Source organism: Sus scrofa, chromosome 16 (assembly GCF_000003025.6).
Source record: "Sus scrofa isolate TJ Tabasco breed Duroc chromosome 16, Sscrofa11.1, whole genome shotgun sequence".
NCBI classification, from domain to species: domain Eukaryota; kingdom Metazoa; phylum Chordata; class Mammalia; order Artiodactyla; family Suidae; genus Sus; species Sus scrofa.
In genome coordinates this window covers 18,460,638-18,742,575 of record NC_010458.4, presented here as the reverse complement: position 1 = coordinate 18,742,575, position 281,938 = coordinate 18,460,638, and the positions used below count along the sequence as shown (strand labels likewise).

The window sequence follows — 281,938 nt, the reverse complement described above, 5'->3', positions numbered from 1 at the left end:
GCACTTCGCCTTATTTTGCTCTGCAGGTATTACACGTCTTACAAATAGAAGGTTTGCGGCAACGGTGCATTGAGCAAGTCTTTTGGTGCCATTTTCCAACAGCATTTGCTCACTCTATGTCTTCGTGTCACATTTTGGTAATTCTTACAATATTTCAAACCCACTGTCAGCAAAAAGATTCTGAGTCACTGACGGCTCAGATGATGGTTAGATTTCTTTAGCAATAATTTTTTTTTTGTCTTTTTAGGGCTGCACCACTTGAATCAGAGATACAGCTGCTGGCCTACACCACAGCCACCGCAACGCCAGATCCAAGCGCATCTGCAATCTGCATCACAGTTCTCAGCAATAGCAGATCCTTGACCTAGTGAGCGAGGCCAGGGATCAAACCTGCATCCTCATGGATACTAGTCAGATTTGTTTATGCTACGCCACAATGGGAACTCCAGCAGTACATTTTTTCTTATTATTCAAATGAATTTATCACATCTGTAGTTGTATAATGACATAATAATCCAGTTTCACAGGATTTCCATCCCATAACCCAAGTATATCCCCCACCCCCCAAACTGTCTCCTCTGGAGACCATAAGTTTTTCAACGTCTGTGAGTAGCATTTGTCCTGCAAAGAAGTTCAGTCTGTCCTTTTTTCAGATTCTACATGTCAGTGAAAGCATTTGACTTCGTATGGCTGACTTCACTTAGCATGTTAATTTCTAGGTCCATCCATGTTGCTAAAAATGCCGGTATTTCATTCCTTTTAATGACTGAGTAATATTCCAGGGTGTATATGTACCACATCTTCTTGATCCACTCCTCTGTCAATGGACATTTAGGTTGTTTACATGTCTTGGCTATTGGATATAGTGCTGCAATGAACAACAGAGTACATGTGTCTTTGCAAGTCGTGGTTTTCTCTGGATAGATGCCCAGGAGTGGGATTGCTGGATCAAATGGTAGTTCTATGTTTAGTTTTCTGAGGAATCTCCATACTGCTTTCCAAAGTGGTTGCACCAATTGACAATCCCACCACAGTGTACTAGGGTTCCTTTTTCTCTACACCCTCTCCAGCACTTCTTGTTTGTAGACTTTTGGATGATAGCCATTCTGGCTGGTGTAAGGTGGTACCTCATCATGGTTTTGATTTGCATTTCTCTAATAATGAGTGATGTTGAACATCTTTTCAAGTGTTTTTGGCCATCTGTATGTCTTCTTTGAAAAACTGTCTGTTTAGATCTTCTGCCTATTTTTTGATGGGGTTGTCTGTTTTTTTGGTATGGAGCTGCAGAAGGTATTTATAAATTTTGGAGATTAATCCCTTGTCAGTGGATTCACTTGCAAAGATTTTCTCCCATTCTGTGGGTTGTCTTTTCGTTTTGTTTAGGGTTTCCTTTGTTGTGCAGAAACTTTTGTTTGATTAGGTCCCATTTGTTTATTTTTGTTTTTACTGTCATTACTCTAAGAGGTGGATCTGAGAAGATGTTGCTGTCGTTTATGTCAGAGAGTGTTTGGCCTATGTTTTCCTCTAAGAGTTTTATGGTGTCTGGTCTTATATCTAGGTCTTTAATCCATTGTGAGTTTATTTTTGTGTATGGTGTTAGGGAGTGTTCTAATTTCATTCTTTTCCATGTGGCTGTCCAGTTTTCCCAGCACCACTTATTGAACAAGCTGTCCTTTCTCCATTGTATATTCTCAGCAGTACATATTTGTAATTAAGGTATGTACATTGTTTTTTTTTTTAGACATAATGCTTATTGCACACTTAATAGATACAGCATAGTGTAAACATAACTCTGATATGCACTGGGAAACCAAAATATTCGTATGACTCTATTTATTGCAATATTCACTTAATTGCTGTGGTCTGGAACCAAACCCACCATATCTCTGAGGTATATATTTTGATTTCGATGAAGGGCAGAGTATTTCTTATTCTTCTAAGTTGACAGCAGCTCACACTTTTAAGGAAGGACCCCAGCCGGAACAATGCCCTGGTAGCCACAGCAGGTGCAAAAGAGAACTGGGCTCTTTCGAAATAAGGGCAATGAACCGTCTCCAAAATAAGTATAGTGCCATGATTAACTATTTGAAAGCATCAACCGAACAGAGTAACATAAATACAGAATTGGACTGTTTTCCAGGATGAACTTTTCTTAAGAATGTAAAGTAGGCAAAAATGCATCTGCTTCTGCAGCTGTCACTCTGAACCAAATCAGGCAGATACTCCCAGGGACACATCCCGTCCAGTCTGACAGGTGTGGAAAGTAGGCAGCCTTAGCTAAGAAGAAGAACTAGACCATTTTCACTTTGACTTGCCCTTCTTGGTGGGTGCCCTAAACAGGGCTATTTATAAAGTGTTCTGAAAGTAAAAGAGTAATACAATTAAGGCGCTTTCGAGGCACCCTCCAAAACTCTGGTTCCGTTTCTCTTCTTGCAGCTACATGAGCTGCAGTGACTGGCAGCAGGAGAGAAAGAAGAAGGTCAATGCAGGTGAGAAGATGGAAACTGGAGCTCTTCCTTCCAGCCTCCCCAGGGAATTCTCTCCCAGAGGTGGAGGAGAAAGAGGGCCACAGGCTCACTTCATCCCAATAGCTCCCTCGTTCATCTTAAATACACAGCCAGGATTATTATCAACATTATTATGGCAGTTGGTATTGTTTTAGTTTTTCATTATTCTGGTGTGGGAGAAACTGATGTCCTGAGCTCAGATGTGGGATGCCTGTGATTGTACACACACACACACACACACACACACACTAAATTAGGTTATCAAATGGTTGTTGAGTCAACAAGGAATGTTTCTTTATACTAGGTGCCAATAAAATCGATAAATACTGAGCGAGTCCTATGGGCCAGATATTCTCAGCCATTCTGAGACAAAGGTTATTCATTCAAAAGATAATTAAGAGTTCCTGTTATTGCTCAGCGGGTAAAGAACCTCACACAGCGTCCCTGTGGATGCAGGTTCGATCCCCGCCTTGCTCAGTGGGGTAAGGATACTGGCCTTGCCACAGACTGCGGCATGGGTTGCAGAATGTGGCTCAGATCCCACAGCTCAGCTGTGGCTGTGCTATAGGCTGGCGGCTATAACTCCAATTCAACCCCTAGCCTGGGAACTTCCCTATGTCACAGGGGCAGCCTTAAAAAAAAAAAAAAAAAAAAAGTCACTTCTGGAGTATCTACTATGGCACAGTGGGTTAAGAATCTGGTGTTGCCACAGCTGTAGAGGCCTAGGTCAAAGTTGCAGCTCAGATTCAATTCCTGGCCCGGGAACTTCCATATGCCTCAGATGTGGCCATGTTAAAAAAAAAAAAAAAAAAGTGACTGCTAATTGGGTATAAGTTTTCTTTGAGGGATGATGGAAATATTTTGGAATTATCGTGATTTCTGTACCATTTTACAAATAGATTACCACCCTATACAAAGTTAGAACTCTGTTTGTAATGGAAAGTAGAAAATGAACAACTGACACTGCCTGCCTTGTATAGGACAGAAGTTCAAAAGCCCAATAGATAATACATTGGCAACCGCCTACCACAGGGACCAGCCAGAATTTATTTTTTTTATTGAAGTGTAGCTGGTTTACAATGTTGTGCCCATTTCTGCTGTACAGCAAAGTCGCCCAGTCATCCACATATGTATACATTACTTTTCTTATATTATCTTCCATCATGATCTATACAAGATATTGGATATAGTTCCCACAGTATCTAGGACCTCATTGCTTATCCATTCTAAATGTAATAATTTGCATCTACTAACCCCAAACTCCCAGTCCATCCCACTCCCTCACCTCTCCCTTTTGGCAACCCCAAGTCTATTCTCTAAGTCTGTGAGTCTATCTTTGTTGTGTATATAGGTTCATTTGTGTCATATTTTAGATTCCACATAAAGTGATATCATATGGTATTTGTCTTTCTCTTTTTGACTTACTTCACTTGGTATGAGAATCACTAGTTGCATCTATGTTATTATTTTGTTCTTTTTTATGGGCTGCCAGAATTTGAACCCAGGTTTGATTGCTTCAGAACCAATACTTGGAGTTTCCGCCGTGGCGCAGTGGTTAACGAATCCGACTAGGAACCATGAGGTTGCGGGTTCGGTCCCTGCCCTTGCTCAGTGGGTCAAGGTTCCGGCGTTGCCATGAGCTGTGGTGTAGGTCACAGACGCGGCTCGGATCCTACGTTGCTGTGGCTCTGGCGTAGGCTGGCAGCTACAGCTCCGATTCGACCCCTAGCCCGGGAACCTCCATATGCCGCAGGAGCGGCCCAAGAAATGGCAAAAAGACAAAAAAAAAAAAAAAAAAAAAAAAGAACCAATATTCTTTTTTTTCTTTTCTTTTCTTTTCTTTCTTTTTTTTTTTTTTTTATTTATTTATTTTTTGGTCTTTTTAGGACCACACCCATGGCACATGAAAATTCCCAGGCTAGGGGTCTAACTGTAGCTGCCGGCCACAGCCACGGTCACAGCAATGCAGGATCTGAGTCACATCTGAGACCTACACCACAGCTCACATCGATGCCGGAGACTTAACCCACTGAGCGAGGCCAGGGATCGAACCAGAGTTCTCATGGACACTCATCAGATTTGTTACTGCTGAGCCACAATGGGAACGCCCTCAAGTTCTTTAACCTTATCACATGTACAAGCTTCCTTCTTTTGCCCCATAAGGTAAAAGGCACAGGTTCCAGTGATTTGCACCCAGATATTTTGGTGGCCGTTACTTAGATCACCACAAATAGTAAGCTAGAAATTAATAAGGGCAAGAAAAGAAGGATAACAACTTTGGAAAGTGCCTTAAATAAGGAACAAACTGAGAACCATAGGGATTCAGAAGATCAAAGGAGAGATACTGCTCGGATAGTCAGATAGAGATGTATAAACGATTTGGGAATGGAAAGATAACACAGACATCCAAAGGAACCAAGTAAAATGATCCTGGTCTAAGAACAGACTGGGTCAGAGATGAAGGAAGCATTTGAGACCAAGAGACCTTGTTAGGGCTTATCTCCAAAGCTGGGCAAAAGGAGATTTAAGGTCCTTCACAATCCTGGGGCTGTCCACTTACGAGCATTTTGCTTTTTTTTTTTTTTTTTTTTTTTTTTTTTTAGGGCCACACCTGCAGCATATGGAGATTCCCAGGATAGGGGTCCAATCAGAGCTACAGCTGCCGGCCTACACCACAGCCACAGCAATGTAGGATCCAAGCCGCATCTGTGACCTACACCACAGCTCACGGCAATGCAGGATCCCTAGCCCACTGAGTGAGGCCAGGAATGGAACCCGCAACCTCATGGTTCCTAGTCAGATTCGTTTATGCTGCACCTCGAGAGTAACTCCTTACAAGCATTTTGTATCCTCCTGTATGTCCTGCCCGAGGCAGATTCAGCCCCTTGTGAAGGTTGGGAAACCTCAGGATCAGGACTCGAGTGGGACAGGAGTGCCTGGGGTGCTCTCAGGTTGGTGCTGCCCTGAACCTGAACTTGTAGGCCCCTGAGACTGAGTGCCTCTGTAAATTTTGTGCCCTAGGCCCCGAACTTTCTCTTACCCCTAGTCCCAGCCCTGGGAGCATCTAGATGAGCAAGGCTTGCTTAGGAGTATACCAAGTCCTGCGCAATGTCGAGAAAGATATTTTATTTTATTTTTATTTATTTATTTTGCTTTTTAGGGCCACACCCACGGCATACAGAGGTTCCCAGGCTAAGGGTCAAATTGGAGCCATGGCCATGGCTGCCAGCCTATGCCACAGCCACAGCAACTAGATCCGAGCCGCATCTGCGTCCTATACCACAGCTCACGGCAATGACGGATCCTTAACCTGCTGAACAAAGCCAGGGATCGAACCCGAAACCTCATGGTTCCTAGTCAGATTCATTTCCGCTAAGCCATGACAGGAACTCCAAGAAAGATATTTTAAACTGTGTACTTTATCACCCTTCCTCCTATCATGACCCTTGGCAGACATCTTAATTTCTGAATCTAGACAATTTTTTTTTCTTTTTACTGTGGCGCTGGCAGCATATGGAATTTCCTGACATAGGAGTCCAATCAGAGCTGCAGCTGCCAGCCAACGCCACAGCCACAGCAACATGGGATCCAAGACACATCTGTGACTTACACCGAAGCTTGCTGCAACAGTGGATCCTTAACCTGCTGAGTGAGGCCAGGGATCAAACCCACATCCTCACAGACACTAGGTTGGGTTCTTTTTTTTTTTTTTTTTTTTCTTTTTAGGGCTGCACCTGAGGCATATGGAAGTTCCCAAACTAGGGGCTGAATCAGAGCTTAGCTGCTGGCCTACGCCACAGCCACAGCAATGCGGGATCTGAGCCACATCTGTGACCTATACCACTGCTCACGGCAATGCCAGATCCTTAACCCACTGAGAAAGGCCAGGGATCAAACCTGCAACCTCACGGTTACTAGTTGGATTCATTTCCGCTGCACCACAACAGGAACTCCTAGGTTAGGTTCTTAACCCTCTGAGCCAAACGGGAACTCCAAGTCTAGACAATTTTGATGAAGCAAAGCATCTCCTGATCCAGGGAAGCTCTCAAACAAAAGCTGGATATCTCCTGCCATTTGCTTTAAGTTAACTTTCTTCCAAGTGCAAGCGCCTTTAAAAAAAGTAAAAGGAGTGAGTTCCCATAGCGGCGCAGTGGTTAACAAATCCGACTCGGAAGCATGAGGTTTTGGGTTCAATCCCCTGCCTTGCTCAGTGGGTTAAGGATCCGGCGTTGCCGTGAGCTGTGATGTAGGTCAAAGACACGGCTCAGATCCCACATTGCTGTAGCTCTGGCATAGGGCGGTGGCTATAGCTCCGATTAGACCCCTAGCCTGGGAATCTCCATATGCCACGGGAGCGGCCCTAGAAAAGGCAAAAAGGCAAAAAAAAAAAAAAAAAAAAAAAGTAAAAGGAGGTCCCTGTCTGGTGGATTACCTCACTTCATGACTTCATGGGGGCCTGCAGGACCCTCAAACACGTCTCTTTGAGGACAAAGGGAGACACATGGGAAGCCGGGCCACTCATACCCCATGTGACCTTAGTTCCTTGGGCTGCTTGTAAGGCTCATGTGTTGATTTAGTGGCAAAACAAAGCAAACTGAAAAAGACATAAAGGTTAAAGGTATCAAAGTCTAAATAGGGGTCTTTGTTTTTATTCATTTTAAAACCATGCAGCTTCTCCTGAGGAAAGGAGAATTAGAGGAAGGAGAAAAGGGGCCAAAAATGCAGAGGAAAGAGAGAAGCCAGGGATGTTTGTAATTACACTTGAAGTTCATATTTCCCATGGAAATTGGGAAGAGGGGCCCCTGTGAAGGATTGCTGATTTGTTCTTGGGAAGCGTTTCATATTGCATATGGGGTCGGATAATTCTTCGTTGGGGGTGGGGGGGCTGTCCTGTGCGTTGCAGGATGTTTAGCAGCAGCCTTGGTCTCTACCCACTGGACACCAGTGGCACCCCTCCCCCAGGCACAACAACAAAAAATGTCTCCAAACATTGCCAGTTATCCACCCCCAGGTTAGGGTGGAGGGATAATTCCCCTTTGAGACTTCCAGTTTTAGGGGGTTGTCAGTGCTTCACTTGACTTAATCAAAATGACTTTCCTATTATAAGACAGTGTTATGAATTCTGAATGAGAAGAAAAGGAGATAGCAATCTTTACTATGACATTGCAGAACAGTAACTCATCATTCTAGTCATCCTAAAACGACATCCAAAATAATAGTACAGCTATAGTTCCTGTCGTGGTTCGGCGGGTTAGGAACCTGACTAGTATCCATGAGGATGTGGGTTCGATCCCTGGCCTCGTTCAGTGGGTTAAGGATCTGGCATTGCTATGAGCTGTGGGGTAGGTCCCACACACAGCTTAGATCCCACGTTGCTGTGACTGCCATAGGCCAGCAGCTGCAGCTCTGATTCGACCCCTAGCCCGGGAATTTCCCTATGTTTCAGGTGTGGCTCGGAAAAGCAAAAAAAAAAAAAAACAAAAACAAAAAACAAAAGACTAGTACAACTGTTTCTTTTGTGTATTCCGTGGAATCTCTGATTTAGTAGAGAAAGAAGGGGGATAGCGCCCTGCTACAGCCCTCAGAGACCAGACATCACATATCTCTCCACCCACAAAAACGCACTTGCAGGGGGTTCCTGCTGTGGCTCAGCAGAAACGAATCTGACTAGTATCCATGCAGATTTGGATTCAATCCCTGGCCCTGATCAGTGGGTCGGGGATCTGGTGTTGCCATGAGCTGTGGTGTAGATCTCAGCAAACATCCCCTCATCCTACCTTTCTCATCTGAAAAATGATGTCGAGAGCTACAACGAATAATCTTTCTAAATTTATTAATCAGGGAATTTCAACAGAAATCAGATACGTGGTAATTTGTAAAGTGCTGAACTTCATATATTTATGTATATTAGAATACTGTATATAGTATTAAATAGATATAGATAGATAGCATTGTTTGTGTGTTTCTATAGCAACCCAGCTAGAGGAGTTAGTTTTCTCTGAGTACTAGAGGTAATGGTAAAATAGATGGTGTTAGCATAGCTTCAGGTGCTCATAGCTTCATCTTGCTGGATGCTCACAATAAGGCAGGGAACGTGATTAGGGTCATTTCTTGTGCATCTGGCATTTATGACAGTACAGGGATAATGGTCTCTCAACTGCCTCCATCACCAGAAAGGATGTGCAGGAGGAGAAATTGCCTGGCAGAGCTATTCCTCTGGGCAGCCTTATGTCCTATCTCACAGCTTTCAAGGTGACTGCATTGCTCAAAAGGAGGCCCAGACCTGCCAGACCCACCTTCTCCCCCTAACTTCTCATCCAGTCCCCTCCCCTTCTGATTCTGCCCACAGCTGCTGCTCTACAGCTCTTTCCTCCCAGGAACTTCAATGTAAATTGCTTTAAGCCAGGCCTCTGAGCATCCTTAAAGCACTTCCCCTGCTGTCTCCCATGTAGCTGGCCTGGTGATGAGCTCTGGTATACAGCATAGATTGACTGTTGTTTTGACAGTCTTCCCACAAGAATGGGAAAAACAAACAGCATCAGAAAAATGAGTAGACAGGAAGCTACAAAGGGGAAAAATAATAAACTTTTTTTTTTTTAAAGGGGGTTGGGGAATTCCATCGTGGTGCATTGGAAATGAATCCGACTAGGAACCATGAGGTTGCAGGTTCAATCCCTGGACTTGCTCAGTGGGTCAAGGATTTGGTGATGCCATCAGCTGTGGTGTAGGTCACAGACGAGGCTAGGATCTGGCATTGCTGTGGCTGTGGCGTAGGCCAGTGGATAGAGCTCTGATTAGACCCCTAGCCTGGGAACCTCCATATGCCACAGGTGCAGCCCTAGAAAGATAAAAAGACAAAAAAAGGGGGGGGGTTCATTGGAAGAAGGCTAGCAGGCTGCTGTAAAGATTCCTGGTACTATTTAAATTGGGCTGTAAGTGTGCATTGTACTTCCTTCCATGCTTCCTATTGGTTTTTCCTGCAGGCTTGTCCCCAATGAGACCAGGCCTGAGAGCTAAGCTGCCCCCATCAACTGTAAATATCCTCCCTAACACCAAATTATAGGGAGCATGATGGCCATATATCTTTGGACTTCAGGGTAGTTCTGTTAGTCAGGGTAGGGTTCTCCAAAGGAAACAGAATCAATAGAGGTTGTGTGTATGTGTGGAGAGAGAGAGAGAGAGCACAGAAGGGAGAGAGGGAGGGAGTAGTGAGAGACAGAGAGAGAGATTGATTTTAAGGAACTGGTGCACACAATTGTGAGGGCTGGCAAGTCTGAAATCCGTAAGGCAGGCTGGAGACCCAGTGAAGAGCTGAAGCTGCAGTCTTGAGTACAAAGGCAGACTGCAGGCAGAATCCCCTCTTCCTTGGGGAATTTCTGTTCTTAAGGCTTCAGCTGATTGCACGAGGCCCACCCTTATTATGGAGGGTAACCTGCTGTACTCAAAATTGACTGATTTAAACATTAATCACGTCTAAAACTATGTCTTTGCAGCACTATCTAGACTGGTCTTTGACCTGGACATCCTAGCTAGGTTGACAGAGAAAACTGACAGTCACTGCAGTTCTAAGATCCTACCTAGTGGGATAGGAATAGATCCAATAGGACTTGAAACGGGGCTAAAGTACAGGCCTTGGGGAGCCACTCTGTAATGGTCCGGATTTGGGGATCCCATGGATAAATGGGCGGTTCTGCCTTCCACATGACTTCTCCACCCCCATCTTGTTCAAGCCCTCTCTACAGCTACAGCTCCTAAGAGCCCCCTGCTTCCCTCCCAAGTGATCATAATGCCAGCATAGTCCTCTCCTGCATGAGGGTTGCCTGGTCTTTCTCACTCATTCAGAGTCAGGAGGATGGGCTACACCCTCAAGTAGAATTAGGCCAAAACGTACTGCAGGGCCAATGGGGGGAGCCTGGAGCAATCCAGGGATGAAAGGGCCTGGGCTGGCCCACCAGCCAAGATAAGTAAGTGCACAGTACAGAGAAGACCACCATTCTGTTAAATGTTACTTCTAAAACATCCAGAAGAGGCAAATCCATAGACACAGAAAGCAGATTAGTGGTTTCCAGGAGTTAGGAAAACTACTGAAACTAAAATTGAAAACTACTGAATTGTACTCTTTAAAAGGGTGATTTTTACAGTATGTGAATTATACCTCAATAAAGCTGTTTTTTTTTTCTTAAATGAATGAATAGGAGTTCCCTTTGTGGCTCGGCAGTAATGAACCCAACTAGTATACACGAGGACACAGGTTCGATCCCTGGCCCCACTCAGGGGGTTAAGTATCCAGCATTGCCATGAGCTGTGGTGTAGGTTGCAGACACGGCTTGGATCCCGTGTTGCTGTGGTGTGGTGTAGGCCGGCAGCTACAGTTCTGATTTGACCCCTAGCCTGGGAATTTCCATATGCCACAGGTGTGGCCAAAAAAAAAAAAAAAAAAAAAAGAATGAACAGATGAGATCCTAATTATATCCAGATCGCTGGGATCATTTTAATTCAGTGTCAATTCTAGAAGGGAGGTTTGTCTTGAATAATTTGGGTCAGACATACGTGTAGCAAGAGATTCGAGTGGGTTGAATTCAAGATTCAGTTTGGCTAACCTAGATCTGTCAGTCCCATTAACCTTTGAGATTTGTTGCCTGATGGCCTGGTAAGGGTTGCTAGAATCCCCAGTCTTTAGCAATTGACCACAGGGCCCTTATCTCCCTGGAGTCACTGGTTGTCTGACTCTTCAGGGCACTGGGACACAACCATTCTGCAGAAATGCCCTTTTGGGAATTCATTTTACTACTTGCCATTATAGTGATGTAATTGCATGCTACTCATTGATAATGGACAAAACAACCACTAGAGAGTATAAACAAACAGATGGTGAGCGACTGCCTCGAAAAATGCTAAAGGCAAACTTCAAAAGATTCTTTTGTTTAATTGGTTTTGCAAACCTGATGCAGTAATCCCAGATGTGCAGTAGAGCATAAGCAGCAGCTCAGAAGTGACAGCGACACATTCTGTAAAATGGCACATTGTCAGAGCCATTCACGGGAGAAAACCCGAAGGCAATCAGGAGCCAGAAAATGGAATTACAATTCACTGGCAGGCCTTTATTCCCATTAATGATCCAAACGTTTCATGCTTAAAAACGCCTTCTGTCTCCCTAATGCATTTTCATACAGCATGCAAATTTCAAGTTGCTTCTCCAGGAGAATACTTTCCTCCCCCATCCAACAAGAGCCTATACGACTTGTTCAAGGAGCTCTCCATCATCAGGACCAACTGCTGTTGTCTGGGGGGCTAATAAAAAAGGTTCTGTCTAATCCCCAAGACCACCAACCTGTATTGCACCAGACCCGGTGCCGAATTTCTCTAACCACCTAAATGCACGTCTAGAACTCAGTCTTTGAAAAACTAAATACTTGAAAATTAACAAACCACTCTTACCGATGGAACACAAACATATGTAAACAATCCATGCGGTGTTCCCACTGTGACTCAACGGGTTGGAACCCAGCATAGCGTGAGGATAAAGATGTGAGGATGTGGGTTTGATTCCTGGCCTCATCAGTCAGTGGATTAAAGATCCGGTGTTTCCACAAGAAAGTCAGCGTAGGTCAAAGATGTGGCTTGGATCCCATGTTGCTATGGCTGTGGCAAAGGCCTCCACTGCAGCTCCTAGCCTGGGACCTTCCATGTGCCAAAGATTGGGCTGTAAAAAGAAAAAAAAAAAAAAACAAAGAAAGAAAGAAAAATCAATACAGGCCCACAAAAAATAATTGTTACAACAGGCAGAGTTTTATTAATTGCTGATCTTTTTTTGATGCTATTAATAAATTCTTCATGCAAGAAAGGCCATCTTGGGCCCGACCAGGTTTGTCATCTGAATCCTGGGTTCCTTCTTGTGGGATCTAGCAGAGCTGCACAAGGCTCTGAGCTTCTTCTTAGCTCTTAGCCACAGAGCATGGGTTGTCATTATTCTCTGTGGTTGCTCTATTCTTTTTCTTTTTTAAAATTGAGGTGTAGGAGTTCCCATCATAGCTCAGCAGTTAACAAACCCAACTAGGATCCATGAGGACATATGTGGCTCAGATCTGGTGTTGCTATGGCTGGTATAATTTACATACCATAAAATTCACCCTTTTAAAGTGTACAATTCCAGGGGTTTTTGTGTATTCACAAGATTGTGCAGCCATCAGCACCACTAATTTCAGAATGTTTTCATCACCCCAAAAGAAACCCTATGCCCAGAGCTACTGTTGTGGCTTGGTGGGTGGAGAACCTGACTAGTATCCATGAAGATGCAGGCTCCATCCCTGGCCTGGCTCAGTGGGTTAACAATTCAGCGTTGCCACAAGACGCAGTCTCACATGCAGCTGGTGTTGCTGTGGCTGTGGTGTAGGCCGGCAGCTGCAGCTCTGATTTGACCCCTAGCCCAGGAATGTCCATATGCTGCAGGTGGTGCCCTAAAAACAATAAAATAAAATAAAACAAAACAAAACAAATAAAATAAAATGAAACCCCATACCCAAAAGCAGTCATTCCCCGTCTCTTCCTGCCCCCAGCCCCTGGACACTATTAATCTACTTTCTGCTTTTTTAGACTTTTTTTTTTTTTTTTTTTTTTTTTTTTGTCTTTTCTAGGGCTGCACCCGAGGCATATGGAGGTTCCCAGGCTAGGGGTCTAATCAGAGCTGTAGCTGCCTGCCTACACCAGAGTCACAACAATGCCAGATCCAAGCGGCATCTGCAACCTACACCACAGCTCACGGCAACGCTGGATCCTTAACCCACTGAGCAAGGCCGGGGATTGAACCTGCAACCTCATGCTTCCTAGTCGGATTCGTTTCTACTGCACCACAATGGGAACTCCTAGACTTTCTTATTCTGGACATTTCAGATAAAAGGAATCACACAACCTGTGGTCCTTAATGACTGGCTTCTTTCATTTCCTATAATGTTTTCAAGGTTCAGCCATGCTATTGCATATGTGAGCATTTCATTTCATTCTTTTTATGGCTAAGTAATATTCCACTATATATTTTTCATCCATTCATCACTTGATGGACATTTAGGTTGTTTCCACTTTTTGGCTATTGTGAATAGTGCTGCTGTGAACTTTGGGGTGCGGGTTTTTGTGCTTCCTTTCTCTTGGATATACAATGGGGGTGGAGTTGATGCATCATATGGTGAGGATCTGTCTCACCTTTCTGAGGAACTCAAAAGACTGTTTTCCATGGCAGCTGCACCATTTGGCCCTGTGGTGGCTTCTTGCTTGGGTGGTGGTCGGGCCCTTTCTTGGCCTCTGCATTTTGGGCTCCTCACATACCCGCCTGATCTGCAGATCTGTCTTGCAACACATTTCCAGGTGCCGTGTTCTTGTTTCCTCTTCCTGTTTTCCTGTAGATCAGATAACCTTCCCCCAAACACAGAAGAAAAAGAGAACAAAAACGCCATGAGGCTGGCATACTGTCCCCCACACTTAATGTGCATGTGATAATCAGCCAGGGGACTCCTGGACTAGTTTTATGGCTCCAATCTGCTTCCCAGGCCTCCAAGGCAATCATTCTCAAACTATGGACCATAGAATCTGATGGTGCTCCGAGAGTTCAGCAAAGGACAGCCTTTTCTGCTCAACAATGAATATTTTAAATTCCTAAAAACCCTACTCCTTATTTTTATCTATTTCATATTTTGAAGCTCTAGAAATCTATCATACTCACAGCTTGCCCAGAACTTAGAATAATACCTCGTGTATAGCAGTTGTTCAATAAGTATCTAGTAAACGAATTTTTCTATTAAAAATTGGCAAGTCATGTGCTATGGTATTGATTCCCAAACCGGACTACATGTCAAAAATTGCCCAAACAGGAGTTCCCTTTGTGGAGTAGAGGCAATGAATCTGGCTAGTATCCTTGAGCACACAGGTTCAATCCCTGGCCTCACTCAATGGGTTGGAGATCTGGCATTGCTGTGGCTGTGGTGTAGGTCAGAAGCTGCAGCTTGGTTTCAACCCTTGGCCTGGGAGCGTCCATATGCCCTAAAAAGCAAAAACCAAAAACCAAACAAACACACAAAAAATTGCCCAAACAGTATTTGTTTAAATATACCTCACTGGACCCTGCTGAATCAGCCTAAGATAGGTTGTTAGAGTCATTGTTATCAAATTTCTCCAGGTGAGGCTAATGGAAGTTTCTAAAAACCTTAGTCTGGGGGCCATTGCTCTGAGAGATGCTGTCTTTGCCTGGCCCCAGGCAGGTAGCTTTTATGGTTACTCCCCACCCTAAGGCTTAGGGGTTGGACTCTGGTCCAGAACCACAGGTCAGCAACCCTGCAGTCAGGGGGCTCTTTCTGGATCCATTGGCTTCACATTCCACTGGCCCCTGCTGACTTCACTCAGACCATGAAACCTTCCAATATGTTTGATGATTCTCCATTCTGGAGCAACCATAGGTCAGTCTTTCCCTATATGTTCCTCATATTATTAAGTAACAGAGATGAAAGCCATGCTAGTTTAAACACCAAAATTCTCCATGGCCACAGAAGAGAACTGCATCACGCCTTATATTCTGTAACTCCCCCTGCTGTTCCCTATGGACTTGAGGGCCAAACACTGCCCACGCAAGCACGTATGGAGCTGGTGGTTCCCACTTTTCCCTCCACCTATCAGAAAGGGGCAGGAGTTCCCACAGGCTCAGTTCCTCTTTCAAAGCCAAGGCTGGTGTAGGAAATTGTAATGTTTTTTCTCCTGATGATGGACCTACAGAGGAAAAAAAAAAAAAAACCTCTGAGTCACCTTTATTTGCTTGCTCAAGTTTCACATCCTCTTTGCTCCCAGAAGGAAGGAGGACTTTATTGTACCAGCACATTTAAAGATTCTCTAGAGCTGTTCAGTTACTTATCTACAGTCAGAGGAGGACTGTGGGGTGAGGAAGACCAGAGCATGGCAGTGGAGATGCCCCTTAAGGCAGAGTAGGGGTAGCTGTGAGGGTGGAGTAGGGGGTCAGGGAGGGGAGGGGAAAGGAGGGGGAAGCAGGAAGGCAGAGTGGCTCTAGAGGACCTCTTAGTAGTGTCGGGTCAGCAAAGCACAGTATCCAGGAAGATGGAGCAATTTCCAATCCCAGTTCAAGCAAACCACCGCTGCCAGGGACCTGCATCTGCAGAGGATCAACCTACACTCTTAGCACTTTGCCACTCGAAGCGTGGACTTCCAACCACCAGCAGCATTTGTTTAAAAGGCAAAATCTCAGTTCCCACCACCTGGCTGAACAAGAGCCCCTGTGTGATTTGAACACACATTAAATGGTGCTCAGAACCAGCTTGGGAACAAGCACAACTCAAGAAGAGGTGATCCTGATTCCAGATGTTTCAACTAGTTTGTTTGTTTATTTTTTTATTTGTCTTTTATCCTTTTTAGGGCTGCACCCGTGCCACACGGAGGTTCCCAGTTTAGGGGTCTAATCAGAGCTGTTGCTGCTCTCCTGCACCACAACCACATCAACACCAGATCTGAGCCACATCTGCGACCTACACTACAGCTCGAGGCAAAGTCAGATCCTTAACCCACTAAGCGAGGCCAGGGATTGAACCTTCAACCTCATGGTTCTCAGATTCATTTCTGCTGCGCCACGACGGGAACATCCTCAACTGGTTTAGGGCCGGGCAGATGACCAGATGTTCCCACCTACATGTGAGCAGAATAAGGTTTGGAAGCCTCAACTAATTTTTTTCCATGTGTTTTTGTTTGCTTGCTTGTTTTTTGTCTTTTTTTTTTTTTTTTTTTTTTTTTTTTGCCATGCCCAAGACATGTGGAAGTTCCCTGGCCAGGGATCAAACCCACATCACAGCAGCCACCCAACCTGCTTGCAGTGACAAGTTTGGATCCTTAACCCGCTGTGCCACAAGGGATCTTCCTCTATGTACTTTTATTTTTCTCTTTTGCCCATTCTTCATTTCCAGCAGATAGTCTGCTGCAAGCCCATTGCCATTTGGCAAGCATGTGAGAAGATGGAAAGCTATAGAGAATGAGAAAGACAGACAGACCTCTTCCCGACAGTGGCTTCTGAGAGCTTAAAGCCCATCATGGTACTGAATGTTTGGAAGTGGCTTTGGGGGAGAAAGAAATGGCTCCACACCAGAAAAAAATTGCTTTGTGCTGGGTGAAAGGAGAGACAGGCAAGAGGGAAGGTGCCCCTGAAGCCTGGAGACTGAGGCTCTGTTCCTGGTTGCTGCAGAGAGGAAGCCCCTGTCTTGGGGGAGCCCTGTGCCCTCATGAAATGGGGTTGGGGGGGGAAGGTCCTGGGACTTGAAGGAACCAAGTGGACAGGAATGAGGGGCATCGCAGGGTCAACCTGTACGAACTGGTGTGTCACAGAGACGGCCTTGGCGGACTCCTGCTGGACAGATGACGGGAAGATCAAATGGGCCTTCGCTGCCACCCTCACCACACCTTGGTGTCCACAAGTCCTGCAGATGCATTTAAACTCAGATAAATGGTGGGCGCCAATAGAAGGGGCAGGGTGGTAAGTGTGAAGCCCCAGAGGATGAGGCCCTTGGAATTAAGTTGCTATGGCAAATAAAGGCAGCCGGGATGTGCAGCGAGCACAGCACCAGCTGCAAGGGAAGGCAGCCGGGACTTTAACTCAGGAGCCTCCAAGCCATTCCTGTCTGGGGACCCGTCACGAGGCACCTCTTGGGCAGCTGCCCCTCTCACCACGACCTCTCAATTGTCTCTTCCGAAACCCCAGCTTTGCTCTTCAAACATCCTATTTTCTTTCTTCTTCTTTCTTTTATTTATTATCCTCAAAATTGTCTTTAACAGCCCAGCAGGAACAACCTCTACAGAGGTTGTTCAAATAAAGATCCTGAACAACAGCGAGGAAGTAGGCTTCTCCCTTGACCCACTTTCTCCCAGGGCAGGAACGCCAGTTTTTCAAAACACTGCTTCACCTCTCTCCCTGGAGAGCAGCGGGGACTGTGTGAATTCCCTCCTGGTGAGGTGACCTGAAGCCTCCCTGAATCTGCAGAGAAAGGGGGCAATATTCCTCCATTAAATGCAAACCAACTGTTCCATCCACTACCCAAGAATCCTCACCAGGAGTGTTTTTAATGAAGTCAAGGTGAAGTATGTGTTAGCTTTGGGGAGAAATGCCAGCTAATAACAGCTAAGGTGCTGTCCCCATTCCTGCCCCTCTCACCTTCTCCAAGGACAGGGTTCAGCTTTGCTAAAGATTCAGACCTTGGAGTTCTCATCATGGTTCAGAGGAAACTAATCCGACTAGTGTCCATGAGGACATGGGTTCGATCCCTGGCCTCGCTCAGTGGGTTAAAAGATCCGCAGTTGCTGTGAGCTGTGGTGTAGGTCACCGATACGGCTCGGATCCCTAGTAGCTATGGCTATGGTGTAGGCTGGCAGCTGCAGCTCTGATTTGACCCCTAGCCTGGGAACTTCTATATGCTGCAGGTGTGGCCCTAAAAGGCAAAAAAAAAAAAAAAAAAAAAAGATAAAAGAAGAAAAGATTCAGGCTCTTTTCTGACCTGAAAAGTCTACCCCCCAAAGACCAATTCTTACTAAAAGCATTTGCCCTGTGATTGGTTCAGGAAGTGAAACTTTGAAAGGAGTTCCAGGAAAAACAATGGCCTGCTAGCGGCAACAGGCACCCCAGCCCCCTCCTTCCTGAAGAGAGGCCAGTGTGGAGGTAGAGACGTGCTGAGGGTAAGAGAAAACTCTGCAGACGTTCTCTGGGCTCTGTCATTTCTGGGCAGAAAATCCCCCTACTTGACCCAAAAAACAGCAGGGTCTGGCTTGGTGCCAGCCCCCCATCTCTAACCCACTGTGAGCCTCTACATGGCAGCCTGCTCCACGCTCCCTGGAGAGAGCAGTGGGCAGTTCTTCCCTCCCTCTAAACCCAGTCAGGTCTTTCATGCCTCTTTTCCAGGCTCAAAGAAATGGGTACAGACAGCTATCTTCAGTGATTCAGATTACAATCACCGCCTCTGCTTGCCCCCCACTTCCTCTTCCCCTCTATCACCTCTGAGAGGTACCTGTGGCTGCCTTTCAAGCATCCTGCTTTGGTTGTACATTTAGGTTCTAGTATGACTTCACCACGCTATTGTGGGACAGCCCACTGTAGGGGATCCATTCGTTGTAGGGCAGCTGGCTTCTGCCTTGTGGGCAAAGAAAAAGAAAGGGACAGAAGGTGTGGGGGGAAGAAGTTGTGAAATGGGAAAGTGGGAGATGATCAGCTGGCTCCTGACACTTCATTTCCTGCTCCCATTGGTCCTAAAGCCTGGCAGCCCTGGGTTTCATAAACACCACTGTGCATCACCCCAGCACCTCTTGTCTCCATCAGAGCCACACTAGTCCCCCACACAGATTGTCTGTCTCTCCACAATGATCCAGGATTTCATGGATACCAGGCATCTTTTTTTTAATCTGTATTTGTAACAGCTGCCCTTGTTGGGGAAGTCTGGCACAGAGAAGGTGATTTAAATGTCAGTTGAATGAATAAAAGGACAACTCGATTGTCCCACCTTATCCTTATGTGTCTCCACCCAAATTGTTAGATATTATGTTTGTGCTTTGCCCACACATGCAAATATTAAACATCTCTTTTTCCACCCACCGTTGACAGTTCAATGGAATCTTCTTTTGTAAATGCAGTGAACATGATTCTCTTCTCGGTACATGTGCTTTTTCTGGCTGCCTAGAGACAAGGGCTCTTTGGTGCCATGATGCCTGTGGAATCTCCCGCAGGACCTTCGAGAGGGAGTGGGTGCCTCCCTGTCATTCTCCCTTCTTGGCAGCAGCATCCGTGCTCTGCCGTAGATGTTAAAAATGCCAGACCAGGACTTCCTTTCGTGGCGCAGTGGTTAACGAATCCAACTAGGAACCATGGGGTTGTGGGTTCGGTCCCTGCCCTTGCTCAGTGGGTTAACGATCCGGCGTTGCCGTGAGCTGTGGTGTAGGTTGCAGACGCGGCTCGGATCCCGAGTTGCTGTGGCTCTGGCGTAGGCCAGTGGCTACAGCTCCAATTTGACCCCTAGCCTGGGAACCTCCATATGCCGCGGGAGTGGCCCAAAGAAATAGCAAAAAAAAAAAAACGAAGAAGCTCTGGGGAAGCAGGTCCTCCTTCATAACTGAAGAGACAGGATGGGAAGCCCCCTGCCTTGCTGCTGGAGACAAGACCTCGTGATGACGTGATGTTTGGAAACGTAGAGTGGTTTTAAAACCCCGAAGAGGAGTTCCATCATGGCGCAGCAGAAACGAATCCGACTAGGAACTATGAGGTTGCGGGTTCGATCCCTGGGCTTGCTCAGTGGGTTAAGGATACAACATTGCTGTGAGCTGTGGTGTAGGTTGCAGACTGCGTTGCTGTGGCTGTGGCATAGGCCAGCAGCTGTAGCTCCAATTCAACCCCTAGCCTGGGAACCTCCATATGCCACGGGTACGGCCCTTAAAAGCAAATAAAATAAAATAATAAAATCATGAAGGGACATATGACTGAAATGCTGAGAACAGCAGAGCAGGAAAAGAAAGAGATCCTGGCTGCTTAATGACTGTAGTAGGCTGAGTAATGACCTTGAAGACATCTATGTTCTAATCCCTATAACTTATACATCTTACTTTACCTAAGGAAAGGGGCTTTGCAGGTGTGATTAAGTTATGGATCTAGAGATAAAGTGCTTATCCTGAATTATCTGGGTGGGGTCTTTTAAAGGCAATCACAAAAAAAAAAAAAAAAAAAAAAAAAACAAAGGAGTTCCCGTGGTGGCGCAGTGGTTAACGAATCCGACTAGGAACCATGAGGTTGCGGGATAGGTCCCTGCCCTCGCTCAGTGGGTTAACGATCCAGCGTTGCCGTGAGCTGTGGTGTAGGTTGCAGTTGTGGCTCGGATCCCGCTTTGCTGTGGCTCTGGCGTAGGCCAGCAGCTACAGCTCCGATTTGACCTCTAGCCTGGGAACCTCCATATGCTGCGGGAGTGGCCCAAGAAATAGCAAAAAGACAAAAAAAAAAAAAAAAAAAGGCAATCACAAGGGTCCTTAAGGGAGGGAGGCAGAGGAGATTTGACTACAGAAATAGGGAGAAAGAGGTTGCAGTGATTCCAGGAAAAGGTCATGAGCTAAGGGAAGCAGGGGGGCTCCAGAAGCTAAAGAAGGCAAGGAAGTAGATTCTCCCCTAAAGACCCCCAAACAAAAAACAAAACAGCCCTGCCAACTGACCTTAATCCAGTGAAACTGATTCCAGACTTATAGCCTGCAGAACAGTAAGAGAATAAATTTGGTTATTTTAAGATTCCGAGTTTGTGATAATTTGTCACAACAGCAATTTGTCAACAACAACCTAATAATGAACGAGCCCAGGGAATTCCCTACCTCTGGATTTCTTGTGAAGTGGTATCATTTTTTAAATCCCTGTGTTTTTAAGTGATTTTCCTGGAGGTCCGTTGTTAGCTGTAGCCCAATGCACACTAAATAAATTTTTTTCTTCTATTTTTAGGGCAGCACCCACAGTATATGGAAGTTTTCAGACTAGGAGTTGAATTGGAGCTGCAGCTGTCAGCCTACACCACAGCCACAGCAATGTGGGATCTGAGCCACACTGGTGACCTATACCAAAGCTCACACCACTACCAGATTCTTAACCCACTGAGCAAGGCCAGGGATCTAACCTGCATCCTCATGGATATAGTCAGGTTCTCAACCTGCTGAGCCACGATGGGAACTCCCCCTAAATAATACTTTTAGTGTGACTAATGGTGGTTTTGGTAGGGGTATTATAGGACAGTGGTTCTATGGCTAACACAGAGAGAACTTAAATATACACAGGAAGAGAGGGCTGGTAGAGCAGTTCAGGTTCAAGAGCTTGGCCCAGAATCAAGTTTCATCTGTCTAGTATATTAGGTACCTCTCACTTAATTTTTTTAATAGTAGTAAAATAAGTAGCAAATTTTAAAATTATAATTAAAATATATACTATTGCCCCGCCATGTCTATGGGGTCGCCCTCATCCTCCTGGCCCAAGGAACTTGTCACCAGTGCCATGGAAAACCAGCTGGAGAGGAGAGGGTCAGGTCCAAGGACGAGGGTCTGGAAAGCTGTACTTCCACTCATAGAACAATAGTCAGAACTGGCCACAGGGCCATGCCTACATGTCGGGGAAGCTGGAAGTCTTCACTCCAATGTGTCCAGTTAGAAACTCAAAAAAAGAAAGGTGACCACATATTGGGGGAGGCCAAATGGTCTGTTTCAGGAGTTCTGCAGATAGATTACGTGAGCATCCAAGCTAAAATCAAGGAGGGGTCAGCATCTCAGTACAATAGCCTATAGTCAATCCTACTGATGGCATTTAACTCAGTCCAGATGGCTCCTGGGCTGCTGCTTTATGATTTGGGGGCGGGGAGGGGGGGTAGCAGCAGAACTTTATATAAGAAAGACATCAGGGGTGGTACCCTTCCCGATTACGTAGTCTAGGGCATCTCTTTGGAACGTTAGTGTTCTAGGCACACACTTTGAAACTATGGCTTTGCTCTAAAAGAAAGCAAGGAGTTCCTATTGTGGCTCAGCGGAAACGAATCCGACTAGGAACCATGAGGTTGCGGGTTTGATCCCTGGCCTTGCTCAGTAGGTGGAGGGTCCGGCATTGCCATGAGCTGCGGTGTAGGTCACAGATGAGGTTCGGATCTGGCGTTTTGGTGGCTGTGGCGTAGGCCAGTGGCTACAGCTCTGATTTGACCCCTAGCCTGGGAACCTCCATATGCCAACCTCCATATGTGGCGCTAAAGACAAAAAGACCAAAAAAATAAATAAATAAAATAAAATAAAATAAAGCAAAACCATACTGCCAGACACAAATTCTTGGGGATTCCCAAGCCTGCTGAGTTTATTTCTCGGGTAAGAAACCCCTAGCCCTTGGTAAAGAAGCTGGATGGGTCCCATTTCTGCACTCAGTGCTTGGTCTATTTTAGAGTCACTCACTGCAGGGGAAACAGAAGCTCGAGCACTCCGCTCAGCAAGGGAGAAGCCATTTTCAATTACACTGCGCAGCTCAGGGTGCTGTCTGGGACCGGAGGAATGCTGGTTGCCATGGCACTGCTTTAAATTATGTCTATGCTGACACACCGTCACATGCTGTTCTCATACACTGGGGCCACATCTATCTCTTCCTGCTGTTTGTTGATTGATGCTTGAGCTCTGCACTAGGAATAGAGACATATGTGCAAGAAAAGCAAATCCATGTGGTTGTCACACCTTCTCCCTAAACAATATATAAGATACCAGGGATTGGAAATATTTGAACTAGGAAACAAGAGATCCAGGTTCTGCTCACTGTTTTCCATGCTGTGGCACTGGGTAAATCCTTTAGTCTCTTGGTGACTTTGGATTCCTTACCCGAACAATGAAAGAGACAGAGTGGCACGTCTCCTAGGTCCCTTCCTGATGTAACTGGCTCTGATTGCTGCGTGCTATTTTGAAGCCGCAGAGATGAGCAAGGTTCTGCCGAAGATGAACATCAGAGCTCAAGTGAGGCAATTCCTGTAAGTTGTTGCACAGTCCTCCCCATGCTGTTTCTGAAACTCCCTTCCCTCACCGCTGGGTTGCTAGGGATTTATTTTGAGTCAATTCCCTGGCAAGGTGCCATTCGCCAAAAGGTCACTTCTAAGGTACTAAGGGGACTGTTTTCAGGTTGGGTTGAGTCATTATTTCTTCTCAGGATAGTCCCTGGTTCTATGCTCAGGACTCTGGTTCTCCAAATTGTTAGCACCCCACCCTCAAATAAAGTCAATTCTAAAACTAGAGAAAAAGGAGTTCCCCCTGTGGTGCAGTGGGATCAGCGGCATCTTGGGAGCTCCAGGACGAAGGTAAGGTACGATCCTTAGGCCGGCAGCCGGGTTAAAAATCCAGTGTTGCCACAGTCATGGCATAGGTCCAAACTGCAGCTCGAATCTGATCTCTGGCCTGGGAACTCCATATACTTAGGGGCGGTAGAAGGAAAAGACGAAGGAGGGGGAGAAGCACAAGAAGGAGGAGGAGGAGAATAGAAGAAGAGGAAGAAGAAAAAGAAGACTAGAGAAAGATAGGCATGGGAGCTAGCCTTTGGACCTGTTTTACAGAGCATCATTGCATGGGACTGAGCAAACTGTGAGGAAGGAGCTTTGGTGCTTGTCTAATCAGGGTGCAGCTGGTTGCACTGTGTGTGACACGAATTAGGTCATCTTTACATTTCTGCTGACACTGTCCTGACCCCTACCCCTACATTTCTGCTGATTGCAGGAAGAGGGCCCCCCAACTTCAAAGTCTCCTCCCTACCTCACCTCAATCATTTCTGGGAATCCCCAGAGGGTGTCTCACATATACCCATGAAACAAAAATATGAGCTGGGAAACAAGGATAACAACAGGAAAAGGGTGCCTTGGCATAAACCAGGGCCACACATGTCATGGGAAAAAATCTAGGGCCTCCATAACAACCACCATCTTAATAACAAGGATTCAGAACCTTAGTTTGCCTGACAAGAGGGGAGAGAAAACTCTAGGCAGATTTCACAAACTCCAGGCAAAGACAGTATGTCTCAGAGCAGTGGCCCCCAGACTAGGGTTTTCAGAAACTTGCATCAGCCTCTGGAGTTCCTTTTGTGGCTTAGCCATAATGAACACAACTAGTATTCATGAGGATGGGAGTTCAATCCCTGGCCTCGCTCAGTGGGTTAAGGATCCAGCATTGCCTTGAGCTGTGGTGTAGGCTGGCAGCTATAGTTCTGACTGGACCTCTAACCTGGAAACTTTCATATGCCACAGGTATGGCCCTAAGAAGCAAAAAAAAAAAAAAAAGGTCCATCAGCCTCATCTGGGAAAATTTGATATAAAAAAAATGACTCTATGTCTACCCTAGAGAGGATGATTCAGCAGAGCCTAGTGAGGTATATTAAAACAAATACTGGAGTTCCCATCATGGCGCAGTAGAAACGAATCCGACTGGGAACCATGAGGTTGTAGGTTTGATCCCTGGCCTTGCTAAGTGGATTACGGATCCGGAGTTGCCGTGAGCTGTGGTATAGGTTGTAGACAAGGCTCAGATCTGGCATTGCTGTGGCTGTGGTGTAGGCCGGCAGCTGTAGCTCCAATTAGACCCCTAACCTGGGAACCTCCATATGCCATAGGTGCAGCCCTAAAAAGACAAAAGACAAAAAAGAAAAAAAAAAAAAACTTGCTGTACAGTATAAATTTGACAGAACACTGTAAACCAGCTATAATGGAAAAAATAAATTGTTATAAAAATAAATAAATTATAAAAGAGTTAAAAAAAAAAAAGACAAATACTGGAGTTCTCTGACTATGAGGATGCAGGTTCAATCCCTGGCCTCAAACAGTGGGTTAAGGAACTGGCATTGCCATGAGCTGTGGTGCAGGTCATAGACATGGCTTGGATCTGGCGTTGCTGTGCCTGTGGCGTAGGCCAGTGGCTACGATTCCAATATGACCCATAGCCTGGGAACCTCCATATGCCTCAGGTGTAGCCCTGAAAAGACAAAAGTGAAAACAAAAAAAAAATACTTTTTTTTTTTTTTTTTTTGCTTTTTGTGGCCGCCCCAGCGGCACATAGAAGTTCCCAGGCTAGGGGTTGAATCAGAGCTGCAGCTGTTGGCCTATACCACAGCCACAGCAACATGGTATCCAAGCCTGTCTGTGTCCTACGCCACAGCTTACAGCAACACAGGATCCCTGAACCACTGAGCAGGGCCAGGGATCAAACCTACATCCTCATGGATACTAGTCTAATTTGTTTCCACAGCACCACAATGGGAACTCCCTGGCTGACTCTTAAACAGCGGAAGCTAGAGTAAATGATGATGGCTTTCTGGGAGGATATGGTGAAACAGATGTCTAGTGCCTTGCTCCCCAACTGACTGAGCCCTCCCCCTTTCAATTGGCAGGGTCAGATTTATCACTTACTAAGAACTCAGGAAGGAAGAAGGAAGTGTTTGTCAGCCAGAAGCTGGGTAACTCCCCACATCTTAGTTCTTTTAATATATCAAATTACACCCTTTCTTTGAGCTTTCTTTTTTTTTTTTTTTTTTGAGCTTTCTTAATGTTAATATCTTACATACCAGGATGCAGTTCTCGAAAATAAGAAATTAACATTAGAAGAGTACTATTAACTGAAATACAGTTTATTTGGTATCCCCAGTTTCCTATTAAATCATTTCTTCTGTTCCAGGATCCAGTCTAGCATCCCATTTTGCATAATTTGTCATGTCTCCTTAGTCTCCTTCAGTCTGCAACAATTCCTCAGTTTTTCTTGTTTCTCTTGACTTTAACAGTGTTCAAGAGTACCAGGTATTTTGTAGAAAGTTTCTCACTGGGGGTTTGTCTGATGACTTCTCAGGATTAGATGGAGGTTATGGGTCTGGGAGAAGAAAACAACGGGGATGATGCAATATGTTTTCTTTTAACATAGAAACAGGAGTTCCCTTCACGGCTCAGCTGTTAACGAACCCGACTAGGATCCACGAGGATGCTGGTTCGATCCCTGGCCTCACTCAGGGGTTAAGGATCTGGGGTTGCTGTGAAATGTGGTGTAGGTCGCAGATGCTGCTCAGATCCCGTGTTTCTGTGGCTGTGGTGCAGGCCGACAGCTAGGCCTCTGATTCAACCCTTAGCCTGGGAACTTCCATATGCCAAGGGTTCGGGCCTAAAAAGCCAAAAACAACAACAACAACAACAACAACAACAAAAAACCCAAAACATAGAAACAACTTAAGATCCTGGTTGACAAGTGTCCTGTGATGCTGAAGGGAGGAGGGGTTTTGTGACATTTAGGCAAAAAAAGGGAAAGTTCATGCAACTGAGGCTAGGGAGAAGGATGTTGTGTTATTCTGCAGAGGAGGAGACACATGATTATAAGACAACAAATTCAAAAGGCTGGCTACAGTAAAAGAAGCTTTACCTGTCAAATGGAAATCTGTGTCCAGCAAAATCTTAAAAAGCTGAAATTTCTCTGAGATTTCATCTTTTCTTCTAATAGTTTAGGTAACAGGAAGCTCCGTTATGGGGTTGGCTTTTCTTTGTCAATAGGCAGAATGTGGTCAGGCATGATCATGCTTAAATTTTACTCCAAGAACAATGGAAAGTTAAGGCTGGAAACACTATTTCAAGCTGAGGGAACAGTATCTTGAGAGGCAGGAAGATGTGATAGAGAACTTGGCACATTCAAGAAAAGGGATTGCCTGGAGGGAAAGGTTAACAAAATGGCATCAAAAGAAATAAGGTACAAAAGGAATCAGTGGTCAGAGCAGGAAGAGCCTTATATCCCACATTAAGGCATTTTGGATCTGATAAGTGCCAGAAGTCAACAGCTGACTTCATTCTAGACTTTGGTCCCAAGCCCAATCTACCAATTATCTTGCAGACTCAAATCACTGATTTTAAGGAATCATCAGACAAATGAGCAGGTGAAACACTGCAAATTTATCATCTGCTCAGTGACATTCCTTATCACTGGGTCAAGAGTGTTAGCTAATGTGTTGTGAAGAATAGCACATGTATAGATAGCCCTGGAAACTCTACCTAGTCATTTATGATGGAGTATGATGGAGGATAATGTGAGAAAAAGAATCTATATATGTATGTGTGACTGGGTCACTTTGCTGTACAGTGGAAAATTAACAGAACACTGCAAACCAGCTATAATGGAAAAAATAAAAATCATTTAAAAAAAAGAATAGCACATTATTACCATTAGGCCAGCCATCACCAGTATTTAATTTGTTTGCACTATTTTATTGGCTACAACCCAGCATGGGGAAGTTCCCAGGAGCCCCAGGATGGAACCTGAGTCAACTTGGATCCTTAACCCTCTTAGCCACAAGGGAATTTCTGTTTGCATTATGAAAGGATTAACAGACATCCTCACTGATCTCCTTATACTAAGAATGTGTGGTTACCACATTCTTTTTTCCCTTAGATCTACCTGTTATAATAGATACTTTGTTACCTTCCAAACCATTAAATGTAGATTCTATCTCAGGCCCTATTTTCCCCCTATGTTCTTTCTCTCTGGTACCTATATCCTGAAAACTCCAAAATCTTCATCATCTGAATTATCATCTGATGTCCAGACTATATTTCCACTGACTCTTGGCCTCTGATTTGTCTACGACACATTCACCTCAAACTGAGCATGTCAGAAACCAAACCCTTTATATGCCTCTCTCCCACCAAAATCTGCTCCTCCTTTCATGTTCCTTATTCAGTTATTAGAACCATCATCCACCTAATCCCCTGAAAAACATAGAATCATCTTTGTCTTTTCTTTTTTTGTTTTATTGTTGTTTTGCTTTTTTAGGGCTGCACCCCCGCCATATGGAAGTTCCCAGGCTAGAGGTCAGATTGGATCTACAGCTGCCAGCCTACGCCACAGCCACAGCAACGCTAGATCTGAGCTGAGTCTGCGACCTACACCAAAGCTCACGGCAACTCTGGATCCTTAACCCACTGAGCAAGACTAGGGATGGAACCCACATCCTCCTGGATCTAAGGATTCGTTAACTGCTGAGCAAAAGGGAACTCCACCTTTGTCTTTTCCCTGTTTGTTACTTCTCATGTCTAATCTGCCACTAAATCTTGTCCATTTTTAAACCAATTTTCTCCCATTTCCCCCAAATCCTTTACTACGTACCATCCAAACTGAAAGTTCAGCCCAAACTGAAACTATATGCCATCAGCTTTGTTTAACTATCCTCCAACGCATTCTCAGAAACGTCATGGGTACTTTTTTTTTTTTTTTTTTTTTTTTTTTGTCTTTCTAGGGCCACACCCATGGCATACGGAGGATCCCAGGCTAGGGGTCTAATTGGAGCTGCAGCTGCCAGCTACACCACAGCCACAGCAACGCAGGATCCCAGCTAAGTCTGTGACCTACACCACAGCTCATGGCCATGCCGGATCCTTAACCCACTGAGCAAGGCCAGGGATTGAACCTCAACCTCATGGTTCCTAGTTGGATTAGTTAACCACTGAGCCATGACGGGAACTCCATCATCATCGGTACTTTTAAAAATGTAAATAAGCGACAGGTTACCTGATGTGCAGAGCAACCCTTCCCCTCACTGCTGTGGTGGTTTGGGGGAAGAGGGCGTGGTTGGGTGAATGGAGCCCTTGGACTGGTCCCCTCCAGCTGTAAGTAACCATGTCTGTTTAAATCTCAACACTTTCTATTCTCCTTTTCAGGCTCATTTCACACCCTCTCTCCCTGACCCTGCGTGCCACTCCTGGCCAAGCCCTGTTTTTTGTTTGTTTTTAGGACTGCACCTATAGCATATGGTAGTTCTCGGGCTAGGGGTCGAGATCAGAGCTGCAGCTGCCGGCTTATACCACAGCCATAGCAACTTGGAATGCGAGCCTTGTTTGCCACCTAAACCACAGCTCACAGCAATGTTGGATCTCTAACCCACTGAGCTGGGCCAGGGATTGAACCCATGTCCTCATGGATACTAGTTGGGTTCATTACTGCTGAGCCACAATAGGAACTCCAGGGTATGATGTATTCTTAAGATCAGTTAAGCCCCACACACATATGGGTATGTACTGCACACCAGACTCTAGCCCTACACTTTCTGCCCACCCAGCATCTGCTCCAAATGACCTGGCCCAAATACCAGCTCCTACAGAAATTTCTCCTTGACTTCTCCCAGGTAGATGTAATGGTTTCCTTCTTTTCTGTACCCATGCAGTTTTTCATACATGAAATAAACTCTTGATATTCTTAAGTTTAACATGCCTAGTTTAGCCAGTTCAAAAGTTACTCTCTTAAGGTGAATCTGTGAAGTGTCATCATTGTCATTTTGCCAGATTGGAACCGTTCTCCCTGAAGAGCTGGGGAACGAGAGTGAGTCACCTCATCTTGGAAGCCTCTCCTGAGACTCCATCCCACTCAGATTCAGACCCGGTGACCCTCTGAATCAGTGGGAATACTTCCAGCTCTGAGTGAAAACAGGAATAACAGCGTTTAATTACTTCACACAACAGAGTCTGAAGGTGAGTGTTCCCACGGTTTGCTTGGCTCCTGGTGCAATGTGAGAGCTCTGGGTCAGGATGTTTGTTAGCTACTCTGCCATGTCCGCACAGTGACAATATGACCATAGCCGCTCCAAACAGCAGCTCCTCATATAATTCCACTCAAAGTGGGAAGCAAGGACAGGGCTCCTGCCATGGCATTTGTCCTAAGGAAGCAAAAATTCTTCCTAGAAGTCCTCCATGGACTTTCCCTTTTACTTCGTTGGCCAGAACATACCGTGTGCCCAACAATAAACCAAACAGCAGAGCAGAGGTACAAAGGAACGATGCTTGATTATATCAGCGGTCCTCAGTCAGCAGCACCAGCATCACAAGTTAGAGTTACAAATGCTGGGGCCTCACCTAGCCCAAGTCAGAAACATTGGGGATGAAGTCCAGGATTCTGGGTTTTGAATGCCCTCAATGTGATTTTGATGCATACTAAATTTTGAGGAGTTCCTCTTATGGTTCGGCTATAACAAAACCAACCAGTATCCATGAGAAGGTAGGTTCGATCCCTGGCCCCACTCAGTGGGTAAGGATCCCAGGTCGCCATAAGCTACGGTGTAGGTCACAGACATGGCCCAGATCTGGCATTGCTGGGGCTGTGGTGTAGGCCGGAGGTTGAAGCTCAATCCCTAGCCTAGGAACTTCATGTGCCATGGGTGCAGCTCTAAAAAGACAAAAAAAAAAAAAAAAAAAAAAAAGACAAAATTCGAGAATCACTGGCTTAGGGAGTTCCCTGTTGGCTTAGAGTTTAAAGATTTGGCATTGTCACTGCTGTGGCTCGAGTTTGATCCCCGGCCCAGGAACTTTTGCATGCCGCAGGCATGACCAAAAAAATAAAAGGGGAGAATCACTGGCTTAGATCTAACATAGTTCATCCTGAGCCTGGGGAATGTTCACCTACCTGAGAATCTTGCCTCCTGAAACAAAATCAGGATTCTGCGCACTAAGGGAGAAGGAGGCTGTTGAGTAGGCATCACCTTTCTATCATCTCCATTTAAAGTGTCACTAATTACATTATTTATCCACTGATTTTTCTCACCTGGCTCTCTGCCCCACCTGCGAGCTTCTTGAGAAAATGAACTTGGTCTTTTATTAGTGTTTCTTTCCCTAGCACAAAAGAAGGCACTCAATGTTTGCTGGGCAAACCAGTAAACATTAAAGTGGCCTCTCCTTTCTAATGGTCCATCCTCTTCACAGCTGCTTCCTGCTGCCTTCCACTCAAGGAACATTTTCACATCAGCTCATGCAGTGAGCCAAGAGCAGTCTCTTCCAGGGGATCTGAGAACAATTATTCCTTTGCACATGGGTGCAAGTGCAAACTCTGGCTTTCTGAAGACATGTTGGGCCTTTATGACATTCATTCTGTTCTGGGGTGTCCTCCAGAGAGCACTGCTGTACAATAGCACAGAACTGAGCATGTTGATTGTTCAGCTGAGCTCTGGCTGCCAATTCCTGGCTGGCAATCTTTCTCAGAGGCAGCTGTGTCCTCTGAGTCAAATATGACCTGGAAAAAAGCCTGCAAGTTTCATCCTCCGGCAAGAACTGCATAGCAAGAGGCAATGGCATGGCGGCAACACTCATTTTGTTCTGCCCGGCAGTAACCTCAACAAGCTGCTTTCCTGGGCTTTCTGAAGCCACTTGTATTAGGTAGGACTCTCTGGGTTACAAGTGACAGAAACCCAAATGAAAAATGCTGAAAATAAAGGAGAGGGGGAGGAAGACTACAGGGGCATAGAACTACAAAGTCTTGAGGTAGCATCAGTTGCAAGCTGCAGCTGTATGCAGATGCTCCAACGACGTCCTTGGAGACTTCTGGCTTCATCACACAACCGGATTTCTTCTACCTGGCTTCTTTCTAGGCAAACTTTCACCAAACAAGCCAGGAGCCACTTAGGACTTAGAGCCTATCCATTTACCACCTGTGGCAGAAAGCAAGCCCCTCTTTCTCAAAAGTGACAAAAAAGTGCTGGGGATGACCCTTATGGTCCTACCTTAAGTCACACGGAGGAGACCAAATCCACGCCTGCCCCAACTACCACTGTTCCTTACAACGAGTCTCCCGGGAACACTTCATGAAAAAGGCACCACAGCCATGCAGAGCTGGGCATCATTTTTCAAAGCAAGGAAGAAAAATAAAGTATCTCCTAAAGACAAATAGTGCAGATTTTCTCTTTCCCACTGGCTTGAAACAGCTCGAAGCCCTACTGAGCAGGGCTGGGGCGATGATACCAACAACCTCCCTCTCTGTAATTTAATCTCCGGAGCACCTGCCCTGAACAGTCAGCTCAGCCAGCAACCCCCTCTCCCCGAAACGTTCCTTGGCCCACTTTGCCGTCTTTTGTAATAATCAGTTAACATCTGCGATATTTTATATGTGGCAGGAGAGATATTTTTTGTCCTCCTTTACCCGTCTTCCTCCTGGAGTTGAATACAAGGTAGACTAGAATAACTAAATGAGATTTCTCCTAATAACCTAAAGATCCCTTAAGCTGAGAAGTGGCAGTGGTTGGAATCCCCTTCCTCCACCGATCCCAAGGGTAAGACCTCAGAGAGGCCTCGCCGTTGCTTTCCCCAGGACTCTCCTGACCCAAATCGCTGGATCCATCCAGGAAAGAATCAGAGGCAGCTGAGGGCCTGAATTCACCCTGAGAGAGAGGCCAGAGGGGGAAGGAAGGAAGCGCCGTGGTGAAGAGATAGAGGAGGTAAGAAACCTAAAGGGGTAGAAAGTGGAAGCAGGAGTTCCCGTCGTGGCATAGTGGAAACGAATCTGACTGGGAACCAAGAGGTTGCAGGTTTGATCCCTGCCCTCACTCGGTGGGTTAAGGATCTGGCATTGCCATGAGCTGTGGTATCAGTCGAAGATGCGGCTCAGATCTGGCATGGCTGTGGCTGTGGCACAGGCCAGCAGCTGTAGCTCTGATTGGACCCCCAGCCTGGGAACCTCCATATGCAGCGGTGGGTGCAGCCCTAAAAAACAAAACAAAACAAAAAAATGAAAGCAAAGATTCTTACTGTCTTCTAGGGGAACTGTATTTCTCCATCTGCAAGTGCTGGATGCAGCTCACTGTGAAGACAGTCTTTAAATCAATGACAAAATCAAGGACTTGGTCCCTGCCTCCACCTATCTCTGACTAGAAGTGTGAGAACGAAGAGCTGCCTTGGAGGGCGGGGAGCAAAGGAAGTCCAGGCAATCTGGCTCAAAGGCTCTAAACTGAGGTTTTCCACAACAGGGAGGCAAACTAGCAGGGAAGCTGGAAAAACAGGGCAGAGAAGCCACCCCCGGCACTTCAGCCCAGCACCCGCCGCTGCCGGGGGGCGGGGGGGAGCTCTCATGGACCTTCTCCCAGACCCCAAATCTAGGCTGTCAGTGAATCCATCCGAGGCGTGGACCAGACAGCAACTTGCTTCCTAGCACGGGTAAACCAATGGGCTCACATGTTTATTTATGTCAGAAGCATTGCCAAGTAGATGCATCAGAGGAAGGGATATTCTGCTGATTTAAAAATCTCTAAGGAGGAGTTCCCACTGTGGCTCAGTGAGTTAAGAACCTGACTAGTGTCCATGAGGATGAAGGGTTGATTCCTGGCCTCGCTCAGTGGGTTAAGGATCCAGCTGTGTGTAGGTGGAAGATGCAGCTGGAATCCCACATGGCTGTGGCTGTTGGCTAGGCTGGCAGCTGTAGCTCCCATTCTGACCCCTAGCATGGGAACTTCCATATGCCACAGGTTCAGCCCTAAAAGCAAAACCAAAAACAAAACAACAACAAAAAAACTCCAATGAATTCATTTCTCAAATGCATTTCTTCTTCTCTGTTGAACCTATAGCCCTCCTCTACCTGGGTCTGTTACAAGCTCTTTTCAAGCAACTCACTGACTTCCTAGCAGTTAAGTGGAAGCTTACTTCTCTATTTTGGAATTTCTTCCCAGGGGACCCTTCTTTTCTTCCTACAGATCCAAAAGCCCCATTTGATTTCTTCCTCCCTTCCTCACACCTGCTACTTTCTCTGCCTTTTTGTATATTTTGATCAGTGTTGCTAGTGGCCAACAAGAATCCTCTCTTGCTAGTTTATGCAGAAACAGATTCATTAACCAGTATTAGGTAGCCTTATACAAACTGCCTAAGGAGGAACCCACATTGGCCTAGGGAACCAGCCTTGTAAATAACCTCACTATTGCCACACAGGCCACTTAGCATCTCTAACCAGGATTCTCTTTATAATCCCAAGGCTCTCTGCTTACATTATAGACATCTTAGATTTGTTTACTATAATTTTCAGCAGATGGTGTCTGATTCTAATGTATTAACATACTAATCACAATTTTTAAGGCACTTTTTTATTTTTAGGGCCGCACCTGCAGCATATGGAGGTTCCCAGGCTAAAGGTCTAATCAGAGCTACAGCCGCCAGGCTACGCCACAGCCACAGCAATGCCAGATCTGAGCCACGTCTGCAACCTACACCACAGCTCACAGCAATGCCAGATCTTTAACCCACCGAGCAAGGCCAGGGCTCAAACCCACAACCTCATGGTTCCTAGTCAGATTCGTTTCCACCGTGCCACAAAGGGAACCCCTTAAAGCACTTCTTATTGAGGTGTAATTGCCATATTAGTTCCAAGTGTATAACATTCTGATTCTACGTTTGTGTGTACTCCAAAACGATCATCACTGTAGGTCTAGTTAACATCCATCACCATACATAGCTACAGACTTTTTTTCTGTATACTAATGACAATGTTTTTTGTCTTCTATTTTTTGTTTTTTTAACAGAAGTTTAGTAGCAGTAGGTATCTTTTTCTAATTAATATCAAGATGCTATATGGGTGAATGGGAATCATGCCCATGACCTCAGATATTAAGCAATGGAAACCACAACATAGCTGCTCCAGAAGAACTAAAAACATGCTTTCCAAAAGATGAGGTCTCCTTGCCCTCTGCCAGGGTCTCACTGGCACCCTGAAGCGTTACCAGGTGAGTTGTCTGAGGAGCCCTAGATGCACAGGAGTCTAGTAATGACAGGCTTCTCCTGCCCCTCCTTATAGGAACCCATGGTGTGTCGTTCTGTGAACCAATCCATGGGGCCATCTCTGAGGTCTGCAGTGGGTCGCATCTTGTCTCCCCAGACCCCATTTTGTTGCCACTGAAAAACACCATTCAGCCTCTGATCTTTAAACAGTTCTGCTGATCCCTATGGTGAAAATCCGAGAAGCCACGCAGGAGGGAGAAACTTGGAATCAGCAAAAACATCCCTTTTTATGGTGCATTATGCTTTGCAATTTACTCATTGAATGTTGCACGATATTTACAAAGCTACTGACATCTCAGAAAGCTTTCTCTGAATTCTTTCTTCAGTCTGTATAGAAATGCAAATAGAGCTTCTATTCCAACTCAGTGATCTGAGCACACACATGAATAATCTACCCGCCCCCCCCCACCTGACATCCCATCCGAATGAGAGTAAAGAGAGTGGAAAGGAGACATCCACAGCTAAGAGATTTCAGAGGCTCAAGAATGGATGAAGCTGCTGCCTTGAATTTATGGGGAGGGTCTGACTCCCTGGAGGAAGCACACAGCTCCATAGAGGGTCTGAGTCCAAGCAGAGCAGCCTAAACAGCAATGACTTGCATAGCTGCTTGTCACACTTGATAGGCAGCAAGGAAACCACCCACCCAAACAGAGATAAATTTATTACTCATGGGGGAGTGGCAGCTGTGTTCCGTCAGGTCCACCTGTCCCCCAAGCCTCAGGGGGTGATACAGAGCCGAGAGGGGTAAATGCTGCCCACACAGAGGTCCAGGTCATATTTGAGGAAACCCCCAATCCCTTAAAGGAAACCACTAGCCAACCTGCCCTGCCCCTCCTGTGCCCCGGGGGAAGCCAGTATCTTTGTTACACTGGTCGGAAACAAAACCATCTTTCAACCCAGACATTATTTGCAGCTTCCAAGGATGCAAATATGCAATGCCTGCAAACAACTTGAAAAGGCTATCTGGACAAAAGTGGTCATAAAATGTGCAGAAATACCATGGAGAATAGCCTCCCAGCATCCTGTTGGAATGACAGAGGAAGATGGAGAAGTGAGGAGGAAAAGGAGTCAGCTAAAGACCAGGGGAGGAGGAGCGATGTTTAACCGATATTCCGATATTCCAGCCCCTGGGGCAGGGAGCGAGAGTTTGAAGTTCGTACCTTGGCACCTCCTCAAGTGCAGGGGATTTTCTCTGAGGAGTTTTAAGGCTCCTTTGGCAGGGGTGGGGGTAGGGTGGGATGCTTACTGATGTCTGGGATGTTATGAAATGAAGGTGAGCCATAGAAGATAATCCAATAGGGACTAAGGAAAGCATTAAGGATGGACAGGAGTCATCAGGTTGCAAGGACATCATCATTGAGTGAGAAGCTGACTACAGTGGAAGAGACGTTCTCAAAGCACAGCCAGCCAACCAGCTGAGCTCCCCACCCTTACAAGTAAAGACCACTTCCCCAGCAGGTGATGACTCCACTCCCGACTCCCACTCACTTCCTGGGTCCTCGAAAAAGGCACTCCAATGAAAGGCCCCTTATTCTTTTTTATTTATTTATTATGTATTTTAGGGTCACACCTGTGGTGTATGAAAATTCCCAGGCTAGGGGTCATGTCAGAGTTGCAGCTGCAGCTGCCAACCTATGCCGCAGACACAGCAACTTGGGATCTGAGCCGCACTTTTTTTTTTTTTTTTTTTGTCTTTTTGCCTTTTCTAGGGCTGCTCCCACGGCATATGGAGGTTCCCAGGCTAGGGGTCTAATCGGAGCTGTAGCCGCCGGCCTACACTAGAGCTACAGCAACGTGGGACCCAAGCCGCATCTGCAACCTACACCACAGCTCACAGCAACGCTGGATCCTTAACCCACTGAGCAAGGCCAGGGATCGACCCCGCAACCTCATGGTTCCTAGTCAGATTTGTTAACCACTGAGCCACGACGGGAACTCCCCGAGCTGCATCTTTGACCCCACACCACAACTCATGTCAATGCCAGATTTTTAACTCACCGAGCCAGGCCAGGGATTAAACCTGAGTCCTCAAGGATACTAGTCAGGTTCGTAATTTGCTGAGCCCCAACAGGAACTCCAAGGCCCCTTATTCTTGTCCACATGGACACCTCAAGTCAGGCCTATCTCAGGGGAACTCCCAAGACTCTCTCCTCTTTCTTCTCCTCTGGAGGTTTCACATTTCTTTTTTTCCCTCCTTTATCAACCACCCCCACAGCATATTGAAGTTCCTGGGCCAGGGATCAATCCGAGATAGAGCTGCGACCTATGCCACAGCTGCAGCACCACTGGATCCTTGACCCACTGCACCAGGTCAGGGATCAAATGGGCGCCTCCACAGGGACAAGCCTGGATCATTAATCAGATCATGCCAGAGCAGGAACTCCAGTTTTCACCTTTTAGATTCAAGCTAAAGTATGGAGGAACAAATTATGGTTACAAAACAGGATATGACCTTATTAGCCTTAACAATGGAAAAGTCTGGTGAGGGCTTGGGAATTAGAGCATGGAAAGAGGAGCTTAAGGGAAAGGCAAGTGTTTAGGGGTTTTAATAAAGGGTGAAATAAAGAAGATATTGCTTATAATCATTGGAACAAGAAAGAGAGATTTAGGAGTACCCGTCGTGGCACAGAGGAAACAAATCCGACTAGGAACCATGAGGTTGTGGGTTTGATCCCTGGCCTCGCTCAGTGGGTTAAGGATCTGGTGTTGCTGTGGCTGTGGTGTAGGCTGGCAGCAACAGCTCTGATTAGACCCCTAGCCTGGGAACCTCCACAGGCCCTGGGTGCAGCCCTAAAAAGCAAAAAAAAGAGAGAGACTTAAGCCCATTGCTTAATACTAAAACGGTAACCACTAGAGGAACTAAAAATAACAGTATAACTCCACTGAGAGAGGAGTGTGAGCAGTCTAAATCCTTGTCATTCACAACAGGAAGTCAAGAGATAATCTCTAAAATTGATAAACTAAGAAATGGCAGTGTAAGCATAGTATATAGACGCACAGAGGTAGTTACCTAAAAGCAGAAACCAAGTAGCTTCCTCTGGGCAGCACAGAATATTCCTGAAACAGGAATGGGTGTTGTAGTGCAGCAGAATTTAATTTTTTTAAATTATGTTCCTGTTTTACTTTAATATGTTAAGCAATTTTAAGAACTATAAATGGGAATACATCTGTCTTCCCTCTCTTCCTATGTGGTTACATGAATAAAATTTTTCTCAAGCTTCTTTTCTTCTTTTTCCTGGTAAGACTCATCAATCTTCTTCCCAGTTCCACAAGCATTGATTTTAAGGATGTTCAGTGTATCAAACAACTTTAAGGCTGAACTAAACACCTAACACCCAAATAAGGAATTTCTTTTTCATTTATTTATTTATATACATATTCATTCATTCATACATCCATTCATTCAATATGTGTCCTGTGACTGTGTAATACACACTAGGCACTGGGGATAAATAGCAAATTTCACAGATTAGTACACTGACTTCAAGGAGATTACACTTCACTAGGAGGGAAACCTATACTGTGGTAAGTGCTGTGAAGTAAAAATATAGGGAGTTCCCATTGTAGCTCAGTGGTAACAAACCCTACTAGTATCCATGAGGGTGCAGGGTCCATTCCTGGCCTTGCTCAGTGGGTTAAGGATCCAGCGTTGCTGTGAGCTGTGGTATAGGTTGCAGATGCAGCTCGGATCCCAAGTTGTCGTGGCTATAGGGTAGGCCGGCAGCCGCAGCTCTGATTCGACCCCTAGCCTGGGAACTTCCATATGCCTCAGGTGTGGCCCTAAAAAGACCAAAAAAAAAAAAAAGGTGGAAATATAAGTATATGGAGGAGTTCCATGGTGGCCTAGGGGTTAAGGACCTGATGTTGTCACTGCTGTGGCTCGAGATTGATCCCTGGCCTGGGAACTGCCACAAGCTACAGGCGAGGCCATAAAAAATAAATTAAAAATATAGGGAGCTATGAGAACTAGGGGCAGGGGGAGCTGTTAGGTGAAAGAGGAATCCTAATTCGTTTAAACTATTGTTTCTGTATTTTGGAGTACTCACAGCTCAACCTGATCTTAACTAACACACAGACACTCTATCTGCCCAATAAAACTTGTATCACGTTGTTCTCTCCCTGGGCCTGAATCTGGGAAGAAAGGCACAGATCCCTTCACTCCCAGGGTCTGTGTCTCCCCCACAGCCACACCCACCCCCACAGAGCCCAAGGTCCTCTTACTCAGGGAATTGATCAACCTCCATGTACCCAGGGCATTTCTCCACTTGCTCCAGTTGGAGGAATCTTTTTTTTTTTTCCCCATCTTTTTAGGGCCACACCTGAGGCCTACGAAGGTTCCCAGGCTAGGGGGTCCAATCAGAGCTATAGCCGCTAGCCTACACCACAACCACAACGGCAGATCCAAGCCGAGTCTACGAACTGCACCACAGCCCACGGCAATGCGGGATCCTTAACCCACTGAGTGAGGCCTGGGATCGAACCTGCATCCTCACGGATGCTAGTCAGATTTGTTTCCTCTGAGCCACGACAGGAACTCCAGGAAAATAAATTTTAAAAGTTCTCATCACAAGAAAAAATTTGTAAATAAAAACTGTGTAGGGACAGATGGCTATTTGACTTATTATGGTGGATCATTTTGTAGCGTATACAAATGTCAAATCATTATGAAATACACCTGAAACTAGTAGAATGTTCTGTATCAGATGCTTCTATTTAAAAAATTATTTTTATGTTTCCTGAGGTACCATTTACATACAGTAAAGTTTATTCTTTTTGGTACACAGTTCTATGAGTTTTTGTCATCTAAATTTGTGACTATCTGGCAAATTTAATAGATAAGGAATGCTGAGGTTTTAAGGATACTATTTTTTTTGTTTGGTTTGGTTTGGTTTGCAAGTTGTCCATATATGTCAGGGAGAGCCCTGCTCCTTGAGAGGAAAAAATCAGATTTAGGACTGAGCTTATATGGAATGGCTTAATATGACTTTATTTTGTATTTTCACTTTTTAACTTTTTTGGTTTTTTGTTTGTAATGATTTTTATTTTTTCCATTATAGCAGGTTTACAGTGTTTTGTCAATTTTCTACTGTACAGCAAGGTGACCCAGTTACACATACATGTATACATTCATTTTTCTCACACTATCATGCTCCATCCTAAGTGACTAGACATAGTTCCCAGTGCTACACAGCAGGATCTCAATACTTATCCATTCCAAAGGCAATAATTTGCATCTATTGACCCAAAATTCCCAGTCCATCCACTCCCTCCCCCTCCCCCTCGGCAACCACAAGTCTATTCTCCATGTCTATGATTTTCTTTTCTGGGGAAATGTTCATTTGCACCACATGTTAGATTCCAGATGTAAGTGTAATATGGTACATATGGTATTTGTCTTTCTCTTTCTGACTGACGTCACTTAGTATGAGTGTCTAGTTCCATCCATGTTGCTGCAAATGGCATTGTTTTGTTCTTTTTTATAGCTGAGTATTATTCCATTGTGTACATATACCACACCTTCCTAATCCAATAATCTGTCAGTGGACATTTAGGTTGTTTCCATGTCTTGGCTATTGTGAATAGTGCTGCAGTGAACCTGTGGGTGCATGTGTCTTTTTCAAGGAAAGTTTTGTCTAGATATACGCCCAAGAGTGGAATTGCTGGGTCATATGGCAGTTCTATGTATAGTTTTCTAAGGTACCTCCATACATTCTGTTTTCCATAGTGGTTGTACCAGCTTACATTCCCACCAACAGTTCAGGAGGGTTCCCTTTTCTCCACACTCCCTCCAGCATTTGTTATTTGTGGACTAATTAATGATGGCCATTCTGACTGGTGTGAGGTGGTACTTCATAGTAGTTTTGAGTGGCATTTCTCTAATTATTAGTGATGTTGAGCATTTTTTCATGTGCTTGTTTGCCACCTGTATATCTTCTTTGGAGAAATGTCTATTTGAGTCTTTTGCCCATTTTTCCATTGGGTTGTTGGCTTTTTTGCTGTTGAGTTGTATAAGTTGTTTGTATATTTTAGAGATTAAGCCCTTTTCTGTTGCATCATTTGAAACTATTTTCTCCCATTCTGTAAGTTGTCTTTTTTTTTTTTTTTAATGGTTTCCTTTGCTGTGCAAAAGCTTGTCAGTTTGATTAGGTCCCATTGGTTTATGTTTGCTTTTATTTCTGTTGCCCTGGAAGACTGACCTGAGAAACCATTTGTAAGGTTGATGTCAGAGAATGTTTTGCCTATGTTCTCTTCTAGGAGCTTAATGGTGTCTTGTCTTACATTTAAGTCTTTCAGCCATTTTGAGGTTATTTTGGTGCGTGGTGTGAGGGTGTGTTCTAGTATCATCGATTTGCATGCAGCTGTCCAGGTTTCCCAGCAATACTTGCGGAAAAACCTGTCTTTTCCCCATTTTATATTCTTGCCTCCTTTGTCAGAGATTAATTGACCATAGGTGTCTAGGTTTATTTCTAGGTTCTCTATTCTGTTCCATTGGTCTATGTGTTTGCTTTGGTACCAGTACCACACTGTTTTGATGACTGTGGGTTTGTAGTATTGCCTGAAGTCTGGGAGAGTTATGCCTCCTTCTTGGTTTTTGTTCTTCAGGACTGCTTTGGCAATTCTGGGTCTTTTGTGGTTCCATATAAATTTTTGGATTGTTTGTTCTAGTTCTGTGAAAAATGTCATGGGTAATCTGATAGGGATTACATTGGATCTGTAGATTGCTGTGGGTAGTATGGCCATTTTTACGATACTAATTTTTCCAACCCAGGAGCATGGAATATCTTTCCGTTTCTTTATATCTTCTTTAATTTCCTTGATGAATGTTTTGTAGTTCTCAGCATATGTCTTTCACCTCTTTGGTCAGGTGTATTCCCAGGTATTTGATTTTGGGGGGTGCAATTTTAAAAGGTATTGTATATTTGTATTCCTTTTCAAATATTTCATTATTGTATTCCCATCAGTTTCTCCTTTTATGTCTGTGAGTATTTGTTGTATTATCTGGGTGCTCCTATATTAGGGACGTATATATTGATGATTGTAATATCCTCTTCTTGAATATATCCTTTAACCATTAAATAGTGTCTTTCTTTGTCTTCTTTATGGCTTTCATTTTATTTATTTATTTATTTATTTATTTTTTGTCTTTTTGCCTTTTCTAGGGTCGTTCCCTCAGCAAATGGAGATTCCCAGGCTAGGGGTTTAATCAGAGCTGTAGCCACCGGCCTACACCAGAGCCACAGCAACATGGGATCTGAGCCGCATCTGCAACCTTCACCACAGCTCACAGCAACGCTGGATCCTTAACCCACTGAGCAAGGCCAGGGATCGAACCTGCAACCTCATGGTTCCTAGTCGGATTCGTTAACCACTGCGCCACAACGGGAACTCCCATCCTCTCACTTTCAATCTATATGTGTACTTTGCCCTAAGATGAGTCTCTTGTAGACAGCAAATTGTAGGTTATTGCTTTTTTTTTATCCAATCTGCCACTCTGTGTCTTTTGATTGGAGCATTCAGTCCATTGATATTTAAGGTAATTATTGATAGATATGTATTTATTGCCATTTTAAACTTTTTTTTCCAGTTGATTCTATGTTTTTCTTTTCTTTTTTTTTTTTTTTGGTTGGATGATTTCCATTTATTTTATGCTTGAGTGCTTTTAGTTTTTGTGAATGTAATGTTTGGTTTTGATTTGTGGTTGCTGTGTTTTTTAAGTGTGTTAACCCCTTCCTGTATCTTCTTGCTTTAGCCTGATAGTCATATAGGCTTAAACATATTGTTAAAATAATAAACATATTATTATTAAAATAATAAACATATTATTAAAATTTTAAAAAGAATCTATATTTTCTTACATTCCTTCCCCACATTCTATGATTTTGAACTCTTTTTTTTTTAACATCTTCATGTTTAGATCTGTATGGTGGTTTATTTAAGTGATTGCTTTCCAATTATGGTTTCCTCCATCCTATTTCTTCTTACCTCTTTTGTTGTTGTTGTTGTTTTATTTAGAGAAGCACTTTCAGTATTTCTTTTAGAATGGGTTTAGTATTGCTGTACTCTTTTAGCTTTTGTTTGTTGGAGAAATTCTTCATTTCCCCTTCTATTTTGAATGATATTCTTGCTGGATAGAGTATTAGAATACAAATTGCAAATTTTTTCCTTTCAGCACTTTAAATATATCTTGCCACTCCTTTCTGGCCTGTAGTGTTTCTGTAGAGAAATCAACTGATAGCCTTATGGGGGTTCCCTTGTAATTAACACATTGCTTTTCTCTTGCTGCCTTCAGAATCCTCTCTTTAACTTTTGCCATTTTTATTATAATATGTCTTGGTGTGGGCCAATTTGGGTTCAACTTGTTTGGGGCCCTCTGTTCTTCCATATCTTAATATCAGTTTCCTTTTGATTTGGAAAGTTTTCAGCCATAATTTCTTCAAATATATTTTCTATCCCATTTTCTTTTTCTTCTCTTTCTGGAATCCCTATTATGTGTAGATTGCCCTGCTTTATATTATCCCATAGATCTCTCTCTTTCTCCCTCTCTCTCTCTTTTTTTTTGGGGGGGGCACACCTGCAGTACATAGGGGTTGAATTGGAGCTACAGCTGCCAGCCTACGCCACAGCCACAGCCACGTCAGATCCAAGCCTCATCTGTGACCTACACCACGGCTCATGACAACACCAGATCCTTAACCCACTGACCGAGGCCAGGGTTCGAACCCACAACCTCTTGGTTCCTAGTCAGATTCATTTCTGCTGCACCACGATGGGAACTCTCCCATAGATCTCTTATATTACTTTCATGTTTTTTTAATTTGGCTTTCTGTCTGCTATCCTGATTAGGTGAGTTCCATTATTCTATCTTCCAAGTCATTAATTCGTTCCTCTGGATTATTCATTCTGCTATTTAGTGCCTTTAGCTCAATTTGCATCTCTGCAAATGAATTTTCTAATTTTTCTGTTCCTCCTTATATTTTCTAGTTCTTTTCTAAAAGAATCTGCATCACTGTTCATATCCACTCTTAATTCCTTGATATTCAGCCTTAATTCCTTCGGTATTTTCACTAACTCCCTTTTGAACTTAGTGTCTGTCAGACTGCAGAGGTCTGTTTCATTGTTTGCTGCTTCATGTGAATTCTGCTCTTTTAGCTGGGAATCGTTCCTGAGCTTCTTCATCTTGCTTATGTTTTTCTTTTTCTATGAGTTTAGGGAAGCCAAACTATAGTCCTGGAGAGCTACTTCTATGCAAGAGTACTCCTTTGTATTTTGTGGGGGGTTACTATTTATTTTTGTCATAGGAGTTTGAATATCTGCTGTCTCTTTCTTCGGTGTGAGCAGGCTGTTATCCCCAGGGTGCTGAGCGTGTTTCCAGGGAGATAGAGGCAATGGGTATGGCTGGTAGTCAGTGCCTCATTGCTGGGCTCTTAACAGCAGCAAGGACCTACAGGAAGGTGGCATAGGCTACTCGTAGGTGCAGTGCCCTGGGAAGTGTAATGAGCCTAGGCAGATTTACAAGGTGCTCAGAGCATTTGGCTGTGAGTTCCCAGGGGAGTGAGAGCAACAACAGGTAGTGTCTGGTCACAGTGCCCTCCTCTGAGGTGACTGGAGATGCAACTGGTGGGGGGCCACGCCCACCTCTGGAGTCTGAGATAACTGCAGTGGTTTCACCCACCACCTGCAGACCATGCAAGAAACACCCTTTCTTACTTGGCCCACACAGGAGGTGCTGTACAGGCTGCCCCAAATTGCAGGATCCTGTGAAGTGACAGAGATCAAGCATGTGGGCATTGCCTGGAGTGTTCAGCAGTGACAGCAACATGGCAGGTGTGCTCCCAGGGGTGTGAGAACAACAGGTGGTGTTCGGTCACAATGCCCTCCTCTGTGGTACCCTTGAGATGACTGGTGCCTGTTCACAGACCCCTAGCGCGGTAGGCCACGCCCATCTCTGGAAACAGAGATAACTGCGGTGGTTTGCCCCCACCACCTACAGACCAAGCAGGAAGCACCCTGTCCCACTCAGGAAGTGCTGCACCAGCTGCTCCTAGTTGTAGGGTCTTGGGAAAGGACAGTGATCAAGCATCTGGGCGCTGCTCAGAGCATTTGGCATTGGCAACTGCAAGGCGGGTGTGTTCCCAGGAGGGTGAGAGCAACAAACTGTGGTGCTTGGTTGCACTGCCTTTTTTTTTTTTTTTTTTTGTGCCAACCCTGAGGTGACTGGGGCCTCAGGTGGAGCCCACTCACAGGTCCCCAGTGGTGGCAGGCCACGCCTCCCTCTGGTCTCTGAGACGATTGCCACAGTCAGCCTCTGATGCCTGTAGATCACTCAAGAGGCACCATGTCACACTTAGCCCTGCACTGTCCTTTGCCCACACAAGAGGTTCCCAGCCACCCGCAGCCTGCATCAGAAGTGCCCAGCCTCCTGCAGCCAGAGCAAGTGGCTTTTCAGCACCGGTAGCCTGTGCCAGAGGCACCCAGCCCTCCGAGAGCCCTAGCGCACGCGCGCAGGGAGATTCCTATGACGGTCCACCCCTCCTCCTCTCACCCTCCCCAGCAATGGCGCCTTGCTTCTCCTGCGGGCTTAGACCTTCTCCTGCGTTCCTTCTGCAGTGGTGTTCCACTCCCCAGCCTCCCCAGCCTCCCCAGCCCGTAGCACACCGCTCCCCTTCCCCGGGGGCACATGGCTCCTTAGCCCCTCAGGCTGTCCCCACACAGCCAGCCCCAGTCCTCTCCCCAGGACTGACCTCTGGAGCCTGAGTCTCAGCGCCCAGCCCCTGCTCCAGCGTCTCAGGCTGTGGTGTCCAGAGCTGTGGTACAGATGATCTGTGCGGCTCTCACTCTACTTTGTCCTCAGTCCAGCTGCTGCGCTTTTCTCAGCGACTTTGAGGTCCCTCCGACTCAGCTGATGTCCCTGTCGGTAAGGTGGCTTCCCAGGGTTCCTTTTCCCCTTCACAGCTCCCTCTCAGGAATGCTAGTCCTGTCCTGCTTCTTCTCTCTATTTTTCTTTTGTTCTACCCAGTTATGTCTAGGGTTTCTTGCCCTTTTTGGAGGTTTAAGTTCTTCTGCCAGCATTCAGTAGATGTTCTGTGCACATCATTTTACATGAGGATGTGTTTTTTTTGATGTGTTTGTGGGAGAAGATGAGCTCGACCTCTTACTCCTCCGCCATCTTGCTCCGCCTCCCCGACCCAATATGACTTTACCCAAATCAATTATGAGGAGGGAGGAACACAGTATCTGAAAGGGCCTAACAGTGCCTGACAAGTGGGAGGAATTTGTTGAATATAGATCCAAGCAAGAATGACAGAAATGGAGTTCCCGTCGTGGTGCAGTGGTTAACGAATCCGACTAGGAACCATGAGGTTGTGGGTTCGGTCCCTGCCCTTGCTCAGTGGGTTAACGATCCGGCGTTGCCGTGAGCTGTGGTGTAGGTTGCAGACGCGGCTCGGATCCCGCGTTGCTGTGGCTCTGGCGTAGGCTGGTGGCTACAGCTCCGATTCGACCCCTAGCCTGGGAACCTCCATATGCCGCGGGAGCGGCCCAAGAAATAGCAACAACAACAACAAAAGACAAAAAAAAAAAAAAAAAAAAAGAATGACAGAAATCATGTTTTATTCATGCTGGAAATGCAGGAGTCCTTCTCAGCACCCTCCTGAGGAGTTCCTGATGTGGCTCAGTGGTAATGAACCCAGCTAGTATCTATGAGGATCTCGGTTCAATCCCTGGCTTTGCTCAGTGATTAAGGATCCAGCATTGCCATGAGCTGTGGGTATATGTCACAGACACAGCTCAGATCCTGCATTGCTGTGGCTGTGGCGTAGGTCAGCAGCTGCATCTATGATTCAACCCCTAGCCTGGGAACTTCCATATGCCACAAGTGTGGCCCTAAAAAGACGACAAAAAAAAAAAAAAAAATCATTACCCTCCTGGATTTCCCTTACTCATGTCATCACTTGAATGTCCATATGTTCACTCCCTCTTGTGTCAGCCTTTCTCTGTCTCCAACACTACCCCCACCCCAGCCATTATTATTTCTCATGTGAACTACAAGGAAGCCCATGTCAGCACTGATATAGGCCTGATGTAAAAAACTCTATTAGACGTGCCAGGGAATAACACCCAGAAGACAACAAAGAAGGAGGAGATGGGGAGCTACAGAGCAACTTGTGTAAAAAAATTAATAAACAGGAGTTCCCGTTGTGGTGCAGTGGAAATGAATCCAACTAAGAACCTTGAGGTTTCAGGTTCGATCCCTGGCCTCAGTGGGTTAAGGATCCGGCGTTGCTGTGAACTGTGGTATAGGTCACAGATGAGGCTCAGATCTGGCATTGCTGTGGCTGTGGTGTAGGCCAGCAGCTGTAGCTCTGATTAGACCCCCCTAGCCTGGGAAACTCCATTTGCCGCAGGTGCAGCCCTAAAAAGACAAAAGACAAAAATAATAATAATAATAATAATAAAAAGAAATCTTAATTAAACAGAATGAGGAGACCAGCAGAGGGAGCTCTCACTGCCTACACTGAAAGCAAAGACTGGTGGGAGGAAGACTTCCTCCTCTTGCCTGGCAAGAGCTCAACCAGTGAACATCCAAGGACTCTCTTTCCTATTGTCCTCCCAACTTCCTTCTCCCCTCTCTAAAAGAGTTCTCCTCTCCATTTTTGCAGGGGGGTTGTACAGGGCTCACCATGGTTGCAGACTCTAAATGCAGTTCTTTGCTAATCTCCAAAAAAAAAAAAAAAAAAAACCCAAGACCAAAACAAAACAGAGCATTTTTTTTGCTGAAGAAATAACTGGCAGTCTATTTGTTTTAGGTCAACAAGTGCATTACGACAAAGAAATAAACTGTCTTCGGTATTTGCCATGTTGCATGACTTCCTGCAATTATCTAGCATGAAGCTCATCCAAGAATGAGGTCATTTCACATCGAAACTAGAATTACTCTCAGGCACTACTGAGAGAAAGATCTAATTTTCAGGATCTTCAGTGTCAGGAGACAGAGGGAAGATAAAACTCAGAAAAGAAAGCAAGGGGAGAAAAAGAAAATCTGAGTTGGAAACTTTGAGCTTGGAGTAACAGACCTTCCAAGGAACCCTGCAATTTATAAAGTTCTGTAAAATTCCAAAGCAACCCCCAAGCATCATTGCACAGGGCCCCAGTACATACATAGTAGTGTCCCATACTCAGTTAAGGCTCTGCTGTCACCACCTGGAAATTCTTTTTTTTTTTTTTTTTTTTTTATCTTTTAGTGTTGTTTTTTTTTAGGGCCACACTCGTGGCATATGGAGGTTCCCAGGCTAGGGGTCTAATTGGAGCTGTAGCCACCGGCCTATGCCAGAGCCACAGAAATGCCAGATCTGAACCAGGTCTGTGATCTACACCACAGCTCATGGCAACACCAGATCCTTAACCCACTGAGCAAGGCCAGAGATTGCACCTGCAACCTTAGGGTTCCTAGTCGGATTCGTTTCTGCTGCGCCACAATGGGAACTCTGGAAATTCTTAATTTTTAAAAAAGATCCCTGCATTTTTATTTTGCACAAGGCCCTGCACATCATGTAGCTTGTCCTTGCCAGGGCAATTGACCAAATGGAACCTAAAAAACAGAAATTCTAAATCATTATTTCATGGTTTCAATTTAAGCAGGGGGTATAGCTCAGGGATAGAACATTTGACTGTAATTTAAGTAAATTCCCTTCTTCAAGGAGAGTTTCTCTTTTCCCCTCTTGAGATGATCTGATCTCACAGTGGGGGATGCCTTGAAGGAGAGTCCGAGTGGCCATGAGTGGCCGCCCACATGCCCTTGGCTTTCTGCTGTACTCTGAGGGCTGCTTACTGCCCACACCTGCCTGGAGATGCTTTTCCGGCCTCAGGAGGCTGCCTGAGCTGCACAGGGGGCAATCCTGAGTGCTGGAGAACAGAGTTAGTGGCTATGGACCTCCTTCTCAGGAATAGGGATATTTGAAGCATTCTGAGACTTGTTCTGCTCTACTCCCAGCGCTCCTCAGAGGGTAAGCTCTGGCTGCTTGTGGTGGAGATCTGCTGCTGATGTTTATTGCTCTCTTCCTCACCCCATCTCATGCCTCCATTCCCCTATTGGACTTTCCTAGAATTACCTCCTGAATAAACTGCATGCAGCCAAATCTTCATTTCAGGAAATTTCTGGAGGAACCCAAAGACAAGTCATTTCATTCAAAGAGTGACATGAATGACAACTTACACATAGTTCAAGGGTTGCTTTCTCTTCAGTTTGGCTCTAAGCCAGCAAACAAGAGTGCAAAGGATACACACCAGGTAAGAATTCAAGCAGGCGAATCCTTAGTTCCTCTCTGAACAGTGGCTTTAGAGTTGGGAACCTGCCAGGCGAGATCTGCAGACTCATTACCCTCTATACCAGTAAGCTGAAGGAGAGGCCTTCTTGAGATATAACTCCTGCCATGTAAGGAAATTCTCGCTGTGCTTTCATTACTTTATGTTCTTCAAGTGACAGAAAACTTAGGAATGTAGCTTAAACAAGTAGAAGTTAATTTGTCTTTCACAATAGCAGGTTGTCAAGGGTTGGTAAGAGACTCCTAAGTTTTGCCTCACTCTGCATGACCTCCACCCTCAAATCTCCTCATTCTGCAAAATGGCTGCTCACAGTCCAGCCATCTCATCCATGTCCCAGACAGCAGAGAAAAGAAAATAAGGAAGAAAACACACCCTCTCCCTTTAAGTCTCCTTGGCATATGTTATACATATTCTCTTCTGCCTGTATCCCAAAGGCCAGAATCTAATCTCATGACTTTACCAAGGTGCACAGAAGTCTGGGAAAGGTAGTCATCACTCTGAACAACATGTGCCCAGCTAAAAATTAGGTGTTCTATTTCTATAGAAGAGAAGAACAATACTAGGGAGGAACAACTAACGGTCCCTACCATCCCAGCCTTGAAGAGTTTCTTGGGCCCTAGTTTAGCCCAGAAAATGCAGAATAATGTCCTTTTGCCCCACAGAGGCATAGATATGGCCAAAAATCCCTAGCTCTGATGAAGCCCTGCAAACTGAGGTGGACAGATAACTATAGAACAAATGCATGTCTCAGGAGATGCCAGCTTGAATAGAAGACAACTGAAGTCCAGATGCCCTCCACTATCATGGCATATGCCAGCCCTCTGCCACTCTATAAATGGAACCCCGGGAAAAAGAGGAATCCTAAGTTGGCTTAGATCGGGTTTCTACTTCCTTAGTGAAATGAAGGTTATGATAACCATTTGGGCTGGTTCTCCTCCTACTAGATGGTAGGATTTGCATTTCCCTGACCCTTTGAAGTTAGCTATGGTCATGTGATACGTGAGGCCAATGATATTTGAGCACAAGTGAGATATACTCTGTCTAGGCTGAAGGGTTAGAGTTCGTGATGGTTAATTTTATGTGTCAGCTTGGTTGGGGCGTGGATCCCAATTTTTGGTCAAACTCCAGTCTCGATGTTGCTGTCAAGGTATTTTTTTAGATGTGATTGATTAACCTTTAAATAAGTAGACTTTGAGTAAAACAAATTATCTTCATAATATGAGTGGGCCTCATTCCATCAGCTAAAGGCTTTAAAAGAAAAAGACTAAGGTCCCCTTAGGAAAAAGGAATTCTGCCTCCAGAATGCCTTTGGACTCCAGCTATATAACATTAACTCTTCCCTGGGACTCTAGCCTGCCCTGCAGATTTCAGATTTTTTAGTGCCTGCAGTTGTGTGAGCCAGTTCCTTAAGGTAAATCTCTCACTGTCTGTTTCTCTGTCTCTTTCTGCCATACACACCCACAACCATACCCACCCAACCCCCAACACACACATTCCATTGGTTTTATTTCTCTGGAGAACCCTATGCAGAGCCCATGTGCAATTTGCCATATTTTCTTTTTTCCCTCTTGAAGGCACATGTGGAGATGAGGTCTCTAGCCTGGGTCCTTAAGTAGGGGGAAGTAGAGTCCCCCTGTTGACCCACAGTGGACAGGTGACATAAGAAATAGCATGTAAAGCCACTGAGAAAAGGGGGCTGTTTGTTGTCACAGCATAATCTAGTCTATAAACTAGTCTGGGGAGGCAAAATAGAAATTAGGTTGACATAGAATCCTAAAGGAATTTCTATGTCTCCCATTCTGGAATTACAGACTAAGATTTCATTTCCTCCTACAACCACTCACTATTTCTTATTTTTTCTGGCTGGGATTATCCCAGGGTTCGAGGCCCTCAAGAAGCAGCTCTTGGAGTTTCCCCTACTTAGAATGTCCGTGGAATCAGTGTCCTATTCCCACTCTTCCATCCTTCATTTAAGCTTCCCTGGCTCTAAAATTCCTCTTCCTCTCAATTCAATAAAAATGTTTCCTTTTCTTCTTAGTGTGAGCGATCACAATTATGCAACAAGAGGTAATAAGCAAATTCCCTCCAATGAATAGAAGCTTCATTTTCCCAAGGGGATTTGCACTTGAAAAGATTTAAAAACAAAACAAAAATCCCACACAAATGAAGCTATACTTGGCGAAATTCCAGAAAGTGCGATGAAGTGAAATTTCCTGTAGTAAGGAGACATTTGGGGATAAGAGGAATTTTTCACAGGTGCTCTGCAGAAGGTATCGATACCGTTGGATTTTATTTCTTGGAATTTCTGGGAGCTGCTGAGAGCTGGAAAACAAGGACTCCTCAGGGATGCTTCAGAACAACTTCCTGTATGGTCCAATAATCCCCATCTCTCCTTCCAAATGCTTCCCAGTGACCATTGTGGTCCAGCCCTTCCAGCCTCCCAGCCTTTCCTGTCCATCCTCTGGCCCAGTTGCCAGCCACTTGGTTTTCCACAGGGAGCAGCTTCCCAGGATGTGTGACCTCTACCTCAGTGTAAGGTCCTTGAAATCCAAAGCACAAGTACCCTTGGAAGCCATGTCTCCTCCCCTTATTCACCCCAGGAGGCTTACTTCTAATCTCAATTGTAATGTATATTCATAAGAAACCAACTAGGCAGCTTGTTTAAAAATGCAGATACAGAGATCCAGATTCTAACTCAGAAGATTGGGATGCAACCCAGAAAGCTGCATTTGTACAAGCTTCTTTTCCCCAGGTGGTTCAGACTAGACTCTACTTGGAGAAAACAGTGCCCCAGGGAGACTGGGTGGGCTATGAGAACAGCCTGCCCTCCCAAATCCCCACAACATATAGAAGCCATTGGTATTCATTGGAAGCATGTCCTTCCAGAACATTTACATATATAAGTGTACATAGAATAAGTAAATATTCTAAGCCTATAGAGTAATCTTATAGGGCTTTTTTTTAAAAAAAAAAAAAAAAAGATCATGTTGTACCTATAGTCTCTTGCAGCATGTTTTTGTTTTTGTTTTTTTTTCGTCTTTTTTTTTGCCTTTTCTAGGTCTGCTCCCGCTGCATATGGAGGTTCCCAGGCTAGGGGTCCAATTGGAGCTGTAGACGCCGGCCTATGCCAGAGCCACAGCAACACGGGATCTGAGCTGCGTCTGCGACCTACACCACAGCTCACAGCAAGGGTGGATCCTTATCCCACTGAGCAAGGCCAGGGATAGAACCTGCAACCTCATGGTTCCTAGTCAGATTCGTTAACTACTGCGCCACGACAGGAACTCCAGATTTTTTAATTTTTTAAATTTTTTATTTTATTTTATTTTTTTGTCTTTTTAGGGCCGCACTTGGGGAACTATGGAAGTTCCCAGGCTAGGGGTTGAATTAGAGCTACAGCTGCCTGCCTACACCACAGTCACACCAATGCCAGATTCCAGCCTTATCTGCGATCTACACCAAAGCTCAGGGCCACGTCAGATCCTTAACCCAATGAGCGAGGCCAGGGATTGAACCTGAGTCCTCAGAGATACTGGTCGAGTTTGTTACCTCTGAGCCACAATGGGAACTCCAGCACAATTTTTTTTTTAATTAACAATAGGATTTTTTCAATCAACTCTTTTCTAGTAAGCTCCGACTTGTGTTTTTGAACCTTAAAACAAACAAAACCAATAGACAAAAATGGAATGTTGTTTCTAAGAATTTCTGGGCCACTTTTCTCTTTTCTTTCTGTTTACAAAAGGAGGGGTCTTTTTTGTGATTTAGTCTTTGGTGACAAAAAACGAGGACAAATGGTTGTCTCCTCTCCCACTCAATGTTTACCATATTTGCAAAGAACTTAAAAGTTAACACATAAGAAAGAAGCAACCAGCTCCAAGAGCTCTCAAATGAAAGTTGGGATAATCAAGAGTTAAATGACATTTGTTAATTCAGGGCTTTTATAAACCTGGTTTAGAGCCAGTAGCCATAGGGCAGAAACCAATACTCAAAAAGACAATCCATTTGACCAACTGAAGGGTTAATTTCTATGGCCTCCAGGAAGAGGCCTAATAGTTCCCACATACTTGGAAGTAATTATCCCTCCCCACCCCCAACCACCCCAGCGCCAGTCCAGCCCCAAGGCTGATATCTGACCGAAATTCATGTGCCCCCTGGTGGTTTGAAGGTAAACTACAATTTTATTTTGGAAGAACAAAATCAGTTTTAATATCCTTGCATTTCACCAGGCAACATCCACACAGAGCTTTCCAGGGACACATGAGCAGGCACAGAGTCCTCTTCAAAGGTGCATCAAAACTGTCAGGTAAGGATATCATAGCTTTGGTAGCATCCTCAAACACGTGGGTGCTTATTCTACACACCTCAAATATGTGGGTGCTTTACTACTTCACAAATGCAGACATTTAGCAGTCCTTAAAAACAGTTCTGGAATTCCTGTTGTGGCTCAGTGGTAACGAACCTAACTAGTATCTATGAGGACTGGGGTTCAATCCCTGGCTTTGTTCAGTGGGTTAAGGATCCAGCCTTGCTGTGAGCTGTGGTGTAGGTCGCAGACGCGGCTCGGATCCCACGTTGCTATGGCTGTGTCTTAGGCCGGTGGCTACAGCTCCGATTGGACCCCTAGCCTGGGAACCTCCATATGCTGTGGGAGCGGCCCAAGAAAAGGCAAAAAGACAAAAATAAATAAATAAATAAGTAAAAATAAATAAAATCTAACTGAAACCAGGGAAATGGAGCTTCCCTTGAGCATTTTCTATCTTTTTGTTCTTGTAACCTTTTTGGCCCCAAATCCACAGAGCATATTTCCTCTTTCTTTCCCCAGAGAAGAGATGGGGCCTTTATCAGAACACTCTCGGCTTCTAACTTTATGAATCCATTCCTTCAGTACCAACCACGGCTCTTTTGTAGCTCTGTCTTGTGAACAGTTTATATTTTGACCTTAGAAAACTCCAGCATGGGTTAGGATAGTCCATTTGTTATTAACTTCTAGACCTTGATGTTGTCTGAGCAAAAATGTGCTCCATATTCTGTTTCCCACTAAAAAACACGTCCAATAAAATTCACTAAATGTTATACAACAAAGCACAGGGAATCATATCTAATCACTTGTGATGGAAAATGATGGAGGATAATGTGAGAAAAAGAATATATATATATGTATATATATAATAAAAAACTGAGTCCCTTTACAGCAGAAATTGACAGAACACTGTAAATCAGCTATAACAAAAAATATTTATTTATTTATTTATTTATTTTGCCTTTTAGGGCCAAAAAAGCATCTGTGGCCTATAGAACTTCACAGGCTGGGGTCAAATCAAAGCTACAGCTGCCAGCCTACGCCACAGCCACAGCAATGCTGGATCCTTAGCCCACTGAGCGAGGCCAGGGCTCGAACCCTCATCTTCATGGTTGGGTTAATTAACTGCTGGGCCATGAAGAGAACTCCCTAAAAGAAAAATGTTTAAATAAAAGGTTATACAGCAAAAGATATTCCTTCCAAAAATGCAATATCTAACATAATAAAGGCAAAATATTAAAACACAGAGCTAGAGTTCCCGTTGTGGCTCATCAGGTTAAGAACCCAACTATTATCCATGAGGGTGTGGATTCAATCCCTGGCCTAGTGGGTTGAGGATGCAGCGTTGCTCCAAACTGTGGCATAGGTCACAGATGCGGCTCCAATTTGACTCCCAGCCTGGGAACTTCCAAACACCGAAGGTGTGGCCATAAAAAGAAGAAAAAAAAACAAAAAAAACCCACAGAGCCAACATCACACTGAACAGTGAAAGACTGAAAGCTTTTCTCTAAAATCAGGATCAAAACACTTCTATTCCACGTAATATTGAAAATCCTAGCCGGAAAAATTAGACAAGCAAAAGATATAAAAGACATTCAAATCAGAAAAGAAGTGAAACTGTCACTATTTGCAGAAGATATGATATTACATATAAAAAACCCTAAAGACTCCACCAAAAACACTGTTAGAACTAATAACTGAATTCACTAAAGTTATAGGATGCAAATCAATACACAAAACTCTCTTGTGTTTCTTTACATTAATATCAAACTATCCAAAAGAGAAATTAAGAAAACAACCCCGGGGGTTCTCCTGTGGCGCATCTGGCGTTGTCACTGCAATGGCTTGGGTCACTGCCATGGTGCAGGTTTGATCCCTGGCTGGGGAACTTCCACATGCTGCAGGCATGGCCAAAAGAAAAGAAAACAATCCCATTATACCAAGGAATAAATGTAACTAAGGAGGTAAAAGATCAGTACACTGAAAATTATAAGATACTGATGAAAGAGATTGAAGAAGATACAAATAAATGGAAAGATATTCCATGCTCATGAATTGGAAGAATTAATATTGCTGAAATATCCATATCAGAGTTCCTGTTGTGGCTCAGCAGAAATGAATCTGACTGTTATCCAAGAGGATTCAGGTTCAATCCCTGACCTTGTTCAGTGGGTTAAGGATGTGGCGTTACTGTTAGCTGTGGTGTAGGTTGCAGAGGAAGCTTGAATCCTGCATGCCTGTGGCTGTGGCATAAGTTGGCAACTGCAGTTCCTATTCAACCCCTAGCTTGGGAATTTCCATATGCTTCGGGTGCAGCCCTAAAAAGCAAAATAAAATAAATAAAAACAAAGAAGAATACAGATTAAACAGAGGGAAAACTGTGCTGTGTTGCACAATAATAGACAAATATTCTGAGTCTTTAAGAAAAATTATGTTTAGGAGTTCCTGTCGTGGCACAGTGGTTAACGAATCCGACTAGGAACCATGAGGTTGCAGGTTCGATCCCTGGCCTTGCTCAGTGGGTTAAGGATCCGGCATTGCCATGAGCTGTGGTGTAGGTTGCAGACGCAGCTCAGATCCCGAGTTGCTGTGGCTGTGGCATAGACCGGTGGCTACAGCTCTGATTAGACCCCTAGACTGGGAATTTCCATACGCCACGGGAGCGGCCCAAGAAATGGCAAAAAGACAAAAAAAAAAAAAAAAAAAAAAGAAAAAGAAAAAGAAAAAAGAAAGAAAGAAAAATTATGTTTAGGCTTGATTTATGTTTGATCTTTAAGACATGTAATAAATCATATATTTTAGAACAATTTCTATTTTTAAAAAGTGGTAAAAATAAATACTATTTTGGCACTCGAAGGCGCAAGTTTCCATTACATGGAAATATCGGTGATGCAGAACCTTGATTCCTACATGTCAGGTCCACTGAGTGTTGCTATAAGTCTTAGATATAAAAAGCCATTGCAGAACCAAGCTCATAAATGCAGAGCAAGGAAGACCTTACCTATAATTTTAAGCAAACGTGAAGAAGACTCAGGTGCTTATTCTCCCACGCCAGGCCTGGCTCCTGCATTGGGCTGCACAGATGTGGAGCTCTTTATCTTACAAATTGCAAGCTCTTTTGTGTTCCAGTTCTTGGCCTTGTTGTTTCCTGCTGCAGATAGAAGTTCATGGTCCTATAATTTGAGGTTCCGTAGACTCACATTTAGCCTGGGGTTAAAAATCAGGGAGGCTGAGATTTTAGGCTAGAGGGTAAAATCGAGGAATATGAATCAAAGTAACAATAACAGAGAATCAATCTTCTGCTGCCTGCCCTTACCATTGAGATATCACTCCTCTTGCTCAAGGTGTCTCCATGGTAACCCACTTGTGCCTCCAAACAGCCTTGATGGGCCCTGTGGGAGACTGGGTTACTGCTCCTCCACTCCTTCCCTGCAGTAGAATGAAACATCCACAGCCTTTGCCTTGTGACTTCCTCGGGTCTCTCATTGCAGTACATTTTCATGCCCCATTGATGTGGGGCTTGACTGTGTGATTTGTTTGTCAGTGGAATATTAATGAATGTCACCTAAGCAGAGGTTGTAAACGTGCCTGCATGGTTTCTCCTTTTTTTTTCTTGGAATTTTTTTTTTTTTCCTACATCCGTGGCATGCAGAAATTCCCCAGCCAGGGATCAAACCCTCCCCACAGTAGTGACAATGCTGGACCCCTAACCTGCTGAGATACCAGCGAACTCCCCCTTCCAGTTTTATTGAGATATAATTGGCATATAGCACTATATAAATTTAAGGTGATTTAGGGAGTTCCCGTCGTGGCACAGCTGGAATGAACCCGACTAGGAACCATGAGGTTGCAGGTTCAATCCCTGGCCTCACTCAGTGGGTTAAGGATCTGGCATTGCCATGAGCTGTGATGTAGGTCGAAGACATGACTCAGATCCTGCATTGCCATGGCTCTGGTGTAGGCTGGTGGCTACAGCTCTGATTAGACCCCTAGCCTGAAAACTTCCATATGCCGAAGGTGCAGTCCTAAATAAGGAGTAAATAAATAAATAAATAAATTTAAGGTGATTTAAAAATAAATTTAATGATTTGACTTACGGCTTGACTTCTTACACTTCTATCATCCTCCACCACAAGCTGCTGGTCCCCATGAGAGTCATGAAGCCACAGCCTGAAGCAGAACCCCCCTTCAGCTGCCCTGAAGACCTATAGTGAGAAACAAATGTGGTGCTGATGTTGCTGTAAGCTGCTAAAATCTGAGTTTGTTGCTTTGTTTAAACATCATTGCAGTGAAACCTGATGGCCCCAGCCGCCTTTCTTGGCATACCTTGGGTGTTGACCCTGAAGCTCCCCTGTCACTCCAAAAGTCACTCTTCACCAGACATGAACTGTGACTCTTGAGCCTGGGTCTCCAGTCTCCCCACTGTGCCTGGTGCCCCTCATAATCCCCTGTAATAGGTGCCATGTCTCTGGGGTCAGAGGCAAGGTACAGCTCCCCTCAGGTGTCGACAAAGTAAAACACTTTCTTCCAATCTGGGCTGAACTCTATAAAGCCATAAAACAGGAGTTCCCATTGTGGTGCAGCAGAAATGAATCCCACTAGGAACCATGAGGTTGCCGGTTCCATCCCTGGCCTCAATCAGTGGGTTAAGTATCTTGCATTGCCATGAGCTGTGGTGTAGGTCACAGAGGTGACTCAGATCCCACATTGCTGTGGCTGTGGTATAGGCCGGCTGCCGCAGCTCCAATTGGACCCTTAGCCTGGGAACCTCCATATGCCATGGGTGTGGCCCTAAAAAGACAAAAAAAAACCACAACAAAACAAAACAAAAAAAAACTATAAAGCCATAAAACAGAACCACCCTGAGCTGTTATCTACAGATCTTAAGTTTAACTAATTTTTTCATGTTAGCACAGGATTCCTCTCCACAGGAGGCAATATAAGACAGCTGGGCCTAAAGATCCTTTGAAATTCTCTTCAGAGATGCATTGTTGGGGTGAGTTCCATTCCGTCTAGGACACCACCGAGAAGGTTAAGGTAAAGTCAGTTCTCTAATTGAATGTGGGTTCCAGCCCTGAGGTTGTCAGCCCTAGGGAACGAGGCACCAGGCTCCAGTGAGGAAGGGAGCCATGGGGCCCATGTGGAAATTCACACGAGCTCCATAGCTTATGCCTGCATTCTGGGATGCCAAGTAGGATAAGGAGCTGGTTAAGAACCGTATTTTCACTTTCCTGTTCTCTCGAGAAGACAGGTGTGTATCAGACTAGTTCTGGAAGATTCACTCATTCACACATGTAGCCAATACGTACTTAACTACTGCACTAGAGATACAAAGATGAAAGAAAAAAAGTTCTTGCCCTCATGAAGCTTACATTCCTGGGAACGGGAAGAAAATAAAGAGGAAGGAAACAAAATAAATAGAAAACACATGATAATAAAATAAAGAGAAAAACATAATTTTCAGTAGTGATAGGTGCTACAAAATTTTAAAAAGCAGGGTAAATGGTGGAAAGAGGTAGGGCTCTTTACATATGGCAGAAAAAAAGGCATCTCTCTGAAGCTAACATTTAAGTAGATACCTGAATCAAGGGAGGGGAAAAAGCCATTAGATGTTTTAAGGAAGAACAATCTAGAATAGTAAGAACAAATATAAAAATCCTGATTCTGGAGCTGTGGTGTAGGTCGCAGACGCGGCTCGGATCCGGGTTGCTGTGGCTCTGGTGTAGGCCAGCGGCTACAGCTCTGATTAGACCCCTAGCCTGGAGACCTCCATATGCCTCGGAAGCGGCCCTAAAAATGGCAAAAAGACCAAAAAAAAAAATCCTGATTCTGGAGTTCCCATCGTGGCTCAGTGGTTAACGAATCAGACTAAGAAACATGAGGCTTCAGGTTCGATCCCTGGCCTCACTCAGTGGGTTAAGGATCCAGTGTTGCCGTGGTCTGTGGTGTAGGTGGCAGACACGGCTCGGATCCCACATTGCTGCTCTGGCGTAGGCCAGCAGCTACAGCTCCCGTTGAACCCCTAGCCTGGGAACCTCCATATGCTGTGGGAGCAGCCCTAGAAAAGGGAAAAAGACAACAACAACAACAAAAAAAAATCCTGAGTCTGAGGCAAACTTTCAAGACCATCTTGAAGGCCAGTGCCTAGAGGACAATGAGCCAAGAAGAGTGGAAAACGGTAGGTGGGCAGGGGCCAGGGTATAGAGTGGCATGTCATCCATGTAGGGAATTTGAAATTTTTTGGGTTCTATTTAGGGCTGAATTCACGCCATATGGAGGTTCCCAGGCTAGGGGTCGAATCAGAGCTGTAGCCTCAGGCCTACACCACGGCCACAGCAATGTGGGATCTGAGCTACATCTTCGACCTATATCTCAGCTCATGGCAACGCTGGATCCTTAACCCACTGAGTGAGGCCATCGAACCTGAGTCCTCATGCATGCTAGTCAGATTTGTTTCCACTGAGCTGCGGTAAGAACGCCAAGGAATTTGAATTTTATGATAAGCGGAAAAGGAAGCTACTAGAGAGAGTCGAGCAGGGCAGTGGCTTATGAATGGATTAATATCTTTAAATCCCAATGTTCACTGATACAAAGGATAAGGTAGAAGCAGTAAGATCAGTTAGAAGTTTAGGAGTTCCCGTCGTGGCTCAGTGGTTAATGAATCCGACTAGGAACCATGAGGTTGCGGGTTCAGTCCCTGCCCTTGCTCAGTGGGTTAAGGATCTGGCGTTGCCGTGAGCTGTGGTGTAGGTTGCAGACGCGGCTCAGATCCTGCGTTGCTGTGGCTCTGGTATAGGCCGGTGCTACGGCTCTGATTGGACCCCTAGCCTGGGAACCTCCATATGCCGTGGGAGTGGCCCAAAGAAATAGCAAAAAGACAAAAAAAAACCCCAAGTTTTTGTGGCAGTTCCTGTCGTGGCTCAGCAGGTTAAGAACCTGACTCGTATCCATAAGGACTTGGGTTCAATCCCTGGCCTCACTCATTGGGTTAAGAATCTGGCATTGCCGTGAGCTTGGTGCAGGCCGGCAGCTGCACTTCCTATTCAACCCCTAGCCTGGGAACCTTCACATCTCGTGATTGTCACCCTAAAAAGTAAAAACAAGAAGAAGTTTACCGCAGTAGACCAGATGAGAGAGACCAGTGGTTTGGACTGAGTGGCAGGAAATGAGGTAATGAGAAGTAGTCAGATTTGCGGGATAGTTTGAAAGTAGAGTCAACAGGACTTGGTAAGCATTTGGATATGGAGGGTGAAGAAAAGAGAAGAATCAAGGATGACGTCCTGGGCTGGGCAGAGGGAAGTGGGTGTAGGTCTTAAGATACCATCTGGAGCCCTGTTTTACACATTGTAACTCAAGATTTGCTCCCATTCCCCATCATTTATATGAGAACATCCTAAGGACAGTTGGCTATGCATGTCCCAAGAGAGGCCAGAGCTAGAGGTATGAACCTGCATGAGTTTGAAGCCCAGAAGCAGGACGAATTCTCAAAGGAGAAATTGTAGTAAGAGAAGAGATCTGAGGACAGAATCCAACATGCCTGGCATCTCACAGTTTGGAAGTCACCTTGAGAAATGTGGATGGTTTTCATTTTGGATGTTATGGTGGAACCTGATTAAGGCAAGTATGCCTTAATCATCTTGGTCCCTCCTCCAGATTTTGCATAAGCTTGATGGTGTCTGGCCCCTGGCTCAGTAGCAGGGAATTTCAACGGAGACTTCAGCTCTGAACCTGAAGGAACAAAGCCAAATCAGGCTTGAGTTGCAGCCAGAAACCAGAAGAGAGCTGACAATTTACTTTGAATTGCATGTGGTTCCATGAGAATTCTGTGGCCAGGATGTCAATTACATTGTATGGGTAAAGAAAAATGGGGAACAAAAATTTCTTAGCGTTAGAAATTTTCAACTATCTTTTGAGTGAAACTCTAAGTTCTTAAAATAAATCTTTCACAGTTGCTGTGAAATAATTAAATTTTGCTGCCCATATCATAATTTTTAAAAATATTTTTTTTTGTGGAGAATTTCTAACTTATACACAAGTAGACCAGGAGTTCCTGTTGTGGCGCAGAGGAAACAAATCCAACTAGTATCCATGATGATCTGGGTTCGATCTCTTGGCCTTGCTTAGTGGGTCAGGGATCTGGCGTTGCCTTCAGCTGTGGTGTAGGTCACAGATGCGGCTCAGATCTGGCATTGCTATGGCTGTGGCATAGGCCGGTAGCTACAGCTCTGATTCGACCCCTAGCCTGGGAATCTCCATGTGCTGTGGGTGTGGTCCTAAAAAGACAAAAAAAAAGAAAAAGAAAAAAAAGAAAGAAAGAAAAAAGAAATGAAAAAGGAGAAATCTCAAAGGAAACTGCAGAAATACAAAAAACCATAAGAGCATACTATGAACAATTATATGCCAACAAATTTGACAACCTAGAAGAAATGGACAACTTTCTAGAGACATACACCCTGCCAAAACTAAATCAAAAAGAAATAGATCATTTGAACAGAATGATCACTAGAAACGAAATTGAATATGTAATAAAAACACTCCCTGCAAACAAAAGTCCGGGACCAGATAGCTTCACAAGAGAATTCTACCAAATATACAAAGAACTTATATCCATCCTTCTTAAACCTTTCCAAAAAGTTGAAAAAGAAACACTCCCAAAGACATTCTATGAAGCCACAATTACCCTAATACCAAAACCAAAGATACTACCAAAAAAGAAAATTATAGACCAATATCTTTGATGAATATAGATACAAAAATTCCCAATAAAATTTTAGCCAACAGAATCCAACAACGTATAAAAAAATCATACACCATGACCAAGTGGGATTCACCCCAAGTTCACAAGGATGGTTCAGCATGCATAAATCAATCAGTGTGATACACAACATTAAAAAAAGACAAGTCAAAACCCACTTGATCATATCAATAAGTGCAGAAAAAGCATTTGACAAAATCCAAAATCCATTCGTGATAAAAACTGTGATAAAAACTGTTACCACAATGTAGAGGGAACATATTTTAACATAATAAAAGCCATTTATGACCAACCCACAGCCAATATAATACTCAGTGGAGAAAAGCTGAAAGCCTTCCTGCTAAAATCTGGAACAAGACAAGAATGCTCACTCTCAATACTTTTATTCAACATAATATTGGAAGTCCTAGCTATAGCAATCAAACAAAAGAAATAGAATGTATCCAAATTGGAAGAGGAAATATTAAATTGTCACTCTATGCATATGACATGATACTATACATAGAAAACCCTGAGGACTCCACACAAAAGATACTGGAATTGATCAATGAATTCAGCAAAATAGCAGGATAAAAGATTAACATTCAGAAATCAGAGAGTCCCCACTGTGGTTCAGCAGCTTACAAACCCAACTAGTATCCGCAAGGATTCGGATTTGATCCCTGGCCTTGACCAGTGCGTTAAGGATATGTTGTTGCCATGAGCTGTGGTATAGGCAGGCAGCTGCAGCTTTGATTCAGCCCATAGCCTAGGAACTTCCATATGCCACAGGTGCGACCCTAAAAAGTAAAACAAAACAAACAAAAAAATTCAGAAATTGGTTGAATTTCTGTATACTAACAATGAGATACTAGAAAACAAATATAAAAATAAAATACCTTTTAAGGAGTTCCTTTTGTTGGTGCAGCAGAAATGAATCAGACTAGGAACCATGAGGTTGTGGGTTCAATACCTGGCCTTTCTCAGTGGGTTAAGGATCTGGCTTTGCTGTGAGCTGTGGTGTAGGTCACAGAAGTGGCTCAGATCTTGCTTTGCTGTGGCTGTGGTGTAGGAGGGCAGCTGTAGCTCCCATTTGACCCCTAACCTGGGAACCTCCATATGCCGTAGGTGCGGCCCTAAAAAGACAAAAGACGAAAAAAAATTACCTTTTAAAATTGCACCCCCAAAAATTAAATATCTAGGAATAAACCTGACTAAGGGGGTAAAAGACTTTATTTGCTGATAACTATAAAACATCAAACAAGGAAATTAAAGAGGATTCAAAGAAATGGAAAGATACTCCATGCTCCTGGATTGGAAGAGTTAATATTGTTAAACTGGCCATACTACCTAAAACAATCTACAGGTTTAATGCAATCCCTATCAAATTACCCATGACTTTTTTCACAGAACTAGAACAAACATCCAAAAATTTATATGGAACCATAAAAGACCCAGAATTGCCAAAGTATTCCTGAGGAACAAAAACCAAGCAGGAGGCATAACTCTCCTAGACTTCAGATAATATTACAAAGCTACAGTAATCAAGACAGTGTGGTACTGGTACAAAAATAGACATAAAGACCAGCAAAACAGAATAGAAAACCCAGAAATAAACCCTGACACCTATGGTCAATTAATCCTCGACAAAGGAGGCAAGAATATAAAATGGGAAAAAGACAGACTCTTCAGCAAGTGGTGCTGGGAAAACTGGACAACTGCACATAAATCAACGAAACTAAAACACACCTTCAACACCATGCACAAAAATAAACTCAAAATCCTTAAAAGCTTAAACATAACATAAGACATCTTAAAACTCCCAGAAGAGAACATAGGCAAAATGTTCTCTGACATCAACTGAACAAATATTTTCTTAGGTCTGTTTCACAAGGCAATAGAAATAAAAATAAAAATAAGCCAATGGGACCTAATCTAACTTAAAAGATTTTGCACAGCAAAGGAAACCATAAAAAAAAGACAACCTATGGAATGGGAGAAAATAGCTGCAAACAATGCAACCAACAAGGGCTTAATCTCCAAAATATACAAACAACTCATATAAGACAGCAACCTAATTGAAAAATGGGCAGAAGTCCTGAACAGACATTTATCCAAAGAAGACATACAGATGGCCAAGAGGCACATGAAAAAATGCTCAACATCACTAATTATTAGAGAAATGCAAATCAAAACTGCAATGAGGTACCACTTCACACTGCTCAGACTAGCCATCATTAGTAAGTCTACAAATAACAAATGCTGGAAAGGGTGTGGAGAAAAGGCAACCCTCTTACACTGTTGGTGGAAATGTAAATTGGTACAACCACTATGGAAAACAGAATGGAGGTACCTCAGATAACTAAATATAGAACTACCATGTGATCCAGCAATCCCACTCCTGGACATATACCTGGACAAAACTGTCACACAAAAAGATACATGCACCCCTATGTTCACTGCAGCACTATTTACAATAGCCAAGACATGGAAAGAACCTAAATGTGTCCATAAACAGATGAATGGATTAAGAAGATGAGGTACATATATACAATGGAATACTACTCAGCCGTAAAAAAGAACAAAATAATGCCATTTGCAGCAAGATGGATGGAACTACAGATTCTCATACTAAGTGAAGTAAGTCAGAAATATATAGACAAGTACCATATGATATCTCATATCTGAAATCTAATATATGGCACAAATAAACCTATCTACAGAAGAGAAAGGGGAGGGGGAAGGAGTGGGATGGACTAGGAGTTTGGGGTTAGAAGATGCAAACTATTGCATTTGGAGTGGATAAGCAATGAGATCCTGCTGTATAGCACAGGGAACTATATCTTGTCACTTGAGATAGAACATCATGGAAGATAATATGAGAAAAAGAATGTATGTATATAGGAGTTCCCGTCGTGGCGCAGTGGTTAACGAATCCGACTAGGAACCATGAGGTTGCGGGTTCGGTCCCTGCCCTTGCTCAGTGGGTTAACGATCCGGCGTTGCCGTGAGCTGTGGTGTAGGTTGCAGACGCGGCTCGGATCCTGCGTTGCTGTGGCTCTGGCGTAGGCCAGTGGCTACAGCTCTGATTAGACCCCTAGCCTGGGAACCTCCATATGCCGCGGGAGCGGCCAAAAGAAATAGCAAAAAGACAAAAAAAAAAAAAAAAAAAAAAAAAAAGAATGTATGTATATATATGTATAACTGTGTCACTTTGCTGTACAGCAGAAATTGGCAGAACAAAGTAAATCAATAATAATAAAAAAAATTTAAGAAAAAAGAATCTACATTCTCACTTAAAAAAAGGGGGGGAAGAATCCAAACAAGGTCCACACTTTGCAAGTGGTTGCTGTTTTAAAAATCTCTTTCGATGATTTTTTTTTTTTTAATTTTAGGGCTGAACTTGCAACATATGAAAGTTCCTAGGCTAGGGGTCTTATCAGAGGTGTGGCTCCTGGCCTACATAGGATCCTGCCTTGCTCCCACAGCTACTGCAACTTGGGATCCGAGCCACATCTGTGTCCTATACCACAGCTCATGGCAACTCCAGATCCTTAACCCCCTGAGCAAGGGTGGGGATTGAACCTGAGTCCTCATGGATACTAGTTGGGTTCGTTACCACTGAGACACAAGGGGAATGCCTAAAAATCTCTTTTAGTCACAGGTTTTCCCTCTACTTCTTTTTATAACATTTGCAATTTATCTGTTGAAAAAACAAGGTTGTTTATCCTGAATAGTTTCCAATAGTCATAGGCTTTGCTTACTGCATCATACAGTTTATTAAATATCTTAGTCCGCCTCTGTATTTTCTATAACTGGTAGTTGGCATTAGATCATTTTTTAAATACAGGCGTTCTCTCAGTATCTCCTGGGGATTGGTTTCAGGGATCCCACAGATACCAAAATCCTCCAATGCTCTAGTCCCTTATACAAAGTGGTATAGTATTTACATATATCCTACCCACATCCTCCTTTTATACTTTAAATCAGCTCTAGATTTCTTATAACAATTAATACATGTAAATGCAATGTAAATATTTGCCCATGTGCAGCAAATTGAAGTTTTGATTTTTGGAAATTTCTGAAAAAAATTTTACTTTTGTTAAAGTATAATTTATTCAAATTATAATTTATTCAAAGTTTACTTTTATAATTTATTCAAAGTTTACTTTTAACTCTCTTTTTGAACAGTAGAGAGTAAGGAGTTCCTGCTGTGGCACAGTGGGTTAAGACTCCAACTGCAGGAGTTCCTGCTGTGGCTCAGCGGTAATGAACTAGACTAGGATCCATGAGGCTGTGGGTGTGATCCCTGACCTTGCTCAGTGGGTTAAGGAGCTGTGGTGTAGGTCGAAGACATGGCTTGGATCTGGCATTGCTGTGGCTGTGGCGTAGGCCTGCAGTTACAGCTCTGATTCAACCCCTAGCCTGGGAACCTACATATGCCATGTGTGTGGCCCTAAAAAGACCAAAAAAAAAAAAAAAAAAAAGAATCCATGTGCAGCAGGCTGTGTCGCTGTGGAGGCTCAGGTTCCATGAGGCCCAGCACAGTGAGTTAAAAGGATCTGGCATTGCCGCAGCTACAGCTTGGGTTCAATCCCTGGCCCAGGAACTGTAAATTTAGCAGGACCCTGTGAGACTGTCCCATGTCCTACTCATGTGGAAGGCATGAGTAGATCCCCACTCATGTCTTCCACATCCCTTTTTATCTACAGAAAAACTTTAGTCAAAGAACCAGTTTAATCAGACAAGTGAAAAAAATACAGAGAAAAAAGAAAACTAATAATAATTCAGCCATTCAACAAAGTCGAGGACCTTCAGTTCTTCAAAGACTATAGAGCTGTGGTGTAGGCACAGACATAGCTCAGATCTGGCATTGCTATGGCTGTGACGTAGGCCAGCAGCTGCAGTTCTTATTCAGATCCTAGACTTCCATATACCACAGGTGCAGCACTAAAAAAAAAAAAAATAGAAAGAAAGGTGTGTTGTTTAATATATGTGTCAACTTGACTGGGCCAGGGGGTGTCCAGACATTTGGTCAAAACTTATCCTAAGTGTGTTTACCGTGGTGTTTTTTAATGAGATTAACAATTAATCCATAGACTCAGTAAATCAGATCCCTTTCCTAATGCGGGTGGGGCTCATCCAATCAGTTGAAGGCCTTGAATAGAACAAAGACTGATCCTCCCTGGAGTGAAAAGGAACTCCTCCTGCCTGGTTGCTTGCTGGGACATTAGTCTTTTTCCAGGACCCAAAGTGAAATATTGTTCCTTCTTAAGTCTCAAGTTTGCCAGCTTTTGGCCTAGAAATTATACCACACCTCTCCTGGGCCTTTAGCTTGCTAACTGCAGATCTTGGGACTTCTTGCCTTCCACAATTGAATGAGCCAATTCTTTATAGTTTAAAAAATATCATATATGTTTTAAAAATATTTGTATGTGTGTGTTTTTGTATTCTGGTTCCGGTTTTGGCTCTCTGGAGAACCCTGAATAATACAGAAACTAAATGGAGGATGGAACTTGAGCTAGGCTGTGAGGGATTGGTGGCCCTTATTTTTATTTTTTATTTTTATTTTTTTGTCTTTTCACTATTTCTTTGGGCCGCTCCCACGGCATATGGAGCTTCCCAGGCTAGGGGTTGAATCCGAGCTGTAGCCACCGGCCTACGCCAGAGCCACGTCAACGCGGGATCCGAGCCGCGTCTGCAACCTACACCACAGCTCACGGCAACGCCGGATCGTTAACCCACTGAGCAAGGGCAGGGACAGAACCCGCAACCTCATGGTTCCTAGTCGGATTCGTTAACCACTGTGCCATGACGGGAACGCCAGATTGGTGGCCTTTAAATGGTTAAAGAGGAGTTCCTGCTGTGGCTCAGTGGGTTACAAACCTGAATAGTATCCATGAGGATGAGGGTTCAATCCCTGGCCTCAGCTCAGGAGGCTAAGGATCCGTCATTGCTGCAAGCTGTGGTGTAGGTCACAGGCCCAGCTTGGACCTGGCATGCCTGTGGCTGTGGCTCTGGCTGGCAGCTGCAGCTCTGATTCAACTCCTAGCCTGAGAACTCCCATATACCACAATTGTGCCCCTAAAAAGACAAAAAAAAAAAAAAAAAAAAAAAAAAAAAAGGATTAAAGACAAGGGGGAAGGTTATGCCAGGAAACCAAAGTGGAAGAGTCTGGAATACGAGTCTGTTCCAGGGGGCTTAGGGGGGAGATTGGGCAGACTACAGTCCAGACTTGGGGTTGTTGTGTTATGCAGGGTTTTGGAGGACAGAGTAAGGAATATGTACACAGTCCTACAGGTAAACAAGAATCATTGTCCACTCTCAACAAGATAAGAGCCGAATGTTGAAGAAATTTGATGCATAGGCAAAACAGCTCAGAGCAGCAGGATTTGCTGGACAAATTCCATTGCGGAATTCTGAAAGAATCCAAGATTCTCATTATCAACCTTGTGTCAGAAGTCCCACACGGTATCTTTATTTTTTGTTTGTTTTTAATGATTTTGCTTTTTTCCATTACAGTTGGTTTACAGTGTTCTGTCAATTTTCTACTGTACAGCAGTGACCCAGTCTCACACACACACACACACACACACACACATATGCATTCTTTTTCTCACATTATCCTCCATCATGTTCCATCACAAGTGACTAGATACAGTTCCATGTACTATACAGCAGGATCTCTTTGATTATCTACTCCAAATGTAAGAGTTTGCATCTATGAACCCGACTCCCAGTCCATCCCACTCCCTTCCCCTACCCCTCGACAACCATTAGTCTGTTCTCCAAGTCCATGTGTTTCTTTTCTGTGGAAAGGTTCATTTGTGCCATATATTAGATTCCAGATGTAACTGATATCATATGGTACTTGTCTTTCTCTTTCTGACTTACTTCACTTAGTATGAGAGTCTCTAGTTCCATCCATGTTGCTGCAAATGGGATTATCTTGTTCTTTTTATGGCTGAGTAGTATTCCATTGCTCACAAGGTAGCTTTAAAAGCCACATTTGGGAGCCCTCCAAACAGGAGCTGCAAGGCTGTACAAGCATCTACCTCCACACAGTCACACCTTGATTTTGACACTCCTTCCTGCTCTCCACATCCCTTTTGACTCTCTGGTTCTCTCTGGTTCTCATCCTTGAAATCTGTGTGTCTTCTTGATTTCATTTCATTTCTTTCTTTCTTTCTTTTTTTTTTTTCTTTCTCTGGCTGCACCTGTGGCACGTGGAGGTTCCCAAGCTAGGGGTCAAATTGGAGCTACAGGCCTACACCACAGCTCAACACCGTATCCTTAACTCACTGAGTGAGGCCAGGGATCGAATCCACATCCTCATGGATTCAAGTCAGGTTTGTAACCCACTGAGCCACAATGGAAACCCCCTCCTTGATTTCTGATGCATTCTAGTTGCCATTCCTTCCTCAAAGAGTCAGCTTCAGCCCAGGAATATCTGCCTGGCTTAGGTAAGAGGCAATATAAGGTACAGTATATTGCCAACAATTAACCCGTTCTGTCTATTTATTTTTTGGCCACACTTGCAACATATGGCAGTTCCTCAGCCATGTATTAAATCCATGCTACAGCAGTGACCTGAGCTGCTGCAGTGACAATGCCAGATCCTTAAACTGCTGCACCAAAAGAGAACTCCTAACAACTAACTTTGCCTTTTTTTTTTGTTTTTTTTGTTTTTTTTGTTTTTTTGTCATGGGCCCACAGCATGTGGAAGTTCCTGGGCCAGAGATCAAACCCAAGCCACCACAGTGACAAACCATGGAACTGCCCAGGAACTCCCAGCTCTGCCTCCTTAAATAGCTGTGTGATCTGGGGCAAGTGCCTTAAACTTTCTGAGCCTGTTTTCTCATCTGTAAAATAGAGTGGTGGCAACTTAAATTATTATTAGGAGAATTAAATAAGATGTCACCTGTAAAGTGTTTAGAACAGGTCTGGCACAATACTAGTAGCTGCTTTAAAAAAAAAAGAAAAGAAAAGAAAAAAAGCATGAGGTCTCAGGAGTTCCTATAGTGGCTCAGAAGAAACAATTCCAGCTAGTATCCATGAGGATGTGGATTCGATCCTTGGCCTCGATCAGTGGGTTAAGGATCTGGCGTTGCTGTGAGCTGGGAGTGTAGGTTGCAGACCTGGCTCGGATCCCGAGTTGCTGTGGCTGTGGTGTAAGCTGGCAGCTATAGCTCCGATTCGACCCCTAGCCTGGGAACTTCATGTGCGGCAAGTGTGGCCCTAAAAAGTAAAACAAAAACCAAAATAAAACAAAAAACCCAAAAACCCCACACACGAGGTCTCTCTTTCCACAGCTCCCACTGCTCCTTCACCTGTTGAGGTCACCAGTGACCTCGAATTTCAGCATCTGGGTCTCAGCGCTGTGTACAGCACTCTCTCTGACAACTCTGCCAGGAGAACTGGATTTCCATACTGCTAAACCCTAAGCTGGTTCCTTACCCCTTGTCCCATCTAGTTAAGCACCTAGAGGAGGTGCAGAAGAGGAGAGGAGAAGCAGAAGCCAGGACCTGTTTCTGCTCAGCTGTGGGCCCTGAGGCCCTTTCCCAGCAGGCTGAGCTGGCCCTGACCAGGAAGGGAGGTGCAGTGGGAAAACCTGAGCCACAGTAGGAGGGATCAGGAACCCTACCTTAGTTGCCATGGGCCTGCCTGTTATCTGTTCTGCTAGATCTTCTCAAGCCCTTAAGCCACAGGCCCGGCCCACCCTCCAAGCCTCTGGACTCTGCCTGCATTTCCCTTTCCTCGTCTGGACCAGGAGTCTTCCCTTTGGCAAACCTGACTAGTGTTTGACACTCTAGCCCAAAGGGGTTCTCCTCTGTTTTCCTCCAAAGGCGTTATTGATTTTTCCTTTTATATTTAAATTTGCAATCCATCAGAAATTGATCCTGCCTCTAATTTGAATATCCTACAGAGAACTGAATTGAAATGGTTGCTTTTTGTTCTTTAGGCAGTGGTGTCTGCCAGGCTGTTCATGTTTCCTTACCCTCTGGAGCTGACTTTGTTCCTACTCAGTCCCAAGCCTGATTTTCCAGCCTTCCTGTTCAGTATATGAGCTTTCTAAAATCTCCCCTAATGTCCTATTAATTGTATCAACCAGAGTTTCTATGGCTTGCAAAGATTCCTGATTTTTTTTTCTCTTTTTTTTTTCCTTTTTTCTTTTTTTCTTTTTCTTTTTTTTTTTTTAGGGCCAGCCACAGCCACAGCCACAGCCACAGCAACTCGAAATCCGAGCTGAGTCTGTGACTTACACCACAGCTCATGGCAACTCTGGACCTTTAACCTACTGAGAGAGGCCAGGGATTGAGTCCTCATGGATACTAGTCAAGTTCATTACCACTGAGCCTCAATGGGAACTCCTAAAGATGTTTACACTGCAGAGAAGTGGATGGCTCAGGTCCAGCTATCTGGTGGTAGCAATGAAGATCTTTGGGTTATCAAAGGATTGCCATTGGTAAAATAGTAACCTATCATATTTACTTCATTTATGCAGGAGACTAGAAATGCCCATTCCTAGGCATTGCCTAGAAATTGCAAAGTATGGGTAGCCATAAATTTGTTTGTGGTGGAAACACTGGCCATAGGCAGACAAAGATTGCATGTGTGGGGCATTCAGCAAACTGCCAATAGGTTACTGCACATCTCCAGAATAGACTCTGGGCTCTTTAGGATAAACCAAGTCTTATTCTTTCATTTTTTAATTTATTTTATTTATTTTTATTTTTATTTTTTTGCCTTTTTGTCTTTTAGGGCCGCATATGGAGGTTGGCATATGGAGGTTCCCTGGCTAGGGGTCAAATTGGAGCCATAGCCGCTGGCCTGCACCACAGCCATGGCAACACCAGATCCGAGCCACATCTGTGACCTACACCACAGCTCATGGCAACGCCAGATCCTTAACCCACTGAGCAAGGCCAGGGATCGAACCTATGTCTTCGTGGATGCTAGTCAGGTTTGTTAACCTCTGAGACACAACGGAATTCCCCAAGTCTTATTCTGGCAGAAGAGATGCCCCGCCCACACTCAGCCTGCTTGCGATGGCTGAGCTGATCAAGGACACCCTCTGTGCACACAGCCCATCCTAATTGTTTCGGGGCTCTAGAGATTTGTGAGGGAGAATATGGCAGGGCTGAGTGGCTAGAGACACATGATTTCACTATTACCAAGAGTACGATAATCATAATCACAACTTTGGTGTCCCCTGCCACCAACATAATTCTCAGTCTGCTACTCAAGCTGGAACCACCTAATCATCCCATGGAGAAGGAATGGCAGATATGGTTAATGGCCCACTTGGCAGCTACTCTGCAAAGGGTGTAAAAATTAGGAATCTTTTCAAGCCATAGAAACAACTCTGGCTGATACAATTTTTGATGTGGGATTTTAGGAGAGATTTCAGAAAGCTCATGTACTGAACAGGGAGGCTGGAAAATCAGGCTGGAATTGGAGAGGAACAAAGCTGTCATGGGCTGAATGTGTGTGTGTCCCCCAAAATTCATGTCAGAGCCCTAACCCCCAAATGTGATGGTATTTGGAGCTGATGCCTTTGGGAGGTAATTAGGGTTAGGTGAGGTCAGGAGGGTGGGGCCCTCAGGATGGGATTAGTGCCTTTATGATAGGGATAGTGTAGGATAGTTGCACAGGTAGTATGTAGGAGATCATAGATAGAGAGGGAAACCTAGGGAAATTTGAGAGACCACTGTGAGTTAATACTCACTCAAGAAATCCGTCAGAATATCTTGGAATGAAGCAGACTTGTGTAACTATAAAGCCATAAGTAAAAGCACAAGATGTGCCCCAGATCATTAAGTGAAAGATAAAATGAGGCCTGCATTCAAGTTCATCAAGATAATGATCCTTAGGATCAAGGACAGGAATTTAAGGGGAAAATGACATTCCAAAGAAGGAGATCCTCATTATATGGAAACCTGAGATGATTCAACATTTTAGCGTATGTTACCACCTTACTGCTGATTTGAATAAGCATCATGACAGTCCTAGTTTGACTTCATAGGGTCAAATATTCTCTTACTGGATATGGAGGAGGACCTAATGATGTAAGCCTGACGTCTACTCCACGAGGAAGAAGGCAGTCTCTTCCCCCTCCCCACTTTCTTGTGGCCACCTGATCCTTGGGGCAGAGCTTCTTTGCCTGCCCACTTGTATCTCTCACAATCATCCTATCTTCATAAATCTATTTCTTGCCTATCACTTTGTCTCTTGCTGAATTCCTTCTGTGCTGAGACACAAAGAACTTGAACCTCAGTAAGCAGAGAAACCAGGTAAGTGGTTCTAATTTAAAAAACAAAAACGAAAAAAAAGCTGTGGGTTCAAATCCCAATCTGGCTTTTAGCTGAGTTCAGGTCAGAACTCAGAAATTTTGTCAGTTTAATTTATGAGAAGAGATACCAGAGGGTTTGTTCTTTTTCCTGGCTGCTTCTCTCTCCCAGCACACACTTCGGAAAAGGCCACCTGAGCAAGATGCAAGATGTCCAAACAGGAGTTCCCATCATGGCGCGGTGGAAACGAATCCAACTAGGAACCATGAAGTTGCAGGTTCAATCTCTGGCCTTGCTCAGTGGGTTAAGGGTCTGGCATTGCCGGAGCTGTGGTGTAGGTCACAGATGCGGCTTGGATCTGGCATTGCTGTGGCTCTGGCATAAGCCGGCAGCAACAGCTCTGTTTAGGCCCCTAGCCTGGGAACCTCCATTTGCCATGGGTGCGGCCCTAAAAGGACAAAAGCAAAAAAAAAAAAATTAAAAAAAAAAAAAATGTCCAAACAGGAAGAATGTCTTCACCAAGAAATTGAACCCTGCTGGACCTTGATTTTGGACTTTCCAGCCTCCAGTCTTCTGTTGCTTGAGCCATCCAGTCTATGGAATTTTCTTATGATAGCTCTAGCTAATACAGCAGCCATTCCCTTTCTTTCCTAACAGAATCCTTATTTTGTGATGAGTTGAACCCTCTGGCAATAGAATCCTAGGGAATGAATAATGATTTGTCTAAGATAGTCATGTAGTACCATCCCCCTTTTCTAACAGTGGGTTTAACAGTGGGCATGTCAATCAGTTATGGCTAATAAAAATCAAAAGAAAGTCAGGGTTCAGGTTGCTGCTATGACAAGGGAAATTCCACATGCTGTAGGAACAGCAAAAAAAAAAAAAGAGTAAAAAGCCATAAATAATCCTTTTTCCTCTGCTGCCCTTTCCTTTCTTTTGTGCAGTTGGAGCAGCAGCAGCCATCTTGTGACCAGGAGATAATATACATGAGAAAGAAAAGCTAATACCCTGATGACAGTCAGGCCAAGAGTACTTAATGATATCACTGAGCCATTTAATCAGTCCTGGGACGTCATGTTAAGTAAGCAACAAACATCCTTATTGTTCACAGTTACCAGTCAGGTTTCTGTTATTTGAAGCTGATACAGGAGGTCATTGGACTTCTCCCCAGGCAGGTTGAATTCCAAAAGGCATTTAGCCAATGGAAGGCTGTACCGTTTCTCTATGCTCAGAGGACAGATTCTTGGTAAACTGTTTTCTCCCCACTTGGAGGCAGAATATCATAAAAGTTAAATGCTCCAGCTTTGGAATCAGATGCATGGGTTCAAATCCCTGCTTTTAAGCTGATTAACTGTGTAACCATAAGAATGTTACTTAACCTCTCTGTGCCTCAGTTTCCTTTCTCATCAAAACCTAGGAATAATAGGAGTTCTTGTGTGGTTCCACAGGTTAAGAATCTGGCGTTTTCACCGCAGTGGCTCAGGTTGCTGCTGTGGCACAGGTTCAGTTGCTGGACTGGAAACTTCTGCATGCCACAGGCATGGCCAAAAACAAAACAAAACAAACAAAAACCCTAGGAATAATAACAGTGACAACATCATACGGTTGTGAGACTATTATGAGATGATACCTGTAGAGTACTTAGCACAAAGTAGTATACAGCCTGGCATGTAATTATCACCCAAATGTTTGCTGTGATCTATGACGGAAGATGAAGTATAAGGTCTTCACTACTTAGTGGATGAGACTGTCCAGCATGGATTCATGCAACCTTTGATTGTACAGGTTGACCCTCTGCTCTGAAATGTCTGGTGAGTCTTATTTATAAAGGGAGTGAAGCTCTTAGGGCAGAGGTAGAGATAGAGTTTGACATTACAAGCATAACTTTCACCTGTTTAGGAGCACAACTCATCTCCTTAATGGACTTAACCTCAAGCATCAAGTACAGAACACTCAAATCTTCATTAAAGTGGGACTCCAGGGAACCTAATTTGGGACAGACCAGCAGTGCAATAAGTAGAGAAGCTTTGAAGACCTGACAGAGTTTATTCAAATTGGTTCCGCCCATCAAATTACTTTGATGCAGGAGTTCTCTTGTGGTGCTGTGGGTTAAGGATTCAGTGTTGTTACCTTACCTCTATGGCTCAGGCGCTGCTGTGGCACAGGTTCAACCCCTACTGGCCCAGGAACGTCCATATGCCTCAGGAACAGCAAATAAAAAATTTCTTTGACGTAGGTAGATCTTCAAGGGTTTCATGAATGAGAACACTAGTGGCTTCTAGCATAGAAGTCATTCTCTCCACAGATGGTGCTCTACCAAAGCAACCTTCCCCTGGGGAAATATTGGAAGTCTGTGATTGTCTCAGTGAATGACAACCCTGGCATTTAATAGTCAGGGGCCATGGATATTAGACATGCTGCAATGCACAAGGCCATCCTGTGTGACAATGGATTGCCTCAATACCAAACTAGAGGGAATTCCCGCTGTGGCACAGCGGATTAAGGATCTGGCATGGTCTGCAGCTATGGTGTAGGTGGCAACTGCAGCTCAGATTTGATCCCTGGCTCAAGAACTTCCATAAATTGTGTATATGCCAAAAAAAAAAAAAAATCAAACTGGACATTTATGTACCTGTAAAGTATGTTTATAGTGATCTAAGCCTAGAATCTAAATTATCAATATGTAAAAGCAATGTATTTTTGCATAGTTTTAACATGCTCTAGATTTGAAAGGAATGTCATTATTATGGAAATGAAAGGATGGTTGCACGGTGTTCTGTTTAAAATGTTAGCACAGATTGTTTACTGTTTCAGAAAATGCCATCACCAGTGCTCTAGTAATTAGCTGGTACATTACCTGGATGCCATCTGCACTTGCAAATGTTGCTTTCTTGGAGATTTTCACACTAGGTGCAAGCACCTGTTGTACTCAATGTCTCCCAGAGAAGTCCTGACCAAATAGCAATAAGCTGAAATAGACCTTTTTTTTGTTTTTTTTGTTTTTTGTCTTTTTGTCTTTTCTAGAGCTGAACCCACGGCATATGGAGGTTCCCAGGCTAGGGGTCTAATCAGAACTGTAGTCGCTTGCCTACACCAGGGCCACAGCAATGCCAGATCCAAGCTGTGTCTGTGAGCTACACCACAGCTCAGGGCAATGCCGGATCCTTAACCCACTGAGCGAGGCCAGGAATTGAACCCAAAACCTCATGGTTCCTGGTTGGATTCCTTAACCACTGAACCACGAAGGGAACTCCCCACATTATTTTATTATAAAGTTTCTCCTTCTCCTTTAGATTTCTAAGGCACTACATGGATTTTTTAATTTAAAATTAAAATTTTATTTTAAAAAGAAAAAATTTAATTGTACATGGAATATGTACAGTTATCTACAACTTTCATTTCAGCAGAGAGGATATTACAAAATATTTGTTATAAAAGGGGCTGCAGTATTTGGGTTTGATAAATGGAAAAGCACTGCTCTATGGGGACTTTTTTTTTTTTTTTTTTTTTTTTTTTCTCTTTTTAGTGCCGCACCTGTGGCATGTGGAAGTTCCCAGGCTAGGGGTTGAGTCAGAGCTATAGCTGCTGGCCTAGCCACAGCCACAGCAACCCCAGAGCCGAGCCGCATCTGCTACCTACACCACAGCTCACTGCAGTGCCAGATCCTTAACCCACTGAGCAAGGTCGGGGATCGAACCTGCATCCACCAATACTAGTTGGGTTCGTGATAGCTGAGCCACAACAGGAACTCCTGGGGAATATTTTTTGAAGTAAACTTGACATTGAAGTAAACATACATCCAGAAAAATGCACCACTCATGAGTGGACAACTCCATGAATTTTTTTACAAATGACCTGTTATTGGAGTTCCCTTCGTGGCGCAGTGGTTAACGAATCCAACTAGGAACCATGAGGTTGCAGGTTCGATCTCTGGCCTTGCTCAGTGGGTTAAGGATCCGGCGTTGCCGTGAACTGTGGTGTAGGTCGCAGACGCGGCTCGGATCCCGCGTTGCTGTGGCTCTGGCGAAGGCCGGCGACTACAGCTCAGATTTGACCCCCAGCCTGGGAACCTCCATATGCCGCGGGAGCGGCCCAAGAAATGTCAAAAAAGACCAAAAAAATAAAAAAATAAAAAACCAAATAGCCTGTTATTATCCATTTTGTACACTTATAAATTAAATTTTTATAAGTTACATATCTCCTCTGATGGACCCTAATATTACAATTTCACAGAATTCTGCCTCATACCCTTCCCAGTCATTTCCACTCACTATCCTGACTTTTAACACCAGGGATTAACGTTGCTTCTTTTTAATTAAAACTTAATGGAAAAAATTATAGGAGTTCTGTCGTGGTTCAGCAGGTTAGAAGCCCGACATGGTGTCCTTGAGGACACTGGTTTGATCCCTGGCCTTGCTAAGTGGGTTAAGGATCCAGTGTTGCTGCAAGCTGCAGTGTTGGTCACAAATGCGACTCAGATCCACTGTTGCTTCGGCTGTGGCCTAGTCCAGCAGCTGTCCCTCTGATTTGATGCCTAGCCCAGGAACTTTCATATACCTCAGGCACAGCCCTAGAAAGAAAAAAAAATTATAATTATGTGAGGTAATGGATTAACATAATTATGATCATGTGAGGTAATGTGTTAACTAACATTGTAATCATTTCACAATATATGCAACATTCAATAACTGTATCAAGTTATTATACATCTTAAACTTACACAAGTCAATTATAGCTCAATAAAATTTAAAAAAACTTCAAGTAAATGACATCATATAATTCTGTACTTATTTATGTCTGACTTTTTCCCCCTCAGCACTATATTTATGAGAACCATCTATGCTGCTGCATATATCAATAATTTATTCTCAAAGCTGCTATTATTTATTTTATTTATTTTTGGCTGTACCCATGGCATGTGGAAGTTCCCAGACTAGGGAATCAAACCCCCACACACGGGTGTGTGGTGACAATGCTGAATCCTTAACCTGCTGTGCCACAAGGGAGCTCCACTGATACCAGTCTTTAGTATGAATGTAATAGCATTCATTTTTCCTTATTTGACTATTGATGAATACTCAAGTAGTTTCCAGTTTGGACCATATGAATCATTGCTCCTATGAATATTATTGCACATATTTTTATTAAATATATATGTGTATATATATATATACTTCTGTAAGTATACTTCGTACTGATGCTGGATTGAAAATATGCATTTATTGAGCTTTACTAAATTCTGCCGGGTTTTCCAAAGTGGTTGAAACAATCAGCACTTCCTCTGCAGTTATGAGAGTTCCACTGGCTCCACACTCTCTAACTCCACCTTAGGCAGACTCTTGCCCTTCAGGCTTTGAGAAACTAGCAAGGTGGGAGAGTGACCCCTCAGCCTAGAGTCCTCTCTGAATGTCTTCAAGGTTGAGTGTTGCTTAGGGGCATAGCTGGCAAGTGCTATGAGCAAGGCCTTGGCTGAGTCACAGCCCAGTCCAGCCTCTCTGAGGCTCTGGAGCTCCCACTGCATCTCAATTGGTGGAGGCGGAGGATGACTCAAAGCCAAGGCCCTTCAGGCAGAGAAGAGGTTGTTCAAATGCTCTGGGCCTCCAGCCTGGCTGAGCTGGCGGAGTGACGCAGAGCTGGCTGCACATGTGGAGCGTGGAGTAGGCAGCAGCAAGGGAAATGAGAGAGGGGGCTGTCAGTCAGCTAGAAAGCAGACTCAAGGTAGGTGGAAGTGGGGGAAGCCAGGGTACAAACGGCTGTGTTTCCAAGATGTGTGCCAATCAGATGTACTTAGAACTAGGGTGGGGTTTTTGTAGCTTTTTTTTTTTTTTTTTTTTTTGCTTTTTAGGGCCGCATCCGCGGCATATGCAAATTCCCAGGCTAGGGGTTGAATCAGAGCCGCATCTGCAGCCTATACCACAGCTCATGGCAACACCAGATCCTTAACCCACTGAGCAAGGCCAAGGATCAAACCCGTGTCCTCATGGTTACTAGTTGGCTTCATTTCCACTGCTCCACAACAGGAACTCCTAGAACTAGATTTTAATTGAAAAATTAATTCAGTGTACAGGGAAAACTTTTTCCCAACCACCACAAAAGGCCCTATAATGAAAAAATAAAGTCTCTTTTGCCTCTTAGATTGATGGTCCTCAGGACCCCTTCCCAAAAGAAACACAGCCTGTATTTATGCAAGAATAGACACAAAGCTATCTTCAATAAGTTTTGCAACTTCTCTGGGCTTTATCATCTTCATCCCTAGAATGCTAGGGCTGGGCTAGTGTTCTCCAAACTTCCTTGCTGATAAGAATCACTTGAGGAGTTCCTGTCGTGGCGCAGCAGAAACAAATCCGACTAGGAACCATGAGGTGGTGGGTTCAATCCCTGGCCTTGCTGTGAGCTGAGGTGTAGGTCGCAGACGCGGCTTGGATCTGGCGTTGTTGTGGCTCTGGCATAGGCCAGCAGCTATAGCTCCGATTAGAGCCTCCATGTGCTGCAGATGCAGCCCTAAAAAGACAAAACAGTGGCTCTGGCATAGGCCAGCAGCTATAGCTCCGATTAGCACCTCCATGTGCTGCAGATGCAGCCCTAAAAAGACAAAACACACACACACACACACACACACACACAAAGACTCACTCAAGGAAAATTGTTCGACACACAGTTTCCCAGGTCATAGGTCCTGGGATTTCAATTTAGTGGGACAGCAATTGGATTTAAGAATTTGTATTATCAGGAGTTCCCGTTGTGGCGCAGTAGTTAACGAATCCGACTAGGAACCATGAGGTTGCGGGTTCGGTCCCTGTCCTTGCTCAGTGGGTTAACGATCCGGTGTTGCCATGAGCTGTGGTGTAGGTTGCAGACGCAGCTCAGATCCCGCGTTGCTGTGGCTCTGGCGTAGGCTGGTGGCTACAGCTCAGATTAGACCCCTAGCCTGGGAATCTCCATATGCCGCGGGAGCAGCCCAAGAAATGGCATTATCAGAAGAATCCTTAGGTGATTCTTATCATCAGAAAGTCAGAAAGTTGAGGGAAACACCGGATTTAGTGTAATTTTATTTGGTTTTGCCTAGGGCAAGGGGGTGGTGGGCATGAGGGGTGTAGACCCTAAAGATCCAGCCTCTATTTTTCTGGTTTCCTGACATAGAGAATAAGGACACGTAAAATATCTATTTAACAAAGCTGGGGGTTTATTATTCATATGAATCAGTAATCAATTTCTATGACAAAATGAAACTGGCTTTGGGCTGAAAGTCAGGAGATGTGTTGGGATATGGCACTGCCACTAAGGAGCTGTGTGACCTTGGAAAAGTCACTTACCTCTCTAGACCTATTTCCCTATGTTTAGAGTGAAGTGTTCATTTGCTAGTACCTTATTTATTTACTTACTTACTTATTTATTTATTTATTTATTTTAGGGCTGCACCCGTGGCATATGGAGGTTCCCAGGCTAGGGGTTGAATTGGAGCTGTAGCTGCTGGCCTACACCACAGCCACAGTAACTCAGGATCTGAGCCATGTCTGTGACCTACATCACAGCTCAAGGAAACTCCAGATCCTTAACCCACTGAGTGAGGCCAGGGATTGAACCCACATCCTCATAGATCCTAGTTGGGTTCGTTAACCACAGAGCCATGAAGCAAACTCCCTGAGTTTTGTTTTGTTTTTCTCACAGTTTTTTTTTTTCAGGGCCACACCTGTGGCATATGGAGGTTCTGAGCTAGGAGTCAAATTGGAGCTGCAGGTGCCAGCCTACACCACAGCCACAGCAACACCAGATCTGAGCTGAGTCTATGATCCTCACCATCGCTCATGCAATACCAGATCCTTTAACACACTGAGCGAGGCCAGGGATTGAACCTGCATCCTCTTAACCCACCCGGATTCTTAACCCAGTGAGCCACAATGGGAACTCCTTTTCTCACATTTTGATATCTCTGAACTCGGAATGTATCTTATAACCAAGAGTGTCTTACAAATATCATTGGCAGAGTTTTTATTTTCTTTGCTGCTTTTACAATCTATAGCAGACTAGAATCAATTAAATACCACACTTAGAAATTTACTTCTAGCCTAGGACTGGTAAAGACTGAACGCCTAGCCATGGGACACCAATTGACTGTGAGAACTGTCCATCATGAACTGGGTATTATCCTGCAAACCATGAAATTAAACCCATACAGCAAGCCTTCCAAAATAGAAGCAGTACATTTGTGTGTATTTTATATATGTTTATATTTGTGTGTGTGTGTGTGTGTAGCCTATCTGGAGCAATCCAGTAGGCACAAATAAACTATCTCAAGCTGGTGGCCCAGAATCCCATGTTCCCTGCTCCTATTACTTTGCCATGTCTGCAACCTACACCACAGCTCAGGGCAACGCCGGATCCTTAACCCACTGAGAAAGGCCAGGGATCGAACCCGCAACCTCATGGTTCCTTGTTGGATTCGTTAACCACTGCACCACGACGGGAACTCCAGAACATTTCTACCTTTGAGGAAAGTTCTGTTGGGCAGTGTTGCTCTAAGAATGTGGGCTCTAAACCAATATGCCCTTTAGTATCTCTCATTAATGATCATACCAAGTTCTAAGTCAGGTCACAGTGTCACTTGGACTCTTCTCTGATTTCCTAAATAGCTATTCCTTGTGGCTGCCTTGAGCTCTGAAGGTTCTTCAGATTCCAAAGACTATGTTACTGACACAAAGAAACCCTTACAACCCTGCTGCTGGGTGCTGACTTGGCAGCAGATTACATGGGCTAGAGTGTCAAGGGAGCTAGGAGGACTAAATTAGGTTGGCATTTGTGTATGTGCTTGGTACTGTGTTGGGTGGCCATTGGAGGAAGTTATCAAAGATACATGTATAAACCATAAAAACATTGCTCTCAGGAAATGAAGGACACAGGGCTAAGCTCATCTACCTCACAAACAGTTATTTAGTACCAACTATGCTCTTGCCATGGTCCTAGGTACTGGGGTTTTGATGGCAGATAAAATAGGCTTAGCTCCTGACCCCTATGAAACTTACTTTTTTTTTTAATGGTTGCACCCATAGCATATGGAAGTTTCCAGGCTAAGGATTGAATCCCAGCTGCAGCTGCAAGCTACACCACAGCTGTGGTAATGCTGGATCCTTTAACCCATCGTGCCAGGCCAGGGATCAAATCCATTCTTGGGAGACAACCCAAGCCACTATAGTTGGATTCTTAACCCACTGTGCTACAGCGGGAACTCCAGAACTTACATTTTTTCCTGGGGGAAAGAAAGATATTGAGCAAGAAATAACAAGTCTGGAGTTTCCATTGTGGCTCAGCATTTAACAAACCTGACTAGCATCCATGAGGATGCAGGTTCGATCCCTGGCCTCGATCAGTGGGTTAAGGATCCGGCATTGCTGTGAGCTGTGGTGTAGGTTGCAGATGCGGCTGAGATCCTGCGTTGCTGTGGCTGTGGCCAACAGTTACAGCTCTGATTAGATCCCTTGCCTGGGAACTTCCATATGCCACAGGTACGGCCCTGATCAAACCCAGGGATCAAACCCGCCTCCTCAGGGATACTAAGTCGGGTTCCTAACCTGCTGAGCCACAACAGGAATTCCTGGACCTCTACCTTTTTATTCCATTCGAGGCCTCAGTAGATTGATTGATGGTCTCCCACATTGGTGAGGACATCTACTGATTCAAATGCTAATCTCTTCCAAAGACACCCTCACAGACACACCCAGAAATAATATTTAACCAGCTATCTGAGCATTCCTTAGCTCGGTGAAGTTAACACATATGAATAAATGTTCACAGTAACAGTATTATTATTATTATTTTTTTTTTTTTATCTTTTTGCCATTTCTTGGGCCGCTCCCACGGCATATGGAGGTTCCCAGGCTAGGGGTCGAATCGGATCTGTAGCCGCCAGCCTACACTAGAGCCACAGCAACGCCGGATCCTTAATCCACTGAGCAAGGCCAGGGATCAAACCCGAAACCTCATGGTTCCTAGTTGGATTCGTTAAGCACTGTGCCATGATGGGAACTCCGAAACTCGTTGAGTTCTTAACCTGAGCCACAACAGGAACTCTGAGATTGTTCTTGTAAATTCCCTCTTTGTGGAGAGTACACCATAAACAATTTTCACTGATGCCACACCTACTCTGACCTCTAGGAACAGTTACAGAAGGAAAGAGGCACGCCTCCCTCTTTCCACTTACATGCCTGCTTATCAAGGTTTGCCTGCAGCCCTCTCCCATCCTCTAAATACCTGTCAAGCAACCAAGCATAAAACTGGCCTAAAAAGAATCTTCTTGGGCAGGTGATTAACACCTGTCTTGTCTCCTCCAGTCTTATTCAAACAGCCTAGTAACAGTGCCAATTTATCAAAACAATTACAGTCAGTGCCTCCAAGGCTTGATCCATGAAGCTCAAAGCAAATTACCTTTAAAATGCAGTTCTAGGAGTTCCCGTTGTGGCGCAGCGGTTAACAAATCCGACTAGGAACCATGAGGTTGCGGGTTCGATCCCTGCCCTTGTTCAGTGGGTTAACGATCCGGCGTTGTCGTGAGCTGTGGTGTAGGTTGCAGACTCAGCTCGGATCCAGCGTTGCTGTGGCTCTGGTGTAGGCCGGTGGCTGTGGCTCTGGTGTAGGCCGGTGGCTACAGCTCTGATTCGACCCCTAGCCTGGGAACCTCCATATGCCGTGGGAGTGGCCCAAGAAATAGCAAAAAAAGACAAAAAAATAAAAATAAAATAAAATAAATAAAATGCAGTTCTAAGGCCCTATGTGTAGGAGATATTTTTTCCTAGCAACACACTTGGAGCACAAATAAGTTTTGCCCTGGGAAACATCAGTGTTCTCAAAAACAATGACATGGATTTTTCTCAAAAATTCTACACTTCCTCTTTTTTGAAATGAATAAGGATAATTTAGATGGGACCTTAGAACTGTACCTTTGCATGAGGTATGGGGGAGCAGGATTGGTACAAATAAGAATTGAGGTATTGTTGGAGTTCCCATTGTGGCTCAGCGGAAACAAATCTGACTAGTATCCATGAGGACAAGAGATTGATCCCTTGCCTCCCTCAGTGAACTAAGGATCTGGAGTTGCTGTGAGCTGTGGTGCAGGCTGGCAGCTGCAGCACTGATTCAACCCATGTCCTGGGAACCTCCATATGCCATGGGTGTGGGCCTAGAAAGACAAAACAAAACACAAAACAACAAAAAAGAATTGAGGTATTTTTCTCTTCTGTCATAAGAAGGTGGGATAAGGCTCTAAACTTCGTGAGTGAGAGCTGTGGATTTTTTTTTTTTTTTTTTTTTTTTTTTGCTAGGCCCGGGGTACATGGAAGTTCCCCGCCTAGGGATACAGCCTATACCACAGCAGCAAATCCAAGCTGCTGCGGTGACAATCCTGGATCCTTAACTCACTGGCCCACAAGAGAACGCCATTTTGCGTTTCTTAAAATGCTCAGGTGAATAGCAGAGGCGCTGGGGTGATGGGCATGGATAGGGCAAGGAAGAGGTGAAATGGAGCACTTGGGCATTGATGGGAGGCAGGAAAGAGGTTGGGGGAGAAACAGTCAATCAGAGTGAGGGATTGCAAGAGGAAAAAGAAGGGTTGTAAATGCATAGGGAAAGTAAAGAGAAAACAGCGAGAAAGTAGAGGGAATAGACACATGCTTGCATGGGAGAGAATATCATTCCATTCCTACAATAAAAGATTTGGCACTCTTTCTTTTTTGTCTTTTCAGGGAGGCACCCGCAGCATGTGGAAGTTCCCAGGCTAGGGGTCCAATCAGAGTTGCAGCTTCCAGCCTACACCACAGCCACAGCAACGTGGGATCCAAGCTTCATCTGCAATCTACACCACAGTTCACTGCGAGGCTGGATCCCTAACCCACTGAGCAAGGCTAGGGAGCCAACCCGCGTCCTCATAGATACTAGCTCAGCCACATGCTGAGCCACAACAGGAACTCCAGAAAGATTTGGCACTCTCATGAAGGACTTCCATGATCCAGACTCCTTGTCCTCAACTCCATCAGACCAATTTCCTTGCTGCTCTTGAGCACCCCTGCCTTAGGACCCTCCATTTTGCTGTCTTTCCCCCAACCATTGACCAGATTTCTTCCTTCGCTTCCTTCAGGGTTCTACTTGATGGCTGTCCTAACCACATTCCACATAAAATAGCATCTTCCTCACTCTCTATCTTCTTTACCCTGCTTTATTCTTAAAGCTTCAATCACCAACGACATACTCATTATTTATTTGGCTATTGTCTAAATCTCCTCTCCCTACCCCAGAAGGTAAATTCGGTGTCAAGAGGGACTTTATTTTGCTCACTGCTCCATCTCCAGTACCCAGAACAGGGTCCCATGCTTAGGGGGCTCCATACTTTAGGAATGGGTGCCAGCCGGAGAAAAAAGGACGGAAGAGATGTGGTTGGGAGGGGTGTCCAACGCAAGAGCACACTTGCCTTTCTTTTCCTCTTTTTCTACTCCACATCTTATTTACTTATTTGTTTCATTGTTTTTTGGCCGCACATGGCGTTCCTGGAGGAGGGGTCGGATAAAAGCCGCGACCTAAGCCATCCTTTAAACTCCCTACACCAGCCGGGGATCGACCCTGCGTACTCGCGCTGCAGAGACACCAACGATCCCGATTTGCCACAGCGGGAACTCCTCCTTCCCCATTTTAAAGGCTAAGGACAAGAAGCGGGAATACGAGAAATAAGGAAGGATCCAAATTAGTTCAGCTCAAATCCTGATGATGGAAAGTTCATGGGAAGACCGAAAGGTGGAGAACAAATGCGCACGTAAAAGTGAAAGAAGTTTAAAGTAAGAGGGAAAGACTGGTAGACGTCACTCTCTCCGGTCACTCTCCCGGATTACCCCAAGGCTGGCCCACAGGGAGGCTCGCCTTCGTCTTTCACCGCGGGCACTCAGCCAGCCTAGGCTGAGGCCCGGCTAGCGCCCGCGGAGCCGCGAAGGCTTTAGGGACTACAGCTCCCAGAGTGCCGTGCGCGGGAGCGCCTGCGCAGTGCGGGGGGAGGCGGCGGTCTGTTCTCCGCTGAGGAGGAGCGGGGCAGAGGAGGGAGGCAGCGGGTGAGAGTTCAGAGTTCAGCAGCAGCAGCCCGAGCCCATGATTCCCATATGCCCTGTAGTTTCTTTCACCTATGGTGAGTATAATGTGCCCCGCCGGGGTCCCCGGCCGGCCCCTTCCCCGGCTCCGGGCGGCGGGGAGGCGCGGGGGTTGGGGCAGGCTCCGGGGAGGAGGCGGCGGCCGCCACCGGGGCGTGTGAGTGAGTGAGGGAGTGCGAGGCGGGAGGGGGAGGCGGCGCGGCCGCGGCCCGGCCCGGCGAGGGCGGCTTCTCACGGCGCCTCTCTCTCTCTCCCCTTCCCTCCCTCGGCGTCTCTGCCCCTCCGCGCCTCTCCTCCCGCCATGGGACCCGACTCTCCGTGCCCGCCGCAGTGCCCAGCCGGCTGGGGGAAGATGCCAAAATGGCGACCGGCAACTACTTTGGATTCACCCACAGCGGGGCGGCGGCGGCGGCGGCTGCGGCCCAGTATAGGTAACGGCTCCCCGCCCTCTCCCTTCTCTTCCCCTGTTCGCCCCTCCGCCCGGATCCCGCCGACACGACGCCCCCGCGCCCGCCCCGCCCGCCGACCCCGAGCCCCGGCCCGCGGCAGGCCAGCTCCGCGGTCTCTCCCGGCCGGCGGCGGCGGCAGCCCCGGTGGGGCGGGAGGGAGAGAGGGCCGAGGCTGCGGGCCCCGAAGGGCCGCCCGGGCCTTCGGCGGCCCCGCAGCTAAAATGGCCTCCCGCGGCCTCGGAGCCGAGCCGCCTCCCCCGCCCGGCGGGCAGCGGGAGGGAGCCGAGACCGCGGCCCCCCAGTCCCCGCCCCCGCCGGGCCGGTCCCCACCTCCGGGCCCCCACCCGCTGGGGGACGGAGAGGGTGGGCGAGGGAGCCTCGGGAAGAGTGCGAGTCGCACCGCCCGCCGGCCGCCTCCGCGCCGCCTCCCGCGCACCGGTCCTTGCCCGGTGCACGGGCCCCCGAGCCCAGATAACGTGTTGTTTTCTCGGGTACTTTCTCCTCCGTTCCGTGGCGTCCCTCGCTAACAAACTGCGGGTGTCACCTCATTCATTTGGTTCCTTTAGTTTTCCCTCCAAGGAGAGAGGTAAACGTACCAACCACCTGTGAATTGGGTGGTTGGTAGACTGGAAAAGATGTGTGAAGTTTCTAGTGCTGATAAATGAGTCCACAGCCTTGTTCTAGGTATTGCGTTTAGGCTCCAGGTGGGCCAATAATTCCCCTTGACGCGTCTTTCCCCTCTGGGGAAAAGAAAAGTGCAAGGGAGGTGCTGAGTTAGTGAGATGCATCATCTGAAATCTCTACCTTAAGGGAAGCTTTAATTTCTGAAGTGTCTATTTCGCTGTATATCTTAACAAGAGTAAGAAAAACACTAGATTGTGTTGTTATTGTTACTTTTGAGTCAGTCTGGGACAGTCTCTTTAGACTCAGGCCTTAAGCGTACTGTGATCAGTTTTTTATATCGAGAGATTATTATATTAGATATCTGTGTGTACCAGGTAAATTAGCTATTGGTCAAACCCAGATAGTTTTATCTCCTTCACTTGGGGTGGCAAGCTATCCAATGGAAATGGTTATCATTGGGAACCTGAAGACCTGGGTTCCAGTCTTTCTCCTCCTGATTTTATGATTTTGAGGACATCTCTTATTTGGACTTTCATTTTTCTCATCTGTAAATTGGGCTGTTTTGGGGGGCTAAAACTTGTAATTCTGAGGAGTAGAGTTGCCATATTTCATGGAATTTATAAGATGCCATTTATTGTAAGGGAGGGGTATCATTATTTTACGTGTTCCTAAAAAACACTACCGATTAAAATATGACTCTGCTTAAGACCCCATTGATTTTTAAGAGATGATAAAATATATAAATATGTATTTTATTGATGAATTTGGTATTTTACTAATTGTTGAATGCCTTGAACACATGTGGCATTTTTTACAAGTCTCTTTTACCTTGAAGTTTATTTTCGGAAAACGGACTGAGATGACAAATTATTGGGGCAAAATTTTGGGGCTTTTCAGACATGAAAAAATCCTTTGCTTACAAGTTGTGATAATTAAACATCTAACACAGTCTCAGCTACTTTGATAAAAAGCTGATAATTTTTGTGGAGAGAGAGGAAAAAAGCCATTTTCTGGGAAACAAGAGCTAGCTAATCAGCATCTGTACCATAAATCTATGGCTACTAAGTATTGTGTGTTCTAGACGAGGCTGTATTTAACCACTTACATTTTAATTGTTTTACACAGTATTTTTCTGTTACTATGGGCAGAGTGATAGATTTGTTTGATTACTGTTTACTGAAAATGCAACAGGATTGTTCTTTGTGGCAGTTCTGAAATATTTTTTCTAATGTAGTCCTATAGATAGAAATGAGGGGGAGGAAATGCCAATTTAAAGATAATCATTTTTTGATAAAATATTTGCATGTATGTATTTTATCCTAATATAAGAAGCTATTGCAGATTTTCTGTGCCTAGTTTCTCCTTAGCTTTGAATCGCAAAGTTTCAGTAAACTGTAATGGCAATTCAAAATATTAAGTTGCTTGTTATGTGTATGTCTAATGAGAAAAGACCAGTCTTTTGACATTACTTATTTATGCATATATTGGCAAAACTAATTGTTAAGAGTCTCTGTCTTTGTTTATAACATAGTATATGGAAATTGTTTGCTTTTAATGGAAAGAAATCTCGTCCAATAATGCTAATACTTTGGCTCAAGGAAGATGAACAAATAGCATTAATAATAAAAGCATATGTAAAAATGGTTTGATGATGCTGATCTTTCTTCCTGTCTAGAAATCATTGAAATGTGATTTTAGACATGGAAGACCAAGACTGACTTTGAAAAAAAATTTCTTTTTCTCAATTTGAAGGCTGTAAACTCAAGGAAATCTTAAACATATATATGTGGATTATGTGAATAGTTCCTTCACCTGTCACTGAATACAGATAACTAAAAGTAACTATATACTAAGTCGATTTAATTCTGGATTTTATTTTTCTTGGTTAGAGCTGTGTAAGGTATTTGATTAAATTTATTTTAAATTCAGACTTCTTTTTGGTTGTTAATATTTGAGATTTATAATGACATACTAAATATCAGTTCTTTAAGAGGTGTTATAAAGATCTCTTATAAGTTCTGCTGCTAATAACTTAGATAAATCAAGCTTTTCCTTTGTATGATGCATATTAAATATTTTTGTGGTAAGCATTTGCTCAATCCTTGTGCTGCACGTTCCATCAACTATTGAATGTTTTTCTTCCTGCTTTCTGTATTTTTCCAAGGCTAGTAAATAAACATATTGTGCCATTTGCCACTTTTGCAAATGTAATCTTTTCATTTTTTCTTACCTTTCATGTGTTTTTTTTTTACCCCCTTGGAAATGAAATTAAAAGAGATTTTCAGGAGTTCCCATTGTGGCTCAGCGGGTTAAGAACCCGGCTAGTGGAGTTCTGGTTTTGGTGCAGCAGAAACAAGACCTACTAGTATCCATGAGGACGCAGGTTTGATTCCTGGCCTCATTCAGTGGGTTAAGGATCTGGTGTTACCTTGAGCTGTGGTGTAGGTCACAGATATGACTTGCTTGGATCCTGCATTGCTGTGTCTGTGGCGTAGGCCAGCAGCTGCAGCTCTGATTTGACCCTTAGCCTGGGAACTTCCACATGCCACAGCAAAAAAAAAAAAAAAAAAAAGAGATTTTCAAGTATTATTATGTTTATATGTTTCTAGTAGGATGTTAATTTGGAGTGCATAGGACAAAGCAGATCTCTAGAATAATGGAAAAAATAGGAATAGCTTCATGGGACAAAAGGAACTTGGGTAGGTACCTACTTCAGTTAGAGTACCTTTTTTTTGTTGAAGAAAATATTCTTAAAAACTTGTAGACAGGAGTTCCTGTTGTGGCTCAGCGGTTAACGAACCCAACTAGCATCCATGAGGATGCAGGTTCTATCCCTGGCCTTTCTCAGTGGGTTAAGGATCTGGTGTTACCATGAGTGGTGGCGTAGGCCAGTGGCTGCAGCTCCAATTCTACCCCTGGCCTGGGACCCTCCATGTGCCGCAGGTGTGCCCCTAAAAAGACAAAAAACAAAAACAAAAAACTTGTAGACAGTAATATTATGATCTTGGAAAAAACTGCTTTACAGATGTAGGACTTAGGGTAGCAAAGTATGTGAGAAAGGTTATTCTCAGTGGAAAAAACTTTCTAATTAATATTTTCATAGGATCAAATCAGTTTTTTGCGTCTCCATCATTATACAGAAGTTCAGTTTTTTACAAGAATTTGTGGCATAAATAAATATTCTATGTATGTGTGATATAACCTAACATAATCTCATTGTTTTTCACTATTAATAGGATATAACCACTTCGTTGAGAGTTTTAAACAGCCAGTTTCTCTTACACTTTAGCAAAGCTTGGACATACCAGTTCTTGTCACCTTTCTTATCCAAGATACTTATCTGTTACCTGCATGACCTAAATCTTTAGCTTGTGCTTAAACTCATTTTCTTTGTTCTATCTATAAATCTTAGTGTATCATTGATATCTGAATGTTATTCTACCTTCAATAAAGTTAGCTATTTAAAATAATCATTTGGCAACTTTTTTTTTTTTACCCTTTTAATATCAGAATTTATTGAGTTCAAAGATTTTGGAGTAAATGATTATTTAAAGGGGCAAAGTAATTACCACCATACTCTAGAGTCACAGCAAATGTTGTTATATAATAAATATTTAAGTGGATTTCGACTGTTGACTGGACATTAGTTTAAGTTAAGCATCTGCTAGTCAAAAGAGGGCATCTCATCTAATGATTCTTGAGATGTCTTTAGGATATCTATTCCTAAAGGATAAGTGTCTCTTCACATCACTAAGATAGTTGATTAGGCTGATTAGTGAATTTCCCTTTTTTTCTTTTTTAAAAATTTCAGTGTAGAGTTAAGAATATTGTATCTTAAAGGGAAGAATGAAAGTAACATTAGTAAGGAAGAAAAAAGTAATCACTAGCTGAGATGGTGAAAAAAAAGTGAACAGGTTTTTTAAACCAATCTTAGTGATGGAAATTTACTGGCTCTACAAAAAAAAATTTGCTGCAATAGCTAATTATATCAGATCGTCCATTGTTGAATCAGAGGTCTTAGGATTCCTATTGCATGAATGAATTTGAAATAATGAAAATTTTCTCTCCAAAAGTATTATTGCTGTTAGAGTGATGATTTATCCTGTATGTGTTATTAATAGCCTTAAGAGTACAGTGAGCCAGAATAGCCCTGTATAGAATGCCTAAGGCGTATGCTTGACTGTGCTTTTATACCTTGCCTCACAATACAATATGATGAAAAGGGCATGAGCTAGTCAGACTTTGAATTTGACTTTCAGCTGTATTTCTTCAGACACTTGGCCAAGTCACTTAATCTTTCTACAGCTCAGTTTCCTCACCTAACTTGCAACTTCCTAGCCTACTGCCTTTTTTTGAATAGGCATTTTACCAATGCTCGTTTTCTATAGTGATTTGAATAATACTGTAAGGGTTTTAAAAGATATCCTTAGTTGATGTCTGTCATACTTAATATATAGAGCTTCATAATCTCAAAATATTTTAAAAGTAGATCCTTGAATATTAATTGGAGGCCTCGGTTTCAATATCAGTTTAATAGGGAAGAAGGGGAATTTTTTTTTTTCTTTTTACAGCTGCACCTGTAGCATTTGGAAGCTCCCAGGCCAGGGGTCAAATCTGAGCTGCAGCCTATGCCACAGCCATAGCAACACTGGTCCTTAACCCACTGAGCCACAATGGGAACTCCAGGAAGTTTTTTATTATTTGTAAGCAACATGATTATAATCACAGACAAATATGGGAAATAATAAGAGTTCAGCAAATGTTCTTGATCTAAGATCAGGGAAATATTGGTAACACTCCTGTTTTCAGCAATGTTGAATTTGATTATTGAATTTCAAATAAGTTCCTTATATATAGCCACAAAACTTAAGTAGAAATAAAACTAATGAGACATGCAGAACACTTTAAGGAAAAAATACAATGGGCTATAAAGGATATAAAAGAAGACATAAATGAAGATGGGCTCTGTTCATAGAGTGAAAAAAAAAATCAATAGTATCAAATTATCAATTTTCTCTTTAGTCTGTATTTAATGTAATTCCAAGAAAAATCTCAGGAGGCTTATGGGGTAACTTGATAAAGGAATTCATGTGGATGGTGAAGAGAGTATTTGTTCAGAAGTAGTCATGAAACCAAACGTTATTAAACAGAAAATTGTATTGGTAGAGGGACAAATAGGTCATTGGCTTAAAATTGAGATCTTAAGGAGTTCCCTTGTGGCCCAGTGAGGTAAGGGTCCGGTGTTATCACTGCTGGGACTCAGGTCACTGCTACGGTGCAGGTTCCATCCCTGGCCTCAAAACTTTGGAGTACTGAGATCTCAGAAATATAAGTGCTCGTGGGCAGTTGGATTATAATATATATGGGTGTTTAAGTAGAGGTATTTATCCAAAAAGCAAATCAACCAAATGATTATTCAGAAATCTGCTCTCGGGATAATGAGTTCCCATTGTGACTCAGTGGGTTTAAGACCCCGTTCATATGCATGAGGATGCAGGTTTGATCCCTGGCCTCGCTCAGTGAGTTGAGGATCTGGCGTTGCCACAGGCTGCAGCCTAGATCACAGATGCATCTCGGATCTGGAGTTCCTGTGGCTGTAGCTTAGGCTGGCAGCTGCAGCTCTGATCCATCCCCTAGCCTGGTAACTTCCACATGCTACAGGTGTGGCCTTAAAAAAAAGAAAAGAAGATGGTCCTTAAGCTTATAAATGTAATAATTGATAAAATATGTTAGAATTACTATTAGATTAAAAGTGAGGGGTGCACCGACAGTGCTTGTCCATACGTTGTTCTTGGCATCACTCTTATCAGAATAGAGGTTGTTCTCAGTATGACATTTCTTAGTATTTTGTGCAGCGCAGCTTTAATTCATTGTTTTTGAGGGTGAATTGGTGAAATCAGAACATTGAGTTTTTCTTTTTAATATTAGTTTCCTCCTGTAAAGTATATATATTAAAATATGTTTATAGGGAGAAACTTATAAAATGCATAGTTCTCACTCTCAGGGAGTTTACACTTCTGGGGCATGAGAGTAGAGGCAGATATACCTACAGGAAACTGCTATGATAACAATCATTTCTGAGCTTTAATGGAATACTAAAATGGGGAATTGGAGAATTGTATGAAGTTTGAAATACGCTTCATAGTCTTTAATTCTGAAAATCTAGGGAAGGTCATTTTAGACAAAATGTTTTGAGCCAAGACAAGAATGAACTACTTGCTAGATAGGGTTGATAGTGGGTGGGTTCTGAACTCAGGCTACCTGAGCTAAATCCTGACCCCATTAGTTACTTGCCATGTGACATTGGACAGTCTTTTGGTTCTTGAGTTTCTTCATCTGTAAACTAGAGATGATACTAATAATTACTTCAAGGATTAAATTTTTTTTTATTTTTTAACTTTTTTTTGTTTTGTTTTTGGAGGGCCACACCCGTGGCATATGGAGGTTCCCAGTCTAGGGGTCTAATCGGAGCTGTAGCTGCTGGCCTACACCAGAGCCACAGCAACTCAGGATCTGAGCCATGTCTGTGACCTATACCACAGCTCACGGCAACGCTGGATCGTTAACCCACTGAGCGAGGCCAGGGATCGAACCCGCAACATCATGGTTCCTAGTCAGATTCGTTAACCACTGAGCCACAATGGGAAATCCCTTCAAGGATTAAATTTTTTTTAAATTCTCTATTAAAGTATATATAAAAAGAACTACATATATAATGAGTGTAGCTTGATGAAATGTCATAAACTGGTCACACCTGTATAACCAACACCCAGATCAAAAAAACAGCATTATCAGCATCCCAGGAGACCTCTATATTCTCCATTATGTTTTGAGAATTCAGTGAGATAATATTTATAAAGTACTCAGAAAAGTTCCTGCATTCATTTATTACATCTTCATCAGTGTTAGCTATCCAGTAGGCATTTGGAAATGGAGCTCAGGAAAGGAATAAGGGTTATGTAAATCTGAATATTACCCATATGGTGCTGAGCAATCATTATACCTGTGTGTATGGATGCAATGAGAGAAAGTAAACAGCTGGCATACATCAAACATTTAGTAAACACTTTTTGAATGAATGAAAAAAAGAAATAGAGCCATGTTTACAAATTTGGGAATCATGTGTTTATGGTAGGGCTGGAGAAATAAATACTGGGCCAGGGTTGGAGGTGGTGGACAGAGAGCTGGGAGAATGCAGTGTCATAAAAACCAGAAGAGGATAGAGAGGTAGTCAGTAATGTTAGGGCTATAGAGAGGCTGGATAAAAGATTAGTAGTTATCAAAATCATTGGTATAATTTTTTTTCATTTTTTAAAGTTTTATTGAAGTGTAGTTGATTTACAAGGTTGTAATAATTATTGGTGTAATTTTAATTGGTAACCATTATACAAAAACTAGAATCTGATCACTTGGAGCTGCAGAAAGACAGGCATAAAATTGGTTTTGTAGTCCAGTCAAATTCTTGAGGGTCTTAGGTGTTAAATGGGCTTAAAGTGTGAGTTCCTGTTGTGGCTCAATGTGGGATTGCTCCCTGGCTCTGCTCAATAGGTTAAGGATCTCACATTTCTGTGAGCTGCGGTGTAGGTTGCAGATGCAGCTCGGATCCCATGTTGCTCTTGCTGTGGTGTAGGCTGCCTGCTATAGCTCCAATTCAGTTGTAAGCTGGGGAACTTACATATGCCATACCTGTGGCCCTAAAAAAAATTGAAAAATAAATGGGCTTAAAGTATTGGAAAACACCGTGTTTGAAGAGCAATTAAATGAAAATAGAATTTTAAATTTATTTTTTTATTTCTGGGAAAAGATATATTGTATAAAATGCTTTACTTTGGTGTGGTAGCATTAAATGGGCAGAGAACTTTTTTTTAATCTTTTTAGGTTCACACCCACAGCATATGAAGGTTCCCAGGCTAGGGGTCAAATCAGAGTTTAGCTGCTGGCCTACACCGAAGCAATCTGGGGTCTGAGATGCGTCTTTGACCTACACCACAGCTCACGGCAACAGTGGATCCTTAACCCACTGAGTGAGGCCAGGGATCGAACCCAAGTCCTCATGGATACTGGTCGGGTTCGTTAACTGCTGAGCCATGACTGGTACTCCAAGAACTTCTTGAAATGAGATTTGAAGAAGTCTGCCACTTTTTGATAGGGGGAAAAAAAACAGTAAGAATGCATTTTAAAAAATAACTGTAGGTGAGGGCAAAGAATGATGTTATTTATGAAGATGGTTTTATTGCTGCTTTCACTCTCCAGCCTCATCCTTCTCAAATCATTTTTTACTGTAAGCAGAATGGTCACTATAAAAATGTAAATTTAATCACAACATTCTTCTGCTGAAAATCCTTCGTTTGCTATCCATTAGTTTCAGGATGTATGGTTATCCTGGCTTTATATTTAGAGGATTTGGGGTTATTTTACAGGCTTACAATTCCTTATTCACATTTTGGAAATCCAAAAACTCCTGAAAACACTCCTAATAATTTAAAAAAAAAAAAAAAAAGGAAACTAATATGAATTGGAGGTCCAGTCACGGTGCAGTGGGTTAAGAACCCAACTGAAGTGGCTCAGGTTGCTGCAGAGGTGTGGGTTTGATTCCCAGCCTGCCACAGTGGGTTAAAGGATCCAGCGTTGCTGCAGCTGCAGCCTAGGTCGCAGCTGTGGCTTGGATTCAATCCCTGGCCTGGGAACTTCCAAATGGGGAACGGCCATTAAAAAAAATAGTAATAATGTGAATTGAAGGAAGGCTATTTTTAGTTCTTTATTTTCATCTCCGTGTGACTATTTATATCTTTCCCTGAAGAAATGTTAGAGACATAATGAACAATGTGTTTTTCTAGAATATAGAAAGTCATAGAGCACTTTGGTGTAATTGATTCATGGTATCCATCAGCTTTAATTGTACCCAATAGCTTGTTTCTTTTTTGAGTAATTCTGTTTACAAATAGAGAAAAGGATTAATATTACATGAGGTTTTTTTTTTTCTAAGTGGATTTCCAAAGAAAATAATTTGCTTATTTTTCAAAATGGAATAAAATCCATTTTAACTTTTTCTTTTTTTTTTTTTTTTTGGTTCAGGTCTGGAGCATGTGGATGTTCCTGGGATCAAACCTGAGCCACTGCAGTGACTATGCTGGGTCCTTAACCCCCTGCCACAAGGGAACTCCTGGATTTTTTTTTTTTTTAATAAGCCTAAGATTTAAAGTATGGGATCTCGTGATCTTATTTTTCTGTAACTTGAAACATTTTGCTATTTCATAATCTGAGGAATTTTTTCCTTTTTACTCATCCCTTATCCCAACAATGCTATTAAAAAAAAAAAAAAAAGACAACAGGAAAAACTGTTGGAATCACTTAGGATGGTACAACAGTGAAAAAACTGGAGGATATTGCATTGCCCAAAGTGTTGCATCTTTCAAAAAAGGCTTGAAAAGAAAGTAGAGACACTGCCTTTAATAGTTGGCTTTTAGTTTTCCTTTAACACAACTGGGGAATTGAAATTATTTGTTCTGGAGAGTTCTCTTGTGGTGCAGCAGGTTAGGGATCTGGCATTGTCACTGCATCAGCTTGGGTTGCTGCTGTGGCATGGATTTGATCTCTGGCGCAGGAGCTTTCACATGGCGCAGGCATGGCCAAAAAAAAAAATTACTCATTCTTTGTTCATACTGGCAAAGAGAAGAAATTTAACACAAGAAAATATTTGACAATTATTAGATAAATAAGATGAATGCAAAAATAGCACCAGTCTAGACAAATTATATTGTATAAGCAAAATCTCAAGACTAAGGTTTTGTTTTCTCATTTTTGGCTGCCTTGTGGCAACGTATGGAATTCCCAAGCCAGGGATCAAATAAGCCTCAGTTAAAACCCAGGCCGCAGCAGAACCAAGATTGAACCACCTTGCATCCTGGCACTACAGAGATGCTGCTGCTGATCCCATTGCACCATAGTGGGAACTCCTCGACTAAGAGTTTTTAGGTAAAATGTCCTAGATGAATTTTTTCATAGAAGAATCTATAAGTAAATATATTTCTGAGGATTAAAAAAGATAATAAGGTATTCTTATTTAGTTACTAGGACTTCATCATGTAATAGTCTGTGGCAAGATCCAAAATATCCCATTTTGCTAAAAGTATATGTAGCAGAATTCTTTCAACTTTTGTGATGTTTGTGAACCAAAATTTATTGATACAGTTCATTAGTGGACAAATGCTCAAGACCAATATGTATACAAAGGTAATTGGTGGGTTTTTTTTTATTTTGGCAGTGCCTGGGTCACATTGAAGTTCCTCGGTTAGGGAACAAATAATTGGAAATAGATGATGTAGAAATTAAGAGTTTCATTAGATCATTCCAAAATAAAAAAATATTTTGATGATATTTTGCAGTTATGGAGAAAAGTAGACGACCACTTCTCTCTTTGACAAAATATAAGCCATAAAACACTTAAAATTTTTTTTTGAAGCATTGCATGTTTACACTTCAAATGCAGGAAGAAGAATCAGAAGTAATGATGGGTTAGAACTCAGAGAACTGTTTGAAATGTGGAATCAGCATTTATGGGGTGGACATGTTCCAGGTTCATGCATGAAAGTTCATGAACAGTTAGGTTCAGAAAGCGTGATCTATTTTGTGTATATATGAAATGAAAATTTGAGTTAATACTTGTTCTTTATTATCCCTTACTCTTAATGTAAATTGTCAAATGACATCAAAATACAGAAAATGTGAGAGATCCAGTGGACCCAAGTGATAAATGGCAGTGGCTATTTCTCCTAGTATACTGAGGATCAAAGGTCCCAAGAAAAGTTAACAGTTTTCATATGACATTTAACCACCTCCTCCCTTGTAGTCTACCAGTTTAATGAGTTGGTAGAAATTGTAGGATTGATTATTGTATTTGGTCTAGTTTTTAAGATGAAAATGGACCCTGAATTTAAATTTCTAAAATTCTAAGTGATACAGTTATTATTTTAATAGCATTGTGAAGGTAATGGAAGCATGGCATTACCATATTAAGTACAAAGAATACTTAAAGATGGTTTGTCTTTGGGGTGATTCTGTCAGTTTAATTTTCCATTATTTTCAACATTATGAACTATTAAATCTAATTTAAAAGAAGTTAAATTGTCAGTAATTTTGCAGATACATAAAATGCCATAATTTGACCTAGAACAACCCAACAGTGATGAACATTAAATTTGGACTAATGAAAAAGTCAGATTGTGTTTTGTGTGCCAAGAGAAAGAAAAGAAAATTTTGTCTGTCGGTTACTTTACCATTTTATCCAAAGTTGAAACAAAAATGCACACATAACACAGTTTATTTTCCAGGGGAGAAAAAGCACATCTAATAATGTAAGTGACAGAAGTTGTCTACATTTTCTTGCTTTTTTTTTTTTTTTTTTTTGTTCTTTTCTTTTTTGTTTTTAGGGCTGCACTTGTGGCATATGGATGTTCCGAGGCAAGGGGTTCAAATTGGAGCTGCAGCTGCTGGCCTGTATCCACAGCCACAGCAATGCCAGATCTGAGCCATGTCTGCAACCAGCATCACAGCTCATAGAAACACCAGATCCTTAACCTACTGAGCAAGGCCAGGGATCAAACCTACATCCTCATGGATACTAGTCAGCTTCATTAACACTGAGCCACAACAGAAACTCCTTATTTTTTGGGGGGATGCCTTTTTTTTTTTTTTTTTTTAATTTTATTTTTATTTAACTATAGTTGATTTACAATGTTCTGTTAAGGCCTTAATGTTTTCTTGATTGAGACTTTTTCCCCTCATTCCCTTTCACGGTCAGAAATGAAAAATTCTGCATCTGTCCTGTTCTGAAGTTCCTCTAGAGGTTTAGCATGAATATTTCACTTAGACTAAAATCATTATCTTTACTCTCTTAAATAATAGTAGGACTTAAAATGCTTTAACTTTGATGAGTCCCCTCCTGATTTTTGTGCTTTTGTTGTACTATTGTGTTAGATTTTTTTAATCCTACAACCATTGTTGAACAAAATTATTTTATATAGCCAGTGATTATTTAAATTGCCTTGATATTTACCACTTTTTTTAACTTAACATCCATTCATTCTGAGATCATTTTCATTCTTCTTAAAGTAAATCTTTGAGAATGTCCTTTAGTGTGGATCTACTAATAACAGGGTTTTGTTTTTTTTTTTTAATCTCAAAATATCTTCATTTTATCTTTCTCATTCTTGAGAAGTCATCATTTAGTCTCTAGGGAATTTTTTTCTTCCCTAGTGCTTCTCTAGTGCTGCTAGTGCTTCTCTCTCTGGTGTTTACAGTTTCATTCAGATATATCTTATTGAGGATTCCTTATTTAATCCTACTTGGGGTTTGTTGGGGCTCCTGGATCTGAGGATTGTTATCTTTCATTAGTTGTGAGAAATTTCACACATCTGATTTAGATGTTTCCTCTCTCATTCTTTTTGTTTTCTTTGCTTTTAGGGCTGCACCTGTGGCATATGGAGATAACCAGGCTAGGGGTACAATCGGAGCTACAGCTGCCAGCCTACACCACAGCCACAGCAACATCAGATCTGAGCTGCATCTGCAACCTACACCACAGCTCATGGCAATGCCAGATCCTTAACCCACTGAATGAGGCCAGGGATCGAACCCCCAACCTTGAGGTCCTAGTCGGATTCATTTCCACGGTGCCACAACAGGAACTCCCTCTCATTCTTTTTCTTTATTTTCAATTCCAATGATTTGTAAGTTACCATTTTTTATTCTTTCCTCTTCGTCTTTTTTTTTTTTTTTTGGTCTTTTTATCTTCTTAGTGCTGCACCCAAGGCACATGTGGCCCACGCCACAGCCACACAGGACCCAAGCCACGTCTGCGACCTACACCACAGCTCACAGCAATGCTGGATCTTTAACCCACTGAGCGAGGCCAGGGATTGAACGTGTGTCCTCATGGATACTAGCCAGATTTGTTTCTTTTTTTTTTTTTTTTTTTTTTTTCTTTTTTGCTATTTCTTGGGCCGCTCCCGCGGCATATGGAGGTTCCCAGGCTAGGGGTTGAATCGGAGCTGCAGCCACCAGCCTACACCAGAGCCACAGCAACGCTGGATCCAAGCCGCGTCTGCAACCTACACCACAGCTCACGGCAACGCCGGATCGTTAACCCACTGAGCAAGGGCAGGGACCGAACCCGCAACCTCATGGTTCCTAGTCGGATTCGTTAACCACTGCGCCACGATGGGAACTCCCAGATTTGTTTCTACTGAGCCATGACAGGAACTCCTCCTCTTGGTCTTTTAACCTCTTTAATGTCTTTGATCTCTATGTGTATGTTCTGGGTATAGGTTTTTGTTTTTGTTTTTTTGCCAGCTATGTCTATAATTTGTGTGATGCCCTTCTGAGTTTCTGATTATAGTTTTTATATACTATATTTCATCTCTGCAAGTTCTCTTTATTTATTTGCTCATTCATTTATTTTGTCTGTGCCTGTGGCATGCAGAAATTCCTGGGGCCAGGGATCAGATCTGCACCACAGCAGTAACCCTCGACACAGCAGTGACAGTGCCAGATCCTTAACCCACTGAGCTACTGGGGAACTCTCTGTTTTTTTTTTAAAATTGATCCAGTTGTTTTTGATTGACCTCTTAATTCTTGCCCTTGGTTTTAATAGTCTCTTTGCTCCTTTAAGTGTACTTACTGTGTATTTTGCCAGGGATTGAACCTGAGCCGCAGCAGCAACTCAAGCTGCTGCAGTGATGACATCAGAACCTTAACCCACTGTGCCACAAGAGAATGCCTCAATTTTTGGTTTTTGGTTTTTTTTAATTCTGCAAATTCTTGTTTATTATAGCATCCTGTTTCTTTATGGGTTTCGTTGTAATTTTTTTTTTTCAAATGGAGAACACTATTTATTCATTTATTTTTGCTTTTATGGGCCACACGTGTGGCATATGGAAGTTTCCAGGCTAGGGGTCAAATAGGAGCTATAGCTGCCATCCTACACCACAGCCATAGCAACTCAGTGTCTAAGCTGTATCTGCGACCTACACCACAGCTAATGGCAACATCAGATCCTTAACCCACTGAGCAAGGCCAGGGCATCCTCATGGATCCTAGTTGGGTTCATTACTGCTGAGCCACAACTGGAACTCTCTGGATTTTGTTGTGATTTTTGATTGAAGTCCTCTCTTTCTTGGAGCATTGTAGCTTTAGAGAAGAATGTACATTTTGTGGCACCTGGATGGACTGTCAGCCTAGAGAGACATTAACTACTTTGCTTGGCTTTTCCTGGCCAGGTAATATGAATTCTAGAGCCCACATTAGGAGAGTGCTTGCTTGTGGTTAAGAATTTTCAGGGGAGACTTCTCTCCTTTACCCAGAGCCAGATTGAGACTAGAAAGTTTCCTTAGTGTTCTCCCTTAAAAGGGGCTGGTTTTTTTGTTTTGTTTTGATTGTCTTTTTGCCATTTCTTGGGCTGCTCCTGCGGCATTATGGAGGTTCCCAGGCTAGGGGTCGAATCAGAGCTGTAGCCACTGGCCTACGCCAGAGCCACAGCAACTCGGGATCCGAGCCGCGTCTGCAACACCACAGCTCATGGCAATGCTGGATCCTCAATCCACTGAGCAAGGCCAGGGATCGAACCCACAACCTCATGGTTCCTAGTTGGATTCGTTAACCACTGAGCCACGTCAGGAACTCCGGGGCTGGTTTTTTTCTCCTAATTCACCAGTTGGTTTCTTGTAGGAGTTCCATAGTTCTGAGCCATTATTTCCCAATGTCTTTCATGTCTCTTCTAACACAGAAAATGATATTTGTACAGCAGCACACTGGGTAATCTGAGAGGAGATTTGGAGCCCTAGATAAGACTATTAACAGCTGTAAGGCAATAGACTCGGGGCTCTGACCACTCATGCACTGCTCATCTTACCTGAGAACAAATACTGTTTCTCTGGGTTTTGTTGTTTTTTGTTTTTTAATTAGGAGTTGAGTGATTTGGTTTTTTTTTTATTTTTTAAAGTTTTTTTGAAGTATTGTTGATTTACAGTGTTGCAATAATTTCTGCTATATAGCAGAGTAATTCAACTATACATATACACACATCCATTCTTTTTCAGATTCTTTTTTCATATAGATCATCACACTCTCTGTTAAAAGACAATTTTGCTTAAAGGGGTAATAAGAGCAGAAAAATGAACAGTGAGTACTATTACAGTTGATGCTCTTTATCATAAAATGGTGGTTCTTGAGCTTTTTGGTTTGAGACCCTTCTAACTATTGAAAACCCAAAGAGCTTTGTTTATGTGGATTATATTTACTATATTAAAGGAGTTCCCTGGTGGCCTAGCCATTAAGGGTCTGGCATTGTCACTGCTGTGGCTTGAGTTCAGTCCCTGGTTCTACAACTTCTGCATGCTGTAGGTGTGGCCAAAAAATAGAAATATATATATGTGTACATATGTATGAATGTATATATATGTGCATATATATACACACACTATATTAGAAATTTTAAAAATATTTATTAAATTATTTAAAAATAGTAGTACAATTGCTACATGCTAATCAAAAATTTTTTTTGTGAAAGATAACTGTATTCTAATCAGTGAAAAAGTAGTGAAATGAGAGATGAGAAGCATTCTTTCACATTTCTACAAATTTTTTTTTTTTTTTTTTTTGGCCTTGCCCACAGCATGTGGGAGTTTCCAAGCCAGGGATTGAACCCACACCACAGTGGCAGCCTAAGACACTGCAGTGACAGCACTGGATCTTTAACCCCTGCTCTGCAAGAGGACTCCTGCAAATCTTTTTAATATCTCAACTAAGATGGGTATAGCCTCATATCTGCTTATGCATTTAGTGTTTGCAGTAAATTGTTAGGATTAAAATATATGAAGGCAGTCTGTAATTGAAAAGGGAGAGCCAAGCTCCTGGACCCTCTGAAACAGTCTGAGGGACCCATAGTGGTCCTTGGATCACATTTTGAGAACCATCATTGTATAGAAACTAAAGGTGGTATAGAAATGTTTTCCCTATTACGAAATGCCACTTTGTATGTACACATAAATTATTTTACTTTCAGTAGTCACTATAATGTAAAGCCAGGTCATATTAATGGAATTTGAAAGCACTTAAAGACAGGCCCAGAGTTGGATATAGGTTAGGGTCGAGGCCAGAAATGTAGATATTAGAGTTGTGTTGGGTAACTAGAAAAGAACATTTAAATTTGGGGTTGGTTTGTTAGTCATTCAAGTTGCCAGTTTGAGAATTCTGATACCTTTATGTTTCCCGGTCCTCCACCTCCAGAGTAATGCATGAATTAATTTAAAATATAGAAGGGCTTAATGAAAACAACATTGCCTTATTTTCTTTCTCTCTGCCTCCCAATTCTACTTCCTAGGGACTCCCACCTTTAATGCATTTTGGTTTTATTTTTAACCTTCCTAGCACTAAATAGTATGCTTCTCTTTTAGGTCTTAATTCATCAACATTGTGTATTATATTTTGAGTTTTTACAATCATGGTTAGGGTTTATTACATACTCTCATGCTTATCATTTCTCCTCCCAGATTCAGTGGTATGCCTGTTTCTCTTAGTTCAAACAATACACTCTAATTCTTCTTTCATCAAAGGTAAACAGTATCTTGGTATTCTCTAAGAATCTTGAAACTCTTGTGCTTTATTTCCCTCTTTCTCCACCCATCCCCCAAATTAGCTATAGTTTTCCTTGTGATAGCATTTGCATTGTGTTCTGTAGTTATGGTTTATCTTCTGTGATTTAGGTTAATTCTAAAACTTAAAATCAGAAACTGTTTCATTATTATGACTAAATAGTTTTTATTTCGGAGCCAAGTACTGTTCTCTGATTATAAGATTTCTAATGTGTTTCATTTTTACAACCCCATATCACTTAATAGAGAATCTCAAGGTCAAATGGATTTTTCCTTTTTTATACCCTACTAATTACTAAACTGTGATCATGAATTTTCTTGAGCAGTTCAATATTTCCTGAGATCTTTCATTACCTTTTTTTTCACCCAAATCTTCTTGGTGTTTTGATTATTCCATGAAATTTTTCCAAGCTCGTGGTTTACTGTTTATTGTCCAATCTTCTGTTTTCCTTGACATCTTTCTCTTGGAGGCTTCTGTCCTTCCTTTGATTCTAGTCTCAAACTCACTACCTTTCTTGGCCTGCTGTATAGCTGCTGACCTGGGCTTTCATCTCTCTCCTGAGTTTAAAATCCACTGTTTGTGGGTCCCGTGGTTTTTTTCTTGGCTTATTTTTTGCTGAAGTATGTTTTCATGTAGCTTCCTAAGGAAAAGACATATAGGAGGTGAACTCCTTCAGACCTTGAATGTCTTAAAAAAAACCCTTTATTGTGCTTTAATAGTTTAGCTGGGTACGGAATTCTACATTAATAATCATTTTTTCCCTTGAATTTTGAAGACATTACCCTGTAGTTTTCCAGCCACTAGTGTTAGCAAGGTCTGATTTTCATTTAGTTTTATGTAGGTGACCTGTTTCTCTCTCTGGAGATTTAAAGGATCATTTTTTGTCTTGAGATTATGAGATGCTATATGTCTTTTAGTATTGTTCTGTTTTCTACTCTCTAGACCTTTGAATTTGAAAATAGGTACCTCTCTTCAAGAGTGGCAAATTTCCATTTCTTTTTTTCTCTTTTTTCCTCTTTAGGGCTGCACTTGCAACATAATGGAAGTTCCCGGGCTAGGGGGTTGAATCGGAGCTGCTGGCCTATGCCACAGTCATAGCAAACAAGCTGCATCTGTGACCTGCTGCCCCTTGTGGCAACGTGGGATCCTTAACACAATGACGTAGACCTGGGGTTGAACCTGCATCCTCATGGAGACTAGTCTGGTTCTTAACCCGGTGAGCCACAACAGGAACTCCAGAAATTTTATTTCTTAATTTCTACCATCTGCTTTATTTCTTTTCTTTAGAATTCCTTCTTATTAAATATTAGACCTCCTATATTTATCCTTTCTCTTTTCTTTTATAGTTTTCATATCTTTATCTTGTCTGTGTTTTTCAACTTTATCTTCTAACTAGTGTAAAGCTCTTGTTTTATGGATACAAATTAAGAGTTTTTAAAAATTCTTATCTTGTTTCTTTTGCAGTTCATAGTAGGCTGTCTTTAAACATCTGGTGGTTTTGACTAACTGTTTATTTTGGTAAGGCTTCTGGCTGCCTTCACTTTTTGGTAAGCAGATGGGGAACTGACCTGACCATTAACCTTCTGCTTAAGTCATAAATATAAAGGGGTTTTTTTTGTTTTTGTTTTTGTTTTTGTTTTTTTCTCTTTAATATTAATAATTTCCTAAATACTTTTTTCTTTCCCCACCCCAAGAGAAATACCCTTCCATTGTATGTCTGATTGTTTCTTAAACTTTCTTACCCATGTTGTTTTTCGTTTTTTGGCCTCATCCATGGCATGTGGAAAGTTTGCAGGCCAGGGATGGAACCCGTGCCACAGTAGTGACCTGAGCCTTTTCAGTGACAACGCTGGATCCTTAACCTGTTGCACCATAAGGGAACTCCACCCATGTTGTTTTTATATGTTTGTTCATGATTTGGTATTGATTTTGTCCCAGTTTAAAACTGAAATAAAAACCTCTGCTCTACTGGATGCTTAGTAAACAAAAATCTTATACTTTACAAATATTTTTTGATGGCACAATATTTGTATTTGTAATTTATATCCTATTTTATTTAAGAAATAATTTAAAGACACAATTGTCTTACATTTTATGTAGAGGTATAATTTAACACCTTTTATTCTCACACTGTAGGAAAAAACCTTGATTTGAACTATTTCAACTTAAGACTAATTTTGTGTAAACTAATATGAACTTGACCTGAATTTATAAAAAGTAATTTATTTAGACTTAACTACCTGATATTTAATTGAATTGGTATAGTTCAGTCTGATCATCTACGTCATGTAAAAGTCAGTTTTTCTAAAGATAACTGAAGTTGGAAGAGCATTTCCCTGATGGGTTTAAGATAACAAACCAGAGAATCTTTATTCTGAGCTGCAGTCAACTGCCCTAGCCTTTGACCCCCTGAGAACTGGGACTGGATCATCATTTTTCATGATGTTTTAGTAGAGAATGTGGTTCCAGCCCAGGTGATGCTAGGGACCTGGCTATACAGAGCGAAGCTAGGTTAGGGAGCTATAGGGATATATATGGTAATTGCTAAATGAACTGGCATCTTTTTTATGGTTCCTGGGAAGGGTAGCTAAAATTTATTGTTTAAACTGAGATACATAGGAGAGTGAAAATGTTATTAATTATGCCAGGGACAGTAGGCATGAACCAGAGTGCAAGGTCATCCCTTCCTGAGTCACATGGACTTTTTTTTGCTTTTTAGGGCCACACCCACAGCATATGAAAGTTCCCAGGCTAGGGGTTGAATCAGAGCTACATCTGCTGGGCCTACACCACAGTCACAGCAACGCCAGATCATTAATCCACTGAGTGAGGCCAGGGATTGAACCCGCAACCTCATGGTTCCTAGTTTCTGGAACTAGGAACCATGGTTCTTCGTTTCTGCTGCGCCACAACGGGAACTCCACAGGGACTTTTAAGAATCAGAGTTTGTATAAGTCAAATTGCCTGCCTAGTGTACTTGACACTCCTGTTCTATATCCCCACTTTTGCTTTTTGTCCAGTAAGACATGTTTTGGGGACCAAGAAATGGAAACAGATGTTCATTAAAGAGCAGTGGTATGAATGGAAACAGTATAGGAATTAAAGACTGTCTGAATTTTTACATAATGAAAATCTCTCCTGTGTAATAGCCTGTATGTACAAAATCTTATCAGTAAATGTTAAATACAAGTTTCACAGAACTGATATATTTATATTTTAAACATAATTCTTTTTCTCAGTTCTAGGAATTTTGAAGAAGTATATGTTATTGGACTTTTTCTTAAGAATGTGGAATTATCCATAGAAAATATCAAATTATCCATAGAAAATGTCAATTCCCAAACCAATTTCTCACTATTACAATATAAACTTCCCTTTTCATATCTTATAATTGGCATATATGTAGAAATTGTTAGCTAATTTTAATATCAAAATGTGGAAAACCTCATCCAAATAGAAATTTTAAGAGTTTCTTTGGACTCTGTTCTAAGTTTTTGTTTTTTTTTCTTTTTCATATTGGGCTGAAATCTGCCACCCTTCCATCCATTGGTTCTAGTTCTGTTCTCTGGAGCAGCATGGAGTAAGTCTCTTCTATTAGAAGGCAGCTGTCATATCTTCCAAGGTCACCTTTTCTAGACTGAATGTCCTCAGGTCCTCTACTTTTTGTATGAAATAATACCCATACTTAAAAACTTCATATTGACTCCCTTTGAACACATCCTAATTATCAATGTTTTCCATAATACAGTTAAAGTATGATGGCCTCAAATTTTAATTCTGTGCCATATTTTTATGATATTGTACATACTAGTGAACAATACCTTGTACCATAACCCATGAATCAGAAACTAGTTTATTAGTTCAGCTTCAGCTTATGTCAGGTATTTTTTTTCTTAGCTATTCTTAACTGTTGGCTCATATTAAAACTTATGGTCACCTAAATCCTGCCAACTAAATAACTGCTGGGGCTTTCTCTTTTTTCGGAAGGCATTTCTGCCTTAGTAATACAGAGTTATTTAGCAAGTGTGATTGTGAATGTGTTACTTAATCAGAGAACTTAAAACAAAAATGTTTCGTATGCTAACGTCTCTGGGCCTGGTTTTATGTAACATAGGCTCTAAACTTAAAACTTAAATGTTATTTTAAGAATTTTAGCTTAATATTCTTTTGATTGATAGTTTTGGAAAATGTTTATCTCTTTGCGGTTTAAATGGTTATGATTGCAAAGCATCTGATTTAGGTCTCCTTTTGCAACACATGCTATGTTTTTAAGAGAAAAAGAAATGTTTATATTGAATTGCTGCCTATAATCTGGAAAAATGTATTACAATAATAGATTTTTCCATTGTAAATTCTGTACCCTAGAGCAGGACTTCTCAGCACTGTTGACATTCTTTGGATAATTCTTTGTTATGGATAGCTGTCCTTTAATAGGATATGTAATAACACCCTGGCCTCTACCCACTAAATACTAGTAGCACACATCACCACCTCTTCCTCTGCAGTTTGACCATCAGAAGTATCTCCGTATCTCCAGACATGGCCAGATGTCTCCTGGAGGGCAAAATCTCCCCCAGTTGAGAACCACTGCCTTCAGAGTGTCAGAAGTATTTCTTAGTCATCTCAGTAATAGTTTCTACCTTAAATATTTTCCATAACTAGAGTTACAGTATTTTTCTTAATATAAATTCTTCATAGAGTTTTTTTTTTAAAAAAAACTGTAGAACATAATAAAGAACTTTATATACAATAATACTTTTTAAAATTCCTAGTTTGATCAGTTTTTTCTTTTCTTTCTAATACTGCTTCTTGTCCCAGTTTGTCCTCCCTGCTTTGTGATGCAATCTTTGATCTGAAACATAATGTGTGACTATCTAATTTATTGAGATTTAGAAATGAAAATTATGCAACAATAACAAATAGGGTACTGATTAGGTGGTTTATTCAGCTCAACTACTTGCTCCTTTGTATTAAATTACTGGAAAATGTGCTTTTGATTTAAGTTGATTAAACCCCTACATTTTAAAATTAAATTGTTTTATGTTTATTCTTTTGCTCCACAATATAGCCAGCAGCCAGCTTCGGGTGTAGCCTACTCCCATCCAACTACAGTTGCTAGCTACACTGTCCATCAGGCTCCAGTAGCTGCTCACACAGTTACTGCTGCCTATGCACCAGCAGCCGCCACAGTTGCAGTTGCCAGGCCTGCTCCAGTAGCTGTTGCAGCTGCTGCAACAGCTGCTGCTTATGGAGGTTACCCCACTGCACACACAGCAACTGACTATGGTTATACCCAGAGGCAACAAGAAGCACCTCCACCACCACCCCCAGCTACTACACAAAACTACCAGGTAAGAAAACTGCTAGTTTCATTAGCCTTAACATACATTTTCAGTGGTGTTAATGTTTAATGTTAATGTCCAAGCCAATACCTCTGAAACTCGGGTCTTCCAAAATGTACTTCTAATGATAGAGAAAAACGAATGTGTATTCCTCTGTAATTTGGGGGCATATTCCAAGCATTGAGTTTCCTTGCAATGAATTTTATACTAGTAATCCCTCAGCCCATTCCACTCCATTCCATATCTAAGTTTGCTTTAGTTAAAAAAAAATAATAATATTTACTGATTAAATATTTTGTTTTTATTCTAAGTTTTTGAGAAAAATTAAGTCATGCAGGATCTTCTGCTCATTGTTTTACTGTGCCGTTCTTTATCCACTTGGAACACTCTTATGTCTCCTATTTTGAGAACCATAAGCCTGAGCTATGTAGGACAAACAGATTACCTAGTGCTTTCTTGAAACTTTACAAAGATGGAAATTCTTTTGCCTAGGTATGCATTCTTCTCCTCAAGGTGTTCTTTATTGATACTGAACAGAAATTGATCCTGCTCTCTCTTTTTTTATTTTTTTGTCTTTTTGCCTTTTCTAGGGCCACTCCCTCAGCATATTGAGGTTCTGAGGCTAGGGGTCTAATCAGAGCTGTAGCCACTGGCCTATGTCACAGCCACAGCAACTCAGAATCTGAGCCACATCTGCAGGTTACAGTACAGCTCACGGCAACGCCGGATCCTTAACCCACTGAGCAAGGCCAGGGATCGAACCTGCAACCTCATGGTTCCTAGTCAGATTCATTAACCACTAAGCCACGACGGGAACTCCCGATCCTGCTCTTAAATCATAATTGCTAGGTTTATGGGGACATAAAGGTCTAATTTCTATTTTAATAATATATAATTCTCTTTATGTCTGATATAGTACTAAATTACTACTTGCTTATTTAATTAAATTTGGCCCGAGTTCTTTAACCCATTTTTTGTTTGTGTTTAGGATTTGTTTTTTAAACATTGGTCCTTCTGGACTTTGCCTGGTTTTTTAAAATTCTTTCTAAAATACAGAAATTTATTTTGTTAACTAAGAAATTGACATATGAATCAGCAGTATTAGTATTTGCCATTAATATTTAGCAAGTTACTAAACTTGGAATTGCTTTGACATGTGTGGTTATTTTATGTCCAGAGACAAAAGATAAGGAATGTCATTGTTTTTAATAGGGTGTTGCTGTTCCTTTCCCTTGGAACCTCTGTTCCCCTTTCCTCCACCTGGAAGCTCCTACTCTTCATTATGTTAATAAACGATAGTAAATAAGGAAGAGTGAAAAGAAAGTTGAAGCAGTCACAAAGCTTAGAACACCTAGGTTTTCTTTACTGTGCGTTCCATCTTTAAGGCAGATGAAATTTTTCAAGAAAATTAATTTTTTTAATCAATACATATTTTAAAATATTTTGATAGTTTTTCCGATTGTAAAAGTTAAGCATGCTGCTTAAAGTGGTTTTGACCTTATTTGATTAAGTCCAAAATGAATACCCTTTGTATTGAATTTGAATCTTTCGTCTACCTTCATAGATATTTAGATTTTTGTTTTCCTTTACTGTGTTTTTTATATACTAAAGATGAGGGTTTTTTCCCGTGTCACTTCACTCATAGCAAGATTTTCTTTCATTCTCTTTCTTTAGGACTCATACTCATATGTAAGATCCACAGCTCCTGCTGTAGCTTATGATAGTAAGCAGTACTACCAACAACCAACAGCGACTGCTGCTGCTGTAGCTGCTGCTGCCCAGCCTCAGCCTTCTGTTGCTGAGACCTACTATCAGACAGGTGGGTTTTAACATGTTTTCATTGTACACTATTGAAACATAATTATTCAAACATATTTTTAGGGAAGATAGGCTTTTCAGTCCATCTAGACTCATTGTGTTATATTACCTTGAAAGCTAGGTTCTAGGAGTTCTTGCTCTGGTGCAGCAGGTTAAGGATCTGGCCTTGTCTCTGGCAGCACAGGTTTGATCCCCAGCCCGGCACAGTGGGTTAAGGATCTGGCATTGCTGCAGCTGTGGCATAGGTTGCAACTGCGGCTTGGATTCAATCCCTGGCCTGGGAACTTCCATATGCCACAGGGTGTAACTGAAAAATCAAAAAAAGGAAAGCCAGGTTTTAGTTATAGCCTTCTCTTTCTCTGCAAGAAGAATGCCTTTGAATCAAAGGGAGAAGACCATAGAGGCAATTCACTTCCTTCCCTCCTGGAAGTGTATTTTATATCTGGTCTTCAGCTTATAGTTCTTTCCTGCTGAAATAAACTATACAAAGGAAGTTGTGGCATTCGGGGAAAACTATGGCACTTGGGGGAAACTATTCTATACTCTGTGATAGCTTATATAGGGGAAGAAATCTGGAGAAGAATGGATATGTATGTATATGTTTATGGTTGATTCACTTTGCTGTATACCTCAAACTAACACAACATTGTAAGTCACCTATACACCAAAAAAACTTATTTAAAAAAAAGAAGAAAAAGAAAAGGTTGTGGCAATAACTTCTGGCCACCTTCTTCTCTTTGCCAGAATGCCCAGAACATAACTGCTGACTGCTTTTGTAACCAGTAGAGACCCTGGTATAGTTTCCATTTTGTGGACCCATATTTTTCATTCCTCTTTTTCTGATAATAACAGTTGGTTCTATTACCAGCTGCTGATATTACGGCATATAGTAATGATTTGAATGCAGAAAGTGTTTTGTTTGGAAAGAAGCCTATATATTTGTAGTCTTTAAAGATGGATTTTTCATGGAGATATAATTGAAAACTTTTAAAATAAACCCCTCTTGTTTCTGAAAAGTGGGCAACTCCTTTATTTTAATCATTTTTGAAGGACCATGAGAGTATAGATAGAGCCTTAGATTAGAATAGACTGGAATTGGTTTCTAGCACTGTCACTACCACTAACATGGGCAAGCGATTTTTACATCATTTCATCTCTGTTTTCTTACTTGCGAATAAGATAGTAGATTCAGATCTTTCTGGGGGTACTTTTAGTTCTAAGATTGATTTTATGAGTCCCTTAAAAATGGTTTAAAAATATTTTGAATTATAATGACCCTGACTTTGCTTAGTCTCTTGTTTGATTTTTTGTGGGTACCGTAAACTATAATGATCTTTTGGTTAATTACCAGAGTTAGATTTTGCTTAAGAGTACTGAATTATCTAAGAGTCAGAAGACCTTAATATAGTTTAAGCTCTGATAGCAACTATGTGACTTTTGTAAATCACTTAGCGCTTGGACATAGGGGTTTTTTTGGTAAAATGTACTCATCTGTATGTTGTTGGGATCAAATTTCATACTATGTATAGATACACTCTCAACTGCTATTTATTTAAAATACCTTTACTAGGAGTTCCCGTCGTGGCGCAGTGGTTAACGAATCCGACTAGGAACCATGAGGTTGCGGGTTCGGTCCCTGCCCTTGCTCAGTGGGTTAACAATCCGGCATTGCCGTGAGCTGTGGTGTAGGTTGCAGACGCGGCTCGGATCCCGCGTTGCTGTGGCTCTGGCGTAGGCCGGTGGCTATGGCTCCGATTGGACCCCTAGCCTGGGAACCTCCATATGCCGCGGGAGCGGCCCAAGGAATAGCAAAAAGACCAAAAAAAAAAATTAAAAAAATTAAAAAAAAAAAAAAATACCTTTACTTAACTGAGCAGAAAATGAATTTGGCCCTTGGTGTTTGGGCCTTTCTCAGAAAATTATATTTGTATGCTTTAGTAATCATTAATATAATTTAATAAAAGATTTATTATTAATTTAGTGGTAATAAAACTCATAACATTCTTAGAATGTACTTTTTTTTTTTATATGCCTGCACCTGAAGCATATGGAAGTTCCCGAACTAGGAGTCAAATCAGAGCTGCAGCTTCAGCCTGTGCTTCAGCTTACAGAAACGCCAGATCCTTAACCCACTGAGCCAGGCCAGGGATCAAAATCTATGTCATCACCAATCAGTCCCTTAACCCACCATGCCACAATGGTAATTCCTACATTTGTTTTAATATGGTCAAAGGCAATAAAAAGTTTAGCAGAAACATTAATGGTAGCCATTTAAGAAGAGCTGCACTTGGAGTTTCCTTGTGGTGCAGCAGGTTAAGGAACAGCATTGTCACTGCAGTGGTTTGGGTTGCTACTGTGGCACAGGTTTGATCCCTGGCCTGGGAACTTCCATATGCCATGGGTACAGCCCCCCACCCCAAAAAAAGAAGAATGGCTACATTTAAGCTATTGACATTTGAAGAATTGAGTCAGTAGCTCTTTGTCGGTTGTAATTAGATCAAACTTCACTATGTGGTATATTAATAAGTTCCATGTAAATTTAACATTGAAAATTTTACTGTGACTTACATTATACTTTGAGACTCTTCTCTTCTTGTCCCATACTAGGCATAACCCTCAAGTAGACTGAATAGACTAAGTACACACACACACACCTCCTTTTTAAAAACTTTAATTATTAGTAACTTGTTTTAACTAGTACTGATATTTCAGTTAGTGGTAAATTTTGACAAAGTGCCAGTTACATATTTATAAATATGTAAAAAGCATCTGGGAAGGGATAGTAAATTAACTTTAGAGATGTTATATTTTGTTCCATTGGTAATAAGAATTTTACCCCTTTTACCAAGAAGAAATTACTAGCAAAGAATTTACAGTTAATGATGTTACATTTATTTTTTTCTAGGATATTGGTACAGTAACTGTAGTGGTTCACCTTTCTAATTTTCTGATGTCTCTTTCCCAATTTAGCCCCTAAAGCAGGTTATAGCCAAGGTGCAACTCAGTATACACAAGCCCAGCAAACTCGACAAGTGACAGCCATAAAACCAGCCACACCAAGTCCAGCTACCACTACTTTCTCCATTTATCCTGTATCCTCCACCGTACAGCCAGTAGCAGCTGCAGCTACTGTGGTGCCATCCTATACCCAGAGTGCTACTTATAGTACCACTGCAGTTACTTATTCTGGTAAGGCTGATAAACTGTTTAAATGAGTAAGCAAACTAGAAGGAGACTCACTAAGAAACTGTCTTGACTGACTTTCTGTGTTCCATGAAATGATCTTATTGCCAGTAGCAAGAATTGAATTAATTGTTAGTCATTAATACAAATACAGGTGCATAATGTGACAAGTGAACCATACTCTTAAGTTGTATACTTTTTTTTTTAAAGCCAAGACATTTTAGTAGAATGTAAAAATGCTCTTTGGGCGTTTGATAGGGCCTAGCACTGCAATTAGGGAAAATAAATGACCCTGTAGAATACCTGGGTATTCATTTCCTATCTGACTTTTCCAGATGAATTTGAAAATTCAAGGTTAACTTCAGGAAATACTATTGATGGAGTTCCTGTTGTGGTGTAGCGGAAATGAATCCAACTGGGAACCATGAGGTTGTGGGTTCAATCCCTGGCCTCGATCAGTGGGCTAAGGATCGGGGTTTCTGTAGCTGTGGTGTAGGTTGCAGACTCGGCTCGGATCTGGCGTGGCTGTGGCATAGGCTGACAGGTGTATCTCTGATTCAACCCCTAGCCTGGAAACCTCCATATGCCCTGAGTGCGGCCCTAAAAAGAAAAAAAAGGAAATACCATTAACAAAATATTTAAATTGTTTATTTCAGCTCTTGAACTGCTGTATCTTCATATTTATTATCAGAAATAAGTGATCTGATAGAAAATACTGGGTGACCTTTATAAATATCTGTGGGATGATGGTTATATACATCTCTCTGAAGGAAAGAGTAGCTTTAATTTCCTTAAGTAATCATACATTTTCCCTAAAGAAGAATAATCACTAAAATCTTGCTGTGCCCCCCTCTCTTCATTTCTAGTTAAGGTATTTTGTAGTATTGCAGTGATTGAAGTCACACATTGGGAGTTCCTGTTGTGGCTCAGCAGTTAACAAACAGACTAGTATCCATGAGCTTGCAGATTCCATCCCTGGCCTCACTCAGTGGATTAAGGATCTGGTGTTGTCATGAGCTGTGGTGTAGGTCACAGTTGTGGCTTGGATCTGCTGTGGCTATGGCTGTGGCGTAGGCTGGTGGCTACAGCTCTGATTCAACCCCTAGCCTAGGAACCTCCATATGCCATAGGTGATGCCCTAAAAAGACAAAAATAAATAAAGTCACACATGGCTTTTTTGAAGACGCTTAGCCCTGTACTACTAGCTGGCTTGTTTTACATTTTTTTATTTATTTAGCATGCTGTCTTGTTTCATGCAAGATTTAGGTGACATAGTAATTTTAATCTTACCTTTTGATATTTTGTGGTAGCTTAGATGTTAGAAGCCTAGCTGAATTTAAACATTTTCTTTTACTTATTAAAGGGTTTGTTTTTTGTTAGCTCTTATGTTAAATACTGTGCTGGATGCTAGGGATACAGTGATGATTCAGGCAAGCTTGATGTATTTGGGGTGAACAGTTCTTTGTGGCTGGAATACAGGATATTTGGGGTGAACAGTTCTTTGTGGCTGGAATACAGGATATTTGGGGTAAATATCAGGAAATGAGGCTGGAAATGTCAGTGTGGAAAGCCTTGTAGGGTCTGCTGTGGTGTCTGTCTTTATCTTAGGAGCAGTTAAGTTGCCAAAAAGGAGATCTCAAGAAGGGAAGCAGTAGGAACAGATTTGTAAGTTAATAAAGACAACCATGTGGAAATGAACTGACGTGAGGAAATGTTATCATTCCTAGATATGTCATTCAAGATTGCCCAGATACAACTTTTCTGCCTTTTTCTATCTCATTAACTAGTTATAACTGTAACTGGGATTATTTCAGTGAAATCTGATTCGACAGTTTTTTAAATCCGTATTAGCTTTAACAAAATAAGGAGTTTATATAATGGTATCATTTCCTATTCTGTGTTTCTCTTTTATATGTACTCCTTCTTGTCTCTTTTCTCTCTCTATTTCTCAGCCTTTGTCTCTCTCAGTTGCTTGAATATACCTTACACAGAATGAAGATAATTATTTTTATTTACTGCTTTATTATGTGCCTGATACATCATTTTAAACTTGAAACTCTAGATTAAAAAAGGAGAAAAAACTACTGAACATCTACCCCTAGACACTAACCATTAACATTTTAGTGCATGTCTACTTTTCTTTCATGGTAACATGCATTATATAAAACCATGGTTTCTTGGAGTTCCTTGGTGGCATAGTGGTTAAGGATCCAGCGTGTCACTGTTATGGCACAGGTTTGATCCCTGGCCCAGGAATTTCTGTATGCCACAGGTGCTGCCAAAAAAATAAAATAAAATCCTGATTTTTTTTTTTTTTTTTTTTTTTTTTAATGAATTTGTCTTGGAGTTCCCGTCATGGCACAGTGGTTAACGAATCCGACTAGGAACCATGAGGTTGTGGGTTCGATCCCTGCCCTTACTCAGTGGGTTAAGGATCCAGCGTTGCCATGAGCTGTGGTGGAGGTCGCAGCCGTGGCTCGGATCATGCGTTGCTGTGGCTATGACATAGGCTGGTGGCTACAGCTCCAATTGGACCCCTAGCCTGGGAACCTCCATATGCAGCAGGAGCGGACCTAGAAAAGGCAAAAAGACAAAAAAAAAAAAAAATTGTCTTATCTGCACTATTATATAAACTATTTTCTTCATTGTGAATGTCCTTTTATCTCACTAAATATAGAGGTATGGCATTCCTTTGATTCATGCTTTTCTCAAATTAAAAAAAATTTAATTCTGCAGAAAAGTTGAAAAAAAAGTACAAGGAGTTCCCTTTGTGGCTCAGCAATTAACAAACCCAGCTAGTATCCATGAGGACGGAGGTTTGATCCCTGGCCTGGCTCAGTGGGTTAAGGATCCAGCGTTGCTGTGAGCTGTGGTGTGGGTTGCAGATGCAGCTCGGATCCTTCATTGCTGTGGCTGTGATATAGGCCGGCAGCTGTAGCTCTGACTCAGCCTCTAGCCTGGGAACCTCCATATGCCTCAGGTGCGGCCCTAAAAAGACCAAAAAAGAAAAAAAAAAATACAACAGATGTGCAAATAATGTTTACCTAGATTCACTGATTATTATTTTGTCATACTTGCTTTTATCTCTTCTCTTTAAACAGATTTTTCAAATGGCTCAGCAGTATGTTTTGTAAGTTGCAGAGACTTGCTGCATTGCCTGGAATTTTTCCTCCTGTATTTCCTAAGAATAGGGACATTCTTTTGTATAGCCACAGTGCAAATACCACAAAAAGGAATTAGACATGAATATTACCTAATAAATTTATCCACATGTCCACAAATGTCTTCTATGGCTGGGCTTTTTTTTTTTTTTTTTTGGTCTTTTTGCCATTTCTTGGGCCGATCCCATGGCATATGGAGGTTCCCAGACTAGGGGTCAAATCAGAGCTGTAGCCGCCAGCCTATGCCAGAGCCACAGCAGTGTAGGATCCGAGCCGCGTCTGCAACCTACACCACAGCTCACTGCAATGCCAGCTCCATAACCCATTGAGCAAGGCCAGGGATCGAACCCACAGCCTCATGGCTCCTAGTTGGATTCGCTAACCACTGAGCCACGACGGGAACTCCTTCTAGTTGGGCTGGGCTTTCTGTATGGTTGATGTATTTGTGTTTATGCTTTGTTTTAAATTCGGGGCCCAATCAGGGATTATGAATTGTATCTGGTTGTTAGTTTCAGTTTCCTTTAACGTAGAACAACCCTTATTTTTTTATCTTGTCTCTCATGACCTTGATGTTTTCAAAAAGTTCTGGCCAATTGTCTTGTAGAATGTTCCACAATCTGTATTTATCTGTTTTTTGTTTGTTTGTTTGTTTTTCTTTTTAGGGCCACTCTCGAGGCGTAAGGAGGTTCTCAGGCTAGGGGTCAAATCAGAGCTACAGCTGCCAGCCTATACCACAGCCCCAGTAATGCCAGATCCGAGCCACATCTGCGACCTACGGCACAGCTCATGGCAAGGCCAGATCCTTAACCCACTGATCAAGGCCAGGGATTGAACCGACAACTTCATAGTCAGATTTGTTTCCGCTGCACCATGATGGGAACTCCTATCTGATTTCTTTATGTTTAGATTCTGGCAGCTTTGCAGTCAGTAATTAACTACCTATGTGAACTTTCCATTTTTTTCACATCAGGTGCACATAATAATTAATGTCAGTTTATTACTTATTGATGATGCCAAGAATAACCACTCATTATAGTGGTGACTACCAGACCTTTCCGTTGTAAAGACATCCTTTCTATTTGTAATTAGCCAAGTAATCTGTGGGCCTGTTACCCACTACTTTTCTCTGAAGGTGTTAGATCGTTTGAAAAACTTAATAACTGAATCAAGTTCTACAGTGGTGAATGCAAAATCCTTTTACTAAGAATCAGTGTAAAAGGATTTGGATTCTTAGATGTTCTTCCCTAAAGAAGAATCCCCTCATCCCTTCCTTTTTAGTATTACTGTGGGTTCCTTTTTTATTCAATGTAATATAATCCATTGCTTTTCCTTTTTCTTTTTGAGGCACACAGTGTCCCAAAATTGGTCCGTGGAATCCTTTTCAAACCAGAAGAGTCTTTTGAACTTGGCATCATTAGTCTTTGAGCACATCTTTTCTTTCTGTCACAGTAAGATGTGACTCTGCCTAATAATTCAGCATTGTATCCCTAACTTCCAGTATAGCATTTGACATAGGGTAAGAGAGAAAAAATATCTGAGAAATTAAAAAAAAAAAATTTAAATTCAAGCTTATAACACCCACGCTAGACCAAAACATCAAGAGCTGAAAACTGAAATTGCTCGTATCACCTTAAATCCTCCATGGAACAAGACAGCATATTAAGGCATAAATAAAATGCAAAACACTTTGAGCCTTTCCTGTGTTAGATTCACAATTAGCCATTTTACAAAGGAGCCAAGGTTTATTATATGGTAATGGTATTTAGAAACCAAGATCTGTGCTTAGAAAAACATAGGTTGGTTGGTTGGTTTTTTGCTTTTTAGGGCCAGACCCGTGGCATGTGGAAGTTTTCAAGCTAGGGCTCGAATTGGAGCTACAGCTGCTGGCCTGCATCGCAGCCACAGCAACATGGGATCCAAGCCACGTCTTTGACCTATACCATAGTTCGCGGCAACACAGGATCCTTGACCCACTGAGCAAGGCCAGGAATTGAACCCCCCATCCTCATGAATACTAATCAGGTTCATTTCTGCTGTGCTACAATGGGAACTCCTAAAACATAGTTCTTAATAAAAGTATACTGTTAATGTATGCATGTACTATGTTTTATTTTTTGATAGGCAAGAAGTGGATTTATTAATATTGCATGCATATGAAAAATACAAGTCATGGGCGAAGGGGCTCTGTCCTTTTGTTTCTTTTCTTTTTTTTTTTTTTTGTACTATATTTTCACGTTTCTATTTGGGGACATTTAGTTTCATATTAGGGAAAAACTAGAAACAATCAGTACTGGGTAAAATCCTTTTCTGTAAAGATTTGTCTGTTTTTTCCACTTGTTTACCTAGGATAAATTCCTAGATTTGGAACTGTTATTATATCAAAGATTATATAGTTTTTATGGAGTTACCTAGTGGCCTGGTATGTTAAGGATCGGGTGTCACTGCTCTGGCTTCGTCACTGCTATGGCATGGGTTTAATCCCTGGCCCCGGGAACTTCTGCATGCTGCAGATGCAGCCTAAGGGGGGCGGGGGGGAAGAGTATGCATTTTTGAAAGAACATGTGATACACACTGTGAAATTACCATCCACAGATGTCATTATCAGGGATTCTAAGTTCTCTGCAGTTTTATATTGGCTACAGCTTAGGTCAGCTGTTCTTTTAATCTCATTAGAAGATGAGTTCTAGAATACTGGTACCTACTAAATGATGACTGTAGCATGATGCATTTACTGCTGAAGTGATAGTTTTGTTTCTGATACCATACCTTTAAAAGTTCTATTTGAACTGTTAGAATTATGCAACTTACTAATTGCGAAGTATTTGTAATAACACTACTTTTTAAATGAAACCATTTTAGCTTTCAAAAATTGAGCTTTCTCTTAGAGACACAACCTTGTATTTATTATTTTCCCATAATACTTTACAAGAAATGTATGTATGTTTGCTGTTAGTTATAGGAAATTTAAAGGTGATCCTTAGCAGAGTTGCAGACTTTCAACCTACCTTTCAGTTTATGCTTTGATTTTTTTTTTTTTTTTTAATCTTTTTTTGTCTTTTTCTAGGGCTGCTCCCAAGGCATATGGAGGTTCCCAGGCTAGGGATCTAACTGGAGCTGTAGCCACTGGCCTACACCAGAGCCACAGCAACTTGGGGTCCGAGCCGCGTCTGCGACTTAAACGCAGCTCATGGCAATGCCGGATCTTTAACCCATTGAGCAAGGGCAGGGATCAAACCCACAATCTGATGGTGCCTAGTCTGATTCGCTAACCACTGCGCCATGACGGGAACCCCCAGTTTATGCTTTGATATATATATTTTTTTAAAGCTAAGTAATAAGCTTATAATTAAGCTTACCTTTTATTAGTTTTAGAACACGTATGTGCAAATGAAAGTTATTTTGTAAATATTACCCTTAACCTAGTGATTTTCTTTTTTAACTATTTAAAGGACCTTAGCCTCACTTTTCTCATCTACAAAGGAGAGTAAGGCCTGAAAAACTACCTTATAGATCTGTTTTGAGATTTCACTGTGTTTGAAGCACTGCCTTTCACAGAGTAGTAGATTCTCAACTTTTAAAAAACCCAGAAGTCTGCTCATCAAGTTTTGAATAAAGATTTCATATAAAAATTATAGTTGTAACCAGTAATCCACAAGGAGCTTTGGTTTTTGTTGTTGTTGTTGTTGTTGTTTTGTCTTTTCTGGGGTCACACCCATGGCATATGGAGGTTCCCAGGCTAGGGTTCTAATCGGAGCTGTGGCTGCCGCCTATACCACAGCCACAGCAACGCCAGATCTGAGATCCGTCTGCAACCTACACCACAGCTCATGGCAATGCTGGATCCTTAACCCACTGAGCGAGGCCAGGGATCAAACTCTCAACCTCATGGTTCCTAGTTGGATTCATTAACCACTGAGCCATGATGGGAACTCCAGAAGCTTTGTTATTTTTAAAATTGGACAATTTTATGGTGTTTAAAGAGCAAAATTTAAACTGTACGTATTTCTGCCTATAAATATGAAAGCATTTGTAAGCTTAATTATGTTCTTTTATCACATTCTTCAGTAATAGAGGCCACTAGTAGTACTGACAAGTGAAGAGTTTATTAATTTATAGAGATTTTCTTTTAAAAAATTATACCAATTGTTTTCTAATTTTTAAAAATCTGATTATATGCTTATTGTTAGTATGTTTACCTGCTTCTTCCTACTTTTTTTTTTTGTCCACTCCCATGGCATATGGAAGTTCCCAGGCCAGGGATCAAACCTGTGCTGCAGCAGTGACCCAAGCCACAGTAGTGATAGTGCCAGATCTTTAACCCACTGAGCTACCAGGAATCTCCCCTACTTTCATTTTTATATATTTTCTTCCATTACCACATTTTCTTTCTTTATATCTTCATAAACAGGTCATTTAATAACATTACATAAAAGTCTAGGGACACTTTTCATGAATGTTACCCAGCTGCTTTCTCTCAAATATATGTGGTTTCAGGTTCTTATGATTCTCATTTCCCATACATCTTAACTCTCACTTTTCTAATTCATATTTTCTTCTCTGTGTGTATTATATATATTGGAGTCAGTGAGGGTCGTAAGTCTTTACTTTTCTGTATAGTAGTATAGCAATCTGAATGTGAGATACCAAAAAGTTCAGTTTTCCCTTGGTAATTCTTCCATGTAATAATGGCAGCTAGGAATCTGTTTTTCTTTGTTTTTGGCTATGCCCTCAGCGTGCACAAATTCCTGGGCCAGGGATCAAACCACCATCACAACAGTAACCAGAGCCATAGCAGTGACAATACTGGATCCTTAACCTGCTGAGCCATCAGGGGACCCCTAGGAGTCTCTCTCTTGTGCCTTAATTCTGCCCACTCATTTCAACTTTGGGATAAAAGGATGATAATTAGGGAGTCCACCAAATTTCCAGAGATCTTAGTTTAGGAAGCATTAAGTTTTCCAGCTTTGAATAGGTTTGTAAATAAAATCAGCAACTTTGTCCAATGTGAGGCTCTTAAAGACTTTTAAATCTAAATCACTGAACAGGAGTTCCCATTGTGGCTCACCAGTAATAAACCCGACTAGGATCCATGAGGATGCAGGCTCAATCTCTGGCCTTACTCAGTGGGTTAAGGATCCGGCATTGCCATGAGCTGTTGTGTAGGTCACATACACGGCTTGGATCCTGTGTGGCTGTGGCTATGGCTCCGATTCAACCCCCTGGCCTGGGAACTTCCAAATGCCACTAGTGTGGCCCTAAAAAGCAAAAAATAAAAAAGTAAATAAATCACTGAACATAAACAGCCTTTATGTATTATAGTAACTACTTGGTGTGCTTATTCATCAGAGTCTTTGAACAATGGAAATGGATAAAATCCATTTAACCAGAAAATTCAGTACTTTTTCATCTTTTAGTAGATGAGAACCAATAATGTATTTGGGGTTTTATTTCAAGATCTTTTATTTGTTGTCCTAGATATTCACTTCAACTCCAACTCCATATTAGGGACTTCTGCTAAGCTTTATTCACCTTGCCCCTCCACCAGTTTCTGTCAGCTCCTTGCTTTTTTTGGTTGCACAACCAACCCATAAGTCATCCCTGGGATTGAAAAATCTTGGTGTCATCTTTGTGTGTTTTTGTCTTCTTTAATATCTTTTATCCTCTCAGCCACCGAGCATGTTTCATGCCTTTTTTTCCTGTCTAGAATCCTAGTTTAGACTTTTCAAATCTAGCATTCCCCAGATTGTATTCAGAGGTATTCTGCTTGGGGAAACTAGTAACAAGTTTCTAGAACCAAGTTCTCTAATCACCTAAGTTTATCAAACACCCTATCACATCCATCCAGCTGAAATATAAACCTTTTTTGTCTTGTTGCCATTTCTTGGGCCGCTCCCACGGCATATGGAGGTTCCCATGGTAGGGGTCTAATTGGAGGTGTAGCTGCTGGCCTACACCATGGGCACAGCAACGAGGGATCCGAGCCACGTCTGGGCCCTACACCACAGCTCATGGCAACGCCAGATCGTTAACCCACTGAGCAAGGGCAGGAACCTGCAACATCATGGTTCCTAGTCGGATTCGTTAACCACTGAGCCACGACAGGAACTCCTGAACTATAAGCCGTCTCGAAAGCAAGGACCAGATATTTTACTTACATAAGTAAATACTTTGTTGATTTACTTACATAAAAGCAAAATAAGTGAGTTTTTTTTTTTTAGGTTTTTTTTTTTTAAGGTTTGTGATACGCTTTATTTGTAAATATGCACATGATGTAAACCTGCCTTTATTAGTAGAACTTAATGGATTTAAATTCATTTATCTTTCCCATTTATAATTATGTAACATAATCTTTGTTTGATTTTATTTGTAAGGTACCTCTTATTCAGGTTATGAAGCAGCAGTGTATTCAGCTGCATCCTCCTACTACCAACAACAGCAGCAGCAACAGAAGCAGGCAGCAGCAGCAGCTGCAGCTGCAGCTGCAACGGCTGCCTGGACAGGGACCACCTTTACTAAAAAAGCACCATTCCAAAATAAACAACTGAAACCAAAACAGCCTCCCAAGCCACCCCAGATTCACTATTGTGATGTTTGTAAGATCAGCTGTGCTGGACCACAGGTACTTATGTTTTATGTTTTACCATGGGTCTTCAGTGGTTATTTTTGATAGTTAAGTGTGGTTGATAGTCTAGCTTCTATGACTGCTAAGAAGGTTTTTATTTTCTTCTCTTGTTAGCTTACAGTCAACAACATAAATATTTGTTAAATGGTCATTTTTTAATGGTCTTTTTTTTGAGACATAAGCATTCTGTTAAGAAAAAGACCATAAAAATGATTGTAATGTAAATGAAAATTGGGCAGATTGAGGGGTTTTTTAGGAAGGATACTTTGCTCTTTAAATAAAACTTTAAATTTAGCGTAATAGAGATCCTGCTCTATAGCACTGGGAACTATGTCTAGTCACTTATGGTGGAGCATGAGAATGTGAGAAAAAAGAGTGTGTACATGTATGTGTAACTGGGTCACCCTGACGTACAGTAGAAAATTGACAGAACACTGAAAACCAGCTATAATGGAAAAAATAAAAATCATTATTAAATAAATAAATAAATTTAGCATAATATTAGTTGGGATTTGGGAGTAAGAATGAATCTTTTTTTGACACCTATGACTTGCTTTTATAAATAAAGCCTTTATGAAAATATTTTCAATTTAAGACATGGGTTATTTATTTTTGAGGTCCATTTTGAATATATAAATAGAATTTTATAGCCAAAAAGGGATGACCACTGAGATAATTAAGCTTTGCACTCTTGTATTAAAGATTAGAGGACTTTGTCAAATGTATTATTTTTTGTAGCATATAAATAATAGCAGAAATCATAGCAGAAAATTGTCTTTCTGGAGTATTAAAAAAAATCCTTAATAACAATTTTAGGATAACATTTCTAATGAGACTGACTTTTGTGTATGTTACTTATTTCTGTATAATCTCCTTCATGAAGATATAGGGATGATGGGAACAAAAACAGTGTAGGGAAGTGTCTTTTTCAAAAATATCAACTAAAGAAGCGTGCAGAATCTTTTTTTTTTTTTTTTTTTTTTTCTCCTGTTGCTGAATTAAAATAAGGGATTTAGGGAAGAGTCTGTTTTAAGTTCAACTTCCTTCCCAACTTTATTTGTTAATACTTTCTTTAGGAATGTCTAGTTTTTATATAAAAATTTAATAATTTGTCAGACAAAGGCATAGTATTTGAAAAGACAAGTTTTTGACTCTAGTGGTTTCTTTCATTTGTGTCTGTCTCCAACCCTTAGGCAACCTATGTACATTCTTTTTAATTTACTAAATTAGTTGTCTACTTTTTAATACTAATTTTTTGGGTACTTTAAGTTAGCAGCATTTCCTGAGTTACACCAAATTAGGAATATTTTAATATATGTGGCTAGTAACAGAAAATCTTTTTCCTATTTTGAGTATGATGGTAAAGTTTCATTGTGGTTACATGGTTGGGGGAGAGGAGACAGGTGGGAAATATTTGCATCAACCCAGGATTAAACATGAAAAGGAACAAAAATGTTGGTTTTAGTATTTGAGGAGTGTATCCTACTCAGTAATGACTGTTTAGAGGGGATGATGCTATGAGAGGCACGTTCAGACCTTCAGAGACTTATTGACTGTGTGGAACCTGTATAAAAGGATAGAACATGGCTCTAGGGTAATAGGTTATTGGCAGCATTTAGAATAAGCATGTATAAGGTTGACCATTGAGTTAGGACGGCTGGATGGTTTCACAAGAATAGTCCAAGGGTACTCCTACAAGTTATAGGCACTGACTTAAGGGGCATTGCCTTAGAGAAAAATATCACTGAGTTGGTAAGTTAGAGTCTAGTGTAGACATAGGGAGGGGGGGAGAGTAAGTTGGTTCAAATATAAGGGCCATGATTCCAGTCCTGTTTCTGTGACTAACTTGTGGATTTGGGCAAGTTTAACTTTTGTTTAGTTTTTGTTTCTTCACTTCTGTAGTAAGGACTCATCCTAAATAATTGAGGCTCACACTGCTTCATGGAACCACTTTAGGCTGCTGCACATAATAGGAGAATCAGATAGCTAAGTGTTCAGTCTTCCTTTTGTTTCAAAAACAGAGTAGCTTTCCTTACTTGTGCATTTTGAGAAAGGATTCTGTTGTTTAAGATTTAGAAAATCATTGTTTTAGGTAATCTCTAAAATCCCATCCAACTCTGAGTCTATACTGTGTATACAATTTTATGCTAATCATATGTCTGTCCTAAAAGCAATTTTGAAAATAATACGTAAAAGATGGAGTTCCGGAGTTCCTGTCATGGCTCAATGGTTAAGGAATCCAGTTAGGAACCATGAGGTTGTGGGTTCAATCCCTGGCCTCACTCAGTCCGGCATTGCCGTGGGCTGTGGTGTAGGTCCCAGATGTGGCTCGGATCCCTCGTTGCTGTGCCCATGGTGTAGGCCGGTGGCTGCAGCTCTTTTCTAGGGCTGCAACCCTAGAAAAAACAAAAAATTAAAAATAATAATATGTGAAAGAGTACCTATCTGGCCCCACTCAAGAAAAAACAGACTACCCAGTAGTCTTTATTAACCTCTTCTCATTTTAATAAAGCTGCCTTCTTCAGTCATCTGCATTCAAGACAATTTTTAATACATAATTTTATTTTGACGGCTAGTATTACAACAATACTGTTTTCCCTTTCAAAGATGCACACACAGTTTGGGCTGTTAAATATTTAAGTAGGCTTTTGTTCAGGGTGGCATGGATTCTAACACAGATTCTGTGTGAAAATGCATCCTGAGTTTTCTCAGATGCAACTGACTTTTGTAGGTCAGTCTTGTAAATAAACATACCTGTTTGTGAAGTCTTGTTACCATATAGTAACTTTTTTTCCTCTCATTTCATATGTAGGGAAACCACATGCTCTTGTTCAGTTGATTTTTAAATTGTTTAGTGTTCATTTTTTTTATGAGAATTGAATAATTTCAAATGATGTAGACAGAAAATTAGTGAAGAAAAATTTATTCTTTTTTTTGAAACAGACTTATAAAGAACATTTAGAAGGGCAGAAACATAAAAAAAAAGAAGCTGCATTGAAAGCTTCACAGAATACCAGCAGCAGCAACAACTCTACTCGTGGGACTCAAAATCAGCTACGTTGTGAGCTCTGCGATGTGTCTTGTACGGGAGCAGATGCATATGCTGCCCACATTCGTGGTGCTAAGCATCAGAAAGTAGGTGTTTTTTCCCACACACACTTATGTCTTACTCTGTTTTCTTTTCCTTTTTCAGTGAGGGGTGGTGGCAAGTTCCCTGGTGGCTCAGTGGATTAAGGATTTGGCATTGTCGCTACTGTGGGGTGGGTTCAGTCCCTAGCCCCAGAATTTCCACATACCACAAGCACAGCCAAATAAATAAATAAATAATAAATTAAAAAATAAAGGTGACTTCAAGGAGTTCCTGCCACTGGCACAGTGGGTTAATGATCCGGCTTGTTTCTGTGGAAGCTCTGGTTTGATCCTTGGCCTGGAACAGTGGGTTAAGAATCCAGAGTTGCTGCAGCTATGGCATAGGTTGTATCTCTGGCTCAGATTCAGTCCTTAACCTGGGAACCTCCGTATGTCCTGGGTACAGCCAAAAATGGGGGGGGGGGAGGTGGCTTCAAAATTTGAAAACTTTTGAGTGTGTTATATACCTTGCTTATATGCCTAATATATATAAAGGTGGCGTCAGATAGTCATTGCCTAAAGAAGGAAAGACTGGAGATCTTTCTTTTTTAGATTTAACTAGGTAATTTTTTCCACCAAATGGAAATTGAGTTATGTGATTATTTTTCTCCTTTTATCTTGATCTAGTCTGGGTTGGTATGCATGTGGCCTAGTCATTTCATCCTTCTCTACCTTAGTTTCCTCACCTGGTGGTAGATGGAAAATGTATCCATATCTGCTTCACTGAGATTATTTTGGAGATAATGAGTTTTTATCTAAAAATGTATATAGGAGTTCCCACGGTGGTGCAGGTGGGATTGGCAGTGTCTCTGCAGCGCCAGGACGCAGGTTCCATCCCACCCTGTCACAGTGGGTTAAAGGATCCAGCCTTGTCACAGCTGGAGCATAAGTCACAACTGAGACTTAGATCTGATCCCTGGCCTAGGAACTCCCTGTGCTGTGGGGCAGCCAAAAAAGAAAAAAATATGTATATAACAGGAAAAGTAGAACAAAGAAAAATATAGTTAACATTTTCATTTTATAGTGTTTTTTAAACTTTAAAAAAAAAATCTACACTCTGAGATTCCTGACAAATATGCTTTTATTTTGTAGGTGGTTAAATTACACACAAAACTTGGTAAACCCATTCCTTCAACAGAACCAAATGTTGTTAGCCAAGCTACTTCTTCAACAGCTGTGTCTGCTTCAAAACCAACTGCCTCTCCTTCAAGCATTGCAGCAAGTAATTGTACTGTGAATACTTCATCAATTGCAACTTCTTCAGTGAAAGGTCTTACAACTACAGGAAACTCGTCTCTTAATAGCACAGCCAACACTAAAATATCAGCAGTGCCCACAAATATGGCTGCCAAGAAAACATCTACACCCAAAATAAACTTTGTTGGCAAGTACTGAAGATTCTCTGTGTTCTTCATAACTGTTAAAGTGATGTTTCTCCTCCATTCTAGGACTAACCCTTCTACTTATGCTCTTGTATTGGTCTTCCCCTTCTCTTCTGGAACCTTATTTAATCACATATCCGTCATTTTTTCAGTTCTCTAATGGCTTTTTCTCCCTTTTCTTCAACTATCAGGTATACCTGTGTCTTTCATGGTCTAAATATATATATATATGTGTGTATATATATCCCCCCATTCCTCAGGCTGGTAACCCAATTCTTATTTTCTCTACTTCCTATCTAATCCTTAGTCTCTTAGGGTGTCTATTCTTTTCTGCAACTGCTTTCAGGAGTCACCAGAAACTTACTTGCCAGATCTAATGTCCAGTTTTCCATTTCATCCCATTGACGTAACATTTGGCACAGTTGACTACTCTACCTTAAAGCTGAAGATAATGTCTGTCTCTATTACATGCCCAGTCACCCATTTCTCATGTGTCTTTATTGGTTCTCCTACTTTCATGTTCCTTAACCAGTGACCCTGTGACTTCAGTTCTAGCTCACATCTCACTCCAGTATTCAAGAGCTGTCTCATCTATTGCACTGTATATGCAGTGACTTTAAAATCATTTTGGCAAATTCAATACCCCCATTCAAGTTCTAGAGCCATATTTTAGGTATTTCTTGGTATGGTTCTGCTGATGCCTGCCAATGTCTCTAAGCCATTAACTCATCACAAGTTTTTGCATACTGCAAAATAATAAAATTGCTGCTTTTTCACATGGAAAACTTCACTGACATTATTTCTTCTTACCTATTGCCTCCTCCAGTTGTTGACGTAATTGTTTTGTTTCCATCACTACACTACTTCTCCACAAAGTGTCTTGTCTTCTTCATAGCCGCTGCCTTGTTTTTAGGCCTTCAAAGTTTCTTCCTTGGAGCTTGTTTCTTAACTGCATCCGGTCCCTCGAAAGCTTTTGTCAGTCATTTTTAAAAAGATGTGTATCAAGTTGTGTTAGTTTCCTGTCCAGAATTTTCTTTGGAAAAAAAAGGAAAAAAGAAAAAAGAGTTCCTGTCGTGGTTCAGTGGTTAACAAACACAACTAGGATCCATGAGGATGCGAGTTCGATCCCTGGCCTTACTCAGTGGGTCAGCGATCTGGTGTTGCTGTGAGCTGTGATACAGGTCACAGACGTGGCTCGGATCCTATAGTGCTGTGACTGTGGTGTAGGCCAGCAGCTGCAGCTTGACCCCTAGCCTGGGAACTTCCATATGCCACAGGTGTGGCCCTAAAAAGCAAAAAAAAAAAAAAAAAAAAAATTAAATAAAATGAAATTTTCTTTGGCTTTCCTCTTGCATATAGGAAAAAAAACTCTTATTCCTTAATTATGTCATCCACGGCCTTTGACAGTTTGACCGCTGTCTTGTGTATCATCACATTTACCTGGGTAGTAATTCATATTAAATTGGTGAGTCTTCTTTGAATTTACCATAGTCTCTTTAACCCTGTGTTGTGCTTCTAATTTGTACATGGTGTTTTTTCTATTTATTTATTTATTTTTGTCTTTTTGCCTTTTCTAGGGCCGCTCCTGAGACATATGGAGGTTCCCAGGCCAAGGGTCCAATTGGAGCTACAGCTGCCAGCCTGTGCCACAACCACAGCAATGCCAGGGATCGAGCCCACAACCTCATGGTTTCTGGTTGGCTTTGTTAACCACTGAGCCACAATGGGAACTCCTGTTTTTTATATTTAGACATCATTCTCTTTTTTTTCTGCCTGGCCATTTCATATTTATCACTCTTCTTTCAAAGCCCAGCTCAAGTGTCACACCTTGGTGAACGAAGCCTTTCTTAACTGTATTAGGTTAAAGGGTACTGGCTCCTTTCTTCCCTTTACATTCCTACAATACTCTATTAATGCTTATAATAGTGCTTCCTGCATTGTATCATAATGACTTGTATCTTCCTTAAATTATTGACACCTCAAAGACAGCTACACTTTTTCTCATTATATTACCAGAACTTAGGACAGTACCCAGTTCTGTGGCGCAAAGGGATACAGTATGAATTAGGCTTAGACTTTAACATTTCAGGTACTTGGTATTTATTTTTACGTACTTGATGTTATAAGAGCCATAGTGGGGACAGAGTAGACTCTTGCGAATTGGCAGGTAGAGAAGCGGAAAATTCAGGCATGTGTTTCATTAATACAATAAAAAAGCCAAGTGGTTTAGGTTTATATGGCTCTTCAAAATTCTGATCCGTTGTATGTCAAGCAGGAGTTTGACTTTTGGTAGGAAATACCAGAACTTTATCTGAAGTTTTTGTTGTATCAGGTTATACATTACACAGAAATTTAAAATTATTATAATTCTTTTATTCTCTCCTAGGTGGTAATAAACTGCAATCAACAGGAAATAAAACAGAAGACTTAAAAGGAACTGAATGTGTAAAAAGCACTCCTGTCACTTCTGTACAGATTCAAGAAGTAAAGCCAGACACAGTGTCAGAACCAGTCACACCTGCATCTCTAGCTGCTTTGCAGAGTGATGTACAGCCAGTGGGCCATGATTATGTGGAGGAGGTATTGATTTAAGAATACTACTGCTGGAGTTCCCATCATTGCTCAGCAGAAACGAATCTGACTAGCATCCCTGACGATGCAGGTTTGATCCCTGGCCTCACTCAGTGGGTTAAGGATCCGGCATTGCCCTGAGCTGTGGTGTATGTCATAGATGTGTCTCGGATTTGGCATTGCTGTGGCATAGGCCAGTGGCTACAGCTCTGATTCAGCCCCTAGTCTGGGAACCTCCCTAAGCCATGGGTGGTGCCCTGAAAAGACCAAAACACAAAAAAATACTACTGCTGTGAAATTAGATAAAGGGAAGCGATGTGTCACTTTGTTACAAGCATGCTTTATATGTAAAATTAAATTATTCTCAGTTGTACTTTAGATTACTTATAAAAGAATATCAAAGGAGTCTTTGTTAATTTTTTTTTCCCTAAAGCCCGCCTTTAAAGCTGGCCTAAATGACATCACAATATTTTTTTTGTTTTGTTTTGCTGACTTATGTCTTTCCCTGCTAATACTATCATTATGATGTGAAGTAACTTTACATTTATTTGTTTGGCTTTCTTTTATTGCACCCTTCTGCTATTCTAAACATAAACAGTAAAAAAAAAAAAAAAAAAAATTGTGAGCGGCAGACACGTTGACAATGAGAGCCACTGTTTCTCTTGAGCAGTTTCATGTGTAAAATCAAGATGGCTGATTTAACAGATCCTGTTTATTTGATTTCTCATACTGGTTAGAAATCAGTTTTATTTTTAAATTTAATTTATTTGTTTATTGCTTTTTAGGGTCACACCTGTGGCATATGGAGGTTCCCAGTCTAGGGGTCAATTTGGAGCTACAGCTGCTGGCCTACACCACAGCCACAGCAACGCAGGATCCAAGCCGAGTCTGACCTACACTACAGCTCACGGCAACACTGGATCCCCGACCCACTTATCGAGGCCAGGGATCAAAGCAGCATCCTCATGGATACTAGTCAGATTCATTTCCACTGCGCCACAATGGGACTCTGAGAAAACTATTCCTGTTTTACAGGCAGAGTGACTCAGTAAATGGGGGATGAGAGAACTTCAGAGGGCCTTGATAGATAATTTGCTTTTAGCAGAAAGGCTAACATACAGTGATGTAGCCCTACTCTTTACTTTCACTATGTTATAGAACAATTCTAGAGAATTAAGTTCTTTGAGCTTCAGTGTCCACATCTATAAAATTTGAATATCTCCCAATGAAATTGTGAAGATTAGATGAAGTAAAGTAACACAGTACCCAGCATAAAGAAGATTTTTGGCAAATATTTATTTGTTCCTTCATCCTTTTCCACATCAAGAAAAATTACACGTTGAGTTCTTTGTTTACAAGGTAGAAAAGTGGGCTATGTAGTTTATAAATAGTTCATTTACAATTTTAATTTGAAGTTACATGTTTTAAAAGACTTAAGACTTGGCTGTCTAAAAAAAAATGTGCACAGCCAAAACACCTTAATTACCAATGATACTGGTTGGTAATCTATGTATATTCTTTTGAATATTCTTTTCGTTTGTAGTTTATTAAAGGAGATTAAATATAGTTCCCTATGCTATTACAGTAGGATCTTGTTGTTTATCCATTCAATATATGAGAGTTTGCATCTCCTAATCCCAAACTCCCAATCCATCTCTACCTCACCCTCCCTTCTCCTTGGCAACCACAAGTCAGTTCTCTGTGTCTGTGAGTCTGTTTCTATTTCATAGAGGTTCTTTTGTATCATTTTAAATTCCACATGTAAGTGATGGTCATGATATTTGTCTTTTGTTGTTGTTGTTGTCTTTTGTAGGGCTGCATCTGTGGCATATGGAGGTTCCCAGGCTAGGGGTCTAATCAGAGCTGTAGTTGCCAGCCACAGCCAGAGCCACAGCAGCTCGGGATCCGAGCTGCATCTGCGACCTACACCACAGCTCCCGGTAACGCCGGATCCTTAACCCAGTGAGTGAGGCCAGGGATTGAACCTGCAACCTCATGGTTCCTAGTTGGATTTGTTAATCACTGAGCCACGACAGGAACTCCTGTATTTCTCTTTCTGAATTAGTATGATCATCTCTAGGTCTTCCATGTTGCTGCAAATGGCATTATTTTATTCTTTTTTATTGCTGAATAGTATTTCATTATATGTGTGCATATAAAGATGTGTGTGTGTTTAATGTATGTTGTGTGTATATATATGTATACACACACACACACCATATCTTCTTTATCCATTCATCTGTTGATGGACATTTAGGTTGTTTCCATGTCTTGGCTATTGTAAATAGTGCTGCTGTGAACATGTTATCTTTTTGAATTATAGTTTGGTCTGGGCATGTATATATGCCCAGGGTGGGATTGCTGAATTATATGTTAACTGTTTTTAGTTTTTTGAGGAACCTCCCTACTGTTTGCCATGCTCTTTTCCCTAGTGACTGCACCAGTTTGTATTCCCACCAACAGTGTAGGAAAGTTCCCTTTTGTCTACACACTCCCAAGCATTTGTTTTTGTAGACTTCTTGAAGATGGCCATTCTGACAGTGTGGGGTGATACCTCATTGTAGTGTTGATTTGCATTTTTGTAATAATTAGTGGTGATGAGTGTCTTTTCATGTGCCTGTTGGCCATCTGTATATCTTTGGAGACCTGTCTATTTGGGCTTTCTGCCCATTTTTCAGTTGGGTGTTTTTTTTCTTAATTGTGTGAGCTCTTTCTGTATTTTGGAAATTAGTCCCTTGTTGGTCACATCATTTGCACATATTTTCTCCCAGGTCATAGTTTGCTTTGTTTGTGGCTTCCTTTGCTGTGCAAAAGCTTATAGGTTTGATTAGGTTGATTTGTTTATTTTTGCTCTTAATTTCTTTTGCTTTGGAAGACTGTCCTAAGAAAACATTGGTGCAGTTTATGTCAGAGAATATTTTACCTCTGTTCTCTTCAGTGAGTTTTATGGTGTCATATCTTGTATTTAAATCTTAAAGCCATTTTGAGCTTATTTTTGTTTATTTATTTGTCTTTTTGTCTTTTCTAGGGCCTAACCCTCGGCATGTGGAGGGTCGCAGGCTAGGGGTCTAATTGGAGCTGTAGCCGCCAGGCTACACCAGAGCCACAGAAATGCCAGATCCGAGCCGCGTCTGCAGCCTACACTACAGCTCACGGCAACACCAGATCCTTAACCCACTGAGTGAGGCCAGAGATCGAACCTGCAACTTTGTGGTTCCTAGTCGGATCCCTTAACCACTGTGCCACAATGGGAACTCCCTATTTTTGTGTATGATATGAGGTGTATTTTAATTTCATTGATTCGCATGCGGTTGAAGAGACTGTCTTTTCCCAACACCACTTGCTGAAGAGACTGTCTTTTCCCCATTGTATATTCTGGCATCCTTTGTCAAAGATTAATTGACCATAGGTTGTGGGTGTATTTGTGAGCCTCTCTTCTGTTCCGTTGATTCATATAGCTGTTTTTGTACCAATACCATGGGGTTTTTTTTGTTTGTTTGTTTTTGGTTTTGTTTTGTTTTTTGCTTTTCGGGGCCGCACCTGTGGCATATGGAAGTTCCCAGGGTAGGGGTCAAACCGGAGCTACAGCAGCTAGCCGTTGCCACAGCCCCGGCAACTCAGGATCTGAGCTGCGTCTGAGACCCACACCACAGCTCATGGCATTGCTGGATCCTTAACCCACTGAGCAAGGCCAGAGATCAAACCTCATGGATCCTAGTGTTCGTTAACCACTGAGCCACGAAGGGAACTCCCCATGCTGTTTTGATTACTGTAACTTTATAGAATTGCGTTCAGAGCCAATCTTTAAGATTTGCAGACAATTTGAACTCGGAATTTATTGTAGACTTTTTAATAACATTCTAGTCCACTTGTTTTCCTAACTGGTTGTGCAGTTAGAAAAAACTGACATTGGTTTTCCATAACGCAACATAGGCTTTGAGGAAATAAACCAGAAGAATGCTTTTAGTCATTTTTCTTTCCATTTCCAAGAGCAGTACCTAGCCAGTAGCAGATATTCAGTAAATATTAGAGATTTTAGGGTTCTAATTGTATTGAAATAAGAATGTTTACATATAAACAAAAGCATTAATTGAAGTTATTTAGAAAAGCCTTGCATGCTACAGTTAAAAATTCTAACCTTTTCACTTCTATAGATTATCCTTTTTGAAAAGTATAGACATTGCCTCCTTTTTTCCCCTCATTTCAAATTTCTAAAAGTTATTTACAACTTTGTCAGAGAACCCATGAAAGTTTATAATTGAAATCTTTAACTGTAACATCCCTGTTGTGATTCTTGAATTTTTTTTCCTAATCAAGGTACGAAATGATGAAGGAAAAGTAATTCGATTCCATTGCAAATTATGTGAGTGCAGCTTTAATGATCCCAATGCTAAGGAGATGCATTTAAAAGGGCGAAGACACAGACTTCAGTATAAAGTGAGTAAAATTTCAGCTGTCTTCTCTTTTTATATGGCTTGGAACATTCTAGGTTCAAAAACAAAGCATCTAAATATAATTCATTAAGTCCATGAACTCCCATTCTAAGATTGTCATGTCTCAGAGTCAGATATTTAATTTTTATTTATTAGTTTGTTATACTTAAGTAAAAACAATACTGTGGTGACTGGCAGATAAACATGTAACATTGCTTGGATCAAGTAATCATGTAAAGATGATTGCATCACAGGAAGTGCTTAAAAGAAATGTCAGATCTCCATCCATTTCCTTCCATCTTGGCAGAATTCCCACTGCAATGAATTTTAAATGAGGGATTCTACATTGAAAACACTTCAAGTGATAAGTTAAATAAAAATAGTCTGGAAAAGGGCAGTACTTTGATATGAAAAGAATATTGTAACCCCATACTCAGATACTTAGAATCATGTAATTACAAACAGAGGAAAATTAAATACCCATCAGTCCCCTAAGGATTTCTTCCATTGGTTAGTGCTGAGTTAAATACCTTTTACGTAGTGTTTATCATTTAACTTGGACAGGAGTTCCCGTTCTGGCTCAGTGGTTAATGAATCCGACTAGGAACCATGAGGTTGCGGGTTCCATCCCTGCCCTTGCTCAGTGGGTTAAGGATCCGGCGTTGCCCTGAGCTGTGGTGTAGGTTGCAGACGTGGCTCGGATCCCGCGTTGCTGTGGCTCTGGTGTAGGCTGGCAGCTACAGCTCCGATTTGACCCCTATCCTAGGAACCTCCATATGCCACGGGAGCGGCCCAAGAAATGGCAAAAAGACCAAAAAAAAAATTTTTTTTTTAACATGGACAACTAAGAGTCTTCAGAGTGGGAAGGAAAAAAAATGTTGATTATTATATTCTGAATTTTTCTTCTGATGCAACTTATTTACTGCTTTTGCTCTTGCAGTAAGAAATTTGCACCTAAAAGCCTCTATGATGAAAGAATCTGTAGGATTGTATGATTTAAAGATATGTGTAGATTGTTAGAGGTTGGTTTTAAAAAGTCTTGTCTGTATTAACAGAAAAAAGTAAATCCAGACTTGCAAGTAGAAGTAAAACCCAGTATTCGAGCAAGGAAGATTCAAGAGGAGAAAATGAGGAAACAAATGCAGAAAGAAGAGTATTGGCGAAGAAGAGAAGAGGAGGAACGCTGGAGAATGGAAATGAGGTACTATCTTTAACACTTTTTTTCTTTTTAGGGCCACACCTGCAGCATGGAAGTTTCCAGGCTAGGGGTTGAATTAGAGCTGCAGCTGCCAGCCTACACTATAGCCACAGCAACGCAGGATGTGACCTGTACCATAGCTCATGGCAACACCAGATCCTTAACCCAGTGAGCGAGGGCAGGGATCAAACCTGCTTTCTCATGGGTACAAGTCAGTTTCATAACCTGCTGAGCCACAGCGGGAATTCCAGTATCTTTAACTTTTAACACCATGATAGTGGTTTAGCCTTTATTTAAAAAAAAAAGAAAGAAAAAAAAAAAAAAAAGCAAGCCCTAACTACTCTAACTTACTCCCATTCAGAGCAATTTGATTTATTTCATATACTTTCACTTCTCAGGAAGCTCCTAAGTCTAGGAAAGAAATGCATTAAAATTAAATTACTGGCTATTCTAATATTTGATCATGTCCTTGCTTTAGGAGTTATATTGGAAATGCTATCTTAAACACCTCAGTTTAAAACAAACAAAATAGAACCTTTAGTTATATGGTAAAAATATATTGAGTATTAAGATTTAATGGATTCTAGGATTCCCCAGTGGCTGAGCAGGTTAAGCTCTGGTGTCACTGCTGTGGCTCAGGTTGCTGCTGTGGCATGGGATTCACTTTTGACCTCAGAACTTCTGCATGCTGGTGGGCATGGCCAAAAAAAGATTTTAAAAAGAAACTTTTATTATAAAAATGTTAGAGGCTACAGGGAAGGAGAAATGAGAAAACATTTTCCAGAGATACATAAATGTTTAGTTTTTATTGATAAAACAGGCGTATCTTTAAATGATACAATTTAGTATTTTTATTATATTCACAGTTGTGCAGTCATTACCACAGTCAATTTTAGAATATTTTCATGATCCACAAAAGAAACCACAGACCCATTAACAGTCACTCCCTATCCCAACACCCTGTTATCCCCCCACTTCTCCCTTTCCCCTAGACAACCACTAATAAACTTCGTCTTAATAGATATGCCTTTTCTGGAAATTTCATGTAAATGGAATCATAAAATATGTGATCTCTTGTGTCTGGCTACTTTCACTTAGTGTGTTTTCAAGGTTCATTCATATTCTGGTATATATCAGTACTTCTTTTATGGGTAAATAATACTCCATTATATAAATGTACCACATTTTGTTTATCTTTTCATCAGTTGATGGACATTCATATCATTTCTACTTTGAGGCTATCAGACATAAATATTGCTCTATGAGTATTTGTGTATAAGTAGTAAAATAAAGATAAATATGAACAGGAGCATAATGTGTGTGTATTTTATAACCTACTTTTGTCATTTACATAGCAACATTTTTGAAAAGTAAGCTAAAACTATTTTCCATGGCTACATGGTATTCTCTTGTGCAGATGTTAAAATTTTCCTTATAACCAGCTCCATATTGTTAGATATTTAGGTTTTTGCATTTTATAATTATTACGTTGACCATTTCTGAGGCTGTATTATTGAATAAATCACACTCAGTTGCTAATAATAAAATCCCAGAAATGGAAACATTTAACTGATGGATACCCATACTTCTCCCTGTACTGGATAGTGTAACTTAGTGGTTCTCAAACTCATGGGTCTCAGGACCTTTCTTTCTTTCTTTTTTTTTTTTTCTCAGCCGCACCCACAGCATAGGGAAATTCCTAAGCCAGGGATTAAATCCAGGCCACAGCTGTGACCTGTGCCACAGCTGTGCCACACCAGATCCTTAACCCACTGCACCACAGCAGGAACTTCCCCCAGGACCTTTTATACTCAATAATCATTAAAGACTCCAAAGAGCTTTTGTGTATATGGATTATAGTTGTCAACATTTACTGTATTAGAAATGAAAACTGAGAAGTTTAAATACTTAGGAATTTAAAAGGTTACTTTAATTATATTTGTTAAAATGTAGTTAAATATGTATTTATTAATAAAGTATTAGGTCAAATATATTAATATGGTGGATAAATATAGTGTGATAACTATAAAGTAACTGCATTTATTTCCCAGAGTAAAGGGAATGACATCATTTTATATTTTTGCCAATCTCTTTATTTTTTTTTATTTTTTTTTTGTCTTTTTGCTATTTCTTGGGCCGCTCCCGCGGCATGTGGAGGTTCCCAGACTAGGGGTCTAATTGGAGCTGTAGATACTGGCCTACGCCAGAGCCACAGCAACGTGGGATCCGAGCCGCGTCTGCAACCTACACCACAGCTCACGGCAATGCCGGATCGTTAACCCACTGAGCAAGGGCAGGGACTGAACCCGCAACCTCATGGTTCCTAGTCGGATTCGTTAACCACTGCGCCACGACGGGAACTCTTGTAATATCATTTTTTAAGCACTTATATGTGCCAGGAAGTAGCACATAGTGTGAAGTATGAATTGGTAAACTGTGGATAAAGGTCCCTGCCCTTATTTAACTTAGACGTCTTTAGTAATAACAAAGTATTCAAAAATGGAATGAACATGCCTTTCCAGATCCTTCAAGCTATTCTTATTTATTTTCTCTCAAGGCCTAAATAACAGAAGTATGGTTTTAGCTGTTTCAAGTCGGATAAGCTAAAAAGCATTGCTTATTCCCAACCTGCAGAAATTGGTGGTTTCTACAGTGCTACTTGAGAAGCACGTTTCTTTCTTAAATTTTGTGCTTAAGCAAATTTGTCTAGTAAAAACTTAATGTTACCAGAAATTCTAAAGTTATTAGGTCCCTAGTTTGAAGCTGAAAGTGAAGATAGAACCGAGAGGGAAAGAATCACCTAGTATGAAAGAAATTAGATTCTGAAAATGTTGACCATTCATTAAAGCAGTTACACAATAGCTGCCCAGAGTTCAGCCCAAAGGTGTTTTATTTGGTACAGCATGAACCAAATAATTTAAAGACCATGAGATTTCACAAAAATTCTGAAGACCTTGAGGTACAGCCTGTATTCTCTTATGGCAGTAACTAATAGCTGAGCCAGAACAAGTACTTTCTTCTTTACCATAATTCTCATCACCCTTAATATGCCCACGTGAGACAAGATATGAGTTGCCATTTATCACTGTTTTTCCTCATGGTAGAGAAATGTCTTTGTCTCTGCCTTTATCAGATAGGGGAAATTAAAGGTAGTCTTCAGACATTCTCTCTAAAGAAACAAATAGAAAAGAGCACATTTCTTTGGAAATAATGAAGAAAATTCTTAAATGTATGCCTTGGGTCTTTCACTCCCACACATTATTGGTCTGGTCATATTAGGTAAGCATTAAGTTTATAATCTCTTTCTTTCTTTTTTTTATTACTCTGAATTTTATTACATTTATAGTTGTACAACAGTCATCACAATTTGGCTGTGATGATTGTTGTACCTGTTTATAATCTCTTAAAGAGGGAGAATTTAGAAGGAATTTGATGGTTCTGGTGCTTGTCCTTTCAACTTTGTCCTCAGGCTGTGAGTTTTTCCTTTTCTCTTTATTTTCTCATCTTCTTTTTTCACTTGGATTCGCTTCCATTCACTTCTAGGTAAAAGCAAATAAAGGTAATCAGATACATCAGGGAAAAAGAAGATGTCTTAACTAGACTGATTTGTGGTATTTTTTCTCATTGTTTTTTTTTAATCATTGTTGATGTAAATTCTTGGATTGTATTTTTCTTATAAGCTTATAGTATCATTCTCTGTGTTTCAGGCGTTATGAAGAGGATATGTACTGGAGAAGAATGGAAGAAGAACAGCATCATTGGGACGATCGCCGCCGAATGCCTGATGGAGGCTATCCTCATGGTCCCCCAGGCCCACTAGGCCTTCTGGGAGTGCGACCAGGCATGCCGCCTCAGCCCCAGGGGCCTGCAGTGAGTGTCCACTTTGTTTACATAGAGGGTGAAAGTCTAAGTCTGGTTCAGCATTAGAAGATAACGGTTTGGGGAGCTAATTCTTAGACTTAATAATCTCCAAATCTCAATGTAATTTTCCATCTGATTCAGAATTTTCCCTCCTTTTATTATAGGTTCTCAACTCATGTTACGGATTTCATGGAATTTCCATGAATCTTTCTTAGTTTCAATATAAGCTAAGGGAGCAGAGCTTCTTTTGCTAACTGTTCCTTCATGTAAGAGATTTTCTTGCCTTTGTTCTGTAGATTATCAGGAACAAATAATTTTGAAGGCAGTTGCTTTGCCTTCAGAATCATTCTTATTTTCTCATTACCAATGGCATAGAATCTTTTATTCTTTCTTCAAATACTGAGCATCTAAAACCTACCACTGCTTCTGAATTAAGTGCAGAGTAAGGGATAGGTAAATGGTTCAAGATGAGCCCACAGTGGATGTGTTAGGAAAAGTGTAGGAAAGATCTAGATCTTGAAAGTTTGTGTTCTCTGGAAGCTGGATAAAAGAAGAGACACCTGGTTTATGAGGAATGTTTGCACATAAGTTCAGACTACAGAAAAGAAGAGCTTTTTTCCCCTTTATTTTTTTTTTTCTAGAGAGCACTTAGAAGGAAACAGCAAATTCATGCTCTTTAAACTATTTCTCATGTGTCTTTCCATAGAACAAGCATTTGTAAAATGTTTCAGGAATTCCCATTGTGACTTAGCAGGTTAAGGAACCCAACCCAGTGTCCCTGAGGTTGTGGATTCAATCCCTAATCTTGCTCAATGGGTTAAGGATCCCGAGTTGCTGTGGCTCTGGCATAGGTCTCAGCTGCAGTTTCAGTTCAGCTCCTAGCCCAGGAACTTCCATATGCCGCAGGTGTGACCCCAAAAAAAAGAAAAGAAAAAAAGCAAAATATTTCAGAATCACTGGTTTTTAAAGTTGAATAAAAAGCATTTTTATAACCTTAGATGGTATGTATTATAATTTTACTTGTTTTGACTTAAAAAAAAATGCACACATAGGCGTTCCCTTGTGGTGCGGCAGGTTATAGATGCAGCATTGTCCCTGCCACTGCCTGGGTCACTGCTGTGGGGTTCCCTGACATGGGAATTTCCATGTGCTGTGGGCATGGTCAAAAAAATGCATGCCTACATAATATATACATACTTACATACTCACTCTTTTTGTTTTTGGCCATGGCATGTAGCACCCTGATGTGAGATCTCAGTTCTTAGACCAGGAATTAACCTGGGCTACAGCAGTGAAAGTTCTGAATCCTAACCTCTAGACCGCCAGGAAACTCCCCGTACTCACTCTTGATAGTATAATTCTCCATGGTTTACATTTTTGTTTTTACTGAAATGGAAGAAAGGGGAAGATAGTTTTAAATGGACATTTTGCATAATTAGTCAATTTCTTATTGAAAAGATGTGACAAACATATATATGTTTAGTTGAAAAATAATTGTTTACTTTTGCTCAGGAAACTTTTTTTAAAATAGTTGTCTTTTTTTCCTCTCTAGCCTTTACGTCGCCCTGACTCATCTGATGACCGTTATGTAATGACAAAACATGCAACCATTTATCCAACTGAAGAAGAATTACAGGCAGTTCAGAAAATTGTTTCTATCACTGAACGTGCTTTAAAACTTGTTTCAGACAGCTTGTCTGAGCATGAGAAGAGCAAGAACAAAGAGGGAGATGATAAGAAAGAAGGAGGGAAAGACAGGTGCGTTTTTAAAGTATTTTACTTCGTATATTTTTGTTTTTCTTTATGTGGACTTCTTACACTTGAAATAAAAGTTACGAAGATGAAAATTTTCTGGTGAGTTTATGTGTCTTAATGCTTATGTTAGACATTTAATGTATTCAGCAGCCTTTTGCTGAAATGAAAAATAATATAATTTCATACAATCTCCAACCTTATAATTTTACTTAATTTAAATTTATATAAAACTATTTCAAGGAGTTCCTGTCACGGCTTAGGAGTTAGCAAACCTGACTAGCATCCATGAGGACGTGGATTTGATCCCTGGCCTCACTCAGTGGGTTAAGGGTCCAGCGCTCCCGTGGGCTGTGGTATAGGTCACAGGCTTGGCTTGGATTCTGCATTGCCGTGACTGTGGTGTAGGCTGGCAGCTACAGTTTCGATTGGATCCCTAGGTTGGGAACCTCCATATGCCACAGGTGTGGCCCTAAAAAAGACCAAAGAAAGTATTTCAAGTCTGTTTTTAAAGCAGCCTTTGTAATTGTACAGTTGTATTCAGCTGCTTTTCAGTTTTTATTTATAATGTTGCATCTGTCTCAAATTCACTTTGTACGTGGCTTCTTTTTCCTTAACACATTGATCTATAAGCATGAATAAGCCCAAGCCATGGCAACATCTTTCATAATTGAGTTTACATTATGACCTATAACTTCATTTTCCCTATGCCATTTTTAAATATCTTTTTTAATTTATTTTTTTGTCTTTTGAGGGCCATACCCGCAGCATATGGAGGTTCCCAGGCTAGGGTTCTAATCGGAACTGTAGCCACCGCCTACTCCAGAGCCACAGCAATATGGGATCCGAGCCGCGTCTGCGACCTACCCCACAGCTCATGGCAACACCAGATCCTTAACCCACTGAGCGAGGCCAGGGATTGAACCTGAAACCTCATGGTTACTAGTCAGATTCGTTTCCACTGTGCCACGACGGGACTCCCTATACTTTTTTTTTTTTTTTTTTTTTTGTCTTTTTTGTCTTGTTGTTGTTGTTGCTATTTCTTGGGCCACTCCCGCGGCATATGGAGGTTCCCAGGCTAGGGGTCCAATCGGAGCTGTAGCCGCCAGCCTACGCCAGGGCCACAGCAATGTGGGATCCGATCTGCGTCTGTAACCTACACCACAGCTCACGGCAACGCCAGATCCTTAACCCACTGAGCAAGGGCAGGGACCGAACCCGCAACCTCATGGTTCCTAGTCGGATTCGTTAACCACTGCGCCACGACGGGAACTCCAATATACTTGTTTTTTTAAACATGATTTTTATTATTATTTTAAACATTTAAATATATTATTATTTTAAACATGATTTTTATTATTCAGTCTAACGCTTTCCCAACTGAGCTATTTCAGCCACCCAATATTATTCTGATTTGTGAAATAGAACACACAAAAACATTAATGATCTTTGCCTTCCAGTTGTCCCTGTAAGAACTTAGTTCTCGATTTATTAATTTATCTGTATTTCTTATCTAAGTGAAGGTTACTTCTAAAAATACTGTGGGTTTTTGTTTGTTTGTTTGTTTTTTACTGTAGCTAAGAATTTTAATGGTGTAAAAGTTATTTTCATGTACTGTTGTGTGTTGGGAGATTACCATGGTTCTTGTTGAGAAGAGAAATGTCACTGGTATAACTGGATTTCACTGCAGAGCTTTAAAAGGAGTTTTGCGAGTGGGAGTATTGGCAAAAGGATTGCTTCTCCGCGGAGATAGAAATGTCAACCTTGTTTTGCTGTGCTCAGAGAAACCTTCAAAGACATTATTAAGCCGTATTGCAGAAACTCTACCCAAACAGCTTGCTGTAAGTATTATGGAAATGTTCATTTTTATCCTTTGTCTGGTTCAAGTTTTTGGCAGGACTAACTGTACTTCAGCTTAAACCTAAGCCAGACTTTAAAGTTTTGGCTTGACTTTCCAAATTGAAATGTCTGCTTGATTGCACAAATGGGTAGAACTATTTTCTACTTTGTCTTTTTAGGGTTTATAGTGCTTCTCTTTGAAATGAAGCCATCTTGCTAATTTATTTTAAAATATAAAATTACATGTGTCCTCTTCCCGTTCTTTTTCCACGATTTAAATAAAGAGAAAAGACAGTTGTTGAGGAAAAAAACAAATTTTTTTAAATAAAGCCCATGTATAGCAAGCTTAAATTTTTAGAATTCATGAACTTCTTTCCTACTTAATTGAATGTATTTTTAATAAAATATAGTGACTGAAACTGAAACTCTGATTTGAATTTTTAGTATAATTACTTTTCGTTTCCTACATGTTATAATGGCAGGAATTACTTCTTGCTATCTATCCAGCAGATTGCGTCAGTGCACAATTAATAGAATATTCCCTTTTGGTCCAATAAAAACAAATCTTTTTTTTATAGGTTTGAATTTTAAAAATTCTATGTAGTATCTTGTGAGAGTCATAGACTGGGATTTAAAATAAAGGTTCCTTGAGTAATTTAATATATAAAACTTAGGTATTAGAAAACCAAACATTATTTAGTTGGTAATGTGTATTCTGTAGTAATGTCAGAATAAATAGTATCTGACTATAGCAAAGCAACTGATAGCAAGAGCTATCCTATCACTTGAGGCTGTGAGGGCAATGAAGGGGAAGAAGGTGTTTGAGGACCTTGAGAAAAATACGTAATTTGCAGGAAATGTCTTGATCCTGAATTTTGGTGCTTAGTAGGACTACAGAGCAGGCAATACTATATCCTAAGTAGCTAACAGTTAAGCGCTTAAGCTAAAAGCAGAATACTTTTTCCAGATCAATCTGTACTTATTGCAAGTGTATAAGCAAGAGAGAATTGATTCTCATTATCATCATTGTCATAGTTAGCATTTATATAATGCTTACTATGTGCCAGGCACTGTTTTAAGTGTTCTATATAGCTAATTAATTTATTCTTCTAGCAATCCTATAGGTTAGATAAAATTACTATCCTCATTGTATAGAGAAGTTAAACAGTTTGCCCATCTTCGCATCATTAGTAAAGTAGCAGAGCTAGAATTTGAACCTTGATACTATGCTGTAAACACTGTAATTTCTGTAGTCTTCATTTGTTCATATAAACTGGAGTTTGTTATATGTGTACTAAATTGCAATGTGTCTTATTTTTTCTTCTGTTGATCAGGATTGTTTGCTCCCTGATAAATGCAGATCTGTTAATTTCACAGACAGGGTTCAGTGGGAAATACTGAATTACATCTCCTGTTAGTTTCAGATGTCTGTTTTAGTCTCATTCACATTCTGCAGTTATTTCAGTACTTAACTACCCAGATGCTATTAGGAAGGTATGGTAATAAGTATGGCAGTGTTTCTTTTATTTAAGTGTTTCATCATCTAAGAGAGACATAACGCACATACAGATAACTCATATGATACAAATAATAGTAAATATTAGGTCAACAAAGAATTCTGAAAGGAAAGAGGAGTTAGAGATTTATATTTGCATGTTATTGCAAGGTTTCTTGGGGGGAAGGTAATACATGGTCTACCCTTATAAAATGGCTAAGGTAGAGAAAAAATGAAGGAACCATGATGAAGCTGCTTTGTTTAATAATGTAAAAGGTCCGTCTAATTTCTTGTACTCTTCATTACATAGGTTATAAGTCCTGAGAAGTATGACATAAAATGTGCTGTTTCTGAAGCAGCAATAATTTTGAATTCATGTGTGGAACCCAAAATGCAAGTCACTATCACCCTGACGTCTCCAATTATTCGAGAAGAGAACATGAGGGAAGGAGGTTGGAAAGCCATTAAACATTCTACTTTTTAATAACTTTTATTTTCCCATTTATTTACTCTTTAAGATGGCATTAAGCCCTAGAAGGCAACATGCTGGCATTGCATATGAATTTGATAGATTTGACTTATATAGCTACTAGTTTTGCTTAAGATCATTTCCCAGATCTATTATTAATATCTCTTTATAATGCACTTTTATATAAAACACTCATGGTATTGATTTTCTTGATTTTTGTTTTCTTGCTAACCTCAGATTTCTGGAAAAAGAAGTTCAAAATTATTCTTACCAGCATAGTTGACCCATGAAAAAATTAAAAGAAATGTTGCTAGTAAGGGGCCACAAATTTAACTTCGGTTAAGAAGTTCTTGTTCTTGCCTTGTCTTAAAAAAAAGACAAGAGAGTTTCATAAATAAAATTGGTTAAATACTCATAACACTTAACAGTTTAAGAGGCACTGTTATATATGTAATCATGGATTTGGCTTGTCATAAGGTAAATATTTCTAGTTCTCTGAGGTTGCTCTTTGGTTTGGAGCGCTTTCATAAATGCAGAGCATCCTAATGCACGTAGATTTTACTAGAGATACTGCAAAATATATAAATGGTGTAGGGATAGTTAGTGAGTTATAGTACAATTCAGGGTTTTTAAACTTACTTTACAATTACAGAATATGAAATCCTGTTGGTGCCAGCAATGTTGCTTTAGGGACTGTTCTGTAACATTTTCAGAGCTTCAAAAGCTTTTAAGCCAAAAAGCATGGTCAGTGTCTGCCTCAAGTTGGTTCTGTTGTTTTTTGGGTCAGATAAAATCTACTTTGTTTCCTTTCATGTTGTTTTGTATACATCTTAATTTGTTGAGTATGGAGTAATAGTCTACACTGATATTTCTTTGTGATAAAGATAGGAAGAAAAGAATGCTTAAAATTAATTTGCCTGAAATAGCATAAGTAGGCTCTCAATTACTGTCCCTTTAAATTTGTTTTCTTATAGCAAAGCAGTTTTGGGTTTTTTTTTTTCTTTATTTAAAGGCACTGGGCTTTCTATAACCCAGGAAAAGAACATTTTTATGAAAAATATGATCACCGGGAGATGTCTAACCTTGCCTATATTATATATACACCGCATATCATATATTGTATGTTATATAAGTTTTACATCTTAATACATGGGGTTTATGTAAAGGATCTTTTACAGAACATGAGTTTCCACTCAAGGTCTGCCTGTGGATATTGCTGGAAAAACAGTTTTCACATTGACCTGAGTCAATCTGGTCAATTTAGGTGCAGCATGTGACTGTTAGGATTTGAAAAAGAAATCTTCAAAATTTGGTTATAAAGAAAACTTGCAACATTTAGTGTGAAATCGTAACCATTTAACTTTATTTCAGAGCGTATTTTGTCCAATTATATTTAGGCTTACTAAATTTGTACAGTATCAAGTCATTTTATGATGTTGGCAAAAGTGTAAAGTTAATAGTATCATATTTGTAGTAGTCTTTCATAACCTGTCCCTTCTAAAGGAAACAAAATTATATTTTTGTCTGACCCAGACTTGAGTTAGAATTATTGTTCTGAATTTCATAAATATTACGGTAAGAGAAATGATCAGTCCACAATTGAAAGATTTTACTTCAAGACACTGAGCTGAAAAGTTGGAAGTGCAAAGAGTGTAGAAACATTGATAGTGTTCCTTGCTGCATATAACTGCAGTAAACCATGTCTTTAGCTTCATTATGAAGATTGCTGCAGAATAACGGTATGTATGCTCTCTCACTGCAGCTCCGAACGCTCTGTGTCTTACAATCATTTAAAGCCTGTAGCTTGCTTTGGGGAGTTAGTACAGGGGAAAGGAAGGCTTTGCCGGAAGAGCACTTGCATGTAAATCATGAGACTGGCAACTTGCGCATAGTTGTGGTAGCCTCTTAATGCATAATGGTTTTGTTTAATACCAAAAATTATTTAAAGGAAATTATTAAATTGCCCAAATAACTGTTAAACGCATGACAGATGTATTTTATAGTACTGTGTTTGACAGTTAAACATTAAGTAAACATTTAATTGACTTGAAGCTTGAAATGTTCAAAATGCTCTAACCCTTGCTACAGAATCTCTTCTGTAACAAGTCAAGTATTGTGTGTGTTTTTTTCCACCTGTAGCTTATCAGGCCCGGTCCAAAGCCTTCTAGCAGAGGGAATTGATTCCTGTCAGGGGTTGCTGCCAAGACATCGGAAGGATTTTTGACCAAGGTTTTCAAAAGCTCAGTGTCACACCTGCCATTTGATTAAGGAGGGATTTTGGATGCAGAGTCTGGCATTTAGTGTCCTTTGTGTGGCTGTTTCGTTTGTTCTGTCTTTGTCTCTCTAGAATTGAGCAGTGTTCACACTAGTTTTTAAATTGTTGGGTGGATTATATTTTTTACATAACCATTTAATTTAAATTAATATATTCCCATTAACTTTTAATCATAAAATAGTGTGGACACAGCATGTCTTCTAACTGGTGATTAACCCCTTAAAATTTATGAAATACATTTTTTTAGGTTAAGAATTTGCTTTTTTTTAAAGTAAATTAACTTTTTCTTTAAACTGGGTGTCAGGAAGCAAGTATGATTTTAGTACAGTATATATCTAAGGGGTTAATCCACTTGAAATATAAAATGGGTGCAAAAATCCACACTCTAAATTTGACAGAAATTTCCTACTCACAGCTCTTAATTGTTTTTAAATTGCAATAGGTGCCTTGGCATCTTTGAAATTGTATCATTAATTTAAATTTCCAGAGTTATAGATGCTTGTGTGCAAAAAGAAAACTGTCCTTACATATTGGAGGAAATTAAAAGATTGTGAATAAGCATTGAAAATTCAGAAACTTTTAGAAAGAGATTGCATATTGTCACCTATTTGCATCCTAGCTTTAGCAAATAATGTAAATAAATAAGGAACATGGAAAGGGTTCTTCAGCATGTTCTATAACCTTGCTTGGGGGAGTGCTTTTTTGGTGTTGTTTCTTTTTTTATTTCTTAATTAGCAATGCTATCCTGTGTTCCTTTTCCTTCTCTCAGAATAGTCCATTTATTATGTTCAGTATATTATGGATTCAGAAGTTCGTCTTGCAGGTTTCGAGATTGACTAGTTTTTTAAAGTAGTAATTTTAGTATTTTAGTAAGAGAAGTCAGAAAGTATTTCTGACTTGATACTTTGTTTTTAGTACCCATATTCCTCCTTCCGTGGTCACTTTCAGAATGCCACTCGGTGTTCTTTGATTATCTGTAAATTTCCCTTTTACCCTATCTTCTGAAAATCTGTGCCATCTGACTAATTAAGGAGTAAGAACTTGAGTAGAAAACCCAGACAAGGGATGGAATTCTTTGTCACTTTTAAAATAAACTTTTTTTGTATGTCATCTACTCAAGGACAAATACCTTTTAAGATTTCTGGATGCTCATATAAAAGTATACAATTGGGGCATTCTCTTGTGGAGCAGTGGGTTAAGGATCCATTGTTATCACTGCACAGGCGTGAGTTTAGTCCCTGGCCCAGAAACTTGCACATGCCAAGGGTGCTGTGAGGAAAAGATACATATACAATCAAATAACTTGGCTAGAGTTGCAATAGTACTCTTAAAATAAAATCATCTTTAATGTTTACTTTTGTCATACATTTCTTCTTTTGTCCCTAGTATTCATTTGGTACTTTCAATAATTTATTAAATTATATCCTAAATGCCCCATAATTTTGTTGCTTTTTATTTAGAAGACTATTAAAGTCAGTAATTACTTGCCTGGTATATAATTTTCCTGTATCCAGAAAATATTTTAAAATCACAATAAGTTAGATTGACTTACTTACGAAGTTTGATTAGCAACTTTTATGTACATCTTACAGATACGTTTAGATGAATGTAAAGCTGGCCCTCCAACTACTTTTATGAATGTAAAGTTAACTTCTTATCCTGATTTAGGTTCAGATTTCCTCTCAAGTTTCATATAGCTTCTTTATGTTTTAATACAATAATATGATTAAAATCAGTTATTAAAACTGACTTTATAACTTAAAAGATTCTACATATTTATCATCATAGCATTCTGCTTACTGCATCTGTTCTATTTCTATACTTATCTTGTTTAACCATGGCGGTTCTTATTGCCCTTTTCTACTTACTGTTTCTCTCCAACTGTTCTTCGAAACATTGTGGGAACTTTGAGTTTTAAAGGGGCAGTTCATATTAGAGCTAAAATTCTCTTATGGAAGAGAAAGCATTGAACTCTTAGAAATGCCTGTTTTGGGCTCTTGATTTTTTTATGATTTTTTACTTTATTGATCATGCCATATTTATCATTAGTTCTTTACCATATTAGCCCCAGAATAACCTATGACCATTTAAAATACTGAACAAACTCAGTAGTTTATTGTACATTTTCATTTTTTAAGGTGGATTTTTGTGTTCCCTCTTGTCTCGTCTTTGCTGGTACTCTATGTCCAATAATCCTTTCCTTTTGATTTTATTTTGGTGGGTAGGTTTTATTTTTGTAGAAATTATTTATTATATAATTAAAGAGTTCAACCTAATTCTCTTGATCTTCATATTGGATTATGTAAATTTGTCGAAAGTAACTCCCTGGGGACTTCAAAGTGCCAATAAACTCAAATGGCTCATGTGACACTGATGCTACTTTAAGGAAGTGTCTTGCTCACCTGGTCAAACACCCATTCCTCACTGCATTTTGCCAATTCAATCCATTTTAGATGTAACCTCGGGTATGGTGAAAGACCCACCGGACGTCTTGGACAGGCAAAAATGCCTTGACGCTCTGGCTGCTCTACGCCACGCTAAGTGGTTCCAGGTTCGGAACATCATTTTACTTTTTTCTTGTAGCCTTATGAGAGAGTAGTTCAGTAAAACATGTTTAACTGTGTTTAAACATTTCAAAAGATTGCTCAAGCAATACTATTTTAAATTAAATATCAGAAAATATGTTAACATAGAAAGCCGGGTATGAAGATCTGCATATTGCAGTTACTCTTCATTTGATAATAAACTCAGGTTTTGGGGGCATTTTATAGTTTGGGTCTTTTTTTTTTATTTTTAGTAGCCATATTTAAAGTTGACTTGTTTAGGAACATCACATTTGTGTATATATATTGTATTCCATAAGGCTGCAGATTAACTTTGCTTTGAATAATGGAATATGTGTTCAAGCTTTGTGTATAGTTTTAAGATTTTCCCCCTTCTTTCTCTAAGTTAATAAGTGTAGGGAATGAAAGGTGAGGAAGCAGCTGTTTGGTTTAGTGACTTTGCAGTTATGCAAAGGCACAGAAAGGAAACCAAACAGATTTCCTTAACCTTTCAGTCCCTAGACAAACTTTTTAGCTCTTTTACTTTTTCTTTTATTTCTAATTTAGGCAGACTTTTTTTAAGTTCATTGTTTTAAATGATCATAGGTCAAGGTTCACAGGGGATCAAGAACAATTATTCTTGTATAATCTGTTTACTTTGACCTAAAACATCAGCTTTTAAATACTAACCCTGGCATAAAATACTGCTGTAAATGGCAGCTCATTGAATCTAATTTTAAGTGTGGTTATTTTGTTTTATTTTTATCTGAGCTTCCATTGAACAGTGGTATTTTAACTTTTTTTCATCAAGGGATATTTTCAATATTTCTAAGATTAATTCAGTTGGTTTTTGTGTTGCTCTCAAGGCTAGAGCTAATGGTCTGCAGTCCTGTGTGATTATCATACGTATTCTTCGGGACCTCTGTCAGCGAGTTCCAACTTGGTCTGATTTTCCAAGCTGGGTAAGTAACATGAAGCTGTAATGGTCTGAAAAATAAACATTTAGGAAATATTTCTGTAGGGTTTTTTTAATAACCCTATCTTAGACTTAATGATCAACTTTATTTCCGTTGACTAAATGTAGTCTTTTTCCTTTTCTAGTGAGAGATACTGAGTGGGTCTCAGGGTGTTTATTTTCTGAGAATTGTACTTGATTTTCTCTTTGTATTTTCCTCTCTTTTTTTGTTTTTACTCTTCTCTCGGTGTTTATAACTTTTTTTTTAAATAGGTGCAATTGTTAGTTGACTTTTACATAAAGGTACAAAGAAAGCTAAAAATGAGCTATTCATCTTCCTATACAGGGTTTTGTTGACATTTTTTAAATACAAGGAATTTTTAAGATTTAGAAATACACATTATTCAAAAATACATAAAGGAATTCCATTGTGGTGCAGTGGGATTGGAGGTATCTCCAGACGGCTGGGACTGGGGCCTATCCCGGGCCCAGCACAGCAGATTAAGGATCCAGTGTTTTCACAACTGAGACTCAGATCTGATCCCTGGCCCAAGAATTCCTTATTTCTCAGGGTGGCCAAAAAAGAAAAAGGAAAAACAAAACAAAACAAACAAAAAAAAAAAACGTAAAATTAGGATATGTGAATAATGCAGAAAGGCACAAATCAGAAATGAGAGCTTCTCATCATTTAAAAGCAAGTTACCTTGAACACTTTGTTGTGATTTCTCCTGGGGGGTGTAATGCATGCATTTATGCATCATGTGTGTTCCTGTTTTTATGTATGTACAAATAATACCCCTTTGATGTTGAACTCTTCTGTTTCCTGAATAGTAAGAATTCACACACAAAAAAAGGGATTCATTCAAAAATAGAACTGAACCACAGTTCCCGTTGTGGCGCTGCAGAAACGAATCTGATTAGGAACCACGAGGTTGCGTGTTCAGTCCCCAGCAGCACTGCAGGTTAAGGATCCGGTGTTGCCATGAGCTGTGGTATAGGTCGCAGATGCAGCTCGGATCTGGTGTAGGCTGGTGGCCACATCTCCAATTAGACCCCTAGCCTGGGAACCCCCATATGCCGAGAGTGCGGCCCTAAAAAGACAAAAGACAAAAATAAATAAATAAAAAACAAAAATAGAACTGAACCTACTGATTCCAGAGTTGTGTCAGGGAGAGTTGAATAGCCAGGGTTCTTTTTTTGACGTAGGAGTGGGTCATGCCATTTACATCATTTGCATCTTTCTTAACAAAATGTATCTTGGAGTTCTTTGAGCACCGCATTGACTACACAGTATCCTGTTTATATGAACATGCCATGTTTTATTTAACTGGTATCCATTTGATCGACAGTTGGTTTGTTTTCGGTGTTTTGCTATGAAATTTTCATTGTGTGGTCAGGCTTCCATGAGAATTATACATGTGATAAGTGGTTAGGGTCATTTGCAATAGAATTCCAAGGTCAAAGAACTTGTGTTGATTGTTCACCAGAAAGTTGGAGCATTTAAAAGTTCCAAAAATTGTTGAAATGATCATTTCTTTCACACCCTCACTAACCTTGGGATAGCATCACACTTCTTAACACATGGTAGATAAAAAAAATGTCTCTTTTTTTTAATTTGAATTTCTTGGAGTGATTATTGGCATTTGTAATTATTTTTTCTCTTAACTGCCAGTTCCTTTGTTTCACATCATTTTCTCACTAATTTATAACAACACTTATGAGAAGTGAGTTCTTATCTGTATTAAAAAATAATTATTTCCAGGTTTTCATCTGCTTTTCAGCTTAATTTTTGCTGTTTTATGAAAGTTTTTATGAATTCTTTTCTTTTTAGGGCCACATATGCCTATGGCATGTGAAAGTTCCAAGGCTAGGGGTCAAATCACGGTTACAGCTGCCAGCCTACGCCACAGCAACGCGGAATCCAAGACGTGTCTTAGACCTACACCACAGTTCATGGCAACGCTGGATCCCCGACCCACTGATCAAGACCAGGGCTCGAACCCACATCCTCATGGATACTAATTGTATTTGTTTCCACTGCGCCACAATAGGAACTCCTTAAATTTTTATAAATTCTTAAATTTTTATAAATATTTTATGGCTTCAGGTTTTGCATTCTGCTTACAAAATTCATATTTCAGGTTATAAATTATTCACACACACTTCCTTCTAGACCTTTTTTCCCCCCAGCAAATTATGTTTTATACAGATGCTTACTTATTTAATTATTAATCAATTAATTAATACATAGCAAAGCTCCTGGAAGGATATATTTCAATTTTTAAAATTCTTTTTTTAGGGCCACTCCTATGATACATGAAAATTCCCAGACTACGGGTCAATAGCAGCTTCAGCTGCCAGCCTACACCAAAGCCACAGCAACACTGAGCTAGGGCAGGGAACAAACCCAATCCTCATGGATACTAGTCGGGTTCATCACCTCTGAGCCACAACAGGAACTCCCTCTTTTACATTGTGACAGTGGTTTTCTCTGAGTGGTGAGTAGGAGGAGGAAAATATGATTAGAAGAGAGATCTATAATGTTTTGTTTTACTAGGCTAAAATATACATATATTACGTGTATAAAAACTGATTAAATAAATAGACTAAATGTAGAACCAGCTTTGTGTTTTTCCAGATCAATCGCCAATTATTCCAGTACCATTTAACATTTTATTTAGTAGTGATATTTGTTCTCCCAACCCTTGTTTTGAAATCTCACCATTATCATAAACCAGTGGTTCTCAACCAGCATTAGTTTTGCCGTCCAGAGGACACTGACAATTTTTGGTTGTCAGAAGTGGTCATCAGTAGCACCCAGGAAGAGAAACTCTGTCCTAAAGCCAAGTTCCTTTTCTGTGTGCCTATTTCTATAGTCATCTTTCATTCCTCAGTCTGTTTTCTTCTCTAGTAATAGACTCTTTTAATTATTAAAGCTTCATAGTGTTTTAAAATTGTCTTTATCACATTCCTCCCTCTCCATTCTTTGTTGATCACTATAAACACCATCTTGCACAGAATTCTTTTTCCAAATGAACTTAATTATCATTTTGTTCAGTTTCTCTAAAGTTCTCTTAATGATTTTTCATAGTACTATATTGAATTAATAAATAATTTGCAGACTCCAACCACTTTTATAAATACTACTCTTCTTTATGGAATGTCCTACCTACTGGAATTAATTTTACACACTTAACTTAGCTTTGAATGAGTTCTGTGTATGATTGTTTATACGTAGGTATTTATCTTTTAGAATTTTTTTTCAAATTCCAATTTCTGGTTATCGTTTATATATATATTAATTTTGTTAACCTACTGCCTGACTGCATTCCTTTATTTGTAGTAATCTTTTTCATGTGATATTCTTGGGTTTTCTAGTCTTAGAATCATACCTACAGGAGTTCCTGTCGTGGTGCAGTGGTTAACGAATCCGACTAGGAACCATGAGGTTGTGGGTTCGGTCCCTGCCCTTGCTCAGTGGGTTAAGGATCCAGCGTTGCCGTGAGCTGTGGTGTAGGTTGCAGATGCGGCTCGGATCCCGCGTTGCTGTGGCTCTGGCGTAGGCCAGTGGCTACAGCTCCGATTCAACCCCTAGCCTGGGAATCTCCATATGCTGAGGGAGCGGCCCAAAGAAATAGCAAAAAAAAAAAAAAAAAAAAAAAAAAAGAATCATACCTACAAATGATATTTTGCGTTCTTCCTCTTTTCCATTTTAATCAATTAGTACTTCTAGAATAACTACGAAATAAAATACATGGATTTTATATTCTAATTGCATTGAAAATGTTTGCAAATGCTAAAGTGTATTAAATATGTTGATATAGCCTTTTATTTGAGATATTTACTTCTTTGTAATGTTAGAAATATCAATCTTCTCTTACATTACTAAGTTTTGGGTCAGGAATGGAAATTGAACTTCATTAGATAATTTTCAAAGTTTATTGACATAAATTCTCATATATATGAGAGTAATCTTAATGAACTATTAAGTTTTGTTTGCAGGAATTTTGCAGTGGCACAAAAGAAATTTGCGTAATTTTTGTCCTGTTAGAATCAATAATGCACTCACTATGAAAATAATTTAGAAGTTTTTGTTCTTTTTCTAAATTCTGAGACAGTTTTTAGTAGTATCAAAACTCTGTTTTTTGATAATTTACAAAATTCCCGAGACATCATCAGTTCTCAGTCCCCTTTAAAGCAGAGTAGCATTTTCTTGGTTCCTTTTATTGTGATTAATTGGTTTAATTTTACCTTCTCCTGGGGTTAATTTTGGCAACTTATCTTTTCCTAGAAAAATTGACAAATTCAGCTAGGTACTCAGATTTTTATATAGTATTGTTCTCTTGGAGTTTTGAAAACACCGGTAGCATCTTTATCATTACTTTTAATTCTTTGATAAGACTAGCCAGTTAGAGTGGTTGCCATAGAGGAGCAAAATAACAAATGTATGTTTCAGTATTTATTTGTGATCAGAATTCATTGAATTCTTGAGTTCCTGCTGTGGTGCAGTGGGTTAATGATTCGGCTTGTCTCTGTGGAGGCACAGGTTTGGTCCCCACCCTGGCACAGTGGGTTAAGGATTTGGTGGTGCTGCTGCAGCTGTGGCAGGTCGCAGCTCTGGCTCACATTTGATCCCTGGCCTGGGAATTTCCATATGCCACAGATGCAGCACAAAAAGGGAAAAAAAGGATTCATTGAATTCTTTTTTTTTTTTTTAATTCTTTTTGCGGGGTGGGGGGGAGCCACACCAGCAGCATATGGAAGTTCCAGGTTTGGGGTAAAATCAAAGCTGTAGCTGCCAGCCTATACCACAGCTCACAGCAATGCTGGATCCTTAACCCACTGGTGGGGCCAGGGATCAAACCCACATCCTCATGGAGAGTAGTCGGGTTTTTACCACTAAGCCACAGCAGAAACTCCCTTAATAGATTTTAAATATGAAAAATTACGAGCATTACGTAATTTAAAAAAATTTTAATGTATAAAAATGGGGGTTCCCTGGTGGCCCAACAGTTAAGGATTTGGTGTTGTCCCTGCTGTGGCTTGGGTTCAGTAGCTGGCCCAGGAACTTTTCTACACTGCAAGCAAGCACTACCAAAATAAAAAGTATAAAAATGTGAGTATTACATATTATCATCTTACTTCCTGCTTTCTTCAGCCCAGATGCCCTTGAAGCTATTTCTATAGAAGGAAGTCTAAGCTTCAGTACTTGTGAGACTGGGCCACCCCTTCTGAGCTACTCTAGGAGTCCAGCACTGCAGATAGCACTGCCCTGCCCTACGCCTTACTTTTGTTTTTTATCAGAAAGCAACATTAGCTTCAAGGGATGCTCTCTCCTTTGAGGGTACAGTGGTCTGAGAACTGAGTGAAAAAGAGAGGATACACAGGTGAAGGGAATTGGGGGAACATAGGCCATGGCAGGGTAATGATGAGAGAACCAGGGAGGGCAAACAAAGCCACTGGCCAGTCTTTTGAAGCCATGTTCCGTTGTGGCTCAGCAGGTTAAGAACCTGCATCGTGTCTGTGAGGATGCAGGTTCAATCCTTGGCCTTGATCAGCGGATTAAGGATCCGGCTTTGCTGCAAGCTGCTGCATGAGTCGGAGATGTGGATCAGGTCTGGCATGGCTGTGGTGTATAGGCTGGCAGCTGCAGCTCCAATTAGACCCCTAGCCTGGAAACTTCCATATGCCACAGGTGTGCCCCCCCCAAAAGGGGGGGGAGAAACCATGTATATAAAATATACCAGTATTTTGGTAGTTTAAAGCATACCAAAATGTCAGTATTTTGACATTTAAAAATCTCTTAGTATGATATTCTTTAGGCAGTGGTTTATTATTTTTCCTTCCCACCCCAGAGAGAGCCAACTCCTTGGATTTAGCTACCAGGTCTGCTGTCTTCCTTAGTAATGATTTGTTAATTTCTGATTTCATCTCTGATTTTCTGTTCTCCTTAGATTAATTTTTATTCCTTTACAGACTTTTTTAGTTGGATACTTGTTCATTCACTTAATTTTTAATTAATGTAGAGGTTTCAGAAATGTTATTTAAAGCTAGAATCTTTTTTTGGTTCTCTATATAATATTTTCTCTTGCAATATTTTCTATATAATCTTAAATCCAATTTTTTAAATTTATTTATTTATTTATATTTGCTTTTTAGGGCTGCACTCGTGGCATATGGGGGTCCCAGGCTAGGGGTCTAATCAGAGTTGTAGCCGCCAGCCTACACCACAGCCACAGCAATGCCAGATCCGAGCTGCATCTGTGACCTATACCACAGCTCACGGCAACGTCAGATCCTTAACCCACTGAGTAAGGCCAGGGATCAAACCCACAACCTCATGGTTCCTAGTCAGATTCGTTTCCACTGCACCACAACAGGAACTCCTGAAATCCATTTTAATATTTGTCTTTAAGCCAAGAGTAGTTTTTTGAGGGAATTTTTAACTCTACATGACTGAAGAAGTTGCTTTTGTTTTCATAAATAACTTCCAGTGTTTATAACATAAAATCCAATAATTGTATTCTGCTATTTGCAATTTGGGAAATTTAAAATTTTATTTGTGGTCTAATATGTACAGTTTTTTATAAACTGTGAGCACTTAAAAAATGTCATCTCAACAAGGTATAGCATACAATGTATACCCCTTAGTTTAGTTTCTTCATTTTGTTCCTGTCTTCTCCTTTCATATTTTTTGTCGACTTCATTTTTCCTAGGCCTGAAAATGATAAATTAAAATCTGTTATTTCTTTGTCTTCTCTAAAATTTGTGCTTTATTGGTTTTTTTGCAATAATATTTTGGACATAAACACAGTACAATAATGTCATTATCATGAATTTGAACCTCTTGCCATTATAGAAGGCATTCAGCACTTTCTGCCACTATTTTGTACGTCTTGTCTGTTTATTAGTATTAAAACTAGCTTTTAAAAAAAAGAATTATAACTAACATACAATGTTATATTGGTTTCAGGTGTAGAGCATAGTGATTTGATATTTCTTAAACATTGTGAAATGATTGCTGAAATAAGACCAGTTACCATCTGTCACCATACAAAGTATTGTAATATTGACTGTATTTATTGCCTATGTGCATTTACATCCCTGGGAGTTTGTACCACTAAATCCCCTTCACTTATTTCATCTTTATCCTCGCCCTCCTAAACACTAGCTTTTTTTAAATTGGAGTCTGGCTGGTATGATTCTATTTATGTTCCTTTTGTTTTCTTCTGTCCTTTGCCATAATTCTTTTTTTTTTTTATGTGTGAATGTGTTTTCCTTCTGATTGTTTAGACAATTAGTTGTTGCCCTTATAGTTTTGTATGGTATTTTCATTCATCTGTTTAACTTTTTTTTTTTTTTTTTTTGGCTTTTTGCCTTTTCTAGGGCCACTCCAGCGGCATATAGAGGTTCCCAGGCTAGGGGTCTAATCGGAGCTGTAGCCGCCGGCCTACGCCAGAGCCACAGCAACACGGGATCGGAACCGCATCTGCAACCTACACCACAGCTCATGGCAACACCGGATCGTTAACCCACTGAGCAAGGGCAGGGACCGAACCCGAAACCTCATGGTTCCTAGTCGGATTCGTTAACCACTGCGCCATGACGGGAACTCCCACTTGGACCCACTATGCCTCAGCAGGAACTCCAAAAAATGTTTTAAGTTTTTTAAATGTCTATCATGTTTGCAAATCTTTGCCAATTACCGTTTATTGAAAAATACATTGTTAGGTCACAGTTTTTCCTCCTCCATTTATTGATGTTGTTCCATTATATTCCAGCATTGAATATTGCTAGATCTGATGAGCCTAGTTTTTTTGCCTTTTTCTACAGGCTGCTGAAAGAATTCTTTCTTTATTCCTGAATTTCAGTAACTTAACCCAATTAGGTCTTAAAATCTTTGGTTCAGTATCAGCATTTAATGGAAGTCTTCATATCCTTTTTTTTTTTTTCTGCAGAGCTGATAAATGATTAATATGATTCTCTATTTCCAGGGGCACCAGTTATTCTTATGTTGGATTTCATTTGTCTTGCCTGTGTTTTATCTTTCTGATTGTTTTATCTTTGCTTTCCTCTCGTGTCCCCTGTGATTGTTTCTTTGACAGTAATTTACCTTTCAGCTATGTCTTAATATTCTTTGTTACTCATTCATTCTGTAATGTTACTTTGCTTTTCAATTTGCTTTATTAGCTCTGCAGTCTTCATCTCAACTTTGAGTTCTTAATTTGATTGGCTTTTTACATTTACTAAATTCTTTATAGCTCAGAACATTAGCAGATTATCTCTTCTTTCCCTTAAATTAAGATTGTTCCAGGAGTTCCCGTCGTGGCGCAGTGGTTAACGAATCCGACTAGGAACCATGAGGTTGCGGGTTCGGTCCCTGCCCTTGCTCAGTGGGTTAAGGATCCGGCGTTGCCGTGAGCTGTGGTGTAGGTTGCAGACGCGGCTCGGATCCTGCGTTGCTGTGGCTCTGATGTAGGCTGGCAGCTACAGCTGCAATTCGACCCCTAGCCTGGGAACCTCCAAATGCTACGGGAGCGGCCCAAGAATGGCAAAAAGACAAAAAAAAAAAAAAAGAAAAAAGATTCTTCCAGAATAGTTTTTTTATTTTGTTTTTGTTTTTTTGCTTTTAAGGCCGAATGTGGCTCACGTTCCCAGGCTAGGAGTCAAATCGGAGCTGCAGCTGTCAACCTGTGCCACAGCCACAGCAATGCAGGATCTGAGCCTCATCTGCAACCTGCACCACAGCTCACAGCAACAGCAGATCCTTAACCTGCTGAGTGAGGCCAGGGATCAAACCCACATCCTGATGGATACTAGTCAGATTCATTTCCACTGCACCACAACAGAAATCCCAGAATAGTTTTTTTTTGTTTGTTTTTTTGTTTTGTTTTTGTTTTTGTCTTTTGTCCTTTTAGGGCCGCACCAGCAGCATATGGAGGTTCCCAGGCTAGGGGTCTAATCGGAGCTGTTGCTGCCAGCCTGTGCCAGAGCCACAGCAGCACCAGATCCGAGCCGCATCTGCAACCTACACCACAGCTCCCCTCACGGCAATGCCAGATCCTTAACCCACTGAGGGAGGCCAGAGATCAAACCCGAAACCTCACGGTTCCTAGTCAGATTTGTTTCCGCTGTGCCATGACAGGAACATTATTTTTTAAGATATTTTTTAAAGCACTTTTTGATTCACAGCAAACCTGAGCAGAAAGTAGAAAGAGTTCTCACATGTCTCTATGCGTGTGTGACCTCCCCCTCAACATTTTGTACCAGAGTGATACATTTGTTACAAGCAGTGACACATCATTATCATTCAGAGTCCATGGAGAATAGATTTTTCATCTCTGTTTTTCATGCTTTTGTTGATGGTATGTTTTCATCATGACAAACCAGATGTCCTGCCTGATTTGTTTTAGTTTTTTCATTTCATTAATGTTTGGCATTGTCAGGTCCGTTACCAGATCATCCTTTTATGCTGAGACATCCAGATAAGAATTGTCTTTGCATCTACCCACACCTTTTAAAATACCTCTCGTTTTCCTTCCTCCACGAGCTCTGCCCTGAGGGTTGTTTATGGAAGTAGGGTTTGACTACTTACAGACTTGTTGCAGACATGAGCCTTCTCTCTACTATGTCCTGATTAAATAATGTGCTGGGGTAGTTTACAGGGTGGATTCCATTGGCACACCTTTAGACTTCAGGTTTCAAACTTGGGATGGTTTCCTACAGCTTTGCCTATGCAGAATCTGCTGTTTCCTGAGCCTATTCGCCATCTCCTTTCAAGAACAACTTATGTTTCCCTGAAAAAGAGAGCTTTGGGTATGTGAAGCCACTTTGAGACACTTGTGTTAAGAATTCACAGCCAGCTTTTTTTTTTTTAGGGCCACACCTGTAGCATATGAAAGTTCCCAGGCTGGGAGTAGAATCAGAGTTGCATCTGCTGGCCTATGCCACAGCCGCAGCAACACAGGATCTGAGCCTCATCTATGACTGACACCACAGCTCACACAACACCAGATCCTTAACTCAGTGGGTGGGGCCAGGGATCAACCCTGCATCCTTATGGATACTAGTTGGGTTCATGACTGTTGAGCCATTATGGGAACTTCCCACAGTCGTCTTTAATATTTTTCCCTGCATCATACTCCTTTGGAAGATCTTATTTTTTTCTTTTATCTACATGTTAGTCAAATGTCTGTTTATTATTAAAGATAATTAGATGTGGATAATTAGAATTCCTTTTATTCTTCCCTTCCTGTCTTCCACAAAGAGTCTTCCCAAGTGGTGTATTTTGTTGCTTTTCCTTTTCCGGTTGAATGGAAGGTGGTTAGAAGAGGTTATGTTTAGAGAAAATTCTTTACCTGGGGTGACCTGCAACATGATTTGTTCTTCGTCTCTTGAGTTGAGACTTTTTGGTGAAATTTAAAATTTTTTTTTCTGTTTCCACCCAACTGCCAACCCCCTCCCCATTTTCTTCTAAAGCTCTAAATTAGGAGCTATTCATGGAGAGTTGCCCAAGCCACTCAGTTTCTTAGAAATGTTCTCTTTTCCTGGCCTTTTCCTCTGTTTAACTGAAGCTGTTGTTTTTGCTCCTGTGGCAGTAATGTGCGTCATAACATTTCTTTAATCATAATCAGGTTTGGGGAACAAGAGATCTGGAGATCTGCCTTTGTGCTCTCACCTTAAGGAGAGAGTACCTTTTCTTAATTTTCATAGAAGAAATTTGAAATTCTTAGGAACTTCATAAAAATCTATAATTTTGTTTAGCCCTAGACTACCATGTATACTTTGCATAAATCTTTATATAACAACACCTGCTCAGAATTTTCCTTTACCACTGCAGTGAGTACAGCAAATGATAGTCTGCCTTCAGAGTGTATCTTTTGTTCTAAAACTATGGTGATGAAGTAAGGAAAACATAAAGTTCTCTTGTGAAATCAGTCTGACATCACAATTGCTGTGTAGAATCTAAACCTCCTTTAGAATAGTATACCTACTGTAAATTACAAAAAGGCATACAGTTGATTTTTAATGTTTATTACATGTTTTATTTCTAAACAGTATATGTTAAGCTAAGGAAGGTTTTATGAAGGAGAATGACCTATCACAGCATGAATAAACCTCCAAAACAGTATGCTAGGTGAAGGAATCCAGACAAAGAAGGTTATGCTTTATATGATTGCATATTCGTGAAATGTTTAGAATAGACAAGTCCATAAACAGAATACAGATGGGTGGTTGCCAGGGACTTAGGAGAAGGAGTGAGTGAAAAGAAATTGCTCAGTGGGTCAGGTTTTTGCTTTGGAGTGATAGAAATGTTTTGAACTAGATAGAAATGTTTTGAATTAGATAGAAGGATGGTTGTACAGCATGGTAAGAGTACTAAATGCAACTTAAATGTTCACTTTAATATAGTTAATTTTGTGTTATGTGATGGCCTGGCGGGTTACGGCTCCTGCATTTTCACTGTTGATGCTCTGGCTGCTGCTGTGCGGCACAGGTTCGCTCCCTGGCCCAGGATCTTCCACATGCTGCAGGTGTGGCAAAAAAAGGGAGGGGAAAAAAAAGAGGAGGGGGGAGAGAAAGAGAGAGAGAACCTGCAACTCTCATTCAAAAAAAAAAAAAAGTGAAGGGATAGTCTTCAAAGAAGAGATTGAGAGAACTGCCCTAATTATACTTTCTGCTCAAATAGCAGTTAATATGTATGACTCGGTATTTGTTTCCTCATGTTTTATTTTTCAAGAGTACAAGTAAATTAGATTTTAGTGATATTGCTTGTAGAAAGAGAGCTCATGTCAGTTTTAGAGTCAACGGAAAGGTTTTCAGTAATGAGATACTGACATTACAGGGCAAAGAACTAACAATTTTAGCTTGCAAAAGAAGCAGCAAATTATACTTGGACTGTGTCATCTCATTCACTTTAGCTTACAAACCATAACTCAGCACTTAGCTACCTCCTAACAGAAACCATCTACTTAAGTGTATACACACTCCCAAATCACCAAAAGCTGTAAGTAAACTTTTTTTAAGAAGAGTTGAGTATGAAATAAAGTGCTGTGTGTAAATATAATACAAAAATATAACATCCTACACATGAGTTTAGGAACAGGAAGTCTGTCATGAATGTATCAATCTTAACCTCTTTACATTGTAATATAGAAATGACTTTTATATATACACAACTGCTTATTGTAAAATCCAAATCTAATAACATAAACGTTTTTATCTGTCATATGAGAATAATAGTTGGATCTACCACCAAGAAGTGGTTATAATGATTAAAATTGATTCATGCCTTAGAATAATGCTTAGCATGTAATAAGCATTCAGTCAGTGTTAGTTATAATGATGAAAAGGATAACTGCTACTACAGTTAGTTAAGCCAAGTTTCTAGTGTTACATACTTAGACTGTTTCTAGCCCATTACAGATAAACAGTTGCACTGAACGTTGTGTTTTCATTCAGTGTAATAGCCCTATTGTGAATTTTTAGTACTAACATTGCTGCGTTTGTTGGTATGTGCCTTTGAACTTGCCAATTTTGTGATTTTTATTTTATTTTATTTTTGCTTTTTAGGGCTGCACCTGCGGCATGTGGAAGTTCCCTGGCTAGGAGTCCAGTTGGACCTGGAGCTGCTTGACTATGCCACAGCCACAGCAATACCAGATCCCAGCCTGCGATCTATACCACAGCTCACGGCAAGGCCGGATCCTTAACCCACTGAGTGAGGCCAGGGATCAAATCTGCAACCTCACAGACACTGGTTAGGCTCAGTACCGCCAAGCCACAACAGGAACTTCTGTGATTTTTTTTTTTTTTTTTTTTTGAAGGTTTTACAGGTTTACACCACCACCAAATGAAAGTACTTGCGTTACCATAGTCTCCCAAGGTTTTTTTTTTAATCTTTAAAATTGTGATATAATGGCATTTAGTTATGAGAAATTAAATGAAATCATGTATTTAAAGTGCTTAGCATGTTGTCTTCCCCTTAGTAAGCACTGTTTTTGTTGCTACTACTGAAGATGGGAAGGAAAAATACTTACCATGTGAAAGCAAATATTACCATCCTAGATTTAATATGTAATATTTAAGAGAGCTTTTCTCTCTAAATAACTTTAGCCACCAAAATCCTTTATAGCCTAAAAAATCATGTCCCTAATTTGATTCTGTTTTTAATACTGCCCTTTTACTTTTGAAGGCAGACATTTCAGAGTTTATAAACCTCACATGCTTTGTTGCTTTCCTAACTGTAGGAGAGCAACTGTGTTCCATAGAACATAAACATTTTTAAGTTGTTTGCTTCACAGCAAATGATATCAGAAGGGCAGATGGTTGACTTAGTTTTATTGTGTGATTAAATATAGGAGCTTTTTGTGTTCATAAAAAATTCATTTCTTTCTTGCTTTTAGTTTATCCTAATATGTAAGTATAAATTACAGATATCTACTTCTAAGGTCAGTCAATAAGTGGATTTTGAAAAAGCTTTGACTTGTAATACATTTTATATTTTGACATACCTATATTATGGCTGATTACTTAATACTTATTCTTCTCTTAATAGTCTCTAAAAGTACTTATAAATTTGAATTATTTTTAGTAAGTTGTTAAGACATCAATTTTGTATTTTAGTAAATTGCTAATTATAATCCTTGATTTCTTCTACTGGCAGCATTATTTTCCCATTCTTTCCAAAAGTAGTCTGTTTCATAAACATTTATTGAGTGTTTTCTATATCCTGGCTACTTAACGCTAGGAAAAAGGGTTCAGGAAGACATTTGACTATCTTTATCTTCAGAGATTGTAATCTTTGGACATATTAAAATAATACTTATCTGGAAAAGAGTTTTTTTATATAATAGAGTTCCCTGTAGATAACAGACACTGATTCCTAAATCAGTTTCAATTTTAATACTAAAATTTAAAATGAAAATCCTTAAAAAGTATCTTAAACAGCTTCCTGCATTCTTCAACTGAATAAACCATCTTCATTTTTTTGGTTGTGCTAAGAATTATTTTTATTTAAAACATCTGAATAATGGCCTTGGGGTGAGTGGTTGAATGTAGTTTTTATCTGTTTTAAATCTATGAGTTTTTTTTTTTAATTTATTTATTTATTTTGTCTTTTTTTTTTTTGCTATTTCTTCGGCCGCTCCCGCGGCATATGGAGATTCCCAGGCTAGGGGTCCAATCGGAGCTGTAGCCACTGGCCTACACCAGAGCCACAGCAACACGGGATCCGAGCCGCGTCTGCAACCTACACCACAGCTCACGGCAACGCAAGGCCAGGGACCGAACCCGCAACCTCATGGTTCCTAGTCGGATTCGTTAACCACTGCGCCACGACGGGAACTCTGAGTTTTTTTATGTATGCAACTAGAAGTGGATTCTCACTAGGGCATTTTCAGCTTCGGTATCATTTTAAGGATTTCATTCTAATTCCACTCTGTTTATTTTCTTTGAATTATTGGCGGTCTTATTTAACTAAAATCTTATAACATGATGAACCTTAAACATTATTAGGCAAGGCGTTCCCATTGTGGCTCAGTGGTTAACAAACGTGACTAGTATCCATGAGGAAGCAGGTTTGATTCCTGGCCTTGCTCGGTGAGTTAAGGATCTGGCATTGCGGTAAGCTGTGGTGTAGGTTGCGGCTGGGCTCAGATGCGGCATTGCTGTGGCTGTGGCATAGGCCAGCGGCTACAGCTCTGATTGGATCCCTAGCCTGGGAACCTCCATATGCCTTGGGTATGGCCCTAAAAAGACAAAAAGACAAAACAAACCAACATAAATACATTATACTAAGTGAAAGCCACATGTTTAATTATTACATTTGTATGAAATACCTTTTTTTTTTTGCCGGCCCAGATCCAAGCTGCAGTTTTGATTTACACCACTGCAGCTATGCCAGATCCTTAACCCACTGTGCCAGGCTGGGGGTAGTGATCCTGCATCCCACCACTCCAGAGACTGCCTCCCATCTTGTCACGCCACAGGGGAGCTCCTAGATGAAATATCTAGAAGAGGCAAATCTATAGAAATAGAAAATGGTTTAGTTTTTGCCAGGGGTTGGAGGAAAGGGAGAATAGAGAATGACTGCTAATGGGTATGGAGTTTCTTTTGGGGGTGATAAAAATGTTCTGGAATTAGAGAGTGGTTATGATTGAACACCTGTGTAAATGTACTAAATCCCACTGAATTGTACACTTTAAAAGAGTGAGTCTTCATATCTCAACTTTAAAATCTAAATGGAAGCACATTTTTCTTTTTTTTTTTCTTTTTTTTTTTTTTTTTGGTCTTTTTGTCTGTTGTTGTTGTTGCTATTTCTTGGGCCGCTCCCGCGGCATATGGAGATTCCCAGGCTAGGGGTTGAATCGGAGCTGTAGCCACCAGCCTACGCCAGAGCCACAGCAACGCGGAATCCGAGCCGCGTCTGCAACCTACACCACAGCTCACGGCAACGCCGGATCGTTAACCCACTGAGCAAGGGCAGGGACCGAACCCGCAACCTCACGGTTCCTAGTCGGATTCGTTAACCACTGCGCCACAACGGGAACTCCTGGAAGCACATTTTTCTAATGAAAAACCTTTCAAAACACTTTCCAGATCTAAATCTATACTTTTTTTCTTTTATTCATTGGTTTAGATTTTGAGTCTCTCAAATATAATTTGTGTTTTCCTTAAGGGTAGCAGAAGTACAGTTGTGCATTAAATGAAAATTTAGATAATAATTTATTGTTTGTAAAGAAAAAACAAAAGTCTTCTTTACTCAGCAGAATATTGTCCTGCTGTAACTCCTTGGTATCATCAGTATGTAGGTAAGAAAAACAAATCTATGTGGGAGTTCCTCCTGTGGTGCAGCAGAATCAGCGGCATCTCTGGAGTACTGGGACACAGGTTCAATCACTGGCCTTGCTCAGTGGGCTAGTAAGAATCCGGTGTTGCCCTGAGCTGTCGTGTAGACTGGCAGCTACAGCTCCAATTCGACCCCTAGCCTGGGGTACAGCCCTAAAAAGACAATAAATTAAATAAATAAATAAATAAATAACAGAAACATAACCTGTTTTTCTTCATTAAGCATAAATTGGAAAATATTTTTAAGATATGTTATATTGCCTTATTAATTTTGTTTTCATTAGTTTAATTTTTGTTTTTATATTACATATAATTTTTAATTTATATTTTTGTGGTTCTGTGTAACTTTTTCTTTCTGTCTTTTTTGTTTGTTTCTTTCTTTCTTTCTTTCTTTATTTTCTTTCATGGCCACACCTACGGTATATGAAAGTTCCCGGGCTAGGGGTCAAATTGGAACTGCAGCTGCTTACCTCCACCACAGCTTTCGACCACGCCTGATCCTTAATTCACTGAGTGAGGCCAGGGATCAAACCCGCATCCTCATAGATACTGTGTCTGGTTCTTTACCTGCTGAGCCATAATGTGAACTCCCTGTGTAACTTTTTCAGTCTGTAAAATTTTTTTTTTTTTTTTTTTTTTTTTTTTTTTGCCTTTTCTAGAGCTGCACCCTTGGCATATGGAGGTTCCCAGGCTAGGGGTCTAATTGGAGCTGTAGCTGCCGACCTACGCCAGAGCCACAGCACCGAGGGATCCGAGCCGCGTCTGCGACCTACACCACAGCTCGTGGCAATACCGGATCCTTAACCTACTGAGCAAGGCCAGGGATTGAACAACCCGCAACCTCATGGTTCCTAGTTGGACTCGTTTCCACTGTGCCATGACAGGAACTCCTCAGTCTATAAAATTTTTAATGACAGTACCACAAGTAGTTTGTCATTCTGCTGTTTGAAAATGAGTAATTTCTTTGAGCTGTAAGCTGCTAAACACATTTTTATGTTTTTATTTTTAGGCTATGGAGTTATTAGTAGAGAAAGCAATCAGTAGTGCTTCTAGTCCTCAGAGCCCTGGAGATGCACTGAGAAGAGTTTTTGAGTGCATTTCTTCAGGGATTATTCTTAAAGGTAAGTTTTACTTCATTTTTATTATGTGCTTGCGTATTTGATGGTTGAATGAGAACTCTTCTTTCTTTTACAAATAGATGATGTGAATGCTTTTTTCTGTCTGCACTGATTGCTGTAGGTAGTCCTGGACTTCTGGATCCTTGTGAAAAGGATCCCTTTGATACCTTGGCAACAATGACTGACCAGCAACGTGAAGACATCACATCTAGTGCACAGGTACCAGTGTGTTCCTAATTCTAAAACTTTGTCATATCACTGCCCTTAAGGTTTTTGTTTTGTTTTTTGGCTTTGTGAGGTGTTTGAGGCCGTGCCCATAGCATATGGAAGTTCCTGGGCCAGGGATTGAACCCACACCACAGCAGCAACCCAGGCCACTGCAGTGACACTGTCAGATCCTTAACCCACTACACTACAAGAAAACTTTGGTCTTGTTTTTTTTTATAGTTGTTTTTTAGAAGAAATCACTGTATAGCATTCATTCTTCTGCTTCTTTGGTAAGGCCTTATAGAGGATATTAAGTAGATTTCATTAATATAATCTTAAATTTTATTATTTTAACTATGTATTTGTCTAATTAAGTGTATTAGGTAAATATAAAAATACAACAGTATTTTTGATGTCACTGAATCTGGGTATTACATTATATATCAAGATCAGTAGAGACACTATTTGTGTCCTCTAGATGTACAGAAGTGTTGTGCTGTGTGGTTTGTGGTAAATTTTGTTGTAATTTAGCCTTTCCTACCAATAAAAGTGCAGCTAATGTAGTAATTAAAAATGTGGGCTTTGGAGTCAAGACTTCCTTGAGTTTGAATACCAGCTCTGCTGTTTCATCTATAAGGGATAAGAGTACTATCTGTCTCGAATAGGATTATTGGGAAGATTAAACAAGTTAATATTTCAGTCAGTCTAAAACTGCTCTGGCTTTCCTTTTTTGACTCCAGAAGTGCACTGAGAAAGCTACTTAGCTGTAAATAATAATAATCTACTCTAAGGCATTTGAAATTATTGCACTTAAGATTTTGATCTCTTGTCTCTTCTGGAAAGGATAATTTGGAATTTGGAAAATCATGATTAAAGTAACTTTTCATGCTAAAAGTATATTGAGGGAGAGTCAATAGTAATAGAAATTATAAATATCTTAGACTCATAAGATTTGAGTATATTAAACAAATTTTGTTTTTATTTTGGGGGGTTTAATTTTCTTTTTTTTCTTTTTTTTTTTGCCTTTTCTAGAGCCATAGCCATGGCATTTGGAGGTTCCCAGGCTAGGGGTCCAGTTGGAGCTACACCTGCCAGCCTACACCACAGGCACAGCAACACAGGATCCAACCTGCATCTGCGACCTACAGTGCAGCTCATGGCAATGCCAGATCCTCTACCCACTGTGCCAGGCCAGGGATCGATCCCCCAACCTCATGGTTCCTAGTCGGATTTGTTAACCACTGAGTCACAACAGGAATTCCTGTCTTTGGGTTTAATTTTCTAAGGAAGAAAACAGTTGCCCTAAGTTGCTTTTCTTTCTTCCTTGACACTTAAAGAAGGAATTCTTATAAATTTATTGTTAGGAGCAGCAGGGCATTAGAAAACTAAGAGAATTCATAATTGGAAGGAAGGAAACTTTTTAAAAATGTGACTTTGAAGAAAGTGATCTGGTTTTAAGAGGTAGTTAGAAATGTCCTTGTCAAGGATGTCCACTTTCACCACTATTATTCAACATAGTTTTGAAAGTCCTAGCCACAGCAATCAGAGAAGAAAACAAACCAAAAAAAAAGGAATCTGAACTGGAAAAGAAGTAAAACTATCACTGTTTGCAGATAACATGATACTATACCTAGAAAACCCCAGAACAGCACCAGAAAACTGTTAGAATTCATCAACGAATTTGGCAAAGTTGCAGGCTATGAAATTAATAGACAAAATCACTTGCTTTCTATATACTGATAATGAGAGATCAGAAAAAAATGAGAGAAACCATCCCATTTACAATCAACATCATGCAGAGTTTTTTCAGCAGAAACTCTGGCCTGCAGAGTTTCTGCTGAAAAATCTGCCGATAACCTTAATGGGGTTCCCTTGTATGTTATTTGTTTCTTTTCCCTAAGCTGCTTTCAGTATTTTCTCTTTGTCAGTTCAGTTTTGGTCAGTTTGATTAATATGTGTCTCAGGGTGTTCCTCCTTGGGTTTATTTTATATGGTACTCTTACACTTCCTGGATTTGAGTGAGTGGTTTTTTTCCCATGTTAGGAAAGTTTTTCGTTATTACCTCTTAAAGTATTTTTTCTGTCCCTTTCTCTCTTCTCCTTCTGGCACCGCTATAATACGGACGTTGGTGCATTTAACATTGTCCCAGAGTTCTCTGAAGACTCTCTTCATTTCTTTTCAACCTTTTTTCTCTTTTCTGTTCCTCATCAGTGATTGCCGCTAGTCTGTCCTCCACCTCGCTTATTTGTTCTTCTGCCTCCTGTATTCTGCTGTTGGCTGCATCTAGTGAATTTTTTATTTCAGTTATTGTATTTTGCATCTCTGCTTGCTTAAGTTTTATATCTTGTATTTCTTCGCTCAGTGTTTCCTGTAAATTATCTATCTTTGCCTCCAGTTTATTTCCAATGTCTCACATCATCTTTAGCATCAATAGTCTAAAGCCTTTTTCCTGGAGGCTGAGTATCTCCTGATCACTTGGCTGTTTTTCTGGGGCTTTTTCTTTCTCCCTCATCTGAGTTACAGTTCTCTGTCTTTTCATTTTTATAGGTTTTTGGTGTGGTGACCTTTTTGCAGACAATAGAGTTGTAGCCATTCTTACTTCTGGTGTCTGCTTCCCTTGTGGCTGAAGTCAGTATGGGGACTTGCTTAGGCTTCCTGATGGGAGGGACTGGTGCCTGCCCACTGGTAGGTGGGGCTGATTCCTATCCCTCTGGTGGGTGGGGCTTTGTCTCTGGGTTAGATTAGAGGTGGCTGTGTGCCTGGGGGGTTCTTTAGAGAGCTTGTTTACTGATGGGTGGGGCTGTGATGCCACCTGGATTATTGTTTGACCTGGAGCTTCTCAGCACTGATGGGTGGGGCCAGATTTTCCCAAAAATGGCCACCTCCAGGGAAACACATGCTGATGAATATTCACGAGAGCTTTGCCTCCAAGGTCCTTCCCCCACAACGAACCACAGTCACCAGTTTTCCCAGGAGGTCCTCCAAGAACTGCAGTCAGGTCTGACCCAGATGCCTATGGAGCCTTTGCTTTTTGCCCTGGGACTCAGTGTGCATGAAAGCCTGTGTGCATCTTTCAAGAACTGGGTCTCTGTTGCCCCCAGTCCCGTGAAACTCCTGCACACAAGCCCCACTGGCCTTCAATGCCAGGTGCTCCAGGGGCTTTCTCCCAGTGCCAGATCCCCAGGCGTGGGGATTTGATGTGGAGCTCAGAACTCTCACTCCTGTAGGTGAGTCTGTGATACAGTTATTTTCCAGTCTGTGGAGTTTCCCACCCAGGAGGTATGGGGTTGTTTATATCACATAATCGCCCCTCCTACCTCTTGATGTTGCCTCCTCTTTGTCTTCTGGAATAGAGTATCTTTTTGAAAGTTTCCAGTCCATTTGGTTGAAGGTTGCTCAGCATTTGGTTGTAATTTTGTTGTTTTTGTGAGAGAAGTTGAGTTCCAGTCCTTCTATTCCACCATCTTAATCCTGTCTCCAAGACACAACCATTTTCTATGTAGACAAGTAGAACACATACTCTTCATGTGACTCTATGTGAAAAAGAAGCTTATCTGATAGAACATTGTATTAGTTCCCTGTGGTGCTGTAACAAATTATTACAAATGTAGTGGATTAAAACGACAGTTTTTTTCTCAGCATTGTGGGGACCAGCAGTCCAAAATCAAGAAGTAAGCAGAGACATAAGCCTTTGAGAGTCTCTTCAAGCTTCTGGTGACTGTCATTGTACAGTCAACATCAAAAAGAATAAAATACCACTGTTCCTGTTGTGGCGCAGTGGTTAATGAATCCGACTAGGAACCATGAGGTTGCAGGTTCGATCCCTGGCCTTGTTCAGTGGGTTAAGGATCCGGCGTTGCCATGAGCTGTGGTGTAGGTTGCAGACGTGGCTTGGATCCCGTGTTGCTGTGGCTCTGGCATAGGCTGGTGGCTACAGCTCCGATTGGACCTCTCGCCTGGGAATCTCCATATGCCAAGGGTGCAGCCATAGAAAAGGCAAAAAAAGACCAAAAAAAAAAAAAAAAAAGAATAAAATACCTAGGAATAAACAGGAATAAACTTACCTAAAGAGACAAAAGACCTATACTCTGAAAACTATAAGATTTTGATGAAAGAAATCAAAGATGACACAAACAGATGGAAAGATATATACCATACTCTTGGATTGGAAGAATCAATATTGTCAAAATGACTGTACTACAAGGCAATCTACAGATTAAGTGCTATCCCTATCAAATTACCAAAGGCATTCTTCACAGAACTAGAACAGAATATTTTAAAATTTGTATGGAACCACAAGACACCCCAAACAGCCAAAACAGTATTGGGAAAAAAAAAAATGAAAATGAATGAATCAAGCTTCCTGACTTTAGACAATACTACAAAACTACAGTCATCAGAACAATACGGTACTGGCACAAAAACAGAAATATAGATCAGTTGAACAGGATAGAAAGCCCAGAAATAAACCCAAGCACCTGTGGTTAACCAATCTATGACAAAGGAGGAAAGAACATACAGTGGAAGATAGTCTCTTCAGTAAATGGTGCTGGGAAAACTGGAGAGCTACATGTTAAAAAATGAAAGTAGAACGCTAATACCATATACAAAAATAAACTCAGAATGGGTTAAAGACCTAAATTAAGGCCAGATACAGTAAAACTCCTAGAGGAAAACAAAGGCAGAATGTTCTTTGACATAAATCACAGCAACATCTTGTTTGATCCACCTCTTAGAAAAATGACAATAAAGGCACAAATAAATCAGTGGGACCTAGTTAAACTCAAAAGCTTTTGCACAGCAAGGGAAACCATTAAAAAACCGAGACAACAACCCTCAGAATGGGAAAAAATCTTCACCAACGAAGCAACAGACAAGGGCCTAATCTCCAAAATAAACAAACAACTCACGCAACCCAACAACAAAAAAACAAACAACCCAGTTGAAAAATGGGCAGCAGACCTAAGTAGACATTTCTCCAACGAAGACATGTGGATGGCCAACAGGCATATGAAAAAATGCTCAATTTCACTAATTATTAGAGAAATGCAAATCAAAACTACAGTGAAACGCTGCCTCACATCGGTCAGAATGGCCATCACTAACAAGTCAGCAAATAACAAATGCTGGAGAGGGTGTGGAGGAAAAGGTACCCTCCTTCACTGTTGGTGGAAATGTCAATTGGTACAACCTATGTAAAATATTATGGAGGTACCTCAGAAAACTAAATATTGAACCACCCATATGATCCAGCAATCCCACTGCTGGACATACATCCAGACAAAATTTTCATTAAAAAAAAGATAATAATGAACCCCTGTGTTCATTGCAGCACCTATTCACAATAGCCGAGATATGGAAACAATCTAAATGTCCATCGGCAGGTGCATGGATTAAGAAGATGTGGTACATATATACAATAGAATATTACTCAGCCATAAAAAAGACAAATCAGTGCCATTTGCAGCAACATGGATGGAACTAGAGATTCTCATACTAAGCGAAGTAAGCCAGAAAGAGAAAAACAAATACCATATGATACCACTTACATGTGGAATCTAAAATATGGAACAGATAATCCTATCTTTAAAAAAAGAGAAATGGATCATGGCCAAGGAGAGCAGACTTGGGGTTCCCAAGGGGGAAAGGGGAGGGAGTAGGACAGATGAGCATTTGGGGAGTTTTTTGGATACAAACTGTTATATTTGGAATGGTCGGGCAGTGGTACCTTACTGTACAGCACAGGGAAATGTGTGTGATTGGGTCATTTTATTCTACAACAGAACTTGAAGAAACATTATAAATCAACTATACTTTATTCTGCTTTTTGGTGGGTTTTTTTTGTTTTGTTTTGTTTTTTGTTTTTTTGTTTTTTTTTTTTTTGTCTTTTCTCTTTTCTAGGGCTGCACCCACGGCATATGTAGGTTCCCAGGCTAGAGGTTGAATTGGGGCTGTAGCTGCCAGCCTACACCGCACTCACAGCAATGCCAGATCCTCAACCGCTTGAGCGAGGCCAGGGATCGAATCCACCACCTCATGATTCCTAGTCGGATTCATTAACCACTGAGCCACAATGGGAACTCAACTATATGTTAATAAATAAAAAATAAATGAGAAAATAGTATGACAAAGAAGAAACAAACAAACTAGAAAGAAATGTCCTTGTTAGAGTTCCCTGATGGCTCAGCAGGTTAAGGATCCCGCATTGTCTTGAAAGTCAGTGGAGAAAAGGGAATCCTCATACACTGTTAGTGGGAATATAAATTGGTGCAGCCACTGTGGAAAGCAGTATGGGGGTTTCTCAAAAAACTGGAACCACCATATGACCCAGCAGTTACACTCCTGGGTGTATAGCAAAAGAAACCAAAATCTCTTAATTCAAAAAGATAGACACACCCAAATGTTCATAGTAGCCAAGATATGAAAGCAACCTAAGTGTCCATCAGCAGATGAATTGATAAAGATGTGGTATAGATACAGTGGGACACTAATCAGCCATTAAAAAGAGTGATATTTTGCCATTTGCAGCAACATGGATGGATTTGGAGGGTGTTACGCTAAGCGAAATAAGTCAGAGAAAGGTAAATATTGTATGATACCACTCATGTGGACTCTAAAAAATATGATTAGTCAGTATAACAAAAAAGAAGCAGACTCCCAGATGTAGGAAACAAATTAGGGGTTACCAGTAAAAGGAGGGAAGGGGAAAGGGACAGTATAGAGGTAGGGGAGTAAGTACAAACTATTATATGTAAAATAAGTTACAAGAATATATTGTACAACATCAGGAATATAGCCAATATTTTATAATAACTCTGGAGTGTATTAACCTTTCAAAATTATGAATCACCATATTGTTCATTTGTAACATATAATATTGTACATCAGCTATACTTCAATCAATAAAAAGGAAGTTACATATACTGCATCATTCCATTTATGTAACATTTGTGAAATAATAGTTGTAGAGATGGAGAACATATCAGTGATTCCTAGGAGTTAGATATAGGGCAGAGGATTGGTTTGGCTATAAAGGGAGTCTAGTGATAATAGAGTTTAATGTCTTCTAATGGTAGTTATACAACGCTGCATATATGGTAAAGTTTCACAGAGCTAAACATCACAGATAAACAAATGTATGCATAGCTGGTAAAAAATCTGAATAAGCTCTATGCATTGTACCCATGTCAATTTCAGTTTTTGCTTCTTGGTGGCTATAGTGAGCACATTAATAATTATCTTCCTTCCTTAGTCTCTGTCTGGATCTATTCCTCTCTTTCTTCTATATTATTTACCTTTATTTTTGTATGCCTCTGTATGTTTTTTCCCTAGCAATCCTTTACCAGTTACTTCTGCAAGATATAGCCTTTGTCATTTATTCAGATCCCTTACACGGATCCAATAGAAAAACATACCTTTTAAAAGGTACGTAAAGGTGCCATTTACATCTAGTCAATCCCCCTACAAAAGGAATTCAGTAAACCTTAAATCTTCTTTGATATTGTTTAAAAATGCCAAGATTACTTTGTATGGGAGTAGTTTTAATACTAAATCTAATTATTTAGCAGCAAGCTTCGGTGCTGCTAAATAATTGCCAAACATACAGTTGAAATCTCTCTTCTTGTCAAAATTTAGAAAGACATACAAACCATATGCAGAACAAGAACTTAAAAGAGTGCTCACTCTAGCCTCAGATGCTATTTTTAGTTTTTCTTACTATAATAATTCTTCTATTTGGAAACTCCTAGTATTAGAATAGGCTGATGATCAGTAGCAGTATCTCTGTGGTAGAAATGTATTATTACTCATTATTATATACTAGATGTCTTTAGATGTTTTAATACAGAAAAAAAATTTTATCTTTGGGAAGGAGGTTTTGTGAGTCTCTAAATAAAGTATTCTGTTATGATAAATATTCTTGGTTGCACTTCAGAAAGTTAACAGCCTTATAGCTTAAATGAGATAGAAAAGCACCCGGTACTGCCAAAAATCCAAGACTTCAGACATATCAAGTTCTGAATATATAAGTGATTTGGGAACTTTTCAAGGTTTAAAAAGCCAATCAATGTATGAGGCAAAGTTCTAAGGAACTAGAATCATCAAATCTGGAAAAAAAATTTTAGAACAATAAATTCTCACATGGATGGTTGTAATCAGTAACTCTCTCAGCTGAAGAAAGTAAACAGGGATTTAGAATAGTCTTGAAGAGTAGCCACTTCGGAAAACAGTTTGGCACTTCCTCAGTGATTAGACAGAGTTACTGTATGACCCAGCAGTTTGACTCCTGGGTATATACCCAAGAGAACTGAAAATAAATGTTCGTTTAAAAAATTTAGGGAGTTCCCATCGTGGCTCAGTGGTTAACGAATCCGACTAGGAACCATGAGGTTGTGGGTTTGATCCCTGGCCTTGCTCAGTAGGTTAAGGATCCGGCGTTGCCGTGAGCTGTGGAGTAGGTCGAAGACGAGGCTCAGATCCTGGGTTGCTGTGGCTCTGGCGTAGGCCAGCTGCAGCTCCATTTGGACCCCTAGCCTGAGAACCTCCATATGCCACAGGAGTGGCCCAAGAAATGGCAATAAGACACACACACAAAAAAAGGCACGTGGTCTCAGGACAATTCCTGTGGTGGCTCAGGGGAAACAATTCCAACTAGTATCCATGAGGATGTGGGTTCGATCCCTGACCTCGATCAGTGGGTTAAGGATCTGGCGTTGCTGTGAGCTGCGGGTGTAGGTTGCAGACCTGGCTCGGATCCTGAGTTGCTGTGGCTCTGGCGTAGGCTGGGGGCTACAGCTCTGATTAGACCCCTGGCCTGGGAACCTCCATGTGCCGCGGGTGCAGCCCTAGAAAAGGCAAAAAGACCAAAAAAAAAAGAAAGAAAGAAAAAATGTATACACAGGAGCTCCCCGATGGCTCAGCAGGTTAAGGATCCTGCATTGTCACTGATGTGGCTCTGGTTAGAGCTATGGCACAGGTTTGATCCCTGGCCTGGAAACTTCTGTATGCCATGGACACAGTCACAAAAAAAGAAATTTATATGCCAAAAAAATAATTTAAAATTTTAAAAGTAGGAATTCCCATTATGGTACAGCAAAAACGAATCCGGCTAGTATCCATGAGGGTGTGGGTTCGATTGCTGGCCTCGCTCAGCAGGTCGGGGATCCGGCACTGTTGTGAGCTGTGGTGTAGGTCAGACGTGGCTTGACAAAAGACAAAAATTGTGATACATGAGATCTTGTGACATTGATGCCTAGTATATTCCTATTTATATACAGCCATGTAGTGAAAAATCTTTTTTTAGTTGATGAAGTAAAAAGTTGAAAAATAATATTCATTTTGTAAACCTGGGGAGGTGTGTGTACCTGTAGCCTACACACATGGGCATCCACAGGAAAAGTATGAAAATATGTGAATATGAACCAGAGATTCATTCAAGGAGTGAAATGCTTTTTCTTTTACTGTATATTGTTTTAGGATTTTTTTTTTTTAATGAACATGATACAATTTTTTTTTTCAGGATAATTTTTTTAACTTATGGTTTTGTTTTGTTTGTTTTTGGCCCTGCCTGTGACATTTGGAGGTTCCTAAGCCAGGGATTGAATCTGGGCCACTCAAGCTGCTTCAGTGACAACGCTGGATCCTTAAAACCCATTGCGCCACAAGAAAACTCCTTTTTTTTTTTTTAAACCAAAATAGTATGCACTCAGAAAAGCCTGAAAATAAAACCGTCAGAACATATTGACTCTTCATTTGTGAGACTTAATATTGTTCAACGTCCATTAAACATGCTTTTTTTATATTGTGTGGGGCTATATACCTAACAAGAATTAACATTGATTTTTTAAATTAACTAAATTCTTACTCTTTGTTGCAGTTTGCATTGAGACTCCTCGCATTCCGCCAGATACACAAAGTTTTAGGCATGGATCCACTACCCCAAATGAGCCAACGTTTTAACATCCACAACAACAGGAAACGAAGAAGGGATAGTGATGGAGTTGATGGATTTGAAGCTGAGGGGAAAAAAGACAAAAAAGATTATGATAACTTTTAAAAAGTTACTGTAAATCTTCAGTGTTAAAAACAACAGGTGCCCATTTGTTGGCTGTTTTTCATTCATAATAATGTCTACTTTGAAATAATTGTCAAGAATTTAAAGAATTTCATGGAAGAACCAAGTTTTTCTATGACATAAAAATCTTAATGTACAGTGTTAGGTATTATATGAATGGAAAGACATCCCCCAAAATTGTGCTCCAACTAGGGGGAAAACAATTGTTCTGATTTTTTTTTCCCATTGCTTTTGTTTTATTTACTGATTGCCCTAGCTCCCCTGTATTTGTGTCTTTTACTAACTAGTCCTATTAAATCTTTACTGTATTTAATGCAGTATTTGTGCTTCAGTTGCTATGTGTATTTTGATATTTTTATTTAGAGGTTTTGTTTGCTCCTTGACACTAGTTGTTACTTTGTGTTACAGATATCCTTTGCCCCTTAATATTTTACAGCAGTACGTTTTTTTGTAACGTGAGACTGCAGAATTTTTTCCTTTTGTTTTATTATTCTTTTATGTGATGGACTACGACACAAAAAGTTATTCTGCCATTTAAGTGCTCAGAACTGAATGTTTCTGCAGATCTTGTGGCATTTGTCTCTCTAGTGTGATATATAAAGGTGTAATTAAGACAGATTTCTGTTAATCTAATCAAGTTTGCTGTTAGTTGTGCATTAGCGGTATAAAAGCTAATATATACTATATGGTCTTGCAACAGTTTTAAAGCCTCTGCATAATTGATAATAAAATGCATGACATTTTTGTTTTTAATAGACTTTTAAAATTATTATTTTAGGTTTGACACATAGATCTTTGTACAGTTGACTTTTTGACATAGCAAGGCCAAAAATAACTTTCTGAATATTTTTTTCTTCTGCATAAGTGGAAAGGGCATTTTTCATAAATAAGTGGGCTAACCAATATTTTCAAAAGAACTTTATCATTGTGCAACTAACAACAGTAACTAGCCCTTAATTATGAAGACAGTTCCTTACTGGTGTGTGTGAGATTACTCTAGCAACTATTACAGTATAACACAGTTGAATGATCCCTCCCCCTGCCCCCACACCCAATCACCCAGCTAATTTACAGTTCTATTAACAGTGAGGTCAATAAAGTATTACTGATATAATTTAAGATTATCTGAGAAAAAAAAACAGAAAATTATTTGGTGTGGCCATCTTACATGCTTATATGTCCTACAAAAAGCTAAATATTCTGGCAGTGGTGTAATGAAAAGTTACATCTTACTGTTAATAATATGTATGCTCTGGTACACAGATGTCATTTTGTTGTCACAGCACTACAGTGAAATACACAAATAAAAAATTAAATTCATATAATGACTTACATGTATTATATATTAGAATTGACATCATAAATACTTTTGCTTTGAAATGACTTATGCTTCAGTAAAACCATACATATTCAGATTTATTGGGTACTTATATTTTGTTATTCCTGACAAAGGATAATTTCTACAAAATTAACATAATTGAATACCATATTGGTTCAGTTTCTTTCTTGGGTCAGAATCGTCCGCTGGACACCATAGGAGACAAACGCTGTGGGGAAAAAATAAGAGACTAGGGCTTTTCTCCCAAATTTGTCACATGCTATCTTCATACCTTGGGCAGGTGTCTTTTTAAGCTTTTTTTTTTTTTCTTTTTAAACTTTCTGAGTCTCATTTTATTTTTTTGAATATTGAATCACCTAGTAAAAATTTTGAAATTTTCTTTCTCACAGTTCTCTTGAGAGAAGAGGAAAGAGCTAACATCACACACTAATGACAGACACCATGCTAGGTTTTTCACATGTTTTCCTGTTTAAAACTGTCATAACACTAAGAATAAGTGAAGATGCTGTCTGTACTTATTTTTCAGATGAGAAAACTAACACCCAGAGTGCCTAACTAAAGGTAGTACATAAATTTAGTGACAGAGTTGAAATTGAGAATCAGGTATCAAAACTCATGCTCCACACTTTACCAGTCTGCTCCCTTCATCCTGCAGGTATGTTCTAAAAAATGTTTTCAGCCCAAGTTTCAAATTCTTACATTTAGTTTTGGATGTCTTCATCCAGATATACAAGTGGTGCCACTTAATTTTTTTCAATAATTATTCACTATTATATTTACATGGCTTGTTTTCATAGCTGTGGCTGTATCCCCATTGACCATCTCATGAAACAAGTTGGATTGAGTATTTGTAGTATCTTCTGCTTTGACAGTTTTTGAAGGAAACTACAAACTCTTAATCAAAAGAAACAAAAACATTGGTCACCCTGCTGATGCATTCTTTTTTTTTTTTTTTTTTTTGGCTGCACCCACAGCATATGGAAGTTCGAGGTCAGGGATTGAATCCAAGCCGCAGCTGGGACCTACACCACAGCTGTGGCAACACAGGATCATTTAAACCACTGCACCAGGCCAGGGATTGAACCTGCAGCACCGCAGAGACAATGCAAGATCCTTAACCCGCTGCACCTCAGCAGGAACTATTACACATTCTTGAACCAGTTGTTTTGGCAACTAATATACTTAGTTATTCTTTGCATTTCAGACTGGCTTTCTCTGTTAAAATATTGCATGCTTATGTTTCAATGATGATAACCTGGATAATAAATGCATCCTTCTCACCTACCCCCCCTAATTACATGATGCATTCCAAATTAGATTTTTGTCTTCACCACTGTTCTGTTTCTTTGAATAAGCTAGTATTAAAAATGCAAGCTTGCGTGAACAGCGTTGGAAAGATCCCTGATTTTTTTTTTCCAAGTCAGTAGCATTTTAAATCATTTATTCCTGCTTATTGACAAAAAAGCATAAATCTTTTGCATGGTCACGCTATTATGTTGTTAATGTATGTTGTGACTTTAAGTTATAAATTTAATGGATTCACCATTTTTTATACTGAATTTAGCAGAACTAAAATTTTTCCCAATAAAGGGTAAATTTTATAGTATCATACATAACACTCATAGTAGTGATTTCAATTTATTCATGAGAGTCATCTGGGGAACGTTCTAATAATCAAGATTCCTAAACCCTAACTCCAAAGATTCTGACAGAGGAGGTAGGTCCAGAATAAGCCTGAGGATCTGCATTTTAAGATGACTGTTTTTTGATCATTTGAATGGGTTTTCATAATGTGTTATAAATTCAAAAAGTGTAAAGGAGTGTAAGGCATAAAATATCTTCTGCCTCCCTCCCCTTAGCCTCGCATTCCGTTTCCCTTTCATAGAGGCAAGTAGCATATCCTGTGTATAACCTTCCACAGGTGGTGTGTGCACATGGCGACATTGATGCATGTGCCCCTTTGTTCTGTTCTCCTTATGGAGCACCACGTACTGTGCACACTGTCTGTTTTGCACCTTGCCTTTGCTGGTTTACTGTAGCGTGGAGTCTTGGAGATTATTCCATATCAGTACACATAGGGAAACTGCCTTTTTTTTTTTTCTGTCTTTTCTAGGGCCGTACCCTCAGCATATGGAGGTTCCCATGCTAGGGATCTAATTGGAGCTGTAGCTGCCGGCCTATGCCAGAGCCACAGCAACGCGGGATCTGAGCCGTGTCTGTGACCTACACCACAGCTTACGGCAACACCAGATCCTTAACCCACTGAGCAAGGTCAGGGATCGAACCCGCAACCTCATGGTTCCTAGTCGGATTCCTTAACTGCTGAGCCACAACGGGAACGCCTGAAACTGCATTTTTAACAAGCATTATAGGAATATTCCAAATTAATTATTTTCTTCAACTATAGGTGATTTCTTTTTTTTTTTTTTTTTATTGCAGACATAATTCCCTTACAATTAATGCTTGGTAGAAAAGGGAGTTTGACATCATTTACAATTATACCAACATTCATGGAGGCTAAATATTACAGGCAAAAGGGTGTACTCTGACCACAAGACATCTGTTGATAATTCCCAGATAGCTTTTTCTTTTAGCTATGAAGGTCAATTACCAAAGCCAAACTTAGTGAATAGAATTTTTATGTCCATCCAATCAAAGAGTCTCATAGCTTTCTGGGCCTATTCATTAGCAGACAGGAGTAGACGCCGTAATCAGGTTCTTAAACATTCACACATCATGCCCACTCTTCATATGCTGTCCAGTTTCTTTAAAAGGAGTGACTCAAAGCAGGGCCACATAGATGAGAAAGTGCTGTGTGGAGGAGATCACATCCTCATGCATCTTCCATTTCATCTCTTTGGGGTCCAGGCTTGATGCAGAGTCCTTGATCCAGAACATCACGGCTCTGCCTCACCACTTTTAGTGTTCTTAGTGTTCTAGGTCTGCTCTTAGTGGCTGCCTGGTGCCAATCATAGGTGGTTCTGATGCAAGTGGTACATGGATTGTGCTTTAATAAACAGGCTTTGCAGCCCAGAATTTTTATTCAGTATTAAAGGTATTTTATTATCAACCATACAGTATAGCAGTGAGTTGCAATATTCAGCAAATTGTAATATCTCTATCCCCTAAACAACTTTACTGATTAGTTGTCATCCAGGTAATTTTAATAAGCTATAGTTAGTTTTAGTCCTTTATCTTGCTTAGTGTAATATTAGATGTAAAATAAAATCTGAAAATAGGAAACAACTAACTTCAAAGCTTGAGGAATATTTTTGAACAATGTGTAAACTGGTTTCATGATAAAAATCTATTATATTCATTTTATCCAAATATAATCCCAAGATACAGTGCTAGAGACAAGTTTCTTCAGTTTGGAAAAGACTATTTAATCAGTTGAGTAACTTTACTTTGAAATACTTTCTTAAAAAGCAAGTAATCTGTCAAACAAAAGTGGAAAGGCTGTTAAATTGATCTCACTGATTAATCATTTAAAATACCCGAATATTGGAGTTCCCTGATGGCACAGCAGGTTAAGCATTCAGTGTTGTCACTGCTGTGGCTTGGGTTGCCACTGTGGTATGGTTCTGATCCTTGGTCTGGTAACCTCCACATGCCTGAGGTGTGGCTGGAAAATAAAATACATAAATATTGAGGTCAGAAGTAGAACGGGAAAGAATACCTAATGCTTGGATCAGTATGGACCCTGTATTAAAGAAATACAGGATAATGCAGTTTCGCAGGTTCCTGATGAAAAGAAGCCCAGTATGTTGCAGTTTACTTTGAGCTTTGCCAAAAGCTGTTTAAAACGCAAGTTGTACCTCAGTGTGATTTAGTATGCATTATAAGGCAGACAAAAACAGAAAGCCTGCCTTTAACTAATGCATAATATAGAAGGCTGGAAGGAACTTAAAACCTGCATTACCAATCACAACTAATTTTAGTGAGATAGCATTGCAAGCCTTTTAACAAAAGAGCTTCCTTGTATCCTTTATGTGAGTGATAACCAAAATGAGTGTCCTCCTGCCCTTGGCATTAGTCACAGCTTATCTGAAGTATGGTGTTCAGTTCCGGGTATTAATTTTTATTCTTATTTTATTTATTTTATTTAGTTTTGGCTACCCCACGGCATATGGAGTTCCCAGGCCAGGGATCAGATCTGAGCTGCAGTTGCAGTTACAACAATGCCAGGCGTTAATTTTAATGTGATAGTCAGAACAATCAAGATAGTGAATTTGTTCAAAATTATGGTAATTGGAACCTCGGAGCAGGATGGACAAGAGATGATGTGGGAGAGAGAAAGGATTACCTTCTAATATGAATGACTATGGGGGAAAAAAGCCGTTGAAGAAATGGCTTTTAAAATCATCAACTGCAACAATAAATGGACAGGGGTCACTTACAAAGAAGCTGCTGCCCATGTTAAAATTATAACCACCTCTTTAAGATTTTGGTTAAAGGTCTTAGGATTAGGTATAAGAACATCTTTTCCAGGTTTAAGATGCTATTATTGTACTCTTGGTCCATGTACTTAGCAAAGGTCATTTGAATAGAACTCAAATGGCCAGCTGCCTTAACCTAGAAAAGAGTTATTTCACAGCAGTCAAAATACAAATAGGAAATCAGATTTGGGGAAAATGGGTGCTGGTTTTCTTTTCCCTCGTTTTCCTTTTTTCATTTTTTCCTCCTACCTCTTTGAACATTCTTTCTCTGCTTCTGAAGCTTCTAAATAGGATCAACCCTTGACTGCACAAGTTTGAACTGCACTGGTGCACTTACACATGGATTTTTTTCAGTAGTAAATATCACAGTACCGTACAATCCGCGGATAGAGAGGAACCACGGATATGAAGGACCAACTACAAGTTGAGTGGATTTTTGACTGCAGAGGATCGGCTCCCCTGTCTGCCTCACCCCTTATACTGTCCAAAGGTCAGCCATACACTTCTATAATTCTGTCATCAGCATCTTCTGTATATGTACATGCTATTGATGATCTCATCCATCTTCTAAGTTTTAAATACCCCTTTTGTTAAATTTATTTCTAAATCCTTTCTATATCCAAACTCCATTCTTCCTCTTTTTTCTTTCTGCCTCCAATCTCTACACTATTCGACCTACATCCCCCAGATTATTCCTCTTAAAGCATCAATTTGATCATGTTGTTACTACTCTAAAGACCTTCAAGTAGCCCTACGTCACTGTGCTAAAATGATATAAAGTGGTTTCATCTTCAAGACATCACTGGGTCGTAGGTGTTCATTACATGTGTGCAAACCAGGGTTTGAGGTTAAGTCACATGCTGTTGCTATAGTAAAAGGGCATTTGAATATCTCTTCTCGATCTGATCTTGATTCAGATCTTCATGATCCGAATATGTCACATCATCAGAAAGCTACGTATGCGGAGAGTCCACTGACGTCAAAGCCCAAGCTTTCAACCTTTATGCTGTGTACCTCCTACAGACGTGTCTTTTAGTCAAGACTCTTTCTGCGAAATTTTAATGCTTAAGACATGATGTACAAATAGATGTGAAGTATCTCAACTTTGATCTCCTCCAAAGACCTACCCATTAGCCTTTGTTCCCCCATCTTCCTTCTAAGGAACTTACAGAGTTCTAGCTCTTTCAAAGATCAATGATTAAGGAAAAAAGAAAATTCCATCTCCTTTGCTCTGCATTTTAACCTTACCTGAGCAAGAAGTAAACTTGATATCTAATGTACTATACCCAGGACATAGCTGTGTCTCACTGTTAGGAACACTGTGAGGAACTCTGAGCCAATATTAAGCGAAGATTTCACGCAAAATCCCAATTTGACTTTTGAAAACCTACAAAATCTGATGACATAAGGCATGTGTTCCTATGATGAGAGTAATGTCTACTCCTTCTAGAGAATAAATTTAAGACAAAGCCTGTTTCGGACAGTTTACCAAAGCCTCTACTATTCCCTATTTTTTGCCCTGTGGGCATTTGGGGTTTTTATATTTAAGATCCTGGACATTTTACCTATAGACTCTTCCAGTTTTCATGTGCAATCACATTTGTTAAACTGAGCAGCGACAACCTCTAAAATTACTGTCAGTTCAAAAATTCAATTCTATAATCATGTGTTTTTCTCTTATACACTAGGATACTTGATGTTTCCCACAACTAAGTTAAAGAATAATCATAAAGAAACACCTGGAGTTCCCGTTGTGGCGCAGTGGTTAACAAATCCGACTAGGAACCATGAGGTTGCAGGTTCGATCCTCGCCCTTGCTCAGTGGGTTAATGATCCGGCATTGCCGTGAGCTGTGGTGTAGGTCGCAGATATGGCTCGGATCCTGAGTTGCTGTGGCTCTGGCGTAGGCTGGCAGCTACAGCTCTGATTCGACCCCTAGCCTGGGAACCTCCATATGCCATGGGAGCGGCCTAAGAAATGGCAAAAAGCCAAAAAAAAAAAAAAGAAAGAAAGAAAGTAACACCTGATGCACTTCCTTCTTTGTTGCAAAAGAAATGTCAGGAAGGAGGCATGAAATTTAAGCAAGCTACGGCCTCAAGGGAATCCTTTATTTCAGAGCAGAGATCAAAACCTATCTGCTGAAAATCTTACAGTAACTTTAAAGCTGCCTGCTTGTCTTCCTCTCTGCTCTTTGGTTGAACTAAAAGAGGAGGAGGGAGAAGAAAAGGCTGTGGGAGTTGAAGAGAACGAAGATGGGCTGTAAGGAAAATACGATGTTCTAGATGGAAAAATCCTTAACTGTGTGGGTTCTTAATCTTTTTATGCAATAGCGCACATCAAAAAAGATTTTAAAAAGCAGAGGGCTTAGTATAAAGTGAAGTGGAAGGGAAGCTACAACTAAATTTTTCATTGAAGCCAAATTTATGAGTTCCAGTCCCTGATCAGATGCAGTGCAGCAAGCACCCTCCTCCCTGCCATTCCCACAGATTTCAGCTATAAAATCTGGATAAAATGCATAGAACAGCCCTTCGAGGACCCTGAACAGTAAGTAGCAGGCAGATTGGAGAAAACCAGAACCGAGGCATCATCAAACCTACAGTTTTAACATATTTCCCCTTTCAGCAGTAAATTCTGCTTAGCCCTGCACATGAGTACAGTCTTTGAAGTGTGTGGCAGAATGCAATAACTAAAGCCCCAGATTTCTGACCAGCAGATTGAAAAGGAGAGTCATAAGAAACTGGAACCTAAGAAGCAGACAGGGAAGAGGAAGGAGCTAGGCAAATGACCTCATAAAGACATTTATGAATACTACTATAATAATAATTATTTTCTGGGGCTCAACTCCAACTTAATTTTATGAGGCCTAGATTACCCAAATGCCAAAACTAGATAGAAATAGTTTAAAGAAACAGAATCACTTTGTTGTACAGCAGAAATTATCACAACATTGTAAATAAACTATGGTACAATTTTAAAAAAAGAGAAAAGCTACATTATCATTTCAGTATTACAAGCATTTGACAAAATCAACACATTCACAATAAAATTCTCAGCAAAATTAGAAATAGAGGGAAGTTAACCTGCAAGAAAACGCAGGAGTTTCCATCGTGGTGCAGCAGAAATGAATCTGACTAGGAACCACAAGGTTACAGGTTCAATCCCTGGCCTCACTCAGTGGGTTAAGGATCCGGCATTGCCGCGAGCTGTGGTGTAGGTTGCAGATGCGGCTCAGATCTGGCATTGCTGTGGCTCTGGCATAGGCCAGTAGCTACATCTCCAATTAGACCCCTAGCCTGGGAACCTCCATGTGTCATGGGTGCGTCCCTAAAAAGACAAAAAGACAAAAAAAAAAAAAAAAGAAAGAAAGAAAGAAAGAAAACATACAGCTAACATCATATACGATAATGCAATATTAAATACTTTGTCCTTAATTTCATGAATAAGGTGAAAATGTCAACTTTTTTTTATAATTTTTTTTATTTTCTCACTGTACATCAAGGGGGTCAGGTTATCCTTACATGTATACATTGCAATTACAGTTTTTCCCCCACCCTTTCTTCTGTTGCAACATGAGTATCTAGACAAAGTTCTCAATGCTATTCAGCAGGATCTCCTTGTAAATCTATTCTAGGTTGTGTCTGATAAGCCCAAGCTCCCGATCCCTCCCACTCCCTCCCCCTCCCATCAGGCAGCCACAAGTCTCTTCTCCAAGTCCATGATTTTCTTTTCTAAGGAGATGTTCATTTGTGCTGGATATTAGATTCCAGTTATAAGTGATATCATATGGTATTTGTCTTTGTCCTTCTGGCTCATTTCACTCAGGATGAGATTCTCTAGTTCCATCCATGTTGCTACAAATGGCATTATGTCATTCGAAAATGTCAACTTTTACCTCCTCCATTTAACATTGCACTGGAGGTCCTAGCCAGTTTTATATGGCCAAACAGTGAAATAAATTCATCAAGCTTGGAAAAGAAAAAAAATAGATCAAAGAAAACTCAGACCAATATGCCTGATGAAATTAGACTGAAGAATCCTTAACAGAAGATTCTACAAAGCAAATCTAGCAATATACATAAAGAATAATCACCACCAATAAAACCAAGTGGAGTTTATCTTGGGAATGCAAGGCTGGTTCAGTATGAAAATCAATCAACATGTGAATTTCAGTTCTAAAAATATAAAACTATGAATTTTTTTTTTTTTTTTTTTTGTCTTTTTAGGGCTGCACTAGCAGCATATGGAGGTTCCCAGCCTAGGGATTGAATCGGAGCCATAGCCACCATCCTACACCAGAAACCACAGCAATGCTGGATCCCAGCCGTGCCTGCGACCTACACCACAGCTCACAGTAATGCTTGATCCTTAAGCTACTGAGCGAGGCCAGGAATCGAACTCTGGTCCTCATGGATGCTAGTCGGATTTGTTAACCGCTGAGCCACTATGGGAACTCCCAAAACTATAAAATTTAAAGAGAAGTAACTGTGGACGCCATTACAATATGTCAAAGAGTTGATATTAATAGATATGTTCAAATCATTTGTCTTTTTTTTTTTTTTTTTTTGGTGGGGCCACACCCATAGCATGTGGAAGTTTCCATGTTAGGAGTTGAATCAGAGCTATAGCTGCCGACCTATGCCACAGCCACAGCAGCGATGGATCTGTGCCTTGTCTTCGACCTACACCACAGCTCACGGCAACACCAGATCCTTAACCCACTGAGCAAGGCCAGGGATCAAACCTGCATCCTCGTGGATACTAGTCAGGTTCGTTAACGCTGAGCCATGATGGGAATTCCTGTTCAAATCATTTGAATCTGATTCTCCTAAGAAAGAATTGGACACAAGTATAAAGATTTTCTACCTGAATACTCAAGAATTGGGAAAAAATGGGACATCTGTGGAGTGAATCATTACAAATAACGATGTAGCTGTGTGTTTATTGACACTCCAAGATTTTCACAAATAAAGTATGTAAAACAAGTCTATGAGTCCACATTTGCAATACATGCATTCACAGACACACACACACACATGCATAGACATGAATTGCAAATGTGGACTCATACATACACCGTATGCACACACGCGCACACACACACACACACACACACACACACGAAACAGTCCTAACTCAAAATTCCCGTCGTGGCACAGTGGTTAATGAATCCGACTAGGAAGCATGAGGTTGTGGGTTTGATCCCTGGCCTTGCTCAGTGGGTTAAGGATCTGGCATTGCCGTGAGCTGTGGTGTAGGTCACAGACGTGGCTCGGATCTGGCATTACTGCGGCTGTGGGGTAGGCCGGTGGCTACATCTCCAATTAGACCCCTAGCCTGGGAACCTCCATATGCTAAGGGATTGGCTATAGAAAAAGACAAAAAGCCAAAAAGCCAAAAAAAAAAAAAAAAAAGAGGAAATAGTCCTAACTCAAAACTGTTAACATTGGTTTTCTCTGGATTATGAGATCTTGAATGACTTTTCCTCTGATTCAGATGAGTTGACTATTCAGATGATTTGACAGAATACTTTGGTGATAAATAATAAGATAAATTTCTTTTATTTATTTTTTCATTAAAAAAAATTTTAAGGTACAGATGATTTACAATGTTGTATTAATTTCTGCTATACAGCAAAGTGATTCAATTATTCATACACACTTACCCATTCTTTTTCATTTTTTTTCCCCCATATAGTTTATCACCGAATATTGAGTAGAATTCCCTGTTCTACACCGCAGGTCCCCGTTCCATATACAATAGTGTGCATATGCCATTCCGAAACTCCCAGTCTATCCCTCCCCGACTTTCCCCTTTGGTAACAGTAAGCTTGTTTTCAAAGTCTGTGAGTCTGTTTCTGTTTTGTAAATAATTTCATTTGTACCATTTTTTAGATTCTGTATATAAGTAATATGATATTTGTCTTTGTCCAACTTACTTCACTTAGTATGATAATATTTAGATTCATCCATGTGGCTGCAAATGGCATTATTTCATTTCATTCTTTTTTATGGCTGAGTAATATTCCATTGTATATATGTACCACATCTTTATTCCTCTGTTGATGAACATTTAGATTACTTCCATGTCTTGGCTATTGTAAATAGTGCTAGAGTGAACATTGGGGTGCATGTATCTTTTTGAATTATGATTTTTCTCTGGACATATGACCAGAAATGGGACTGATGGATGGTATGGTATTTCTATTTTTAGTTTTTCTGAGGAACTGCCATACTGTTCTCCATAGTGGTTGTACCAGTTTACATTCCCAGCAACAGTTTAGGAGGCTTCCCTTTTTTCTGCACCCTCTCTAGAATTTATTGTTTGTAGACTTTCTAATCATGGCCATTCTAACCTAAACTTCTTTCTCTCAAAGGGTACGGGGGCAATGTACATGACTGGACAATTCTTAACAGAAATATATATTCTCAAAAGAAATATAAATAGCCAATAGCCATATGAAAACAAAATTTCAACCTTGTTAGTAATCAAGTAAATACAGTTTTTTGTTTGTTTGTTTTTTGTTTTTTGGCTGCTCCTGTGGCATGCAGAAGTTCCTGGGCCAGAGTTCAAGCCCATGTCACAGAGACAACCAGCGCCACAGCAGTGAGAAAGCCGGATCCTTAACCCACTGAACCATGAGGGAACTCTGAAATAAATATACATGTTTTTAAAGTAATAGGTTTTTTCATAACTAGATTAACAAAGATTATAAAGATTAAAAATATTAAGTAATACTAAGACCTCAAAGACAGAGGCAGGGCACCAGCTCAGTTGACATCTAAATTACCTTCCTTTTTTTTTTTTAATGCCAAAAAAAAAAAAAAATGGGGGAGAGATTTTGATCCAGTAACTGAACTTTAAAGAATTTATTTTAAGGAATTAAACTAGGGAACAATTTTCAGAACTTTCTGAGGTTCTGTTGCTGGGTTATAATCCTCAAATTTGGCTCAAATAAAAATTTCCACTTCATGGAATTCCCTGGTAGTGCTGCAGGTTAAGGATCCAACGTCATCCCTGCTGTGGTGCAGGTTTGATACCTAGCCCAGGACTGCCAGCAGTGCCACCAAAAAAAACACCACACTCATTCAGCCCCTGCTATTCCTGAGATGTTGTTAGCCCCCTTAAGAATGTTCACTAGGGGAATTCCTGTCATGGCTCAGTGGTTAATGAATCCGACTAGGAACCGCGAGGTTTCGGGTTCGATCCCTGGCTTTGCTCAGTGGGTTAGGGATCCGGCGTTGCCGTGAGCTGTGGTGTAGGTCGCAGACATGGCTCAGATCCCACGTTGCTGTGGCTGAGGTGTAGGTCGGCCGCTACAGCCCCGATGAGACCCCTAGCCTGGGAACCTCCTTATGCTGCAGGAGCGGCCCTAGAAATGGCAAAAAGCCAAAAAAAAAAAAAAAAAAAAAAAAGAGAGAGAGAGAATGTTCAGTAGGAAAAAAGCTGAAAATAACTATGTCAGAGCCTAACACAAAGAGAAAGTTACTTTATAAAATGTTTAATGAAAAAGATCAGACGGCCAAACCATGTGAGAAGGTTTATATCCCTTTTTGTCTTAGTAGAGAAGTATGTATACATAGCCCATTCTTCCCCAAAATGTTTCCGGTGGTTACCCCTCTGAAGTATGACTATGGCTTGCTCATTTTGAGGTTTTTATTTCTATTTGATTAGGAGATTTGCTAATCTCTGTTTCTGTAATAACTTTTACTATGTCGTAGGAAGTGATGACTTCACAATTGTTAAATAATTACTACATAATAATTCTTTAAAAAGAAAAAATTGGTGTCAAAACCCTCCATGCCTAAAGACAAATTCCCAAATCCTGAGCATGGCACTCAGGGCGCCATAAACTATAGCTCTAACCCGTCTCTCCCTTAAGCCTGTCTCCTGCGGCTCCCTGAGCTGGAACCTGCCCTGCAGCCCCCAAAGCAAAGCGCTTGCTCTCGCCTCCCCATGTCGGCACGTCCTGTTCCCTCTGCAATCAGCCTCAGAGGCCTTGGAGGGGCTCCTTTATGACCCAGAGTGACAAAGCCTTTGCTGTGGGACGGGCAGGGTGGGACCCTGGAATCCTAAGGCCAGGCAAAAAGCAGAACAGAGAGACTTCTTTCCAAAAACAAATTCTTTTTCTGGCCACATAAGTGGTTCCAAATTTAGTTTCTTTTCGTATTTGCCCTGGAGTTGATGTGGTCTCCCATGGCTCTTTTTTTCCCTCTCTTTCTGGGTCCCCGGTTCAGCGGAGCTGTAAAACTTCTTTTCAGGCTTCTTAAACCTGTGCGAGATGTTTGCAAAGTCTGAGGCTGCCCTGCTTGGTGCTTTACTTGGCTGCCTTCAGATTCTGCTGCAGAGACCAGGTGAATGAATGGTGAATAGACTCCAGTGTTCTGGAGGCAAACGATTAGTAACTGTGCTCAAGCAGAAAAGTTAGCCTGTGAAAAAATATTACGATATTGCTCAGCAGTGCAGCCGTTTCCATTTCACAACACTCTCTCTTTGCCTTTGGACAAAAAGGAGTTTTAAAAAACATTTTGGTTACATTTTAACCTTGGGATAGACAACCTACATCAACCATGAAACAGTGGGCCTTTCACACCCTCTGTGGCCTTTCACAGCACCTAAACAATAAGCCTTTCAGGTTCTCAGTGAGTGGGGATGGGTTCGCCAAACTCAAAACAGGCCTGGCTGCACTTGGAGCAAAGATCAAATAACCGCTGGGGAGGCGTGCTTGGCCTGTTTTTATTTGAGATGTTTCTCCCCACCCTTGTGACGGCAACGGCTTCCTTCTTCCCTCTGAGGTCATTAGGCCTCAGAGGCAAGTGGCCCTTCTCTGTGGAACAGAGGTGTCTTCCTATGGTTCCTCCAGCTTTTCAAACCAGAATCAGCTATGAGCAAACCCGGAAGGAAGAGAAGATTCTCTCAGTGCCATCTCCCTTCAGATTAGAGAATTAGCAGCCTGGGGAGTTCCCGCTGTGGCTCAGAGGGTCAAGAACCCGACTAGCATCCACGAGGATGCAGGGTCAATCCCTGGCCCCGCTCAGTGGGTTAAGGATCCAGTGTTGCCATGGGCTACGGTGTAGATTGCAGACTTGGCTCAGATCTGGTGTTGCTGTGGCTGTGGTGTAAGCCCAAAGCTACAGCTCTGATTCAACCCTTAGCCTGGGAACTTCCACATGCCACATGTGTGGCCTGAAAAAGAAAAAGGATTAAAAAAAAAAGAGAGGTTGAGGAGTTCCCATCGTGGCGCAGTTGTTAACGAATCCGACTAGGAACCATGAGGTTGCAGGTTTGATCCCTGGCCTTGCTCAGTGGGTTGAGGATCTGGTGGTTGCCATGAGCTGTGGTGTAGGTCGAGGATGCGGCTCGGATCCCTCGATGCTGTGGCTCTGGTGTAGGCCGGTGGCTACAGCACTGACTCAACCCTTGGCCTGGGAACCTCCATATACCAAGGCAGCGGCCCTAGAAAAGGCAAAAAAAAAAAAAAAAAAAAGAGAGATTGAGAATCAGCAGCCTGGATTCCAGGTCCCCAACCAGCCCAGTGTTACCAGAAATTGTAAGACCTAAACTTAATACCATAACATACTTTGTCTACTTTGTGATACTGGGCCTTCATATGCTTAGATGACGTGTTAAGCATTCATTGTGTCCGTCTTAATAATTGGAGACATCATTGCTCTCAACTGGAGATCATTCCTGCCTGCTAGATGCTAGATCTTGACTTCCCTTATCCTGGAAGGACTCAAGAGAAGTCTGAAATGAAGAGCCAGCCAAAATAACAGGTTTTCGGCTTGCTGCTTCCTCCTACCCCCCACTCCAGACACCCAGACACAACACACACACCCCACGGGTATGAGCTGGGGAGAGGCTAGCTTGGAGAGAAAGAGCAAAGTGAGAAGAGGGAAGGTCTTGCACTAACCACCTGTCCCACAGTTACCCCATCGTTTAGGAGAACTGAGAGGAGAATGGGCCCAGGGCTGGTGCCCTGGGAAGGGGCTTTGGGAGTGTGGTAACTCTGCTGATGCTTCCTCCCCCAGACTCTGGGCTCTACTGAAGTTGAGGTGGTACCTTGGTCCTTCCACGTGCTGGAGAACTTGCAAAAGCCCCTTGATTCTTCTTGTCTCCCTGAAGGGTTTGGAAATGATCCACAGTTTTCCATGGACTTAGGAGAGGGAGCCAAGTTGCTGCCTGGAGGAAATGGGTACCCAGTTTAAGGATAAGGCTGTGCCAGCCGGCTGCACAGGGGCTGGATGAAGTGACTGTACCCGAAGCCGGCACCCACTGAACCAGGTACTTTCCGTGCTTGGGAACAGGCAGGACAGGAAATGGGACCAGGCCAGGGAAATGGGCAGCCTGACCTGCCCCACCCAGGCCTGGCTGGGGCTTTGCTCATCCTGGAGCTTCGACTCAGGCCAGAGAGTCAGCGAGAAACATGGAAGGAAGCTCTGGGATGGACCGAGAGTGGCTTAGAAGATTTGACATGACAGTGATAAAACTCAGAAATAGCCAGATTATGTTGCCTGCATCACGTCACCATGGCTGGAAACTCATGTCCAGAAGCCAGATTTTGTGGCAGAAATAAGTCCCCAGGGCAGCACTGACCAGCAGTGTGATCTTGGGCTAGTTGTTTTCCTTCTCTGGGCTTTTTTGACAACCTCTCCCCTCTCCTCCCCCCACCCCCCCAGATCTTCAAAATGAAATTTTTTTCCAGCTGTGGGAGTCGTCTGCAGCCTCTGGAGGTGGCCCAGCAGTTAACCTGAGCTGAGTTTCTACAGCATGAGTGGTCGTGAACCCAGTGAGTCCAGAGGAGGCAGGGTGGGGTGGGGAGGAGGACAGCGAGGCGAGATGCGCTCTGCCTTGCCGCCTCTGTCATTTGCCTTTACCCCTTCATCCCTGCTCCAGCTCCCCAGCTGAGGGAGCTCCCTAGCTGGAGAACACCTTCCTCGTTACCACAATTTAAATAGTCCTGCAGAGGGCAGAGTTTCCTCTGTCCCAGCGGCTGCCTGTGTTCAGGATGATCAGAGCTTCAGTCAGGTTCTGAGGGCTCTTCCATCCCCGGGATGATCTGGTCAGAGCACTGAGGATAGCGCTGTAGGGAATATGGAGAAGGGCAGGCCTCTTCTGAAGGTGAGAAGCTCCTGGCACAGCCCCAGGGAAGAAGACAAAGACGTGGACCTATTGCACTGGTTCTAAGACAGAGTCAAGTTCGCTGGTCAAGGCAGCATACAGAGTCCAGATGCTTAGAAATTCAGAAGTGGGAGTTCCCGTCGTGGCGCAGTGGTTAACAAATCCGACTAGGAACCATGAGGTTGAGGGTTCGATCCCTGCCCTTGCTCAGTGGGTCAGGGTTCCGGCGTTGCCGTGAGCTGTGGTGTAGGTCGCAGACGCGGCTCGGATCCTGCGTTGCTGTGGCTCTGTCGTAGGCTGGCAGCTGCAGCTCCGATTCGACCCCTAGCCTGGGAACCTCCATATGCCGCGGGAGCGGCCCAAGAAATGGCAAAAAGGCAAAAAAAACAAAAAAGAAATTCAGAAGTGGTCTAGTCTGGTGCCAGTAGTCCCCAAGGAAGATGTCAAAGAGGTGGTGGCATTGGGTGTAGACCTTGCTGGATAGAAGATTTAGGGACCAATGCCAAGCCAACAGATAGAAAATGGCAAGAGCTTGTTAAAAGTTAGATTATAATTCAGTGTGTTTTACTTGTTCATTTCTAAATGGCTGACATTAGGAGTTCCTTTGTGGTGCAGTAGGTTAAAAATCCGACATTGTCACTGTAGCAGCTCAGGTCCCTGCTGTGACATGGGTTCAATCCCTGGCCCAGGATCTTCTGCATGCTGCAGGCATGGCCATAAACAAATACATAAATAAATAAATAAAATTTTAAAATGGCTGATTTTATGTTATGTGACTTTCACTTTAGTGGGGTTCGTATGTTGTTTGTCTTTTTAGGGCTGTACCTGCAGCATATGGAGGTTCCCAGGCTAGGGGTCTAATCAGAGCCATTGCGGCTAGCCTACGCCAGAGCCACAGCAACGCCAGGTCCGAGCCGTGTTTGTGACCTACAATATAGCTCATGGCAACACTGGATCCTTAACCCACTGATCGAGGCCCGGGATCGAACCCCAAACCCCATGGTTCCTAGTCGGATTGATTTCCGCTGTACCACGCCGGGAACTCCTCACTTTAGTTTTTTAAAAAAACAACATGAGATAGCTCTTTAGTATTGTTGAGCTAGATAAGAATTCTCATGGTTCAAAATCCAAAGATTTAAAGAGTGTACAGTAAAAACTCTTCTTACAGTCTTTCCTGCAAATGTCCAGTTTCCCCTTCTAAAGGTAATTAAGGCTATAGTCCCCTTTAGATCTATCCAAAGCTCTTCTCTGCAAACATCTTTATTTCCATCCTTTTATATGCAAATGTTAGCCTACTCAGCGAGCTTTAGGGCACCTTGCTTTGATCACTGACTGTATCTTGGCTCTCACACCTTAGATGCCAACTCTCTAAAAACGTCCTTTAATCCTCACAACAATCCCATGATGTAGATGCCATTATAATCTTTATCATCCTCATTTTTTTTCTTTTTTTTGCCATTTCTTAGGCTGCTCCTGTGGCATATGGAGATTCCCAGGCTAGGGGTTGAATCGGAGCTGTAGACACCGGGCTACACCAGAGCCACAGCAACGCGGGATCTGAACCACGTCTGCAACCTACACCACAGCTCACGGCAATGTTGGATCCTTAACCCACTGAGCAAGGCCAGGGATCGAACCCGCAACCTCATGGTTCCTAGTCAGATTCGCTAACCACTGAGCCACGACGGGAACTCCATCCTCATTTTTATAGTGAGAAAACTGACGTCAAAGAAGACAAATACCTGACGTTGACACATCTCATGTGTAGAGGCAGGCCTTAAACCCAGTCAGTCTGACTCCAGAATATTTGCTTTTACCTACTAAACTTCACAGCCTCTACTTAAAGAATTTTCTCATTCTTTTTTTAATTTTTTTCACAGAGGCATAATATACCATTGTGTGGCTGTACCATAATTTATTCAACCCATCTCAACTAAAGAACCCTTAGGTTTTTTCCAACATTCTGCTGTTACAAAAATTGCTGCAGTAAGCTTGGATAGATAGCATTTCACCTGGATCAGAGTCTCTTCACGATATATTTTTATTTCATTTTTTAATTTTTTTGCTCTTTAGGGTCACACCCGTGGCACATGGATGTTCCCAGGCTAGGGGTCAAATTGGAGCTACAGCCGCCAGCCTACACCACAGCCACAGCAATGCCAGGTCCTTCACCCACTGAGCAAGGCCAGGGATTGAACTCACAACCTCATGGTTCCTAGTCAGATTCGTTTCCTCTGTGCCACAAGGGGAACTCGTCTTCAGGGTACATACATTTTTTATTATTTATTTATTTATTTATTTACTTAGTCTTTTTAGGGCCACATCCGTGGCACATGGTGGTTCCCTGGCTAAGTGTTGAATCGGAGCCCCAGCAACGTGGGATCTGAGCCGTGTCTGCGACCTACACTGCAGCTCATAGCAACACGGGATCCTTAACCCACTGATCGAGGCTAGGGATCGAACCCACAACCTCATGGTTCCTAGTCAGATTTGCTTCCTCTGCACCACAGTGGGAACTCTTCTTCAGGATACATTTCTTAGAAGCAAAGTTCCTGACACAGTTTTTGATGGATAATGCACAATGGCCATCCCTCTTGCCCCAGCCATTTACATCATTCCCCCAGTAATGGATGAGAATCTCTGTTTCTCCAGTCCTCACGGAGGGCTTACTTAATATTGCAGCCCCCAATAAGTAGCAATGTATTAGTTAAAGAGGAGACCATCTCTGCCCTCCAGAACTTCCAGTCTCGGAGTTCCCATCATGGCTCAGTGGTTAACAAATCTGACTAGGAACCATGAGGTTGCAGGTTCGGTCCCTGGCCTTGCTCAGTGGGTTAAGGATCTGGCGTTGCCATGAGCTGTGGTGTAGGTCGCAGACGCAGCTCGGATCCTGAGTTGCTGTGGCTCTGGCGTAGGCTTGGCAGCTACAGCTCCATTCGACCCCTAGCCCGGGAACCTCCATATGCCCGAGGGAGCGGCCCAAGAAACGGCAAAAAAGAAAGACAAAAAAAAAGAACGTCCAGTCTCATTGGGAGAGGCTGGAAGACAAGTCACAGCAGACCATCAGTAAACTTTTATTTAATAAATGAAAGAATCAGACAAGTAACTTATGTTTTTATTGCCAGTCTGGGTTCTTGGACTCTTTAACCAAAAGAAATTGATAAGAGGCCAGATGAGAGAGTGAGAGCAAGGAACAGGTTCCCTTGCTCACTCTTTGAGGAGGTGGTGAGCTGGTCTTTTAAAAGGGTGAGGGTAGGGATGGGTGGGGCCAGAGGGGTGGCTTAGGTGGTCTGCCCACCCCCTTGGCGGTGCTGTGTGCAAGGTGCCTGTGCAGTATTCTGGGTTTTGTTTGTTTGTTTCCTTTTTTGGCCACCCTGGGGCATATGGAGTTCCCAGGCCAGGGGTCAGAGCCACAGTTGTGACCTAAGCCACAGCTTTGGCAATGCCGGATCCTTAACCCAGGGGATCAAACCTGGGTCCCAGCACTCTCAAGACCACTGATCCCTTTGGGCCACATCAGGAACTCCTGCAGTACTCTGCTTTTGCTCCCCATTCCTCAGAAGTGGCAGTTGAGTTTTGGCCTTTTTCTATCTTGTTGTTTAAAATTTGCTCCAAATGCACTTTGTGCGCCACAGTTATTTTTAGTTTCTTTGTATTCTGTTGCTGAGGAGAATTCGTCCAGGTGCAAGCATGGCAGGAAAGGGTCGAAATCCCTGCCTGTCTCATTGTAAAGAAGACAGATCATAGAGTGGGCTCATCAGAGTGGCCAGTATAGGCTGTGTGTTTGTGAAAGAAAAAAAAATTCACCAGGAAGTCCTTGTTCATAATCACCAAGTCTCCCGACCAGGCGCCACAAGATTGAGAACAACCCAAGCACTTCTTAATCCAGGTCTATGCCTCACCATCTTCAGAAGAGGGGTAGGAGACCCATGGTCACAGCAAGAAGTTAAGGAATTTTCTATTTTCAGTGAAAGAAGAGGGTAAGTCTTTAGATATGGACTATTTGCTAACATTGGAATTTGGAAAGTGGCCATTAAACAACATGTGCATTTTTGTCCTTGAATTTATTTGTTTTTCATTCATTCATACGTTGCTATTTTTTTTAAAAATCAGGGAGTTCCCGTTGTGGTTCTGTGGGTTAAGAACCAGACTAGAATCCATGAGGATGTCTGTTAGATCCCTGGCCTCGCTCAGTGGGTTAAGGGTCAGGCGTTGCCTTGAGCTGCAGCGTAGGTGGCAGATGCTGCTTGTATCCTGCATTGCTGTGGCTGTGGCATTGGCCAGCAGCTACAGCTCTGATTCGACCCCTAGCCTGGGAACTTCTTTATACCGCAGGTGGGGCTCTAAAAAGAAAAAAAAAAAAAAAAAAAAGAAAAAAAAATCAGGTCCTAGTTTGTATCCAAGCGATTTAAAGTGTAGACTTTATCTCCGATGCTGGAGTTTGAACTCCTGTTTGCCCTCTCATCCCACCCCCTGTCTAATCAATTGCTATCCAGGCTGCTTTTTATCTAATAACCTTTCATTCAGGTGCAAATATTATTGAATCCCTGCTATGTGTGTGGTACCTGTCAGATAAGGCTGAATAACACCCACAAGTAGGCTGCTTCCAGTGACTCTGAGGAGAAGATGCAAATACTCAGCCTTAACTCTCTGCCGGAGGAAAAATATCTCCTCCTCCTGTGGGAGTGCGCTGTTGGCTTCAGTTTTCTGTGGGAAGAAATGGCCCTGCCTTTTGTCTGGCACTCATTTCTGTGTGAGCTAAGATTTGTGCCTATTTATAATTCTCCAAGAAAGCTTAGGGCAGCATTAGGAGAAAGGAGTGACCTTAAACTATTGTGTGTAAATTAAAATATTTCAAAGTCTAGGAGCTGCCATCTGTGTTTATTAATAGATGGGGAATTATTTGACCTCAGCATGACAGGAATTTTTCAGTCAGTTGGGAGGGACTCTCCCAAGGAGATTTGATCCACACCCTAAAGATCAAGTGAAAATGTGCTGATAGCTGGAGAACCTTAACAGGAAGATGGAAACAGATGGTAGCTTTTTCTCTGTCCTCACTCCCTTACTTTTCCCTAAAGAAAGTGTGGGTTTTCATCACTGAGTCGAAAGTGCCCCGGAAGCAGCCAGCCATTCAGTCTTTAAAAGTGTTCCTCCTGTGCTGGCTATAGATTTCTGAGAGTGTATGGATGCAGTGGTTGTGTCAAGTTTCTAGAATCATCACTTTGCAAACCCATTTGATCACAAATGGATGCTAAAGAGCAGAATAAAGTAATTATTATAAACCATTAAAGCAGGATGTTTTGAAGGGAGGGTAATTCAATGTGGTGGATTAGAAATAAAAGCCATTATTTCTAGTCCGAGGGTTGGGCGCATGTTAAAAACAAAAACAAGAAGTTCAGTTTCTAGCCTCACTCAGCAGGTTAAGGATCTGGTGTTGCTGCAAGCCAAGGTAGGTGTAAGTCGCATATGTGGCTCAGATCTGGCATTGCTGTGGCAGTGGCCGGTAGCTGCAGTTCCGATTTGACCCCTAGCCTGGGAATTTCCATATGCCTTAGGTTTGACCATTAAAAAAATAATAATAAATAAATAAATAAAATTAAAAATAAACATTAAAAACAAACAAAAAAGGAAACAGATGCCTTTGTTTAACAGGTGCCTTGGCTGATCACTGGGAGAAGTCACTGTGCTTCTCTCTCTACAGTCCTGGAAAAGGGGTAAATTGTGTCCTGCTCTCTAGGACTGTACTAAGGTCAGCCAGCACCTATTTAGTTCTTGCTGCCTACTAGGCATCACCTGGATTATCTCATTGAAGCTTCATAACAATACTCAACCAGCTTGATGTAATTATTATTGCAGTTACTATCATCCTAGATAGAAATAGAGGCACAGAGAGATGGAGTAACTTCTCCAAGTTCACAGATAATAAAGGGCATAGTCAGGGCCAGTGCAAAATGAAGATTGTGGAGTCCTGGCCCAAGACAAGGAAGTTAATTTCCCTTCCCATAGACGGAATGGGGGTGTGGGTCTGACTTCCATGGGATTGGAGCCTGACCACATTTGGTAGCTGCAGGGGAGTGGTTGAAAGGCCCTGGCCTGTTGCCATAGAGCTGCCAGCCTAGGGCAGGGATGGCTGCTTACACCACCCAGAGACCTGGAACGGATTGGGGCCTGTGACTGACCCTGACCACCTTGTCAATGTTCAGGCACTCATGGGGGCTAGGAGTTCCCCTCTGTCAATGAGGCCCGACTGCAGCTCCAAGAGGTCAGCAGTAATCTAGGTCTGGCTGGGGCAGTCCAGGGTGCCAGGGCACAGTGGGCACACAAGAGGACATAGAATGGCACAGGAGCTGAGGCTGCAAGACCCCTTCATTGGCTCTACTGTCACATCAAACTTCACTTAAAAAACACAAATTTGGGAGTTTCCATGGTGGCTCAGCAGGTTAAGAACCTGACTAGTATCCATAAGGGTGAGGGTTTGAGTCCTGGCCTCACTCAGTCGGTTAAGGATCCTGTGCTGCCATGGCTGTGGCGTGGGCTGGCAGCTGCCGCTTGGATTCAAACCATAGCCCGGGAACTTCCATATGCCACAGGTGTGACCCTACAAAGAAAAAAAACAAAAACACAAATTTAAAGGTAAAATGATTCAGGATTTGAAGACAGAAGCCACAAAGCATTTAAACCCCAGCCCTTCTAAGTGCAAGTCTTGTGTGACTGCGCTAGTTGCATGTCTGAGAAGCAAGCCCTGGCCACAGGCGGCCATGCTAACATACTGACTATGGTGGAAGAACATGAAAAATTCAAAGTTCTTTGAGAAGTAAGAAAGTAAAAATTTGTTCAGACTGTAAAAATATGCCCTGCCATTTCACTTTGATTGTTTTTTTTGTTTGTTTGTTTTGTCTTTTTTTTTTGCCATTTCTTGGGCTGCTCCCTCTCGGCATATGGAGTTTCCCAGGCTAGGGGTCTAATCGGAGCTATAGCCACTGGTCTACGCCAGAACCACAGCAACGCAGGATCCGAGCCGCGTCTGCCACCTACACCACAGCTCACTGAGCAAGGGCAGGGACCGAACCCGCAACCTCATGGTTCCTAGTCGGATTCGTTAACCACTGCACCACGACGGAAACTCCCATTTCACTTTGAAAAGTAAAAACTTCTGCGAAATATAAAGTAATACTATTAGTCTCCACAAATAACGTCATTCCCAACACCTCCCTAAGGTATATCTTTCAAATGAAGTCTGACTTGGCCTTCCCAAAGAGAATTGACCATTCTTTTATTGGGCTTCTTCCCAATTTGTATAATTATAATGTTCAGAACCTGGGCTTTGGAATCAGACACACCTGGGTTGGAATCCCAGCTCTGTTAGTGACTTATTATGAGATCTGGATAAATTACTTGCATTTGCTCTTCCACCTGAGAACCAGGATAATGTAATTCAGGGGTGGCTCCAGAACTGCAGTATCTGATAGGCTGAAGGATGGCAATCTGGTTGAAATGAGGCCACAGGACTTGTCCTGACCTATGTGTGCAAAAGTAAGCACATTCATTTTCGCTTAGAGTTTATGTTTATTTGGAGTGGCTTTGCTGGTGACCATGGGGCAGTCATGGAGAAGAAGAGGGTAAAGAGCCATTGATGGACTAGAATGCTTAGCAGGGTCTGATAGCGAGAAAATTAACTGCAAATATTTATTATTAGTTTTTTCCACTAGACTGAATTTCTTTAGAGCTGGTCCTGTCTTATTCATCTGTGTCTAAAACTATGCTTAGCGTCAAATGTCTAATGTAAATGAATTTTCTTTACAATCTTCACTAAAAATGAGGGTTTTATCGGAACTGGAGAAGGCAGATGAAAGACACCTCTTAAAGGCTTTGGTCATTCTGTTAGAAACACAGAGAAACAAACACAAAAGTTTAGAAAAATGAGGTCGACAAAGTCTTTTATGATCAAATATTTAAACCTGTTCCTAGATGCCTCTTATCACTTGGTTTGTCTAATTCGCATTCGGTGATATCTGACACCGCGCACTTGGGGAAATTTCATTCCAAAATGGCAAGAGAAGAGAACGACTGCAGTAAATCAAAGCTCACAACTCAGTGACTGCAGAATCTGTGGGCGACTGCGATGTTCTTACTATCCAATCGCCGAGGAGTCCGGAGAGAACGCTCTCTGGATTGGTCAGAGGAAACATCGCTCCAGGTTCATTCAAAGGGGCTTGAAGTGGGGGCTAGGCCCGCAGAGCCTTCTGGCCAATCAGAGGACGCATGACGGCGGGCTTTGCCGAACATAAGGAAAGGGACCTATCTCGGAAGGCGAGTATCCGCCAGTCAGCCCCGCAGGTCGGGAGCGGAGGGGGCGTGGCCTCCGGCAGCGAGTCCCAGACACCCTCGGCCCCCGTGGAGTGGGCGGGGCCCGCGGGCCTGGGCGGGGCGAACGGTGTCAGCGGCTGAGCCGGATGCGGGCGGCGCCGCGGCCGCCGCGGCCCTGGGGATGGGCGGAGCCCCCGCCGCCAGTGCTGGTGGCCGCTGCGAGCGGCCGCCTTTGCTCCCGCGCGTCGCTGCTTCTCAGGGCGGCGGTATGCTGGGGAAAGGGGTAGTCGGCGGTGGCGGCGGCACCAAGGCGCCGAAGCCCTCCTTCGTGTCATACGTGCGCCCAGAGGTGAGGAGGCGCCGCGCGGGCGGGGCGTCGGGCAGGAGCGGCCGGGGCGAGGGGCGCCGGGAGCCCCTTCCCTGCCGCTGGAAGGGCCGCGAGCGCTTCCTGCCGGTGTCCGGGAGGGAAGCCGGGCAGGGTGAGATCCCCAGGGGCGCGCTGGGCCTCCCCGCCGACCCGGGTGGGGATCTCCCGGCGCAGGCAGGCAGGTGCCCGAGTGAGGGCCCGGCTCTCTGGCGACCAGGTGAAGGGGCCCGAGACGGGGAGGTACTGCGGCCCTCAAGCTCCTGGCTACAGTGGAGGGGAGCTGGGGTTTGGAGCACCGCGGGAGGGGAAGGGTTGGAAGGGTCTGGACCCCCGTGGGGACCTGCCCAGAGCCTGCAGTCCGGGTGGGTCTGCCCTGCCCTTGGAATTTCTCAGCGAGCGTGTAGAGCTTGCTTATCTTAGCAGCTTGCTTCTGAGTGCTATTTGATGCCGCTGGTGGGATACCGTGCACTGCCTCCCGCCTCCCATCAGCACTGCAGGGAGAAAATGTGGGTCGGTCCCAGCCTCAGTCAGTCTCTGCCTCTCCTTGTGAATTCTCCGTCGCTTCTTCCCGCTTTCATTTCACCCCTCACCATCACCCTTTCGACGTCCTCCAGGAGTTTACTGTCAGGTTCATTCATTCATTCAGAAAATATTTTTTCAACTCCTATTCAGTGCCAGGCACTGTTCTAAACTGGGGTATACATCAGTGAACAAAACAAAGATCCCTGTTGTTCTGGATCTTATCTGAGGGAGAGAGGAGTAAACGACAGATAAAATACATAAAAGTAAATGATATGGCGTATTAGAAGTTGAAAAGTATCACGGGAAAAGAAAAGACCCCTCTTTCCTCCTTGTACAGTGGCATTTGAGCAAAGACTTGGAGGATGCTTGGGATCTGAGGTGCAGGTGGAGCGAAGAGTCTGGAGTGTTGGAGGGGCATCAAGGAAGCCGGACCTGCAGAATCCGGTGGGGGAAGGGGAGAGTCAAAGAACAGGAGGTTAGAGAGGTTACAACTTGTAGGTCATGCTGAGGGCTTCTTGAGCAATAGCTCCCAATCCGAATACCTAATTAGATGTGTTTTCATTTTGGATTTCTCCAGGTTTTTTCCTGCTCCTCTCTCAGCCCTTTAATTAGCCCTGTGCAGGCACACTAGAAGACTCTTGTGCTGTCTTTCCACTTGGGTAAAGCAAAGGCAGGTGGGCTATGGATGGGCGGTCTTGATCTGGGACTGCTTCTCTAAGACCACCTGTGGCCCAAAGCCTTTGCATATCTATCTTTAAATTCAAATGTGTCTTTCTTTCAGTGGAGTGGACTTATTTTTAGCCCTAATTTTAAAATAAAAACCACTTCCTTTGTAAATGCTTGATAAGGAGTCAGGGTCATCTTGAGTTTTCAACAGGCTCCCCTTATGTGTGGAGGGTAAGTCATGTGGTCATTTTCTCTTTGTGTCTTTTTTTTTTTGATTGAGCCCTGGTTGAAGTACAACTGATCTTTTAACCTTTCCTCTTCAGTGAGATTAAGCTATAAGTGGAAAGTCTTCTGAAATGTGGCCAGAGTTCAAGAATGTTCAAATTTTTTATCCACCAAGGGCACATGTTGTAATTAGACATGTTTTCCCTCTTTGCCCACAGCACCTGATATATTTCCTTTGAGGAATAATTAGGGAAGGGGAAGGGTTCAGCCCCAGCATAAGCCCAAAGTGGTCACATCTTTCAGATCCTTAAAGTTGGCAGTTTTGTTATCGTGCAATAAAACACTACTGTGTAGACACTATCATTCTTTGTTGAAATCTGTCTCTCAGAATAGTTACTAACAGAGGGTAAGGCTCTGACCTAAATTGTAGATGATTTTCAGAAGATAAGGGAATGAGGGAGTGAAAAGGCAATTTGTTTTTAAGTACAGCACAGCTTTCGCTAGGTATTACATTATTAGAAATGCGTGTGTGTGGCTTCATCATGTAGCCTATGTGCCTCTGAGAGCCTTGGGTGGAGTAAACTTCTCTTGGCTCAGTTAATAGGAGTCCTACGGACACTTTTCTGAAGCCTGTCATTCTGCTGTTTTCTATTCCTTTGCCTCAGAGTGCCTTCACCTTTACTGCCTCTTGTGTGTTTTCCTTTCATTTACTTCTTCACATGCCCTTTGCTTTTGTTAGCTGGGAAGTCACAATTTCTCAGACACCTTTTTCATGGTAGATCACTGAGCTACCAGAACAAGCTTCACACCTTCATGGTGTAAAGTGCCTTGTGCCTGGTGGTGAACTTGTTCTTGGCTGATCAGATCTTGGAAGGTTCAGCAGCAGCTGCATTCTGTATGCCGAAGAGGCTATCAAGGGTCAGCACTTAACTGTTAAAAACAGAAGGCTTAACTGGGTCAAGTATTTGAACGTGATGCTTTTAAACGTGATGGCTTTTTTTTCCCCCCTGTAATCAGAAAGGATTGGCATTGGACAGCCTAAAATGAGGGTAGGAGTTACCTTTACCTGTTAAAATTGGATCTCTGCCACAGTAACTTGGCTCTTGTGTCATTGATTCTCCTAAATCAGTGAACGTGAAAGTTAAAAAAATCCCCAGCTGTATTTTAGGATTTTTGGTCATGTTTTATAAACTCTGCCTGGAGGGCTGTGGCAGTATATTCTGTAGATGGGAAGCCCATGGTTCTGGAAGCTGAGGTGAACAGGAGGGAAAGAACTGGGTGTATCTTGGTGGTACCTGATGCTAGTACCTAAAAACATCTCAGCATCTCCACCCTGGCTCAGCCCCAGGCACAGGTGCAAAGGATGTCTGTGCAGGGAACCCAGGGTGCTGGTCCGTGTTTCAAGGAGGTTATAGTTTGAGTACCAGATCCACTTTTCTTGTTAAATAAAACACCTGTGTGAATTATTATTTCAGTGGTCATAAGGGTTCATTGTAGAAAAACAAGACAACAGAGATAAGCAATTTTTTTACAAAAAAGTTATAAGCTTGTCAATAACAGGCATTTCAAGTTAGACCCCTTTTCTAATTAATAGAAACACAGTGTAATGGGGAAATGTTTAGTAGCACGAAGAGCCCAAGAAAGTAGTGTGGCTTTTAAAAGGTTTTCTAGTTAGTCACTTTCTCTGGTGCCGAATGACAATTCTGATTCTTTAAGACTAGCAGTTCTCTGCTCGGTTACCTTTAAATCGTAAGCACTGGTTTGGTAATTCATAGCGGTTAGAGATGCTTCGTGTCTGTACCTGGTGGCTTAAAAATAAAGGACCCTTAGGTGATCCTAAGAGAAAGTTCTGATTTTGCTTTGTTTTACCTCCCCCCCCTTTTAGGGCCACACCCACAGCATATGGACGATTTCAGGCTAGGAATTGAATCAGAGCTTCGGCTGCCAGCCTGTGCCACAGCCACAGCAATGCAGGATTTGAGCTGTGTCTGCCACCTCCATCACAGCTCACGGCAATGCCAGATCCTTAACCCACTGAGCAACGCCAGGGATCGAACCTGCGTCCTCATGGATACTAGTTGGATTCATTACTACTGAGCTATGACAGGAACTCTGAGAAAGTTCTGATTTAATAAGAACTGGTTCCATTGTGATAAGGGAGCTGAATAAAAGCTTCAGGCTGCTCTTGTGTTTTTCTCTGAAACTAAGACCAGGAAAAATTTGGCTTTTAGAGTCTGCTGTAACTAAATACATTCTAGAGTACCTGATATCACTTATTTCTCAGTGAACATATGTCCTATATAATATAATTTGCTGGTTGTGAGAGGTCTTGGTCTCAGTTTTAAGTCTAAAAATTATTATACTGTATGACACTGTATTAACTATTTAATGCCTTTATGCATGAGCATCTTATACATAAAATTGAATTATGTGCCCATATTTGTGTGATAGTCCAACTATGGTTAAAGTGTACTTTCTAGTAGAGTCTAGGTCAGTGTTTGCCTTGAATGTGCTAGTAATAGTTACTAATTACTTAATTGTGAATTTTTAGATTTGGAAGAGAATTGAAAGATGATCCACTGCACCACTGTGCTCTTCCTCTGTTCTGCGGATGTGGAAGTGAAGCCCTGGGGGGTTTATTGTCCTGCCCAGGGGTACAGTGTTATTGCAGAACAGAGTTAAGAACTGTCTTCTGGGGCCAGCAGTGCAGGTGGTGAAGCCAGACCCAAAGGAGCTCAGGAAGATTTTTTTTTTTTGCCTTTTTTTAGGGCCGAACCCACAGCATATGGAGGTTCCCAGGCTAGGGGTCCAATCGGAGCTTAGCCTCTGGCCTACACCACAGCCACAGCAACACTGGATCCCAGCTGCGTCTTCGACTTACACCACAGCTCACAGCAACGCTGGATCCTTAACCCACTGAGCAAGGCCAGGGATCGAACCCGCATCCTCATGGATGCTAGTTGGGTTGGTTAACCGCTGAGCCACGATGGAAGCTCCAGGGATTGTGTAGATGTGGGGAGAAAAGGCAAGGAAAGATGTGAAGATTGAGAAGTATCCAAAAAAAAAATCCAGATTTGAGAGCTGATTTTTTTCCCCTTGATCCTTATTTACAGCCATTTCTTTTGGTGAGGAGAAGTGAACCTCTGCTCTTGTATTCTTCCCAGAGCTATGATGGAGGGTATATATCAGAATGAAAAGAAAAAAAAGAAGAGAGTTGACTGATATTCATTAGGCATTTCTGCCGAGGAGATGCTCACCTCATTTCTTCCTCAACGATCTGATGTGACTTGGTGGATACTACTGTTATCTCTCTTTTTTTCGTTTCTTGCTTGGAAAGTGAGACCCGGAGAGGTTAAGTACCTTGCTCAGGGTCACAGCTGGCCCGGGTTGGTCTGACTCCTGGTCCATTCTCTTATCCCTGTCTTTGTGAGCACAGGGAATCTTCTTAGTGAGACAGGCGTATAGGTCTGCCTGGGGTTTGTGCCTAGAGTGCTTTCACATTCCTGCTATTAGCAGCGGCTGCTTTCTTGGCTTTTGTTAGGTTATCCACCAGGGTACTGTGAGCAGATAGGGGGCTTGTTAGAGATAAAGCCAATTTGTTCAACAGATTCACACCTGCTAGAACCAGGCACTATTCTGGATGTTGGGGGATCCAAAGGTGAAATGATTGAGATTACTTTTTGGTGGAACACAATGGTATTGGGGTCCTACCTTTGGTGACTTTGTTGGATCAAGGACAAGAGGAGATTGGTTTATCCTAAAACAGACCTCCTTCCTCAGTCTTAGCAATACAAAATACCTTTTAAAGCAAAAACCTAGATCTGTTACTTTAAGACTGTAACTTTTTCTCCATCGCAAACTAATTTTTCTTTTTTTTTTTTTTTTTTTTTTTTTTTTTTTTTTTTTTTTTTTTTCTCGCTATAGACTATTATACTTAACTGCCTCCAACCAAACTGGATCAGCTTCTCCCCACTCCCCCCTCCCTGCCAACCCCCCCTCATCTTCTTCCCCCCCACCCCCCTTTTTCAATGGCAGAATTTTCTCCTTAGCTTAGATGTCATTGAGAGTGATTTAACAGGCCATTAAAGGACATTAAAAGTTCTTCCAAAAGTGACCACTTTCTTAGCTGTGGCTTTAGCCTGATCCTCCCAGAGCTTCCGCTTTTTCTCTCCTGCCTGTACTTCCTGCGGCATCTCCCTGGGTCCTGTCCAGCAGCACACAGCTTCTGCAGATGGAGCATCAGATGTCCTGAGGCTGTTGTCAGGCAGCACTTCCTGCGGCCCATCAAACAGTTGCCACATGGACAACCCCCGTCTTAGCTAGCCGCTCTTCTGCACCCTTCTTCCATCTCTGAGGTTAAAACCAGGGCTTGTTATCAAAGTCTTAGCTATGGGGAGCCCATGGTTAGAAATGTTAAGTTCTAGATCCTTCTCTGAACATCCTCAACAGAATGTTTGATGTTCTTTGACTACTTCTGCATGAATCCATCCTGTGTCACAGAGTGTTGTAGAGAGAACTTGATTTTTAGGGGTCAGAATTTTTTTATCACCATAAAAGATTTATACCTTGTGTTTATGATAAAGACAGTATAATAAAGTTGCGGACTTTGGAAGTTAGAAAAATTTAAATTAGCCTTAATTATGCTAACATAACCAAAGCAATTATTTCCATTTTTTAGTATGTCCAGACTTTGTCCATTTATGTCATAGGTTGTGCTCATAATATGTGCAGAAGTTTATAGCCCGCCCAGTGCTTGTTAGGTACGAGGGTGGCACCGCTGATTCATTGTTGTAGAGCAGAAACTTTGAGTTGTTTCTCCAGCAGTGAGCCTCCCTCAGTTTCTTAGCAAGTTAAGCTTGTGACTTCTGCTGTGCTTTTTTTTGAGACAAAGAACAACAGTGGGTTTGCAGTTTAATGAATCCTTCAAAATAAACCTCTTGAGGGATTTCTCTTGTGGTGTAGCAGGTTAAGGATGCGGCATTGTCATGCAGTGGGCTCAGGTTGCTGCTGTGGTGAGAGTTTGATTCCTGGCCTGGGAACTTCTGCATGCTGCAGGTGTGGCCAAAAACAAATAAATCAATAAAATAAGCCTCTTGAAGTAGATTAGGAGGTAGGAGTGAACTGGAATAATTCTTATAACCTCAGAAGATTTTTTTGCTGCTTTGGAAGGAAGAAGAGAGTAGGTAGAAATGGAGGCCTCTAGGAGGGAGCAAAGCTGTCCAAGAGCTGGGAGGGCCGCAGGGCCTCCCCCTTCCCCTAGTGCCCTCTGTGTACCTGGAGTGTCACACCCCAAGGAAAGCCAGCACTTGTCATCTCTGTCGCTTGCTAGCTGTGCATGAGGCCAGTCTTTGAAGCCTCGGTCAAGCCTCAGATTTCTATTTGAAAAGTGGGAATAATAATTCCCATCTTACCTGGTAGGTGTATGTGGACATTTATGAATCTGAAATGTGATTATTCAGGCAAAGGGTAGCCTTCAGTAGATGTGGGCTAGTGTGGTTTCTATTAATCAGAAGCACCTGGAGGGTTTCAGAAAGTACTTAATCATCAATCTTAGAACACAGAAATCTTTCCCAGCTAAGGTATTAATGAAAGTGGAATATTTAGTTGTTATGGTTGTTGCCATGGTATCATGCTAGAAAAGTGCACTGTGAGCTAAGTCTTTCTTAGAGTATTTTTTACTATCTCTGAAAGTTTCTTTTCCTCTTTTCTTTGTTCCTTTATATATTTGAGAATGACTTGATTATATTTACGATTGCAACCTAATGAGAACATTTAGTAGTAGACTTCTTTCACTGTTAACATTTGGCTTTGACATTGTGCTAGATTCATTCTGTGGACTTACTATTTTACCTTTTCCTCCATTTCTGAGTCTCTCCATCCTAGGTCATATTTTATCACATCTGGTCAGTGATGTACTTAAGATATTAGTAAGTAAAAGCAAATTACCTCTTGGAGTAATATTTCTCTTTACCTACTTTAAAGGCAGTTGCCTGACCGTGCTGTTTTGATGTTATATATAAATGCTTTTCCCTCCTGTGCCCCTTGATCATTCTTTGTAGACCTGGCTGGTGGACATCCTTTCAGAGGTGGCATTTAAGCCCTCACTTGTTTGCTTTGAGAGAATAGTGGGGCTTCAGCCAGGAGAAGAGCAGGGCTTGTGTATGGAAGCCATGGCCCCAGCGGTGAAATATTTTGAAGTCTACCTTTCCTTTGCTACAGATCACCAACCCTTGATTCAGGTAGTGGTCCTGGGCTGCTGCTGCTGGATTTTTGCTTTTGTGTTTCCTGAGAGGGTTTTTTGAGATTCCTGTGAATACTTTTGAAGGGAATAATACCAGTTTTTTGGATGAAAAAAATTTCACTTTTCCTACCCTTTCTCCATACATAAAATTGAATTCCGGTTTTGCTTTAATCCCTTGAGAGCCACTTCCCAGTGTGACTTTACCTCTCTGAGCCTCCCTTTCCTGGCCTGTCATGTTGGATGCCCATCTTCCTAGCAGGCTTTTTTTTTTTTGGCCATACCTGCTGCATGTGGAAGTTCCCAGAGCAGGGATTGAGCCCAGGTGGCAGTTGCTCCCTGCACCATAGCTGCAGCAAGGCTAGATCCTTAACCCACTGTGCCACAAGGGGACTTCCCCTAGAGGCTTATTTATTTTGAGCATGAGAAGAAATACCACGGATACCCAGTTCAGGACCTGACACATGGCAGATACTCAATAGCTGCCAGATACTGTTATTATAACAATAACTTGAATGGGAAGAATTACAGAGTGCGTAGCTACCATTTGCTAAGCACCGTTAGAATTAGGAGTGAAAGAACAGGCAGTCTGCACTCAGGAGGTGCACATTCTGCTGGAGAGATGGTGAGTCGACAGATGGCCGTGATGCGCGGAGGTAGGTGCTGCCTGTGGCTGAGGGAGGCGTGCACGGATGCTCTGAGAGTGGCGCAGAGGAGGGCCACTGCGGCAGCATCTGGCTTCCTGGGAAGGCTGCGTGGGACTTGGAAAGGGCAGCGCTGCAGTGGGCTGGTGTGCAGAGGAGGAGGGTGATGCCATGGGCAGGCAGGAGGGACAGCTAGGTTGTAGGCGTGTGGAGACCAGGTGGTTGGAGCATCTGTCCTCATCCCTTATGTAAGGTGTGTGCTGGGGTGCAAGTGAGGCAAGTCTTGCAGAGTGGAATCCAGGGCCCTGCGGGGACATGCAGGTCCTTTCTTCCTTTCTGTGGGTGCTACTTTCCAGGTCAGCCTGCTCTTGGTGAGCCTGCAGGCAGCCCCTTGTGCTCAAATACCATGGGAAAGCTACTGCCCAAGGCTTTGAGCTCCTTGCCAGCTTCTGCTGACCTGGTATTTACACAGCAGTTCTGGAGGGGGACCAGGAGGGGAGACACAGAAGGCAGCGCCACGTGTTTCTGCAGCTGCTATTGGCCCATCAGTGAGCTTCCATGGCAAGACTGGCCACCCCGCAAAGTTCTCCTCTGGTGCAGTGGGCTAAGGATCTGGTGTTGTCAGTGCAGCGGCTCAGGTCGCTGCTGTGGTGCAGGTTTCATCGCTGGCCCGGGAACTTCCGAAAGCCATGGGTGTGGCCAAAATAAAAATAAAAAAGACTGACCGCCCCATGACTGCCTGTGACATCTTTCTTCCAGTGCTTGTACACTTTCTAGCACTGCCCTCTTCATGTTGCATGTAGCATGGAGGTTAGGAGTGTGCCTTTGGATTAGAGCTTTGCCACTTGCGATAGAGATTTAGGCTGCATGTGTAACTTCTCTGAGCCTCAGTTTCCCAGTCTGTGAAATGGGAATGAAAGTAATACTGTCTAGCCCATAAGACTGTTGTTTGTCTTAAGTGAGGCCATCCATGGAAAGCTGCCAACACAGTACAACTTGGTGTGTAGTAAACACTCGTGAAATGTTAACTGCTGTGGTTGCAGTTACTCTTCACTCCAGAAGCTGCAGTGTGTGTGTGTTTATTGCTTGGGCCACCAGAGCAGGTTCCGGTTGTGGCCAAGATGACCTGTATTCCCTTCCAGCATTGTTCTTCCCTTGCACTCTCAGAGGCTTGTGTCTGGAGCCAGGTATACCAGCCTCTTGTCAGACCTGCTGCACCCACAGTGTGTGAGTTTCCAGCTACCCTTGTGCAGTTCTTTTCCACTGAGTTATTTCATGGATTCCCTCTCCGTCCTCCTAGAGCAGTATCTTCCCTTGTCTCAAGGCTGCCAGAAGGACCTGGAGTTTGGGTAGCATGTTAGCTCCTGTGCCTTACCTCCCATTCAGCTCCACTTCTCTCCTTCTAGCTGCTGCCAGTGACCACCTCTCTCCCCAGTCACGTGGGGTACAAGCCAGTCACAGTCCCCAGAGTGCCCTTTGAGGGAAGCCTTTGTGGTGGTCTGTCTGTATTTGCATTGCCACTCTTCCAGCATCTCCTCTAGTGCCTGGTACCACTGACCACAACTGCTTATCTGGTCTGCTTATCTGGTCTCTCCACCTGCCACTGCCACCTTCTGCATCCCCGCTTCCCCACACACCCTCATATCATGGCTGGGCCCCTTTTGTCTTTTTGTTTTTTTGGTAGGGCCACACCCGAAGTGTATGGAAGTTCCCAGGCTAGGGGTTGAATTGGACCTGTAGCTGCCAGCCTACGCCGCAGCAACGCTGGATCCCAGCTGCGTCTACAACCTACACCATAGCTCACAACAACACTGGATCCTTAACCCACTGAGTGAGGCCAGGGATTGAACCTGTGTCCTCATGGATACTAGTTGGGTTCTTTAACCACTGAGCCACAACAGGAACTCCATGGCTGGGCCCCTTTTGGATGTAGCCTTCATGTGTCAGTTTCTTATTTGCATCCTTGATGCCCCCTGCCTCTTCCACTGGTCCAAATCTTAACACACTTCCCAGGCTCACTCCGGTTTCCCTGCTTCTGTTTTGCTGAAAGAGCAGCAGCTTGGATTTGGGAACCAAGGCTCTGGCTGTTTCTTTTCTGCATGTCCTTGAGGGAGCCCCTTTACCTTTTTGGGTCTCATTTCCTGATTTATAGAGTTGGATTAGGCAAGTATTTTGGTTTTTATTTTATTTTTTATTGTTGACATACAATATTAGTTCAAGTGTACAGCAAAGGGAATATTTTAGATATATATATGTGTGTGTGTGTGTATACACACATATATCCATTCTTTTTCCCACGTAGGCAGGTGTTTTTAAACATATTTTGTGCAAGGACACACCATCCCAAGTCCTGCTTTAGAGATTCAGATATGACCCAGGGGTGGGGAAGGGTGTGTGTGTGTGTGTGTGTGTGTGTGTGTGTGTATGTGTAGGAACCTGCATTTTTTCCCATTAACTGTGATCTCTTTTTTCAGCCTCTTTTGGGAACCGCTATTTCAAATGAAATCTTAGGGGAAATCCCCAAATAGAGAACAGAAGAGAGAGAGTGAGAGGTACAGTGTGGAAAGCACCAGACCAGGCAGTACGGAAGGCTTTTATTACTGTAGGCTCTTTTTGTTCTCAAGGCTTTCCTGCTAACTGGCATCCTCCTTTCTTTTTGTCTGTGATACAGGCTGCCTATAGCTGTAGATTCTTGGTGATGCCATGAGTGTTTATTCTCTACTTTGTGTATAATTGCGCTATGTCTGTGGCTTTTATTTCCCCAGCAGAACTGTATGCTCCTTGAGTGCAGGGCTGTAGTGCTGGCTACTCACTGTGGCCTTGGTGGGTCTCCAGGTGGCTTCAGAGAGGGCTGAATAACTGTGACCCAGGACCATCCTGGAGAGGGCTTCAATAGGTAGCTGGTGGGAGCATTCCTCAGAGGTTGTTTTTATTTCTCCTGCAGTCATTTGGGGTGTTGAGGTTGAGAACCACGTGAGGCGCTTCAATATGATCACTGACGGTACTATTGGTCCTTGTGCCCTAGGAGTCAGCTTGGCATGAGGTGCTTTGCCTAAAAAATATTCTCTTTTGTTGTCATCCTGGCACCTAGTTTGGTAAATTGGTGACTTGCATGGATGCCTGAAGCTCTTCCCCATGATGTGTCTCCAGAGGCCCTTTGCTTCAAGCAAGCAGACCCTCTTTGCTGGAATTGAGCCAGCTCTTCAGTGACTTCAGATCTGTGGGTTCTGAGGCTTACACTGCTACATGGGTCTCACCATTTCCTTTCTAGCTTGAGTTTCCTACTAGAGAGAATGCGATAAAGTGTTTGGATTATTTAGAAGCCTGGAGAATGCCTGGTAAGAGTGATCCTTGCTCAGAAGCATGAGTAATCTTTCCACTTCTGTTCAATAAGTGATGATCATTCAGAACAGGTGAGGGCTTTGCTTTGGGTCTTCGTGAGCAGTTACTTTTTCCCTCCTCACTCCCACCCGCCCCAAACTGAGGTAAGGGAAAAAAGCAGTAGATCTAAATGTGAGAGAAAGGATTTGAATGGACACATGAGTGAGTATTGCTTAACTGTTGGGGTAAGAGCACTGTGGAAGGTTGTTGCCTATTTTCCCTGTCCTGGAGACTCATTACAGTTGAAGGGACACTCGATGGCATTACTTTGTAATAGGAAAAATGTTTAAGATTGTCTGCCTAGGGCTAGGGGTTGAGTTATAGGGAGAATGGGGAGTGACTGTTAATGGGTACAGGGTGCCTTTTGGGGATCATGAAAATGGTCCGAAATTGACTCTGGTAAATGGTTGTACAGTTTTGCAAGTATACTAATAAACACCATTCCTCTGTGTGTGTGTGTGTGTGTATTTTTTTTTTTTTTTCTTTTTCTAGGGCCACAGCCGTGGCATATGGAGGTTCCCAGGCTAGGAGTCTAATTGGAGCTGTAGCCTCCAACGTGCACCACAGTTCATGGCAACACCGGATCCTTAACCCATTGAGCAAGGCCAGGGATCAAACCCGCAACCTCATGGTTCCTAGTTGGATTCATTAACCACTGAGCCATGATGGGAACTCCTTTTTTTTTTTTTTTTTCCCGTCTTTTTGCCTTTTCTAGGACTGCTTCCTCAGCAAATGGAGATTCCCAGGCTAGAGGTCTAATTGGAGCTGTAGCCGCTGGGCTATGCCAGAGCCAAAGCAACGCCAGATCTGAGCCATGTCTGTGACCTACACCACAGCTCACGGCAACACCAGATCCTTAACCTGCTGAGTGAGGCCAGGGATCGAACCCTCAACCTCATGGTTCCTAGTCAGATTCGTTAACCACTGAGCCATGACGGGAACTCCTTCCTTTGAATAATTTAAATGGTTGAATTGGGAGTTCCCTAGTGGCCTGGTGGTTAAGGATTTGGCATTGTCACTGCTGTGGCTTGGGTTTGATCCCTGGCCCAGGAATTTCCACATGCCATGGGTGCAGTCAAAATAAATAAATAAATGAATGAATTGTACAGTATGTGAGTTGGGTCTTAAAGCTTTTACAGAAACACAGTTTGCGAATCAGAAGGACTAAACGTGGTGTCAGAAGTCCTGAGAATGAGTTATGGCTTTACCACCTATTTAGCCTTGTGAGCCTAGGTATGTTATTTAACCTCTTGGAGCTTTATTGGTCTACCTGTAAAGTGGGGATGAAAATTCCTTATAGGATTGTTGTCAAGACAAATGACATAGAACATGTGAAATTGGACATAGTAAAACCTCCAGCAAATTATATGTTTATGTGTTTAAGTTAGGCATATATTTTTGTGGATAATAGATGCTTAGTCTGAAAGGCTCTTAAGAGTTCCCAACTCGCCCTGTGAAATGAACACTTATTGTGGCTGAGAACTGATTTGCATGATGAGTTAATAGCAGAGTCCTTAAAGACCAGGTCCCGAACCGCCCCGTGTCTGTGGTCTGTTACGTGGAGTCCAGACAGTTTGCCTCTTACTGCATGTCTGCTCCCCCAGCTTCAGATGCTGCTGTCTTGCTTTATTGTCAGAGTAATTGTTGCTTGTGATGGACTGCCAAGGCAGTGTATGGTTAGTAGAGTTAAGCTGTGGTCAGACTCTCAGAGGAATATGAGCCTGCTGATCAGGCTGGCTCAGAAGGGAGCGAAAGCTCTCTGGTCAGGAGCAGGGAACCAGGAGCTCCCCTTGTGGCTCAGCAGTAATGAACCCGACTAGTATCCACGAGGGATGTGGGTTTGATCCCTGGCCTCTCTCAGTGGGTTAGGGATCCAGTGTTGCCGTGAGCTGTGGTGGTGTTCTAAGATGTGGCTGGAATCTGATGTTGCTGTGGCTGTGGTGTAGGCCAGCGGCTGCCGCTCTGATTCAACCCCTAGCCTGGGAGTTTCCATATGCTGCAGGTGTGGCCCTAAAAAGCCAAAAAAAAAAAAAAAAAAAAAAAAAAAAGGGCAGGGAACCAGCAGCCCTGGGACCAGCTCCAGGAAACAAATTCTATTTTGATTTCTCTAGCTTCCTACCTAGACCTGGACAGGGAATGGATTCATTTCATCTCTATCCTCAGTGAAAAGGCAATTGTTTTCTTTTGAAGTATAGTTGATGTACAATATTATGTAAGTTACAGGTATACAGTATAATGATTCACAGTATTAGGTAGTAATTTTTAAAAGTGCTGTTTCTTTTCTTTGTTTTTCTTTTTTTTTTTTTTTTCTATTTTTTGCTCTTTAGAGCTGCACTTACGGCATGTGGAGGTTCCTAGGCTAGGGGTCTAATCGGAGCTACAGCTGCCAGCCTACACCAGAGCCACAGCAACACAGGATCTGAGCCGCGTCTGGGACCTACACCACAGCTCACAGCAACACCGGATCCTTGACCCAGGGATCAAACTGGCAACCTCACGCTTCCTAGTTGGATTCATTTCCGCTGCGCCACAACGGGAACTCCAAAGCACTGTTTCTTTAATCTCTCAATAACTATGTTTAGGATTAAAAAATACAAGAATTATTTGTCTCTTGGTATATTTTCATTTATGCGTGCTTTCAGGAGACTATTATTGACAGTTCACTATTTTTCAGGAAGTGTATGCTGGGCGTTGACACTAAAAATATATATAGGTACAGCCTCAGCCTGAATTCGTGTCATTGGTTTGGGATACAGACAAGGTAAGAGACTATTCCATACAAGAAAGCTTTGCAGGAGTTCCCATCGTGGCTCAGTGGTTAACGAATCCCACTAGGAACCATGAGGACGCCAGTTTGATCCCTGGCCTTGCTCAGTGGGTTAAGGATCTGGCATTGCCATGAGCTGTGGTGTAGGTCACAGATTAGGCTCGGATCTGGCGTTGCTGTGGCATAGGCCGGGCAGCTACAGCTCTGATTCGACCCCTAGCCTGGGAACCTTCATATGCTGTGGGAGCAGCCCCAGAAATGGCAAAGAAGATCCAAAAAAAAAAAAAAAAAAAAGCATTTCAGAGGACTTGAACTGTGTGGACAGTGGGTTAGACAGTGAGTTGGATGGGTAGAGCTGGGGGATAGTGGCTTGGGTGCGCCCTGTGGGTGCACTGGGGGCTAGATGGAGGCAGCACGACCATAATCACAGGAGTGTGCGAGATGAGGGTGGCCTGAAGAAAGGGCAGCAGCAGAGATGGACCGGCATGGACAGAATCTGCAGCTGTTAAGAAAGCAGAGCAGACAGGATTATGAGAGGCAGGGGATAGTGGAGAGTGACAGCTGGGTGGATGGCGGGGCCAGAGTCCCGAGGAGGACAGCAGGTTTGGAGAGGGTCAGTGGGGAAGTGATGGGCTGACTTAGAGGTATGAATTTGGAGGATCTGGGGACATTCCAATGCCGGAGGCCTGGAGGCCCTGTGGGTGTCCACATCTGGAGCTCCGAAGAGACAGCTGGAGCAGAGAGCCATTTGAGGGGTGGGTGGTCATCAGCATATGTTGTTGGAGAGCTCCTCCAAGGAATGGAGGTCCCGTGAGGAAAAGAGAGGACCCTGCCCAGAAGGGAGATGAGGAAGGGCAGCCGGACAGGGTGTTGGTCATTTTCCCCGGAATGCGTTTCTGCTGATTTTCACGTTTCCATCTGAGTGACACTTCCTGGGGAGAGCAGTCTTTTTTTGACCCTCTCTGAATGTGGTTGGGTGTTTCTGCTGTGTTTCCATCGAGGCCTGCTCTCCTCAGAGTAGCACTGCACACACGGCTTTATGCTGTGGTCAGAGCCCCATGTGCTCTGGGGCGTTAGGGGCTGTGTGTATTCATGCCTGCATTTGCTGCGCTGGTGCAGCAGGTGCATAAGAAATGACAGTTCAGTCAATGAGCGAGTGTGTGAAAGGCGTGGGGGAGGAGACAGTGTCCCCGGGGAGGATGTGGTCAGCGGGCAGAGGCAGGTTTATTGTAGTAAAGAGCACGGCTCTAGGCCGGCAAACCCAGGCTCAGGTCTCACTCACTTAGCCTTGGTCAGCTTCATTTTCCTCCTCTATAAAATGGGAACAGTAGTGGACTTAGCAGTTGTGAGGATTAAATGAGATGATGCGTAGGGAGAGAACCTTCTGCAGGTGTCTCATATTGTGCTGATTATCCAGTGTTCCAGTTACTATTTTTTATTTGTCTAACTGTTGTGAGGGCAGAAGTCTTTTTTTTTGTTGTTGTTGTTTTGCCTTTTCTTGAGCCGCTCCCGAGGCACATGGAGGTTCCCAGGCTAGGGGTCGAATTGGAGCTGTACCCACTGGCCTACGCCAGAGCCACAGCAACACGAGATCTGAGCTGCATCTGCAACCCACACTATAGCTCACGGCAATGCCGGATCCTTAACCCACTGAGCAAGGCCAGGGATCGAACCTGCAACCTCATGGTTCCTAGTCGGATTCGTTAACCACTGCGCCACAACGGGAACTCCCTTTTTTTTTTTTTTTAAGTGGAAGTGAGTTTTATTTTTAATTTTTTGGCTCTGCCAGCAGCATGTGGAAATTCCCAGGCCAGGGATTGAACCTGGGCCCCAATAGCAACCCAATCTGCTACAGTGACAATGTCAGATCCTTCACCCGCCGAGCTACAAAAAACTCTGAGTTTTGATTTTTTTTGTTTTTTTTTTTTTTTTTTTTTTTTTTTTTTTTTTTTTTTTTTTTTTGTTTTTTTTAATGGTTCAATAGCTGACCCCCCCCCCCCCCCCCCCCCCCCCCCCTCCCCCCCCCCTATTTTATTTTTTTGTTTTGTTTTTTTAATGGCAATAGCTGACCTTTATTTTATTTTTATTTTTTAAATTTTTTTGGCCTAGGCGTGATGTGGGATCTTAGTTCCCAGACCAGGGATTGAATCCATGCCACCCAAATGTTGAAAGCACTGAGCCCTAGCCACTAGACTACCAGGAAACTTTGTTTTTGTTGTTGTTTGTTTGTTTGTTTTAGGGCTGCACTTGTGGCGTATGGAAGTTCCCAGGCTAGGTGTTGAATCAGAGCTGTAGCTACCAGCCTATGTCACAGCCACAACAAATCAGGATCTAAGCTGCGTCTGCCACCTACACCAAAGCTTATGGCAACACTGGATCCTTAACCCACTGATTGGGGCCAGGGATTGAACCCGAATCCTCATGGATACCTGTTGGGCTCATTACCACTGAGCCACAGTGGAACCTGCCTGATAAATCAATTCTTATTCATCTTTTTATCCTGGGCATTTGGTATTTAGGGTACTAGGGAGCTCTTTGTTGAAATGAATTGGTGTCTGTTGGAGATGAATCATCTTGCAACTCTGAGTAACCAGACATATAACTTGAGTGTTGACCTACTGGTTTCACTGCATGGGCTCTTTGGAACCCTGAGCTTTGGGCCACTCCTTCTCAGAAACAGTTCTGAGGCATCAGATTGACCCCTTTTAATTGCTGGGCCAGCTGTTTGGTGTAGGTTCCAGCGGGTGTGTCTCCCTTGGGCCACAAGCTTGCTGGAGAATTGATGGCAGTTCCAATCTTGTCTGGCACAGACGTGGCCAGAGAAGGAGTGCTTCTGGCTCCTCACTGGACAAGTTTCTTGGATGAGGTGGGGGTAGCAGCAGCTGCGTGTCCTGGGAATTGTTGCTACTTGCCATGGGAGCAGGAACAGATGTAGCTTCTTTTGATCTGTGGGGGTAAAATGTGCAGAGTCTGGAAGACTTGCTATTTGTGCCCTTATCCTCTTTTTAAATTAAAAAGTAGCCATAACATTGGAGTAAATGTTGAAATAAGGAATTAACCAAAAAACCCCAACCTTGATCTTGCCACTCTGGCAGAACCACACTCTATGTGTGTTCACACCACTGTTCTGACTGAATTCAGCCCCCTCGTATACCCTAGTTTTGAAAACTTGGACATTGAAAACTTGTGGCCAGTGCCAGTAGCCTTTGCTGTGCTTTTGTTGAAAATTTACATCATTTTCAAATGAGTTTCTTTTCAGGCCTCTTGCGAAGAAAAGTCTATCGTCATAACTAGCAGAACCAGTTTTGCTTGACTGTTAAAGAACTGTACTTTTTCTACCTTCTCTTCTTACACATTGAACTTGATACTTAATTGGGGTCAGTAAGGAATTTTATCCCACTTGTCATAGCTCTGGAAGTAAGATTGTGACCCTTTGCTGATGGGGCAGCTGGGCAGGGAGTGTCAGCATTGCAGGATAGTGGGATAGAAGGAACAGAGGGTTAAGGGAGACTCTGGGACTTTCACTGAGGCCATAGTGACCCAGGTGACAGTTTAAGAAGCTCCCACCGCTCTGGAGAACAAGGGATCGTGCAGGTAGCTGTCCCTGGGCTCTTGCTCTCCTGCAGTTCTTACAGGACAGGCTTTACAACTTCCAGTCTTTCCAGATTAATACCACATACATGACAGTCTCGAATGGAATGTCCTTTACAGTATGATGAGAGCATTTGGTGATGCTGCCATATTAATGCCTAAGCCTAGATAATGTCTCTTAATCTCCCATATGTTCCTTGGTCCCTGCTGGGTGCAGTGTTTTTAAAACCTCTCATTACTTAAAGCCATTCTTAATTAAATTACTCAGTGAAATCTTTTGAGCACTTATTGTTTGCAAGGCCTGTACTGGATTCTGGGGCAACATGGCGAGCAAAAAACCAGAGAGAGGACCCGCCCTCAAAGGGTGTATAGATTGCTGGGGAGCTAGACTTAAATAATTACATAAACAGAGATGAAATTGCACTTGTGCCAAGTGCTAGGTGGGAGAGCTACATGGGGCTGTGAGAACCTGGTAGCAGAGAAGGCCTCCCCAAGGAAATGATCCTTGTCGTGAGATCTGATGGATACACAAAGTTCACAAGGCAAAGAGGGAAAGGAGAAGCATTCTAAGCAGAAGGAACGTGCACCCGGGATGGGAAGGAGCTCGGCAGTGTGGCTGGCATGCAGACTGAGAGGAGGATGGTTAGACAAGTGGGTGGGGGCCAGGCTGTGCAGGGCCTCATAGGCTTTATTAAGCCGTCGCCCTCATCTCACCAGTGATCCAAAGCAGACGGTGTTCTGAGAGGATCACTGCTGCTTTTGGGCGGAGTATGGGTTCAAAAGAGGCAGATGGGGTAGAGCAGTTGGGAAGCTGTTGCAGTGGTCCAGGTGGGACATGATAGCTTGGACTAGGATGGTGCTGGTGGAGATGAGGGAGGAGCATGGATTCTAGGTCTGTAACAGGCAGTGTTGACAGAATTTGGTGATAGATTGGGTATAAGCGTGAAGGAGAAAGAGGTGTAAGGGCGGAGACTCTTAGGATGACCTCTAGGCTGTGTGCACATGAAGGGAAGCTCCGGGCAGCCCAGAGTGTGCATAGCAGTGTTATTTGTGGTTGGAGCCTTTCCCGGAGTGTGGTACATCAGTAGGTTCCCACTGAACTCTCGAGGGTTGCATGGGGCAACATGCAGAGTCTTAGGCCTTGGAGGACCCAGTGGAGTAAGTCGTTAAGAGGTGATCTCTTAGCTGGTGTTGACGAAGCCTGCAGATTCTTCCCCACAGAGGCAGCCGCTACTCCAGGGAGTAGATACGTTTTGTTTTTTTTTTCTTTTTTTCTTTCAGCCTCTGTCTCTCCACAGCACCTTTAGGCTTTTTTGCTGGGCTTTTTCAGTGATCCATGCGTCCCCTACCTCCTTGCTGTGAGGATTCAATGAGTTGATAAGTATAAAGCCCTTTAACAATGGCTGGCACCTAAGGCTCAGGAAATGTTGTCGTTCCCCTCTTGCCTCAGTAACGGCTGGCCCTTGAGAGTAGCCACCTTGGCACTCACAGAGTGGACACTTGTGATTTCTGCAGTCCACAGGCAACCCCTGAGTCACGATGCAGTTATTTGTGATGTCAGAAAGGAAAAGATTGTATTTATTCATCCAATTGTAAAGGTCAAGTTGGACAGCCTTTAATCACTCATCCAATAAATTTGCCCAGGAAGACAATAGCTTATACGCTTTGAGAACTCAGCGTGATCAAGAGTAGGATGTCCTCAAGGGAATTTCATCATGTCCCCTAACCCACTGTAAGTCCTCTGTCCAGCCTCAGCGCATCCAGACCTGGGCTGTGTCCTTATTGTTAACCTCTTCCCCTCTCCTCCATTCGGCTGTGTCCATTCTCCCCAGAGCAACAAATGATGGGTGTTACAACGCTTTTTCTCAAGAACTTTGTAATATTCTCTCCCTATTTGTTAGTTAGTTCTGTGTTTTTCTTGTGGATGTCAAAAAGCTATTATAAAAATACAGCGGTGGAGGGACACAGCTGGTGAGTGCCCTCCATGCTGACCTCCCTCCCCTCTCCCCTCCTCCCAAGCAGAGAGCCTCCCCAATTAAAAGGCGAAATTCCCCCCCCCCTTTTTTTTTTGGTCTTTTTAGGGCCCCACCAGCAGCATGTGAAGGTTCCCAGGCTAGGGGTCAATTCAGAGCTGCAGCTGCCGCCCTACATTACAGCCATAGCAACTCGGGATCTGAGCCAAGTCTGTGACCTACACCGCAGCTCATGGCAACTCCAGATCCTTAACCCGCTGAGCGAGACCAAGGATTGAACCCGCAACCTCATGGTTCCTAGTTGGATTTGTTTCCACTGCTCCATTACGGGAACTTCCTAAATTCACTTTTTTTGAGGAGAACTTTTCTTTATGATTCCTCTTTGAACACCCTGATGTATTGGAGCCCTTGAGGTTATTTTCTTCCTAGGACTGGTGTATAGTTTGATTTGGGAGCAGGGGCAAAGGGGAGGGTTGGTGGTAGGGGTGATGGTACTTATTTTTTCCTTGAGTTGATTATCTGTAAGAATTGATAGTGAATGTTTATAATTTTTTTGAAATGTTGCCAGAGGCAGGTTAGATACGAGTGATGAGTGCCTGCAGTGTGGCTCCTTACAGTTCAGTGATCAAGTGCTTGCTTAAACAGGTTTTTAATCTCAATTTGTCACTAACTTTCACAACTTAATCTACTTTGAATAAATCCAGTAGCCGAGGAAGCTTTCCTTTTGTATGGCTTGGCCTGAGCAGTCCCTCCTTTGAATGTGGTGTTCTCATAAGAAAGCCATTAGTTTACCCTTTGGGTCTTTCTTGTAGTGGGTTCAGAGTACTTTCTATTGGAGAAGAAAAAGACACCATATGACCAGACCTAAGTCATCGTGGGCTTGTAGAAGACAAATCCTATTAATAGAGAAATGCCATTTCTTTTTCCATGACTTCAGATATTCCTGTGTAGTCACAGTCTTATGGAATTAGGGCCAACCTGGCTATTGCTAACTGCCAGAGCTTCTGATCCACAGAAAAAAGAATTGGGAAGCCTCCCGAGTGGCATTTTATTTAGTTTATTGAGGGAAACAGGATTAAGAGAAAAGTAGAAATTACTCTACTTGTGACAGAATCTTGAATAATTGCAACCCTCAAGTAGTATATTTGAATTCTTTGTTTAGTCATCAAAGGAAAAGAAGAGAAAGGAGTCAAGAGGCAATACGGGGAGTTCCCGTCGTGGCGCAGCAGAAACGAGTCTGACTAGGAACTATGAGGTTGCGGGTTTGATCCTTGGCCTTGCTCAGTGGGTTAAGGATCTGGCATTGCCGCGAGCTGTGGTGTAGGTCAAAGACACGGCTCGGATCTGCTGTGGCTGTGATGAAGGCTGGCAACTGTAGCTCCAATTAGACCTCTAGCCTGAAACCTTCATATGCCAAGGGTTCAGCCCTAAAGAGACAAAAAGACAAAAATAAATAAATAAATAAAGAGGCAGCACAGAAGCAGCAGCACAGTTAATGCTCTCAGACAGTTGTAACAACTCCCGTCTACTGAATATGTCTGCCAGACGTTTACACCCATTTCTCTTTAGATCCTCATGTTAGGCAGAATTGTTTGCATTTACACTGGAGGAAACTGAAGCTCCATCAGGTTAAGTGACAGGTCCAAAGTCATATCTGTAGGTACCAGGGCTGACTTTGGACTATGTGTTATTTCCGTTTTTAGTACAGGCACAGAGAGATGTTTGGAGAAACAAAGGGAAAGACTAGTAGTACTATGGTAGAGACACAGCTCTCTGCTTCAAAAGAAGGTAAGTTTTGTTCTAAGATACACTTGGATTTCCTCCCAGTGTGTAGATGAGAATGCATTTCCCCCTTGGATTTTCTATTTTAGCGGAGAAAACAGAGTATTAAGTGTCTGCTTTAGAGCAGTAGAGTGACTTGGAGGAAATAAAATGTTTGTGTATGTCTCTTTAGCACTTGGTGCCAGATGTGATTGAAAGAAACTGTTTTGGAACCTTTAGGGATGTTATGTTGCCTTTTGGAATTTGCCCTTCTGGCTGGATGAAATTAGACTGAGAATAACAACTTGGGTTTTGACTCAAAGCCCTTGTAAGCAATGAGGTTGATGTGAACATTTACAAGCATTTTGGCCTATGAGAGATTCATTGCAGGGACCCCCACGCCATTCTTTTCAAGGTTAGTGATCCTCTGGCAGGCCCTTCCCTTTCGCTGCCTTTGCCGAGATGCCCTAAATCTATCACACTTTTAAGATGTGCATCCTGAGTGTGAACTTGGTCAGAAACTAGAGAAAATACTTTTTGAGGACCAGTGGAATGAAAACAACCAGGCTGCTTTGCAGCCTCTCAGCAGATTCTCAGGAGTGTAGCTGACGTTAGCTTTCACGTGCTTTTGTCCTGTCCATGGCAAATCCTTGTACAGTGCAGTACGGTTCTCTTAAGGGAATTTTTCTAATTTGTTCTAATCAGTTTTGTAACAGGAGACTGATTTTCTGCTCTACGCAATGGATGTGATGACTCTTTTTTCTTTTGTGGTAGGAAACTGGGGACCGTGTCTGTTGGAACGAGTGCACAGCTGCAAGGAATGTGGGCTGTGGAGTTAGTCAGGGCTTGGGCTTGGTCAGTAACTTATTTTCTCCTATAAAAGGGAAGTTCCTGAGCCTCTTTAAGCCTCAGTTTCTTCATCTGTAAAATGGAGCTAATACCAGTCCTAGACCGGTCATGAGGATTAATGAGATGCTAATGAAGAGTACTTAGCTGCCACCTCATAGAGCTTAATAAATGCAGGCTGTTATCATGACAGTTAAAAGCATGCAGTTGAAATGGAAGCTGGGACTGATGGCCAGCTTGCAGAGGGCTTTGATCCCTGTGTGCAAAGTTGGCCACATCTGGCTTGGCTGCTCAGAAGTCTTTCACTTTGTGATTTTCGACAGTGTCCTGAATAGCTGAGCTTGCTGCCTGGTCTGTGTTTTGGCAAAGTAAAGTCTTGTTAGAATTCCTTTAGTGGCATTGAGGGCAGAGGCTCACATGCACTGGATGATTAGAGTCCTTTTTCCTGGCCGCAGCGGCTGTATCTCACTGTGCTGTTCTGGCCTCTCCTTTCCCGTCCACAGTGCTGAAGGAAGTCTGATGAATAGCAGCAGCTATAGTAGGAAGTCAAGCACTGTTAAGAATCTTGGTGGTTTTTCTGTCACCCCCTCCAGTGATGAAATTCCCACACTCTTTGTGAGATGTGTGGCTCCTCCATGCCTTAGCTGCTTAGTGGGTTTTTCCCTTTTCTTAGATCAGTTTCTGGTCAGTAACTTGTTGCCAGTATCAGACTGTATTTAATATTATTCTAGGGAAGACGAGTCCCTACTTTTAAAATGAAAAATGTGGAGTTCCCGTTGTGGTGCAGAGGAAACGAATATGACTAGGAACCATGAGGTTGTGGGTTCGATCCCTGGCCTCGCGCAGTGGATTAAGGGTCTGGCATCACTGTGAGCTGTGGTGTAGGCCAGTGGCAACAGCTCCGATTAGCCTGGGACTCTCCATTTGCCGTGGGTGCAGCCCTAAAAAGACAAAAGACAAAAAAAAAAAAAAAAAAAAAGAAAAAAAAAAAGAAAAATGTGTACTAAGCTTGTGGGGCATTTGACAAGGATGAAGGTGAGTGGGGAAAGATCTCCATTCCTTCCCTTTTCCCCCCTCAGGAAATGCTTCTAACAGATTTCATTTTCATCCCTTTGAGAACACGGTGCCATGTTGTGACAGAGGGCTTGAGACAGGAGGGGGCAGGAGTCCTCCTTTGTCCATTTCTTGTGAGGGAATGCCCCCCCAAAGTCCCAGCCTCCTTTGCGGGCACCAATACTCAGGCTCACTGCACTATCATGATTTTGATCTCGGGCAGGCAATGCAACTCTTGATTCCATTCTTTTGCATGGGGCACTAAGGCCTGGACACTTGTCTGAGATCCTCCTGGTATGGTAGCCCTGTAGGCTAGGGCCCACCCAGGTTCCTGAATGAGTCCTGTGCTTTTACCTGAAAGACATTGGAGATAGGAAGTAACCACGTGCTTAGTTCACTCCTCTGCTTAAAATCCTTCATTTGCTCCCCATTGCTCACAGGATAAAGCCCAGTCTCCTCAAAATGGTCTATAAGCACACTACCCGCCAGCCCTGTTTCTTGCCTCTCTTGTGCAATTACTTGCATCTGTGTTTTTGCACCTTTTTCTTCCTTTCCTCCTCTCTCTGCTGGACCCTCTTTTGAACTCCTGCACGTTCCTTATGAGCCACTTCTCTGGAAGCACTTGCTGGAACAGTCTCCCCACTCCCCTCCTCCCTCTGTGGGCCCCCTACAGAGTTAGGTCCCTCCTTTTGTGCTCCCGTAGCCCCACATCAAAGCCTTTGTCATAGCATCCATCTTTTTGCATATGGTCGTGCAAGCGTGTTAGTATTGTCTGTCCTCCCCCCTGCACTCTGCGCACCTCTTGACCTAGCACTTGTGGGGATTCATTTAAATTATCTTCGTTTCTTTTTCTTTTTTCCCTTTTGGCTTATAAATAAAAATTCAAAGTTGTTTACTCTTCTATCCATCCCATGAGCATCCATCCAGTTGCCTGTCAACTAGTAAGGTGCATGACTGCTGTTCATAAATCCTCTTGAAATGTTCGGGATAATAGAACATCTGCCTTTGCTTAAAACTTGTTCCATGCCTTCTAGCCGACTCCTCTCTTCACACCTTTATACAAAAGGTCCCCCAAATCTGCACCCAAGCAAGCCATCCATGGATAAAAACAGAAGTATAGCAGGTTCCAGACATGTCAGAGACCCAAGTCCACCTCCTCAACTTTCTGCTAGTTCTGCCTAGCACCTTTCTGCCCATAGATACAGCACTGAGCTTGTGCTTTTGGATCTGGGAAGTAACAGTTTCATGTAAACTTAGGTGCAACCCTATGTTCTCTAAACCACCACTTTGTGCGTCTTGGTTAGAATAATGGTAGTAGCAATTCTTGTCATCCTCACAGTCAAGAGTAGCAAATAAAACGTCATCATTGTGCTATCTTTGTTTCTTGTAAACCTCCTGCTCCTTTTCCGTGTACGAACCTTAATTATCTTTAGAAGCCTAGTGTCCTCTGCTTTTTTGTGTATATGTATATGTGTGTATACATATGTGTGTGTACACAAATGACAGAACTAAGATGATGTGGGGGCATTTTGTTTTTTAAGTCAGTTTTTGCCTTTTTTTTTTTTTTTTTTTTTTTTAACCTGGTGTGTGGGAACTGGTAGGGCAGGGCGTAGTGTGCACCTCTGTACCCAGAGAGGTTGTGTAGGGTGGTGGGGGTAGCAGCCAAGGAAAGCCTTCAGGGAGGTTTTAGCAGTTGAATAACGGTGAAATCCTATGAGACTTTGCAGCTTGGAGGCCTCATCCGTCCTCACCCCATCTAAAACCCACACACTTGAGGGGCGGATGCTAGATTGTCTAGCACTTGACTCTTCCCTGCCAGTCTTACTTTTGTGAGATGGTGACTGTGTGATGTTGGTCCCTCATCCTATGGCCCTGGATAATTGTACGGTGAGGTGTTGCATGACATCTGTCATTTGTGGTTTCTCTGTTGTTAGTGTAGTTGACCTAAGTCAGTGTCCTTCGTGATAATCAGCAGAACCACGGTAGCTAATTTTTGCTAACCAGGGGATCCATTATGAAGATACAGGTGTGATTCGTTGAACTGTGGGCCAGAGGCCTGTCGGGGCCTGGCCAGAGCCCAGAAAGCCATGGAGTCCAGCCATGGTTGTCTGTGTGTCTGGGGGTGGAGGTTTTATCTCCCATATCTTCTTGATGTGTCTCATTCTCTGTAGAACAGCTTTATCTGCTGCACTGTATTTATGACTAGCTCTGCGAGTCTGTAGTTGAAGCAGATTAGATTCTCTTAGCCCTTCAGCCAAATAAATGGTGGAGATAAAGTAATTAGCCACTTGCCAGTACTGTCTGCTAATCCATGCAGTTGATGAGGGGGGTGGCTCACTCCGGGAGGTTGTGGGAGCCGGGAACAGTCTGGGGGAAGGCAGTTTGGGGTAGGACAGATTCCTAAAAGGTGTCTCCTGATTGTCTTGTTTATACGATGTAAACAAAGAATTTCACTGACCGTTTCAAGAAATGTGTGTGGGTAGTTTTGGATAGTACAACATGCTTATCATCAGAAGATGATACTTCTGCGGGCGGACATAGCAGTAGGGTGGTCTTCTCCATGCCAGCTTCAGGTTTTGAACTGGAGTTCCAAGCACTGAAGATGATTGCTGGAGTTCTAACAGCCAATTGAATTTAATGAATTCGCTTCGCTTTCCTCAGAGAAAGATGATAAGCCTGTCAAAAATAATTATGCTTTAATTTAGTTCTTTGTCAATGACAGATCTTGAAAACTCTCAACAAGAATTTCTAAATTATCAAAACACTCAGAGCATTTACATTTGCAACAATAGTCCCTCTTGTGTAACCTAGAGCAGTGCATCAAGAGTCATCTGGGGAGCTTTTACAAAACCTGAGGCCCAGCTGCAGCCCCCACACTCTGCTTCCTCAGGCGTGTGGTGGGGCCGAGTGTCTGCAGAGCTAACAAGCTCCCCAGAGGATCTGACTCTCTGCAGGTTTGAGAAGCACTGCCTCAGAGAGGCTTGATTTATGGGCATCTCCTGGGATGGAAATCATAGTTCTCTCCAAAACTGAGTCGTCTCCACACTCAAAAACAGGTTCTCCCAGGAGGCCATGACGTTGTTCTTATCCTTCAGCCTCAAGGTGGGCTGTCTGGTCTCTCCCTACCTTGGCTGTACCCAAGTTTCTTCTGATGCTGTGCTTCAGTCTGAATCAACAAATTCAGAAAACTCATACCACCCAGAGACTTCTACCCAAAATGAAATAAAAATATTCCATTTTTATTTGTTGAGAGAACTCGTGTTTTGTAGAATTTCTCACAGTCAGGATTTGACTGGTTGCATCCCTGTGGTGTCATTTAATGTGTCTGTCCCAGGGTTCTTATAAATCAGTGGGTTGATGTAGAATCTCACGCAGCTTGAGGTTAGATCATTAGGCAAGAATTCTTCATAGGTGGTGGGGTAGGTTGATGAGGAGGCCCAACTTGCCTCTCTATTTGTTATAGTAACAGCCTTTTAGATGATTGTTTTGGTCCATTAATTCATTAAGGATTGCTCATTATCTTTGTTTTTTTTTTCATTTTTTTATTACTCAAATGAATTTATCACATCTGTAGTTGTATAATGATCATAACAATCTGATTTCATAGGATTTCCATCCCACAGCCCAAGCACATCCCCCATCCCCCAAACTGTCTCCTCCAGAGACCATAAGTTTTTCAATGTCTGTGAGTCAGCATCTGTTCTGCAAAGAAGCTCCATCTGTCCTTTTTTCAGATTCCACATGTCAGTGAAAGCATTGGATGTTGGTGTCTCATTGTATGGCTGACTTCACTTAGCATGATAGTTTCTAGATCCATCCATGTTGCTAAAAATGCTGGTATTTCGTTCTTTTTGATGGCCGAGTAATATTCCATTGTGTATATGTACCACCTCTTCTGGATCCACTCCTCTGTCGATGGACATTTAGGTTGTTTCTATGTCTTGGCTATTGAAAAGAGTGCTGCGATGAACGTTTGAGTACATGTGTCTTTGCGAGTCGTGGTTTTCTCTGGATAGATGCCCAGGAGTGGGATTGCTGGATCAAATGGTAGTTCTATGTTTAGTTTTCTGAGGAATCTCCATACTGCTTTCCACAGTGGTTGCACCAATTTACAATCCCACCAACAGTGTCATAGGGTTCCTTTTTCTCCACACGCTCTCTAGCACTTATTGTTTGTAGACTTTTGGATGATGGCCATTCTGGCTGGTGTAAGGTGGTACCTCAGAGTGGTTTTGATTTGCATTTCTCTAATAATGAGTGATGCTCATTATCTTTGAATGTATGATAAACACAACCCAACATAGAAGCATTTGAAGATATTTTTATTGAGAAACAGTGGCGCAGAGCCTGGCCTCGATTCCTTGACTGGCAGCAATGGCATCCTGTGGCACTGTCCTGTGGTTTTAGGTAACTTAGAATGGGCCACAGCGTGCCCAGCTGCCTTTGCCTGAGCCTGGCCTGCTACAGAGTAGAGGGATCAGGATTGACCAAGTACATTCATTTTTTTCCTATTTTTACCTTCAAGCCCTTGACACTGGTCCATTTTCTCTCAAAAACACACAGTAGTCTTGTTTTGTTCCCTTGATCCTCGCTGGGGAAGAGGGGGGTTGTTCTGTGGACTGGCTTCCATTCTCTTCCTGATTCTGCCTGAGCTGCCTTACTTTGCTGTGTGACATTTGTCCCTTTACTTGCAGAGTGCCCACCCCTGTCCCTCTGCTTGAGACAACTAATAGATGTTGACCCTAAATAAATAATGTAATACATGGAACTAACTTGTTGGAATTTTCTGAGTTCCTTCAGTTAAAGTACTTAAGAAACCCAAACAACTAGCTTGTCAAATAAACAAAAAGCTCCTCTGTGCATATGGTGTTTTAGTGTGTATTCTGAAAACATAGCTTTCTGTTATTCATTTTGAGCCCTTAAACAAAGAAAAATATCACCCTTTGCTCTTCTCTTTTAGGAAATTCACACAAACGAAAAGGAAGTAACAGAGAAGGAAGTAACTCTTCACTTGTTGCCAGGTAACAGTCATGTTAGCATCCTACCTTGTGTGCAATTCAAAGCCAGCGATAAATTATGTCATCCCTAGTAGCTCTATATATAAACTCCTTTGTTTTCATCCAGACAGTGTGTGACAGTAATGAGTTGGGCAAAAATATCAAGGTCTTTAGTTCAATAACTGCACACCTGGGACTGAATATTACAACATCAAGAAAGAATTTGTTTCCCCTTCCCCATAGCTGATAAAAATAACCCTAGGACATTCTCACCTCTTTTCTAAGCAAATGAGGCCTTTTTTCAGGTTGCCTTACTTGGCTTCATCAAGTTTTCTGGTCCCCTAGTCAGGGAAATTCTGGTCCCCCACAGAGCGCTACACTCCACATGCACTGGGCTTTAAGCAACTGTGGGGCTGCCAGGGCTTTGCTCTTAGGTCATCACCGAGGAGCCTGGCTTGGTGGGAATTTTTATTTATTTATTTTTTTTGAGATGCAGGAGAGACTTTCCGTAGCTTAAGTTTTAATCATTTCTGAATTCACAAACAGAAACTACTTGGTGTAGCCCTCCTGTATGTAGCTCTCCTGTGAATTGTGCATTCAGTCCTTCCATTTACTTTTTTCTGATCTCAAATGGCTTTTTTCCATAAGTATTTTTAAGAACATCTTCCCAAAACAATAGAGGCCTTGTTCTGGTACTTGTAATTTTATTCCATTTTATAGGGAGGATGAGAATGAATAAGCACACGTTTCTGATTGATCCACCTTACTTGGTAAATATATCAGCATCTATAACTTTTTAAAAAATGTTTATGTGTTAAAGGCTTTTCCCCATGATAATGGCATAGTCCTCAATCCATATATCCTATTGTCTTTGCTTCGGTTATAGATTCTGAAATTTACTTTTGTTTTTAGCTTAGTGCTATGCATGTTCTCCCATCCCCTGGACCCCTGGATTTCCTGACAGTCTCTTCCAGGTGTGCAGCCTCAGTTTTTGAGACTAGATTAAGATTTCTTCCAGCTCCTGCAGCCATGACTCGAGACTCTGTCCGCTCCCAGCGGATAAGAGTGGCGCAGCGGGCCGTGCTTGCGGAGCCCCAGCCCCACCCCGGCATGTCCTGTTCCACCCTGTGTGCTGGTGTCTGGTCTGCAGGGCATGACCACAGACCCATATGGCTTGCCTGGTCTTGCGAGAAGCTCGCCATTAAAAGCTGTTTCACACCAGGAGTTGAAAGCACAGGAAGCCATGCTCACAGGTCTTCCACCCCGGACTCAGCTGAAGCACTTTTTCTGGAACTATTTGAAACCCTAAGGAGGCCCTGACTTGATTGTTTTCTTCAGGCTCTGTGGTGTCTGTAGAGGCTGACCTGGTGGCTGAGGATTCCCATAGTAATTAACTCCTTAGAAGTCTTAGTGTCTGAAATTCTTCTTTGTTTTCATTTTGAAAGTTAGACCAAATGAATTCTGAACCAAACAGTATATTTAGGGACATTAAAGGAAATAACCAGAGGGAGATTCTGAGGAGAAGATGTTTGTCTGTTGGATGAGAAGAAAATCCCCCCCCCCCCTTTTTGGCTGGCCTCTGGCATATGGACGTTCCTAGGATAGGGATCAGACCCTTGCCACAGCAGAGATCCAAGCCCATGCAATGACAATGGTGGATTTTTAACTCTCTGTGCTATAAGAGAACTTGGAAAATTCCTTTTTTTTCCTTTCTTGTTGCAAAGTATTTTCACCTTTTTTTCATGTCCCCTGTATCCTTCTCTTTGTTCCTGCCCTCACTCAGACATCCAAGCCCTCATGAGCTTCTCCACTTCCTGCCTCTCCCTAAATCCTCATCTTTTTGACTGTAGAGAAGTATTCTCTGTCACCAGGAAATAGAGCTTCTCATGCTGCTGGGCGTCTGCAGATAGAGCAGGAAAGGTGACACACTGAGAGGAAATACCCTCAACTAAGAAAGAGAGGAAACACTGTTTTTTCCCACAAACCCCTGACCTCCCTTTTCCTCCCATCCCTGTCCGTGAAGCCAGAATGAATGTGATTGTGCTGCGCCCTCTGTGCCTGAGGAAGCTGCCTGAGGGCCCTGGCCAGGGAGACACCCGCCCTCTTTCAGCAGTTCTGGGGGGGAGGAAGGGCCCACTTGCCCTGGAAAGGGGGCCAAGCGCTCCATCCAGAGGACGCTGGCCAGCCTTTCTGGCTTTGCTCACCTAGGGTACCGCTTGGGTCCAAGTGATAAAAACATGAACACCTGTGCTTGCACGTGTAGCGAGGCCATTTCCAGCCATTTGGAAAGGTCTGCTCTTCACCGTGAGGAGACAGAGAAATGCCCCGTGTGCAAGTGTGTCTGAACCATTGTGATTTCACTTCTCTGTGGTCTCCACTCCGCTTCATCTTCTCCCCTTGGTTTAGCAGCTCCTGAGCTGCATCGTAGCGTGTGTTTGTCTTTGCGGGCATAGAGCTGGGGAAGCTTGTACTGTTCGCATTCTGTGTGTTCCCTGAGGACTAAAGGGGCCTTGTTTTGGTTTCGAGCAGGTGAACAGCTGCTCTGTGAAGCCAGCACAGTGCTCAAGTGTGTCCAGGAAGATTCCTGTCAGCGTGGGATCTATGGAAGGCTGGTCTGCACAGACTTCAAGATCTCTTTCTTGGGCGACGATGAATCCGCATTGGATAATGATGTACGTATGAGCTGCGTTTGGCTGAGTTCAGGGGAGCGGTGCCCTTGCAGCCCCACTCTCTCTTTTCCCAGCTTCTCAGTTGCTCGCCCCCCAACACACACACATACCCACAGCGACCAGAGTCCTTCTCACCACTGGTTTGCTCTCTGTCCTTTGGCATCTCCTTTCAGTGGGAGGACCCTCTGCAGTTTCCCACCAGTGCCTCACGTCACACTGGCTAGCGTTTGACTTCCTAGGTTGACATGGGAAGCTTTTTGTTTTCTTCTGTGTTTTAGTGCAGTACATAGCACTCATGGGAGTCACATCTCCCCAAACAGGCTAGTTCCTCATGTTTCCTCTGTACTTAACTCTTCTTCAAATTCAGGAACTGAGTTATGAAACTGGGGCTGAGGGCAGCACTTGTGTTTGAGTTTACTCTGCACCAAGAAGTAGTGTCCTCGTCCCACTTATGAAGAACGAGCAGTGGAGGGAGGTGAACGCCCACACCCCTCAGAGTGCGCCGTGTGACAGCAGGAACCAGCCACTTCAAAGCATGGGCTTCTGTGCTCCTGTTGCTCTAGCAGCTTGGTTCCTAGTCCTGTAGAAAGACAGCATTTACAGAAACTTGGGGTTTTCTTCCTGAAGCTCTGTCACTTACCTGTGTGCGTCTGCGTGGACAGGTCTGAACCTGCATGTGCCACTTCCCAGAACCTCTAAAGGGCTCTTAGGTGGCCTGGGAGCAGCCAGGAAACAGCAAGTCCTGCCTGGGTTTGAAAATGAGCGCTTTCCGCATTTCTCATACACTTCACTCCTTCAGTGTCCCTTTCTTGGGGATGGACTACATTTCCCTCTTTGTTCAGTTTTTTAAAGAATGTATACCTTTTCAAAACGACAACAACAAAAAATGAAACAAAGGAAAAAAAGTATACCTTTTCATTTTTTCCTGGTTTATTGAGATATAATTGACATAACATTGTATTCGGTTTTTTTTTTTTTTTTTTTTTTTTCTTTTTTGCCTTTTCTAGGGCCACTCCCACGGCACATGGGGGTTCCCAGGCTAGGGGTCGAAGCGGAGCTGCAGCCGCCGGCCTACCTCAGAGCCACAGCAATGCGGGATCCAAGCTGTGTCTGCAACCTACACCACAGCTCACGGCAACGCCGGATCCTTAACCCACTGAGCAAGGCCAGGGATCGAACCCAACCTCATGGTTCCTAGTCAGATTCGTTAACCACTGCGCCACGACAGGAACTCCAACATTGTATTAGTTTAAGGGTACATACAGTATAATGATTTTGATATATTTTGTATTGTGGTAATTTCTGCTGTACAACAAAGTGATTAAATTCTATATGTACACAAAAGTTTTTTCTTGTGATGGGAACTTTTAAAATCTACCATCTTAGCAATTTTCAAATGCACAACGCAGTGTTAATTATAGTCTCCATGCTGTACGTTATATCCCGAGGACTTATCTATTTATTTATGATCAAAGTTTGCACCTTTTGACCACCTTCACCCATTTCTCCTATCCCTCCCCATTTTCCTTCTTTTTTTAAATTACTCAATTAATTTATTACATTTAGAGTTGTACAATGATCATTATAGTCCAGTTTTATAGGATTTCCATCCCACACCCCAGCACATCCCCCCACCCCATTTTTCTTAATATGCAAGTGGAGAATGGTGATTTGCTCTGCCTATAAATGTCTAACAGTACACAGAAAGGAGTCAACAGTTGTTTCTTTTTGAATTTTGTAGGAAACCCAATTTAAGAATAAGGTCGTAGGAGAAAATGACATTACACTCCACTGTGTTGACCAGATTTATGGAGGTAAGTTTCTGTTTTCCCCTGGGGTGTTGTCAGTCTTCGAAAGTGTAACTGATAATGATTATTTTTTGGTCCCTTTATAGTTGACTAAAATTTCTTCACATATTTACCTTGTTAAAATCAGTTTTGTGAATGATAAAAATGAGGTGTAAAGTGGCTTATTTGGAGTCACTTAGCTGGAGGAGTGGGCTTGAACTTGGAACCTGTTCTTTCATGATGCCATTACATATTAGATGTTGATCATATGTCAGTGTTAGCTGTGCAGGTCTTACTCTTTTATTTTTCTTTTTTTGTCTTTTAGGGCCACACCACAGCATTTGGAAGTTCCCAGGCTAGGGGTCTAATCAGAACTGCAGCTGCTGGCCTACACCACAGCCACAGCAACACCAAATCTGAGCTGAGTCTGCATCCTGCACCACAGCTCACGGCAATGCTTGATCCTTAACCCACTGAGCAAGGCCAGGGATTGAACCCGCAACCTCATGGTTCCTAGTTGGATTCGTTTCCGCTGCGCCATGACAGGAACTCCCAAAGATTTCCTTTTTTTTTTTTTTGTCTTAAAGGCTAACCTGATAAAGGTCTGTTGTGGTGCTCTTGAGTGTCTTTGCTACTGACTAAACAAGCCTCTCTCTGCTCCACTTCTCTATTTTTGTAGTCAGGGCTTTGTCAGAAATCTTCCAGTAGCGTTTATGGTGTTCCCAGCACCAACAGACCCTGCGGGTTCCAAACTCTGGGGTGGAGGTGGGGGCGTGTCCGGAGGGCCTTAACCATGAGTCCAGGATTTGACTGTCCCCAAAGCACATCCCCAGGGAGCTCCCTTCCATCTTTTATAATTTCACTTTCCAGAGTTGGGTTTTCTGCACAAGTCAGTTCTGCTGACAGTGGCCAGTCTTTTTTTTGTTTTGTGCTTCCTCGGGAGGAATGAGGAACCTTGGCTGTTCTTGGAGAACCAGGGCCCCTGCTGGGTGGGACTGGGCCCTTGCCGACAATTACTTAGAAGGTAGAGCTTTTCTCTCACTTTTGAGAGGTGTCCTTAGAAGTAGATCGTCTACCTTGTTACTTTAGCATTAACTTGAAACTTGATTTTCCTTATAACATGATTTTCCTTCTTAATTTCATTGTTGATGTGTAGTGTTTGATGAGAAAAAAAAGACTCTCTTTGGACAGCTGAAGAAATACCCTGAGACACTCATCATCCACTGCAAAGACCTCCGGGTATTCCACTTTTGTCTGAGGTACACAAAAGAAGAGGAAGTCAAAAGGGTAACTAGTTGCATGTGTTTTTAGGTTTTATTTCCCATCAGGTTTTCCCCACTAACTCTAGTTCTTACTTCCAATTCCCGAAGGTCGTGGGGAGCCTATCACTCTGTAAAGTTGAAATCAGTTACAATCTGTGTGCTTAGATTTGAATTGAGAGCTGATTTGGTAGCGCATGACTGTATTATCTTGGCACATGCTACCTTCAGTCCTTCTGTTTATAGTGTTTTTGTTCCCGGAGCCTCCAGAGGATGGGAGGTGGTAAAGCAGGGTCAGAAGGCAGTGGGGGAAAGGGGAAGATGGAACTGCTAGAAGCAGCCCTCTCCGCTCACCTCTGACAGCCTTCCCAGAAGGCAGCAGCAGTGACCCCCAGCTCCTGGAATGAATGAGTTGACATCTGGGAGGCTGTGGTTACCCATGGAAGGAGGAGGAGGTACATGGGTCAGATGAGCAAAAAGCAAGTCACCAAATAAGCCTGCACATTTGGTCACTTACTTAATCTGGTTGCTGCAGCACATTGAGATAATGTAACTGGTTTCCATGGTTATCATAACTTCCAGGATTTCTCTTAAGATACTGAAGATTTCAGGCTGGCCACAGTCATGGTAGATATATCAGGGGAAACTTATATGCGTTGTTTTTGGCTACAGTGAGTTATGCATTCTTTTTAGGAAGCCTTTTAATTTTCTTCCAGTAGTGTGGTGGTTCAGTTAGAATAATAAACATGATTTTAGTGTCTGTTGTGAGCAGGAAAAAGAGTGGTATAGATAAGGAAAATTGCCAGAGGAGCCAGAAACTTCATTTTGAATGATGATTTTAGTCGTCTCTCTAAACACACTTTTGTTGAGAACTTCAGACAAAAGGCACAATGGATTGATTTCCTTATCTTTTTTTTTTTTTTTTTTGGTCCTTTGCCATTTCTTGGGCTGCTCCCATGGCATATGGAGGTTCCTAGGCTAGGGGTCGAATCGGAGCTGTAGCTGCCAGCCTACGCCACAGCCACAGCAACGTGAGATCTGAGCCGCGTCTGCAACCTACACCACAGCTCTCGGCAATGCTGGATCCTTAACCCACTGAGCACGGCCAGGGATCGAACCCGCCACCTCATCATTCCTAGTTGGATTCGCTGACCACTGAGCCATGACGGGAACTCCTGATTTCCTTATCTTCCAGAATATTCTCAAGGCCACAGAAGTAGATCAGGATAGCTAAGCATCTTCGTTTTTATCTGATGTCACCTGTATGTCTTTGACAAGTCACATTTTTGAAGTATCTGAATATAGCACTTAATTTTTTTAGCGCTTTGTTTTTGAGAAATTAGACTAAGTTTAAAAAATTGCTTTGGAAATTTAAAGCTCTTAAAAAATCTGACAAAATGGTTAGCATTCTGTTTATTTGGCATTATTCCCAGAGATAACATTACAGATACAGACCTCAACAAGAGTTGGCATGCTGCCCATCAGAACCCATTAGCGTTACTGAAAACCTAGACAACTTGGTTCTTGTCTCTCTCAAGTTTATCTGCAAAAGCATAACTCTCTCAAGTTTATCTGCCAAAAGCATGACTCTTTCCATTGCTTGGTTCTCTTCTAGATTGTCAGTGGCATAATCATCATACCCAGGCTCCAAAACTACTTAAACGATTGTTCCTGTTTTCCTATGCAACTGCAGCACAGAACAATACAGGTGAGGTTTCATCTGCAGGTAGCCAAGACCCTTCCGGTTCCTACCTATAACTTATGGGAGAAAACCCATCTGTGGTTCCCCTCCTGCTTCTCTGCAATTGGTCATTTCTTGCTTGGGTGATTCATTCAGATGTCTTAAAAATTTTTTTTCCTGTCATCTTTGTTGCTTTCTTTCTTTCTTTTATTTATTTTCACAACCACACCCATAGCATATGGAGATTCCCAGGCTAGGGGTCAAATCGCAGCTACAGCTGCTGGGCCTACACCACAGCCACAGCAAAGTGGGATCCAAGCCAAGTGCGTGACCTACACCACAGCTCAAGGCAACACTGGAACCCTGACCCACTGAGCGAGGCCAGGGATAGAACCTACATCCTCATGGATACTAGTTGGATTTGTTTCTGCTGTGCCACAATGGGAACTCCTTGTCCATGGGTTCTTTTTTCTACTTGAGTATATTTGATTTCATTTCATAAGACTCTACAAAATGTCTTGCATTCTAGTAAGTTTTTCAGCAATGAAAACATGCTGTATAGCAAATATTTTAGGGAGAAATAGAATAGTTGGGTATAAGACAACACATCAGAAAACTAGTTTGATTAGAAAACTTAAAATTCCAAATGTTTTCCATTCTGTTCACTGTAAAAGAGCAATCTTTTAAGTAAGAAACTTTGGTCATCTGCATTAGCTATTAACAGTGCCTAGCATTGAATTAGTGTTTCCACAGATGTCTGTCTTCTTCCTTCTCTGGATCTCACCTCTCCATCTGTTCACTTGTTCTACCCACTCTTCTTTTGCTTAAAATTCCAAGCTAGCATTTTTATTTTTTTCTTCCAGTTGTATTGAGATATCATTGGCACACAGTACTGTTTAAGATTAAGGTATGAAGTTTCCTTAATACTTAAGGTATGAAGTTCTTAAGTACTTCACAAATACTTCATACTTAAGTATGAAGTTCCCTTCATACTTAAGGTATAAAGTTGGTGGCTCGCAGATTAAGACCTGGTGATGTCCCTGCTCTGGCTTGGGTTGCAGCTGTGGCTCCGTTTCCATCCCTGACCCGGGAACTTCTGCACGCTGTGGGCGCAGCCAAAAAAAAAAAAAGTTTTAAGGCATACAGCATAGTGATTTAACCTACATACATCATGGAATAATTACCGCAAAAAGTTTAATGAATATCCTTCATCTCGTATACAAGATTAAAGACATAGAAAAACATTTTTTTTCCTTGTGATGAGAACTCTTAGGATTTACCCTCTTTAACAACTTTCACACGTAAATGCACAGCAGTGGTTTGTTTTGTTTTGTTTGTCTTTTTGTCTTTTCAGGGCCACACGCACGGCATATGGAGGTTCCCAGGCAAGGGGTCGAATCGGAGCTGTAGCCTCAGCCTGCACCACAGCCACAGCAACAGGGATCCGAGCCGCGTCTGCGACCCACACCACAGCTCACGACAATGCCGGATTTGTAATCCACTGAGCAAGGCCAGGGATCAGACTGGCAACCTCATGGTTTGTAGTTGGGTTCGTTTCCATTGCACCACAACGGGAACACCCAGCAGTGTCAATCATGTACATCGAACCCCTCTGCCCATCATCCTTAACGTGAAATTGATGTTTAGTGCTCCTGTGTGCCTTGTGCTTTTCACCAGGGAACTGGCATGCTAGTTTAACCTCATTTATCATGCATACTTTCTGACATGCTGAGTTGCATTGTCATTAACTGCTCACTTGGTAAATGTTTATCAAACGCTTGCTGTGGGTTGGGCCCTTGGGGAGATGAACAAGTCTAAATCCCTGCCCTCTAAGAGCCTCAAGTCAGACAGAGGGATGTGTGCCCTGGTGGGAGGGCTATCCAAGGCGAAGGCTGTGACTGAGCTACAGGTGGAGATGGGGGAGTGTCTGGCACGCACACAGGAATCTTTGGCCTGTGCAGAGATGTGCAGAGGGCTAAAGAGAGCGGGTTGCATTTTGGGAACTATGGTGATTTAGTAGAAAGGGTCTGAATTTGGAGAACTGTCCCACCTGAGTTCAAATCCTTGCCCAGCTAACCAGAGCTGTGTGATCCTGGGGATGACATTTAACTCTTGGAGCCTGTTTTCTCACTTAAAAATTGCAGTATTAATGCTTCCCTTGGAGTGCTGCGAAGATTGTAAATTGTTTGCATGGTGCGTGGGGTGCAGTCGTTGAATGAGGGGTAATTGAGAGTGTAACTGCTTGTTCAGGACAGACAACGTCCAGAGGATCTCGTGTCAGTATGAGATACATTTAGCACTACTGTCAGGCTAAACATAAAACCTGTTCCTTAATTCAGTAAGTTCATCTTTGAAATGACCTTTTCACTGTGCAGTATGTGTATGTGCTGATTAACTGGGTACTGGCTGACAACAGCTTGTTGCAATATGACATATAAAATAGGAGGTCTTTGTTGATTCCTCTAACTTATATAAACATTTATTGTGTCTATGTTTGAAAATCTTACTCTTGTTTTTGGGAACTCTGCCTCTTCCTTATATCCTGGCTCTTGGTCTGGACCCAGCACAGGACTGTTTGACAGCTTCCTGGCACATGTCAAGCTGGGTGCCAGAACCTTTACTTTGACTGACCCTGGCAGTTTCATTACCTTGCGGTGGCTTTTTGTGCCAGGAAGCTCAGGATAAGTAACATCTTCTCTTCTATCTGAATTTTAGCCCCTTTATCGTCTCCTTTCAACCTCCATTTTTTTTGGGAAGTGAAGTCTCTAATGATGATGCAAATTGACTGATGAGCTTTTTCACTAAGTAGGGATTTGTAGGGGGGTGCTTTGCAATCTGAAATCTTTCATTATTCTCAGGCTTAGTAATTCACAGATGTGGAGTCCCCGTTGTGGTGCAGTGGTTAACGAATCCGACTAGGAACCATGAGGTTGCAGGTTCGGTCCCTGCCCTTGCTCAGTGGGTTAACGATCCGGCGTTGCCGTGAGCTGTGGTGTAGGTTGCAGACGTGGCTCGGATCCCGCGTTGCTGTGGCTCTGGCGTAGGCCGGTGGCTACAGCTCCGATTCGACCCCTAGCCTGGGAACCTCCATATGCCGCGGGAGCGGCCCAAGAAATAGCAACAACAACAACAACAAAAGACAAAAAGACAAAAAAAAAAAAAACCATGCGGGTTCGATCCCTGGCCTCAGTGGGTTAAGGATCTGACATTGCAGTGAGCTGTGGTGTAGACCACAGACGTGGCTCAGATCTCACGTGGCTGTGGCTGTGGTGTAGGCCAGCAGCTGTAGCTCCAATTCAACCCCTAGCCTGGAACCTCTATATGCTGCAGATGCAGCCCTAAAAAGCAAAAAAAATAATAATAATCATAATAATTCACAGATGTGCTTGAGCTGAAAGGTACTAAATGCTTTTATGACAGGGTATTTTAGGGAAGAACTTAGCTGTATTGATAAGAAAATGATCTATTATGCATTGTATTATTATTACTTATGTCCATGGGGGACTTCTTTTACATTCATTACTTTATGGGAATTTCCTGGACTGCTGCCTAGATTTGATTCCAGCTCTGCCATTGCTTAGCTTTATGACACTGGACAAGTTACTTGACCTTTCTGTGCCCCTTCTGTAAAATTGAGGAAATATTACCACCTGTCCCATAGGGTTGTGGGGATTGAGTTTTTAAATGAAATATGCTCAGAACAGCAACTGGCACATACCAAGTGCTGTATAAACTTAACTACTTAAAAAAAAAAGTTAATCTTATTATCATCCTTTGTACTATGATCTGGTTTCATTAAAAGGAGCAGGTGGAAAAAAAAAAAAAAACACGTGGCAGCTAAACAACATGCTACTAAACAACCAATGGTTCACTGAAGAAATCAAAGAGGAGATTAAAAAATACCTAGAAGCAAATGACAACAAAGATACCACCCTCCAAAACCTATGCGATGCTGCAAAAGGCGCTTTATTTTATAGCAATACAAGCCCACCTCAGGAAACAGGAAAAAGCTCAAATAAACAAGCTAACTTTACATCTAAAGCAGCTCAAGAGAGAACAGACAAGACCTAAAGTTAGCAGAAGGAAAGAAATCATAAAGATCAGAACAGAAATCAATTAAGTAGAAATGAAGAAAACCATAGAAGAGATCAATGAAACAGAAAGCTGGTTCTTTGAAAAGATCAGCAAAATGGATAAACCCTTAGCCAGACTCATCAAGAAAAAAAGAGAGGACTCAAATCAATAAAATCAGAAATGAAAAAGGAGAAGTAACAACGGACATCACAGAAATACAAAGGATCATAAGAAACTACTATATGTAACTATATGCCAATAAAATGGAAAACCTAGAAGAAATGGACCAATTCTTAGAAAAGTACAATCTTCCAAGACTAAACCAAGATGAAATAGAAAAGATGAATGGACCCATCACAAGAACTGCAATCGAAGCTGTGATTAAAAAACTTCCGGAGTTCCCATCGTGGCGCAGTGGTTAACGAATCCGACTAGGAACCATGAGGTTGCGGGTTCGGTCCCTGCCCTTGCTCAGTGGGTTAATGATCCGGCGTTGCCGTGAGCTGTGGTGTAGGCTGCAGACTCGGCTTGGATCCTGCGTTGCTGTGGCTCTGGTGTAGGCCAGGAGCTACAGCTCCAATTCGACCCCTAGCCTGGGAACCTCCATATGCTGCGGGAGCGGCCCAAAGAAATAGCAAAAAGACAAAAAGAAATAAAAAATAAATAAATAAATAAAAAACTTCCAACAATCAAAAGTCCAGGACCAGATGACTTCAGAGGTGAATTCTATCAAACATTTAAAGAAGAGCTAACACCTATTCTTCTGAAACTGTTCCAAAAAATCGCAGAGGAAGGGACACTCCCAAACTCATTCTATGAGACCACCATCACCCTGATACCAAACAGACAAAGATATCACACAGAAAAGAAAATTACAGGCCAACTTCACTGATGAACATCGATGCAAAAATCCTCAACAAAATACTAGCAAACCACATCCAACAATACATTACAAGGATTGTACATCATGATCAAGTGGGATTTATCCCAGGGATGTAAGGGTTCTTCAATATCCGCAAATCCATCAGAGTGATACACCACATTAACAAACTGAAGAATAAAAACCGTATGATCCTCTCAACAGATGCAGAAAAGGCCTTTGACAAAAATCCAACACCCATTTCTGATTAAAAAACCCTTCTGAAAATGGGCACAGAAGGAACCTACCTCAACATAATAAAGGCCATATATGACAAACCCACAGCTAACATCATTCTCAATGGTGAAAAGCTGAAAGAATTCCCACTGAGATCAAGAATAAGACAAGGATGTCTGCTCTCACCACTGCTCTTCAACATAGTTTTGGAAGTCCTAGCCACAGCAATCACAGAAGTCAAAGAAATAAAAAGAATCCAAATTGGAAAGGAAGAAGTAAAACCATCGATCACTATTTGCAGATGCCATGATACTATACCTAGAGAATCCTAAAGACTTGACCAAAAAACTGTTAGAACTCATCTGTGAATCTGGCAAAGTCATAGGATACAAAATTGATAACACAGAAATTGACTGCATTTCTATATACTAACAATGAAAGATCAGAAAGAGAAATTCGGGAAGCAATCCCGTTTACCATTGCATCCAAAAGAATAAAATACCCAGGAGTAAACCTACCCAAAGAGACAAAAGACCTATACTCTCAAAACTGTAAGACACTGATGAAAGAAATCAAAGATGACACAAACAGATGGAAAGACATACCATGCTCTTGGATTGGAAGAGTCAATATTATCAAAATGACTATACTACCCAAGGCAATCTACAGATTCAATGCAATCCCTGTCGAATTACCAAGGACCTTTTTCACAGAACTTGAGCAGAATATTTTAAAGTTTGGAAGCACAAAAGACCCAGACTAGCCAAAGACATCCTGAAAAAGAAAAATGGAGCTGGAGGAATCAGGCTCCCGGACTTCAGACTATACTACGAAGCAACAATCGTCAAAACTGCATGGTACTAGCACAAAGACAGACATATAGATCAGTGGAACAGGATAGAAAGCCCAGAATTAAACCCATGTACTTACAGCCAACTAATCTCTGATAAAGGAAGCAAGACTATACAAAGGAGAAAGGACAGCTTGTTCAATAAGTGGTGCTGGGAAAATGGGACAGCCACATGGAAAAGAATGAAATTAAAACACTCCTTAACACCATACACAAAAATAAACTCAAAATGGATTAAAGACCTAGATATAAGACCAAATACTATAAAACTTTTAGAGGAAAATGTAGACTGAACACTCTCCAACATAAACGACAGCAACATCTTCTCAGATCCACCTCTTAGAGTAATGACAGTGAAAACCAAAATAAACAAATGGGACTTTATCAAACTGAAAAGTTTCTGCACAGCAAAGGAAACCCTAAACAGAATGAAAAGACAGCCCACAGAATGGGAGAGAATATTTACAAATGAATCAACTGACCAGGGATTAATCTCCCAAATTTATAAATACCTCCTACTACTCAATACCAAAAAAAACAAACAATCCCATCAAAAAATGGGCAAAAGATCTAAACAGACAATTCTCCAAAGAAGACATATGGATGGCCAAAAAACACATGAAAAGATGTTCAACGTCACTCATTATTAGAGAAATGCAATCAAAACCACTATGAGGGTACCTATCACCTTACACCAGCCAGAATGGCTGTCATCAAAAAGTCTGCAAACAATACGTGCTGGAGAGGGTGTGGAGAAAAAGGAACCCTATGACACTGTTGGTGGGATTGTAAATTGGTGCAACCACTGTGGAAAGCAGTATGGCGATTCCTCAGAAAACTAAACATAGAACTACAATTTGATCCAGCAATCCCACTCCTGGGCATCTATCCAGAGAGAACCATGACTCAAAAAGACACATGTACTCAAACGTTCATTGCAGCACTCTTTTCAATAGCCAAGACATGGAAACAACCTAAATGTCCATCGACAGAGAAGTGGATCAAGAAGAGGTGGTACATATACACAATGGAATATTACTCAGCCATAAAAAGAATGAAATATCGGCATTTTTAGCAACATGGATGGACCTAGAAATTATCATGCTAAGTGAAGTCTGTCAGACAGCCAACATCAAATGCTTTCACTGACATGTGGAATCTGAAAAAAGGACAGATGGAACTTCTTTGCAGAACAGATGCTGACTCACAGACTTTGACAAACTTACAGTTTCCAAAGGAGACAGGTTGGGTGGGGGGATGCGCTGGGGTGTGGGGTGGAAATCCTATAAAATTGGATTGTGATGATCATTGTACAACCATAAATGTAATAAATTCATGTAATAAATTCATTGAGTAATAAAAATAAAGGAGCAAGTGAAATAAAAAAAGCAGGTGGAAGTTTTATCAGACACTTGTTTTTTGAGAATGCTTTCTTTTTCTCCTCCCACTTTTCAGGGCTGCACCTGTGGCATATGGAGGTTCCCAGGCTAGGGGTTGAATCAGAGCTGCAGTTGCCGACCTACGCCACAGCCATAGCAACTCAGGATCCAATCCACGTCTTGGATCTACACCATAGCTCACGGCACTGTAGATCCTTAACCCACTGAGCAGGGCCAGGGATTGAACCCACATCCTCATGGATCCTAGTTGGGTTAGTTACCACTGAGCCACGGTGGGAACAAATACGTATTTTTTAAAGATGTGCACAAGTTTGAATTAACTGATAGGTGTAAATACACGAGATTGTTTTGGTTCTCGTCACCCCCATCAAGCAGTGGCTTGGGAGGGGACCAAGGACACACTTGCTGAGCTATAAGTGCAGTGCTCCTGGGGACTTGCTCCTAGCAAGCAGAGTTGAGGCAGCAGTCCCCGTCACCATGATGTGGCCCTAGGCAGGCAGGCCCTGACTTTCACCGTGGCTGATTTGTTCATGGCTTTCAAAAACCAGTTCTCTTGTGGCCCAGGGGATTGAGGATCTGGCGTGGTCACTGCAGCGGCTTGGGTCACTGCAGTGGCCGGGTTCGATCCCTGGCCTGGGAACTTCCACATGTCTCAGGTGTGGCCAAAAAAAAAAAGAAATCCTCTTCTTGGCAGTGCATTTTCAAATCAAAGGAGGTTTCGCACTCAGGAATCTGACATGCTGTTCAGATGAGTTTGCCATCTTCTGCACACATTGGTAGGGCTAAAAATACTTTATTATTTTAGTATTTGTGCCAAGCCTGTCTTTTAGTGCTTCACAGGATCTTTTTATGTTATATAAATTATCTCATGGTCAGATGACTGAAAATGGAGCTATAAATTACTTTTGCAAGGAATGGAACAAGAACAGCTCCTTCCCTGCCCCCAGTATAAAAAGGCAGAGCCTCAGTCATAACTTTGGATAAATGACGGAAAAAAGGAACAAGGTTAGGATTAAGCAGTGAGTTCATTCTTTGTGGATAAAAATGGGCTTAATGGAGGAAGTTGAGGCCCAGGGATCCACTTTCACTTCATTAAGATACCAGTGCTTCATGACAAGACTTTGTCTTTTTCAATTTTCTTCTTAGCTACCGACCGCAAGAACCATGCTGTAATGTTTGACACACTCCAGGACTGGTGTTGGGAGCTGGAGCGGACCAAAGGCAACATGAAATACAAAGCAGTGAGTGTCAATGAAGGGTATAAAGTCTGTGAAAGGTAAGCCCTCAGTGCTGTGCTTTCCTGTTTTGTTTTTTTGTTTGTTTGTTTGTTTTTGCCTGTACCCGCAACATGCAGAAGTTCCCAGGCCAGGGCTTGAACCCATGCTACAGCAGCGATGAGCTGCTGCAATGACAACACTGAATCCTTAACCCACTGAGCCACAAGAGAGCTCCATGCTTTCCTTTAATAACAGCTTTATTGAGATATATATGCATATATATATATATATATTTTTTTTTTTTTTGGTCTTTTTTTAAAAAGGGCCGCACCCTCGGCATATGGAGGTTCCCAGGCTAGGGGTCTAATCGGAGTTGTAGTTGCCAGCCTACATCAGCCACAGCAATGTGGGATCCAAGCCTCGTCTGCGACCTATGCCACAGCTCACAGCAACCCCAGATCCTTAACCCACTGAGCAAGACCAGGGATCGAACCCGAGTCCTCGTGGATACCACTTGGGCTCATTAACCGCTGAACCATGGCAGGAACTCCCCATACTGAGGTCTAATTCACAGTTCATCCATTTCACCAATGTGAAGCGCGTGGTGTTCTTTTGGTACCTTCACAAGTTTGTGCCGCCATCACCAGAGTCAATTTTAGAACATTTTCATCAACCCCAAAAGGATCCCATCCCCGTTGGGAGGCACTCCCCATGTCCCCCCAACTCCCCGATCCCTAGACAACCTCTAATCTACTTTCTGCTCTATAGATTTGCCTCTTCTATGTATTTCATAGGAATGGAATCATATAGCATGTGGTCTTTGTGCCTGGTTTCTTTTACTTCATGGAAGGTTGGCAGGGCTCATCCATGTTGCAGCATATATCAGAATTTCATTCTTTTATTACTGCTGGATAATAATATTCCACAGTATGGATATACCACATTTTATTTATCCATTCCTTAGTCAGTGGACTGATTGGGTTGTTTTCCCTTTTTGGCCATTATGAATATGCTGCTCTGAACATTAGTGTACAGGGTTTTGTGTGGATGTATATTTTCATTTCTCTTGGGTCTATACCTAGAGTGGAGTTGCTGGGTCTTGTATTAACTCTGCATTTAACCTTTTGAGGAACTGCCAGACTGTTTTCCACAGCCACTATACCATTTTACATTCCCACCAGTAGTGTGTGAGGTTCCACCTTCTCCATACCAATACAGTGCTTTTTAAAAAACCCTGAGTGTATCCCTTAAAACGTTTAAAAGTGAGTGTCTTTTTTTTTTTTTTTTTTTTTTCTTTTTGGGCCACCCCGAGGCATATGGAGTTCCCATGGCCAGGGATCAGATCCCGTAACCCACTGTGCCGGGCTGGGGATTGAACCTGCATCCTGGTGCTGCAGAGATGTCACTGATCCCATTGCGCCACAGCAGGAACTCCTGAATATGGGTCATTTTCTTCCCATTATTGTATCTAATCTAAATGTAAAACTTTCTGAGGCATTTCTGAATATATATTATGTTTTAACTTTACTTTTATCAAGCACTTCGATTATTCATTCAGTAAACATTTTTGAGGGCCTACTATGTGCCAGCCAATGTCTCAACTACTGGAGATGCAGCCTAAAAATCCCTGCCCTCCTGGAGCTTTCCTTCTAGAGGGAGGAAAATGATGATAGAGTAAATGAGTAATTAGACTGTATTAAAAGGTAGTAAATGCTACGGAGAAATAGGACCAGGCAAGGGGCTTGGGTGTGCTGGAGGTGTTGGCGGGACCTTGGTCAGGCAGAGGGGACCACAGGGGCAAAGGCCCTGAGGTGGAATCTTCTCTGCCTTGTGTGAGGAACGGGGAAGAGCCCCAGGGCAGGAGGGAGCAAGGGGCAGAGTAGTAGGAGGTGAGGTCGGAGAGGAGAGGGGCCCGTGGAAGCTGACGGCCTGGATGCTTTCATAATTTGTGGCGCATTGCTGAGGAGTTTCAGCCGAGGCGTGATGTGGTCTGACCTACATTTTTAAAGGATGATTCTGCACAGTCCTTTTTTGGAAATTTGAATCTTATCATTTTGGAACATACTCCTCAACACCCTGCTAAGTTGCCAAAAATTTGTATTTTTTGTAGAGTGTTTTGTATCCATGGTTCTGAGGAGCGTCTTGAGCAGATCAGTTCTGATTTTGATCCGTCTCAGACACTTACAAGGTTAGCTGTCCTCTGACAGCACAAACCAGGGTGATGCTGCAGGGCAAGTTTCTTATACACGCCCCCACCCCCACCCTGCCCCTCCTCCCATCTTTATAATCACCGAGCTCAGAAAGGGCAACCCTTCCTCAGCAGGTGGTCAACACCCTTGCCCCTAGGAGGAAATATTTTGTAACATGATGTTGACCTTAATGGAAAGCGTCCCAGTTCCCAGGATTGTATTTTAAATCCTGCCACATACTGATGAAATTTCTTGGTATTTGCGTCATCACATCAAAAACGTACCAGGTAGAAAAGGTGGTGGGAGTGGGGTGTTGGGGGTGTTTGTAATTTGAGGTGGATGGGAAAATAGAACCCCAGCAAACTTTTGGTGCTCAGAGTCCTTGGTGCAAACACCCCAGGATGCCCCATCCATGCACTGCCGCAGCCCCGCACTCACCCCACTTTTCTGCCCCGTGGGGATGATAGAGGAAAAGCTGTGCTTTGTTTCTCACCTGGACCACTTGTGGTAGCTGCCCCCATGGTCTCCCCCTGCCCCACTTTGGCCCCCAGCTTCCATTCTCCGTGTGGCAGGCTGAGTGTCTCTGGTGTGCTTCTCGTCATCCTCTCCCTTGCTTCGCTGGCTCCTCGTCTTCATGATATCGAGGATAAAACTCCTAACAGGTGCTACAAGGCCCTTGGTGACTTGACTCCTGCCTGACTTGACAGCTGTGTGTGAGCCCTGTATACATCCCCACCCCCTCCCTCAGGCTGTGCCCAAGCCATCTCCTGTCTGGGATGACCTTTTGCTTCTGGCTGTGCAAGTGAGTTACCTCCACTTCATCTGTCAGGTCTCTGCTCAGGCATGTCTTGTAGAGAGTCCTCCCAGGACTAGGGCAGGCCTCCTGGTGCGCTTTCTTGGCACTGCATGCCTGTCTCCATAGCACTGCCTCCGATCACGAGGTTCTTTTTAATCTCTGTTGCCATCTGGTTAATGTTTGTTTCTGCATCCCATCAGCTCTGGGGAATCAAGGACACTGCTTTTGTTCATCTTGATATTCTCAGCACCTATGGTGCCTGGGTTAGAAGAGCCACTCAATAAATAGGAGACAGAATGAATGCATTAACAAAAGCCCCAGTAGTTAGAGGAGACCCCAGTTAGTTTGGGTAAGAATGAGAAACTGACTGTCTACTTTGCCTTCGCCTAGAAAGCTTTTCCCATGCCCCACCTCCCTGGGAAAGTACGAGGAGGTCCCAAGCCTGCAGGATATGTGTCACACAGGAGAGCTATGAATTGATGCTGCCGCAGGAGGACACTGCTGCTCTGGTGCTGTTGCTGGGGCGCCTCCCTCACCCTAACTGAGGTTGTGCCTAAGTGGATCATGCAGCTTTCCTTAGACAAATTCAGCTTGTGTTTTGAGAGGCTGTTTACTTTGTGTTCAGAACTTATCCTAATGACAGAAAGGATCAGTTCAGGGAGGGATAGTTGTTTGTAGATGTTGGGGGTCTCACAGCAGAGCCTCCACAGAACCCCCTTGAGTTCCCTGGGACAGGGTAGGGTTTGACAAGCTCCTCTACTGGTACAGAGCTGTCCTCCTCTCTGCAGCCTCCTTTCTGCAGTGACTGACATGCTAATACACTTGGTTCTGATATTCCCCCCCGCCTCCCGCTTTGGTGAAAGACTAAGAAAAAAATTAACTGGTTAACCAACATCATAAAATATTTAGCCTCACACGTTGGGGAAGACATGCAGATTTTTTTTTTTTTTTTTTTTTTTTTAAAGCAGTGAGGCCCCATCCCAGCTTTGAAGAATGAGCCTCTGGGGAAGGAGCTGAGAATCTGATTTTAAACCAACCCCACCGGTGACTGTCCTATAAGGGTTGGGGGACACTGTTCTTTTTGTAAGTTGCCATCTAGAGCCGTGCTCCTCACTGGAGGCTGTGCTGCTCCGTCATCACCTCGGGAGCTTATGAAATGCAGATTCTGACCCTGGAGGTCTTGAGAGCTGCTTTCCTTATAAGCATCCAGGTGATTGTTGCTATTCACTTAGAGTAGCAGGAGCTTCTACAAGAACTGCACTCATCCTGGTTGCACACCTGGAGAGCGTTTCATAGTTCTGGGATGGAGACTAGACATTGGGAGTTTTTAAGTCTTCCATGTGATTTTAATGGGCAGCCTGAGTTTGAGAGCCAGTGGTCTGTGAAGTGGCCTTTACTTCAGTGACAACCCTGAAGAAGGGATAGTAAGCTCACGCACCCGAGGAGACATGCAAGAAAATATTCCAAGCACTTCAGAACCTCACAAGTCAAATAAATCTTCTAAGTTTTAATGGCTTGAGGTACCTTAGCCTTGACCAGTGGCTAGTGGCTCCCAGACCTGGTTTTACATCACAGTATTATGGGAGCTTTTTTCCCTTTTGAATTCCCTGTAAGGGTTTCTTTTCTTTTTTTCTAGTGTAAAATTTCAAGCAGTATAAAAGAAAAGAGAATTTGATGAATTCCCTTTTATCTATCACCCAGCTTCAACAGTTATTAATTCATGGTTAATCTTATTTTCTCTATGCTTCTACCTACTCCAATACCTGCCCCCCAAACATTTTGAAATAAATCCTAGAACTTATCGCATTTCATTTATGAATATTTCAGTGTTACATCTCTAAGAATTATGCACTCTTTTTATAAACATAACCATAAAGCCAGAACCATTAGCACACTTTTCAAATTTAGTATTTGAGCCCTTGGACAAAAAGACCAAAAAAAAAAATTTTGACCCCTTAATGTCATTCAGTACCCAGTCTAGTATTCAGATTTCTCCACTTTAATAGATGTTTAAAACAATCTGTCTTTCTGGCACCCCCTCCATGGGGTAGCACTAGTTATCCTATTGCCCTTAAACCTTCCTTCTTGGCAAGACATAATAAACAGTTCCAGACCACACAGCCACTTGGTGAGTAGGGGGACAGCACAGAATTGCAGTTTGCCTAGAAACCTACCTGTTACCTGAGACGAAGGCTGAATACTTTGGTCAAAATAAATCTCTATCTCCACTCAGAAAAAAAAAAAAATTATCTTTCATCTTTTTTTTTTTTTTTTGTCTTTTTTTTTTTGCTATTTCTTGGGCTGCTCCCATGGCATATGGAGGTTCCCAGGCTAGGGGTCGAATCAGAGCTGTAGCCACCGGCCTACTCCAGGGCCACAGCAACGTGGGATCTGAGCCGCGTCTGCAACCTACACCACAGCTCAGGGCAACGCCGGATCGTTAACCCACTGAGCAAGGGCAGGGACCGAACCCGCAACCTCATGGTTCCTAGTCGGATTCGTTAACCACTGCGCCACGACAGGAACTCCTCTTTCATCTTTTTTTTTTTTTTTTTTTTTTGTCTTTTGTCTTTTTTTTTTTGTTGTTGTTGCTATTTCTTGGCTGCTCCGTGCATATGGAGGTTCCCAGGCTAGGGGTCGAATCAGAGCTGTAGCCACCGGCCTACTCCAGGGCCACAGCAACGTGGGATCCGAGCCGCGTCTGCAACCTACACCACAGCTCACGGCAACGCCGGATCGTTAACCCACTGAGCAAGGGCAGGGACCGAACCCGAAACCTCACGGTTCCTAGTCGGATTCGTTAACCACTGCGCCACAACAGGAACTCCCTCTTTCATCTTTTTAATCTGTTTTAACATTAATCAAGATTTAGTGAAATTGCTATCTTGAAAATTGATAGGTTCTTAAGCTTTTTAATCTGTGAGGTTCTCACACTGTCATCTTTTTCTTGGAATTTATTTGAAGAACCAGGCCATTTGTCTAATAGTTTCCTGCATTCCGGATTTTGATGGTCACACCCCCATGGTGATGTTTAAAATGTTGCTCCATCCCTTATGAATTGATTAGACCTGGTGGCTTGATCACATTCAGATTCTAATCTCTTCAACTTGGAAAATCCAACTTTCCCATGAACTAATATTTCAGAAATTTATCTCAAACATGCAGCATGCATACCAACACCACCTGATCACTTCCCAGTGTAGTTTTTACACCATAGGCACCTTAATTCTCATGGGGCTTTAATTCAAGCTTTTTTTTTTTTTTCCTTTAAATGAACGTATTTTATTTATTATCAGAATATAAATCAGAATTTGATACTTCATATTTTTTCTAGAAGATCATCTTTCTTTGATATTTTAAACAAATATATTTTACAAATATTTTAAACAAGTTCAAGCTTTTTTTTAGTGAAAGCTGTTTACAGCTTGACAGTGATAGAACTCAGGTGGCCTTAGTAATTGAAACCTTCATCTAGGAGTTCCCGTTGTGTCTCATTGGAAACGAACCTGACTAGCATCCACGAGACGAAGGTTCAGTCCCTGGCCTTGCTCAGTGGCTTAACGATCCGGCATTGTCATGAGCTGTGGTGTAGGTTGCAGACATATCTCTCATCTAGCATTGCTGTGGCTGTGGTATAGGCTGGCAGCTCCGATTTGACCCATAGCCTGGGAACCTCTATATGCCGTGGGTGCAGCCCCGAAAAGATAAAAACAAAAAAACCCTGCACCTATTAATTAGAGGAGGAGACAGTGTCACTGTATGTCATGGATCTCTACAGCTCTAAGAATCTAGCTTTCCCATATCCTACTACTTAACACATTTGTTATTTTCAGAACCTAAATCTTCCCCTGTAGAAACCGAAGTCACACTTCTTGGGTCTAGGTCCCAGCTCCACTAAGACAAGTTGTCTAACCTGGGAAGGGCCTAGATAGAGCTCTGTTTCTTTATCTGTAAAATGGGAATGAATAATAAAAAGTACATACGTCATAGAGTCTGGGGAGGATTAAATGAATAATTCATGTTCAATAATTAGAACAGATGAGGACAGAGTCTGACATACAGTGAGCACTTAAGTGTTGTCAGAGCACTTGATAAAATATCTGGGCAGCAGTCATGGTAATTACTGGTTTTTATGTTATCTCAGTGGAAGCAACACACGTATTAATATTGTCACTATATGATGAGAAAGATCACTATAATTTTGGAATAAATATACTTTTAGATAACATGTCTTAATTCCCTTATTTTATACATGAGGAGACAGACCCAGAAAGGTGGGCTAACTTACCTAGGCTTGCACAGACTCAGAGGCAGAGCTAGCATTTGAACCCAGCCTCCTGACTGATTTGGTCAGAGATGATTCATTTGTGCTGGTTCTTCTTAACAGGGAAATATGGTCCCTGTCATAACACTCTGCTTAACTTCCTCTGTTCATTGATGTTGAGCTTTCCTATTTAGTGATTAACTCCAACGCTAAAACCAATGACATCTCTTTCTTCTAGGTTGCCGGCATACTTTGTTGTCCCCACCCCGCTTCCTGAAGAGGATGTGCCACGCTTTCAGGGTCACGGCATACCAGTAAGTGCATCTGGAAACCCTAAAAGCATAGTTTGCTCATCGGCCCATCCTGGCAGTTTATCCTGCTGCTTTACCCTTGGCTTTGGTATTAAAGAGTTTGTCCTCCGTCCAAGAGCAATCTAAAAATATCTTGGGGACTCCCTAGAGGAGCCTCTTCGGCATGAGGCTCCCGGGGACAGAGTACTAAAGTTTTCACAGATGCAGTGGAGCTCTTAACAGAGAGGTCTTGAACGATCTTTAGCAGGATTACAAATCTGTCTGGTGTTGAAAGCCAGCCTGATTTAACACCTAAATTGTTTGGAGGCTGACCCCCTCTAAGGGTTGTAGGGTTTAAGATTTTTTTGGCCTGCACCATTGATCTCGAATGGACACGGCTGAGTTTTCTCCCAGAGACAGCATGGAGAGCTGACTTAGTTTTCACAGAATGGAATGGACTGGGATGGGAGCCACATTTAATGTGTCACTGATCAAAGAAAGCAAGACTCTGGCGGTTATTCTAGTTTTTACATGGTGGTTGAGAGTTTACCAACCCTGCAGGGAATTTAGTACAGAATGAGAGTTGCAGATAAATGCTGTGCTATGCGCATGGCTGGTTCACCAAAAAAGGTCACTCCCATAGTGGGAGTGTTAAGCAGGGGTCAGATGCCCAGAAGTGCATGCAGGCCAGGCAGGTAATGAGGGTGGCCCCTGCAGTGAACCAGGGACCCTCTGCCAGGGTAAAGGGGTGGCTGCCCCTCTGTGCCAGCCGGGTTGTGCCATGTGGGATTTTAGGCCTAATCTATCTGGCCAGATGTCCTCATTTCTCAGGAGCAATCAGAGATACACATTTTTATGTGTTTTCCTAATTTCTAAATGTATGCAGCTGTTTACAGCTGATTCAGATGTTTATAAAGCATGTCTCTGGGCCAGAGTTGGCTCATGCCCCACCAGTTTAGAGCAGTGATTCTCAAACTCTGGTCTCAGGACTCTTAATACTCTTATTGAGGACTTCAGAGAGTTTTTGTTTATGTGGTTGTATCTGTTGATATTTGCCATATGAAAAATTAAAACTGAAAAATTGCTTAATTTTTTTAGTAATAAACTCATTTCATGTTAATATAAATATTTCTATGAAAAATCACTGTATTGTCCAGAACCAAAAAATAGAGTAGTATGATTTTGCATTTTTGAAAATAGAAGACAGCTGCATTCTTGTATCTGCTTCCTTCATTCAGTGTGCTGTGGTATGTTGGGTGTGGTTGAAGTACATGAAGATCCAGCCACACACAGATGTGTATTTGGGAAAGGGAGAACTAATTGATAGCTTTTTCAGATAATTGGAAAATACCATTCTTTGATGGTGCGCCAAAAAATTGATGTGGTATTTTCATAAAGGTTAACTGCCGTAAGGAATATGAAAATATAATCAGTGAATGTCTCATTCACTACTAACTTAAAATCCATTGGTCTCTCTTGCACTTGAATGGATCTTAAAACATGCATGTGGGAGTTCCTGTTGTGGCACAGCAAAAAACAAATCCGACTGGTATCCATGAGGATGAGGGTTCAATCCCTGACCTCGCTCAGTGGGTTAAGGATCTGGCCTTGCTGTGAGCTGTGGTATAGGTCACAGATTTGGCTCAGATCCTGCGTTGTTCTGGCTGTGGTATAGGCTGGCAGCTGTAGCTGTGATCTGACCCCTAGCCTGAAAACTTCCATATACCGCAGGCGTGGCCCTAAAAAGAAAAAAAAAAAAAAAAAAAAAGCATAGTTTTAGAATATAATACATTGGTTATTTAAAAAATATTGGCTCACTAGGTTATACAGATTGTCTAGGGACGTGCTTTCTTATGTAAAAATTGTGTTTATTACTATCATTCCTGTCTCCTCAGAAAAGTCTTTAAATATTAGGAAGCTGTCCAGCTAAAAAGACAGAGGCTAGTTTTCCAGAAGTCTTATTTTTGCTTGAAAGTTCAATTTTTTTTTTTTTTTTTTCTGCTTTTTGGGGCCACACTCGCGGCATATGGAGGTTCCCAGGCTAGGGGTCAAATCAGAGCTGTAGCTGCTGGCCTTCGCCACAGCCACAGCCACAGCAACGCAGGATCCAAGCCATGCCTGCAACCTACACCAAAGCTCATGGCAACCCCAGATCCTTAACCCCCTGAGCAAGGCCAGAGATTGAACTTGTGTCCTCATGGATGCTAATCAGATTCTTTAACTGCTGAGCCACGATGGGAACTCCGAAAGTTCAATTTTTATCATTGGCAACAAATTGTCGGTTATTTTCCTTAAAGTGATATAGGCTTGCTTTTTTTTTTTAAGAATGAATGTCTGCTGGATACCAGAGTCCAAACACCCAGAGTTTGTCTCTTACTGTTTGAGTGCCATGGAGACAGCAGCTAGTTCACAGTCTCATAAGTGCTTTTCCCTGAGACAACACTTTCCACTCCATCTCATAGATATAAAAAAATTAGCATTAAATATTAACATGTAATGACAAATATTAATGTAATGAATAATGTTTAGTTTTTCCTTATGGACATTCTTGAGTGAAAGTTTTGTTTTTGCAAGTGCGTAGCAGAGAAGGGTACAGTGATGACCAGGGCGATGGGTAGCAGTGCCTTAGTTGGTGCCAAGGCACCAGCAGTTGTAACACTATTGGTGCAAATGTCAACACACTGAAAAAGACAAACCATATCATAGTATTATTCTCGGGCCTTCTATGAGGGTGTTTGGATCTGTAGTGTACATTGTGAGAATCGCTGTTTTAGAAGAATAAAAATGAGGGTCTTGGAGTTCCCATCGTGGCACAGTGGTTAACGAATACGACTAGGAACCATGAGGTTGCGGGTTTGATCCCTGGCCTTGCTCAGTGGGTTAAGGATCCAGCATTGCCATGAGCTATGGTGTAGGTCGCAGACGAGGCTCGAATCTGGTGTTGCTGTGGCTCTGGTGTAGGCCGGCGGCTGCAGCTCCAAATAGACCCCTAGACTGGGAACCTCCATATGCCTTGGGTGTGACCCTAGAAAAGGCAAAAAGAAAAAGAAAAAAAAAAAATGAGGGTTTTCATCCTTCAGCCTGTCATAGATGAATCTAGAAGAGGGTATGCGTGTGGGAGGAAACTAAGATGAATTGTCTACACGTTGAGGGAATAGGGTCCCTCTCCACCCGGCATTATTTGAAATTTTCATCCTCTCTTCTAGCCAGACCTTAGGTCTGAGAAGTAGAAACTATCCTGAGACAGTCTGGTCCGAGGAGCCAGCAACAGAACTTTGTTAGAAACTATAGGAGGGAGTTCTCACTTGATTAATTTTAGGTCCTGAAAGTCATAGTGGAGCTTGTGGAGATGGACAGTAGAAAAATATTACACAAAACAGCATTTACACATGCACTCAGGGAACACAGCTCTCAATACACACCACATCAAATTTACTACTAGTGACATTTAATATATTCACGATGTTGGACAACCGTTATCACTAGTTCTAGAATATTTTTGTATCTCTCTTCTGCTTTTTCACCCTGACTGTTCACCAGGTCTGTGCTTTCCTGCCTTCATTTACTCCTCTTCAGGGAAGACCTGCCTCATTTGTGACACCAGTCATGTCCTTGCTGCCGTTCTAGAGACTGGGCTCCTGGAGGGCCCTGTGCTGTACTCCAGCCCCGAGGATTGATGGATTTCCTTGCTTATTTTGCTGTGGGGCTGGTGAACACTCCTGGAGATGATTCACAACTGCAGAATGTACTTAATGAGATACATGAAAACTGGTACCTTGCCTCACCTGGGCCCTGGTTCTGCTCAGCAGCTGGCTAGGGTTCTCCTTCTGGTTCCCGTGTCATGCTTCTGTGGGTTCAGTGCAAACACCTTTTCATTCATGTTAACTCGGTGATTCCATCCTTAGGTCTCACTCTGGGTGACCACCTTTCTCTCGCTTCCTTGGGGTCTTGGAGAGCAAGCGACAGAGCTCTCTCGTCTCTCCCACCCCCTTGTCCATCTCTGTGCTCCTGTTTCCTTCATCTCCAGTCCTGACCTTGGCCTGGGCTCTTGATCTCCTCTGCCCTAGATGTGCCTGGAACCCGCTTCCTCTGCTCTGCCCCTTCTGCGTATGTCTCCGGAAATTCTGCTCTGTGGAAGGCACGTTCAAACATTCACACGTTCATGTTCGTCTCCCCTCACCCAAAGAAGCCTTCCCTTTAGAGCCGAGTCCTGGCCTGCTCTCCTTGACTGTACTGCCACACGTAGTGAAGGTCTGTACTCATTTTCTCCACTTGCCTCTCTACCTTCTCCCCTGGCAGCAGGCTCTCTGCTCCACCTCTGCCTATGGACCTCCCAGGGTTCCTGAGCCCGCCCAGCCCCCGTTCTGTATGCTGGCACTGTAGTTCTGGGCGCTGAGCACACCCTCCCTCTTTTGCCTTTTAAATTGCTGTCTTGGGGAGTTCCCGTCGTGGCGCAGTGGTTAACGAATCCGACTGGGAACCATGAGGTTGTGGGTTCGATCCCTGGCCTTGCTCAGTGGGTAAACGATCTGGCATTGCCGTGAGCTGTGGTGTAGGTTGCAGACGCGGCTCGAATCCCGCGTTGCTGTGGCTCTGGCATAGGCTGGCAGCTACAGCTCTGATTAGACCCCTAGCCTGGGAACCTCCATATGCCGCGGGAGCGGCCCAAGAAATAGCAAAAAGACAAAAAAATAAATAAAATAAAATAAATTGCTGTCTTGGCTTTGGAAATACAGTGCTGTCTTGGTCCTCTTAGCTCCTTGGTAATTCCTTCCCTTCCTTCTTACACGGCTCTCTGACCTCCAATTGCAGGTGTTCCCTGAAAGCTCTTTGGCTCTATTAAGAGAGACACCTTAAGATGTACCAAGTCATGCAAAAACTATTACGTATAAAAGAAGCTGCAGGGATATATTGTACAACATGGGGAATGTGGCCAGTATTTTATAATAACTATAAATAGAGTGTGGTCTTTCAAAATTGTGAATCTCAGAGTTCCCGTGGTGATGCAATGCAAACAAATCTGACTAGGAGCCATGAGGTTGTGGGTTCGATCCCTGGCCTCGCTCCGTGGGTTAAGGATCTGGTGTTGCCGTGAGCTGTGGTGTAGGTCGAAGATGTGACTTAGATCCCTCGTTGCTGCGGCTGTGGCATAGGCTGGCAGCTGTAGCTCTACTTAGATACCTAGCCTGGGAACCCCCATATGCTGCAGGTGTGGCCCTCAAAAGACATAAGACAAAAAAAAATTTGTGAATTGCTATGTTGTACAACAGTAACTTACGTAATATGTTACATCAGCTACACTTCAGTTTTTTAAAAGACCAAAAAAAAAAAAATGTACCAAATAATGAATAATCTCCCCCCTCCCTTTTCAAAAATAAACAGAATCATCAAACTGATTCTTGTCTGTTGACAAGTCATTCATGCCAAGAACTCTGTGGTCCTTCCCCGGACAAAAATTGTACATAATACAATAGAGAAGACCTGCGCCTTGTGCTAAATTCCTGTGAGAAGTCTCTCTCTGATGAGGAATTTTGCTTGTTTTCTCCCTACTGTTTCAAACAGAGAGTGTGAGGGAATTGCCCCTCAGTGCCTTGGCTGAGAGGAGGCGGTTATAGATGAGCCCCCCATAGAAAATGAGCTATGGTTGAATGTCACCAAGAGCCCCAGGAGAGGAGATAAAAAGGATTAAGAGCACTGAATTTCCTAGAGTGTCTCCCTTCTCAGAGTGAGCTGCACCCATGGGGGCAGCAGTGCCTGGGGGTCAGACTAGCAGAGGGCTGAGTGCCAGTGCTTAGCATGAGGTTGGAAAAGGGAGTAAGAGGGCAGCCAAGGGCCCTTGGATTTGTCTCAGTGTTCTAACACTGCTGTCTCGTTAGGAGTCTTAGAGTCAGCGCTCTTTTTGACAGCTCCTGAAGCAGTTGTGTGTCCCTCTGTCCTCGCTCCAGGGTGGCCCAGTGTCTCTTCTGCTGTAGCTGGCAGTCAGCTCCCGTGTCCAGAGCTCCAGTCCTGCCTTCCTCTCCTAAGCTGATAACCCTCATCTTAGGCACCCCCCGAATGTCTTCACGTGGTTGTCCTGCGGGCAGTAGACACCCAGCATACCCAGCACTGATTCTTCCCCTTTCCCCTGAAGCCCAAACCAGTTCCCTTTCTGACTTCCCAAGCCTTGTGCAGAGTATCATGCCAGACTCTGTGCTGTTCTCTCACTTCCAGCCCAGGCCGCTGCTGTGCATGGTGTGTATGTTGCAGGTGACTGGTGAGAGGGTGCCTCTTCTGGGCAGCTGAAATCTCTCAGGTTTCCTTGAGCCAGGGCCCCAGGGCTCCGTCAGCAGAACAGGGCTGAGCATTGGCCACTTGCAAACCCTCAACCAGGCCTTAATACGGGGCACAGAGTCCACAGCTCTGCTTACCTGCCCCAGCCAGCCTTCCCCCGTCCTCCCTTCCAGGCTCTTCTGGCAGATTCCTTTGCCCGCACATCAGTTCTTATCACCTTGTGTTCCTGTAAAACAGCAAACAAATGAAACTTCCACTGTATTCAGAAAAATCCTTGAACACTTGGGTCCATCCCTGGTGGGCATTCATACGATTTCTTCCTCCACTGCCCTCCCTTTTTGTCCATCGAACAGCCCCTTCTCTTGTGATTTACCACCTTCTGCTTTCTGTTGTATTTGCAAATGTATTTCCCTTTTTAGAGTATAAGCTCCTTGAAGGTAGACACAGTATCTTAGCCCCCTTTGCATGCTCTCACAGCCTAATTCAGCGCCTTGCACACATGAGCCTTGTATATGTATGAGGAATAACCAACTGCGTTCTTTCTAGTGTGAGCTTTCTCTAATGATGGGAGCTGCCCCCTTTTGGTCATTCAGGTAGAGCACAGCCTTCTGAGTCACTGCGGTGCTGTCTATGCAACTCGGGGAAGTTATTCCATCTCTCCAAGCCTCAGTTTCTTGCCACTAATGGGGATAATACTCACACCTACCTGTCTCAGAGCGTGCTTGTGAGAATCAAATGACTTAATTCATGTAAAACCCTGACATAATGAGCTGCACTCCAGTGACAGCCTCTATCCTGATAATAGTAATACTGCTTTTATTATCATCATCCAGGTTCCCAACATTAAAGTCAAGTCAGAAGGTATATATTAGACCATAAGCGAGTCTGAGTGTGACTGCCCAGCCCTGGGGGTGGGGTGGGGGTGGTTTTTAAGACTAAATCAGTCTTTTTCATTGTGAGTATAACACATTTATTCCTTGGCATAAGAGTGAATGGATCCAGCTATTTCATATTGAAGGTTTATATTTCCCTGTATGAATTTAAATGCTAAGCCTCCTTGTCCTCTGTTAGGCGGTTTACATTATGTCTGGAAAACCTTTATTCCGTTCGCAGATATGGTGTTGGTCCTGCCACAATGGATGTGCCCTTTTGAAAATGTCAGCACTGCCCAAAGAACAGGATGATGGCATTTTACAGATCCAGAAGAACTTCTTGGATGGGTCAGTACTGTCCTACATTTTCTTATGGTTTATTTAGCTCAGTGTTTGTTTTTCAGGAAGCAGGGACCGTTCTTGGTAGTTTGCCCTTTTCAGTTTACCTACTGCTTGCTTGGGGATACTGCTTAGGGTGGTTGTTTTTAATTTGAAAGGAATCAGTACAACATAATCATGAAGACTGTCAACTCAATTGTTTTTATTTTTAAATTTTTATTTTTTAATCTTTTTATTTATTTTTTTTCTTTTTAGGACTGTACCCGTAGCATATGGAAGTTCCCAGACTAGGGGTCGAATCAGAGCTACAGCTGCCGGCCTACACCACATCCACAGCAACCCAGGATCCAAGCCGCATCTGCACCTACACCACAACTCATGGCAATGCCGATCCTTAACCCACTGATTAAGGTCAGGGGGCGAACCCTCATCCTCATGGGTACTAGTCAGGCTCGTTGCCTCCGAGCCACAACAGGAACTCCTCAACTGCACTGTCTTGAGAGATGCATGCTGAAGCCTTTAGGGGCATGGCATCTGTAATGTTAAAGTCGTCAAATCCAGGTCAAGGTATATGTCGCTGTGCCGTTCTTTTCTGCAGGTTTGAAAATTTTCAAAATGAAAAGTTAAGAAAAAAAAAACCACCACCACCCTAAACTGGATGAATTAAAAATCAGAAAGGGAGTAGACTTTGGAGTTCAATTGCCTTGGTTCTCAGGTCATGGCTCTGTCAGGTTATAAACTTGACAGTCTTGCTCCTTGTCCCTGTGCTCCCACCTCCTCTGACGGGAGGGGCAGTCGTGTGGTAGTTTCCTTGTTGGGAAGGAGCTGGTGGGAGGATACCTACCGAGCCCTTCCCACAGGTCCTGGCACATAGCAAGTGCTCAGGAAAAGCTAACTAGTGCCTACTCTTGCCTGCACTTCTAATCTCTTGTTACTTTTTGGTACCTAGAATTTACAAGATCATCCACAGGCCACCCTATGAAATTGTTAAAACTGAAGACCTGTCAAGCAACTTCCTATCCCTGCAGGAAATCCAGACGGCATACTCTAAGTTTAAACAGCTGTTTCTGATAGGTGAGCGGAATGCTGAACAAAAACTTTCTGTCAGAGGGGGAAATACCTGTCACGTGGATCAGGTGAACGCTGGTGCCTTTGCCCTGGGGTCCCCATGGTATTTCGCAGAGGTTCACAGCCACCAGGGCCGGTGTCGCAGAGTGGAGGGGCTGGCCGCCATCTGCACACTTGCTGCCACTTTCTTTCTCCAGGCTCGTGCCCCACTGCTCCTCTCAAGGCACTGAACTCAGAACCAGCCTCCTCTTCTCTTCCCTCCCAGCACTCTGGTTGTCTTTAGGGTCATGGCTCTGTAATGTTAACAGTCGTCAAATCCAGGTCATGGTTTATGTCACTGTGCTGTTCCCTTTAGAAGTTGTCGAATTGGGTGAGTTCCCATTGTGGCTCAGGGGAAACAAATCTGACTAGCATCCTCGAGGACGCAGGTTCAATCCTTGGCCTTGCTCAGTGGGTTAAGGATCTGGCATTGCCGTGAGCTGTGGTGTAGGTCACAGATGCTACTCAGATCTGGCGTTGCTGTGGTTGTGGCGTAGGCTGGCAGCTGTAGCTCCGATTCAACCCCTAGCCTGGGAACCTCCATATGCCGTGGATGCAGCCCTAAAAATACCAAAAAAAAAAAGTTGTAGAATTGTACAATACCTGTATTCATTGGCTATTTTGGAAAGTGAATGATCTATTTCTTTTCCTTAGTGGCTTATTACAGACTCCTCCCTGACTAAGTGGAAATATTTTACTTTTTATTTTTGGATTTGATGTGCATGTGTGTATTTATAGTGTTAAAAAATTCAATTAATCAGAAATGTACAAAGAACAAAATATGCCCCTCCGAGCCACCTTCACTTTCCTGCCCAGGCTGCCCAGTGTGAACAGTTTAGAACTTGAGTAAGATTTAATTAAGATCAGTCACCTATTGATTCTCTTTAGTTTTTTTTGTTTTTGCTTTTTTTTTTTTAGGGCCACACCATGGCATATGGAAGTTCCCAGGCTAGGAGCCAAATCGGAGCTGTGACTGCCAGGCTATACCACAGCCACAGCCACATGGGATCCCAGCCGAGTCTGCGACCTACAGCACAGCTCATGGTAACACTGGATCCTTACCCACTGAGCAGGTCCAGGGATTGAACCTGAGTCCTCATGAATGTTAGTTAGGTTCTTTACCACTGAGCACACTGGGAACTCCCTCTTCACTCTAGAAAAGAGTGTTTTATTAGAGGTTTGTTACACTTACAGGTAATTTTTCCTGACTTTGACTTTTGTAGATAAGGATGAATATGACACCAAGGGAAACAAGTGTACACCTCTAACTCGAATACATTGTGCTACATGTTATAAAATAGATTTATAGGAGTTTCCCTTGTGGCTCAGCGGTAACAAACCTGACTAGTGTTCATGAGGATGTGGGTTCCATCCCTGGCCTTGTCAGGGTGTTGTCACGAGCCTGTGGTGTCGGTCACAGATGAGGCTCAGATCCCACATTGCTGTGGCTGTGGTATAGACCCCTAGGCTGGGAACTTGTATATGCGGTGGGTGTGGCCCTAAAAAGACCCCCAAAAATAATAATAATAATTAAAAAATAAATAAATAGATTTATAAAAAGCAGGCACCTGGCAGTGAGAGTAAGAAATTCTGCTATCTGATACAAGACTGATTTTCTACTCTGCTTTCACCATCCAGGACTTGTGGGGTTATCTGCTGTCTCATTGATTTGAGTTGCCAACTTTGACATGCATAGACAACTTGAAAATGGGCTGCTTTTTTTTTTTTTTTTTTTTTTGTCCTTTTAGGGCCGCACCCTCCGGCATATGGCGGTTCCCAGGCTAGGGGTCTAATCAGAGCTGTTGCCGCCGGCCTATGCCAGAGCTACAGCAGTCCCAGATCTGAGCCTTGTCTGTGACCTACACCACAGCTCACGGCAAGGCCGGATCCATAACCCACTGAGCAAGGCCAGGGTTCAACCAGCAACCTCATGGTTCCTAGTCGGATTCATTTCCACTGCGCCACGACGGAAACTCTGGGCTTGTTTATTAAGGTGGGTTGGGGAGATTGTTTCCAGTGTGCAAGGTGAATGTCTGGGTGTGTGTTTAGGATTCTAGCAGAAGCTAGCCATCCCCTCAGGCCTCAGAGCAGCAGAGCATGTCCTGGGTGTCTTCCTTTTCTAGGAGCACCAGCCTGGCTGTTGGCTCTGTCTGCCTAGAACATATTACTCTCAACTCAACAATGTGCATACAATATACCCTGTGTGCATATTGCAGGGCACTTTTTATTTGAGCAATAAAAGTCTGTTTTTGACTACCACACCCTGCCAGGGGTTTACAGGTCAAAACCTACTTCAGTTGAAGATTTGAAATGCCCTTTACTTAAAAATGGAAGCTCGTCCTGGATTTGCAGCTTGGTCTGGGACCGCACGTCTGCATAACACAGGTTTCACAGCATGTGTGTCAGCAGTTGGTGCCTGACTTCTTTAATCCTTTCTTTCTTTTTTCCAGATAATAGTACCGAATTTTGGGACACAGATATAAAGTGGTTTTCCCTGCTGGAAAGTAGCAGCTGGCTTGACATAATCAGGTATTTCAAGTCATTGTGTTTTGCTCATGAATTTCACGGTTCTCTAATCTGAAGTGGTAAAAAGCAAACTGACAAATAACTTGTATATTTTGCAGTTAAATACTCTAGATCACATGTTCTGTTCAGGGCTCAGCTGAATTTTACATTCCTCATTGATTATTTCTGTGCACATCTGATCAGCATTTACAGACATGCCACCTGCCCACGAAGAGATCCACTCCCTGGACTGTAGGCTAAGGATCGAGAGGCCACAGAAAAGGGGCGTGGAGACCAGCATTCTGACTGAGCATCCGGCTCACCTTCAGGGGAGGAAGCTGGGCACTGAGAAGGGGAGGGTGCTGAGTTTTCACTGAAGGCCTTTTTAGAAAAATCCTGTGTCTTTTATGTCTCTTAGCTATTAAATTTTTTTTTTTTTACTATGATTAATGCCAGATAGTTGTGTTTCACCTTGGAATTAGGTAGAGATTCCAAGAGAACAGAATTTTATTCCCTTCATATTTTGAATCGCTTCTCTCTGTTGCCCTTAAGTGGAGGAGAGGGCAAAGGAAGGCACAAAACAAAAATGACAAGGGGAGAGGAGGGGAGAGGATGGCTCCAACCCCAGGACACATGTGAGGAAAGGGAAGACCTCTCCCTTCTACCACGCTCGGCGGCGTTGTCTCTTAGCTCTGCCTGGGAGTTTGGGCAAGGGAACCTCAGGCCTCCAAACGCTTGTTAACAGATAGGTTTTGAGGAGCCTGCTGCATGTCCCGTGATTTGAATATATAATCACATTGTGATAAATGCTGTAAACAAAGGAACCTTTCTGTGTACATGGTGGCTAGAGAAGGCAAGGGTCTCTAACCAGAGGAAGAGCCGTGGGGGAGAGAGCAAGGGTATGAAGCCCGAGTAATTAGTACAGAAGGCAGAGCTGCTGGCAGTGGCAACAGTCTCTAAGGGCATAGTGTGTCTAGAGAGAAACAAAGGGATTTCTGGGCATGCTGGGCCTCTCCAGCCACATCAACACATTCGGCCAATGACCTTGAATTAAGCATGATGGACGTGCAGCACAGCCTGCAGGTGTGGGCTTGAGGGCTCTTACTGGGACTCACCGACACACTCAGCTGTGAATTTGCAGTAAGAATTTCTAGTTTAGGGATCACCTAGGAACATTTTTATGTCAGTTTTGGAATTCTAAAGAATTTAAGTTTCTGATAAGCAGATGAGTGTCTTGCAGTATCTGAATAGTGTAAATGATAATTTGTTTCTTTTCTGAAGGAGTTTTAGCACGAAACAGTGCGATAAGAAAATGAAGATCAAGTCAGACACCTCTCAATAAATTTCTTAGTGTGTATGATATCAAGCTCAAGACCTAATCTCCCCTTTTCTTGTCTCTCTCCTATTTAGACGCTGCCTGAAAAAAGCAATAGAGATTATAGAATGTCTAGAAGCACAAAACATGAACATTCTTCTTCTAGGTAATATATTTACAGCACAAAGAGTGGTCTCCTTTTTTCTTTACTTGGGATTTATTTATATATGGGGCTTTATGTAATTGGAATTCTCTTAAAAAAAAGGGTGAGCTGGTGTAGAAATCCTTCCCATTCTTTTTACCCTGACCTTAGAATCCTTTGCTTTGGATTTCAGTGTTGGAGTTTAAAAATGAATTCTTTCACTTGGAACTTGGCAGACCTATTTGTAGCCCAAGAAGGAATTGTTTGCTATCTTTTCCAAAGCTCACATTTCCTAATGTTTTGAGGTTTTTTGTTTTATATTAACTCAGTTAAAGTTAAAATCTTTGGATGATCTTTTTGTATGAAGAGACCCATGGATGGTTTAATTGTTACTTTTGCATCTTTGTGTCTGACAGTTTTGTATAGTTGCCATAGAGACTTTGTGGTCCCCGATTTCCTTTTCTTTTGTGGGCTTAACTTGCCGTGCATGCAGACAGGACATACACATTCGGCATGTGAAAAAGCAGAGCGTAAACCTTAGGCGATGAGGATTGTTGCTGGAATTGGTTAGATTTGAGCTGAAGTAGTATGTTTGCTGTTTTGAATATTTAAAGTTTCTTCTACCGCATGCTTAAGTAGACTGTCTCATGCTTTCATACCCTTGAGCTTTTAGCATTTTCCTGACACTTTCCATGACTGCTGGGATTTGACTTCTGTGGGCAGACTGGAAAAGTGTGTGCCTGGGGCTTCTTGTACCCTCTGATGCTGGCTCACTGACTTAAATTTGAATACATTCACAGAGCACCTCCCATGTACAGAGCTGTGTGCTTCTGCCTTCTAGAAATTTACCAGCCTATGAAGAGAGCAAGCCTAAGGTTGTTATTGAAGAAGTCCTACCTTACAGTGGCAGAACAGAGTACTGAGTAACTGTGAAAAGGAGGAATAAAGACTGGGGGCTGAGAGATGGAAATACCCAGGGCCCACCTGCACCAGTGCCAGAGTTGCATAAAATGAAATGGGAGGAGTTCCCTTGTGGCTCAGTGGGTTGAGGATCCAGGTGTTGTCACTGTAGCAGCTTGGGTCACTGCTGTGGCCACATTTGATCCCTGGCCCGGGAACTTCCACATGCCCTGGGTGCAGCCAGGAAAGAAAAGACACTACAATAAAACCCAATTAATGGGAATCTCTGGCGGACGAGGCTGAGCTGTCACTTGATCCTTAGTGGATTGCTGGGTTATGTCTCCTCTGAAATCTCGTTCTTCCTGAGACCCACAGATGTACAGTTAACACCCTTCACACAGAAGAAGGAAGATCCTCTGAAAAAAATGAAACTTGTTTCAAAAGGTGATAGCACTAGGAAGACACATAAAAATCTGTTTCTCCTAAAGCCGCGTGTTCCCACAGTTTGACCTTGTTTCCTGGAAGAGAAACAGGAGAACAAGTGTTCACTCTGGGGTCACAATGAAGCTTTAAGAGTGGAAACACTTCCCTGCTTAGAATTCTCTCTGAAGCTTCTCTAACTCCTGCCGGCACTATCGTCCTCATGGACATTTTAAAGTAGCAACTGGAGAAGTTTCCTGTCGTGGCTCAGTGGTGAACAAATCCGACCAGGAACCATGAGGTTGTGGGTTCGATTCCTGGCCTTGCTCCGTGGGTTAAGGATCCAGTGTTGCCGTGAGCTGTGGTGTAGGTTGCAGATGCGGCTCGGATCCTGTGTTCCTATGCTCTGGTGTAGGTCGGTGGCTACAGCTCCAATTAGACCCCTAACCTGGGAACTCCCATATGCCGCAGGAGTGGCCCTAGAAAAGGCAAAAAGACCAAAAAAATAAAATAGCAACTGGAGTTGCACTTATTTTTGTAAAGTAGAAACCACAGGGGTGTAGACATTGATTTTTCAGGACCTTAAAACTCTAAGACAAATGCATGGGTATAGACATGTTTTTATTTACTGTAGGTCATGGCTGGCGAGCCAGGGTGTGAGCAGAATTTTCATCATGTGGGTTTTGTACCGTGCACTCCAGGGGTGGACGTGTGGCTCACACTTGCTGTGGAGAGCCTCCTCTAGGCTAGGCAGGGGGAAGCAGGCCCTTCTCTGCTCTCAGATAGAACGGAAAGAGTCTTGGAGGGAGAATCAGAGGCATCCTAGTGCAGTCAGAAATACAACACTTCCTTGGAGTTCCCATCATGGCACAGTGGAAATGAACGCAGGTTTGATCCCTGGCCTCACTCAGTGGGTTAAGGATCTGGCGGTTGCCGTGAGCCATGGTGTAGGTCACAGACGCTGCTTGGATCTGGTGTGGCTGTGGCTGTGGCGTAGGCCAGCAGCTATAGCCCTGATTTGACCCCTAGCCTGGGAATGTGTCGTGAATGCGGCCCTAAAAAAAAAAAAGAAATATTACACTTTCTCTGAAGCAAGAGGTAGCAGAGGGAAGGCGCCTGAGAAGCAGCTGAGCCTTGGAACAGTGAATTCAGTGATGGGAACTCGGACACACTAGCTGGAAGGGTTTTGAGTTGTCTGTGGAGCCCAGCAAGCCACCACGTTGTGTGTGATTCTGCCCTCATCAAGTGGCACATCTGGACCCCGCCTGCTGACAGTGGGTCTGTTGCGCTGTGTTTAATTATCAGTAACAAGCCCATCTTAAGTGCCATTGTGCGCTGGGACCTATGCCAGCCAGGCTAGAAGCAGTTTGTCTCTCAGTCTGAAAGCATTACCTTTTTTCCCCCACTGGTTCTGCCCTTTTGAGAATTGGAGCTTGACGGGAACAGACATTGGTTTGGGGCCGTGCTGTTACCTGTGCCTCTGCAGCTATTTAACTCTTGGTACCCTTCTTCCTCTCTGCGCTGCCACTGGGCACCGCCTCCCCAGAGGAGAACGCCTCCGACCTCTGCTGCCTCGTCTCCTCTCTGGTGCAAGTGATGATGGACCCTCACTGCAGGACCAGGTTTGGTTTCCAGAGTCTTGTCCAGAAGGAGTGGATCATGGGTGGGCACTGCTTCCTGGATCGCTGCAACCACCTGCGTCAGAGTGACAAGGAGGAGGTGAGTGTTGTCATCACAGAGCCATTCAGCCCTGGGCAGGCAGAGCCCAGTCGTGTTTAATACCTATCTTCAGATGCAAGGGTCACTGCCTACGCAGGGCATGCCCTAGGGGCTTGCCACGGGGGCTGAGGTCACTTCACTGTCGGATGACTTTGAATGCCTTAAAAACATTGGAACCCTTGCAGGGGAAAGGGATATATATTAACAGGCGTGTTCTGGGGGGAAAAAACAAAACAAGCGTGTTCAGAGTCTTGTAAATCATGTACCCAAGGCTGTATTATATTTCCTGGTGGAAGTAATCCTGATTTGTAGAACTTAAATAAAAATTAACTCAACGAGATTCCAACAGCTTCTGACAAGTTAGTCTTTGCAAAAAAATGAATATTCTGGCAACAGCGTGCAGCAGCTTGATGTGGGATCTCAGTTCCCAGACCAGGCATTGAAAGTGCTGAGTCCTAAAGTTTCAGTTATGGCACTGCAGAAACGAATCTGACTAGCATCCATAAGGAGGTGGGTTTAATCCCTGGACTCGCTTAGTTTGTCGGGGATCTGTCGTTGCCATGAGCTATAGTGTAGGTCACAGACTCAGCTCAGATCCTGAGTGGCTGTGGCTGTAGACTGGCAGCTGTAGCTCTGAGTTGACCCTTAACCTGGGAACTTCCATATGCCTCGGGTGTGGTGCTTGAAGAAAAAAAAAAAGTGCTGAGTCCTAACCACTAGACCACCAGGGAACTCCCTAGAAACTTATTTTTGCTGCTTATACCTTCTCTCCCATCCTGTCTCTTCTGGGCCCTCATCGTCAGGGAGTAGAGAAAGGTTCTGTTGACAAAAGTTGACGTAACTGAGTAGGGGGGGGTTTTTTTTCCGGGTTTTTTTTTTTTTTTGGTGGGGGGGGTGGCTGTATCTGTGGCATGTGGAGGTTTGGGGCCAGGGATCAAGCCTGGGCCACAGTAGCAACCCGAGCTGCTGGAGTAACAACACCAGATCATTAACCCGCCTCACCACAGGGGAAGTCCAAAAGTGGAATTCTTTTTGGGAGGCAATAGCATTTGACTTCTTGGGGTTCGGAGTTAGTGTTCTCTGTTAGGATCAGTTGCAAGCGCCCATCTGTCAGTGCTGATTGACAGGGGCGTTTTACACATTTCATCTTGGGAATATCTTTCACACCGGTAGGTCTTGCCAAGTCCTGAGGTTAATCCACAGCCGTGTGGTTTCAGTTGAGCATCTTTATCACTGGGAATGGGAATCGCCTAGAATGTGTTTCCCAGAGAATACAGTGCCTGCAAGAAGTGGTTATTCTACAGCTGTGGAGATGCTGTCCCTGAACCAGGGACCGCTGGCTTTGGCCTTTGGTACCTACTCAGCCACATGTATCTCATTGCCTCCTAGGTTCCCGTGTTCCTGCTCTTCTTAGATTGTGTCTGGCAGCTGGTGCACCAGCATCCCCCAGCATTTGAGTTCACGGAGACGTACCTGACCGTTTTGTCAGATAGCCTGTACATACCTATTTTTAGTACTTTCTTCTTCAATTCGCCTCATCAAAAAGATACGAACATGGTAAGCGTCCCTCTTAGGAAGCTTTTAGTGTACTGAAGAAGCCGTGTCTCAAAAGTAGGATGCAATAGGATTGATGATAAAATCGATATTTATATAACACCATCCTGGGCCCTGTTTTTTGTTTTTTGGGTTTTTTTTTTTTTTTTTTGTCTTTTTAGGGCCATACCTGTGGCATATGGAGGTTCCCAGTCTAGGGGTCAAATTGGAGCTATAGCTGCCGGCCTATGCCACAGCCACAGCAACATGGCATCCCAGCCACATCCATGACCTACACCACAGCTCATGGCAGCACCAGATCCTTAACCCACTGAGCTAGGCCAGGGATCAAACCTGCATCCTCATGGATGCTAGTCTGGTTCGTTGACTGCTGAGCCATGATGGGAACTCCCTGGGCCCTGTTCTGCTTTCCGGGTATTGATATTTAATCCTGAAGCACTCTGTGGGTCTGAATTACTACTATCCCTGAGGAGCTGAGGCACTGAGACAGTAACTTGCCCAAGGTCACGTGGTCAGTATCGGAACTGGGAGCAAGTGTCCGAGCTGAGAATTAAGTGGATTAAAAGTCATCTTTGTGAACAGATCAGATGCCTTCTCTTCGACTTGCCTGATGCTCGGAGTGACTGAAGAGAGTGGAGTTAAGTGGTCTGAAACCCCTTTAGGCTCCTTTAAGGCCGTGTTTCTGAGGCTTCCCTGCTCTGACCAGCCCTCTGGGGGCCTCGTGGTTTGCTGCAGCTCGCCCTCCAGTGGGAGAGGTTTCACACAACCCCTCTAGGGAAATGCGAAACACAGAACCCAGGCCTCCAGTTGCACGGCCATGCGGCTCACCAGCTCTGTGACCTCAGGTAGTTTATTCAGTTTTCCAAGCCTCAGTTTCTCCAAAGGTACCATGGAAAAGTTGGAGTGACCTCACAAGGGTGTTGTGCCCAGCACAGAGGCTGGTCTCCTTCCCCCACCCCCACCGAAAGCCGAGAGGGAAACAGCCCCTGGTGGCCTTTGAAACGAAGGGCTAGGAAGGCTGGGTCTCAAGTAGGGCAGGCGGGCAGGCGGGCGGGCGGGCGCGCCTTTTGTGGCCTCTCAGGACTGTTTGCTCTCCTCAGCCCTCCCTGGAAACATCGTGACCTGTGCTTGTTTTGGCAGGGTAGGGAAAGCCAGGATACACAAGGCAAGCCTTTGAATCTCCTCACCGTGTGGGACTGGTCTGTACAGTTTGAACCCAAGGCCCAGACGTTGCTCAAAAACCCTCTTTACGTGGAAAAGCCAAAACTGGACAAAGGCCAGCGGAAAGGAACGCATTTGAAAGTAAGACATGCATGTATCTGACCCCCTTCATGTGTGCAGAGATCCTCATGTTCGCAAGGATAAAAGTTAGATACGGATTCTGGACACACAGCCGCAAAGTGGAGATTGTGACACGCAGATTGTCAGGGCCGGAGAATCCTGTGCGCTCAGCAGGTCTGCCTCCACCGAGGAGACTCGGCCGTCGGCTGAGTGTCACCAGGGGTGCTGCGGCCTGGGCCGCCGTGAGCATGGAGTCACATGTGGTTGGTAGAGTGGAAGGAACGTTGACCACCAGTTCGCAGCCTCTCTTTAGGCTAAAAGGGATTTTTGTGACTAATATGTTCTGTCAAGGGCCACAGAGTCTCTGACACCACTCCCCCCACTCCACTGTAGTGTGAAAACAGCTGCAGACGCCACATAAGCAGCCGGGCATGGCCGTGTTCCAGCATTTACGAAAGCAGGCAGCAGGTCAGATTGGGCGACGGGCTGACCTTTGCAGACCTGGACTGTAATTGACAAGTGTTGCATTATTTGAGTTTCCTTTTAGGTATTTACTCCTGATTTTACTAGGTGTTAAAACCCCAGCATTCCCGAGATGATGTGTGATTTGCATGGCCTTTCCTAGTCCTGTCTCCTGACCTGGATGCCTGACCTCCCACCAGACTCCACAAAGGGGAGAGCAGTGGTGGTCGGTCGCAGGCTAGTGCACGCCGCCACCTTTGGCACCACTCTCCTCTGATCCCACTGTCTTGGGGTGGGGAAGGGCAGGGGAGGTGGCTCCGTGCTAAAGAGGCCTGGGGACCCAGTGAGCCAAAGCCAGTACTTTCAGAAGATGCCAGCTGGTGGAGAACTGAGAGCTGCCACTTTGCCCTTTCCAGGGTCCTCAGACCCGAGGTGGGAGTTTCCCCTCTTGATTCAGTGTCCTTCCTGTCTGTTGGACACAACTGCCCTGAGCTCCAGAACAGCTTGGCCAGGGGACAGACATTGTCAGTGTGCTGTGCCCCCTGGTGGCTGCACGCACACTTCCTGCCTGGTCAGGATTGCAGAACTGCCCTGGGCCCCAGGGGCAAGGGCGCTCAGAGTCAGGCAGACACCAAAGCTCCAGCTTGTCAGGCTAGATTCCTTTTCTCTGCCCACGTGCCCTCTTCCTAAGTGTCCTTTCTCCTCTTAGGGAGGAACAGACGGCTGGCTTCCAGGAGCTGGCTGGTGGGAGAGGCTTGAGCTGAAGGGTAGGGGCGTCTCAGGTTGTACTCATTAAAGCAGAGCAGGGTTGGGCCACTGAGGACCTTTGAAGCCTTTGGGTGGGGAGCCCAGGAGACAGGCTTGAGGCCTTGTGGTAAGTGCATGGGCAGCCTCAGAGAACTTCCTAGAGACTGAGTTGCCACAGCCAACCAGCACAACGTGCTGCCCTGGGAATTGCCGCAGGGTCCACCAGGCATGCAATCCCAACCTCAGTCCCAGGCCTGGACCAGCTCTGGGTACGTGGTGTTGCTCCCACCTGGCCCATCTGGAGCGCTCCCTTCACTTAGGGTTTGAGGGAGGTGCTTCCAGGACAAATGGGGTTGTGCCAAGAGAACAGGCTCTAGAACGAGACTGTGTGACACCACATCTGGCACTTGGTAGCTGGGGCCATTGCAGTTTGCTTAACCTCTGTGCCTTGGTTTCCTCACCTGTGACACGGACCATACAGTGACTTTGAGAAATGGGTAAGTAGAGGCACGTTAAGCTCTGAGCGCAGAACCTGGGAGGCAGTGGACACCTGCTTCCCCAGTCCCTGCCCTGCCCAGCTCAGCTGGGTCACCGGGGAGAAGAGAGGCCAGCCCCCAACTTCTGGTCTTCAGCTCTCCCGTCCCCAGAGAGTCAAAAATGCTGGTCATCTCTCACTCATGGTATTGTGAATGGTTTTGCTTTATGTTTTTATTGTTGTTCTATATTCTATAATAAGGAAGTATTTTTTACAAGGAAGAACTGCTAGTAGGAATATGTTAAGGAGTTATAAGGCTAACCCAGAAATAAAACGTTTATCTATTCTTACTCCAAATGAACACCTCAGGAGCAGAAGAATTGGGGAGAAACAGCTTCTACTCATATCTTTTCCCTTCCCCTTGAGCACCAGGAATCCCTCGTATCCTTTTTTACCCATCTTCACAGCCCTTCCATGGTGCATCCCAAAGTACAGCACCTGCTCTGGCTGCAGGTAGAATTACCGAGGAGGACAGAAGTGTGAAGGCGCCCACATTTTCTACCTTGTGTGGCTTAGCCAGTTCCTCAACTTCCTTTTTCTCCCATCATCTGTCTCTTTATCCAAAAGAGTTGGTTTTTTTTTTTTTTTTTTGGGGGGGGGTCTTTTTTTTTTGTCTTTTTAGGGCCGCACCCTTGGCACATAGAGGATCCCAGGCTAGGGGTCTAATCCGAGCTACAGCTGCCGGTCTATACCTCAGCCATAGCAACGCCAGATCCAAGCCATGTCTGCAACCTACACCACAACTCATGGCAACACTGGATCCTTAACCCACTGAGCAAGGCGAGGGATCGAACCCGCCACCTCATGGTTCCTAGTCGGATTTGTTAACCACTGCGCCACGATGGGCATGCCATCATCAGCCTATCTTAAACTTGTTCTTCGAAAGTACTTAGTGCCCTGTGGTATCACTATGATGGAGAGAAGGGATTTAAATTCTCCCTCTTGGTGTCACAACTTGCCTTTCTGCACAGCTCCATTGTACCTGGTTACATCCATTTGTTTGTAAACCCGTTGTGCATCTGACTCGTGCATTGTAGAATAGACAGTACCCCCACTACCACCACCACTGCTCTCTATGTGCAGTAACATGGTAGTGAATTGGATTCACAGGGAAATTCTAATGTTTCGTGGCTCTTGTTAAAGCAAGATTATGCTTGCTTGCTTTTTTTTTTTTTGAAACAACTGAATCTGCTCTCGGGCTAACCAGAGATTTTTATTTGTGTTTTCTCTCAAAGCATCAACGACAACTTTCTTTGCCACTCACCCAATCTAAATCATCTCCAAAAAGAGGATTTTTCAGGGAAGAAACAGATCATTTAATTAAAAACCTTCTGGGCAAGAGAATTAGCAAACTGATCAATTCTTCCGAGGAACTGCAGGACAACTTCCGGGAGTTCTACGACAGCTGGCACAGTAAGCCCCCCAGCTACCATGGGCTGCTGCTGCCGCACATCGAGGGGCCAGAGGTCAAAGTCTGGGCCCAGCGCTACTTGCGCTGGATTCCAGAAGCCCAGATCCTGGGTGGTGGCAGAGTGGCCACCATGAGCAAACTCTTGGAGATGCTGGAGGAAGTCCAGAGCTTACAGGAGAAGATCGAGGAGAGACACCACAGCCAGGAGGCCCTCCAGGCGGAGGCCACCTCCCTGCTGAGGAACTCGGCCCGCCTGTCCTCCTTGTTCCCTTTTGCCCTGCTGCAACGCCATTCCTCCAAGCCGGTCCTGCCCACCAGCGGGTGGAAAGCTCTGGAAGATGAGGAAGACTTGGCCAAGCGAGAAGACGAGTTTGTGGATCTAGGGGATGTGTGACTGGTCTCTTCGGCCATGGCAAGAGAGGAATGTCTCGGGCTGGGGCAGGAGTCAGGTGCGTCTGCTCCCTGCGTTGGTGTGTCGGGCTGAAGATGACTGCCGGGAGGACGGGCTCAGCTCCGGGCCCTTAGGAGGAAGCCTGGGCCTTCAGGAAAAGAGCTGGTTCTCATTTTCCCCCCGTGGTTCTGAGAGACTATGCAATTAAAACCGTATCGCTAGTATTATTCATTGAAAGGAGTTACTGCTTTACCCATATTACTGTTGTGGCCAGTGTCTGCTGTGAGGTATCGTACAGACCCTGCAGTAGCTGGTTTCCTACTCAGAAAGGGCTTTGGTAAGAGACGCTTGGACTCCATACTGTCTTCAGGTCTCTTCTGTGCCAAGTTGCTTGCTCCAGTCAGCAGGAGTAGTGTCTCCCCAGCCCGTCTCGTTCAGAGCAAGTTCAGCTTTATGTGGTGTGTGTGTGTGGTGAATTGAGAGATTCAAAGAGAGGTATTAAGATGTCTGGCCTTAGTTTCCAAACCATAGCATTTTTCCTTTCTATGTCCTCTTGTCTCTAGAAAAGTGGGGGAAATTGCACGAGTGTCGCCCATCGTGACCTTCGAGGCTGTCCTCAGACTGTGTCACTGTATGTGGGGGCTGGGGGCTAGGCGACCCGCAGCGCCCCTGCTTGGGGGCTGACAGCTCCAGGGCGCCCTGGCGGTTCCGTACACTTGCCGCCAGCCCTGCACGCTCCCTGCCTTGGTGTCTGTCCCAGGATCTTGCTGCTAAACCTGTTGGTCAAACTAGGGGAATCTCTTTGGTTTGCCCAGAGGAGCTTCCAGTCTTCTGAGGTGCTCAGTGTTTGAAAGCAGTGGCTCTGGCTTTTTCCAGTGGCGCGCCGAGGCTGTGGAGCGTGTGTGACCGCCGCCCTCTGCAGCAGCCCCTCCGTTTCCCCAGATTCTCTTACCTTCCAGTCTGATGCATAGGTTCACTGCTGCACGTGGCTTTCGGAGGGAAGCCGTCAAGCGTAAGCATCAGAAGTGAGAGTTATCACATTGTACCTCAGCGATTTAAAAAGCCATAGAAGACACTTGACTCTGCCTGGTAACCTTCTTGGATCTGCTGTCTAAATGATATATATTTTTTAAATGCAGGAAAGTACACTTTATAAGGACCGGTTTTTTCATTCTCCACGGAACCCTGTTCAGTTCCCCAGAAGGAAGGGGGGGAAATTATCTCACGTTAGAATGTTTCCTATCGAATGTTTGCCTTTCATATACATTTGCTCTCCAGTATGGATCCCGAATTGAATATTCCTTGTCTAGAGAAACGTTCAGTTGCTCAAAGGCAATAAGAATTTTGAAACGGTTGACAAAGAAGGGTTTCTTGGTTTGCACTGAATCGTCTTTTGTACACACAAGAAATTGCTTTGCTGTCCTCCCCACGCCCTGTTAGTCTGTTAAGACGATGGAGGTTGAGGGGAGGGCAGGATTCATGTATCTGGGGCCAAACACATGCCCAGTCTTGGGTGCCTTAAGAATCTCACTAGTAAGGTCAGTGTTAGGCTTGGAATAGGGATTTTAAAATTATCCTAGTTTATTGGCCACCTTTAAGTATGTTCTATGGGCCTTCTTAAACTAGCAGTAACCTCTACTTCTCTGCCCCACTGCCTCCCAAATATACCATGGAGCTGACTAATTTTGTGACCATGTTATAATGGGAATATTTATACAGTAGCTCTTCAGTCTTAAAATTTAGTAATTTTCATTCCAAAAATGCCCAGTGTGATGCTTTATAATCCATAAAGTATGGTTTAAAGGCACAAGGTCATGGCCCCTGTCATAGCAGTTGAATGTGCATTGAAATATTTTTCTATGATTTTTAAAAAATTACAGTAGAAAAATAAGCTGTTGTAACACGTAAGGTCATGACAGTTTATGTATTTATATTGAAATCAGATTTCTATAAACTTGTATTTGTGTACAGGATTCTCAGTGGGTTTATATATTGTGACATTTTTATTCAAGGTTGAGATGTGGATTATGCTTAATAGTAAAAACTGAAATGAGACCATTTACTTTGTGTAAAATGCTGCACTGCGCACGTTCGGAAATGTAAATTAATTTGCTGTATATAATATCTTGAGTTTGTTTATACCTCTAAGTTTTTACACTGAAGATAAATTAGCTTTAAATACATTCAAAACTCTTTTTTTTAAAGGAAATAAGCTGTTGGGCTAAATCTGTATAAATGTGCTTTTTATTTTCTGGATGTACAATGAAAGTTTATACTTGTATTTCACTGCATCATATCTGATTGCAGAAATTAAAGCACAATTTACAATACTGTATTTGGTGTGGTTGATATCACATGGAATAATTACTTTCATTTATTCAGTGTGTGTGTATGTGGTTGGTTGGTTGGTTGTTGGTTGGTTGGCGGTGGGAAACCAGTAACCAAATAAAGATTTAAAATTTCAGATGTGACAAATACTGTGAAGAAAAATAAATAGAGTAGGAGCCCTATAGGGTGAGTAAAAGGAAAGGGCTTTTGATCCCTGAAATTAAGTATCATTACCTCTTTGCTTTTATAGGGATATAGAAAATGAGAATTCTCTTATTTTGTCGCTGGAAGAGAGGAGTTCAGTTAAACCATTAGAGAGAAAAGCTTCGTTTCTCCTTCCAGAGAGGATGAGCAAGCTGGCACTGGGTGAGCTGGTGGGTACAAGCAGGCTTTTTTCCTACTTGGTTTTGCGTAGCACTTACTAGATTGAGAGCCATCGCTTGTGTTTGCTGAGTTCTCTTTCTTCGGCCTTTCCTACCTGCGTCTC

At 42.4% G+C, this 281,938-nt stretch overlaps 2 protein-coding genes, 1 long non-coding RNA gene and 1 pseudogene across 6 annotated transcripts; 3 read left to right on the top strand and 1 right to left on the bottom strand.

Moving 5' to 3' along the window:
• On the top strand, positions 86,235-180,667 carry ZFR (zinc finger RNA binding protein). Of its 4 annotated transcripts, XM_021076977.1 has the most exons (21): positions 86,236-86,388; positions 86,682-86,781; positions 107,630-107,653; positions 109,142-109,424; positions 111,090-111,234; positions 114,204-114,422; positions 123,949-124,196; positions 127,143-127,334; positions 128,421-128,712; positions 131,097-131,290; positions 135,599-135,718; positions 136,770-136,915; positions 140,620-140,782; positions 142,326-142,531; positions 144,216-144,366; positions 146,170-146,311; positions 151,057-151,154; positions 152,013-152,108; positions 168,960-169,071; positions 169,190-169,287; positions 179,150-180,667. In XM_021076977.1, the coding sequence occupies exons 1-21, from the start codon at positions 86,352-86,354 to the stop codon at positions 179,327-179,329; spliced, it is 3,246 nt and encodes a 1,081-aa protein (XP_020932636.1). In that variant the 5' UTR covers positions 86,236-86,351; the 3' UTR covers positions 179,330-180,667. The 4 variants fall into 4 exon arrangements, 2 of the variants coding, with proteins under 2 accessions (XP_020932637.1, XP_020932636.1); XM_021076978.1 differs by lacking the exon at positions 107,630-107,653 and having other exon boundaries at positions 86,235-86,388; XR_002339764.1 differs by lacking the exon at positions 151,057-151,154.
• On the top strand, positions 86,843-96,783 carry LOC110257314. The gene is made up of 2 exons (XR_002339766.1): positions 86,843-92,920; positions 94,008-96,783. It is a non-coding gene; the product is annotated as an uncharacterized LOC110257314 (long non-coding RNA).
• On the bottom strand, positions 183,283-186,870 carry LOC110257313 (annotated as a pseudogene).
• On the top strand, positions 204,683-281,456 carry MTMR12 (myotubularin related protein 12). The gene is given in 17 exon segments (XM_021077144.1): positions 204,683-204,899; positions 233,545-233,605; positions 236,111-236,253; positions 237,992-238,064; positions 239,194-239,324; positions 240,912-240,924; positions 240,927-241,004; positions 249,544-249,673; positions 257,102-257,177; positions 264,537-264,643; positions 265,584-265,708; positions 268,192-268,270; positions 269,657-269,727; positions 272,570-272,742; positions 274,132-274,299; positions 275,437-275,598; positions 278,557-281,456. Coding segments are annotated over 17 exon segments (2,328 nt in total). The 5' UTR covers positions 204,683-204,731; the 3' UTR covers positions 279,127-281,456.

Excerpts from the sequence above, each read along its gene's own strand:
- ZFR (XM_021076977.1), top strand. The coding sequence starts at position 86,352 with ATGATTCCCATATGCCCTGTAGTTTCTTTCACCTATG. Across the intron at positions 114,423-123,948 it reads CACTGCAGTTACTTATTCTG|GTACCTCTTATTCAGGTTAT; the intron begins GTAAGGCTGATA and ends TTTATTTGTAAG. Across the intron at positions 135,719-136,769 it reads GACACAGACTTCAGTATAAA|AAAAAAGTAAATCCAGACTT; the intron begins GTGAGTAAAATT and ends CTGTATTAACAG.